Source organism: Bombus bifarius, unplaced genomic scaffold (genome assembly GCF_011952205.1).
Source record: "Bombus bifarius isolate JDL3187 unplaced genomic scaffold, Bbif_JDL3187 scf7180000010271, whole genome shotgun sequence".
Taxonomy (NCBI): domain Eukaryota; kingdom Metazoa; phylum Arthropoda; class Insecta; order Hymenoptera; family Apidae; genus Bombus; species Bombus bifarius.
The window spans coordinates 6996670-7285027 of NW_022885586.1; the positions used below are offsets into that span (position 1 = coordinate 6996670).

The 288358-nt window shown below is 33.7% G+C and overlaps 3 protein-coding genes across 7 annotated transcripts; 1 reads left to right on the plus strand and 2 right to left on the minus strand.

Moving 5' to 3' along the window:
* Positions 1–22798: 22798 nt before the first annotated feature.
* Positions 22799–29870, minus strand: LOC117216636 (arf-GAP with coiled-coil, ANK repeat and PH domain-containing protein 2). Its single transcript, XM_033463516.1, has 12 exons — positions 29622–29870; positions 29390–29447; positions 29010–29068; positions 28324–28497; positions 27565–28209; positions 27254–27433; positions 27064–27170; positions 26805–26988; positions 25825–26707; positions 25669–25768; positions 25466–25586; positions 22799–25398 (listed from the first exon to the last, which is right to left on the minus strand). The coding sequence occupies exons 1-12, from the start codon at positions 29672–29674 to the stop codon at positions 25230–25232; spliced, it is 2733 nt and encodes a 910-aa protein (XP_033319407.1). The 5' UTR covers positions 29675–29870; the 3' UTR covers positions 22799–25229.
* Positions 26753–34571, plus strand: LOC117216637 (COP9 signalosome complex subunit 7b). Of its 5 annotated transcripts, none has more exons than XM_033463522.1 (4): positions 26753–26771; positions 30480–31134; positions 31204–31378; positions 33315–34571. In XM_033463522.1, exons 2-4 carry the CDS (start codon positions 30487–30489, stop codon positions 33362–33364), a joined length of 873 nt encoding a protein of 290 aa, XP_033319413.1. In that variant the 5' UTR covers positions 26753–26771; positions 30480–30486; the 3' UTR covers positions 33365–34571. The 5 variants fall into 5 exon arrangements, with proteins under 5 accessions (XP_033319413.1, XP_033319408.1, XP_033319414.1 ...); XM_033463517.1 differs by lacking the exon at positions 26753–26771 and adding an exon at positions 29893–30193; XM_033463523.1 differs by lacking the exons at positions 26753–26771; positions 33315–34571 and adding exons at positions 30236–30267; positions 31441–32898.
* LOC117216635 lies at positions 34186–210904 on the minus strand. The gene is made up of 15 exons (XM_033463515.1): positions 207054–210904; positions 81786–81928; positions 61859–62029; positions 51602–51746; positions 44642–44893; positions 43582–43756; positions 43248–43354; positions 42979–43128; positions 42750–42883; positions 42010–42168; positions 40897–41063; positions 39566–39942; positions 38552–38703; positions 38261–38468; positions 34186–36559 (listed from the first exon to the last, which is right to left on the minus strand). Exons 1-15 carry the CDS (start codon positions 210874–210876, stop codon positions 36354–36356), a joined length of 6369 nt encoding a protein of 2122 aa, XP_033319406.1. The 5' UTR covers positions 210877–210904; the 3' UTR covers positions 34186–36353.
* Between the last annotated feature and the right edge of the window lie 77454 nt (positions 210905–288358).

Consider the following 288358-nt stretch of genomic DNA (forward strand, 5'->3'; position numbering starts at 1 on the left):
TTTAATTTTACGGTGACTCGATCGGAGGTCGATCTCTGCGTTCGATCTACGGAACATATTGATCGAACCACGACGATCGATGATAGCGTTCGTTGTTTATTCGGCGTCGAGTGTGTTGAGGCTTCGCCCACGGACATTTTAGTTCGACGACAGATAAACGCACGTGAGTCAGAAGTACAGAGGCTTGACGGGGGCTTGTCAGCATCTCGACCAATGGCACACGGCTTTCAACGTGACGTCTGGTCGCATCATACGCGGAGGACACGATCTATCGAGTCTCATTGACTTGCTCCGATCGCACCGTCGATTTCGCATCGGCCATCGAACGTCAACCGGAGCAAACGAATCTCGTGTTTCCTCCACGGGATTCCGGTATCAATGAGACGCGCGCAAGCAACAGTGACATTATTGAATGAACCGATTCTCTTGCTCATCCAACATTGCCATTCGTTTTACGTACGTTTTCAGGATTTTCTTATGATATGCTTTAGTAGCGAACCACGAGCTTACTGTCCTCCCTGTTTCGTATCTTCTCTATCTTGTACTTTGAGAAACTTTCTATTAGATATGGATTGGGATGGCTTTTATCGGATACATTCCTTAGTTATCACGATGTACTTCAAGACTTCAAGTATCATTCTGAGTCAATAAAATAAAGCAAAATGTAAGGAAAATGTCTTTTTCTTATTATATATATTACAATTTTTTGTACGTTCATAATCTATGATTGTTAAGTCTCAACATTTACAAGTGGTAAAAGATAAGAAATTCGTAAGAAACATGATACAACATACGTATTTACATAATTATTTGCAAGTGGTATCTAGATACGCTATAAATTTATCATTGTAAAAGAGTTCGGAAGAGTTGGTCAATTTTACTGCTACTAGAAGCGATCAAAATAAATTAATACGTAATTTCCCACAAGAATTTTCTCCGATTGTTTGTAAAATATAAAAATAAAAACATTGATATTATCGGTATAAGTTTTATATTTTTCTCACGATCTGAATTCTGTAGATCATGAAATCATTCGTTGAACTTGACTTTATTAAGATATGTTTTTTCATCGCTCATCTATGATTGCTCCTAAATTTTAAACGTTATGTACTTTATTTAAAGCGTTCATCGGAGAAACAGAAACACGCGTTTCCATAAGAAACGGAGTAGAAACGACATTCACAGATAGGAAATCCCAACGTTCACACGTGCTGGAGGAAAACCGCGAGGCCGGCGTTGATATACGATGCAACCGCGCCTGTCTCTACTTCTTTCGGTAGTCTCTCTATGTCAACTTGCAGGTTGCATCACCGGCGTAACGTAAGCGCTAAGAAATTCGGTGAGCGCATATTTTTACGCGCGTGAAACTGCGCTTCGTGTACCGAGATATCGAATTTCGTGAATTTCGCAATGATTACATGCTTCCATAAAATGTGGAATACGATTTGCGCGCGTGGATGTTGCCACTACACTGGTAGAAAACGCCTTGATTCAATTTCATGCTCTTATTCTTCGAATCTAAAGGGACAGCCAATCGTTTAAGTACCAGAGCGATACTGAATTGCTGTTGTCTGTGTGCCTTGTCAGACAAGTGAAAAGTATATTTTAGAGATCTATACTCTTCTATCCTGTTAAGAGGGCAAAAAAAGATTAAGATTCTTCAGATGTAAATTGTTTTAACTTGACGAGCATGAAAGATAGAGGCTATAGAGACTAGATATAGCGACTATTTTATCTTCTTAAGAATCGGTGCAGACGAGCAGTTTGCGGCAGCGTTACCGTCGCGGTAATTTACCGCTGTGCTTTAGAATAGCATAGATTTAACGAAGCAGTTCACACGTTACGAAGCGGCGGCAAATTGCAGCGGCAGTGACGCTGCCGCAAAGTGCTCGTCTGCACCGTGTTCGAGCGAGAAGGTTAAAAATCTTTAGATCTCGATTGTTTTAACTCGACGAGAAGAAAACATAAAGGTTAGCATAGCGACTGCATATAGAGACTGTTTTATCTTCCTAAATAGAGAAAGAAGATTAAGAATTTTTGGATCTCAATTGCTTTAACTTGATAACATGAGACATAACATATATTTCTTTCTTCTAATGGACGATATTACGATATAGATGCGTTTATCATATGTTCGTTTTATCGACACTTTATTAAATTATTGAATTATTATTTTATTAAACTATAAATTTGAAATATGTACGTGTACATTTCGTATCACGAAATCGACCTGAGATACGAACGATTCAATTTTAATATTTATTATCGTAGTTCGTAAAAGAGCGCTATATCTAACATTTTATATATCGTCGTATCGTAAAACGTTGCTCCTCGCTCAGCGAACACAGAGAAAATTGTATTATCCGTGCAATCTATGCGACGAAGTATAGTATTACTCGAACCCTTTCAATTTTCCATGAAAAATGTTTCTCATTAATTCATACGAGATCCACTAGACAGGATAATCGTTCGTAATCTCTTTCGTCATTTTCGAAAGCTCGTTATCGCTGACTTGAAAAATCTATCCGAGCAGTGGCATTGAATTATCGACAAGGCCGCCGGTTCGCGTGCTAATGATTTATACTTGATTCGTAATCGTTTTGGCCGGCCTTGGTAATACAATCGGCTGACAGCGTTTTCAGCTGGCTATTCGGCCGAAATAGTTACGTGCGCGTCTTCGGCATGTCACATGCTACGATCGTTTCAGCAAAACTTTTCACGGGACACCGTAACAAGACACACTAGAAAGGTCCCTGACGAATGCCGAAATGCTTTTGCGGCTCAAATAACGTCGCGTCATGTTACTGCGTTGCATGCGCGTGAGCTAATTAACGTCGTTTCGTCACGTTTTGAGCCCTTGTGTACCGCATCGAACTGTCAAAATCCTTGTCTCGAATCATGACGTTTCTTGCGACGAATTAGTTAGGATGATCTAATGGTTTAGTGGTTGCTTCTCATCCTGCTGATGTGAAACATTCTTCCACGCTTTTAAGCGTAAGTCGCGCTTTTTTCATACTCTCATGTTTCGCGTTCGTTATTATGAAAAAATTCACGATATTTTTTAAATCATGAAAATACGTCCAAGTAGAAGATAAATTTGTAACTCGGTTAATTATGAAACTGGTAAACAGACTGCGGATAATAGGAAATTGCCCATAAATCCGAAATCTCAAAATCTCGACTTTGTAATAGACTTGATCTTATAATAAACAAGGACCACGACTAATAATGTTCACTTATTTCTTGTACGTATGTCGAACTGTTCATACTTTTTATTATACGAAGCACCGCACGAATCGGTCGCCACGATATTTTAGCTGGTCCTTATAAATCAATGAACAGATGTTTTAAACGAAAGTTAGTTGAGTAAGAATTTATGGATGTAAAAAGAGGACTTTTGAGAGATAAAAGCATCCTTTTTCCATATAATTTTTTTTATTTATATTTCTACTGTCGATGATATTGGAGGTTGGTAACCCGTATTTTCCATTGAAAATAAGCGGTATAATACTCTTTTGGCTGGCTGCCTACCGCTTGCGTCGTCTAAACGTATAATGTAACGTAATAAATAACACGGTGTTCGCGAATATTGAGTTTCTCTAACGTTATTTTCCTCTATTTATACTGTACGAGAAACGGAGCATCAGCATACTGTTTTTCTTTCTTTTCTTTTTTTTTTTTTTGCAATCTCGTATGCTCGACGATTTTAATCTTCGATCGAGTTTCTTTATTAGATACCACTGAAACTCGTTGCATATATAGCCTATAATCAGTGTTTACAATTAATTCCCCATCTCTTTGAATTTTTTCACTGGCCGACTCAAGAGTTCATCTAGTTGATGATCGTTCGCTGATTTAACGCTATAATTTCGCCTAGAAGGTTGTGTGACGTTTCGGTTTTGCGGTTGGCTGATGCGAGAGGTTGCGTATTCCGAGAAGCAAATCAGGCGAGTTCATAGGAGCAGTCACGTAATCGGGCCGTGAGATTCCTTTCAGAATTTTCATGGCTTGAATTAAATGTAATTGTATCGAGGGAGTTACGTGTGATCGCCGTGCGTACATCCCATTAAACTCGAGTAGTCTCGGATGCTGCAGTATTTTCTTGTTTCTGGCGTACTCAGGACGCTCACTACCGCTGCAATTTCTAATCAAAATAAGTCGCGCATGGTCTCATCGACCAATTTCTACGTACCTCCATTAGAATCAATTTGCAGATGAATCACGTGTTAATTGCATCGGTGCGAAAGCACATGACTTCAATATTCCCTGAGAAGATGTCGCAAACCTTCGTGAACTTGCACTTTTCTGCTATTGCGATTTCTTACCGTTAGAACTGCCGCGAAGATCAAAATGGGGTTAGGTCATAACGGCCAATTTATGGAGTATATCTTAGATTCTTCATAGATTTCCAACAGCGTAGCTTTCAAGATCCAAATTATTGTTTTCTACAACACGCAGACGCAAGCTTATTTTTCTTCTTGCATTATTTTCTTTTACATTTGAAATTTTATATTTTAATGGATTTGAAAATGTATTTAAAAATTCCTAGTTCCAATGTCCACAATCGCAAGATCGTGGAAAGATTTGTCTAGCTTTTGCTTTCTCATCGATCATTCTTCAATTGCACAGGACTAAAAATTTTCTAAAGCTGCCTCGAAACATCACATAAATGTATTGGAAATATCTGTGAACGTGATTTCATAACAGGTGTAGATTGTTTAATTTTATCACGCTTGTAAGATAATCCAGGCGCGAATAATCTTTATCGGATAATAATCGAAATGATAAAGTACGTTATACCATGGACGTATCAGAAACTATACTTCAACTACATCCAACGTCTTGTCCTAGTAACGTTCTATTGCTTATTAAAAGTGTATGGTCGAAATATGAAACACATGTTGAACTATAAGGGACACGTTCACGAAAACTCGCTGCATGACAGTGATCACGTACTGGACCTCTTGCTACGGGGAACTTGCCTGCTGGTTTATCGTAGGTCCCTAATGACGTCAACATCATCCACGAATGGCAGAGAAATTCTCCGAAAAAGAACCGGCGACTGGTCCGTCGGTGATTAGGAAGAAGTTGCCAATGCTTACCTAGTTATATACACAGGGAGGAAATGCTTGAATGCCACTTCCAAATTACAGTCGATGATATAATCTCTTTGTAATCGCGTTTAAATTGCTCGAAAGTAATTAGTTGCTCTCATTTTTGAAAAATTCTCAACAGAAACTGGTTATTACCCGTTACGTTCGTGTAATTTATTGTGCATTTAGTTAAGTATAAAAGTATTTAATAAAGTATAAAGAATGAAGTTTTCAGTTTGAGAGGTATTATTTTTTGTGAATCACGAAATGTAGGTACTTTTCCTAAATAACTTTCGAACATTATACGAATCCTTTTTCTTCGAACGTGTCAAAGAGAAATTATAATCGTAATCTATTTCGGTACCTGTTATAAAAGTCGTTGGTACCTGTCGCCTGTGAGTCGTAAAACTCGTTCGTCACATGTACATCTGTTTCAAAGAAGGAACGATATATTATTGGATCTTCCAGAAGCAATTACCTCTTTAATTCTTAAAAAAGAACACGCAAAAGTTCTAAAATTAAAAAAAGTATTATTTCGTTGGAAGATTCTTCTCAAAAAGAAATGTTCGCGAGAGTTTGCACATTTTTTATGGCGTTAAAGTTCTGCAATCTGTAAAAAAGAAGGAAAAGCTAGTTAAATTAAGTAAAATGTTATTTTTCATCCAAAGAGACTCGGTAGAAAGAAATATTCCCAAGAGTTGACGAATTTTTATGAATGAAAATTACACAAGTGTTCCAATGAATGAAATACAGAAAAATCTCCGACTTAATGACTCTTTCTTTCTCACTTTTTTATCATTTCCGGCAAGCGAACGCTCCAAACGATTTATGAGCTCTTTCTTAGGGAAACATTTAGGTTATCGTCTCTCTTTTTTTTTCCTCCTTTTTAAATAAATATCTATGGTTAACGCTCCCCTTTTCTTCCCGTCGTGGACGCTAGAGGAAAGTGCTGGCTTCGAAAATTTCCTTCATCCACCGTTCAGTTTTTAACGCACGTAGAACTGTTCCAATGACGCACACGACTTCCACGAAGAAAGCACGCTCGAGGGTGGAAGGTGGAAGCCGATGAAGAACTACGCACTGGCCGGCACGTATCTGTTAGATAACAAGTGATTAATTTCAACACGCGGACATTAATTAAACGTCGAAACTGTGCGTGTGCCATGTTCTTGAAAAAAGCGCACCACTTAGCTTGATAAATTGTCGATAAAGAGGCACGCGGGTAACACGAGTTGAAACATCGATGCGACGTCGTTTCTTCCACGTTTAAACAAAAATCCGTGTCAATGAATTTGTTTTTGTAAGCAGAGACACCTCTCTCGTACGACCAGTATATAACAGTGGCTGATGCAAGTCGGTTCTTTCATCCGTCATCGAGTTGTAACATACATCCGGAAATTCTTACCAGGCAGATAATGGTTTTTGTACTCTTCTCTGGTGACTCACTGATTTTCTTCGTAGTGACGAAATTGAATTTTATCGCCGAAATAATTGTCGACAAGTACAGGAGGAATGATCGCAGCTACACTTTTTAATCCTTTGCGAAGTTTTAGAATGATAGAAACTGCAATTCTCATCAATTATAATTTTGCAATCGGTTGCATGTTTCCCGATTTCTTACTTTGGTTTCATAATTAGGAATTAATAGCGATACAACGCAAGAGTCGAAAGTCGTGAATGTATATACTTATAGAGATGTAAGTTATCGAAATATGAAGTTTTTTGATATTTTACATCGATGAAACAATAAATTCATTTAAAGTTTCTTATTACGATACGATCAGTCTCGATTTTATAACAGCAGTACGTTTCTGAAAAGTCTCAGTTACTTCTAGCATATCTTCATTAAATGCTCTCCATTCATCGTTCTCACGAGCGATCGTGTCAGACTTTTACCCTTCCACTAGTCTGTCGGTAGATACATACATGTAAAGAAATCGACGTATCCTCACGAGGAACAGTATCACTCATTAACATATATTTCTTCATTGCTATCAATGGGTGATTCTTACAAGTATGAAGCACAAGCTCCATAGTAATATATATGTCTGACTACTTTACAGTAGTAAAATTTTAATCATCAATATCTCGAAAAACGTTGAATATGACGAGGCATTTTCATAAACCAATTGACAAAATCTACTAGCGTACGACTGTAATATTTCTTTCTTGATAATATCGTCGAAGTGGAGTTACAAGCTTCGTAACTACTTGTATGACTACTTTACTAATATCTTGAAAAATATATTTTTAATAACACAACGATATTTTTATAAACACAATAATGTGAAGTCTATCAATGTTACTTTAAACCAGTTACTACCAGCGTACTATAATACTTTTCTTTTCACAAGTTCTTCCTCCTGACATAAAATATTCAGACTAATGGTTGATTGCCTATTTGATGCTCAGACTAGTAATTATGGAGTAGTGACTATCAAACGGGCATAAACTCCATGATTATTAATCTCATCACTTTCCCACATCACTGTGAGTCCAATAACGAATACTTTGGAAAATATCAAACATCCGATCCGACAACGCATCGTTTAAAAAAAAAAAGAAAACAATAACAAAATCTACCAGTATATAAAGTTTCAACTAAAAATCTAGATTGCAGACCTAAATATCTTGCACGTTGCTTGTGAAGCAAGCGTAACAGCTCGAACGAACGAACCGAAGGTTTAAGAATACGTGATCGTTAGTGCAAAAACAATTCCGCGGTGACCAGGCTTTGTTGCGCAATGGTGAATCAGACATTTAGCGAATTGGACTAATTATCGTAGCAGACGGAGTAGGAATTTCCGAGATCCGATAGCCGATCGGGGAGGTAAGGGACAGTCGCAGCGTTGGAAAAGGAGGATGATCGGGGTCGTCTTTGGCCATTCGGTCGAGTAAAGTGTCGGCTGAGCCGCAGACGGCGCGACGCCGTTTATTTGCGTCCGTGATGGGACGTCGGGTCGCCGCACAGGTGCGTCCCACGATTCTTGGCGTTTCATACCATCTTATTCGTTGCGACGTTCGCCACCGATCCGTTGAACGCACCACGGACTTTGCGAGCTCCACCATATACGTACGGATCTATTCGCGGTGGAACAGAGATGCTGCCAAACCTGAGGCTTCGTTGATTTTCCTCCGAAGCCAACGTAAACGTCTCTCATAACGACACGCGTTGTGTAACGACAAGAGGATCCGCAGACTCAGTGCCCGATTTTCCAAGCTGTCAGCTCGAAAAATGAGTTGATGGAATTGCAGATGGTGGCAAAGTTTCTGCTCTGTCTCGTACCGATCGTGCTGGGATCCGTTAATCCGTGTAATATTATACCATTCGTACCTACAGGCAGTTTCGTTAAGATTAAAATTTTAGAGCGATCAGGCTAACAAATTTGAAATTTCTCGTAGCTTGTAGATTCTTCATAGACTTTTCATTAATCGTAGGCTCTTTCTGGATTTTCTTTCCTTTTCTTTCAGAGATTGCAGATTCTTCGTAGATTTCTTATAAATTATAGATCCTTCATAGATCTTTCATGAGTTATCGATGTTTCCAAAATTTTCCATAGATCATTGACAATGATGCTTTTTCAGGGATTCGAATGATTTTTGTAAGTTATATGGAGTGTAAATTTATTTTTATCTTTGCATTATTTATGCAGGTGTTTATTCATATATCTTTCATTTTAATTTCTTTGGAACAATTTTTATGCTCAAGCCGCTGGCACTTCTAACGTTAATACCACATACACCAAGGAATTGAACATTTCAACCATAAAAGCAAGTAAAAATAGAGTTTGAATAATTGAAAAATCCTTCAAAGGAGCTTGAAGAATTCTTCGGGCTTACTAGTGACCAGTCTTGGTCTTCCACTGTCATAAGATTACGAGGAAAGGCTACCTACCACTTCCTAGAAATAGTTGAAACTTAAACTCAGAAATGGTATTTTAAAATTTAACGAATCGGACGTTCGTTTAACAAAAGTCTGTTTTCTAGAAATGTTATCGTCGTTGAAAGTTTTGTTAGTTTCTGTCCCGTCAGGTATTTCAACGGAGGAGCTGTTCTGCCGCAAATGGGAATGCGGTTTTACTGGTGTTTTATGGCGCATTAAGTCATTGATGTCGCATGATTATTAACGAGATTACGCGATTCTTAATCTACCAATTGTTCTTCCAAGCGATACACGTACGATGTCAGTATAAATCCTCTATCCAGGTAATATAAATTCCTTCCGTGTGATATAAATTTATGGAAACAGGTGGCGTACTATTAAACGTCTTACAATCGTAAATTCCATTCTCTTGAACGATGAAATATGTTCTATATGTTCGTGAAACATGTGCATTTATGTCTAGAAACAGTTGGAGACATTATTTCACTATTTAATTCTCAAGAATTAAATTCAAAGGAAGATGCGTATTTTCATGATTAATCTTCCTATCATTCCCTCCTTATTACTTGTCTTATTAAATACATAGGTACATGCGAGTGTCAAATAAGAACCAATGAAACACGTTGTATTGCTCCATGCTCTTTCGGTAGAATTAGTATTCTCGAATAGACGTGACAGTAATCACGTTTAGGATAACTAAGAACAAAAATCGCCAGAACTCTGGCAGCGTTATTGTATGAAACGAATCACGGGATGCTTGTCTCTGTTTACGCGTAACTCGACGAGGAAAAAGATAGAGAGAGAGAGAGAAAGGAAAAGAGAGAGAGAGAGAGGAAAAGAGAGAGAGGGAGAGAGAGATAGATAGAGAGAGAGAGAGAGAGAGAGAGTCTTGCTTTCCAGGTATGGGCCAACGCTATTTTCGCATCCTCCACTCGAAACCAGTCAGTACCGTGGATTCTCTGTCTCTGTTTGTCTTTCTCGTTTCTTGCGTCTCGTGCCAAAGCGATAATTATCGTTAAGTCTGCTACGATCGACGCTCGACGTGCTCGTAAGTACTGAAGAACGGCTATTATATAGACGGCGCCAGTCTTCGTTCGAAATAAAAAAGAAGAGAAAAGAAAGAAACTCGGTGAAAATGTAAGGTGACGCTCGAGAATGATGTTACGACGACGAGATGTTCATACGCGTAGCCTCGCGCACACCGTCCATCGTAAATCGTCGTATAAGTGGGAAGATTCTATCTCGTTCCATAATAAAAAAAGATAAAAAAAAGAGAAAGAAAAAAAATAAAGAAATCGAATCGAAGAATTCGTTTTCGAAAAAAATTGCATTCGAAAGTCAATGGGGTAAGTAGGCGCGAATCTGACTAATGACTGGTATTTCGCAGATTGAAATGCAAATTCATATCTTCATGAAGACATTGTACGTTCTATATACTTTTTGCGCGTCTAAATTTCCCATAAATGCGTAAATATCAGCAATATACAAGATCGTCATTGTGACTTTTCGTGCACGCTGTAATTTCACGGTGTAATGTCAGGGAGCAATTTCTTACAAATATTCTAGCCTTTCTAATCTCAGAATTATTTATTGATGCATACCTATAGAAATGTACAATATACATGTACTTATTTATAGCTAAGATAGTATGAGGAATACACCCATGGAAAGCTCTATAAAAATCAGTACCTGTTAAGTCTGACCAAAGTATATCTAGTAATCGTAGAAACAAGAAATTCGAAACGCGTTTAATTTTTACGAGTTTGATAGTTGCAACTTAAAGTCTAGAAACAAATACAACGAACATAAAAAGCAAAGCTAAGTTATCTAAAATTATAAGCAACTCCTAAACTTTAAGAACAAATTAATAGTTGATACTTCCCTATGCTGACGTTTTACAGCATACGAAACTAGTCGCAGTAACGAGCCGCAACGAATCCGTAACAACAGTTATCAATCAACTGCACGTCCTAAACAACTAATTTCCAAATAAATTTCTCTCAAAAACGTAGCTTTCAACTAGATCTTGTTATTCTTGATTTTCATCTCATTTCCAGCCATAGAATCTCTCTTACCCCATTCTCGTATCGTGAATTATATCCCACTCTGTATATTTCGCGAGTACGCACGCGGCAGCGACATATTAAAAGGTCAAAAGACGTTTTTGATGGTGGTCGGATCCGGTGCGTAATCGCGGGCGAATTTACGCATATTTACCTAGCCAGACGACGAAGACGCCGGCGCCTCAGTGAGTGAAAACGAAGTTTAAAGATGAGCCGGATGGACGTCGCCGACGACGTCCACGACCAAGACGACGACAAGTTTCTCTCTCCTCACGAATGATATCGGCAACAGAGAGACGATACCTTTTCGACCCACCAGCAGCGAATCTTAAAGCTGTCGACGTGAGTTGTCGCGGCGCCATAAGATTCTCGTTTTCTTTTCGAGCTTGTTGCTGCTCCTTTTTTTATAAACGATCTCCCGCCGCTGGAAATAATACGATCGTATCCGCGGACTTTTTCTCGAATCCTCGTCGCGAATGGCCGGGGCGAGCGTCCGTCGTGGCGCCAGTTTCATTCTCGCAACACCTTCTTTTTCCTCTTGCCGATTCTCATCTTATCTTATTTGCCTGTTCATTATAAGTTTCTTTCCTCGATCGGTTTTTACTTTTACTCTGTTATTTTTCCTACAGTCTGATACTTTGCGCATGCTAATTTACGATAGTCATACGGTAATAATATATCAGTGAATCGACAAGTTGCGGGTTATAGATTATAGACTTTTTTTTCCACAATCTTATTATTTTACGGTAAATAAGATAATAGGATAAGTCGTGGTTGGTAAAAGTTATTTGTAGGATTTATTATCGCTCGATTTATCGCTAATCTCGTTGCAGTTATAGATTTATTATTATTTATGTGGTAAGTTGGACGATTTAGTTAAATTAATAACATTAGTAAATCAACAAGTTACCGGTTGTAATTCTAAGGCAGGTAGGATAACAAGGCTATCATTTGTTCTATTACCAAAGTTATCGCTTCTATGAATTTACTAGCGCTAATACGTTGTCACTTGTAAAATTTCAGTAATAATATTGCGCAACAGGATCCTGACGTTAAAATTACGTTCTCGACGTGCATGTATCATATCGATTGTTACCATTCTGCGATTTAGAGTGAAATTGGAACTTAGTCCATTTGATGAGGTTGCATCTAGTTGCGCGTAATTTTAAACGCGGTGTTCCGGCAAATCATTAACACGTTGTATGCCACGTGGACCACTTACCAACCATCAATTTCTTGACAAATGCGATTATAATTCGACATTAAAGCGAAATGGAAACACAACCAGCAGAATTGTCCGTGACTCTTCCATTCGCATTCTTCTTATCGCTCTTCTTTCGAATTTCAATTTGCCATGATGATAAATGTCCTTAAATCTAATATTAAACCTAACTTCTTTTTATTCTTCTTTTTCTTCATAAGTAGAATCCTGTTTATCTAAAGTTTATTTCTTGAAACAAAACTAACGTTTGTATCTGACTAGATGCATCGCCATTTGTTATTAACATTTATCATCTACTTCATTTTTCATTTCAATCGTGTATCGTTTATTCTAAATTCATTTATCCGAACGTGAACTCTTATTGTTTGAACGAGAAGTCATAGACGTTGGAAAAAAATCTATGAATTCCTATTACATAATCTCTTCTGATAGATTCACATAAAAACTCATTGTACATGAAACAGACAAGATAGCGGACAGCCACATGGAGGAACTTAAAAAGTCATGTTTTTTATCAAGCATGTCCTAAGCATGTGTAAAAAGTGTCTTTACCACTTGTCTTAAGCATTTTGAATATGTCGATTGTCATATCTCTTGTGCCCTCGATATCGTTTGTTGATTTAGTATCTATATTTAAGAAGCATACTTAAACTTATTTAAGAATCACACCGATTAACTCCATAAATTAAGAAATATTGGAAAAAGATAATGTTACAAGTATTATTTTTTAATGTTGTTTTTAGAATTCATTATTATACACGTGGTACGTCTACAACGAATAGATTCATGGAAATGATCTATCATCATAAGAAGATAATAAAAAGTTATAAAATTTGCAGAAAGTCAAGATGATTGGTTTAGTTTTCGAAACACTCGTACAGTGGACAGAAAAATAGTTTCTTACCACGTTACGGATTTCATTTTCATATTACTAAATTTTCATATTCGTATAAAAGTACTGGATCTTAATTAATTAATATATAAATGTTATAATAAACGCAACGATATGCAGATACTCTTTGCACTTTATGCATATCTTTGGATCTAACAGGTTGTATCCCCTATCATAACTATGTACAATATATAAAACTATTTCCTCTTGGTAACCAAGTGACATCAAATTGTGGTCTTCGTACGTTACCTTTAAAATCGTCGAATCGCTACGATATGACTTGCACGATGGCATCAGCTCGTTCACCGATTCTCCGATCCATGTCCTTTGCCGTGTGTAGACGCGCGGCGTGAGTTCTCATCTCGTCGTCGGGGTTGTTTCGTCTGTCCGTGAAATTTATGCGTATCGGCGGGCGAGAAGACGGTATAAGTGTGTCCATCACGTAGGTTAGGCTAAATCGGTTACGCTGAATCAACACACAGCAGAAGAGACAGCCCCGAGAACACGGGGACTCGTCTAGACGCACAAATCGCCTGCCAGCCAGCCGCCACGAGCATTGTTATAAAGACCACCCGCTTTTTTGGAAGCTATAATTAAATAAAAAACGACCACCGTTCTTCACACGTGACGAATGTCTGTCAGTCGTTCGATCAGATTGCAACGGTTTGCCTTCTCATTTTACGTAGTATATCTGCCTAAAGTAACGACTTTGAAACTTCAAATCCTCGCACCATGGGGAACGCTCGAGCTACGATAGAAACTCGTACATACTTTCAGCACCACCTGTCGAAATTGTCAGATTTTGTAATTTGTTATTCGTCGCGATCCAAACGTCTTTCCAAACACATAAGCAAAATTTTCAATTCGCGAATAAATAGCTATAGGTATAGAGTTTTCCAGCGAAATAATAGAAAAAACGAAGACTCGAAAAGTACATTTTTGTTGATTGTTTCATTGCAACGTTACTTTATAATTAGACGAGCAGTTTAGAAACTATCCTGATCGACTTCGTGAAAAGAAATTAGATTCACTGTGGTATTTACCATTATTTGTGCCATTTTATTGCGACGAATGAACTTACGAAAGTAAGTCGTTTATTTCTTCAAAATTGGACATTAATCGTGCACTTAAATAACGAAATTAAGAAATAAATAGAAAGCGGAGATTGATCGATTTGGTATGTGACAAGATCGAGCGTGTCTAACATGAAATGGCTAAAAATGAAAGGAATTTGTTAGGTCAAAGCAGTCTGTCGTTCGAGCAAACAATGACTGGAAATAGTCTCCGACAACGTAACGATGAATGAAACGCAATTACTACGAATTATTTCGATGGTAGGAGAGCAGTTGTTCTGAATCGAGGAAGCTCGTACGTCTGGCCAGCAACGCGGCTAAATTATCGGCATGTGAAACGAAAAGCAATGAAGCAGTCGCTTGGAGGAGGTTCTGAAATACTAGTCTCCGGGTTTCGAAGTCAACATGATTCGCGATAGTCGGCGACAGTTCGGTATCCGGTCTTTTCGAATCGCACAATTGGACAGGCTTTTGATGGAACTAGGCAAGGCGCTAGGAACGGCCAGCTGTGTCGGACACCGGGAATGTCGCGTGGCTGATGCAACCTGTGTTCGCAATGTGCAGTTTAGTCCAACTTTACGATCTTTCTTACTGTGGAAAGAAATAATGGGTCGCACATTATCGTTCCGTGATAAAATAATTTCGTAATCGAAAACATTCTTTGAACAAAAATTCTCGCTGCACCTCGTTATCTGTATGCAGAAATACAGAAATAATTTATTTTTTTTCCGTTCATTGATAATGGATTCTGTCTATTTTGAATAAAATTCCATTGCCTTGGTTTACAAATAATACAGAATAGTTGCACAGAATAGTACAGAATTACACAGAATATCTAAATTATAAAATACTTCTTATGATATTTAGCGCAGAAAACAGATCCCTAAGTAGGTTTCATTTGTTTAATTACGTTCGTGAAAATATAAATTTCTATCGACATCCGCAGTCTAGTAATAATTATATTCTTCGTGGAGTAACTCAATTTCCAACTCGATTCAATGTCCCGATGGAAAATTTTAGAATAGAATTTCTGAAATTAAGACAACGAGGAATACGAAGAGTTTGTTTTCAAATACGTATCATCCTCTCTCAAGAAATTTTCTTTTCCCTACAGACGCACAACGTGATATTGATAACCGATCTATCTTGCCACATCCTAACTACGAAAATATTACGTCAGTGGCTGTTAACATGTAAATATTATTGATCTAGCGGAAACTTCGTATTTCACATGACGCTAATGGTACCGACCCACGATCGAGAATTACATCTTCATTCGTCTTTTCTGAGTAACTTAGAATCGTTTTATTTTTTATAGTTCATCCTGTTCGACCCTGGCAGCTACAATTTTTCCTTTCACCCTTTAATCGATCGATACATTGATGTAACGATTATGCTTAGCATTACGTGATTTCAATTAAACGTTAATCGACTGAACGAGCGAGGAACTCGTTTATCACACTGATGATACGTGTACTTCGGATACGTGGCTGCGCATAAGAAACCGAAAACATCGTGACGATCGAATCAATTGTCCGCCATTAATAGGCTACGAATAATATCGAATTATCATTTTATTTTTCTCGCTGGCTGGATACATGGATACAGGGGTATGTATCGTCACGGATATCGACTCTTTCCACGAATTCGTCGCATCTTCTACGACTTTTATACACGCCACTCGTACACACAAATGCACTATGCCGTGTGTAATTATGAACGGTCACAAGTGTGTCATGTACAGTTTGTTATTGACTTCGTTGGAAGCGTGTAATCTAATTTCGCGTCAACGATGCAGAATATTCTTAACACATTGTCTAGGTCAGAAATCGTGCAGTTCATCGCAATATTGACCTATTTGCTTGCCCGTAAGTCGCCTTTTATCACACTATGATCCCGTGCTAATGGAATTATAATTGATAATTTCGCGGATCCCGTTATCGCCCGATTGGACAAGTTCAGCGAACTCCAGTGATGCACCTTTGATCTTAAGTTTTGGTTATCGATCAGATCGTCGATGTCAGCGAATTCTTTAATGGACGTATTTAATTCCCTTGGATTAGTATTATAACCCAAGAGCATCTCTGAATCACAGCAGTAATAATTATGGAATAGAAAATAAATACAAATTTTGCTTTAAATGTAAATAATATAAAACATAAAAGAATAATTCTCGTATTGCCACTATTTCATATTTATGATTTATTTTCTCACTACTTTCATATCGAATGGCGAAATATTATTTCTAATCCTTTACTGGCGGTATAATAAAATTACAAATGATCGATTACGAAGAATACTTTTCAAATTAATTCCATGCTATTTATCTCCGGATGAAAATTGTGAAAAAACAAATTTTATAGCTGTCTTTCTAAAACTTATCCACAGTTTTTATTCCGTGAATACCTATCTATTACGAAAATAGATGTACAATGATGTACATATGGGTAACGAGTGAAAGAAATGGATCTGAGGAAAAGTAAAGGAATGCGAAGGGTTAACAAATTGATGAAGATTGCTGGAATCGGTAGCAGCGCAATAAATCGTTCTAGAAAGCATCACCGCGATTTCCCACGCTGGTTGCTTCGTATCAACCAAATTGCGGTTGTAAACGCGCAGTACACCAATGTACTACGTATCGATTGATCGTTGGAAATTGGAGCGAAACCGCAGTACAGGTGCACGCGATGATCCATCAGTCTGATGTTAATCAGATCGATTTTCATATATCCTGAAGAAAATGACGTAACAACACAGCTACAGGTGTACGCACGCACGCACGTACGCACGAGTCTTGATACATGAATTAAAGACGCATTTTACCGTTAAAAGAGGGCAATTTACTACGTCGAATTCCCGCTGCGTTCTACTACCAGCGTGTGTATGTACTTTAAAGGCTAACTATGCGTCAGGTGTGTGATTTCTCTTTAAATCGCCTTGGTTTAATCACCTCGCGTGAGTTTAATCACCATCGCGATAGCACGAGGAAGTTAGATAGATTTTTTATACCTTTGAGAAATTTCATCATTATCATCGTGGAGGCATCCATTCGATTGTAAAAGCTCCGATAAATCATGTATTAGATTGGTATATATATTAAGCATCATTTCCAGATAATTCGATGCATTCTTTTAACTAGTTTCGTTATTATAGGTTTATGAGAATTATCTGTTCTAAAATTTAAAAATCCTTGCAGTGGAACTATTACAGTACCTCAATTTTTTTTAAGTAGTTTATGCATTAAAAAATTTATTATTTACGATGATCAATTTATTATATACAATACTTTGTTAACATTGAACACGCGTGATTTATAACAAATTTCTCCTCCATTAGCATGCTTGATAACTGACGATAGATCAATTACAGTTGTAGCAACTTGATAAAATCTTCTTTTCATGCAAAACAATACAGCGTGTAATAAATCGAGCAATGTTAAAGAAAACGGCGAAAAGTTCAGATCATCGACGCGATCTTCGTGTTATTAAATCGCGTCTCTTGTTTCGTAAACTAATTTCTTTCTAATAAATTGGTGACGAACGAATTCACATTAAACGTGTGACGTCCGATCGAACAGATTGGCAACAGATGTTCACACGTGGAATGTTCGCTATGCGGAGATCACAGCGAATGACTTTAACAAGGATCAATCGATCGCTATTGGGTTAACGGCTCGGCAGCGCGAAATTGCTAGATCGAATCTGCCTCTAGCAACGATAATGCGAATCGCGAGCGTGAATCGCGAATTCCGACGATCTCTTCTCCACCTGATCGTACCTTTCCTTTCCTTTTTATATTATAAGTCTCCGTATTCAACAGGTCACCATAATTTAAGATAAGCAAAAATGAAAACCGCGTCGAAAATAATGTCGAAAATATCAAAATGATCGATGTGTATACACACAGTGTGCACCCTTGTTCAAAAGTAGGATGACATTTGCCATTTTCAATCGTGTTTGAAATATATAAATTGCCAGTATTAAATCACCCATCGCTTCCAAATTTTCTACAGAATAAATAATCAAATTATGTACATTCTGAATCTTTGAAATCTCTGAATTATAATATGTTATTAACCTTCATAAATTTATTACTCGCTTTCGATGGAATTTTTCATAATTTTTTACAAACATTTGTCGTAATCAAGCAAGTGTTCTCGTATTTTTAAACGCGAGTGTAACAAAACGGTATGCGTTCGCATGTAAGAAAATTCGAAGGAGATGATTTTTCATTAAATCACAGGTGGATCGAACGCGGTCATCGGCGTAGGTGTGTATCGTTATCATTGTCGCACGTTCGTTCCCCCGATTTCTGAGAAACCTGGCCTAAATTCGAGAGGCCCTAAAAACACCTAAAAATAGTTTCATAAGACGGTTGCGTCTGGGGATTCTGGATGTTATAAATCTGTTCGCTTCTTCCCTTTCTCCTCCCGGTTTTCTCTTTCGCGGCCTCTTCTAACGAGAATTGAATTTATAAGTGGCGAAACATCGAACGTGTTTCCCTCTGCCGTTGTTCCACCTTTCCTCTTTTCCATCGTAAGTCATCTTTCCTACTTCACATGTATCGCGCCTCGTTGACCGTCGATAGTTCAACATAAACCTTTTTCATGATCCAAATTAAGGGCTAAGGTGTGAAATGATATAGAAAAGTATGAAGTAGTTAGCACATTTTCCCTAAATAGAAAAATATATTAAAAATAGTAGATACTTTTCAGAAGATCGCCGTACAAATTGGGAACGTAAAGAAAATGTTCATGATTCAAAGAGAATTTCTTCGGTATCTTCAGATTTCATAAAATTGTAGGATTTGTACAGGAAAAAAATTGCGATAAGAAGAAATATAATCGAATCCTTGAAATTTTCCTTCGTAAGCGATAGTAAAAAATATAATTTAATAACGTAAATTGAGTGAAAAGAAAGTTTCAAACAAAATGTTGCGTTAATGCGATATTGGTCCTGAATGGATTAAGTAAAAAAGAAAAATTCTTTTTTCTAAACTACTTGTCTGAATTATTGCAAACATAAAGATTTATTACAACAAACCAATTGACCTTCAATTTGTAAAATTTACTTGCAAACTTTTATCTTTTTTTATTATCAACATTGTTACTATCGTACAAGAGAATCTTTGAAAGTTATAATTCACAATGTACAAACTTGTACACACAAATGTAGAAGAGATCTTTGTGTAAAAGGTATTTGTCAAAAAAAGACTATTGTTTCTCACTAATTAAATCTATTTTTTCACTTGGACGTAAGGATCGATCGAAAAACTTGCTTTTCTCTGGATACTGAAGGTATGGATCGAAGAGAGAGCCGACGAAAGGAGCATAGGGAAACAGAGTTGTTTTGTCGCGACCGGTGTCGAGTACGAGGAACCCAGAATTTCGTAAGCCAGCCAGACAGTGTGTGATTAGTAGGGTGAGTAAGCGATACTAATTTCGTCGATCGACCAGACGTCGGACTTTACGGTTCATTCTAATCTTCTACGCAGCCAGTTCCATTCGGCGGAGAATCTACGCACTTCGCGTTATATCGAGAACGCAAGAAATGTCCACATACATAAATATATTTCGACGCCCACATCGAGGTCTTTTTCCTTCGGTGAAAAATCGCTAGATGAAAAGAATGTTGCCGCTATAACTCGAGATTGATCGTTGATCCTTTTGATCAGACTGGGCAAAGTCTTCTACGCTGGAATAATTAGAGGATTTATCATTCCAAAGATCCGAAGAATTTTTCTCTACCATTAGATAGTCTCGTAAGTAAGATAAGATTTTTATAAGAGTTTGAAATTAACACGATGGAACTCGTTAGAATAGACGTTTTATAAAAGGAAATTACAGTTATGGTAAATTTGAAGGTAAAAGCGTTAAATAATTAGTAGAGACTCAAACTTAAAAAACTTTCGAGTGAAATAAGGGTTGAATAAAACATTAATTACTTTTTGCCAAATACAGATATTGAGAAATTTTTTAAGAAAACCTACTATTATTTATTCCCTTTTAATATTAACCCTTTGCATTGCATAAATATTAAGGATGTTGATAATATATAAATTGTTATTTAGTTCCACTAATTCTACTAATAAACAATTTTTTCTATTGTGTATAAATAAAAATCCATTTTTGAAACATAACTTTCGTTTCTAAAAAGTGTCAAAGTCGTTAATTCTGTTGTATATCAAAAATATTTCAAAAAGGATTAAGAAGTATTCGGAAGTAAACTAGCGGAAGAAACCACAGGCAAATTAAGTGAAATGATATGCAAAAGCAAAAGATTCGCGTAACAATCGTTTAACGTGTATTATGTATAACTAAATAGCTACGCCTTGCTAGCGATTCTCTTCTGTGCATGATTAAGTTCGTCGGTTCGGTTTTTATTGTTGATTTCGACGCGAAGCTAGTAAGCATAAAGCCGACAGGGAAATAAAAAGAAGAAAAAAGTTCGTTCGTGGCCCATGGCCAATCTCAATTGTAGTCGTGCTGAAACTTTTTGCAGGAGGCTTGATTTATGACACGGCTTCAAACCAAAAGAGGCCCGCGGCCTTATCAATGCTATAATTCATACTTTCTTTCATGGTGTCGTAAAAAATAAATTACACCGATGGATGCATCGTATCGGTTAGTTTTGCCGGTTCGCTGTTTAACAATTCGAAAGGAACCCCTTGGTTATCAATGCAAATTCCCTTTCCATTCTTCCCTTTTTCTCTCTCTCTCTCTTTTTCTCTGTAATTTTCCCCTAGACTGTGTGTGAAAAGAAACGTATAAATATATATTCTCTCGGCTAACCTTAGAACTATTGTTCCAAGAGCGAACGTGCAAGTTAGTAAGTGGGTTCATTTTTACCGTGCAATCAATTTCTTCTTTGGGTTGCCTTCTTGGAAGTCCACGATCGGAGTAAGTCATTTCGCGGCTCGTCTCGCGGAGCCTTGAAGGTTGCTGGGTCGTTCAGGGCTAATTTGTAATTCCGGTGACGTTGGTTTTCTTCAAAGAACGGATCGTGAAAGTGGCCGTGCTAAATTAATGATCGGGCCGGCCGCTTGTTCGTATCTGTCAGTAGAATTAGTGGTGCTGGCTAAGCGTGGAATGACATATGCAAACTCTCGAGGCCGCAATCGTTCGAAATAGGAGCTCTTCTAGGCATCGTAGACTGCCTGCCGCCATAGTTACAGATGGATAGAATCGTGCATCATTATCATGCTCTTCGAGCGAGAATCGGATCGCGGATTTCCTTACAAACACTCTATCCTCTATCTTTCTTTATTAGAAATCAACACTTTGATATTTTCATCTTTTAATTGGACTTATCTTTGTGCATCGTATGCGATTTTCACTTTATGCGTTTTCTTCCATTAGAACTGGAATTTTCTATCCGTCATTTCTTTCACATACGTAGCAATTTTTTTTTATCGTATATTTAAAAAGTTGAATTTTATGAAGCGTAAATTATCACGTTCTCGTCGTGAGGCTCGGTAGTGAGCAAAAGGGAGAGAATGAAAGAAATGCGTGAACACAGTGGATCAATGGCGTGAAGAGATTGCATACTTGTCCCAATGCGTGCGATTGATACATTGACAAACAACGTGCTTTATCAGTCAACGAGAAGGGCACGTTCTACCAATGAGACTACGTTTCTTCTTATCATTGCTATCATCCTCGAGCCAATCCACGGTTGGTGATCGACAACGGCCGAGATGTTTTCATATTTTCAAGCCAATGAATAGGCAGAAGATCACTGTGCAACTGCGATGGCTGACCATAGTTTCCACTTTCTATGCTGAATACATTTTTTCCAATTAATTTGCAACAAATTGCCTAACCAGTTTCGATTATTCGAAAAAACTGAAGATTACAGTAGAAATTTTCCTTCTTAGTAATTATCTACGTATAATTTCAGTGGCAATCTTGACAAATTAGAAATCAGCATTTTTAATAGCTACATAATTAATTTTTGACGGATAGAGATAATTAATGGATAATTACGTTTTCGATGAACGATCTGTTTATTGAGATTTTGGTATTTAAAGAAACGCTTCACGCGATGACGTATTTTGTACGTTTTATCTTTACGGAATACGTAAATACACAAATGCTAGCAACGAAAAGTGGAGCATTCACATGTAAGATAGAAAAATTGGTGATAAATTAGTTTGGGCATTCGTGGACGAATGTGTGTGAACACACAGTGATAACTATACAGCGATAGGGTATTGACCCGTTTGGATTAATTTACGCAACTTGGCAAGAGAGCAACGCGTAAATTATGCGTACACGATGCATAAGCGTTTCTTTCGTTTAATGGGGGATTTATCAATCTACGGTTCATAAATTGCGCCGTAATTTCGATCGTTTTCACAACAAATAAAGCGTTGCGTAAGTTCCTTCTATTCACACAAAATTTGATAAAATAACGGAAAGAATTGAAAGATTGTGCTTAATTGCAACGCGCGTTCGTGAAAGATATAGATTTTTTCTAAACATCTTTTCTCCTTTCTCCTGCTTTCTTTCTCGATTTGCGTAATATTTGTAACGTCAAGTTACGAGGATAAGGATTATTAAAAAGAATACGTATACTTGCATAATCACTGCTTTATGACGTAAAGTTTGTGTATAAGTATGATACATGAATTAGACTGTTTACAATTTTATTACAATGTCGCGCAGCAGAGAAACCATACTGTTTGTTTAACTTGCCTATAGACGTATGTACCGCGGAATTATTGTAACAACGTTTCGCAATTAGGCAGTAACTGGTGACGATTCTACAATAATCGACAACGTTTCAACAAATAGAAGATTCTACAATTAAGAAATTATACGATTAATGATATTAGATTTCTAGAAAAGAAATTGTCATCTTGGAAGACGTTTTTTATTCGTAATGGAAACAATTTGTAATATCGTTATTTTCCTTTAGTTTAAACGTCCTCCCTTTCTGTCAATTGTACGTATAAAACGGGTAAAAAAAAGAACTAAGTACAAAGTACAAGTACTAGAATTAATTTTTTCATACGAAAAGAATTTTTATAATATATGAAAATTCGAGTAATAAAAAATCATTCGTAACAAAGCGTAGAAAAACGCACAGTCACGAAATCGAAAGATTTCTTTTTTTTTTCTTAAAATTACTTTGCGTTGTAAAAACAACAAGTAATAAAATACTAGTATATCGTAGATTAAAAAATAGATTATAGAAGAGTTTTGTTGCTGCTATTCGCTTGTGCAACGATGAGTATCTCATTTCGTTAGAATTATGCTTACGCCACTGTAGTCTTGTTTCTTAATTAAAAAAGATTCTTATATCGAATAATCGAATACCAGATTCGAAACAGAAACTATGGTAATACTATATCAAATAAAAAAATATATCAAACCTGAAAATCATTCGCCCATCGTTTTCATAAAAGCTCTCGTCGAAAGAAGTTTTACAAAGCTATGTCAATGATCACAACATTGTACCATTGAATCGTAACTATCAATAAAGCCTCTCTACTTAAACAATGAAAAAATATTCAACAATGATTGGTATTGTTTCTTTTTTTTCAATTCTTATATAAATTTCTTTTTTCTATTACGTACAAGTAGACTGAAAATCATGCATTACTCTATAAATTTCTCATAAATACTGTTCAACATAGTTAGTTATATAGTATTAAAATATGCACAAAAGGAAGCATAACTTATTCGTTGTACAAGTCACAAACAAAGAACACTAATTCAACCGTCCTAAATGGATAAAACGCAGCAAGCAGAATGAAATTGAACCTGTTATAAACATGTTATAAATGCAAATACTTTTTATATGTTTCTTTAAATAATGTTTCTCGAGTGTTAACTTTAGAGGATTTGCACAAGTAAAGCATTTGTTCAAGAATTAACATCAGATAGCGATCAGATCTACAAGTTTGTATGTACAAATGATTAATTTTTGGCAACAAATTCGATATATATATATAATATGGAACTATATAGAATTATTGTTATTCTATTTTGGTAATCTAATAGGTGCAGTTTACAATTTTTTATAAATGTAACTATTAGATAAACTACATAATTCTATGTATTTATAATGTCACAATTAAATCGATGCTAATTATATAGCATCGAAATCACTACTTTTAATTAAAAAAAGAAAAAGAAAGAATAAGTTTCTTAGTACCAGTCGCACATACATCGCTGGTAGTGTTAAGTATATAAAAACAGATATATGTATAAAATTGTTCTTCCACCGCTAGACCATATCATATCGAAAACGCGTCGGCCATTAACTTTTTCATAATGTAGAATTTAAAACTACTTTGTCACGTATCTTTCGTATCACATAAACGATATATAAATATTTACTTAGTAATACAATTTACACTTTGCCATAGGTATTCGTAAAAGTTTTTCAAATTCCAGGTTGCATTTATGCTATATGGTATATCTGTTGTGAAATTTGTTTAAATCTGTAAGATCGTCTTTAAAATATATACAGAGCGCGCGCACAAATTATTATCGCGACATTTCTTTCTGTATATTTGGTAGGAAACCAGGAGGGAAGGTATACAAAAAGATTGGCATCTTAATATTTTATCACTGGACAGCGTAAATTTCCCGTGTAAGCAAAATATAATATTTTCTTCTTTCTTCTCTCTCTCTCTCTCTCTGTCTCTCTCGCGCGCGCGCAGTACATGTGATACTTCTCTAGCTATGTGTTGTTTTCTCTTTTTCTTTAATAGGAATACAAAATGCTAATAAATTTCAATAAACCTTTGTCGCACAGAGATCAAAGTTTAAAAGGTACGACTTCCACGGTGTTGTCTTTGTTTCTCGTTTTCGATTGTTTATATCGTAAAGCTTCGGATCACGTTCTTCGTACTTACTTCATTACTCATTAATCAACTTTATTACCCTGCAAGGAACTGAAAGACGACATTTTCGATGTACCGCACTCCTTCTTCTCCTTCCGTTGTAGCCTGCTTTTTAGATTTTGCAAATAAACTTTGCACGTTCTTAAACCTCATTCGGGCGGTTGCGACGGATTGTTACTTTCATTTCGTCGTTGCAGTCGTTCTGGATGAGAGCAAGCTAGCTGGCTGAAGTCGCGAACGACGTCGTTGAAAGTTTCATCGCCGCTGATTCCGATCTCCGAGTCTTTCATCTCTTCGTTTAGAAGACCAAGTCTCAATCTGAAACATACATAAAATGAAATTACAATGAAATTTCCTTAATAAAATAAATTTACTTCGCACTTACAACGTAACAATGTCCGCATTAGCTTCTTTTACAGCTATTGACAGTGGCTTTACACCACTTTCATCTTCGATGTGTTGATCGGCGCGATGTTTTAATAACAAACATACTTGGGCAGTATGGCCTAGATATTTTAAACAAATAACCAAATTTATAGTAAACTTCTTAAAATATAGAATTTATTACAAACAGGAAAAGATATATACCTAATTCTGTAGCCAAGTACAGTGGTGTTTTCCCATCAGCATCTTGACAATTAATACGTGCTCCATTCAGAATCAGATATTCACAAGACATCACAGAACCCTGTATTAGACAAAATTAAATTATCAAAGAATTTAGACAACAATTTGTATACTTACACTTATAATTGCCTGATGCAGAGCGTTTCTTCCTCTGTCGTTAACATTCGTCCATGACTTATCAGCACCAGCTGCCAAAGCTGCACACATCACAGGAAGATTGTGTGCCGCAGCAGCTTTGTAAAGAAGCATCTCGGGATGCAAATTCTCGATATCCTCCTCGTCTGTGAACTCTTCATCTTCGCCGGCAGTCGAATCTTGGTCAGAACTTAATTCTAAGCTATTATCGATCGTTGGCTTTGGTAAATCGCATCCGAACATTAACACGTCGGATTCTATTTTACACTGTTTTTCCGTTCCCGCGTCTTTATTCTCAAACGTATCTTTCACATCAGATACCTCTGTGCTTAAGGACACTTCGCTTTTTATCGACAGGCTATTCTCCGAATTGCTCGTGGCAATCGTATTGTCCTTGATTTCAGGAATAAGAAGTTCGTTCTCGATGTTCGATTCCGTATTGCTATCGACAGCCTTAGGATTACTTTCGTTTATGTCGCTACGTGGCCGTGCTAAAATTTTCCCATACAGTGTAGAATCATTCTTTAGATCCATATTCGTGCTGTCGTCCGAGCTTAATGAATTTCTCTCGGTTTTCTTCGCTTTATCGACCGAACTCAAACTTTCGATCGATGTATATTTGCTGTCGTCAGAGCTCGTCGAATGATGACCCTCTTTTACGGATGATAACGTTGTTGTTTTGTTGCGGTTAGCGCTATCGATTTTGTCGCAACTCCGCGGTCGACGACGCAATTTACGGACACTCCATTTGCGAAAATGCATTTTATCGCGACTCGTGTGTTGCCCAGACGAGATCATGTTGCTTAAAGGCTTCACGAATTTACGCTCTACATATTTCGCTCTTATCCAAGCTTCACGTATATTACTGTCAATTTACAACAAACATTCAGCTATATACTTTGATCAGATTTATTACTTTTGGCAGAAGAGTGAGTATTGCTTTTTATACTAGTGTTACGTACCCATTGCATTTTGGAGTAGCTCTAATAATATTAGAAGGTATTGGTAGAGCTTCATAAACATTATTCACTACAGTGTTTCCAAGCTCTGCCATTACTTTTAGTATCTCTGGTTCCCAGTCATCTAACGTCAGAGAACGAACTTTACTATAATGAACCCCTAAACTTCTATGCACTCCAGAGCATTCTGAAAAGAAAGAATTGTTGAAAGAAAGTTTTGAAGAAAATTTAATTATCATTATCGTGAAAAAGTGATTTATACCTATGCAAAGTGTAATTCCAAGATTGATACTGGCCCATCTTGGATTAGCACCACCACAATCACAGCAAGTATCATTTCCAGCAATTTTTAGGATTTGCTCCCAGACTCTATACAAAACAAAATTAATTATGATATTTTAAAAATATGGTTTAAATTGAATTAATTATTCAGTACAGTTTTTGATATATACCTTGATTTCGGTTTTGTCTGTTGCCTGTTCGATCCTCTAACATTTTGTGACTGTGATTCTCGTATGCTAACTATAGTACCAGCACCCATACCTCTTTGAATGGCAGCACCAATCGCTTGCTGCATGGCAGTTACCCATGCTAAATAAGCTTCTTCGCTATCAGCTTGTAATATGTGACTTCTATAAGTTAAATTTATTCTTTAAAGTTATTTAATTCAATAAAGCATCTAAATAGAAAATTCATGACTGTATAACCATAAAATAATCTATCACTATATCAAATTGTATTATGATTACTAATGACTGCTCACTTTGTAGGACTTAATACTTCGAAACAATTTCTTCTATCACAGTCAACTACTGGTTTCACAGTGCAAAGACGAAGATCTTCTTCCATAATAGTGAAATCATTATCACCAGTCCTTTTTCTATATACTAGTTGATGGTCTCTTAAACAAAACCACCTTCTGTTCCACGTTTTAAATGCATTACTAGTGCGTTTAAAGAGGTAGCCTTCCATCTTAGGATTACTAGGTACTGGAGAAGGTATTAAGTCTCTATTCGTAACGTAAATATGCCGATTTTCCATTTCTTTCTCGAGTTTTACGGAATCGGCCCTCATTTTAATTAAGTTCTCCCCGAGATCTTTCAGAAATGGATCCAAATCTTGCGCTAGATCGCTACCTTGATGGTAATAAGTAATACACGCATTCATATAATTAAGTAGGGTACCCAATATTTCATGTCGCTTACGCGCTTGTATCATCGTTAAAGAATGAATATAATCCAAAGCTGTATGCCGGAAACAGGATCTCGTAGCTGATAAAATATTTGAAGTTTCTTCATACTCTGCCGGTCTGGACTTTGGAACTTGGGAATTTCGGTTTAATGCTATATCTAAGTCTGCAGAGATTTTTTCAAAGTAATGGCGAGATTCTTTCACCCTCTTAATGTCACTAAAAAATAATAAGAATGTTATATAAGAACAATAAGAATATTAAGAATGTTACATGTGTATACAGATAAATATGTAGATTACATATGATTATGTAATTAATTAGTTAAATTACCTTTTGATGAATGAGTTAAGATCTTTAATTACTGTCCTAGATGCTTGATCTAATAAAATAGTATGAAACTTGTTCATTTCTTGTAAAGCATGAATTAGTTTATTGAGTAAGGCCATTATCTCTGAATCATCAGTAAAGTAAAGAGATAATTCCCACAGGCTATTGGCAAATTGGCTGGAAACAAAACAATGCATACAGTAATTTTTTAATATCTTTTTAAATAAATAGATTAGAAAAATTCTAAATAGAAATAGAGTCATCACATAAATTAAATATCAACATTAAGGGTAATTTGTTATATTAAAAAGTATTTAAAATAATACAAAAATGTTTGTTTTACAAAAAAATATTTTTATTTGAACATAATATAAAAGATCAATAGGAAGTGCATAATCCCTGAGCAGCAAGTGTTTCATCTGTATCACTGTATATGTTAAACTGGCTACCATATGTATGAGTCATTCTCAACAGAGCTGTAATTCATATGTTTCCTGACTCTTCTCTATTGCTTGGTATCACCCTCTTCCATTTTATCATTGAATATATTTCACTTGAAACGATCAGTAGTTCCTTAATGACATATTTTATACAACCAATCAAATATTTATGGCTCTGTTATAAGATTCTATTAACCATGATGTAACTCCAATTCATTAATTACATATAATTTACAAATCATAACATACCTTTGCTGTCCTACAAAAAGTTTTCCAGTGTCAATCATCTGGCTACAGTTTTTTAACACCTGTAAAGATTTTTATTTTTAGCTTTTCTCAGAAAATAGATGATTATCACAATAATTCTTTTGATAGCTATGAGATTGCTTATGTAACATAGTCTACTACAATGTAATTGACAATGCAGGAAACTACTGTCAAAATAGATTGACAGTTAAAATTATTACATTTAAATTCCCTTAGTAATTTATAGTATCAATAATTTATTTTGGAGTAATACGAAATAACATAACCTTTTTACATTACTATAAATAATATAATATGGCTAGAAAAAACTTTCATATCTTTTTCACCTCATTTCTCTTTTTTTATAAATTATTTATGAATACCTTGTCTAATTTTTGTTCGAGTAGATCAACGTTTGCCTCTACTTCCTCGATGCAGGATCTACGAAATAAGAAAGTAATATTCGCAAGATACTTATTTTTATTAATCAAACGCATTATCAATGTGGTGCATTAAGTGATATTATTCGAAGTTGCGCGTGCATGGAGTGCAACAGAGTAGAGCACACTAAGCAAACACAGAGATAGAAGCGTAGATTTTTCAAGTGATTCTCACCGAAACTTTGGCGTGTCTCGCAAACATTCCTCGAACTCGATTAAAGGCTTCATTTTGTACTATCCGTTGCCAGGAATTTTCAAGCGCAGTATCGTCCGACGAACTGCAATCTTGAAATTTTTCCGTTCACTATTTCCCATCAAACAGCACGATCATTTGGAAAGACTATTAACATAAACCGTTCGCATTCGCGGAGAACAACACATTCCCCTCTCTTCTGTCAAACAGAGTACAACACATTGAAGTTATCCCAAGCACGAGCCAGTGTTTGTCAGTACTGGCAACATCCACGTAAAACGAAATAACTTCGCAAAGAACGTATTGATTCTCTCTTGAAATATGTTGGGTCAAGTTTTTTCTTTCAATGATTCTTCTGTATAATATTTTGTCGTTATCCATTCTTCATTCGCCTTTTTCGTAAGACAATAGTTCGTAGAGATCGTCATCTGGTGAAAGTACCATTTCCTTTTCTGTGGTACGACTTGCACGATTGTATTTACATACATGCTTGCTCACTTCCGAAAGCATATACGATAGGGAAAGTCATTCGATATTTGTAAACATCGAACAAAGTAAGTTCACCTTATGTAATGAACGTGTGCTCTGTTTAAATTTTCTTGATTAACGAAATGGCTTTTGAATCTCGGTAATAATATTAGAGCGAAGAGTATATGAAAATTGAGCAGTTTCTAACCTATCATATATAATGTTACTTTTAAGTCTGAATGGATTACAAATCTATAAATAGACACTTTATAAGTCTGTGGTTATAGTAATGGATTTTTCTTGGTTATTTTTAGGAGATTTGTTAGGTACCAACACGTTGGTTTATTCCATTGATTAATGTTTATTCAACAGGTTCAATATGACTGCTGGAACTACCACAGAAAAGTCAACTAGCAATCCTTTGGAGCAATTTGTATTGTTAGCAAAAACTGCCAAAGGAGCAGCTGCCATAGAGCTTATTAAGCAAGCGGTAGAGACACCAGGAGTGCATGTATTTGGAGAGTTATTAGATATGCCTAATATCAAAGAATTAGAGAATGGACCTTATGTTCAATATTGGAATACTCTGAATTTATTTGCCTATGGGACTTATAAAGAATATTTAGAAAATAAAGATAAGGTTTTAGAATTGACTGCCACTCAAAAGAAAAAGCTCCAACATCTGACCATTGTAACATTAGCCACAAAGTCCAGATGCATACCATATTCTTTATTATTGGAAGAGTTAGATATAAAAAATGTTAGAGATTTAGAGGACTTAATAATAGAAGCGATCTATGCAGACATAATACATGGTAAATTAGACCAAAAAAATTCACAGTTAGAGGTGGATTATGCTGGTTTAGGACGCGATGTTAGGCCTGACGATACAGGTGTTGTGGCTGAGACATTAGCTGCTTGGGGTCAGGCTTGTGATACAGTGTTAGCATGTATCGAGGAACAAGTCACAAGAGCTAACGTAGAAAAACAAAAGGCTACTTATCACAAAGAAAGGATACAGAGAGATGTAAGTAACATGTACTCTGATAAAATACAAATGCTTGTGCTGATAAATTTCTATTTTTTCTGTTGTTAGATTGCTAACATAAAGAAGTCACTTGCTGCGCAAGCTGGAGGTGGTGGTGTGCAGGAAGCTGATATGGCCGGAGGCAGTTCTGGATCTGCAGGAAGCGAATCAAGCAGGGAAGCATTGTCAGCTCCACCGGATGCAAAGAAGAAGCAACAAAAGGTCAAAGGTATTAAAGGCAGTGGTAAGTTCTGGAAGACAATTCAGTAATCTTTTATTATACAAAATGTATCTCATCGATGATAGGATTGTAGTTGTTACATGTAATCTGCATTAAAACCCTTGCAAGCCTATGTAAAACTGCGATAAACAATGATGGTAATACAATTAAGAAGCACCATTGTGAACAAAGGGAAAAGTTCATTGTCATATTTTGGCATACCATACCAGATTCTAGATGGATTGAATTTTCATTAATTTTAAAAGAGAATCTTGTAAATATATGTAATGAGATATGGCATTATAAGTCACTGTTATGTTTGTTTAATGATATTTATATGAAGATTTTGTTACATTAAAGTTGCAAATTTTTTCTGAATTGTCGTTTATATTATGTGTTAGAGAAAATCGAAAGAAAGTGGGAGAGGGTAATATATAAACAAATTTATTCGTTCTTTTTAAAGTAATAACTTGAGTTAACAGATGCGAGGATAAGGTAACTTAAATATTTGAGACGGAACGAAGGAAAATTATAAATTTATTTGTACGTTGTACCTGGCTTTAGGTTTCGAATCGGTATTATTAATAAATTTTATATTTTATCATTGACATTCTTGGAAGACTAAGTATATTTTAATTTAGCGACTTTGTGTTAGAAAAGTAATTCAGTCATTATTATTAAATAGTATAAGAATTTTTCATTGTATAATCGCAAATTCTCTATTTTACTGCACACTAGATTAGCTGTGGTTAAGAAATTAAAATTATTGTCAAAGAAAATTACCGAGCATTATTGAGTAAATCGTTTTAAACACGTACTTGCAACTAAACTTAATATCGAATTAGTAATCTATTGTCAGCGATTCAAAGCAGACAAATGTAAATCGCGAACGAAACCATGTCACATGATACATGGAGAAACACAATTGTGATCGTCCTCACATCGATACCTTAAAAAATGAGAGAAAATGACGAACATTCTCTTATATGAAAGAAAAAGAAAGGTACTTTTATAACGAATGAGCTTTCAAATTTTTGTAAAACGTATAGCATGTACGAGAGTTTTTTTTAGTCAGGCCAAAGATTTTATATTTTGCGTTTTAAGGTGTGAATGATAACGAAACAGGGATTTGACAAATTTTATAGGTAAGTCTGATAGCTGTTGCAATGAATCTGCATATCTGTTATTGTACCGTGCCTACACAGAATATTGTCATCATTGGATGACGTTAGAATTCAGTGTGATGAATTGCTTAAATGTGTCTCATACAGTATTAATCGTTTTCATCGTCTCTGTTAACATTCGTATTGTCTTTTTTCTTCTTCCCTACAAAGACGATATATAACGTAGCCGTCACGAGAGGTGATGAAGTGTAACTAGTCGGATCGATCATTGTTATTAAAAAAAGTAAGAGAAAAGGGAAGGTTGTGTGTTTAGGAGGATGTAAACGGTATACGAACGACACGTTGCTTAGTGAACAAGAAATGTCAGTCGAATTACAAAACGTTGTAATTGCTAATGGAATAAAAAGATAATTTATTTTAGCGAGGTTTTTCTATTTCTCTGCACCCTTTAACGCCTTTCCTTCACGTCTGTGTGCTACAAGTGATCGTAAGGCTTAAAATAAATTTGGTTCGTAATATATTCCCTTTGTAGATGTATTTACTTAGCGTAGGAGTAAATAGGAGTTTAAAATAGATAATAGTATCAATATCAGTTTCCCGTTTCGATTTATGGGAATTTTCCTTATTTTTACACTTTTCATTATTCGTAGATAAGCTTTTTGTATCTAGCTTATTGGAAATAAATGCTACCGGAAATCATGGTAAAGTTTTATTCTGTCCTAGAGTGGGCGTTTGTTTAACAGTAGAAAATCTTAATTTATCCTGTTTTTCTCACAATGTAACAATGTGTATAATAGGTGCAAGTCACAAATGATACGCCTAATGGGGATTTTCAGGATCCACTAATCCGGTAAGGCACCATGAACTGAACGATGAGCCAAATTGAGAAGTTCATCTTAGGTGAAACCTCGTGGCATATCACCAACTCGATCTTGGATTCTATCTGTCTGTCTGTCTGTCTGTCTGTATCCACGTCATTATACGTACAGTGCATCTTTTTCTCTGTAACCTTTTTGTACTTTTTGAGAAATAAAACAGATCCTAAAAATTAACACGTCATTATTGTAAAGCCTCGTTCAAATTGGTCAAGTTAGTTGAAATCAAGTCGTTTGAATTCAAGTAACCTGACTTCAAATGGATATCTAAAGGAATATTGCGTTGAAGAGAGTGATTGTTATTGTTAATGTCAAACGTTAACGAGATATAATAAAAATATTATATGTGAAATATGGTTTAATACAAAGTTTGAACAAATTTGATTTTGGGAACCAATATAAGTAAGTACGAAATTGAAAATATAATTATTATCATTCCTTTCAAGTTAAGGAATAATTTAAAGAGTCTCAGCTTTTCTTGAAACTTTAACGCATATTTAAAATCGAAGAAAATGATATGTTTGCATTGTTAAAATATTTCAAATTATTCGAAACCAAGTGGCTTGATTGACAAAGTCCAGTGAAGAGATATAAAAGAATATTTCAAGTCAAGAAAATAACGGGTTGATACTAGTAACGAAGTTTCTAGTTACTTGAATTAAATTGCTCGAATTCAGATAACTTGGCTTATCCGACCAAGGCTGAAAATGGGCCCAGTGCTCATGGAAATCAAAAGTTGAATATAACCGTGCCTAACAAGCTTTCTTTACTAAATTCAGGGACAAAAGGAACAAGATAATATGAATGGATAAAATAATTTCCACGATCGTGATTTTATTTCGACGACTGTTTTTCTTTCTCGTTATCTTTCGATCATTTCAACGAATACATACATACAATTTAATGTAACATCATGTAAATTTGTGTCTTTCTACTGCAGTGTTCGTACGTATTTAAAATATCCTTAAATCGTAAATAGTTCGCGCGAACTAGTTTAGAGTCCTCTTTCTTTCTTTCTCGACATTGTCATTGCATTGCATCGTAAAATTCTTCAACGCGTGACATTTTAACCTTGTATTCGAAGTCTTAACTCTTATGGAATTAATTACGGCTAAATTGGTTCCGTACGAACTAATGTTTTCGTTTTCATAATTTAATACTTAACGGTATCGTCTTTATGTACCTACAATCACATATTTTCAATGTATTTACATACTCTCAAATCAAATACAATCGTTCGAACAACAGTCAAAATACATTTACGTTCCACGTATTTGTATCATATATATAGCGATTACGCTTTCATTTGTCCAGAATTTCTTTATTCAATGAAATTGTTAATTAACTCCAACACTCGGCTATCTGTTAAACTTTTTATCTTATCAAGCATCGTTGTTGAATATGATTTTGCTTTTTTAAAGAAACACAGGGTCAGTGCCAAACGATGGATACTGGGCTTATTTGTATCCAAAGTACGACACGTAAAACACCCTTTTCGATTCTATAAAAATTCAAAACGTTTACAAATCTTTTATACACACGCGCGGGAATAGGTCGACGCTATATAAAACGGTTCAGAACGAATTGTTTGAAGTAGTCGACAACTCTTATTTCTTGAATAATTAACGCTATCGAAAAACAACTACGTACACGAGTTAAATTGGATATGTTTATCGTATGACCGCGACTCTACGAAAAGGAGTTCTTAACGTATGTATGTACATTAGAGTGTCTACGAAACATATGTTTCATCGTTGGTTTGCTTAGATTTTCTCTTTCGTTATGTAGAGATCAAGCGTTAACGTTAGATTAAAATTAGGGCGACTAGATGTTACGAGAAAACGTTTCGCGATGTTTCCGATCGATACGCAATCTTTGCATCGTTTTTTTTTTCTAATTCTACGTGTAGCAATTCCTATAGTCTGCAGAGAAAATATCGAAAAAAAGAAGAAACGATTATCTAAGGGTCTACGTTCGTACAGTCACACTTGGAAATTCTTTTTTTAAGGATATTGTTAGCTGTTAGCTTCGAATCGTGTAATTATCCTTTCGAATGACCCATGTGTGTGTGTTATTTCATTGAATATTTACAGAGAGAAATTTATATACAGAACAATCGACGAATAATATTCTCGAACGATTAGCGTTTCTTTTGTCTTTACTTATTTTTTTTTAATATTTTTCTTACAAAAATTCTTAATAGAAGATCGTTTAGATGTAATCGTATTTGGCAACGATATTTTCTACATACGTAACCTGCTTCCTCTTCTTTTATACACAATAACGAATTCGACTAACGATATTTACAATATTTCAATTAATTCAATTAACAGATAAATGGTTCGTGTTAATGTGCACAAACGTTATGAAATGATAGTGTATGTACAAAATAGATTTATGTATCTCACGTGATTATTACGTGTATTACGCTATGATCACAGAAGAAACCAGAGCAGTTTTTAAAACGCCACTTAACAATTGATCATGATCGATAATTATGCGTCTGGCACGGTGCAATTTGTTGCATCTAGCGCTTTCGTGATCTCGTGTATTTATGGTAATTAACAAAATCGATGTTCCCAATTTCTTAAATACCCTTCGAATGTCGTTTCGTTCCATATGTTTTATCCTGTTTCTCGATAATTTAATTCCATTTGAGATACTTTCTTTTTTTTCGCTAACAGCATCGTCCATACACGAGACGAATTTTCAATATCGTTTATAATTCGTTTTGAACGTATGGTAGCAGAATTTATACGATATTTTTTGCACATTCATCTTCATCCAGCCGTAACATCGTTCAAAGCGTAGCCTTAAAGAGAATTTAAACGTACGATGCGTATCGATATCGATATGATGAAGCACGTTCAGTCGTATTTACAAAATATCGAGACGTCATATTTGTTAATATCATTTTGCGTCCCTTCAAACTACCACGGGTTTTTTTGAAATTGGTTTCAAAGTCGCCGGCAAAATTGCTGATTCTATGGAAACTTGATGCTATAATGAAACCTCACTCTGATTTACTGGCCCGTTTCCTATTCGCGCGTTGTTATTCAATTGTTTCGTTGTTGTGGTACTTTCCTTCGATTCTTTGCTTGATATCACTGCATTCGAATCTTTGTCGTTATTGGTAGTAGTCTGAGTGGATCGGGAAACGACAGGGGGTGATGGTTTGCCATTTTTCTGATCCTTCAGCTCGTAATCTATAAACAAGTATATCTTTTAATTGAGGGATTTATAACAAAAACGATCGTTATCAGATTTGTAAAATTTAAGCTCATAATTAGATTGCAGACATTTATACAAATCCATAATTGTATAAACCCATATGGAAAAATAGAACTTAAGCGGAAATTTGTTTTGACTATTAAATATATTATTTAACGAGTATCGCACTTTGGACATCTTATAACGTTTTGCATATTATGTGCGCATTTTTGCTTCTTTAAATTTTCCATAGAAAATCCCTATAAAACCAAGACAATAATACATTCAAATACGCAGTCAGAAACGAGACTCGTATGATGGAATTAATATTATACAAAATAATTTCTATTCTGATTGAAATTAGACCGATTGAAAATTGACCAGTTCTACGAAAATAGTCCTTGTCGTGATTCTACAATTTCATGATTTAATTAGATACATTTCTTCTGCGATATCATTGCAAACACATGATATGATGTAATACGATGAGTATTTTGAAACAAAAATTTGAAATTTATTATGCTAGAGCTTCTCTTTTCCGGACGAAAAGTAAACGTAGACAAAGATAGTTTTTGTTACTAGGATCTTAATTAATTTGCACAAAGAATAAAAATGTTTAAGTTTAATGTAGGGAACAGTTTGGTGTGTTTATGAGAATATATAAAGAACGTTACGCGTTATAAAAAATAATTTTTTAAGCTTAGTAGTTTTTAAAAAACTGTTCTAGGCAGCCGGTTGTCTAATTAAAAATCTTTGTTGATAATTAAATGCTTTCCTCGGGAAATGTAATGTATTAGAGTGTATACTCTAAAAAAAATTAAAGAAACGTATTTTTTTGAAAAATATTAAACCATTTAGAGGAATTATTTCGTAAAAGACTTTAACGTTGAAGCGAAAATTTGTTAAAATTATTAATTTTGTGATATATTGTTATGTGAACATAGGATTTGTTTGAATTTAAGTAATCTCTCTTAAACTAATAGATTTTTAAATGTGTTTGGTGCTTGCTGAAATGTCTGTAATTATGAGAAAGATTGTGCATGAATTATTGAAGCTTTTAAAAACAATATTAGAGAGAAACAGATCACCTAGATAAAAAGAAAATAGATTGAGTCTATCAAAAAGTTTATTAAGAGGTAGCCGTAGAAAGTAAGGAAGAATATAGAATTATATCAGAATATCGGATCAGAATGATACAAGAAATTATTTTTTTGAAAGAATTTTGTGGTTCGCTCGTGATAAAGTTAAAGAAAATCAACTTATTGTTAGTTTAAGGAGCCTAACAATCGTCAGTTAGTAACTGTTGTTTCTTTCACATCAAAAGAACTTTAGCTCCGCTTGAAGCTCGAAAGAAAAATAACAAATTTACAGAGTTTTGACAAACTGTAATTTATCAATTTATTTCAAATTACTTTTACACAACAGAGTTGATTACTGAATAATTTGTACGAGGCTTTAGCCTTAAGAAAGAAGAATCGATTAATCAAGTAATTAGTTTTCCTCAGCATCTCGACACGAGAAGACGTGTAATTCACACGATGGAAAGAATTCTAAGTTCTTGAAGAAACTGTTCTCTTCAAATATTGAATTTTTACAAGAAAGCGTTAATCTTCTCAGAAATGAAAGAATCTAACAATATGGTTTTCTCCAATTTCTCAAATCATCTCACAATAATATTTCAAGTCGAGGATACTCACATTCGCTTTGAGTCGAGCAGTCTATAGTAGTGGCGATGTGTTTCTTGACAGCTTTATTCTGGTCGCAGGTAGCCGCAGTCAATGTAACTGGCGCTATCATGCTAGAAGCGTTGGTAGCCGTGACTGCAGAACTTTTCGTCGTGCTGTATCTGGCTGGCATCATACTTTGACGCACGTTCCTGTCCGGTCGTATTAAAATGATGTATAACTGTCGGAAAGTAACGTAATGTTAAAGTTTGCAGCTCATTATACATCTTAAATTTTGTCGCAGTAAATCGTCAACTGAATTACCTTAGGACTGAAGAGACACGCTATAGTTACGGATGCGGATAAGCTTATAGTGACTGACATCGAGGTGATTCTCAACGCGACATTGTTTCCAGTTCCAAAATACAGCGGCACGAAAGCCAGCCATATCACACACGTAGTATACATCGTAAAACCTACAGAGGAAACATGTATAAATTTGTGCATACGTATGCAAATTTATTTATGCAACGGAATATTTATTTGTCAGCAGTCAGCAGTTTTTGAGCACAAAAGAGAATTCTAAACCAGCAACGTTACTCACATTGTTTCGTCTCACGATTCTCATAGATCCAAGTGAACTATTCTCATTAATGTCTCAAGATTCTGTGTGCGTTCAAGAGCATTCTACAAAAGGAGGCTGAAGTTTATGATTCAAGGGAAGTTCAATGTTTTAGACGCGGACTTATCGCTCGAACCCTCGCGCTTGAGTTATATTCCAACTTGCAGTCTTAAAGCCTTTCAGACCTAAATTTTGCGAGAGTACCCGGTTGCGCCGCTAATAAAATTTTCTGTCGGGAAATATTGCGCGTCTAGCTTTAACGAGTTCTGTAAAAGGTTGACATAGTTCTACGGTGGAATTTAAAGACGTCAGACTTCGATATCACTATGGAGATTCGATACAAAATGGAAAAGGCTTGATGCATTCGTTGCTACAAAAATGTGATCATGTCAAAAATTGTAAAATTTTTTGATTAAATTATACGTTTTAATTGAAGCGATTCAATGTGCTTCGGTAGCAGTGAAAGGATTAAACACAATGGATGGTAGACAAATTTGAAATTTTGAAGACTTTCAGAAATGTCTTTATTCTAAGAAATCTGTAATATTTGCGTCACTATACTGCCCATTGTTTTTTTTTTTTTTCGATTTTCTAAGTTTCTCATTGAAACGCACAGAAGTAAAAAGTTATGAAGGAGTTAGACGCAATGGTTGGTCTACAGGTTTGAACAGGTATACACAGTATACACGGCAATGCTCAAACATATATATACTCACCGATGTGTTTGCTCTCGTTAAAAGCTTCTGGGATTTTTCTGGTAAGAACAGCGTACACGGTGCAAACGACGATCAACATGATAGGATAGGCGAAGGCGATCATGTAACTGGCATCAATGTAACTGTTACAAACGAGCAAATTGTCTTCTCTGGTTGGATAATGATGCATCGCTTTAGCTGGATCGATTATCATCCAGACACCGTTAACTAAAATTTGTACGAAGACTAAACCGGAACAAATGATTAGTTGTGATCGTGGAGATATGAAAGATGGTCTCTTGGCGCTGTGTTTGCTCGCATTGAAGATCCTCGATATTCGATTTGTCTTCGTTAAGAGCGCAGCGTAGACGACAGTGAAACAGAAACCAGCGGCAAATCTGTGAAACGATAGTTTCGTCTCTAGTAGTTCCTGTGACGTAGGTTTACGTACAAGTTATCCTTTTTGGTACATACACGATCAATTCACCGTAATCATATTTCATTATTTACTGGGATACGTGAGTGATAGTAAATTTTGATAAAATTGGATAAAATTTTATTTTCTTCTCGAATAGACAAAAGAACATTGAAATTCTTTGTTTTTTTTTTCTTAGTGGACAAGAGAATTTTGAAGCTTTTTATCTTCTCTAAAATATCGAGAGTGCTTTGTTGAATCATTTGAGGTTTTTCTAAATGGAACTACATAGTATTTTATTACAATACAGTATGTATCGGTTTCATCTATATGCACTGTTAAATTTATTGTATTAAACAGGTCAGTATCTTTAAACTGAATTCTATGCTTAAAATGCTTGAATTCTCTGCTCAGGCTATTCTGATCAGTTGACTTTTATTCGAATGTAATATTTCCTGGAAATTATCCTCTCCTTTCTGGTGTATTAGAATATTTATCGAGGTCGAGATGCAAGTCGAACATTTGTTGAAATTATATGCTACTCAAATTTCGAATAAACGATACTTTCCAAACGATCATAATAGCCTGATCATCATTGTAACAAATGTCATTTAATACAAATAAAACAGAAGTTTTTCGAGTACGACCTCTTTGAACTTTGACCTCTAAATAGATTTGCCGACGTGCTTTATATCCTTCTTTTGATTCCCCGTAATTGAACCGAATTTAATTCACTTTCACCCATGAAATGTGGTCCCTCGATTTTATTAGCTTTGCAGGTATCGATCATGCATTCCCGTTTCCCGGTTAATGTCAATTTGCCGGCTCTGTGGCCGACTCGTTTCTACGGGGAATTGAATTTTTTCGTCGGCAGCAAGTCGCTTCTTGCTGAAGGAAATATGGGCTACGCTTTGTTCTAGGATCTTTAACCCCTTACCTTTGAATGCCACAAACGATGTCCGTCGGTCTGAGAACAAGCGTGAACGTAACGAGATAACAAAGCAGAATGCCGGATAGTAGGACGTATGATAGCTCGCGACCAGATGCACGAACTACTGGTGTGTCGTTGTGCTTCAGAAATACGCCGCAGACGCACAAAGTTATCTGTCGACAGAGAGACGTTCGTGTTTTTTTATATTGGCGTTTGCTTTTATTCAAATCTTTATTGGTTTGAGCTATGAGGAATTTGATGGATATGGATATTTGATGGTTAAAGCGTTCATTTTAAGAGAAAAAGACAAGAAAGGAAGAGAAAGGTGAGGAGAGAAAAAAGAATGGATGAAAAGGGAAAAGAAGTTAAAGGGGAAGGAAGTGGAAGGAAAAGAAGAGACGAGAAGAGAAGAAAGAACAGAAAATACAAAAGGTGATAAAAAGAGAAGGGAAAAAGGAAAAGGAACGTAAGAGAACAGAGAAGATATTAGGAGCCTGTCTGGACTTAGATTTATTTGACTTGAAGATATGAGAATATTTTTCACTATTAAATCTTCTTTATTTATAATGCAAAATATATAGATCCCAATTATTCTGATAAAAAATAAAAAGAGCGGAAAGATATCTTACAGTAAAATAGATTTGGATCAATATTTTTGGATCATCGTTACTTTGGATCTCGAGAATGAATATATAAAATATGAATACGTCAATGGTTGCTCCCATATCGTTCATATAATGTGTTTTCAAGATAACCTTAATTCTCAATGTGCAACTTCGTGCTACCATTTTGATATTTGCAAAATAATTCGAGCAATGAAATAACGGGATCGATAATGCAAATAGTTTTTGTGGCAGCAGTTTTATCGTAAACTGTCGACTAACCTAATCCACTGTTGTTGAAATTGCATATTACGCAGTTGAACAGTCGACTGATGATTATTTTATCGTGTGTATACTGTAGATTGCAGCATGTAATGTTTTTAGAACAAATGATCTTTATCAGGAAACTTTTTCTTTGCTACCCTAGTTCTTATCTTTCCTTTAATTTTCTCTGTAAGCTATTCGTTTATATTTTCCTTCGTAAATATATTATTTCTCATTTAATAAAATTACTTACTAGAATTCCTGTAGCAGAGAAAGACATTGCCCCTATCGCCCATCCGCTTTCTGGTCGTAGGAATTCCTCGGGGATATCACGGCAAGCAGAATGCATGTCGTCAGGTACTGTACCTTGACGACAAGGAATACATTGGTTCTCGTCTATTGGATGTCGTATCTGTTTAACAGACATTCAAATTTCACGAAAAACTCGCCCAAGGCAGCTCCGTGCTATATTTATTCTAGTGGCTGCTCGAGAGGTAGAACGCTTAAAGAGAAAGTTCCTTTTAGAGATTCAAAGAGGCGATCTTCTACGTTGCATCGAAGTCGTACGTTGTCTGTTAAGTTATCCACGAAGAACGAATGCGCGAATGACGTTTTAAGTAATATAGGGGCGGGCCAAAAATATGACTTAGATACTTATTTGATATTATAGAAAAATTCCTTCAAGAATCACTATGCAGCTATTGTAGAGGAAAAGTAATATTCTGAAAGAATTCTTTTATTAAACATGTTGTTTACTGTACGAAAAAACATTGTCTATTCCGTGTATGTCACAGAAATACGTCTATGAAAGGGAATGTCAACTCGAACTCGGTTGAAATATTTTTTCACCTTTGAAAATGAAATTCTATTCCACAGGTCGTTGGGTGACAAAATTGGAAAATTCGACGCAAACAAATTATCAGGCGTCGAATGGAAAATATTTCGCGTTAAGATAACCGAAACGATCCGTGGAGCGAATATCAGGTCACAAACCTGATATTGAGTGCAGTTGAAGCAGTGCCAACAGCATCTCTCACCCTCGACGTATTTCTTTGCTTGGCCGACTTCGCAGGGTAGAGAACACACGCTTTCCGGTGGCAGAGGATGTCCAAGTTTAAATTGGATTTCTGCAAGGAATATGCGAGTAGGTAGCGAGAGCACAGGTGCTGTTCAATTTCGCGAGAAAAAGACAGGATTGCGAAACGACCAATTTACTACTTACCGGGCATATCCAAATCTAATGTACCCTCGAGGTAATTGCCGACTCGAACCCACTTATACTTGCCAGGTTCTACCTGTTTGAAGTGTATGATGTTGTATCGAGCTGGCCCGTCTCCGTTCTTGTCGAATTTGAACATGTCACCGCTCAGACCTTCAACGAAATCGAAATCGATATTCGACATCTTTATAAATATTTTTAGTAATCCATAGAACACGAAGTTTTATCATTTCGAGGATTTCTTAAACTTCTAGTTTCATTTGCATTCTTACCTTCAAAGGATACTTTCTGAAGATACCTTAAGAGCTCCGTGCCGTTAGTAGGTTTCATCGCGTCGCAAAGTCCAGGTTTTCCGCCGCAAAGATCTTTGTGCATATCCCTGAACGTGCAATAAAAATCTACGTGTTCATCGAGAAATATGTAACTAGATTGCAGATGTTTCAGCAATAATAACGAAGCGAAGCTTGAACAGAAGTATCTTATATTTGATATAGTATAGTATTATATTAGTATTATATTTTGCTTTATTATTATTCATGCATACACATTCACAGTTTAGATGTAGCACTTGTTCCGCTTGAAGAGAAGCAATGAAAATTGAATTACCGAAAGGCATAGGCGAACGCCATGACAGCATCGGAAACGAATTGGAGTTGATCCTCGAACGCTGTATTCTGTTTCGTTAAACGTTCTTTGGTCGTGCAGGGTTTCGTGTACTTCGTATTGTACGGAGTTACGGATGAGTTCGGGTATTTACATTGAAAATGGTCTTCCCAGAATTCTAAAATCATTCGCAACACGTTCCACTATAACACGTTATAATCTTCATTGAAAGATTTCAATAAATTCTATTTTCTGTAAACTTTTTCTCTAATTCTCTCATAGAAACCCTATGTTTCTTAATATATTCTCATTCATTTTGTACTTATTTGCGGTGCTACTATATGTTTGTAGTTTCACGTGGTTTTAAGGAAATCGCTATGGAACACACTGAATTCACCTAAATCAATTATTGTTCGAACCATTAGTTTTCGTGTGTAATAGGCGTCTTAAGGGACTAATTGTCTATAATCTGATTGCTATTGCTTACAATCTTTCATTCGAATAAGAAGATTCAGAATTAACGATTTCTATAAGCAGATTATTTTGTGATAATGATATAACAATAAAAGAAAATAATAGACAACAAGAGTATAAAGCAATTAGTGAAACACATAAACAGACGAATGTGTAAGTGTCTATCTCCATGGTGTTATGGAGAGTTAAAAAAACAGTGACTTAAGTAATGGTAAAGACAGTTACATTTTCTTGAAACATAACCAAATATATATAAAAGCTTTTAGGTCTCTTGATCTTTATTTCTCTAATCATTTTATATCCCAAGAAAATCGCTTATGAATGACACCTCTAAATGAGGATCGAAAGAGAAAGTCAGCCTTCAATAAAAGTTTGAAAGAAGTTATACTTCAAATTAGATGCAAAATTGAAAGGAAGCATTTTCTGGAACTAGGTGCCTCCTGTTGTTGTTTCATTCAGATAGTTTCGTTAATCATTTGAGCGTTTAGTTTGGTACGATAGATAGATCACGCAGCCCTGGAGTCGTTATTCACGGAAGTTAGAATTAGCGAAGTTTAACGAAGCTCGCGTGTTTCAGTCGTCCGCTTACCAACAAACCACGGATTTCTTCGGTTGTTCTCGACAGTCAAATTCAGGAAGTATTCTTCGAAACCCTTGACAGGATTGGCTTGAGGTTGAACCGATAGAGTACCTTCGACTTCCGGCTCGTTACCATTGCTAACTAAACCTCTGGCGCTCCATCCATCGCTGCCGATCCACGAAAACGCACCGGTTACATTGAGGCGTCTAACGGCTCTCATAACTCCGGCAACTTCTTGATCCGAGCCGAATATTATGCATCCTAAATAAACAGACGTTAGTGAAAGAAAAGTTGATCGATACCGTTAGCATTTCCACTTTATTTATACTATATTATATTTTATTCATATTTTATAATATTCTCTGCTATTAGAATGACGAAATTTGGAGCGTTAAACTTTGTCTCTACTAAAAGGAATTAACTAGTTGACAAATGAACATATATGAATTTTTATCAGTTATCAACTTCGAGACATTTATTCTGAGAATTTTTTAATTCTGGAGCTAAGACAATTTTCTCCTAATTCCGTCAGCTTCTTGGTCCGAGTTGAATATTATGCATTTTAAACGAACAGACGACGACGAAAGAAAAGCTAATTGACACTGTCGGAATTTTCACGGGCTACAAGATTCGCTGAGATCTACTATCAGAATTATGAACTCTGACAAATATTCTACTTTAAAAGGAATTGTAAATGAGATATTTAGATTTTTATCAAATTCATTGAGTTTTAATAGTTCCGTTTTGAAATATTTTAAAAGTGAGAACTGATAATTCTCATAAATGTGGAATGATGAAACTAGTTCACGTGGAAATTATTTCCGATATTTCAGGAAGTTACGAATAATTACAGAAGTTTTATTAAAGAAGACGAAATTCCATATGCATCAATGTATTAGGTTAAGTAAAAAGTTCTGAGCGTTTTTCGCTAGATGTCTTTAGTGAGCCATATCTCACGATGTGCACATCGCATCGAGTCATAGTATACACCGATTTCAAGGTGATATTACGCATCAAAAAGGTTCTTTGTCAGTTTTGTGTTCGGTGAAGCCAGTTGTGTGTTACAGCGTTCGAAAATGGAGATAAAAAAAGAGAAAATTCGATACATTCTTCAGTACCACTACGACCAAGGTGAAAAGGCGGAGCAGGCGGCCAAAAAAATTTGTGCTGTTTATGGACCCAGTACAGTATCGAATGCAACAGCAAAGCGGTGGTTCCAACGATTCCGTTCTGGTAATATGGACGTCGAAGATGAGGCACGCTCTGGTAGGCCAATCGTCGAAAATGTGGATAAAATCATGGAAATCGTCGAGTCGGACCGGCATGTGAGCACTTATTCCATTGCCCAGGAACTGAAGATTAGCCAGAAAACCGTTTGGAACCATTTGCATAAGGCTGGTCTCAAGAAGAAGCTCGACGTATGGGTGCCACATGAATTGACGCAAAAGAACCTTTTGGACCGAATTGATGCCTGCGATTCTTTGTTGAGACGTAACGAAATCGACCCATTTTTGAAGCGGATGGTGACTGGCGATGAAAAATGGGTCACATACGAGAACAACAGCCGAAAAAGATCGTGGTCCAATCGCGGTGGGCCGGCCCAAACGATCGCCAAGCGTGGATTAACGGCCAAGAAGGTTTTATTGTGTGTTTGGTGGGATTGGAAGGGAATCATCCATTATGAGCTGCTCCCATCGGGGCAAACACTTAATTCGGACCTCTATTGTCAACAACTGACCAGACTGAAGCAGGCGATCGACCAGAAGCGGCCAGAATTGGCCAATAGGAAAGGTGTTGTGTTCCATCAAGACAACGCCAGGCCGCACACATCTTTAACGACGCGTCAGAAGCTCCGAGAGCTTGGCTGGGAGGTTCTATCGCATCCGCCGTACAGTCCAGACCTGGCACCAAGCGATTATCACCTTTTTAAGTTTTTGCAAAATTTTCTTGATGGTACAAAACTGGCCTCAAGAGAGGCTTGTGAAAATGAGCTGGTCAAGTTTTTTACCAATAGGGACGAGGACTTCTTCAACCGCGGAATTATGAAATTGCCTTCAAAATGGACAAAAGTAATCGAACAAAACGGCGCATATTTAATCTAAATCGAATAATCTTGACTATGTTAATTTCATCGTCGAAATAAAGCGAAAAAGCGCTCAGAACTTTTTACTTCACCTAATAATAACTGTCGTAATTCTACCTCTTCGTTTTCATTCATTCAAAATTAAATTTCCATTTAATTGTACCTAAGAATAAATCGATAATATATGATTGAATATCGATTGAAATTTATATTACGTAAGAAGTAAAGTCTTTTTCAAGTCGCCACAAGAAGAAGGATTTAATTACGTAATTTCGTCTGCTATATCTATCCCTTTAGATCGTCACTCTCTCGGTTATTTGAGTTCGCGAATGGGTTAATTATAAATTTTCATAGAATCAAATATTTGCAATAGATGAAACCAGGTCATTCGTAGTTCGAGCAAAAAGATTCTTATTTGCAATCAGTCAAAAATTATCTTCAGTACAAAGAGATTTTCCAGCTCACCTGCTTCATAAATAACGGGACGTAACTCGTTCCAAACATTCTACAAAAGTCCACAGACAACTAGAAAGATATTTTTTGTTGGTTGGAATCAAAGGAAATACGACGGTAGAGATACTTTACGACAGGACTGGAATTTAATTTAATGCAATTGCTGCGTATTTCTTTTTTGCTGCCGTCTCCGCTGCTTTTCCTCCCTTCGAGTCTCTGTTTCAGGGGTGACTTAATTAATTTTCTTGAGAATAGAACCTATCAAAACATCGTGAGCTGAAGACTGGTATAATTTCATTGCAACCTGTATCCATCTAAATACCAGAAACTTTCATTTCTTTTGTAGACTATTTTTGTATTCTACTTTTCCCATTATTTTTTCAATATAACAAGCAGAAATTAAACTTTTCACTGTCTTTCACCAAACTTTATTTTTCAGACCAAAAACAATCTTCGATCGTCTATTTTGATACGATACAAAACGCTGCAGATATGTATTGTATCGGTTCTCCATTATCGATTTTCAATTAAGTATTATCCCCTGTATGTCAGAAGCATATTGTCTTTTACCTTTCCTTTGTCTTCAGTGGTATTTGATCTTCGATAGGTCCAAGTTTCAAAAAGATTACAGTAGTGAGAAGAAGACAGTAGTGAAAAAAAGACAAACGAAAGTTTAAATCTAAAGCATTTGTACTTCATATCGTATATTTAAAAAAGAAAACAATAGCGATAACCTAAATAAAAAAAATATTAGTTTAGTTTATCCGCAAGCTGTGACTTTCGAGGTTCCCGTAGGGAAATTTTGACTAGACAGTTCTACCAAATTCTAAGCGTTACACAGATTTTGTAAGTTAAGAACAGAAAAATTAGTTTCTAGAAAAGGGAGAAAAAATAATTTCTACTCTCGTAATACTTTTTTGTAACTTCGCGTGAAATTTTCGTTAAAAGAGACAACGAAACTCGTATCTAACATTTAGTACCATTAAATGGAATCAACTAGTTGACAAATTATCATACTCGAATTTTTATCAGCTACAATTCTACGAAAGGTAAAAATTACTCAATAAAAAAGCAACATGTATTTTCCTCCATGCAAATTAATTCGCGAAGTAAACATCTTCTCAATTTTGTTTCGCATACGCCTCGCGTCCGTCCTATCATTTTTCTTCTCGTCTCACACTCTCGACCTTATGTTTCACTGGTGCATTTACGGTGCACTGCTTCTTGACGAAGTTCCGTGTAATCTAGTTCCTCACAAAAAATAACCTTGCAACGAACGAGCTGTTCTACGCGGGGACGAGAAGCTCGAGTCCTTAACTCGACCTTAACTCGAGTCTTAAACAAAGAATGGCGGATAAATGTGAGAATGGATCTGAGATTGCTCATCGATCAGCCCTGATAAAGTACACATCGATACCGTAGCTGCAACGGTAAGTGAAACGAAGCTGTATAAGCCGAAGTATCCTTCATAAAAGGGAGCTGGTCAAAGGTTATCCCACCTCTCAACGTTTTGTTCTGTTCGTAGAACAGAGTAATTTCAACTCTGATGAATTCTAGGTATCGCTAAGAGAACAAACAGCTAATGAGAAACGGAGAGCTTCAATAGCTAGAAACTTTGGCTCGCGAATGCCATTTAAACGTTACGAGACGCAAATTAACGCGTTTACTCGTCAGTTTGCACAATAACCGTAAAATGTCGTGATTCGTGGAACGAGGAAGGTTCACGTAATGAATGAGGCATTGATACTACGCGATTTCAAGCAAAAACGTCTGCAACTCAACCACTGAAAAGTCTTGTTAAAAAGGAATTCTAAATAACGAGCTTGGCCTTTCGCTCGGATTTTTAGATATTTTAGACTTTAGTTAACATCTGAAAACACTGGAAAAATTGTAACTATAAAGTTACAGGAGATTCGATCTGTCTGCATGCGTGAAAGTTTCTGGTGAAACAACATGAAAATCACTTTCTGTTTAATCTTTTTTGCTTTTTCATTCTAACGAACTACATGTGCGACGAGTCACGCGATCAACCAAAAGTTTTAGCTCCTATACTATTATTACGAGTATTTTACTGTAGACACATTATACATTTTTGCACCTTGATATTTTCAATAAATGCATCACAGATTTTAGTCTACGCATAATATACGCACAAAAACTTTTTATAGTAAGTGTCGAAACACTTTTGTGTGCCTCTGTTCATAGGGAACTGTTCATTATGGAAGGGTTAAGGAGAACCTAGTGAAAAGTTCAATGATGTCAAATGTTCCTTGGGCAAAACCCGTTCATACGAAATAGGTTACACATAGTTGGATTTTAACTAGCCTACTCTCGCGTCGCGGTAATTCCAGCTTTGTATTCATGAACATTGAAGAACTTTATAGATTTTTCGATACGTCGAACTATCCTCTTCTGGAGATGCGCAATGTGCACGGAAATATTCCATAACGTGCGATAAATGTTCCAAGTTGCGTTGCAATATTTTACGGCAGGTTTGATTACAAATAAGATTTCTCTGATATCGAGATACATGAGAATTCGTATCATATAAATTATGTTATTCCAAATTAATGGTTTCCTCTATTTGAGAGATAAATTGAATAATCAAATATAGGTATGTATTGATTAAATGTTTGCATTGCTGTTGGTTATTCTAACTACTAAAATAAATTCAAGAATAATATTAAATTATGATAACGATATCGGAGATCACGAAATCAAATTATCTTGCGATCATATTTTTGAAAAGATCATCTGTTAGAAAACTGAAAAATATTGAAAATTTTTACCGATCTTAATTTCGTATAAGATAAATACGTAAATAAAATCGAAAAATTGTTCGTTAAACTTTCTGGTTGATTATTGTATTAGTCTTCGGTCGTATCTGACTCAGGATGGCCGCATTACTTGATAAAGGAGGCGCTCTTTTAATAGAAACAAAAGCGAAGAGATTCGGTTTTCCAAGTCCTATTTCGAAGGAACTGAGAAGTTACGGGACAAGTCGATGAAATTCCAGGGATTCACGTTTTATCTGGAAAAGTATCGAGTCGTCTTAGCTTCCTCCCATTTTGATAACGAAATGGGAGCACGGTTAAGATAAGAATCTCTATCATTCAAAGCTAAAAGACTCTCTCCTTTTTCTTTTATTATGTTCCACCGGAAGCATCTTTGTTTCACCGTTCTTTCGTTTCAATTTCATGTCGATGGGCCAGTCTTCTCCCCTTCGTCTCGTTTCGATCGATCCCTCTCCCTTTAGTAGCGAGCTTTGTCGTACCAAATACACTTTGATAACTCGATAGAAGTTCGTTTGCGAAATACATGCGAATATTTCGCGAACCGAAAATGTCTCTGTAAATGTTAATTATCGTGTAGAGTGCTATCATTGTTGAGAATTCTCTAGACAGTTTTCCATCTACGTGTAATAAATGCATTTTAGCAGTTGTTTATCGAAGCTGCTTTTACGTATCGTTTACAAATTCCTGAGAAGTTATTTTCCTGTGAAATCCTTATAAGAAATTCTTCACTTTGTCGTGCATATGTTTCAATAGCTGACTTCAAATTTTTTCTACAAAATATTTTCCTATATAGCGATCATTCTAAATTGTAGAATAAAGATAGAATAAAATTTCTTCATATATTTTTCGTTGCAGTGATTATTAGATTAGAAGAAATATTTAATTTAAGAAATTTTAAGGAATACATAAGGATACTTTAAATCGTAGGATAAAAGTTCAATTTCTTTATACATTTTTACTTTAAATAGGCAAATATATAAACACGGGAAATATTTAATTGGAGAATCTTTTCAAAATGTCTATAAGTTTGCAGATACTGTGGACAATTTTAATTATAGAATAGAAATAAAATAGAATACTTTTGTACATTTTTAATTTTAGAAAATATATGTTCCTTAGCAGTATTCAGTTTTCTCCAATGATATCAGCTATTTACGTGCTAGGCAACGCGGTTATATGTAACGCGGTTATAGCCGAAAAATCGATAGCTATGTGTTTAGAGTTGTGAGCTTTCCAATTTACGATTGGTTGCTATCGAGTTGGCCAAACCGGGAATCGTTGCGAGTGGATCTTACGATTTCGGGATTGTTTGCCATTGGATCTTTAATTTATTTCTACAGTTTACTTCTGCTCTGTACTCAAAAATAAGCTAGCTGTGTAGCTTTTCTTCTATTTTATTTATATATCATTTTGATCACGCCTCCGGTTTCAATACTTTTTTTTCTCTCTAAATATTTCAACGTCACGTGAAAGTTATAAATAAAAAAAACCGATTTTTACAATCCACGTACTTTTTCAAATTTTGTTTCTTTTTTACGAGGAAAAATCGAATATTTCTCACCGAGGGATTTGAATTTCATGCGAAATTCTATTTTTTCTATATTCTGTTACTTAATATTTCGAACAAAAATGGCTTACCTCGTGCTCTCGGCTTGGTTAACAATTTCAAGACTATCTCGTCGTAAGCCTTCTCTTCGGCAACGCCAGAATCTTTCACTAATTTTTCCTTAATGGCGATGCATATGTTGTACTTTCCCAGCAGCTCTTCCAGTTCTTCGAACGCCTGTAACAAACCGAACAGTGTCTTCGTAATTACATTGAATTTCTATTTTCTTCGTTTCTGTTTATCAGTATGTATCGCGACTGCGACTCTAAGCAGACTTTGAAACAACGAGACGAAAGAAGAAAAGACAGCAAAATCCCGTTTCAAAGACGACGATGCTGAGCGAATTAGGGACTTTGCCTTTGATACAAAGATGCACTCTTGAATACGACATAAAAAGGTTAATACATCTCCGAGATGGATTATACTTGTAAATAGCGAGAAAAATAAAAAAACGAACTGGTAGTTAAGAACGTGGAACGAATCTCTATACTGGAATTCGTTTCTCCAACGGTCCTTTCGATTCGTCAGGAAAAGACAAGGGAGTGAAAAAAAAGATGGATAGCCTCGTCTAATAAAGATCTACGTTCTTTTGATCGATTCTGATTTCATTCCGGAGGAAAATAGTTTAATTCGCGTCGTCGCGTAATAAGGTCGCTCGTTATCGATTTCCGTTTTACGATAGGTAAACTTTGCCATCTCTGTGTCCTTCCGTGTTGATCGATCCGCCGTTACACGTGTCTGATGTTGATCTCTCGACAGATTGCCGCGATCCGATGATTCGACCCGTGGAAATAAATTACGCGTTAGCACCCGCCCGGTTAATATCGGCTCTTAGATGTCAAATACATCCGACGTGAGCCGAGATTAATTTCTCGTTTCGTTCAAACAACTAGCATAAATGGACGTAATGCTGTCGATGATAGCATGTATCTCTTAGGTAATTACACAGAAATGGCTGCTTGATCGATTCGATACGAGGTTTTTATTGATTTCAAGTGTACAGTTATTCGTTATTCATTGCGTTGTACTACTTAGCCTTCCTATAAATCGTGTTCTTGACGGAAGAAAGACATCGATTTCGTGAATCGGAATTGTTTGAAAACGTTTATAGTGTTGTCTAAGCTTCAACGATGTATTAGTTGTCTTCCAGAGTTTACATTATTATTTTGTTACAGCGTTTAACTACTTTCAACGGTAAAACTTATCAGATATGTATCATTAATAGTTACGTCGGATTAATTCTTACGGTACAATGATTCGATAAATAAAGATAGTAGTAGACGTGTATAAAAATATTTTCTGACTATTTTCATTTAACGAATGATCGTAACTAAAAATATGACTATATCTTCGTGAACAATTGTCCATTCGTAGAAATGGTACATAGCCATTTCGATAAGATACGAATACCAATGTAGAATGGCGGGATAATTCATCTGTCATCTGTTGATACGTTTATCATAAAAAATCGTGCGATCTTATCTGAAGATGGGAATTCGCATCACATACTTTTTTCTTTAAACAAATATTTGACGAACATTATTTGCCACCTATATTGCAAATAATGAACATTATACGTATATTTTATTTTATTTAAAATTCATATCCGGTATAGATTTTCAAATTAATCCGTTGGAAATATACTGGGCTATGGATTTGTTTAAGAGAAAATCTGCGATGTTAACGAATTTTGGTTATCCACGAATTATAAAACTTCCTATATCCCCGGAATCATCGAATACATTTTCGCGAGAACTTACGACAGGATTAGGGAGATAAAAAAGAGAACAAACACGCGGAACGGTAATTTACAACGTTCATTTTTCTTCGCTCGGTCGAATCAGTTTCTAACGATAATGAAAATGCACACGCGCGTACCGCAGCCACGCGAGGATAAGCATTATATTGAAATAAAGTATGCAGCGTGAATGTGTCGCAGAAAAAGGGAAAAATGTCGTATATCCATGCATCGTGCAGCGGGAATAATTCAAGCTTGGCAGCAGCGAGTAACGAGAATGCAGAAATCACCGGAGGGTATCGTTAAAGATTCAAGAGAATTATTAGACTAACGTAGCTCGTCGCTCTGCTGTCTGCATGATCCATCTTCCCATTTTCTTCTCCTCGAAACGTAACAGCATTTTACGCTTCTTCCCTATTTTTACGAGCAAGCAATTTTCTCAAATCACAGCGAAAGGGAAGGAAGAAAGAAGAAGTCCCGATAATTCGTCGACGATTTCACAGTCTGACCTGTTTCCTTCCGCATCGATTTAGGACCATATTATACCTATGAGAGAACCGTCACATCGGTTACAAGGAGATTAATGAAATATGTTATTGCAGGGCCGTGACTTGCCAAAGCTGTTCCCGTAATTACTCGTTCGAACATCTTAATGTAACATAGGAAGCTGTACAAGTTTTACGAATCGCGTTATTTTCATGTAGCTGTTACACAGATAGTAAATTATCAGAAATATTAGCAAGTGTTGGAGTTCCGAACGAATGGCCAATGTACCATTGGCAAGTAAATTTCCCATTTACGAATGGGAAGTCGTCAATTTCATTTTTGCGAGATATACACAATAGGAATTGCATAATATCACGCAGAACATTACGGCCGATAAAATGGAACATAAAAGCAATCGTGCAAGTGTTTCATAGGAAATATAGGTGCACGAAACTTCGAGAGAGCAGCCACATGTACGAAAAGACAATGATGATGAATGGCTGTTTTTAGATGATGATATCAAATGGAAATTTTGATAAATAGTTCTGTCGTTCTTCTTTTATGGAAAGAGGAGTTAATTTGAGTGGGATGAGGAGTGAGATAATTATCACTAATTGTGGAAGAGAATGTAGGTAGAACCTGGGAAAGATAAAGTAACAACTTTAACGTAGAATGAACCGAGAAAACAGACGCAGCTGTAGAATGGAGGTAGGGAGAAGAGAGAAGAAAGGAAAGAAGAACATAACAGCATTGTATTCTTCTTCCCAGTATCTTCCAGGGGATGATATTTGATTTCTTGAACTTTGGTCAAACGAGAATGTTTTGCAAGAAATAGTTTTAGTCCGAAAACGGAAGAACAAGAAAAAGAAGTGGTAGGAGAAGAAGACGATAAATGCCGTTGCGTTATTATATGGCATCATCTTTGTTATACTTTGCAAAGAAGATGGTATTTACATTTTTCGATTTCAATGGAGCTGAGGACATTGCTGGAAGGACGCTTAGAAAAGAAGAAGAGAGGAAGGAGGAGGAAGAGTAAAAGGAAAAAACGAGATGGCAAAGGAGAAAAAGAAGAAGAAGAAGATGAGAAGGAAGGAGAAAAGAAGATAAATAATATTGCTTTCTCGTATTCAATACTTTGCAGATAATAATATTTAATTTTTCTAATCTCGTTCGAACTATTGTAAGAGTGTCACGGAAAGAAATAGAATTTAGGTCAAGGAAGAAAAAAGAGAAAAGAATATTTAATATCTCTGGTTTCGTTCTTCTTGTATGTATATGTACATCAATTGAAAATACTGTCTTGTATATATAGAATGTAACGTATGGAAATGAAGGGTACATCTTAAACCCTCAAGAACAAAATGCATTCAGTAACAGTATACGTGCTTGTGTGGGAAGGAGAAAGGACGTACATATGTCATTGTTGAATCAATATCTAGGTCAATGGCGTTCCGCCGGCCATACACCTGTTCATTGTTCTGTAGTGGTGAAGTGGATACGTGATGAGTCGCGATAAATTACAAGCGAAGTTGACAGAATGTACCACAATTTGGCTGTCACGGGTACATACGACGTGACATCGTACAACGTATAACGCACAATATGAGACGATCCACCAAAAAAGAAGAAACGAAAAGAAGAAACTATGTAATATTTTCAAAATTAACTCTAAAATTCTGTATTTTATTCGTGAAAGCAAATTATGTATAAATTACCAGTTTGACTACTTTAATGTTCTATTTGCTGCGTGTACTATGTACATGTATGAAAGAGTTTGAAGTGGACAGAAGTACGTTTCGAGATATACCTGATTTTATTTTAAAAACAAATTAAATCTATGCTGTAAGTACATAGAGTAATCTATCGCAATCTATCGAGATCTAACTCGAAACATGCAAGCATTATCGTGCCACGATCACGCCCTGTATTCACGTCCCTTTCATCGTTTTCAATCAGTACATTTCATGGAATACCTAGCTTCCCCTCGCTTTGGATCGCGTGAAAATTCGATTTTACCGTGTACGTGAAAGTCAATTTTATACCATTACAGACGTCTGGTTATTATACCACGCTTTGAACGAAGAAGAGGGATAAACGTGAGATGGTTATCGAAACAAGAAAAGGTTATCCTTTCAACCGTATCTGAGTGAATATTTATCAATCTCGAAATTCCACCGTATCGCGATATTGTTTATTGACTGTGACATTTTTGTAAGATATCTGTATCCACTAGATCGTTTAATGAACGATTGTCGTCGCTTTCGTCGCTTTATTATACTTTTTCCCCGCGATACAACGAGTTTATATTCATCTTGACATAAGATCGTGCTTTCACGCGACACGTGAATGGTAATTAGAACACCTTCGAGATACCACGGTCATCAATCTTTTTTTGCGACATGGTAGCACTTACCGGCGGTATCAAGATTTCAGAGCTTAGATAGATCAGCGCATTGTTGACTTCGAGTCCTTTTAAGCTTGAGAGTTCGCGAGATAAGAGATGTTAAAGCTTTTTGATCTGAACGTGCCTAGATCAATATTTCTTAAAATTTAAAGCGACGTTTTCGAACCTCGAGCCTCCAAGATCTACGCTTTCCAATTTATCTATTTATCTAAGCTCTTCAGCTTTCGGGAACTATGCTTTCAAGATTGAAGCTTCCGGACTTTGAAAATGTCGAGATTCGAGTTTTTAACTTCGACTAGAGACTAAAAATTAAATTTTTAATTTTGATGTTAAATCTTCTCAAGCTTGAGTTCTTGTGTTAAAAATTGTCCCATTTTAAATTTTCAATGACAACGTTTCCTGACTTTGGAAATTCCAAGTTCGTGGCTACTAACTCTTAAAGATTCCAGACTAGATCTCATTAACCACGAGCATTTGACCGTTGGCCGTAAATTTTTTAAGTCAAGGTTGTTTGGCTATCTATTGAATTATTTCGAATAGAGTTTCATACGGTTTAGGATAAGATCAGTATCAGTATGGAGTTTAATTTAGTAATTGTCCTATTATCTTAAACGACGTATACCTGTACAGCAATTTCGTGATGTTAGAGCTGCTTTTATACCAGAAAAAAATTTGGGCCGAATATTGTGTTATAGAACGGATATGCCGGTCAGAAAAATGAAATTCCAAAAGATAAAATACGGAATTAAATAAATGTTCAAATATTTTCCAGGGCCACTATATGCCTATCGCTCATAAGAATCCATACGGTTCAATATTCAGTTGGAAAATTATTAATTGGATGCATTACTTTCTACGTTCTTATGGAATTAGTAAGTTGTAAATTTATGTAATCAAAATCAAAAGACTTAACCATAGTATCTTTGCGTATAGTAATAACGTTAATGTATAATTAAATACACGATTCGGTGATATATTCATCGATCTCAGGTATTTTTCTCGAAATAACATCGATAGTCTTTCTGTCAATTTAAAGAAATCTACTTTGTCCATATAAATTTAAGAAAATTTTTCTACATTTCAATTTATGAAGTCGATCGGTGTAACTTTTCACCGGCACGATTAATTTTTAATAACATTAACGGACGAATATTGATCGACATTCACACGAATCCGAGTTGACTTCGATACGAATAAGTAAGACAAGGCTTATCATCTATTCGAAGGAATTTTTTACGCGCAGAAAACTGCATCTGTCCCATCGGCTGGCGTGAGGGTAATGTGGGCCATGCAAGGTCGTTTGTTATGTAGCTACGTATTTCGAGAAGAACGTAATTAGGTGTGTGCCTGTTTTCTCTATCGTACGTCTGCTCCCTTCCTCGTTTTTCCGTCTATTCGCGCTGTGTAAAATGTCGCGGGATTGACTATATGCACGCGATTTAACGTGCCTAGAATGAAGTATTTAACGGACTGTAATGTAATCTCGGTCGGTTGGTGGGTACCATTCTAATTGCGTTCGTTCATTCACTCGCGCTTAACACGATGAATTTATTCGACCACGATTTCCAACTGTGCAGCTAGTTGAATGTCATGCCGATTTAAAGTACGTCGAGCTCATTAGTTCTATAATTAATTGCACTTGAATTATAATTTCGAAATATACATGTTGGATATGAAAGAAAGAGGAGATCGAATCTAGAGCTTTTAAATATTTTCTTTCATTTTTTTAGAGATTGTTTCAGGATTATATATGTTCTTTCCTTTTCCAAGGTAAATCAGTCCTGTTTTTTTAGCATTATCGTTTGATGTTGTTTCAGAGATAATTGTAGCAGATATTTAGTTTGATAGGGAACGTACACGAACAGAGAGATTTCAAAGTTTGATAATGGTTGGCGTACCTGTGTCAACAGAACGATAAATGAACAATTAAATTAGAGGTAGCCGAATGTTCCAAATCGTGAAAATCGATATTGTAGATATACATAATGCTAAATGGACAAATGGAAGTTTAATATTAATACTTGCGTATATGAATATTATTGTTATAACTTGTATTCGACACTTTTTACTACGTTACGGTAACTGGAATATACAGGATGTTCGGCAACAGATGGTAGAATCAAAATAAAAAGAAGATGAAGAATAAAAAAGATACGACACTTCGTCTGTTATTTAATATTATAATATCTAAGAAGCTAGTAAAATATCTCTGAAGCTTGGGAAACTTCTCTAAGCGCCAGAAGATGGATGTACAGTGATTCTCAAAGCCTGTATATAACATTGATTAATTGCCCTTGTCAAATATAGTTCCATAATTTTGTAAAATTAGCAGTTGAACTTTCTTTTATCCATCACTGCACATTAAACCGTTAAATTATCTTCCTATGATTCTCCATATCTATCCAAACGTAAGTTTCCTTCGAAATTTAACATTCCAGAAATAAATCTTCTTTATAAAAGTTTCAACATTTCAATCTGTTCTGCAAAACTTGTCACAAAATTTCTTAAAACTTTGGATGGAGGTCTGGTAGGTAGCGTACGTTGCATGTTATATATCATGTGTCTGATGTAATATCACATGGTTGACATATCCAACTACTCGCTTGCACTGTATCAAACGTAACTTTCAATTCTAGCTTTACCCTTAGGAAATTTCATTCTTCCATTTCTTTCAGTTACAGACGCTAAACGTATTTTATCCTCTTTAGAAATCTTTTCTCTCCATCGAGAATATTGTACAATTAATATATTAATCCAGCGAGGGCTTACTTTCAAAATCAATGTTTATTACTGTTATTATTCTCACTTTTTGCTGAATTATCCTGATTACTTAGTGGCTTATTATTTCTCGTTTTTCCTAATCTTTCGCTCGTATATTTCTCGTTAAAACCCTTCTGCCATTCTTTTATTTCTTTTTACAATCCCATTAAACTATTATTATCAGAGTGGTACCTCTCCCTTTTTTTTAGACTTTTTCCCCTTTTAAGCTAAAAGAACTGGAGATACCAATTATCGTGGAGTTCGATGTCGAACGAGTCCATTAACATCGATATTGCAACATGCATAGTCCGTTTCGGTTGCCGATGTATATCGATATGAAATACAGAATCGTTTATTTACATGCATGCATTTACACTACGCTCGTCTATTAATTTCGTTGTCGTGGTACTCTAATGAGATGTAAAGCCGATTTGTTTTATGCACGCACGCTACTCGTTTCGTGATCGTATTATTAACAGGCGAGTGTTCAAGATTTTGCACGCGATATGTTCATTTTTCATCTGTTTCCCCCTCTCTCTCTACCCTTTCTTCAATTGTTTTCTTTCGTTCAACGAATTAATTCCGAATATTATGCATGCATGTTACAAACGTATTCTTCTTCTACATTGTTTCGCGAAAACGTAGCGAATTTTATCTTCGTGTCTCTTTTCCATTCCTCGTTTTTCCGATATCTTCGTTGCACAATTGCAATTAAAATGTCGTTATCGTCTTTTTCTCCTTCATACGTTACCATCCTTTCCAGTGAAATTAAAATTGGAATAGACGATTTATAAATGGAAGTACAAAATTAAGATAAATGGAGGAATATAATTATCTGACATAAAATTTATTCGATGCGGAATATCAACGTGGAACGAGACTGTACCGAATCGGTGAAATTAGTTTGAAATTTCAAAAACAAATTGTTGAAATCAATAATGGTACATGTAAATTTATGCCAGTAATATAAAAGACAAAGGTAATAAAATTCACAATTAAGGAATCGTTAAAGAATCTTTTCTCTAAAAATTAAGCCTATTAGGCCGAATGATAAGTGCATTTTCTTAAGCAGTAATTACAAGAGATAAGGAATTGAAATAAATAAAGAACGAACGAAAAAGTATTGATATCGATAAGAAGATATTAAACATGAAATAAAATATCTATTGACTTAAAAATTATTATCTGTCGTATATACAAAGACGAACACATATAGTATCCGTTATATCGTCACGCGGTTTTAGTTCACGCACGACTAGCGTGAAGGAAAATTTCAGTAAATTTCTCTCCATGACATTCACTGCTAAGAATAATTCCCCAAAATAACTCAGTTCTCTGTGGTTTTAATTACGCTCGATTAGCATAGTGGCGGTTACGACAGCAATAGGAAGTCGTGGAGCAGGCGGGAATGAGTGACGCGCCGTGAGACCCGGAAAAAGAGGAGACCGTCCAAAAATGAATACATACGTTGGCAAGTTGCAGCCTAGAATTGTACCTTTGTGATCGTCACGTTAAACAAGGCAGCCCGCGGCCGAAACAGAGAAAATGAAAGAACCTTGACGACTAGCGCGCTCTTGCATGGAGTTATTTGATTACGTATATGTCAGGCAAATGAGATATACTACAGTTTCTGGTCTGCCGTGAAATATTCGGTGAATTGTGGTCGAGTAGCTTTCACGTTCTCTGGCTGAACGGATGCTAGAATGCAGTTTCGTGGATTTTAATGTAAATTAATGTAACTACAATTTAACGGTATCAAAAGCACTCTCTATTTTTTATATAATCTCATCCTTCTTTGCCTTTTTATTTAAAAAAGTGGGGAACGTGACAGATAGCGGAAAATATAAACTGAGAATGTATAAGAATTATTTGACAATTTAAAAAAATACATCTACTGATTTACCCTTCGTAATGGAGTTTATGGTTTGGAAAATGAAGAACGATGGCAATTCTGTTTAAACAAAATAAAATTCGTGGAGTAGAGAACAGATTTATACTTTTGTTATATTCAACTACTAATTGACAGTGACAAGTTTCTGAAAATTCGACGAAATAATGTCGTATTCATTCGACTCGTGTGAAGGGTGCGTTGCGGTAATTTGATCATAGAGATTCATTTATTTAAAAATTACAATGAATACGCCATGCGTGATGGTTAAATGGGTATTTTCTGGAGTTGATAGCTGCAGCTGTGATCGCATTGTCGGTTGAATGCATTGTTTCAGAACACTTATCCGGCCGAATCAATCAACTGTTCGTACCGAATTTCACAGGGGCGAGATCGTATTTTTCGCGCGTATCCGCTGATTTTCTCTGTGTACATCGGCGCGATATATCCCTGTTAATTCATCACTCATCCTCATTGCAGTTACGTATAAGTTCAATAATTATCTTCACGCCGTAATTCAGGTATCGGTCATTAAAACGATAGATATTCCGCTTCACGTGATTTACTTTTTGGTAAAATGGAAATGGAACGAATGATACACTAAAGGGCGGTTTCTACGAAAATTATCTTCCCATTCATAGAAATGATGTAAAAGAGAACAGTGAATTTTTACGAATCTTGTTTATGAATATATACCGGTCAGTATAAAATATACAATGCTTCATTTTGTAGAAAATGAACATAGCTATTTAACGAAAAATAAATACAGCTGTTTAACGAGTATACTTATGATATTTATTTATTATTACTATTATTTATTATTATTATTATTTATTAATATCTAATGGAAATCACTATTTGGAACTTAAAAAGACCAATGACCTTTTCTCAAATTTTTCTCAAATCACACATTATTTGTACACTACATTTTCAGCAATAACATAAAAATTTAATTAATATATACAATTTGTAAAATATCTGGCTTAATATCAATGGAGAAAAACATACGTTACCTTAATTCCGTAATTGCTTTCCTCGTATATAATAGATACGTAACGCCACCCTATATTCCTCACGATGTCCACCATTGCTTTTACTTGATAGTGATCGCTCGGTATTGTACGCGAGAAATATTCGAAGCGTTGTTTGTTGGACAGTTCCGGGCTGGTTGAGAAGAAAGAGACCTGAAAGAAGTCGAAAGTTTTTATCTTTAATGCCCCTTTGTATTTCGAAGAAAACTATCGAGTATGCCTTTCAATCATTAGTAACGTTCATATTCAATTCTAACTTGAATCTTCGACCTCTGAGTTTCTTCGAAACGTTATTCCATTAATTTTGTTAAACTAGAGTATTCAAAAACTTTTTATATTTGCCTGGAATATTTTAAATATTCTATAAATTTTTAAAATAATATCAAAAGAATATTTTTGTGATTTCATTTTTAGAATAATTTTCTCATTCCCCTGTGTTACTTGGCTTTTGCAAAACATACAACAAGCATTATGCGCGAGAACATGAGTTATGCATATACATTGCTCTACAAATTCGTCTAGCGTAACTCGGATAGAATTAGTTTCCGTCTCATATGCTTGGGGACAAATGTCTAGCCATAATTACGTGTCGCTAACTTATGCTGCGATTCATCGCATAACATAAAACAACTTCCCAACATTAATCTTTTCCATATATTTCTTGTATTTTTAATTCGAAACTATTATATAAATTTCATTTTCTAAAACAATATCAGATACAAATATAGTACGTATCTCTATTATCCTAAGAATAAAAGTAATAGAGGTTGATGTATTTTTCTTGTATTTCTAGATAATTTGCAAATATTTGTAGGATGCGCGCAAATTTTCTCTGTGCACGTGTATATTTACCCATAATGTCGGTCATTTCGACGTTATATCTCGCGTAGTGGAACGCTAATAGAGGCATCGTAATAACGCACGATGAATTTAATTAGGACGTGAAATTGGACTCGTTGAAATTATTAAAGTATCGTGTTTACTCGTTGTTCACTATCAGAATAATTTTAAGAGAAATCATAGCGATAGAAGTAAGTTAAACTTTCCTTCAGATGAGAGTAGTTTTCGAGATAACTATGAGGATTTCTTTCTAAAATTTCGTAAGTGCGTTCGAAGTTGCCTCCAAGTATTCCGACGAAAATTATCGCGAAGGAAAACTACGAGTAAGCTCTTAATATCTACCAGTCCTTATCTCAGATTTTCAATATCTAGACTGTTATTACTATTTGTTTTCTTGTCTGAACAGAAAAGCTACATTAAATAATTAATAATTCTTCCGTGGAATCGAGAATCGTAGTTTATCGATCTACAAATGTTTATCGTTTTAAAATTGTGTTCACTGTTGTAGGAATTTCACCAACACGATTTTTAAATTTCCAATTATACGAACGCCTATTTCTCTCTGCCTCTCTTTGGATTTGCATAAAATGCAAATACGAGATTAAATATGCTCGAATTACAAACTCAATTTTTTTGGCTGGTTAAATAGTTATTAAGAATTTTTATTCAGAGGTTACGAAACAATCTTGAGACATTTATTCTAAGTGCAATATTTTTTTAGTTTCACGTCGTAAACGATTACAGGTCCAGATTACTTCAGTTCATGATTATACAATTTTCTGAAATTTTCTATAAGCTTCGCAATTTTTATGCATAATAATTCTCAAACTCCTCATTTACTACCTTTTCCGTTTTTACACGAATTTCGGTGACTGAGAGGGTTGCATTTTATTCTCTTTATTTATATTTTTTCCGATTTGCTCCCATTCATTTTGTCATTCATATAAATTTAAATGACTAACAGGATTCCATTTGGTATTTCTAATTTTCTCTATTTATATCTATCTCCAATTTATTCCCTATATTAATTTCCTTATTTACATAAATTTAAATAGCCAACAGAATTCTCTTCTTCTCCTGTTTCCAGGTTTCTTTATAATTTTCATGTAATTATCAATTTTTCTTACCAGTGTGTTATTTTTCTTTTACGTTTTTTGACATGGATCCGAATGATCAACCGGGTTCCATTTTTTAACTGGTCTCCGCGATTTATTTCGGTTGAGCGGCTCTTGATGGGCGCACGACATTTTTCGCGAGCAGTAACGAAAGAACGCGCTCGAGTGAGATTCAAGCCCGATCTCCGGCAGGATTTTCGTTCGCTGTTGTATAGTCGTAGCCAGTCCACGGGTTGTGCCTGTGGAAGATGAGTTTATGTAGCGAGAAACGAGTCTGCGTTATCTCCTGTTACGCTGGGAGCAGCTCAGCTTCTCTCCACAACGTTGCACGCCATTTTATCCCAGGCACTTTCTGCGTTTTAGCATCTGGTAAATCCATATAGAATGGACCGAATATATTTATCAATTTCTTTCAGGCACAGATTTTCCTCCATACCTGTTAACTTTTCGCTTAAATATCACTATTATATGATTTTCATTTAAAAGATAGGAACCTTCTTATGCGATAATTTACTCGTCAATGATATCGTCATAGTTAGGTAGGTATCAAGTGGCAGATTATGAATTTCTCTTCTTTATTGAAGCGATTTAAATCTCCACGAACAGATTATTTTGCAATAGGTTGTATATTATAAATTACTTTTTTATGCCTTCAAGTTCCAATCCTTCAAAAACAAAAGATAGTTTGCACAAACAATTTTTACAATCTGATAACTTTCCAATCGAAGAGTCGCTTGCGATTAATTTCTAATTTAGAGAATTCACTCGTAGAATTTTATTTCTTTCGTTATCGAACATGCTACTCTTATGTGAAATATTTGCTAGTATTAGTAATTTGTAAAATCTCTCTAAAATTATGGAAACACGATAGAGCGACTTCTTTGATGATGTTAGATATTTGTTTAATCTGCAGTAGTTTCTATAAATAAGATTTGTATAGGTTTTAACAGTTTTTACTTTTTCAATGAACGATTTAATCATTAGCTCGCAATCTTTTCGAAGATATTTTCTTCTGTCTTTCGAGTTCTATCTTTGACCATCGTATTCCCATTTATCTGTATTTTCCTTCCGTTTTTGCTCGCCAAGATTAGTTTTTGTAGACTTTTCTTCGATCTTTCCAGATTCATTTTTCCTCTTCGGCCTTTAAGCTTCCCCTGTCCGTTCTTGAGGAACAGGAGAGGTTCAAGTAAGGGTGATAGGAGAAAGGTGAGATAAATGATGAATGAGAACGGTTGTAATGGGCTGATCTACTCGTTCATGGGACCGATAGACCCGTGTCTTAACCATAAAATCATTTAATAGCTAGAACAACGAATCTCTGCAAAAGGGGATTTCTAAAAACAGAAATCGATAGAAAGTTCTCCTTCTTCTTATTTTAAGAAAAAGAACAAGAAGAGAACAAAATTAAAATTTTAGATTGCAGCTTTTATATGTATAAATTCTCGTGAATGAAATTTATAGAAAGTGTTGGATGCTTCCGCTTCTTTATTTTATTTTCATTGTTTCAATGAATCAGTTTAGTTCTTATGTCGAAACGTTTTTGCGTTTTTACAGGTAGTCTCATTCCGAGGTTGTTTCGAAATTGCAAATCCCTTTGTGAAGCGACTAAATGACGTTATCGTTAATTGAAACGGACCGGCTGCGCCCAAACCGCGCGAAATTGCAGGCCCCGTTGCAGAGACCTCAATAAAAGCGAAATAAACGAACGCACTCGATCGCTTTCGAGTCTTTCTCATATCTCGAAACAAAAGCTTTCAGCAGTTTCCCGATAGTTCTACAAATCCGTTACCATTCTCAGGTATTGTACTCGGCAAGCATATAAATGACAACTAACAAAGGAACAAATTGCAATTGTTGTACACCTTAGAATACGATCGCTAGATTGCGGATTTTTATGCATTTATGGGAAGCTTTAAGATACAAAAATCCATGGAATGTACATAATTTACAAAATCATAAAAAATGTGCGAAGTATAGTTATCCCTTATGATATTTAATAGTCGAAACAATTTTCTACTTGAGCTCAATTTTTGTTTAATTACATAAAAACGCGAATTTGTACAAATATCAGTAGTTTAACAATCTTTGACAAAGATCTTCATACAATTCTTATAACTAGGCTATTTTTATTTACATAAAGCATATTGTGCTTATTATGTAAATCTAGATAAGTATACAGTAATATAAAAGTACAAAAGTATTTTCCAATGAAGTGTCTTTTTTCAGGTGCTATACATTTCATTCTTATAATACTAAAGTTTCGTAGTCGTAAAATATTCTAAAAATACTCGTAAAAATACTCTTAAATGATACGAAATTTAATATAGTCAATTAGATTTAATTAATTGATATTTAAAAGTAATATCAAAAATGCAACGATGCGCAAGTACTTGTAACCACTATGAGAGAAACAGCTTTTAATCATTTTGGAATAGTATTACACTGTAATTTTGTATCGTAATATCGTAGGGTTTTTTTGTTTTAATAAAAATGACCTTCTTATAGATTGTACGAATCTAAATAATTATGTAAATTCAAACGAAAATTATTGTTCTCTGTTCGTCATTCTTTTTCGTTTCATTATAGTAATTATCATGGAGAATAATAGAGTTTTGTTTCATTTCCTTTGAGACATTTCTTTGGTGAGATTACATCGAATACTAAATGAATTTTGGCCAATGATTATGCATTTGCAAACGATATGTGTTTGCAGCAGTTGTTTCACGCTACTGGACACTGTAAAATTACACGATTTTCGATGTGTCAAAACTCGTTGTTCCGAATGAAATCACGAGACCTCTAAAATGCTGTTCATATAATCCACAAGTATCCAATAAGGCCACTGATAGGCCAATAGCGGCGCGACTCTTTACCATTTGCTGATTGTTGCTGAATTACTTATATAATTGCAATTCGTATTGCTGGCTTGCAGCGTAGTTATTGGTTTGTTCTCTTGTCAACTGCTGCTTTTATTGCTGGCTATAATTGCCATACATTCTTTTCATTACGACTTTTTTACAATTGCGATCTTTTTTAAAACCCAGGAGATATTACACGAAATATTGCAAAATTATTGTCCCGAAGAGTATTTCGTTTTTCTTAACGCTAGAACTAAAAATGATGAGTTTTATATTTTTTGATTTTGCAAACTACTGAAAGCATGCAGATGCTTTTGGCAAAATTAATTCTCAATGTTTTTCACTTTTTTTCGCCAGAACTGTTTTCGATGTTCGTAAAGCGCAAAACTAGTCGTTAGCAAAGTTTTTTATTAATTATTATTAGGTTGTCCCAAAAGTTTCTTTCGTTTTATAAGGAAATAATCGATGCACAATATTTTTTGTTTTATATTGTTTTATATTATTTTATTGAATTATGTATGATTCATTTTGTTCTATTGGAACATATCATACATAACTCAATAAAATAATATAAAACAAAAAATGTTGATTATGGATTATTTCCTTATAAAACAATCTAATAATTTATTTCTTACTTACACTGCGGTCCACAACTGTCACAAAACTTAGGAAAACGTGATAACCCTAATTTGCAACTTCGATGTAAATAACTTTTACAAATTTCTTTTTACATATTCAAAATCGTTTCCTTGAGACCGGCAAGTATCTTAATACTTACGAAGGGAAGTGTATTTATCAGCGATCTGACACGCTAGACACGATTACGTGTATCTATTTATTTTCATTACATCACTTTAATTTCAAACCATTCGTATACTACAAATCGGTAGTTCTAATATGAAATTTTAATATATCATTCGCAAATATCATCACTTCATCACAGTCATTCTTATTCCCGTCAGAAGTGAATTCTAATCCAGTTATGTTGAAGATTTCCTAATAGTATCTAGATCTGATGAAAGTTCTATCAATGAAAGTCGAGGCGTGAATAGGATAAAAGAGAAATCGTAACGATCCTCCGTGAGAGGCAGGTGAATGAGAACTTTGATATAAATGTCGAGACAGGCTATTAGCTGAAATAAAGGGGCGTAAAAATATTCACCACCAACGCCGAAACAGTTTTTCTCCTTTGTTTCTTTCAAACTATGCGCAAGCTTTTCATTCCTGTTTCGTCTTCAATTTTATTATTTCGCTCTGAAACCCTGCCATTTTTCTCCCATTTTTCACTCGTTCGCGAATATAATACTTTCCTTGAGCTTATTCGAACAACAGCCTTCTTAACTAACTTACAGCAAGTATTCTCGTCCGTGCTTCGAGTTGTGCTAAGATGTTATCATAGAACGATGGTCGATAGAAAGTTCGTTATAACTACAGAATTTAAAAAGCGTTTAGAAGCGAAGGCAACCGTGTGAAATCGCTTTAACCTGGTCCCGTCGATCCCGGGAACAAAAGACTGAATAACCGTAGATTGTAGTCGCTTTTTTGAACGACAAAAGAAATATGAATAATTCTTTAATCTTTCATTCTTCTACGATTTTATTTCTGATGAAAGTGAGGGGATTACAGCTGGTGTCGTTTCCGATTGTTTCAACGTTGTAGCATCGAATATTTATAATTAACGGTTGAAGAAAAATTTTAATTAAAGCTACATTCGATGACAACTGGCGCGCGTGGTTCTGTTTACAATTTAATCCGTAATTTCCTTTAAATTTTAATAATTTATTCATTTAATATTCGCGTTATGCAATTCGACTCGTTGTTAATAATGTAGCAATTAAAATTTTGCGATCTTTCTCGTCTGAACTTCGTTGCCCTTTATATTCTTTAGCCAGTCACTCGAGATAATTGCCGGTTAACTTTTTCTACTAGGTTGGAAAGTTTCTTGCGAACCTGTAAACTATCGCGAAGACTAATCGACTACCGGGCTCGAGTAATCTAATCGTTTTCTTGACCCGTGTTTCTTCAGCGTTTCACGTTTTTCTTTATCACTTCGTAATGGCCGTTTTGGCTTCCTTGCCATTTCGACGCTTTTATCGTTATAAAGCGCCAGCTAGAAAATAACGTGGCGGCTATTACAATAGCTCGAAAACAACTTTCTTGTCATTTGTCTTTCTCGTTCTACAACTTGTTCTTCCCCTCTTTGTTTCTCGACATTGCTTCCTGCAATTCGATACCATTTTTCAACGCAACACTTTTTCTGATCGTTTTAACCGTGTTTCCAGCAATAAAGTTTAGTAATTTCGAGAGTGACGATGCATTTATCGATTGGCTTCGACAAGTTTTCCCGAGAATATCTGTTAAACGCTTATTAGCATACAAACAGCGATTGGATAAAACATTGTACATAATAATTATTAATTACGTAGTTGATTGTTGATATTCATGCATTTATTTATGAGATAGCTAATGATAGAAAAATATAGGGAATGCATATTATTCGTACAAATATATGAAATATCTAAAGTATAATACTTGTTACAGTATTTAGTAAGCGAAACGTATTGGCATTTAGATTCCATTTTTCTGGGTACGTTCATAAAAATATGAAATTTCCCGAAAATTCAAAATAGCCATTTATACATGTAAATATAGAAAGTAAATATAGAAAGTAATTATAACGTTTAATAAACGAGAAACAAATCATTCAGATCCAATTCCTTTAGTTATATCCACAAACATATGAATATTTCCATTATTTCCACTATTTTCCGGTTCATTTTACAATCCTTCTGACATTACTTCAAATAACAAAAATCAAATAATAATAAAAATTTCTAGAGTGGCAAAAGGTATTGGCAGATATCCTTGTTTTTTAATGAAAAGCTTCTTCATCAGGTTCTGCGTTTCATCTTTATTCACATTCAATTTTTGTAGTTATATGCAGGTACTATTAAATCTGTATTCTCGACCAATCGCGGGGAGACGTAATCGAGAGGAGAGACGTCAACGGCAGTCGTAAATTCCCGTTACGATTATAACAATCGACACCACGAATTGATCGATCCCCTGATTTCCGTTGAGATAATAGGGGTGATTGAGTTTGTATAACACTGTGATTCACAGAATTATAAATTATATATTTCCAACACTTAGATTACACTGTCGAGGAAAGATAAATAGATAACAACTTGTCGCACGAAGATGAGATAGATCTGTGCGCTGGAGCAGGGCTCTTGTAATGAAAGTTAATGTATTAGTGGACGTAGCACTATAATATATTTAGGAGAGGAGATGTATGTTCGACAACACCGAGAACCGACAAAGGTTTGCGTAAAGTATGCGACTCTCGCGCTATGTGTAGACTGCCGCGTTAGGCGTTAGTTTTTAGACTAACTGTCGCTCTTTTTCTAATACGGAAGAAAAGTTCGGTGTGGGTGTGCCCCTGTGCCTAAAGAACGCGGATTCGTTGTTCCCACTTTCGTTAGGAAAAGTGAGGGTAACGAACCGCGGTGTCGATTGGTCATGACCTGCACTACTGCTCGAAGGGATGAGTAGGAAGTCTCTTACCATCGTGGTGGATAGATGACCGTGTTCGTGAGGAAAACCTAGCTTGTTTTATTAGAGGGCTATTCGGATTTTCCTAATGGGTGCATACCCGCTTTCTCCGTGTTTTAAGTGCGCCTAATAAATCCAAGGACCTCTCTAAAAACCGACTGTGTTTCGAGAATATTTTTAAGCTTTAGAAATTCTTCAAGACAAACGGATTGAAGACACATGGCGAAACAATACAGGGAAGTGAAAGTTATGGTGGGTCCTTAGGTTTATTGAGGGTCGAAGTGACGTTACGCAGGCCGGTTGTTGTCCGGTCGCGCGGGCTGGCGTGCAGATGTTTTAGGCGGCGTAACAAAATCATACGAAATTTATTACACTACCAATTAATTGTAGCCATTGTATTTATTTATTGTGAACTTCTTCGTTAAACTCTTGTTTGGGATTTTTTACGAAGATCGATTATTAATTACTAATTTTATTTGTGTTGTCCAATTTCGTTTGTGTGCAGAACGATCGCGGACAGTTTACGGACTATTATTTATTCAGCTATACTGCAATGGGGAAATTCAATAGCACATTATTGATTGGTATCAATAGCGTCGAATTTAATTCGATGACGGAATGCTTGAATTACGGTATAAACTGATTGCAGAAACAAATTTTTCTTATTCTTCTCGCGTTTTCGATAAATTTCCAGCCTTGCAACTAATTGTGGAACATGGCCTGTATCTGACCGTGTGGACCTTTATTAAATTTTATCATCAAATATGACTGGCGTTTATTTACTCGTAAATTTCCCCACTAGCGCAATATCGTCTGGCTGTATCTTTTTGTTTCCATCGCCTCGATTTTTTTTTATATAGATGTATTAAAAGGGATGCAGAGGCGAAACGAGGAGGGGTTAATGTTTATGAGTAAAGTTGGGATTAAAGTCCGTCTTAGTTTAAGCGTGCTATAGCTCGTTGGAGAAGAATAAAATTTCTTTTCGTTAGAGCATAATTCTTTGAGCAACGAAGCACGGACATTTGTTGCAAAACAAGTAACTACTAATTATTTATTTATACTTCTTAAATCAATTCGGAATTATAATAACGTAACATATGAGGGGTGAAACATTTTTAAAAATTTTTAATATGAACAAGTTGTAAGTAAAGTTAAGTAGTAGGTAAAGTAGTATCGTGAAATAATCATGTGAAACTTGCAAGCATTACGAGCTACAGTGCAGATAGAAAGTGAAAATGCTGTCACGGCAAATGGGAAATGAGTTATCGGACCCAGCGACAGGTCTGTGGCTCTTTCAGAAAAGCGGTTGCCTAGAAAGCCGAACGTGATCATATTTGGTCATGGACGACTATAAAAACGTGTATGTGATAGGAGTATGGGAACTATTCAGAAGGGACGCTTTGGCGGTAAAGGTGGTTGTTGTTGTTGGTTAACATGAGTTGTGAGTTGTTAGTTGGGACGAGTTGTGCGTGTCGTTAGTCGTTACGAGTTGATTAGTTGTATTGATTCAGTTATTCTAGTTGAAATATGTTAATTTATTACGAAATATTTTTAGTTAAATAATTATAGTTTTCTGTTCTATCATGGTAAGTAGGTATATAAAATAAAGTCACTATAATACGTACTCATAAAAGTCTGCAAATTCATAACAAAATTTTCTAAATCAAACTGGATGTCATATAATTATCTCATTTTTCGGAAAGAATTCAGCTGTATCATCTTTTCAGTAAGTTTCACAATTCTCTCTCTCTCTCTAATCTCTCTTTCAATTATTATAATATTTATACTAAGATTTATTACATATTAATTTTGCCACTACAATTCTCTATTAGAATTAACATCATATTTTCTTCAATTTTTCTTTATATTCTTCAATTTAAATTCTTTCAGTATAAAAATGTAAGTATACAGTATATAATATAATATACAAAAGTATATTCTTATTTTTAGAAATATGTACTTGTTAAGTATCACGGCTCTTATACTATCCTTCGCGCGCAGAAATGAAAGAATCATGAAACATATTATACTTAACATTAGCTTCTATTAACAGATGAAGGATAATTTTAATTATCCTAAGCCTCAAAGACGGATCAAGGTGGAGGATTAGTCTGAATTCGATATAACTCACTAGATCGATACCATCATACAATGGCTGTGAAATGCTATTATTGCTGATGAATTACCTGCTTGATGAGACTGGCTAGAACTGCATGTTATCGCGTTTCGAGAGCTTCGTGCAAATACGGTCGATAGAGCGGACGTTCATACTCTCGATATAGAGTACGAGACTTTTGACTGACATATTATGTCTTTTGCAGGTGTGCTCTTTCTGTAATTTCCGTTGCCGAGCTAAGATAAACGTTTCAGCGATAAGCCAATCGCCCATTCATTCTCATCGTTACGCTGTCACACGATAAACGAGTTACGTAACATTGGTGAGTGATAAGAAATAATCTGCGATAAAAATCGTAAATTAAATTACAAAGTTTTTAGTGTCAAGGCATTCACGATATAAAATTGCTTAGTTACTTTCCTAGCCAAAATAGCTTAATCATATTATTTCAGTGATACGTTTAAAGTCTGTAGTAGAGTTTACAAGTAAAATGACGCTCTACTTGTCAGACAGTAGTAAGGGATACGAATTAATACGTGATATAAAATGAAAATTAAATTTCAAAGTTAACTATGTCTAGGACGACAATAAGTAAATAAATTAAATTTGAGAGGAAAAATTAAATTTCCAGATTTCATGTGTTCCTAGCTATTTTATACAAAATCAGAAATTATTGCAAATGAATATAGTGGTTTCATATAAAGTACATAATACAAAATTTTATATTTATATACAGATGGGTAGATTTTAATATTCATAAATAGAACGGGAGTGTCACAGCCAGACACGTCGATATATCGACATTAAGTTACGATTTCGCGTCGTGAAAAATTTATCGTTTAGTCATAAAACATCTATTGTATTTTAAAATACCTCAATGAGCAGAACGAATATTGGAATATATATAGTTAGTGGATTAATTGATGTGTCTGTATATTTATCTATTAGCTTTTGGATTATATATATTATAGAAACTATATCTGTATCTATATTTATGTGGTGTATAACGATGTAAAGCGAAATTAACTAAATAATTGCTTCGTTAATAATGATAGATCGACTAATAATCGAATAATTGACATTTATTTCGTGGAATCAGATTCGAGATTAGAGATTGTAAACGATATTAATTATAGTAAAAAACTGCTGATAAAGTTATTAATTTTATTATTTTAGTGCAACACGAGTTTATAGACAACGAAATAGCTATTCGAATTGCAGATGGTAATAATTAATCGCGTTCAATAGTATCAAGGTCTGGTCTGTGATGCGTGATATTCGATTGTATGATGGTATTAGCCAATTCTGAAATGCAATGACAGGAATAGTTGATAGTCCGAAGGACTTGTTATTCTCACGGGACTTCTGTAAGTTAACACCTCGTGTCTGTTCCGAAGCACAAAATGATTCGATTACGCCAATACATCTTATTATCTGAATCAAATGGTATTTCTGCTAATATCTGTCTCTCGCGAAAGCTGGATATCTGCATAGCACGAATCCGATAATAGAACCATTGGTACGTGCTTTCATGGGTTTATAAAAAAATTTAATTAACGAGAACTCGATCTAAATATTTTATACATTTTTGCATATCGCGGATATTTTAATAAATTACTTTAATAAGAAATAATCAGTAATAAAAGTTCATAAAAAATGGGAGAAACTCCTAAAGAGAGTATTAGTATTACAATCCTCTATTTTAAATAAAGATGAGTCTCAATTGTTTACGGGACTGTTCTACCATTCTGCGTTACTTATTAACAACACTTTAGGAGGAATTGTAACGGAGAAATTGGCCAACTTCTATACATAGTTAATTAACCGTAATTTCCCCCAGTATCTGACCGAAACAAGGATATTATCTACTAAACCGTGCTACCTACTTTCGAAGTTTCGTTTCGCGTTTCTCAGGATATCTCGTGTCAAATAAAAGAGCGTTGCTGTCGTGCTAATTAAAACGATTCAATTCGAACTTTTCAGGAAAATAAGTTATATGGAGAAATAGGTAACTTTTTAAACATTCTCTTCCGACGTAATGAACATGATAGGCCTCTTTTCCCTTACGTGTACCTAATAATAGGCCAAGTTTGTTAGTAAGCTGGCAGGCATGTGAGGTCAGACGTGCGAGTTTAATAACAAACTTAAATCCAAAGGAGGAAGTTCGCGTCATCCCTTTGCTGACCTCTCGTATAACTCCGAGGGGTGAGAAAGTAGCTACGCCGATAAATTCTTGGCAGTTACAAATTTTCCTAAGTTCATCGCGTCGCTCCCGAATACTATACTTATTAACCTTCTCCGCGTTCCTTATCCTATCTTCTCTTAACTTATCAAAAATGAAATTATTCCTTTATTACAGGCGTTCCATTTTCAATCTAGGCATTCGCTCTTCGAACAAAATTTCTAATTATTGGAAAGTTATCACTTTATTCGTTCCAACTCATAAATTTGCAAATTAAGATCCGTCTTGCGATATAATATAAAATATGTATTATATATTCCAAACATAAAAGAGAAATAATGGTTCTGTCGCAAATAAAGCTTCCTAATGTTGTGGTTTATTGTTTATAGATTTTTTCCACCACAAATTAAAGATGACATTCCTCGAGTTATTATTAAAATTATCTAAATAGTAATTTATAAAAAAGGTGAATATTTGCGGAGAAAAAGCATAAATAGGGAAACGAATGAAGTAAAAGTTTTCTAAAAATCATAAACTTTATTTAACGAACGAATGTCCCAGTTTAAAGTAGAATACAAATGCTACCTTCTGTTTCATACACTCCGAAAATTTTCCGAAAGAGAATACTTTATTTTTATTCGCAAAAAGATATTGTGGCGCGTTTTATGAGTTGGTAGCTCTCAGGTAGACTGTTCGAGGGTAGGTTGATTTATATTTACTTCGGAACGTTACCGGAGTTCATTCTTCATTCTCAAAGCTCTATTTAGAGAGTATCTTTATACAGTCTTTCTGTTTCACGAGTTTATACCTTCTTTCGAAAATAGATAGAGACGCCTGTCAGAAATTACGCGACAAAATTAAATTCACGCAGTCTTTTGCCTAGGATTTATAGTGTTCCTGATCCAGCTTCCTCTTTTGCAAATCCTCACAAAATCTCTTTAAAACTTTATGCTTTCGGGGGTTTCACAAGCCGAATCTGTCGAGCGTCGAGCAACAGGACAGAAGTTTCCCAGTTTCGTGTATATTCTCTTACCCGCACAGAGTTTTGATTTATCGTCCTGAGTACTTTCAACCTTATAGTCCTCTCACAGTAGCTTCGCGTGTACATCAGGATCTTTCATAACTTTGTCCCGTTTTTTTCTCCAGCCAGGAGAAATATTTTAAAATTTCTTTTTCCTCCCTATTCATATCATGGAAATGCTTAGAATTTGACGAAGAGAACTTTACCACAACTTTGCCGTTTGATCTTCGTCAAAATTTTGTCAATTATCAAATTACGTTTCCTATTAAATTTTCAGAATGTGAATACGAACCCTTGCGTAATTCAATTTATTCAAAAACTCTTACACGCATGTTGCGTAGATTGAACGCCAATTGAATATAAAATATGTAGGAATACAAATTGATACTAAAAAAAACATTTGGTATATGTACAATACTCAAGTCTCATTTTTATAACACATATACTCACTTTTCATTCTCGATGTACGAAGTTTATTCTTTGTTCTACTAAAACCGGTTCTTGGTAAATACTGATGAACATAATACAACAGTGGATTTGAAAGAACGATTATACGAAGGACCATTACGCTTAAACGAGCGTGAATAGGTGACAGCAACTTGGATGAGCAGTGTTTAAAGGAGCACTGATGACCACGATTGGCATCGCAGAGGCCAATCGCTTGCATCATGCGAAAAACAAACCGGTATCGGATGAAACGAGCAAAAAATGAAACGCAATTGTGCGTGTGTAAATGTTCCATTGTTCGTCGATGCATACGTCTTTTCCTAACTATCTACCGAGCCATTGGCATTGTCGTGAATATTTCAGCATTACGAACAACGAGCTGGAAAATCAAGCTGCTGGATATGCATCGAAAAGGAAAAAAGGGAAAAATCGTCTTGTTCAAGAATATGTACAGGATACGAATAAGGTTTGTCGATATATGCTAAGAGGGATGAGAAAAAAGGGTGATGTTTGGCGGAAAAGAACGAAGTGGATTGTAGGAATTGGGTGACAGCGGTGGGACTAACGAAGAATGAAAAGGGATTTGGAAATTTTGTCTTTGTCTGGTCCATTTTTTATTCCCAGCGAGGCGTAATGGACAGATTTATGATACTTGTTCTTTATGGGTTTACTCCGCGGTAACTAAGATTTATCAATTTGGGTAGATAAAGGTTGGGTCATAATTTATGTGTTTTCAGACTTTTCTTGCACACGTTAAAGACTGACGCTTCATTTGCAGCTTTTACTTTAGCAAATAAGAAAGAAATATTTTCTTAGTTCATAGAAGTACTATATAATTTTTACTATTTATTTTAATTAACTTTCCGTTTACATCTTTTTTTCACGAAATTAAAAATCAGTACAGGCGAATTATTTTTTTTCTATTTCCTATAAATGCGAGTATAATGATACGTATGTATATGAGCCTCTTAGAAACGAAACTGATCAATTCATTTTTTATTTATTCCTTAATTTCATTGCATCAATGCGTAATTAATGTTTAACAGAAATAGGAACAAATCACATAATTGCAAACCTCGTTGACATTAAGGCCGATCTAGATATTCGAAAATTGCCACTTTGTAGTCGATTCATTTAAGACAAGAAACTTAATTTCCTTTCTTTTCTCCACGCAGAATTGTATTTCTACGCCTGTGACACATGAAAGAAATACAACAAAGGGGTCACGTAAAATAGAAATTACGTTGGATTGATTAATACGATTTGTGTGCAAAACTCGAAGACGCATACAGATGAGGAAGGGCAATATTGCACATGGAAACTTGATGTGCCACGGTTTAAGGTCCACTGATACTACTACCTTCGTCACATGATTAATGATGTGAAGTTGTTTATTGCCTCCACTGAATTTTCATGCTGTTTTATGTATATCTACGGATATTGTAGATTTTTTCTGCAAAAGGAGATATAGGAAGCATAAAGTAATATCTTTGGATTTCTGTGTGACACTTATGTCATCGCAGAATTTTCAAATCCATTAGAAGAATATGACAAGCTGAAAATTATAGCGATATAAAAGTTTGAATCATGGGTATTCATAATTTCAAAAAATATAATAAATCTCTTGTAATGATAAATTTTAAACAGAATTTTATGAGTAATAACAATAAACAGATTTACAACACTGTCGATTCTTAGCCAACTATATATCTTCGTCTATAATAGATGCAAAATTTTGACAATCTCGAGGTGTAATAGGTATTTTTATCTGCTTTTTGTTAGTCTTATTAACGAGGAGAATTAAGAATTAAACGTTTCCTGAGTTTTCTCATTTTCGTTTGCTATCCCGTCGATATGATTTGTAATAAAAAATTAACATCGGATACGTTGCTCTATCATCTCTGAAAATTAGAAAAATAATAATCATATTGTATATGAGACACATAAATGAGTTCGCAACGCACGATAAACCCTTTTTTTGAATCTTATATACGAATTTATAATTTATAACGTTGGAAGAACTAAATCTACGTAAGAAACCAACGAATAAGTTCTTCTCATACCAAACTTAAAAATGTTCACCTCTTCGTCTGATATGGACCATTGTATTCTAAAATTATGTACGAGTGATCGATGTTAAAATAAATCAATTTCGTCGAGGTATTTAATATCCACTGGCATAAAGATTCTTTAATACACCATTAATTGTGAAATATACTCTACGAAGGTTTATCGGGATAGCAGGATATTGCGGTCTCAATGAATCGATACGTTTCCGCAAATCAACCGGCAGCTTTTGAATTTACGAGGCACAGCAGAGGCTTTTATAAACGCCAAGTGAAATGTACAGCCAGGAGAAACGATATAGCGTGGTTAACGTGCCTCATGCACTGAACTTGTTTTTTCATTTTACTTAATACAGAGATATCAATTATACACGTAGTTCAACGATGATTGATCATTATCTGATACTTTTATCGATAACATTCAAATTCCTTATTTTCCGTTTAAACATCGATTTTTATTTGCCATAGTTTATGTAAATGTAAGCTGCTTAACATAGACATTGTATAATCTAGACATTATGTAACCGAATTTACAATGTAAATATGCGCAGTATATTATAGAATGGAAATTTCGTCTATTAAAAGCTACACATATGTGTATTATTATTGTATGCATTATGTATGTATTGTATTTGCATGTATAACAAGGGAAATACATCTCTAGATGTATGGAGAATGCAGAAAATTTTTAATTTCACGGTCTGTAGAAGTCTATTATAAAAAATCGAAATGTCTCGTGGAAATTTTATAAACTTGGAATGGCTCGTTTCTGTTGATTTTGCGTGCTTTTTATAACCAAAATTTAGAACGTAAAATTAGAATAGTGCTTCAATAGTTTTCTATATATCTTCCAATTTTCATTTCTTTGGTTTCAAGCCTTATATTTTAGTCTTCGATAAATCTAGCGTTAGAGAAGAACTGTCAAACTGTAGTTTTAACAAACAGGCATCTGAATTTCAAATTTCCTTTTACGTTCTCTTCGGGCATGTTCGGTAAATTTATCGCGTCTTTCGTTTTTACGTAATCACATAACAACATAGCGCGTCGATAACAGACCACAATATCGATTTTAACTGACGGTGACGCGAAAGGTAGTTATGCATCCTGTCGGAGGCACTAACCAACAAGAAAATCCACCTGATAGAATGGTTCGCTGAATCTTCAAATTGATTCTGCGAGTAATTCCGTGGGGCAATTCCTGTGATACAATGACCCGACGAAGCGTTTGTCGCCTCCACGAAATGTTAGCTCCACCTCCCACGGAAAATTAGTTCCGTTCCAATACGTAACATTCTCCTTGAAGTGGCGTGTCACGATGTTTTGCTCTTCTCCGCTTAAGTTGCACAAACTAATTGAAAATTCCTCATTCTGCTGGCGATTTAAGGCTTGGAAAGATGGGTCGAACATCTTAAAAAGATCTAAAGGTGAAAGAGAATAAGAATATTCGAAATAAAATAAAATAAAATATATTTTGTTCTACTGTATTTTATTAATCGCGTTGCTTAGTATTTTTCTCATGCATGTAACTTCTCTGATTATTTGGTAAAATGCATCTATTTTATCGTTTGAAAAAATATATATTTGTTTATCACGATTTGTTACAATTACAAACAAAGTTAAAACAAGAATTCAGAGTCCTCTCAGAGACAAATAATTTATAAATTACAGATTAATTATCCGATTGTTTCTGAGATGGCAAAACAATAAAAAGACAATATTCTCTAGTTCATCCAAAAAAAATTTCTTCGCCTTCTCATTTCTCATCGGGATTCTTTAAATAAAAGTCAAAGTTTACTTTGAAGGAGATTCTAGAGAGATGCAAAGATATATCGATGGACCGATGAAGTTCCTGCCACTTAATTCAAGACACAGAACAGCACTCTCTCTGTGCCGTCGAAATGCAAAATTTGTAGCTTGCTTTCCACAGAAGCAGCCCGTAGAAACGTTCAGAAATTTCCCTCTTCCATTGGAATTTTCCACTCAACATCCAAACTTGAATCATTAAATTTTAATGCAACTTCCAGAAACGTTTTCCATTTTTCTCTTCTGTTCCTTCTTCCTTCTTCGGGTAATGTTTCACAATTTCTTTAAGAGTTAGATTCTAAGATACGTGGTAATCCAACTTCAAAAGGACATTCGTAGACGGCGTTGATGGTAACGACCGGACTACGAAACGGAAGAAGAACGGACTACGAAACAAAGAAGACGAACGCGCTAAGAAGACGTTCTGAGATAGCTTTTTATGTCGTTGAATTTTCATTTCATAGCGTACTATGAGCGTTACTTTCAATCCAGCTTATTTTACGAAATATTCGCTCCAGTTTGCTTCTTCCTTGTAAATTTTCAAGAAAAAAGGAAAATGACGGAGAATCTGCCCTCTGTTCTCCCTCCTGATGCTATCGACGAAGAACACGTTCGTTGCTTTCGCTCTGGTTAACTTCTATCTTGCACTTTCTAAAACCAGAAGTTGGTAACTGCGAAAGCTCGTATTACACGCATCCAGTTTGATGTGTGTAATCCTTTTTGCTTGCCCAGGAATAAGAGAAAAGTAGCTAAACAAGTATCGTTGCCACGCGAATGAATACTGTTAACTTATTCGTTGGTAGTGATTGCTATCTGGTGCAAATGGAAGAATATGAGAAAGTGGTGCGTTGGGAGAAAGAGTTGCCAGATGCGTGATAAGAACTTTTTCTGACCATAATTTTATTTCGTTCTTTGTATTCAGTTAACTTACACGTGTGCGTTTTATTTCAGTATTTCTTGAAGTAGAAACGAGATTGATTTAGTTTGTACGTTGGACGTGAGCTTTTTCGAGCTAAATTTTAGAATTTAAAACATAAAGATTTACACGAATATGAAGATATTTTGGAATATTGAAATTTAGAAGAATATGAAAATTTAGTGGAGATTACGTTACAGTGGCTACAAAGAGAAATTAAAATTTCTATTTATTCCAAGAATTGTATCGCGCAACTTCCGTAACAGCCGATTTCACGCCACACCAATTTTAGGCCGTGGTTTCCTTGAAGTTCCGTAAAGTTTCACTGTGAACAAAGCTTTGTAGTTCGCTGAAGTTAGCTAGTATCTTCATTTTTTAAAAATTGCAACCGCAAGTCTTTTAACTTTCATATCCTTCTTTCCTGAAGAATATCTATAAGATCGAAACTCTTTTATAGTGAATTTTTTATTCAATCATGTCCCGACTTGGAATAAATATGATCGTGTAAACGTTTTTTCCTAATTTTGCTATTCATCTTTCTACATTGCATAATATGTTATGTAAGTTTCAATCGGTTATACGATTCTTTTAAGGTTATTGCATTTATAAATTAGATCAAATAGAGAATGCCTTTGTCCTTCATTTTACAAAAGCGTTTCTTTCATTTGATCGAATGTGTGATCGTTTCATCAGTGGCGTAATTTTTATATAGAACTCGGTATTTCTAGATTAGATCGAGTAAAATGCTCCTGTCCTTGATTTTACAAAAATATTCGTTTTATTTGATCTTGTGTGTGATCTTTCACTTAGTCATATGATTCTTATGTAGGTTACAGTGTTTCGAAATTAAATTCTGTAAAATGTTTCTGTTCTTGATTCTACAAAAATATTTGCCTTGCTTGATCGTACATACGAATGGATGTGGAACTCAAGTTGATACAAAGGAATACTTTAAACGTAGTCTTGGAAGTTATAATTCAAGGCACGTACCTGCGGTATTCGGAAGAGTCGAAGAAGGTTTGCTACTTGGATGGATGTGACCGAGCTTGCTGCTCCAACGACTCCACTGATAACTTTTCGCACTGCAGTTTTATTGCAGTTGTACTCAGCGCCGTCTATATTGCTTATCGATCCTGGAACATAAATCACGACACGCTGAAATTAATTTTATAATTAAGCACGCTGGTTTATAACATTGTACATGTATCAAAACGTTATTGTACTTTTTTTATATCATTCGTTTCATGCATTTTTATTTACGGTTAATTTTTGTCACGATCGTTAGAAAAAGTCGCCGCGTCATTTATTACGACATAAATATAAAATAATAGAAATGAAGATTTTAACTCTTGGGATACATGTATGCATTCGCGTTTAAAGGATGAACAGTTCGAATGTTAGCTTTTAATATTCCCCGTAAAATTCAGTTTTCCATACTTTAGTCGTCCCGTGCATTTTTAAAATTCGAAACGAGTACGAGTATCAGGTTTCAGTTTCTTGCTGAATTTCAATCATTATATATTTAAAAGTAGCTTGATTAAATCTGTCGTATTACAGGAATGTTCGTCATTCATCGTTTGATCGTTTTGTTCGACTGTCAGATACACTACGAAAAATTATACAATATTTGAATAGTACGATTGAAAGATAAAAAAGGGAAGTTTTTGAAAATGCATTTTGTTTTACTTTAACCGCCGCAATTTACATATTTTTCGGTATAAAATCGCGAAGGAAATTTATGTCGTTCGTAAGTTTATCGTAATGAGATTTTTAATGCAATACAAAGAAGAAAAATATATATTCGTTTGTTGACTTACAACATACGAATTAAATTAACAAAAATTGATAGAATACGTCGTAGATGATTTCGATATCGGGGCTGGAGGGTTATTTAGTTTCCAGGCAGGATTTTCAATGTCAATGTTTACGTACGAAAATTATAAATAAATATCGGCACACCGTGACCCACATTTCTCCCCCGTAGTGCGTATAATGTGAGTAGTATGTAAATAGCCTAATAGTGCTGACTCAGTTTTTGCCGTAGACTAGGTCACACGGTGCAAACTTGGGGTAGGTTAGAAAGTGAGAGCGAGTGAGAGATAGGAGCGTGTGATAAAGACAGAGATGGCGCTCGTTACAAGTTACGCTTCTCTTTAAACGTCGATATTTCAAGAATCATTTTAAAGATCATTCTAAACAGTGATATTTCCCATTTCTACTATATAAACCTCATTAAAGAATTGGAAGCAATTTTTGAATTATGGTCGCATAAATTTCCACTAATTTTAATAGCTGCTGGTATTAGTTTCGAAAGTAATTGCGATAAATGAACACAATTTCCAACTAACGTCGTTTACATGGAATCTGTTTGATGCTATTATCTAACGCTGTACATAATAACGTTGTTATAGCTGGCTGCGTATTTTAAAAATTATCTAATTTTCAGAGAATACACGATGCTTTTAATTTTATCGGGTTTGTGAATCTCGTTCGCAATTTCTGTTGCATTGGAAATAGGGAGAGTGAATCAAATTTCACGTAATCCGAAACGTTTTAATTCTGTCTGAGAGCACGGTCGAAGCTTCAACGTGACGAGCTTATCCATTTTTTCGGAATTTCCCTTCTCTCTGGTCCACCGCGAACGAATCTAATTTTCAGTTGTGTGTATCTTTTCGAAAGTTGTTGGAAACAGGAACGTGGTTGCGGTTTAGGATCTCGTGACGGAATTTTAGATGACTTTCTTTTTACTTCTGATTTTGGAAGAGACCGAATTACAATTTTACGCTTCGTTTGTTCCTCACACGGCTTGTCGAACGTGTTCTTATATCCTACGTGCTTGTCTAACTTTTCTTGAAATACGAACGAATTTGATTTGACATTTCATTTTCTTTAACCGCTTGCTTTACGATACAAGTTCCAATAGTACATGCTATAAACTACAATAAGGTTGGTCACACGTCTAACTATTTCACAGTTTGGCTGAGCGTTCGAAATTGTGCATATCGCACATATTTTTTGATATGTAAATACAAATGTAAGATAGAACTAATCTTATTTTGTAAGATGTTCGACCGTAGAAATGCTTTGCATCGCTGTACGATTCGAATTAGGATCAGATCAAATTGGGGTCAAACATTGAACAACTTCAAATGAAATAAAATAATGATTCAAGACGAGTATACGGGTGATTTAATTAATTTTCGATAGCAATGAATTAAATAAATTAAATTGCAATATATATATGATCGTCTACGTATTTAGTATCTAGTAATTTGCCATTTATCTTACGTAGTATACTATGTGCATATAAAACATTGTACAATAGATAGAAAAATGAATTTTCTGCATTATAAAATTCCTAGTTGCTATCGGCACCGTATTTCTTATTATAGCGTAAAACGTATTATTATTTGTAATTTATAATCGTTGAGTCGTGAATATTTTATGTCAGCTACGTTTTCTTTTTGTTCAACGATTATGGATCATTTTGCGCTCGAAGCAATTGCGAATTATTTCCAGTTTTGTACATTTCGGCACATTAAAAAGGAAATTTTGTCGATTTGTTTTATGGTACGTTAAATGTTACTCATTCTTCCGTTTCTTGCTTTCACTGTCTCTATGCGAACGAATTATTCCAACGCTTTGCGAAAATCGCTAGGAAAGTACGTTTTTCGATATCACTGCACCGTTAATTTTTTTCCCTTGAGTATTATATTGTATAGAGTTGTTAAAGAAGTAAATTTATTAACCAGTCAATTTACGCATGTGGAACTTTATTACGATAGAGTTATTATTTTTGCAGGTAAACTTCGCAAAATTTCAAATATTTCTCTTCCAATATCCTTAAAATTAATGTTTTGGAAGGTTATAAATTTCAGAAGATTCTGTTAAATTGCCTTAATTAATTCCTATACTTGTGATTACTGTCTTCCAAGTAACAAAGCATGCTGCAAGAAACTTCACTGCAAGTTAACTTACAAGTACTCGTAGCAAGACCATGAATCTTGGAAACGTAATATACTGTCTTCAATAATTACTGTTGTCTGCAGGTTCATGGCGATAATTTCTATATCGTGTAAATTTGTCTTGCACCATCTGTTAATAGAATAACACTATCAATTACAATGACTGAATGTTCTTAAATGGTTTCTAAGAACTTATTTGTTCTTCGCCGACATTTACGTGACAATAAAATAACGCGAGTTTAAAAACGTATATTTCTTCATTTCTTTTTCCATCTCTGTTTAGTAACACGAGCCTTCAGTATGCTTCACTAAAAACTTCAAAGTCGATGAATATTTAATCTTCTCTTTCTATTAACTAAGAGATTCTCAACAAGAGTGCTACTTAGTGTCAATCGAATTAAATGCTACTTAAAGTACTTAAGTACTATTTCATTTCAAAAAGGATGGTCTTGAAATATGAACGAATGTTGTTATCGATAAATGATCAATCAATCTGATATCTGTTAAAAATTTGTTGATGAGTCACTTGTAATTCGTACGTCAAAGGCTAATGCAATTTTCTAACTAACTTTGAAGCGTTGTATAATTTTACACACTGGTTTCTTGGATGAATATTTTGGAAATTGAAGATGAAGAACGAAGAATTTTTAACAACAGTCATGGTGAAATAGAAATTCTGTATGAAGCTAAGTATGACATTATATAAACTTTTATCGGATTATTAATTTCACGAATTATTTGGAAAACAATAATTTTTAACGAATTATTCCCCCACTTTTATATTGCTCGTTGAAAATTTCTCGATCTTCTCTTGTTAGAAGTTTGTGATTTTCATCAGATACTACATTCTTTGGTTTTCTTTTTTCGGAGTCAATAGAACGCATCAAAGTGTTTTTGACTATTTTAATAAAGAATTGAATAAATCAAAATATTCTTCCTTATCATACATTAATATTTTTTTGTGTTCATAGTCCATAGTAATTAAGCTTCAACATTCTGCATCTCTTTTTATATTTATTTCTCGGTTACAGTGAAACTTTGTTTATTCAAACACGTCGAGGGACAAAGTCTTTCGGATAATCGATGAATTTCGTAAATAATAGAGGTTCACTAGTCATACCCACCAATTGCTTTTATTTGTTACGATAATAGAAGCTGACATTGGGATAACTGTGGTTGAAGAACACTTTCCATTTAAACATTCAGTTGCGTATCGAACGTCGACCACGTCAGAATACGCGTTCGTATAACTGTAAGTAAGAATAATAAGCGCTCAGCTATGAGTTCACATAACTGACGTTAAACGATAACCTGTTCGTATAAGCGAGCTGTGTATGAACTGTACATTGGCCCTCATTCCGCGTCATGATGCACATCTTAACATAATTAATTAAACATTTCGATCGTGTTATATAATATATATTAGATATTAAATATAATATATTAAATAGTTACTTCAGTTTCATCTTTTCTGCTGATGAAATATTCGAATAGCGAAACATGTGAGCCACGAATCCCTGAAGAGTTTCTCATGCGAAATTAATTAATTAAACCCATCCAAAATTCATAGTGTCAGCTGGCAAGATAATATGACCGCTTTTATGTGTTATTCTATATCAATTCATAGTGATATTCGTCGGTCGATTGTTGTCGATCGCGTTTCAAATTAATATGGTAACGAGGACGATTTATGAACTGCGTTGCGAATTGTTTCGTTATTGTGTCGGTTATCTCGGATCGATTAATCAGTTTATGGTAATAGCGGGGACGTTTCGCAAAACGTCGACGAAGAAACATATTTGTGGCTAAATGGACAAAGTCTCATTCGTTTATTATGCGTCGAATAAATTATTAAATTATCGCGCGTAGAATAAAGTGAACGAGGTTTCAATGTTATTTAGTTTCAAACAATATAAAATATAATAGTTTTCTTGAGCTATCAAACTTTTGAAGCTGTTTAAAGATATTTAATAGGGGACTTTTAAATAATTTATTAATTCGAGAAGAGGATTTTTAGTAAAACAACAAGTGTCTAACTTGATATCTTAAACGAGAATAGTGTGAAGTTTACCCTGAATACTAATATTTCTTTCAAAATTCATAATACTTTCATTTCTCCACCATGGGTCGTAAAATTCATAAAACTACTTTGGAATCTTCAGTGACGAGAAACTTTCCCATTGAAAAACTGTGTAATTTATTAAGACTGAATACTTGGATTTTTTTTAGTAATCTAATAGATATTACACGACATTCATATAAAATGTATATTTTTCTTTCAACTGATTACAATATCTATCGAGACTTTCAATGGAATAGAAATTTTCATAATAATAGAAAATGTGAAATGCTTCAGAAGACATTGTTTTTTAGAAAAAGTTAAAATTGAACGTCTGGCAAATACATGTTATTTTGATCATTACCTCTATTTCTGAGCAGATTAACAGTTCTTCCTTTTTAAAATCATTCATATGTCTATTAAATAAAAGCTCGATTTTCCATGACTGGTTCTTCTACCTAGCACACTGTTTCGCGTAGTTTCGCATGCTACAGTAGCACCTGTTGAATCGTATCGGTTTATATGTATATTCGACCTAACTATCCGTACACTGGGAACAAATTGCGAGGATGGAAGGACATTACAGCTACCCCAGTTCGTAATTTACGACATTATGCTAAAGTTTCAATGATGGTGCCCCTGCCACATTTGCTTACGGCGCTGAATCGAACCGTGAGATTATATATATGTCCCAGCTGGACGGTTTATCCTAATAGAAAATTCACCACATTGTATTATACCGACGTTAACGTTTCGCGAAGTGTGAAATTTGACAAATTTTATCGTCGAAATTCACGCGAACCGGTTATTTCGTTAATTAATGATTCGCATTAGCTAATGGTAACTACGTTGGTAGGTCGTTTGAAAGATTTCGATCTATGGTTTGGTGTAGATGCTTACAAAAATTACAAAGTAATTACGTTTTAGATGTAATTCCTTTTAGATTATTTTCGCTAATGTAAAGCCAGATTTATTTTGGGATTAGATTTAATTAAGCTTTAAATTAAAGTGCAATTAAGTAGGAGAATCAAGCATAAATGTGATATGATATAATGTAGAAGTTATAACACAGTAATGCATAATATAAAATGCAGTATAATTTTAACCTGTTTTGTACGAAATATTTTGATAATTATTAATAAGATGATCGTTACTATTAAAATAGGAAAATTTATAGGTGAAACAGAAAATATTTGACGAAATGTATCTTTTTTTATTACATGTACAATGTTACCAACTTTTTTATTTTAGTATTCAATTAAATATATCATCGTTTAATACAATTATAATTTAATAATATCACAAGTACGAATATACATTTAATGTATTTTATTTCGAATCTCTCTATAGTCGGTTAATTAATTAGGACCCATCGATCGTAAAAGAGCGACTTAAACGATAACAAGCCCGAAAAGGATTAAACTCGTGTTTAACATTTGTAACAACAAATTGTACTGTATTTCGTTCGGTATACAAATGCGATTTCGCAAGCTGTTCTCATTCTTTACGCTTTATACTTCGTAAACCTCGGTAGCCTTGAGAATTTCATGATTCATAGCTTTGTATAATTGAAATTGTTCTCATTACCCTGGTTTAAATTGTGCATAATAATTTCAACGTTTTTCAGGCTAACATACTACCAAGATATTTTCAGACTTCCGATGAAACTAATTACTCAACGCGGATCTTTACACTCCCAGGTGTCTAATTACTTGGTGTGCAGATCTTCAGATCTTAGAGGATGTCGGTTACAACGTTAATAAAAAAGTCAGGACCGTTTCCCTTTAATTGTCTCCCTGATTATTTCAAACATTTCTCGGGGGGTTGGTAGCAATTACGGTAATAGTAATTTCGTTTAACATTCAACAGTAGAAATTTCTTTCCTTCTTTCTTTAATGTTCGCTTCGAAAATTGAGGATTGTGAAAATGTACATTTCCTTTATTTCAGCAGATCGTAGATTTTATGGTCGTACTGTAGATTGATTCACATAAAAGCTAAACCGATTAAATAACTCTATTGAAATTGAGAAATTTGTAGAAAATGCAGTTGGTTAATTGGTCTTCTGAATGTCTCAATGTGAATGAACATTATCTGTAACAATTGTTATAGTATTGTACTTAGAATTCATTACAATTTCTGCAGAAATGGTCTTAAGTATGTCTGACTGTATATATTTCTATTTCACTTACTCGTATATTTTAATTTTCCTGAGAGTTTTATCTTCTATGTTTTAAAAACCCTTTGGCATGACAATCGTTCGTATTATTAAAGGTTCGAGAGGTAGTCTACGAGCTATTCAATATTAATTTATTCATATTCTGGTTAATAAATATATTAGGACCTACGATAGTTCTCTACATACATCCGGATAATTGGAAATTATCTGTATATACTTCTGTTGTATCTTGAGTTAAGATTTTTGTTTTAATTCTTAATTTCCATAGAACGCGCATTGTTTCCAAACTTTTGGCCAACATCGTAGTACACAGAATAACTTTTAAGAAATTCATGAAACGTAACACGTACATCACGTCCTCTCGTTTCTTGTTCTTTACATTTTAGTTGGAACACCATGTGGTTATATCGTACATTACAAGTATGTTCTTAATTTGACATACCTTGGAAAGGAGTTAAGCCTGAGCAGAAGGTCTGCAAGTATAATAGCTTTCAATCATCCAGTCAGAAGTCGAAATTAATTAATTAATATCTACGAATTTCGATAGTATATCATTGTAAATTTCCTTCCCGTGTTTTTCTTTCTTTCCCTTTCTTTCCCTTTTCCTTCCCTATCTTCTGTATATAAAGATAATCTTTTTTAAAGTATAAAAGTATAAAAAAGTGTTTCATTTCTAATCCACGCTTATAATTCAGATAAGATATAAATGTTTTAAAGAAATTGTGAAACGAAAAGCAAATCCAAGTGTATCCCTTTCTACTTTTTCAGAAGATAACTCTATAAATATTTAACTCGACACGATCGTCCTAAATGCATATATATTTTAGCAGCAGACAAAATTCCATGAATAAACGTCGTTCCTCTGATTTTACACGGAGAAAGAACGCGATCTTAAAGCCCGATAAAAGAATCCTGCTTTTACCTCCGGCTTGCTTTCATCAGGACTTGGGATCGATCTCCGACCAGTCCATTCAGTTAGCTGTTTCTTATCAAATTTCAGACCTATAATTTAGCCCTAGGGCGGTTCGTAGCCAAGAAATTAGCTGATTTCGCACGATCCTCCTAATTCTCTATCTTTGGGTTCTCTATCGTTTCGATTCCCCACTGATACACATATACACATACACATTTTATAAGGATCATGGCAATATTTGTGGAGGAAACTAGCTGTCGCTTCTCTACATAGACAGTGCAAATGTTTACGAAAGGCTTAACATGCGGGCGGTAAGAGGGTTTCCCGTTGGGCCATGAATCTTCGTTCGGTTTCACATTCATTTCCACGTCTGCTTGGCTTCTGCACCTCCTTCTTCTACCATTGGAATCTAACTGGTAAAGCTGAGCTGGCAGAAGAAGCAAGAATATTTCCCGGCAGACCGGTTCCTCTCGATGAAAGATCGTGTAATTCCTCTCGACTGCATCTTGTCTGATATATACAGGATGTTGGTAAAAAATTGAGTACTGAATACAGATTCGATTGTAGATATCAATATAACAAAAAAAAGTTCACGTATGATGATGTCATTCGAGCTTTAGTTTTGAAACTATGAACAAGTCTGTTTTATGCCAAAAATTTTGCAATTTACAAGTGTCCTTTAGAAGCTATATATTCATCAGCTCCATAAGTCGTAAAATGGAGAAAATCCGATGATTAGACCGGATATTTATGCAAATTCCCATTTTTATGAACATGATTAGAAAAATGGATTTTTAGTATAGAAAATTGTCTCTTCCATTGAATACCGCAGAAAGCACTACGTTTTAGATTTTATATTATGCGCATTCCGCGTATTTTTGCATCTTCAAATTTCCCATGAACGTACCAGAATCCACACACTAGTGATAAAGTTACAAACACTGTTTTTTAAATTTACTTTGAAATCGCCATTATTTGTGTCACATTCTTATGAACTGATAAAAGTAAGAAGCTATTTTGTTCCTTCAGCATCGAGCGATAATGTATCTATGTAATTTATTTATGTTATTTAACTAAGAAATAGATAAAAGGTAGAGTTGATCAGTTTGGCTTATGAGAGGCATAAATAGCCCCATATATTTTATGACACCCAGTATACATCTCTCCTTTCTTTCTTTTCCTATTCTGGTAGAGTTGTATATAATATACACCTGCAGGCAGTAGCTGCCTGGTAGCTGGCCCCATTCATTTTTTTCATTGTGTAACGTTAGCACGTCTGTTCTCGGACTAAAGAACATCGGTGAAAAAGACTGTCGAGGCGAGATGCAGCGCCGAGGAAAACGTACTTCGAAGAAAACCTTTGTGAACCGATGCTTTCTGCTTCCCGTTTTAATTTCACCGAGCTGCCATTTTTCGAACGTGCCTGTGAAGGCTGACGTTTAGGATTTCGATGCTCCGAGAATCTCAAAGAGAAATCTGCGCCGAGACTCGAAAGATTTTGAAGTTCGTGACTGCAAACTTGGAGATTTCAAAGTTGCGGATGCTTCAGGTTACGCACTAGTTCAAAATTTTATAGCTGCAGCGCTAAGCTTGCGAGAATTTAAGACGTAAACTTTGCAAGATTCCAGTTTCAAATATAGAAATATAAGAAGTTCCAAGTACCAGCTAAGGTTAAGGGTAGATGGTTAAAGATATGCTTCGAATTGACTTGGAAGTAGTCTTCAAAGAATCTTTTCTGATATTCGAGTATACGTTCAATGCAGTTGCTAAGATTGGATATACGAAATCTTTGAGTCGGGATAAAATACCGGCAGAATTATCGGAGCACAGTTGCCGGCGGCATTTCAGCAAGAAATTCTTAACTGCCTCATTAGTTTGTATGCTGGAACGAGCCACGCTGCATGATGATTTGTTTGAATGTTTTTCTTACGTAATTGCTACTGTTCACGACGGTTAAACATAGCATCTGCTTTGACGTGGAGATTATTTCAACGAGCCTTTCAACAAATTTAATAATGTAAAGTGCATAAAATGTATATAACGCTGATATAGGATATAATTGGCGATATAAGTGAGAAAGGATTACTTCTGTATGAAAAAATAAATTAGAAATATGCAACAACATTTTTGCGAAGAATTGAAATTCAAAAGTTCAATCAATTGAATCGTTTATGGAAAAATAAATCAAGAATATGAAACAATATTATTTTGCATATATGCATACTATAATTACATAATGTTGTAATAACAATGCCTTGTTTTCGAGGAAATTTATTTTAAATATTTTCTTGTTAAATCCAGATACATGGCTGACTGTATCAACCAGGTAAATATTTGAAGTACATTTTCTGAAGAAAAAGGCTGAACTTCTCTTTTCATGCCGAGCTATTGTATATCTTGCTATCGGTTACAGGACATTCCGCCAATAAATATTTGACTTACAAAATACAAAATAACATAAACATAGTAGAATACTATATTTGTTTTCAATTACTTACGTCTGACCAGTAGCGACTCTTTCTACTTGGAAGCTTTTATAATATATATGTCAGAGATGAAAGAACACCGGAGTCTTTGGAATTTTGATTAATCCCGCAACATTGTAACCTAGAGTCTACTATAGCTGTAATTAAACAATTGTAGTTATTCAATCCGATTGTAATTGTTCGAGAGTTGTGATAATGAGCTTGGGCTCGAGGCGACAGCCAGTCGCCGAACGTAGCCGCGGTCACGGGATGAACGCTTTGTCTAACAAAGGCATGGAATAATTCTATAGCTCTCCTTAAAAAGGAAATAGTTGTAACACTCGACAGTAAACATTCCAACGGTCTCTGTCCCGTAGCTCGCCACACGCAGACCCTATTCTTCGAGTAAGATGATTGCCAGATGTCGATGCGTCTCCGCAGTACATGTTCGGCTAGCTCGAGGGCCCGTTATAAATCTTAAGATTTAGTCAACTAAAGTCCTTCAAACAGACAAACAGTCTTTGTCCCAACTACGGGAAAATAGGGGAGACCTATTTTTCAACGAGCGGCGTCTCCCACTAGCAACTTTCCCTCGAGGGCGGCTAGCATCTTTTTCTAACCACCGATATGGAGATTGACCAATTAGCAGCAACGCCAATTTCCCTTACTTTCTGAACGAAGGCTTTTCTCGACGAATCCGATGATCTCGTGTCCTTAGACACACCCCATTATAGTTTTCCTCTGTGGCATCATCGGGACGGGAAAGGCATTCTCGCTCGCGATCTCATCGATGAAAGGAGTAACCCTTTACGACCAGTGAATATTACGCGTCCGACTTAGATTTTGTGAGTACGTTCATCTATCATCCCGTCGACCGCGGATTCGTTATTGAACCTAGGATCATTGTCATTAGTTTCTCGAGTACCTAACTACCACGGTTACTTGTCCGGTTCTATAATAATCGTATTTGCACTAGTCAATGTCTTCTCTATTGCATAACGACAACGTGTAACCCAAACGAAGATTTGTTTCACGCCCCTAACCCTAATTCTAATGTAAACCCGACATATACATACTTTACACGATATTATAGAATCAAGTCAACCAACACGGTAAGTAAAATATTATGTTCTACTTTCAATCAGTACGTTTGACCAGTGGCAGGTCTTTCTACTTGAAAGCTTATACGTGTAATTTAGATTCTAAAGTTTGAGAAAGATTTAGGTTAGATTTATAGGATTTCACATCATGAACAAGGTCGACGGAAATTCAAGTCAAAAAATTAAATCCACTCTTGAGACCCTTATCTACTTGACCCAATCAGACCTGTTGAAGAATATCTGTCAGCTTTGATTCAATAGGATTTACGTACTAGAGAATCTCATTTCATAGGAACAGGATATGTTCCATTGCGAAGACAAATTCTTGACAAAAAAAGAAAAGAAGGAAAACAATTGATATTGCTGGAAAAATGTGTGCGAAGTTGCAATGTGTGCAATAAAAATGCCTGGCAAGAGATACTTATTTTCAGTAAGGTGCAATTTGTTTAAAAAATTATAAAATTAATAGAGAAGCATAATAGAATATTTTACGATACCGTGGAAATGATTTTTAGAAGATAACATGTAATAACAAAATCGTTTTTCGTAGTTAATTCGAATAGTTTTCCTACATTGTACAATTTTACACATATCCATTACGTGAGTTATCATAAATAGACTATGGATGCTAATGCAAATTTATATTAGCTGTGTAGCTAAAAAAGTGAAAAAAACGAACATTCACAATCTAATCTTATGACAATTATTTTAAACAGTTCGAGTTTTAAATTCTAATATCTCATAAATGGCGAATCTTTCTACTTGAAATCTTATAATTTATACTATAAAATTGGGTCGTATGAAGTATCTCCATATCTGAGATGATATCGCTCGCATACCATAAACTTATGAATGTGTTAATTTTTACACTTTGGTAAAGTGCTTGTGTATTTAATAACCAATCGATCAAAGTCTCTAGATACGTACTAGCTTACGGTGCATATGTATACGCGCATGAGTCATGCAGGTGCATCAATGGAAATACTGTGGCTTTCTTATCCGAAGCACGCAAGATGGATCGACATGTATTCGATTAGGATGGCTATCCTCGAGCCAGCTCAATCTGGCGTGTCTTCCTTCAAGCGATAGAAGACGATACTTTATTTTCATGGATCTTCGAACACGATAATACGAGTTTCTCTGAGCTTTTGGAGGTGTCACGATACGATAGTCACGATCAAAGCTGCTGCTTTAGGGAAACGGAAGACCCAGAAACGTCCCAGAGGAATTAATAAACTTAAAAGTTAAAATGAAAGATCAGCTGTTGAATACCATGGTATATTCTTCGATTTGTGTCGAACTCACGGTAATCTCACGGTTACTCAATGCAATGTTGTTACGCGTTGATATTCGAGATTTTAATACGTTTGGTTGTTGCGAGATTTTTCACGGCAAAGATATAGGTATAGCAATTCCCTTTCAAGTATACGAATTCAGACTAACTGTAGTTATTTTTTTCTCACATGTACCATGAATTTGTGGTATTTGTTACGAATGGTGTAGCGAATTTGAAATATTTAGGGACTTCTGTAGCCTAAACTTCGAAAGACACTGAAATAAATAATACTGTTTAGGACTGGCATAGTGGTGTGTAGGGAGAAAGTCATGTCAGGAAAGATTTTCAAGGACCTGATGATGGAATAATCATGATAACAATGGCTGATCTCTTTTATATTGTTTTATAAAGCTAATAGCTGGTCTCGATAGCAAATCGGAGTTTAAATAAAGCTTGAAATAAGAGGGCAAGTGACTAGCTAACAAGTGAAAATAACACAGATATATGCAGGTAGCAGCGTTTCGCGTGGCCGGTAAAAAGTAAAAAAGAACTGTAATGCGAAAACACAATTAGATATGGAATTAGTTATTAATTACTTTAATTAAGCTTAGTCGGTTACTTGTCTTAGATCAAATATGTGTTAGAACGTAACGGCAACAGGTGAGTAAGAGAAAATTAAAAAAGTAGGAAGGGTGAGAACAAAGAAGAGAAATAAAGCCGGAAGTAAATTATCGATCGAAGGTTGTGAAAGCGCGAGAGATGAATTTTCAACGAGGCCTTTCTGCTGTGACTTCTCGATTCTATTTGTACCTGTGTGGCTTTAATTTCCGACTCTGGCAGCCGAGTGGCTGATCGAAATTCCCTCTTCTCGTATGGGGGAATAAACGAGAGCGATTCTTAGCTTTCGAGCGAATTCGTGTCCCGTTCGTTCCAGTTCTGAATTTCGCATTCTAAAAAGTGGGATTGAGGGAGAGCATGGATCTGTGAAACGTCAGCCACAGTCATTGCTCACGCGATTGTTCTCCCGTAATTATTTTATCACCGTGAGATAATTATTTCGTCGTCGTCCCATTCGATTTTCGTAGATTCGCTCGAGAACTCGAGAAAATTAGAAAATCAATTTATAGAATCGAATTGAGGCGTTCGGAGAAAAAAATGGTATGAAAAATAATTCATTTAAGGAAATTGGATAGATTTAATAGAAGAACAAAATTAATGAAAACATTGAAAGAGTTAGAACACTTTCGAATTTTGTAACAAAGATTGAAGGGTTTGCAGCAATAGGATTTGATGGATGGAATTATTTGTCAAATGTGATCAATCTTCATCAATAATCTATTTCATCGCTCTAAAAAAATCTTTTCTTGCAGTAGAAAGCTTATCGATTTCCTTGTCTGAGCGTATCAAACGGAAGACACAAAGGATATTGCATCCGACCAAGTTTTCTTAGAGAAACGGTCAAGACCTAATTATGGAGACTATGTAATTAACGTTTGAGACAGTTCTATCCTATTATACCTCGTAACGCGATATTTTAAAGAAGTTTCAGGTATATTAAGCCAGTAATATCGATGCAGAGAATTTATTTTTCATGAAATAGTTGGTTTATTTTCGGTGGAAAATAAAGCACGATGAAATAACGATATAAATGTTTCGATGAATCGTCGCAACAAAAGAATGAGGAATAAATTATATAACGATCAAGCTTCGAAGCTTTCAGCAGAAAGCTTTTTCATTTGTAGCTTGAGATATGAGATGGAATGTTGAGAATTTATTCTAATATTCCGAATAATTCTATATGCCACTCTATGTTCTCAATAATCGATAGTTTCGTATGAAAATTATTTCATATTTCTAAGAAGAAAGGCGAGTTTTAACATTTGCTTGCAACAATCTGCACTGAATTCTTCGTAATTGAATTAAATCCAATTACTGTTTAACGTGGTTAATTGGTAAAAAACGAATGAACGACAAACAAAAAAGTGGAACGATGGGCAGAGAATTCCGTAGAGAAACTAGTAAATAATTCAGTAGCATCGCTCTTGCGGTGTAGCAACAGTCGCTAGTTCACTTTTCTTTATGCTTTAAGCAACTGTGAGACGATGACATATGCTACAAATCTCGAGAAACTTTAAATGTTTTTGCAGTAGAATTCTTCTGGCTAAAAGCTTCGATAGACAAACAATGAAAAATGGAAATGTCGTGAGCGTGCATTATTTGCTAGAAACTTTGTGTTATAATGGATAACGGGTTGTTTTTTGGATAATCTTTACGAAAAATAGTGATAAAAATAATATCGTAAAATAATAACCAACTAGATTGTTATTCTTACATAAATTGTTATTAGTTACTTACATTGCAACTACATACTTCAACTGTTTGTTTAATATATATCCGAGGTTTCACGATCTATACTTTATTGCATCCTAAAAAGTATATCTCAAAGGTACGTCTTTCGTTACACGCGTAAATGTTAAAAAATTAAAGTCGTATATGAAGGAAAATTCTCAGCTTTAAAAGGATATACGTTTATGAAGGTAGAAATATTTATTGGAAGGTAAAAGTTGATACAACGAGATCAAACGTTTCATATCTTATAACCTAGTAACTATCTGGAATATTAAATACTATATAAATATCTATGAGTATTATGAATCTTCGTTTCGAGTTTTCGTTTTGGACTCAAAAGGTATATTCAGTTCTGATAATTAGCTCCTGAATGAACAAGCAACCGCAGATAATTTATATATCTTTGGTTGACAGTGTCGAGGTAGATTCAAATTTAGTAGCCAATTACTAAGTATGTAATTAATTACTCCATGGTCGTAAATATTGACGCAGCTTGTGTTAACACGTTATTAATTCTCGTATATCACTTGATCAAACTCGTTGAAAGCTGTTGTTGCCACTTCGACAAATAATTTTCCGAATAATTCAAAACCAATCGGTATACATGTTAATTACTTGTAAAAAAATAATATTGCTTCAGGTTTACAATTTGACCCCATAACATATGGTCAGATACAGTAATATATCACTCTTACCAGTAAAATGATCGTGTTATATATTTGTATTAGTAAAATTTCCTTCAGAACGTAGGTGTATCAAGATTTTTTTTTTAGTCCCTTTAAACTTCTTTATGTTCTATAAATATTTGCATCGTGCTTGGACCATTCATTGTATTAACAGACTGAAGTCGCTAACTCACTGACTCCTCAAATTTGCTTTTTTTGGAATTATGCTATTTAATTAGTTTATTTCTCGCTGACTTCATGCAATTTTCCATATATTGTAACTGTATACAGTTCAGATTAAAACGTGAATAAATATCATAATAATATTTTGTTACTTAATTACGATGTTAGGTATTTCGATCTATTCGTTAGTGGGTCGTTCTTAATTAATCAACTTATATTAGGTTGTCCCAAAAGTTCCTTTCGTTTTATAAGGAAGTAGTAGATGCACAACATTTTTTGTTTTATGTTATTTTATTGAATCATGTTTGATTCATTTTATTCTATTACTACAAAATGGATCATACATCCATAAAATAATATAGAATAAAAAATGTTATGCATCTATTATTTCACTTATGTAACGAAAGAAACTTCTAGGACAACCTAATACTTCCATATAAGGAGAACATTAATAGCTTTTAGATTCTCTTGGAAATTGTACCATTATCGATAGTTCAATCCAAATTCTTCCTGTAAAATCAAATTTTTTTCGAGAAAATTTCGCAGGCACAAATATGGATTCAAACAAAATGTTATAGAATAACAAGGAGCTTGAATTTTGTTTAATTTCGGCTCTCATAAATTTTCAGATTGCTTTTTCAGACAGTCTTGTTTTCTGTCTGTACGCATGTTCGTCGCATTTGACTGTCAGATTCCATAGAGGACCGCACTACATTTATGGAAATCGAAAGCGTTTCCATCTCGCCTCGTCTCATCGTGGTACGTGCACAATGTAATTTGAAGTTAGTAGGCTCTCGTAGCTATCCCTCTTATATTATGTAGCCGTGTTATATATTTCAATGTCTTCTTCACTTTCGCGGCTCTTCCCGAGGGATGAGATTTCCAAGTAGTTATCACATAAGGCGGGTGAAAAGTAGATTATGTTAATTTCGCGCTGCTGGCTAACTCGATTACTTCTAGCTACGCCTACTAACCGCTTTGAGCTTGGGATATTGCTATTATCCATGATACGATCGCTCGCTTTGATGGGGGTGAATCTTCAGTCAAGATATAAGTCCAAGCAAGAATAAAGTCTGCAAATGGGAAGTTTATGGAAATTTTTAATACAAATTTCCAATCGTAAAAATACTGCGAACTCTGTTAAATGCCTTGTTTCAGTCCAGTTGAGCTTCTATAGTGATTAACATATGAAAAACGTGTTTGTTTAGAAAAATGTAAGTAAATGAAATTCTAATCGTGGATTACTTTCTTTGAAACTTTTATTTCTATTTAATAATTCGAAGTTTGAACTTGAAATTTAAGAAAGTTAATGTAGTCTGCCGTCCAATAATTTTCCTCAAACACTGGAAATTCCACATTTTGAGAAATTACAGAAGAGATCATGCTATAACTTAACTTTTTGTTAATTTGTCAGTTTCATTACCTGTGTTACGCCATGCGGCTTACCATAGGTCATATTCTTAACTGTCGATCGCGGCACTATAATGTCGCAGACGGATCGTCGCGGCTGCCCGGCAAACAAACATTGTAGTGGCAAGCGCATGGTTCATTAAGCAGGGCGACCTCCAGAAACGTCGACTCGTGGCCGTTATTTTACCTCGCGTAAAAGAATGTGGCGTGATCCGAACGTAGTGGGGGTCGCCTTCCAGAAAAAACGGAAAAAATCGAAAGGCGTGCAGAACTTTTCGAGAAGTCGAACCGTCAACACATCTCATATATCGCGCATTACCTATCAACCAAAAACGCAGTTACATTTTTTTTGTTCCATTTATGTCTTCCTAGTTAATAAGTTGTTGAAATAAACATTAATTTATTTGTGTTAATTCTGTGGAATTCATTGAACTACCCTTATTATCATAATCGAAATAAGGGAATCGATCAGTTCGTGACGTCGATTATTTAATCGTAACGGGAACTTACAACTCTCGTTGACGTGCTATCTCGCGATCGCGTCTCTCCGCGAACGGTCGAAACAACCTGTATGTGCATGGTTTACATTCAGCTCTCAAGAAACAAATTACTTCATTCTACAAGTTCATTTATCCCAACAAGATGATACAAATAATAGTAAATTGCAACATAAATTTAGAAAATTGTGTTTGCAAAATCGCCGCTTTTTTCAGCTTCTCAATTTACAGAATTGATCAATGACTTATGAACTACTCGTATGCTGAAACATTTGTCTGATATTTTAAAATTTTAAATATATTATACGGAAATATGCCGTAGTTCAGCCTTATTCTTAAATTTCTGTTCAGTGAAAATTGAATTTTCAATGGCTAAATAAGCTTATTCTGTGTAATTAAACTTTCCTGTCACAGTATCTTTAGGCGATCGTAAAGAAAATCTGAATGTCCGTTAAAATCCGCAAAATAGATTCCACTTTCATCAAACTTTCCATAGAAATCAAGGATTGTTAGTTTTCAATAGTCCACCGAGAATTCGACAATGGAGTTCTCCACAATTTTCCTCATCGCGTCACATATTCCGTTCGCTTATTCACGCGACGATCTTTCCTCATTTTTTTTACCGCGCAATTTTTCTCACGGTTAGAAAAATTCACCAGTGAGGAGCGAGCTTTCACGTTCTAAAGAGGGACAAGTCGCGTTAGCGTAAACCCTCAAGTACTTCTTCGACTTTTCTGCCATTGAAAACACTCCATACACGGTGCTTTTTCTCCCCCCATTAAATGAGTTTCACGCGAAGAACCGGGAGAGTTCAGACTTTTCACACGTCGCATTACGATGAATACATTCCCGATTTTAAGTCGAACGCCAAGATAAATGCGGTCACATTCTTGCGGAACCAACTTTTCACTCTGGCTACAACGATTTACGCGAGGCCTCGTTAAAGGTTCCCTCGAATTGATGCAACGTGGCGCCAGTAATTAATTATACGCTCAGAGACTTGTTCTACATAGATACCCGTGTAGGAATGTCTCACTCGGTTTCCCGTTTCTCGTTGGTCATTAAGTGTTATTGCTTCCTTCAACGAGCAAGGGAATCAGACCTTAGGGGATGAGAAATGTGCGGTTAATAGTGGCAGCGGTGAACGTTCCGTTTTCTTAATGCATTGTTGGACTGATTGTGAGAGAACGCATGCTTTCGGCAAGAGGAAATGGTGAGAATTCACAAATGGTGGAATATTTACTTACGAAAGTATGTGTGTGGACACTTCTAGATGAGTTTTATGAATACGTTATCAGTGTTATACGAAACATATTGAAATTGCATTGGGACGATAACACGAACCAAGAGAATATCATGATTACGTTGATAAAGTTTAAAATAACTTTAAAAATGCCTATAGAAACTACGAAATAGTTGGTACAGGTACATATTTCGTAAAAATCATAAAATCATTTAAACAACGAACTGTTCATCGTATTAAGGATTTCGATATTCAGTGGAACCACCTTTAACACTTATTATATGTTTCGGATGACTATTCATATTGTAGAATTCAGTTTTTACCAAATATATCTTCAATAGATGTCTTGTAATTTCAATATCTATTGACAGGTTGGTTTCAAATTTTACCAATAGAATCAAAACGGTGTTATGACAGTGCTGACAGAGTTTCAAAATGTTGTATATAACACGTAGCGTATGAATATACAATTTTTCTATGATAAGTGTTGAAGTATTTTCGTGTAAGTAAAATTTCGTTTTAGAATAACAAACATTTTTGACCGAATTTTATATTTTCATGATTGGTACTAACATTTGTTGGGTATTCTGAGAAATGTTGGTACTGATATTTGTTGGGTCAAAAATTCTGAGAAACGTTCGTTTGCGGTTATTTCAACGTAGTTCGTTGCCTAACGCAAAGTTCGTTCGAAACGTTTGTCATTCGAAGCGCGATCGTAATTATGGCCGCCGTTGCTGGAAGCCACAGCTTAATTCAGGCTCGTATGCGATGTGCTGAAGTGTGGCAGTTTTTGCGAGTGATAATATCGCGGTCGAAATTGTGCTGTGGAACAGAGAAGTTGCGAAAATTGCTGGGAGTACGAGTATTTCTACATGTTGTGTCTCTCGTTTAATCGGTCTAGAACGTGTTCGAGTGACCCAATGAAACAAGAAGCGCCTTTAAAAAAAGCAGAGGAAATGTAAAATGCAGGAATGCAGAATGCGTTCGTTTAAGCGATTTAAATGGTTTCGAGGTTTACCGTTCGTGACTAAGAGAGAATAAAATGTCAAGAGCAGAATATTTCGCTGATGCAGTTAAAGGACAGCCCTTGGCAAAGACCTTTTGTTTTTCGAAGGGTAATCGATCGATATTGGTCGAATTTCTTTCGAAACAATCTACAGTTTCATCTTAGCAATTTTTTAGAATTGACGAAAAAAATAGTCACTTTGAATCTTCAATTAATATCGTGATATCGATAGAATTCCCCTTAAAACGATTCAATCTTTCACTTTAATAGTTTTATGAGATTTAAGCGAAGAATATTGTCAACTAACGAAGTGTGAAAACACAGAAAATTTGATAATATGAATTGATGGAAAAAAGATTGTAAATCAAATTGTACGTGTACGCAATACTTTAATCTATCAAAGGTTAAAGCGTATCGCTGTAAAGAAATTGTAATTAATAAAGATAAAAGACGGAGATTTGGCAATACGAAAGTCACATAAGTGCAAATTCCAAATTCCGTGTTCTAATAGCAGATATACAGGTAATTTTTAATCCGGATCTTCGCGAGATTCTCACGTCCCTGCTCGAAATTCAATTCACGTAGGAGTTCTTAATGCTCCCAGCGAAATTAAGAACGCTGTATTTGCCCAAACTATTTATCCCTGACAACTAGAACATCGTTCGGCGTATATTCACATGACCGAAAAATTTTAATCCTTTCAGTTAGGAAGTTACCACAATAAGCAAAAAATAGATACAACGTTCTTTGTGTATCCAGCGACGTGTTCTATTCTCATGATACGTTTCGTTAACTACTCAGTCCGTTTACAGTCGACGATCGAGAACAATAAATCTTATGCATCACTGTCATTCACCTTAATTCGCAACTCAGCAATCGCGAATTGCTCGGTGAACAAGTACGGTATAAGCTGACGATACGGCCTCATATACAGGACCAATGATATAACAGGCTCTTGTTCTGGTTGTTACATGCGCCATTGTTGTATGGCTCAATGCATGAACGCATACAGGAAATTCCTATGAAACAATCGTCGATATACCCCAGATGTAAATGAATTTAACACGTAACGCAATAGTTAATTATGATCGGCTCAATTTGCAATTTGGGTAGTCCCTTTGATAGATTTGAGTAGATTTGCTATTCGAAAATTTTGGGTGAATGCATCGCGGTTATTGAAATACAGAGATTACGGAAAGATATCAGTTTGGAGAACAATCAGAAATTGAATTCCTCGATTATGGCGGAAGATCATTTTTTAATACGTGTAAAGGTAAAATGTGTAAAGGACGGAATATTTTAAAATGAAAAGTGAAAGAAGTTTATGATTACGTTTTATGACGAAGTTAAGGCGCAAGTGTAAAAGGAACTATCGATTCAAGGAAATAGTTTTGTCAGAGATTGATCAATTAGGTGGAACGAACGATAGGGAACGGTAAATGTTGCTTTTTGTAACTTACTCAATTTCTTCTTACTAGTAGATTAGACTTTTTCGTATTCGAACTTTCAATCAGCTTCGATCATTTCTCCCTAAAGATAGTTTTTCATCTTTTGCAAAGTAAGTAATCGATTTAGTTCTATGTTCATTTTCATATTTATAGCATCGAAAATAACTTTTCCAATCTTCTTGACGTACATCCCTAACCCCGTATATGAGTACGACACAATCTGTAACGTAGAATCCTATGTTAGTGTTTGTTCGTTGTCGTAAGACAGATGAAGTCCGAAGCACCGCAAGTATAGATTTTACTCCGGTCCTTTCCCACTACACATCTACGATTCCATTACGACACTTTATTCGACACACGGTTAATAGAGGAACAGCTTCTATTCTACTATCATTCTGATCTGAATTTACTAATAACATTGGTAGCTATAGTGTAAATTGAGACACGTAAAAGTTGAATTGATTAAGTCTATTAAATTGAATCATTCAGTTTCTGAAAAGTTAAGTTCTAATCATATAGCCATAGCTATAGTATTAAAGTTGAGAAATTACGAAGAAAATGAAGGTGGTTAACTACTTAGCAGTTTAATTAATGTAAATGATTATCACTTGAAGTAGCAATGATAATAATATGTCTAGAAAAGATTATAAAGTAGTACAATTCTGACCAATGTCAAGTCAAGTCAAAGTTAATGTCTGACCATATACGTTTCTATGCTCCTTATATACACATATTTGACTTCTCCCGAAAGTTGTATCTTGTATAGTTTAAAAATTCTTTGACACGACGATTGTTCATCCTATTTCAGATTAAGTACATTTATTATTACCGATTAAACGTTAATTCGCTAACATCTTAGTTAATAATTGTATTAATACCCGGAATCCGTTCTATGTCTAAATCTTCTTTTAATTTTATTATTGAAATTAATGCTATACACTAGTTTCCTTTATTTGGATAGAATTTTCACGAAAAAATTGCTAAGTTAACGCTACTCTAAGCTGATCTTTTTACAAATTTCGTCTTATTAAGAATTTGCAATGATTCCAAATTTTTGCGTATAAATTAAAAATGCCTTTAAATACTGAAATTAAATCTTAAATCAATATTAAAATTCTTGATTTCGTTACTGAAATTTTCTATCATCGTTCATCAATCTGATGCCATAAGCCTTCATCCAAGTCTAACGTATACACGCTATAACCTTACATCCATCATCAAGAATATAAAAATCGAGTTCGAATGATTTACCAATATCCGCCTCGGATTTAAAGTGCTTTTACGGAGATTTAGTGGCTTTAATGTCGCCAATCATTAATCTCTGATAAGCCACGCAGACGAATTGGTAGACGTCGAGGATACGAATGTAATTAATCCATTACGTGTATATGCCTAACGCATCAGATTTAACAACTAATTGGAACACATGTGAATTACAGATGTACATTTCCCTGTACGTATGTTGGCACAGACGCTATGTGTGCTTTTCTGTGAGAACACAGTAATTCATAGATATTAGAGGTTTGCCCTTCATTAAGACATTGTGCAAATAAAACTTACGTACTTTAACTTTGGTTTGAGCGAAGTGTAACCAGGTATATGTATAAATTCACTTTTGTCCACAAATCACTTGGACACTTATTAATATAACGATAAAAGATATAATGACATAGAATGGAACATAATTTCAGATACAAATATATGAATATAAAGTATACAGGCAAATACAATTGTAATTTGAATAAAAAATGTAATTATGAAAATAAGCCTGCAGGGGGTAGTTACTTTAACTACACGGGCCTAGCGAGCCCGCAGACTCTAGCTACATACAACTATGTAGAAAAACTGTCCTATTGATGCGAAAGAATTCGTTTCAAAACGAATGAAACCTACTATGGATGGGAAAGTTCAGCTTAACTGAAATAACAACGAATTAGCTAGTGAAAATGGGTGGAAGCTGAAAGTGCTTCGTCAGAAAATTAGCCGATCACTAAAGCTGAAAAACGAATTCAATGCATATGGTGGGCTAATGAAATACACGAGCACGTTGTCATAACAATAATAATATTTGTCAAAACTGAAAAATGTTATTTGTGTTATTTAATTTGAGAAATATTTAGGTTAAGTTAAAGTCTGATAGAAAAAATGGTTGTATATTTCCAAAGATTAAAATACATTAATATCTGTAACGTTATAATCCTTGGGGAAATTCACGAAAGATTCATCTGGATAAATAAATAATATGCGTCAGTGTCCCAATTCTATTTTATAACACGAAGGCAATTCTGTTACGTGTTCTCTGACTTGTGCATGAGTACGTATACGTGCACTTCCTAAAGTACATCACCTAGCGGAAAATTGACAATATCAAATGTATGTATATCTATACACAGTAAATAACGTTTTATCCTCAATGAAATTACATGAACCATAGTTTGCGCAGTTCCTGATTGCGTTCCTCTTTGGTTTACATTCCTAGTGAATTTCGCGAGGCTTGATTTTGCTGTTTACTTTTTAGGATAAGGTTGGTTTTCGTTTCGTTAGATATTCCAGCAGCGTGCCCCAGTTGTAAATTGTTTTCTGAAAACCTTTCTGGGCCTTCTACCTTTCCTCGTGCTCAAACTTTTAATTGCCAGGAGGAAATTGAAATTTTACGCGAAATGCTGCTTTTTAATTGGACTAAATATTCGTTTACTATTCTTTCCGTTTGCTAGTTTCTGGTTTTTCGTTCCCGCCTCTTCGAGTATACGCCTACACGCGATAACCAGTCGCGTCAACTGCATGTTGGTCGATTTTTTCACACCAACTCTCGAAGAAAAATTAGTTGTGTATTTATTTCGCACCTTTTTCCGCTTAGCAGTAGGTCGACATTTATTGCAGATTGTTTTCACCGAAATAATTAAATCTCAAGTTTTCTACGAGTTTCAATCATAAACGCTATTCGGAACTTTCCTCTTCTATTTCTGTCCTTACTTTTATCAATTTATTGCAAAAACGAAGATCGAAAAAGTGGAGGGTTTTTGACTTCTCTAGATGTAACTTCGGATGTAATTTCGGAGGTGTAATTTACCAACACTGTCGCGACTCGAAACGTGTGCAAAGCAAAATATTCCAATGTAAATGCACGGTTCAACTTAGCAAATGTAGCTAATGATATGGCATTTGCAACTATTTTGGTAATTAAGTGCTCACCAGCGGGTCGAGCTAATCCTGTTGAGATCCCCAAATTTTTGACACTTAATTTTTAAACTTCAATTTTGAATTTTTATATTTCAATCTAGATCTCATTTTAGGATACAAAAGATATCTTTAATGTCTTAGAAAAATATTTAATATAGGATTAAGATGAGAAATTATGCATACTGATAATAATACAGGGTGGTTGGTAACTGGTGGTACAAGCGGAAAGGGGGTGATTCTACGCAAAAAAAGAAGTCGAAAATATAGAATAAAAAATTTTTTCCGTCGAGACAACGATCTACAGTGAGATCCGTTATAACGAGACGTGATAAAGTGCACGCGTACCGAGCGAAAATTCAAAGTTGATTTTCTCGAAAACAAAGCTTCAAACGAAAAATTTTTATTCTATATTTTTGACTTCTTTTTTCGCGTAGAATCGCCCCCTTTCCGCTTGTACCACCAGTTACCAACCACCCTGTATATTCATATTTTGTTCAAACTTCAGATAATTTTTAACGTTAGAAAACTATAATTGGTAAGTTTTCAGAATAACGTAGCAGAGTTAAAATAATTAAAAGGTTCATCGTTCAGACATTTTCTGTAATGTAACACCGTACAGAAAATTAATGTCATCGCGAAAAATAAGCAAAAGTCCACGTATTTATCAGTGATACTAATTATACACGTATCATAAACCTCTGAAATCTACGTTTAATATCCTGTGAATAGACGATATCAAACCTTTCTCGCCATTTTTTGCCTATACTTTTCACTATCACCTATGTTCAGATAATAAATAGAGAGAATTCGAAAGATAAATTCTACTTTACGCCGAGGACCGAGTACTGTTTGCTCGTTGATAGACCGTATAATAAGTATCGTATAAATCAACTCTTGGCGAAAGGAGATCGATCGTGAGATTGAGATGTAACAAAACGAGAGACGAAGCAACCGGTGCAGCTCTTTGCAACAAATATCAGATCGATTCCCGGGGTAGTCGTATCATAAATTAAGTTCGCGTCTTCTGTCGGATTCGTTCCGTTTTGTCGAACGAACTGTCGAGCTGCCAAATATTTTGCTTGGAATCCATTTCTATATAACTGGCATGATTGATAGCATCTTTGTTCCAACGCGATCAACCGGTGTCACAGATACGATCCTTCGTTGTCCGCGCGACGAAACATCGGCTTAAAAATATAACGATATATTATCCGGTTCTGACGTGTCTTTTTCACGTTGCCAATGGAATGATGTATGCGAGAAACCGTCGCGTCTTTTCCTTCTTTTTTTTTACATCTTCCAGTCAACAATAAGCTCTTTCGACGGAGTTGTTTTTCGAAGTTAAAATAAATCAGTGTCCCACCTGGCCTCGTTGAGTTATTTCCTCCTCTTCGCTGTCGGACGAGTTATTGCTTTCTTCTCGGGGAATCTTCTTCGTTAGTCTCATGTTCGATAAAACTTTTTTTTTATGGAAATCGTCGGTTTGTTCACGAAAAGTCAATGAGAGATCAAAGAATATCGGGGAAAGAACGAGATTATAGAAAATTCGTTAACCCAATAATAAAAAAATAGCAATAACAAATCTTATAGAAAAATCCACTGCAAGTAAATTTTTACTTTGAAAATTGAAATGTTCTATTTAGAGAAATACGAGTGCCCTTGAAATGTCTAAAAGGAAACACACATACACACACAAATTTTTTTTTTTTTTTATTTATTTGTTGAAATTACAATCAATTCTCGCGTTGAGAATTTTCAGTAATTTTTCTGGCGTGGCGCAGTGACATGGCTGTTTATTTACAATAAGTTAATACTTATTATAGATAGGTATAATTTATAAGTATTATAAGTAAGTGCATATGCTTAATTTGGATAATTAAATGAATCTAACGTTTAGGTCTAGCGGGTAGTGCCTCTTCAGCCTGCGAATCTGGTCCGTCGTATCGAGTAGTCCAGTGATTAGGGGGTTTCGGTGTTTGTTGATTCTTTTGCTATATCTGTCGCTATATTTTGCTATTTCCTCTTTGACGGTGGGTATCTTGAGGTCGCGGTGTATTGTTTCATTGGTTACATACCAAGGTGCGTCAATTAGGGATCTTAGCGTTTTCGATTGAAAGCGTTGGGGTATTTCAATGTTGGAGTTACTTGCTGTTCCCCATAGTTGGATTCCGTAGGTCCAGACAGGTTTTATTACGGTCTTGTAGAGGGTAATTTTATTCTGTATGTTTAGTTTGGAGCGTCGGCCCGTGAGCCAATAGAGTTTTTTTAGTTTGTCCTTTAGTTGCTTCGTTTTATCTGAGATGTGTGTCTTCCACGTTAGTCTCCTGTCCAGGGTCATGCCCAGGTATCGGACTGATACACACACAAATGTGTTTAATGTCATTGATCCTTAAAAGAAGGTGGATTTTAAGGACAGTTTTGGGCATCAAAAATATTTCGGACGGCTAAGAAGCACCTATGTTGTTTTTGATTTTTCTTGCTCGCGAGTTTAAACTTTTAAAATATTGTGGTACAGGAATTAATACAATTTTTCTGCAGTTCCTTTAGCATTTTTCCTTACAATATCAAGTTGCATTCATAACAAAGCTTCTAATTTCAAATTTACATTTCAATTTTTTGTACTGGGAATTATTAAGTACAAATTTGATTTATAATACTTTTGTTTCGTTACAAATAATGACTACGCCTGCAGAGATTAGGTTTATTCGGTTTATTTTCGAACGAACAGTCCATTAAGTTTATCTATACATTTTCTTTTACAAAACATTTTCATTTCTCTAGATATGACGAATGTCAAACAATATAATCTCTAATTAAAGAATTTACTTGGCGTTTAGCTTAGGGGTATGTCACTTTAGACACGTTGATAGGAAATTACACAAGTCGCTGTACATAATAAAATCAATCAATCAGCAACAAAATTCAAGACACTCAGATTCTGTGAAATGGTTAACACACACTCTGTTACGCCGGGCGACCCTCTGCCTGGCCCAGGTCACACACCGCGGGCCAGACGGACACCGTACCCGTACTCCGTACGGCGTACCCTCAATAGCCTTAAGTATCTTCCATAAATCTCAGGAATTTCCTAGTAGAGGTCCTTCAAACCAAACAAACGTCTGTTTCCGAAGAATTTCTAAAGACTCTTGTCTACCACGGCTTGACAAGGGAAAGTTAGTTTTTCTCACGTATGCTGCAACTTTCCTCCCACTAACCATTTTCTCTCGAGGACGGTTAAGACCCTTCGTTTAACCAATTAACAACGAAGCCTATTCCCTCACTCTCCTAACTAAAATCGTCACCAACAAATCCGATGGTCCCGTGCGCTAGACACACCCATCCTTAGCTTTCCTCCGACACAGCATCGCCACTCAACTTCACTTCTTCTACATCGTTGGAAAAGTCAACTACTAAATCTAACGCTAATGCCTATCGGGGCAGTCTAAGCATAACGAGAGAGTCGGTCTCGGTATTGTCGAGCATACATTTCCTCTCCTAAATATCTTATAGTGCTACGTCCACTAATACATTAAATCCAATTATAAGAGCCCTGCTCTAACGTACATATCTATCTTATCTTCATGCGATAAGTGATTATCTATCTATCTATGCTCATCAATGTAATCTAAGTGTTGGAAATATATAATTTATAATTCTGTGAATCACAGTGTTATACAAACTCAATCACCCCTATTATCTCAACGGAAATCAGGGGATCGATCAAGTCGTGGTGTCGATTGTTATAATCGTAACGGGAATTTACGACTCCCGTTGACGTCTCTCCTAGCGACTACGTCTCCCCGCGATTGGTCGAATAAACACACTCTATTGGATAATTATTACCTATATTCGATCAAAATAAATTTGTACAATGTGCATCATTAGTACATCTTTTATTTATCGTTAATGTATTTATACAATATTGTTCATTGCTCGGCTTATTAATGGACTCCTTAATTATCAATTTAACGTGCAGGTGTAACAAATACTAATTCTTACTTACAACATATTGCAAATTCTACCTGCTATACACCTACAAAAGTTCAATTTTTATTGAAACAATTTCGATGTTATGTTATCTGTTACGGTATTACAATATTAACTAGCTAACATTTAATCACTAAAGAAATTATGAGATAAATTGTAAAAAATTGTGTGAAAAGAGAACATTACTATTAAAAAGTGGTTATGTACTGAAACACTGAAAAGAGAGAGAGGAAGGAGGGATGAAGGGAAAGAAAAGGAGAGTACGTTTGTGTATATACCGTTAGTGCACTTATCAATAAGGCTACCAAGCAGTCTCGTACTTTAAACAATAGTAAAGATTACGTTAATGTATATTCTATATTAACACTTCCACAGACGAGAAACATTGGGGAATTCTGTGTTGGTGTAAAGATAGATACGCTGGCGACAGCAGAACAGCTACAAGAGGAATGACCGTTCTTGTTACAAGTTCCTAATGTGAAGAACTTACCACTTTAAGATAGAAGCTGTTCGTCATATTTTTGAACTTAGCGTTGACTTGAAAATTGTTCGTTTTAAAAGATTGTAATATTTATGAAAGATACTTCTTAAAGAATTCTTATGAATTTTTGGACAATAATTGTAGAACTGTCATCACGATTAATCTCTGGGATTTCAATTGTTGTTACTTATTTGTTTTGTCAACTGTTACAATTATGAATTGTCCAGGTAATTCGAATTTTAAAATTAAAGTAAGAAATATGATTAAATTTAATTTTCTTGCTATGCATGTTTATTCCAAGGGTAATTTATGGAAACTCGAGAACAAAAGCGAGGTAAATCGAACGCTTCTATCAACATCAGTCAAACGTCATGTCATCGAGTTAGGAATTCCATATTTCGAGTTCAAGTTTCGTCGATATCGAAACGCGTTTGTGATTCGATAACATTACCCGACTGTGAAACAAAAGGATAAAAAATCTTCCTGTGTGATTTCACGATTTTTACTTTTGCGTTTAGCTTCTGTTGACATTTTTTCAACTCGATCGCGTTAATTTATATGTTGAATTATCCTCGATATTTCTCGATTCGTGTTAGCTCTCGTCCTTCGCATATTGAGTGATCGAATTACTGTGTTTATATTTATATATGAAGATTGTACGTATAATGAAGAAGCCACAAAAATTAAGATATTTTTTAAATTAAAGTTTTAAGTAATTAAGATTATAATAATTCGTAGCATTATTAACGATACCTTCTGTATCTTTCCTTCCATAATTTCTATCGTACATACACTTCTTTCACAAGATAAAAATATCACTTCCGTTGAAATTTGATAAATCACGCAGATTTCCTCGCAAATCCGACAATTATCGAAGAATCCTGTGACAAACGGAGTCTCTGAGAAATTAAAGCCGTTAAGACGAATAGATTGCGATCGATTCAACGGTTCAGAAGATCGCAGTACGTCTTGTGTAGCAGCTGGGGCCTTCAACGTTCGTCGCAGGATGGAACCAGGTCAGAAACGAAGCTGAGCTTTCAGTCGCACACCGATATATATATAAAGAGAGAGAGAGAGAGAGAGAGAGAGAGTGGAAGTTGCTGTATCCGCTGTGAAATATCTTCTCAGCTATTTCTGACCTCGGAGAATGAGCGATTGTAGGAACACAGCGTCAACTGAAGCTCGAGCTCAATGAAAGTATTGTGAATTGGAGAGTACACCATAGAACACTTCGCGATTGTATTTTTGCTTGCCATAGCACATCTGGTACATCTTTGTCTGTATTGTCTGGACTTCACCAAATTTCTTCCTCGAGAACTTACTTTCATACTGTGGTAGATGGTACATAGTAACTATACCATATATAGCTACTATGTGATCGTGTGGATGAAAGTTGACCCAAACTGGCTCGTCGTATCTCGTATGCATACTGCATACAGTACGTTAAACTGCACGCTGTAACCTGGAATTCCTCCTTTTATCTAATGATCCTGCAGGCGGTGAATACGTTGCCAATTCTCGCAGTGAATGCCTCTCTTATCGTATCTTTAGTGTTTGAGAAGTTCACGAAATAGACGTGATTACTTCTCCACCGCAGGAGTAATTCTTCCATTGTTTATAGTTTGGAACATTACTTTAGCGACTGGAATATTTTTCATTATTTGGAGATTTCAAGAAGGATGCGCTTTATTTTATCATTGTTGGTAATAATAATTTTTTTGCAATACGTAATTAGAATCTTTCAGTTTGTATGGTGTTACGACCGTTCGCGGAGAGACGCGGTCGCTAGGAAAACGCGTCAGCGAGAGGCGTAAATTCTCGCTACGATTCTGTTAATCGACGCCGCGAAATAGTCGTTCCCCTGTTTCGATTAAGATAACAGAGGTGGTTCAATGAATGTAACACTGCATTAACAGGTTAACATAAAATAATATATTTGATAATAATATGATGAACACGCCACAAATTGTTTAACAATGAATAAAGTAATATACTACAGAAAGTTGACTCGACTTTACAATATCTCTCAATGAATTCGTTAGACTATGCGTCTTTGATTTTGCTCGTTAGATCTCTCGATGTATAACGTTTGGCTCGTCAGAAGGGACTGATTGCCCTTCGATCATTTCTTTGTCTTATTTGGAAGACGACCCCTACTATGCTCGGGTCACGCCACCGCTCGCGCCTATGATCACGTATGCCTCTTTTTGTGTGGAAAACGTAACGGACAAAAATCGACGTTTCTAGAGCTCGCTGCTTGGCGACAACTATGCTCTCGTCGATACATTGTATATGATCCGGCGGACAGATAAGACGATCTGCGTGCGACACTGTAGGACCGCGAGCGACGGTTAGAAAATACAGCCTGTGGTAAGCCTCGTGGCGTAACAATGGTTTGCTGCTCTTGCTCTTTCTTGCTGCTCGTTTCTTTCATAACTTGGAATTTTTCTTTTTTATTCAACATATGAAATCTCAACGTAGGTTTGAGAATTAATTGTATATTAATGCAACAATTGTATACTTTTACGATTGAGATTTTATCCCGCGATTGAAATATTTATTAATTTTGCTGCTCTTCCCTTTCTTTCAACTTAGAAATTATATTTAAGTATCAGAAGAACATGATGGAATTCGATTTGTGCAAATTTTGGAAAATAATTCTCCATGCAGAAAGAGATCATCTTCTTCGGAAAGTGTTCACAGTAACACGGTGTTTGAGAACACAAACAGCAGAATTTCTGGTCTGTACGTACTTCTAGCAAACTTAGATTCTGTGCAATAAGTTTGAAGATTACTGGTCATGAGCTAGGTTAGCTTCGACCTAGAGTTTCAGCCACGGGACAACGAGTTCCACTTATCTCTTTGGGGATTTTGACAGTTGTAACACAATCTTGTCTCGTAACACTTGCGTGTCGCTGTTGTGCAAAACAAGCATTTTATTGTACTTCTCTACCCTATCGAATAATTATTTGACAATAGCTATCACTCAAGTAAAATTCGTTCTAATTCAAAATATTCCATATGATGCAGTATGTTACGCCACGAGGCTTACCACAGGCTGTATTTTCTAACCGTCGCTCGCGGTCCTACAACGTTGCAGGCAGACCGTCTTATCTGCCCGCCAGATAATATATAATGTATCGACGAGAGCATAGTTGTCGCCAAGCAGCGAGCTCTAGAAACGTCGATTTTTTACCGTTACGTTTTTCACACAAGAAGAGGCATACGTGATCATAGGCACGAGCGGTGGCGTGACTCGAGCATAGTAGGGGTCGTCTTCCAAATAAGACAAAGAAATGATCGAAGGGCAATCAGTCCCTTCTGACTAGTCTAACGTGACATTTCGACAAATCTGACGAGCAAACAATTTATCTAGAGATATCGCAAAGTCGAGTCAAATTTCTGTAACATATTCATCATATTATTGTAAAGTATATTATTCTATGTTAATCTGTTAATACAGTGTTACATTCATTAAACCACCTCTGTTATCTTAACCGAAACAGGGGAACGACTATTTCGCGGCGTCGATTAACAGAATCGTAGCGAGAATTTACGCCTCTCGCTGACGCGTTTTCCTAGCGACCGCGTCTCTCCGCGAACGTCGTAACACAGTAGAAAACAACTTTTTATTAGAAATATTATTTCTAATATTTTATTATTGCATCTATTATTTTATTAGTGTAATAGGGCGAACATACAATGATTTATGAGGAAGAAAGTATTGAATAGAACTATTACATTTGAGATTACTTTGATGAATCACATTTATACGATATGCGAAAGGTCGATAATTAACGGTAAGCAGAAGTTTCTAATTATGCGCTCCAAGATAGATAGTGATTTCCAATTAGCAGATAATTAACGTATTGCAACAGGATGATCAGTATCCTGTAATCTTACCGTTAAATTCGATGTCTTTCGATACTGCAGCAGCTCATAAAACGAGTGAGCGATGGATTTCCCACGCGTATTTCAATTTGTTTGTTATGTTTTAAATATATCGGGCTGACCTCTTTGGCAGAACGTACAAAATGCTTCGAAAAGTAAAGAGCATACGAAGTTCACACATCAGCCAATTATTTTCATCAGACGGGAACCAATTTGCACGGTTCATGAAGTTAACTTGGGTAAGCGGCTCTATAACACATTTTCGGTATTTTTGAAAAAGGAAAAGAAATGAAAAAAAGGAGCAAAAGATATCGAGGCCTGTTAAAACAAACGTAACTCGTTGGCTTGGTCGTAACTGCTTTTACGTGCTTTACTGTGATTCGTTCAGCTTTTTATCGATTATTTCCTGGATTATCGTGATGATTTATTTAATGAACGTCGATCGTGGATACGCTACGCTACGATCTCCTGTTCGCAAAACAAAATAATTTCGTCATTCGGTTTCAAACGAAATTATTTAATCAGCCGTGCGCTGCACAAACGATCGATGTACTTAACGCGATCAATGATTTAATTTTATCTGAACCTTTTCATCGTATTCGGCAATTATTTGTCCTCTTGCTTTTGTCTCCTGCTTTTGGTTGGATCAATCGTCTCTGCACCTTGATTGTATCACATTTTGAAAGCCGGCGTACACGCTAAATTTATTCCCGCTATTCAATCGTGAGCTTAGTTATGGAAATTGAATTTTAACGACTTCAATGGTTCTTCTTTCTTTGAACGCGTGGAATTATCTATTAGCCTAGAAATTTGTTATTTGATTTTCGAGTTGAACATGTATCGTCTCGTCCTTTTTATAATTTAAAGAAGAAGAAAGATAGTTGTATCTTTGGTTTTCATAAAACTTCATCAACTTAAAAGCGATTTTTTAAAGAAGCATATATATTTTTCGATCTTACAGGTTGTTTTCATTTTCAGCTATGTCATATCAAAATACTGTTCTTTAATCATAAAATGATATTGACCGTGAAATCAGAAAGTTAACGAGAGTGTACTTATCATGTCCTTTCTCTGTGGCTTTCACATTTAATAATAGAATACGCTTTTATTATAACCAACAATTGTTCGAGACCGCATCCACATAACAACTATACGTAACTAAATAACTCGGATGAAATCCGTCACAAGGTTTCTCTCGCAGGAATGTTGCGTTTTCTCGACGCAAATGTCACGTTGTTCGCGAGTGATGAAAGTTATAATTCGCCAAACTATATATTCTGTGTGCCGTATCGTTGCACGAATGCGCAGAATTTAGTTTTTGAAAAATACAACTTCCAACGAGATACTGTACCGTTTTTTTATTCAGTCGGAGACACTCGGGGAAATTGCGATTTATCTCCGTTTTTGTTGGTGCGGCACGATTGAATTTCATAGCATGCGTCACGATTTATCAGCCCTTAAGCTCTAATGACTCGTGAAAGAAATCGGAATTAATCTAGCCGAGTTGAGTCAGGTTCCGTTTTATTCGTTGGGACGACACGAAGGTAAAGATAAATCTTTAACAGCGCATTTACCACCGACACTACGCTACATTTTCTTCGCGCAGGTGTACAGGATTTCCATAATTTACCAATCATTAAACTACGACCATGAGATAATGACAGCGGTCGTCATATGTTATTCATGGTGTGCATGTACAAAAGAAAACGCGATACAGCTGTTATCATTAATCTTCTTTAATGTTTTCCGAGTGCCCTATAAAGAAAACGTTTTATCCCAGAAATAAGAAATTTACGATTTGTATGTATTATTCGTTTGTATTTCTACTAATCTCTTAGAGAAATAATGGTTTAGCAGATATATAAAGTTTCTTCTATTTGCATTCTGACCAATCCTCGTTCCCGAGTTCATTAATTCTTTTCGTATCTTTAATGATACTATTGAGGGGCTATTCTACTTCAGATCTTTGAAGACGTCGATTTTTCTTATACTTTACACAAAGAATAACATTTGAAAAATACATGTACAAAAATACAAAATTACTTAGCCTTCGAGTTTCGTCAAATCATCGAGCACTCCTTGAACAAGAAGAAAAAGTCCGTCTTTATCGAGTGATGAAAGATTTATCTAAATTTCCAGAAATATGATGTAATAAATTCTTCTAAATTACCTCAGATAATTCCACTACGAAAATGTAGAAAACTAATTCATTTGATAACGTAGTAACCAGTAACCGTGTACTCAATTTTAGCTGCAGCAATGCGAACGAGCTATAAGACAGACGCAAACGACGGAGAGGTTAATCAGTCAAATTTAACAATCCGCTCTCCAAGAGCTGGCTCGATGATTTCTCTTTAATTATACATGCGTTTGAGAGTAGAATTTTATGAATATTCAGGCAGGTAATACGTGGAAAATTCGCCGAGTGGCTCTCAGTGCTACTTGAATTTTTGGCAATGTTTGCTGAAGCTGTTTTTACCGTATGCCCGTAATTGAATAATGTCGTAATAATTTGAACTTGTTTGGTAATTTTATACTGTGTTCCGATATAATTATGAAACATGTGATAAAGTCACATTTAATTTTTATTAATTCTGGATACACGTCAGTCGTGCCTTTTTAAAGAAGTATTGATATCATAAATAATTTTCAAACGTAATCAAGCAATAAATAAATATATAACAAGAGAATGAACCGATTTGAAAATTTGTATACAGCGATAAACTTTCTATTGTTTGCAAACTATTAGCCATCAATCATCAGAGGTTTTTCAAATTTTGCATTGTTTCATTGTTGCATTTCAAAATCAGAGTACAATATTTTCCAGCTATTTCGTTCCAGAATAAAATTACTTTTATCCTTAATAAAATTAATTAAAATATTCAGCAAAATTTTGTGAAAGAATTTCGTTCTACAGATTTTGGGTCTTTTATAAAATATTTATAATGGAAGTATTTTTATTTCTTCAATATCATTATGTAAGTAGTCATAGTCGTTAATAGAAGTTTAATCAGCCATTTTAAAGAAATTATCAAATAGGATTATTATATTAATAAAAACAAAAATAGCTATGTATTTCTAAAATGATGCATTGAACATCTCCTTGAAATATATTTCTTAAAAAAAAAGAGCATGAGGTATATTATATAGCAAAAACAGAATGAACAAATGAAATCATGAGACTACTGAAATTATTTGCAATCCTTGTTTTAATGTCACGAATTTAGGATAAAGAGAGAATCGCCTTTCATTAGATTGGCGTAAAGGAAAGTGCCTATTGTCACCACAGAAACCACTTTATTCCGTATTGTGGTTATTTCTTCATATGTGTTAGGTGACGTAGTTAATCGATTTTCTTTGTTCATGTTCCCGACAATGCTGTGAATAGAGGTGAATTTCCGTTTTCTTGGGCTTAGAAAATCAATCCGCATCTCGTGCACATGACATCCTCGCACTTCTTCATTCAATCGCATATCCAAGGTCCTTATGGTTTATGCAAATCTGCTCGCTAATGCGCTTGTTCTTTTAAATCTACATTTATTCGTAATTTAAGACCGATTGAAGGAAGGCAAATACTGCTGTAATTTGTAAACATTTTAAAGCAAAAAAATGTCAATGCAGAAATTAAGCAGCAATTAGTATAGAATTTAATTAATCTTATTTCACGTATTGTTCTCAGATTCCTAGGATATTTTTCTTCAAATTCTAAAATATTCTTTATTGCTGCAACTTCTATTTCTTCATAATCCTACTCCATTCTTGTTTTAGTTTTCGTGATTTCTTCATTTTTTAACGTTTATATATCGCTATTCTTATTATTGAAAATTATATTTCTGAAATTTGACTACCTTGTTATCTAATTATGTTAGGTTTAACACTATATTACTTTGATTATCGATCTACACATGCCATGCACATTGATCATGCATCGCCTAGTCCTTCGAATATTAAGATGTAAACTTTAATAACTTGATAACGTTAATTCGGTTTGTTCAATCTAGCATATCAAGATCGAAGCTAGCAAAGTACCAAACTTCCATTCCGCGTAATAACTCATTTCTACTATTTTCTTCCGTGCTTTGATCTGTCAAACATCTTATTCTTATCGCGAATATCAATAATCTATTAATGCCTCAGTGGTCATCGGTAACCTATTTTTTTTCTACTAAATAAAAGATAAATCTCATGGACTAAAAAATTGTCAAGAATATGAATGATTTAGATAACATCGTGAAAAAAATATGCGCAAATACAATATAATATTTTGCAAAAATAAAATGCTATGACGTAGCATACTTCAATATGCTACGGTTTTTAGGACAAAAGACACATACATAAAATTCAACGCGTTAACTTAAAATTCAGATTCGACTAGAGAATATTCCATTGTTTGAATATAATTCCACAGGAAGTTTGGTTAGTGATAATTCTGTGTAAAATTAGGTCTTCGTCGACTTATGACGACGAGAACTATTATTCAGTCGAAACTTCCTTCTTCGTTAAGAGCTCATAAAGCCATATTCATAGTTGGCTCTCATCTGATCGAGAAATTATTTAGATCCGCGAACGTGGAGGCTATTAACGTGGCCGTTTGGTGTATGCGCTTTCACAAAGTTTGCAGCTCGTGTACATCTTTTGCGATGCTTAGTCGCTGCTAGCATTGGTTTTCGATTAATTAGCAAGTCGTGACGTTTAACCGGATCACGGGGATCAAGCTGCGCATTTGCAACTTTCAATGGCGCCAATTTTGAAAGGAAGTTGAAAACTACGGTATAAACATATACGAAGAAACTGTTTATCTGCTACAGAATATCAAAGATCAGAGTATCTCAAAGAAGAATTTACCGTTTCCGTGCGCTAATGATTAGAGACCTTGTTAAGACTGCAAATGTTATATTGAGAATCCTGTACAAATTTTCTCTTCTTTCTAAAAAATATCATTCCTGTATGATAATCATTTTTCTTTCTTTAATTGAGATAATCGTAAATTAACTTATTACAGTTACAATTAATGTGAAGTTAGTAGGTTTACTTGTTATAACTATAATTAATAAAGTACGATTATTATCGTAATACAATTTCTATTTTGCATTACTATTCGATAAATGATCTCTTTTGTTTCTCCTTTATTCTTTACTTTCTAGTAATATCAAAGTGTCAGAAATTTCATGTAGAAATTTATTTCTTTTTCATTTCCCTTCGTCGTAGACTTTCTCTCTCACTTAATCAGCCTCCTTTGCCATAAATTTTTCGTGCACTGCCTTTCCACTCTTTGGGATACATTTCTCGTATTTGAAGTAGAGGATGAAGAAGTTGGCTATGACTTATCATTATTTATTCCTGGTGGAATTTCAACCGTGGATTTCCACACATGCAGACGCTTGTATTTGCGATCACTAAAATATGAAAGGTTCTGAGCGTAAGGTAGGCAAAATACTTTGACCGGTGTCTAGATGGCCTTGCCGTTTTTCAACGAAGACATTTTCATAGGATCATGGATATCAATTGACAAACTACGGGTCAATATTAATGATAAAGATAAAAGAAAGGGTCGAAGTATCCTAAAAATCACAATGTGAAGAAAATACTGCTTTCCTCTATTGATTATAAGGCAACGAAATTATTTTTGCCTTAACATTAATGGCCAAGTTTAAATCATTTTTTCATAAAAATATTTTGCAGTTTATTTTTTTAAATTACTGATATTGATTATTTCAATTTCCAAATATTATATGTACCATCTGAAATAGCGAAACCATTCCTGTTTCAAAATTAATTTCTGGGGTTGGAGAATTTATTTGGAAAATATTTTACAATTCAGTTTTCTTCGTGAAATAATTAATTCGTTATGTTAATTTCTAAATTTTGAACAGAATCATTATATCTATGTGAAATATCTTCTAAACAACAGCATTCTATCCAATTTCTCAGTTTCTTGTTTAAAAAACGTAACGTAACGAAAACAAGACAGAAACGATTAAATAACTGGCACACAGGGAAAATTTAAATACTACAAAAGGTTAGAAACAGTTCAAAAAACGTCACGTAGATTGAATTTTAACGTAGAGCAGGAATTTTAACTAATCTTTTTCCTTCAGTTGGTAAAATATCCATGAAACAAGTAACATTGCCAGAGGCAATTATATTCAAAACATGAACAGACAATTTCAATCTTTTGATTAATTTTAAACTATTTTCTGACAACGGGAAATCATTTTCTAAATAATTTCCTGACAGTTCGATGTTTCGAATGAAATACGCGTAAGTAAGGAAAGTTTCGGTAATTTTTGTCTTTGATGTAATTCTTCGATGAACTCATTGACAAATTGAGGATTTTTGTTTTTATAACAAATTCTTTATTAAATCAACTCTAAGGGAATATAAGAATTATTAGGAAGAGACAAACTGTGCCCTCTACTGAACATAGGATTTTTATCCTATGTATCGGATGTTGAAGCGTCTTTGCACGTATGCTATTTTCTTACAAGATGTAATCTTCAAAATTTCAGCTTTTTATCAACATTTAGAATCTCGTGTAACTTTAAAAATAATAAATTTACAACGAAGAAGAATTTTACGTGGAAAATAATGTAGAGCCACACAACTCTTGGGCTTAATAAATAAAAAAAGAGAAATGACAAAATATACGAAGTATCAAAAGTATAGTGCTTTTTATTATACGAACGTACTTGATAGTTAAAATTACTTTTGTACTGAGGTTTCATTTTCTTATCTATATTGTGAAAAATACCAATTTGCATAAAAATCTCCAGTTTACCCATCAGTATCGATTATTACGTGGTGAAGGTGCATTTAGAAGCGCCAGGTGTATAGCGATAAGAACAGGCGAGTTTTGTTGTGCGGCTGTACGCTAATGCGAATGGAAGCCCGAGGACTATCACGTGTCCTTTGAGAGTGCTCAAGGGAAAAGGTTGCATTATGTAGGGTGCTTCTGAAACCAAAGTTTACGAGTTTATGTTGGTCGGTTGCGGGGTAAAGAAAATGTTTGGATAGAGGCCTGAGGAATGCTTTCTCCCTAAATTATAAATATTTTTTGTTCGTAACGAACTTTCGAAGGGGCGCTTCGCCAATTTAGAACTATGGTCAACAATGACTTTTATAAGTTATATTTATGTCGTTATTATTAAGCTGCGAATTTTTATGAACGTAACTAAAGAAAAGTTTCATCCTTTAATATACGACGGACACGCGGGAAAGATATGCGAAGTGCATTTTTATTCATTTTTCGAATCTTATGTCACTCGGAGTTGCTGGAAATTGTTATGCTAATTTAACTTAAGCAATATTAGTTTGCCTATGAAACTTCCTCTCTCTCTAATGTTACTTATATTTTTTACATATTTGAGACAGTGACAAAACGAATATTTAATCTCAAATTTAAATAGAAATATAGTTTTTTTTACGCCTTATTGACGAATTATTTCAAGAAAAACTCTACATCCTTTCTTTCGTATTCTATCGAATAGAATTTAGTGAAACAAAAAAATTCGAAATAAGGAGAGATTCATATTATTTTGCCCTTGAATATAAATTTTGTTTTGGATTACAAGGTCTAGAAACAAAAGAGCTATAAGAAGATTTCTATTGATGTTTCTTGTAGCCTTCAGCTAGAGCTACACACCAAGGTTAACTTTGTGGTAATGTCCTTCACTATAGATATATGAACGTGCTCCCTATCAGAGTCCTTCTTCTATTGTATTGTAACATTGTAAGAGTGAGGATCTAGATCAGCATACACTATACTTATATTTATATTTATACTTATACTTATAACTATACTTATTTCAATATATTTTTCTATTACAAATTCATCCACTCGTTCTTCTATCAGTTAATCTCAACAAATTTGAAAATTACTATTCTGTGAAAGATAGAAAATGTGACCCTCTTATCATGTTTTTCATACTTTGAAAATAATCGCTGGAAAATAATCCATTATTATTTTAATTAAATACATATTTATCTCTTTAAAAGTCTGCAAGTAATTCTTGTCAGCTGTACTAATGCCAATGTAGCATAATAGCTTATATTAATTAGCCTTGTTAGCGAAAATAATATTTTTTGCTGATTCGTAAATAAATTTTAATGACCCAGCTAGTCTTTTTATTATAATACTAAATTTCTCGTAAATGGATAAGCATCCACAGTTTAATTATTGCTTGTACTTTTTTTGCTACTTCCGATGTCGATTTAAAAGCTTCAGAGATTTATACAGTTTTTAAAGGATTTTTAAACAGAGAAGAGTGAAAAAGAATTATCTTAACATAGCTATGTAAATATTTAGGAAGCAGTGATTTTTCTTTCTATCGCGTTTGCATAATTACAGTAATTATACGCGTTAAGTGTTTCTATATTGTTCTACAGCTTAATTATACCGCCCGAGAGTTTCTTAAAAGTAATTACCCTGATCAATGGGACTCTAAGAGATCGGCTGCATAATTTTCTCATTTGTTCCCGTGCTTCGAAGTGCACCAGAATGGAAACTAATCGATACAGTTTGTTCCATGTTGTACAAAAACTGTCTTTGATCATTATTTTATTATCATTTACATGTTTGTAGTGAAGGAATAATTATGGTATGATCGATCTTGATAAAACAACCGCAGCAAATATTTGCATATTTTATTTTTGATCTGTCATCAAACTTTTAATGGACCATTTTATCGAGGTATCTCAAACGTTCCTGTTTCCTCTGTGCACTCATTGGAACTAATTTCTCCTCCATCGAGTCGATTAGGGGACTTATAAATTCTTTTTTGAACGATTGAAATGCATGTTGGTGTAGCTGGTGCCTTTCAATCGTAATGTCATGTCAATATCATGATCGATAAAATCATAAATTTTCGCGATAATATTGTATCTTATTATTTATACATTTATATTATGTATAGCAAAAATTTAACAATATTAAGAATATTTTATTTAATAATTCGTAATATTTTTGTGTAAATGCTGAGAAATCAAATTGAATTATTTGAACGTTTTTACATCCAAAAATAGAAAAAAGCTGTTCGCAGGAGAGACAAAATTGAAATTATTTTTCTCCAATTCCTAGCGGAAGAGATTAGTTTCAAATGTTTATAACTAAACTAGGAATATTTATGCAAATTCATATTTTCATAAATACTGGTAAAGAACTGGTAATCGAATAAGATGATAAATCATAATAAATATATACTTGAATAGAATAATCTAATGATAAATAAAATAAAATAATATCCGTTTAATTTTTCATGTTTCTTATATTTTTCTACTTAAACTCACCTCTGCCTATCTTTCAATATTTACACTCGGATCTTCGTACATTCCTTTGCTAACGCAATCCTAACGTTCACAATGGCGGCATTCTTTCCGAAAGCATTTCAATAAAACGCAACCCCGTTTGTAATGATAAATCCGACGTAAGAATCGGCTTACCGGTTACGTAAAATAGCTGCTCACATTGCAAAATGCCTACGGGAAGAAACCATCTGTGATGGCGCAACAGATGTAAATCGAAGCAAGAGGGTACGGAATCGAATCGGGTTTTCTCACGTAAATGGAAGGCGTATTGGAAACGGCTGATTCGATATCCAGTTACGAGCACGTGAATCGACACGTAGCGGCTCGAAGACATTCGTTGCTTGGCCAGATTAACGTGACTCGTGTTGCGTTTCTTCACGAATACCTAAAGCCGATTATGCAGAGCTTCGCGTGAATCCTATTACCGAATACCGACATTCTGTGAAAGAAGCTGTCCATTTGGATTTCACTGCGTTGATTTCGATATTTAATTAAACGAATCATTGATTCTGCGATGGAAATTGCCATTTTTTGAAAATCTTCCTTTCACTACGACAATATTTATTATTAGACTGTGGACGTTTATGCATTTATAAGAAATTCAACCGTGCAGAAGTATATATTAGGTTGTCCGAAAAGTTCCTTTCGTTTTGTGAGAAAATAATAGACGCACGACGTTTTTTTGTTTCATATTATTTTGTCGAATAACGTACGATCCATTTTGTTCTGTTGAGACAAACACCGCGACATTTCACAGATTTGGTTTCACGTTTGTATGAAGGTGCACTGTTGTAGAAAACACGTTTGCGAAAGAAAGACACTTTTCGGACAACCTAGCAGAATTTACAATATGTAAAAATACGTAAAATAATCCAAATTATCAATTGTAATATATAGGGAGCGAAACAAATCTATATTTAAATATCAAATTAATTAAATTAACCTAACCCCAACCTAACCCCAATCTTTATTTAATTTCTATATTTTAAATTAACAAATCTATATTTAATTTAGGTTACTACTTCCTTAATTTTTTTTTAAACAAAATATAAATTTACATAAATACCCACTGTCTAATTGAAATAGAAATTAGCCAAGGAGCTGTTACAGTAGCCACACGTTAGTTAGCCAAAATATCATAGTACAATTTGCTCCTGCCGAGGTTTTTCATATTAATTTTGATTTATCCTATAGTGGTTTAGATTAATGCTTATACATACTACATCTATTGAAAGCCATTTTGTCAGTGTTGTACAACTTTCACACAACCTCAGAATTAATATTACACTGAAGACGATAAGGAAATCGAGTCTCGTATAAGGCAGATACCACATTATGCTGTTTAACATGTAAGATCGAACTACAACGAGGGTTGTCTGTTTGTCGAGCAAAACTATTATACGGAACTTGCGTAGTTGGCTTCGAGCGACATGCTTATATTAGACTGGCGTTTCATATCAGCGGATTTATTGAACGCAAATAAACACTTTCTATATGATTCAATAGAGATCTCTATTTTAGAAAAATGGATTATACCATAACACGGACAATTTAATTGATTGAAACAATGTTAAAGAAAATCACTAGAAAGATATTTAGACTTTTTTTCATCCAGCTTCTTATCTTAAAGTAGAACTTTTTCATCGATTTTTGGAATTCGTACAATTTTTTTAAGATCACGCATGCTTAATGTTTTTATTTCACGTGGAATTAAAACGGACACGAATGTAATAATTTTTGTTGTTATGATAGAAATCAAAATTCCAATGTATTTTTTTCAATAATTTGTGCCATTCATGGCTGAATTTCTTGTTTAAAACGAGAAACTGTTATAGGCCAACTGTTTTTCAAGTAATTTCTAATAATTAATTTGTAATAATTTTCTAATAACAAGAAAGCACGTAAAGAAAAATACGTGTCGTATATTCTTTCAAGAACTACATCATAAATCATTTTCATAATGAATGAACCATAGAGATAATCTATAATCTATACGATAAGTTAAAAGTTCATCAACTGGTTTTTGAAAAATACTCGATGAAAATTTTGTTACGTTATATCGTACAATTCCTGGGAATAGGCTTAAATAGTTTCTACAGTTTCGACAAGTACACTCTAGAACTTACTACTATGCTTAAGAGCTCGAAATTCATGTAATTCTTAAGTGTACAGTCGAGAAACAAACTTACATTTTGTTACTTAGTTCTCAAAACTTTCCTCGAACAATGTTACAACCAGCACAAAATAAATTTTCTAGACAAAATTTTCCATTGGAAATTAAAGGTATTGTAATTTTGAGAAGACACAAAGGAATATCTAGGATATTTCATTTTTATTTCATATTCCCCCGAGAAATATCCAGTTTAACGAGATAACAATGAAACGAAAGCTATAGTCGAAACGTGACCAAACTGAGTTTCTCTTCCAACCAAAATCGTAGTCTATGATAAATGAAATTTGATACAATTTATTTCGTGAATCAGTCTGTTCAATCGCGAAAACCAGGATTTATTTCCCCCGATGTGAATAAAATCTCTTTTATTTCCTTATTCTTGTATCCCTCCCCTTTTTTTCTACGATGATGCGGAGTATCGAAAATTGGTTTAATCTAGGATGGCGGTATCCTTTTATCTTCACATCTTTCCAATGTTGAAATAGCACTTTCTAGCCTCCAATTTGTTTGCGCTCAGTACACTCGCCATCGTTCCAGCTTTTGTGTTGAATGTTATTCGTGTATAATCCACGAAGCTCAGATAAAACATTCGAGTTTTCGATTTCCCGTTTAAGGGCAGATATCACGTTCGATGTATATCGACGGATATGTTGTAATTTGCGATTGTTACTGTTTCATCTATTTTCTCCATTTCAAAATATAGATTTTCTTCCATTTTTATTTTTCAATAAATTAAACGGAAAGATGGGAAGGCACAAAGAATAGAAAATTGTGATATCAATGTTTTTGAAATTATTCATATAGAATAATATCTTATTGATATTTTATTCAGATATTTTTATTCCTCAATTGTATTATGTTTATTATCTATACCTGTAATTCTCTAAATATATCATTCCAAACTACGACAATTCATCAAACTGAAAAGGCAGAAAATTATAATGTGAATCCTTTGAAAATCATTAATATACTGTAATTATTGATATATTATTAGTGTATATAATATTATTTTATTAATATTTTGAGCATTCTCTATTTTATCTTTACATTTATTGTACCGCTGCATCTCCAAATATTATCCAAAACTGAAGTAATTTCTCAAACCGCAAACGGACAACTATGAGTGATACCCAAGGTAGCTCTCAGCGCCTTCATACTCACCGCTAATTTCACGCTTAATTATTACACGATACGCGTAGCTCAATGTGTAACCTGTGGAGAGGTCGTGCGGTAAACGCTGCTACTGAATAACAGAGAACCTGCAGCAAGTTTATGCGTCGTTAATAATTACGGCATATAGATGCTAACTGGACTGTAAGTCGAATGCTATCTCGCAGAACATTCTCGTGGTAATTCAAAAGTCGACGTGACATGTTTCCTTTTGAGTTGTCTGAAACTACCAAATTTCTATCGAAGAGAAATTTTGATAAATATCTAATAGCCGAAAATTGAAATTATTATTAATTTGCAACATATACCAGAAAATATTTTGAACACTGTTTTCACTTGTTTGATGTGGATTTCGGCACGTGAAAACAAATTTTCAAATATCAATTAAATCGGCAACATTGGATCTTTGGCAGTATAATACAACGAGGAATGCGTGGAACGTATCAATTTCCTATTTTGAAAATCGGCTATCGTTTGAGTTTTATTGCAACCCTGTTAATCCCTTCTGTTCTCTTTCTATCGTTTGTATCTCTGGCAGTTGCATGAAACAGCTGTTCTTTGTTGCGTGATTTAGCATTTGCATTCCATTTATTGGGATTTACGGTGCGCGTGTTATGACGGTGATTAAAAATCGAACGTAAAATCGATACGTGCGCTTCTATCGTTTTAATGAAACGCTGTTTTGTGTTAAGCTGTCGAATCGTTTCGTTTGCCTTCAGATATAAAGGAGAAAATGGGAAATAATATGAAAGACTTCTATTATTTGAATACTTTTATTTTAGTAATTGCAACATTTTTAAAATATCTAAAACCAGTCATGTTTTGCAAGATTGATAATTTTAGTACTGAAAGTAAGTAGTTTTATCTGTTAAATTAATCTCTTCTCATCGTTGGAACGCTCTAATCACCGTGTCTCATTCGGTTAAATTATTGCTGGAAATTTATCATAGAATTCGACTGATTTTGCCAAATCGAATTGATTTACCTTGCAGAGCGTGTTCCTGCGTTAAAGGTTCGCGTGTTGAGTTAATATTTGACACAGCACGAAAGATCGTGGCATGCAACGAGCAATCTGGAAATTCAATACCAACACGCAGACATCATTAGCGATCATCGTTCCCAAGTGTTGGCAGAGAGAAGACTAGCTTCTGGAACTTCTGTTGTAATCACCATCTTATTAATTTCTTGCCTCATGGTTTCTTTAATAGCTATGTAAGTAAATAAACGTTGACTCTTCATTGTTGTAACACGCTGTTGAGTAATTCAATTTGTGTTTGGAGAATTGAATCTGAAATTGAAGGTCAGACTAAACTTTAGTGCGAATACGTTTTGTCTCTGTTGAATCACAACTGTAATTGCTATTACAAAAGCAAGGTTAATAAGTAACTTAAAGACACGGAAGAGAAGCGGAGAAAGTGGTAAAATCTTTAGCTCGATAAATTGTAGATAAAGTTAAACTTTCAAACTTTAAAAAGATTTCTACAATTTCAAATATCAAGTCGCAGTACTATACACATATACATGTATAGTAATATAGGATAGTAGTATATGTAGATAAAGTAAATACACTTATATCATTTTCCTCTAGATTTTCCTTTTATGCATGTTAGGTACCATTTCTTGAACTTTGAGAATCTACATCTACTTTGAGGATAAGCAGCGCAACAGTATCGCTTTCTCAGTCTCTTTGCAGACCAGAATCATGCTTTCAAAAAATTTTGCTTTATTGTGATTTAACGTACAATATTTCAATGGAACTCAATAACTTTATACATGAAATTACGTTCAGCTCGCATTAAAGTACAGCCTCTTTATATATCGTGAAGAAGTCTCTTTGTGAATGGCAAAATAGAAAGGACTCAATGAAAATAAATTTCCTGAGAGAGAGAGAGAGAGAGAGAGAGAGAAAGAGAACGGTTGCGAGGCAATTTGAGAGTGACATTTTTTCGACTTTGTTTATCTTATACTACAACACTTTTACTGAGTCTCTTTCTTTTCTTTTAACAATACGTTATGAAGAAAACGATATTCCACCGAATTAATGCACGAATACGTTAATTATAATTACATTTTCACGGCAATTTGATACTAAAGCGAGCATTGTTTAATAACGAGCTAATTAGGATAAGAAGAAAGGTTATTAGTAGAATAATTGTCATCCCAAAGAATGGTAATACCGGACTAATTAGTCTGTTCTTTGACACATTACTCAGTGTGTTTCTTCAATCCCTCAAAGGCAGTTCGGTAAAAAATGAATCTAGACTGGTTTTTGTTTTCATTTGAAGGCCGTCCTTTTCGATCCATCGTTTCGATTTATTCGATAGAATGGTATAGCAATGGTATGACAAAAGTATAGCAGGAATAAGATCTTCGATAAGAAACGCTATTCAACTTACTCAGGGTCCAAGAACAAAGGCGATTACTTGAAGGGGATGCTATTATCGAACTAAGAAGCGGAACTTCCATTTTATCATCTCGAGCACGATGATTTCCTTCCCTAATCGCCTTCCCTCTTGTTTCTATTTTCTTTTCATTTTTATTCTATCGTTCAATCGACGAAGCATCGATGTTTCCAGAATGGATGGCGCCATTGTGAAATCTACTATTAAAATTCGTTTCGCTTCTACCAATATAAGGAACAGAGCTTCTATTTTGTCATCACCAGCACTGTAATTTATCTCCTATTGCTCAGTTTTTTTGTTTGTTCTCACTTTTTTTTTCATTTTTACCGCGTTCTTTGCATCCAATAAAATACTATCTTTGATTTTTGCCCGGTAATTTATCACATTCTTTTCGAAGTAAGAAATGGAGGTTTATTTATTTTTCATTTCTCTGTCTTTCTTTATATCCTTAAATCGTGTTCGAGCAAGGATATTATTAGAGGGAGAGTCACTGTCGTGAAATGTGGTCAGGAAATTTGTCTCGTTTCCCTCAAAAGCGTTAGTGGACGTAATCACCGAATGTCGGAACGAGTTACATCAAATTTGGCCGAATATACGTCCTTTGATGTCGTTTCTCAGACTACGAATATTTCAGGTCTTTTATCTAGGCTTGGGCAAAAATTGCTCGAATGAAGAATTTATTTGTACTTTGCTATTCTTAATAAATTATACCCGTAAAATATTAAAAACAGTTTATATTATAATAATATAAATAATTAAAATATCATAGATAAAAATATTATAAATATGTAAAGAATTACGTTATTCTGAATATATTGACATATAACATTTTTAACTCATTGTCAGTTGTGCTATCTATTCGCAGAAGGATTCTTAATTTTGTTTATTTAATTGTTTATGTAAGGAAGATATAAAACAGTGTAGGAAAGTTTGTTATTTCTAAGAACCTTTATATATTGGCGAGAAATTGAAAATCCGAAATATATCGAGGATTTTCAAGAACAGCGAAAAGATTAAAATTGTACGGAAACCTCGAATAATATTCTATAGTAAATTTTTGTCAAAGTTGAATTAACAGTAAAGTACTACTAAGTACTTCTACAATCCTTGTTGACCATTCTAATATCCACAGGTTGCAGATATTTCGTGAGAAAGCGATTTAATGTTAAACACAAGAAGCACGATAGGTATCTTAAATTCCTGCAACAGTGTATCTTAAAAATCGCATTTTCCCAATATATGGCAAACGTGCTTTGAAGCCTTATTCAAGTTTTCCATTCAATTAATATACACGTTTCTTTGTTTTAATATTACGTAATCAAATCTGGGCTAACAGGAAATGACCCGTTTTGTGTCAGATATTGTCTTAAACGTCTACATATTTATTATTATTACACGGTAGTCTTAGTTTATCGAAGCAAGACACGACAAAATGGGCACGACGTACGGGGAATTCCTTTGGGAAGGATTAATTTAGATGCTTGCAGGGAAAGGGAAGAACACGGAAAGGCAGAAATTTCTTTAAGAAACGAAACGCTTCGTGCGTAGCTCGCATTAAAACGAAAGACTTGGGATGAAAGGAGAACGAGAATGAGGTTTACTTACGAAAATAAGTCTCGCTCATTTGGTTAACTCTACTTCCAAACCAACTGACTTAACTTCCTAACAGATCAAAATTGCACAACTTTCAGTCTTACCTGCCCCTCTGGTTTACGTGGGAAACTTTTATGAAAAAACTTTCTCTTCTTTATCTGACCACATTTTTATTTTCACGTTATTGCGTGTAACGCTTTGAACGTGTCCGACGCAATGTAACAGTAAATTTTAAAAAGATTGCCCTCAATTTTATTGCAGGCTATCGCAGTTTCAGCACCTGTGTGTTGATCCTCGTAAATCACTTGCATAAAATATATCTTTATCTAAACAGACATACTCGTGTTCGATGTGTGCCAATGTTGTACATTGAATGGGAAAGTCACTGGACAACGTTAATGGACCAGGTGATTGATACGATCACGTACAGGCTATCCTGTAATTTACATCGCAGGGTTTCAATATATTTGCTCTATTGTTGAATCTGTCCCTTTTGGGCAAAACAGTTACTAGCAGCTATTGTATTGTACGACGACCTTGTTAGAAATTAAATTTCGTTGTCGTGTGTATCTAACTCATCGTTATATCTCTTTAACAATATAATTGTTAATGCGTTATCATCTACGAAAACTCTTAGTTACACTTGTCCTTGAATGAAAGATTGAAAAATTAAGATTAAAAGATATGTTGAAAAATGTAATTCACTAAAGTCCAAGCAGTGAGATAATAAATAAAATTTAGATAAATATAACATTAGTGGAAGAAAATTTCTATGATTTATGAATTATAAATAAATAAACAGTGCATTTGACTTATTATCTTTCTATTTATATTCGATTTATTTTAACTATAATGTTAATGGGCAGAATTTAATAAAATAAATTGACCGTAAAAGAAATGGTAAATAAAATATTGCATTAGTTCTTAATATATTAAGTATTTAACGTTCTTATATAATAATCCTTTTTCGGTAGCCTAACGTAACATTCTTAGAGTAAGGGCGCTCGAAACACGAAAGCCTCTGAGGAGAAGATATCCATCATTCAGAAATCCTGGTATTTGTGTAATTTGTAGAATACTCGCAGAATCTATGGATACCATAATACCTCATAAAATGCAACGCCGTACTAGAAATTCAATAATTCATGCACAAAATCAAGATACGGTTGCACAATTGCTATGAAACTTACATTAAAATTATTATTTTTATATTAAAATACAGAACCAATATTAAAACACAGAACCAATTATTTTCTGCTTTAGGATCAATTACGAAACTATTTTTTTTTAGTTTACATATCAAAGAAACCGAAACATATTACGAATACTTTTTAGACCAGTTTGTTTCACGTTGTGATCATTAATCGAGGTTCTGTGGCATTGTTTACGGACCAACACCGGCATGTCAACATTCTACAGAGTTTGCAAACGGTCGAGAAACATTTCGGCGCTAACTGAGTCCAGAACAGTCGAAACTTGGAAGATGAAGCGTAAACAGGAGTTTTCTGTACGATTTAGTCATTGATAAATAGTTGCCCAAGCATTTCGACAAATTGTGGGAAACGTTGTTTACAAAGAGGATTGTGCAAAATCTAAGAAACAACGGAGGAAGTTGAAACTTTGATCGAAGTTGTGGCACAAGTAGCTAGAAACGCTATTACGCTTCTATTATTTGGATCCTTGATTAATCGTAATTGTAGAATTTGTTATGCTTCGAAAGATAAATTGCTCTTCGATAGGTTTTCGTAGAATTGTGAAAACTGGTGTTATTGTGAAGCTGAAATATAATGAACGTGTTATAATGGGATTTAAATAGGAAATGTTAATTGAAATCTGTTATTATACAGTCGGCGACCAAAATAAGTGGACAATGTTACTATACATATATACATGTCGGAGATGAAAGGAAAAAAAAACCGGAGCCATCCCTTTGCAATTTTGGGAGCGTTCTCTAATGCTTTAGCCTAGATTTTATTATAGCTGTAATTAAGCAATTGTTGTCATTCGATCTGATTGTAATTGTTCGAGATTTGTGATAGCGAAATTGGGCTCGAGGTGACAACTGGTCGCCGAACGTAGCCACGGTCACGGGATGAACGTTTTGCCTGACGGAGGTGTGGAGCGGTTGTATGGTTCTCCCTAGAAATGTGGTTGTGGCGGCATACGGCCTCAAGAACGAGCCTGGCCACATGGGATTGTACTTTGGAGGTGTCGATATAATGGGACACACGTTGTATTAATAATCAAACTCCAGACAGAAACTGCCTAGCAACGGCGTTTGGAATCTTCTCGATGCTTCCAACGAGCACATAACAAACAAATGCAATCGTACAGCGAAAAAGATTTCCATCAGATTATTATTCGTGTGATCGCCTTGGGAAGTGACACATCGAGCAGTTTACCGAGCGTCTCAGCAATCGTATTTTTGTGCTTAAAATTATTCTACGCATAGTAAAGAGTTATCCCGTTGATGGTGGATTTGTTTGAACCCAAGAACATCGTTAATAGCGTTCATTAAACTCATTATTCGTTAAACTTATTATTCGTAAAACATATTATTCGTTAATCTCATTATTCGATAAACTTATTATTCGTAAAACATATTATTCGTTAATCTTATCATTCGTTAAACTTATTATTTGTTAATCTTATTATTCGTTAAACTCAATATTCATTATACTTTGTAAAGTCTTGTATATATGCGTAAATAAAATCTCTGTTTTGTAAAACAATGGCTAATTTAAACGAAGAATCGTTACGCGCCCTAAATTCTAATGTTAACCCAACATACATATACATGTATACTTAAGATTTATTTATCATATGTCCACATAGAACATACATTATTTAGTAAATAAATGAAACAAATAAATATTTACATTTTGGTGTGAAAATAACCATATTTATCGAAACTTTATTCGTAGCAATTTCCACTACCAGTCCGCTTATTTTTGTACCCGATTGCATACATTTTATTATATAGAAAAGATGATTTTTTTTCTATAGTTTATTATTATACGTTATCATATTAAATATTATATTATATTATATTACGCTTTTATATCGTGTTTATATAGAGGGAAAATGTGATTGGTTGTGGTAATAAAGAATATCGAGTTTTCTTTTGGAATTTATACTAATTGAAAAAGACATCGAGTGCTATCAAATTAAGACTCTCAAGTTGTTCAGCGAAATTGAGAATACCGAATCTTCTGCAAAATTTTAGCTATCGAATGCATTCGAGAGATGTCGAGACTCCATTGGGATCGAGGTCACTAATTCCCAATTTTACTTTTGTTGTAGGAAAATTGCTCCAATGCACGCTAGAATTCTTCTTCTAAAAATAGACGTAGTCGATCTGCTAAATTGGTGTTAGCTCTAATCAATATAGGCAATCCGATGAACCATCTCGATAATCAAAATATCAATATTTTTTCGTTTATGTTATCATAGTTCCAAATCACATTTGTTTGAAGACAAATTGCATGAAATATAGATATCTTTCCGTTCAACGAATGTCCAAGCTATTTATAACTATCTTCAACGAATATAAAACCATAGTTCACAAGAAGACGAATTAATCTTCCAATTATTGCAACATTAAAAGCTAAATTTGTCTGAAGAAGAAGAAATCAAATGAAATGTATGAAATTAGGGGAACATTCTCTATTTTCGTCTATCAAATATTCAAGTTCTGAATAGTTATCTTCAGCGAGAATATCCTTCATAAAGACATCATAGTTCGTGAAAAGAAGAATTAATCTTCAAATATATCTTCAAAAACTACAAGGAAATTACATAAAATATGTCATTGTAAGAACGTTTTCTTTCCCTCAGATATCGAAGCTATTCACAGCTATCTCCGATAAATACAATCGACAAAAACAATCGCGCGGCAAGAGGTTGGTTAATGATCGTAAGCCACTGCCGAGGAAGCAACACAGTTTTATAAGTTTCTTTTTTTATTTTTTTTTATTTTTTATTTAATTGTTTACATTCACAATTTGTCCAGTTTGGACATTTGGTAGAATTTTTTAGCTGTTAGATTATCATATGGGTGGCTACCCCCAGTGGGATACCATCTTCGTGTTTGTTAGGTTGTGTCCTTTGTGAGGTCTGCTGGGTGTTCAGTCTTCTATCCATGTTTGAGGTGTTGATCGTTTCCACAGCCAGCCGGTTGGGGTGTGTTCCTATTCTTTCTTTATATTTTCCTGCGTGTCTGCTAATTTCCTCTTTGACCGTTGGTATTCCCAGGTCCTTCCGTATATCCTCGTTTCTAACGTACCATGGGGCGTTTACTATTGCTCTAAAATTTTAGCTTGTACTGTCTCTATTTTGTTTATATGGCTCATTGCTGCTGTCCTTCATACGTACAGATTGGTTTTATGATCGTTTTGTATATTTTTAATTTATTTTCTATGCTTAATTTGGATTTTCGACTTGTTAGCCAATGCATTTGTCTCCTTGTTGTCTGTATTTTGCCTATTATTGATCTAGTATGCTGTTTCTATGTGAGTTGTGTTTCTAGGTGGAGTCTTAGGTATTTGACTTGCCTTGTTTGCGGTATGTGCGTGCCGTTCAGTAGGATGTTTGGTGGTGTCTGTTTTCGCAGTGTGAATGTAATATGGTTGCATTTATCGGGGTTTGCTTTTATTTGTTTATCTTGCAGCCACTTTTCTATTTTTGTGATATGTTCTTGTAGTAATTTGACTGCTGTTTCTGGGTTAGTGTGCCTGACTAGTACAGCTGTGTCGTCCGCGAATGTCAGTGTTTTGCCATTGGTAGTTGTTGGTATGTTGGCCGTGTATAATGTGTATAGTATTGGTCCTAAGACGCTTCCTTGCGGAACCCCTGCCTTGATGTCTTTGACTTCAGAGTATGTGTCCTTGATTTTTATTACGAAGGTTCTGCTGCTTCAGTAAGATTTTATTAATTGGTATATTTGCTCCGGGAATTGTTTCCTGATTGTTTGTAGTAGGTTTTCGTGGTTTATTTTGCCAAATGCTTTTTCTATGTCCATAAAGAGGGCTGTATAGTAGTGTTTGTTTTCTAATGTTAGTATTATTTCGTTAATGAGCCTGTGCATTTGCTCTATAGTGGAGTGTTGTGTCTGAATCCAAATTGGTGATCTGATATTAATTTGTCCTTCTCTATTATTGGTTTTATGTGGTCGTATATTATTTTCTCTAGTATTTTGGAAAACACAGAAAGTAGTGATATTGGTCTGTAAGATGTAGTTTGGTGTGGGTCTTTGCCTGGTTTAGGTAACATTATGATCTGTGCCAGTTTCCATAGTTTAGGAAAGTATTCGATTCTTAGTATTGCATTGAATATTATTGTCATTAGTCTTATCGCTTTTGGCGGAAGGTTTTTCAAGATTTTACCATTGATTAGGTCGATTCCTGGTGCTTTATTATTTTTTGTTTTCTCGATTATGTTTCTAATTTCTTGTGCTGTTGTTTTACGTATGGTGTAGTCTTTGTCAGTTGAGGTACTAGTGGTTTGCGCATCCTCGTCCGTATGGCATTTGTGGTTGCTGTTGTTGATATTATGTGGTGTAAATTTGTTGCAAATGTGTTTGCGTTTTATAAGTTGCGAGCTCCATTAAAATAGTATAGTGAGGTAGCCTCCACGGAGTTAACGAAAGTTCCAATCGCTGATGGATATAATATTAATCCCATTGCCTAGAAACCATCGAGAAACCGTGGAGAAATACGGCTTGAAGATGCTTGAAGTATACAGTGTGTATACTTCATACATATACAGTGTATTGTAGTATCGCGGACAAAAGGCCTAAGAGATATCGAGTAAACCACGGACAGTGTCGCGAGAGCCGAGGCGCCGTCGGGCCTATCAATGTGTCGTCGGTACTTCAATTGAATAGTTTCGTAGAAAAGGCCTACGTGACCCTGGTCGCGAGTGGTTGCGGAACATGTGCGTGGTGGGCATAAGAAAAGACAAAGGGATGCTAGAACAGTCAGTGTCAGTGGAGAAGCCAGAGAGTGTGAATCGAGAAGTCAGAGAGTACGAGTTGCGTTGTCGAGATAATGTTGCTAGTGTAACGTCAATTTATATCAGAGACCAGGCCACACACCTCGGGTAGGATGGCGCCCAGATATCTGCATATCCTTGGCGCGTACCCTCAATAGTCTTAAGTACCCACCAGGGATCTTGGTATTTTCATAGTTAAGGTCCTTCAGACCAAGCGAGTATGTCTTGTCTTAGGTTTCCTTTTACGTTTATTGTTTACTACGTTTATTGTCTACGTTTACGTTTATTGTTAACATGGAAAGTTGGTTTTCCTCACGTCTGGTATGTTTCGTTAGCAACTTTCTCACGATGGCGGCTAAAACCCTTCCTGGTCCACCAACCATCTTATTATCCAATCGGAGACGGTGTCTACTGCCCTCACTTCCTTAACCAAAATTGTCATCAACAAATCCGATAGTCCCGTGTCCTTAGACACACCCACCCCTAGCTTTCCTCAGACACAGTATCGTCAGTAAAACTTCACTTATTCTGTATCCTTAGAATAGTCAACATATCTTTACCGGACTCTACCCTTATAACAGTCGCGTACTTAACGTATCAGTGTAACTAAGTTTTACATAACGTGGTTGGAGTGAATTGTGATTTATGTTAATTCAGTGTGTATTCCATTGTGATTGCTGAATTTATAATAAAGTTTAATTAAAACAAAATTAATAGTTGTGTTACGACTCAGCTATTTTAATTTATCACTCAACCCTCAAGTTTACGTGACACTAGCGTTGTCAAGAGAGTGAGGTCCGCGTGAGAGAGAGAGAGAGAGAGAGAGTGAGCGTTGGATCCGTGGTGACGAGAGTTGCAAATTAACTATTGAGTTGTCTAAATTATAGTACGTTATTACGATTAGTTCATGTTAAACAATCATCGTTTTCTGTTTATTCAACATCTGTACAATCCATTCATTCCATTGTAAATAAATCACAATATTATATTTACGATACTACAGTAGTATCGTGGACGAGAGGCTCAGGGGGGGTGTCGTGCGAATTGTAAATAAGCGGTTGCTGAGCGTGTGCATGATGGGGCTTAAACAAAAGATATCAGACAAAATACAAAAGGTTGCTAAGAGACATAAACGAATTAACGGCAGTATGAGTTGAGAAGCCAGAGAGTGCGGACTGCGTTGTCAAGATAGTGTTGTTAGCGTTGTTGAGAGAGAGTTGAATCTGTGTTGACGAGAGTTGTTAATTAATTATAATACGTTGTCACGATTAGTTCATGTTAAATAACTATTGTTTTCTGTTTAATCCATTTCTTATTAATAAAGTAAACTAATTATTATGATATGACGATACTACAATTGGAGGCTCGTGCCGGGGTTGGACAAGACAGAAAGCGAAACGTTTAGCAGAACTATTCGTGCTAGTTTCGAATTTGCCGGTGAGCGGTGTGATAAAAGACGATATCGTTGAACGTTGAAATTCGTGTAGTGTTGAGAAAAAATAATAAAGATGGCAAACGTTGAAGACGAACGATTGTCAAGTGAAGAGTGTTTGACGCTGGAGGAATTGAGGAGTAAGCTCGCATAGATGAATTTGCCTATATCTGGTGCGAAGTCAGTGTTAATTACCAGGTTGAACCGAGCGTGCAAGGCTGGCCGATCGACTCCTAAGGGATCGAAGTGCGGTGAAGGATTAACAAACCAGCGGGACCTAAGGAGCGGGCAGAGAGCTGACCGCAATCAAGAAGGGGACGAAGACCTCGAGAAGCTGAGGACGAAGGAGTTGAGAGAACGCCTCGCTAGTTTGGTGTTAAAAGTAACGGGAAGAAAAACTGAACTACGCGCACGGTTACAGGCGGCCATGGATGGAAACAATACATCGTCGGAAGAATAGAGCAACGACGAAAGTGAGGATGAAGACGATGGAAAGAACATAAGAGAATACAAGAGAGGTACACGAAGGGTGTACCAGGACTGTGATGAATATTATCGAAAGGCATGTGTTGGTTCGACGTTGAGCCTGAAAGACGTAGAGGACTCGTTAGAGAAATTTAACAGGGATGATCTGCTGAGTATAAATCGGTGGGTAGCAGACTTTGAAGAAATGGCAGAAGTGTGTGGTTGGTCAGACATCCACATGGTAGCTTACGCCAAGAAATTGCTCACAGTCGCCATACAGTGTATAGTCGTCGTTGCAAATTATTTAAAAGTTTCTGTGCAAGGTTGATCATGGTTTTATCCTAACGCAACAATTTCAGTTTTGTTATTGCGCATATCCTCTACTATATATATTATTTAATGAATTTAGCATTACTGCAAGTATTACGCGCGTGCGTTTCCTTATAATTTAAGTTTGCCGTGGAAATGTGACGGTTTCTAACGACGACGACGCAAATTCTCCCGATACGCAGGCCCAGCATTGGTGTTTGTGCGAAAGAGTACCGTGTTGCCTCTAGGGTTTATTTGCTCGTTATCGCGTTACCGCGTTTTCTTTTCTGCGGTTCTTTCGAGAGAGATTTAGCGTATTTGGGCGCGAGGAGATGGATGTTCTTCGATCAATATTGGGGTTTTAGGTTTCTGATAATTTTAGCGAACACTCAAAGGTTTAAGATGTCGGGCTTGGACGACTTTCCATGGTAATGTCGTGATTTTGCTGTTACTGAAGGCGGGTGACGCGTATACTGCGTAGTATACTGCGGATTTTTATGCAAATTCATATTTTTTAGAATGTAATTAAAAAAAGTAGAAAATTGTTTTGCCTACTTAAGTACTATAGAAAGCGCTATATTTTGGACATTTTATACAATTTTTTATATAATATGCATTTTATGCAATTTTATACTTTCAAATTTCCTGAAAACGCCAAATGCATAAAAATCCGCAGTCTAACGCTCAACGTATTAACGGCTCGACCACGCGGTTCCGTATTAAATACAATATCAGTTCTTCTGTATCTGCTGATTCATCATTCGTTATTCAGCGTGCACAGACTAAAGTAAGAGAATCGAAATATTCATTAAATAAGCTTCATAAATTTTCAACGGACAATGCTTTGGCGAAAAAGTATTATTTTTATCCTTCTATTATCCCTTGAAATTATATATGATACGGCATTTTTTCATTGCTATATCCTTTCTTGGCCATTAAATCAAAGCATAAAAATTTCTTTCTTTCATAAAACATGTAAAAATTTCATACATAAGAGAAGAAGGAAGTATGCGCCAATTGTACTATGTAATATACTGCACCCTATTATTGCTTTAATTAATAGCAATGAAGTTTTACTGTGCTCATAATTGTAAAGTAATGAGCTGTAGGACGTGTTGGGTGTTATTAAATTACTGTGGTGTTTAACTTTAACAATGTTTAATTCGATGTCGAGTGCGCGTCGATTTAGATCGTAACGTGACGCACGTCGAGCTCAAGGGATGACGATACAGAAGTGATACAAACTTGATTCAGAATTGATACAAACTCTGTACGAACTACTTTCACTATTTATCTGACTGAGTAACCGTGCATCTACCAGCGACTACCGTGAACTCTCTGAACGACTGTGAAACCACTATGATGGACTATCCCGAGCTTTTCCTCGTTTCCCTTTTTATAGGGTGCCGAGATCTTCGGAAGAGAGAGTTTTCTTCCGAGGTGGGGATGGAAAAACCCGTAGGCAACAAAACAATAAATTTTCTGTTCGAAGGTTCATGGGTTTTTTTAGTAAGTCCCAGGATTTATTCTTCTACAATGTCCTGTCCTCGGACGTCGTTTCGCGGGCCATGTGGCCAACACATATGTTTCAACCTTGGAACCTTCCCTACGGTCATGGGCCCCTACAGTAATGTATTCCAATTTCATACATTAATTTTAGTTAATTTTCCCTAATTTCCACGATTCTTTATTTATAAATTTCTAGCCATCTCTTTTTTAAAGAAAAAAAAAAAAAGGTAACTCAGTTCACGTTGAGTCAGTAATTTAAATCTCATAACCATTTTTCACATCTTAGTAAGGATTCATTAAACACGATGATTAGCACTCGTCACGTCACCTTCGATGGTCGCGAAGAACGTCTTTCGCAAAAATATGGGAGAAACCAACGCGAGAAATCCATTCTGTGATTAATTAAGTCTGAAGGTCTGAAGTTAACTGATGAACAGATCAGGTGTGTCTCTGTTGATTAATCGGTCGACTCGCCTGTTGAACTGATCGATCCTTAGTAGTAGCGTATGCTATCGCTTAGGAAACGAAGGTTCGGTTTTGGACATTTCTGGCGATGATATATTCCATGGCCTCTAATCGTTTGCGCTGATACAGTGATTGATGCATTAATGTTGCTAAAGTGAAACAGCGGTTTTTTTACTGATTTAAATCATTCCAGATAATATTCTTTGATCTAACTGGTCATAATTTTTCTGTTAGCGGAATTATTTCTTGCTTATATAACAATATATTTTTTTATAATTCCTGATGTCATATACGTTATTTAATACGATAAGATATGAAACACAAGGTAGAAAGTGAAAAAAGTAAAGGTCTTTATAAATATGGAAACGTCAGTGTGTTTATTAGTACAAAAAATGGTTTTATAATTGAGTTGATTGATAACTTTCAAGTGCTATAAAGTAATAGCGAGTTAGTTTTCTCACATACAAATCTTTTCCGACTTATTTTAAAATAATCAAATTATGCATTACGGGATATTGTGGCTTGAATTCGTAATGATGAATGAGTAAAACGACCTAACTATCAAACAGTGGGCGTACTGACTGCATTCGTATATGTCACATGGGCGTGTGGGTTGGACAGTTTAGTCGAGGCAGCAATCTGGGTTATCGTTGAACATCAGTCGTTCAAACGGACAAGAACATAGAATTACGATTCATTTGCGTATCACAAAGAAAACTAATCGTAGTTGTTGATATTAACTCTCTAATAGGATTTGTATACTCGATAAAATATACCAGAGCACTAGGTATTAAAATTTATCTGAAATTTATTCGAAATTATTACATGTGCACCGTAAATTAAAAATTTTTTAAGAATTTATTTTTCATAAAAAATTGTTGAATGTTTTGATTTTAATAATAATTTCCGTATAACTGATAGAAACTTTATAAAAAAGCAACCAGGTTTTGCATGTCCGAAAGAGTCTGCAAAAGTTACAACGAAATTAATTAAAATTCAACCGCGAAGTTATCAAGGGCTACTTACATATTTTTTCTTACAGCTTTCGAACTAGAGCAAGTAATAAACCACGCGCACACAGATAATAATTCGAAAATGGTCGGGATATTGTCGAAAGTTTTCACCCGCTGTTCTAAACGATCGCTTGTTTAGAACCATACTGTGGTATTTATGTTCTCAATCAAGTATTGAGTCCAAAACAAAACTTTAGCAAGGTTATATTCCTCTATTGATCTCATGTTCCAGACATAATTTTCGCGTGGAGCGAATTTATGAAGCTATGTTATTAAGACGTGTCTGTGGAATCGCCATGTTATCATACTTTTGGGAAAATATCAATTGAAGAACTTTCTGGAAAAATAACTCGTAAAACAAAATGATGAGTCGAGAAAATTGTTGGACATTTCAGTTCTAGTTTTTAAATATTAACCACGTTTGAATTGATAATTATAGTGATTTTTAAAGAACCTTGTTCTGTTCATAATTACAGAATAAATAAAAATCTCATAATAAAATTTTTCAGAGAGCTTCTCAGTCAATATCACGGATGTTAATAATCCTTAATTAATTATCCTTATTTCGATAAATTTTTTACTAAAAGATATAGCGATGAGTAAATAAATCGGAAAGGTTTTTGTACCAAACTCAGTTTAGTGTATGACTTTATTTTTATTATTTAATTTATAATTTTTTTTTTACTTTACAATTTACCCAGCTGGACATTTGGTAAATTTTTCTAGTTAGGCTCATAACTCGAAAGTAACTTGAAATAAAAATTTAAAAGTCGTTAGAGAATCGTTCTTCTAAACTTATACGTAATCGATCTAATAATGTCATGTTCAATCTAACAGGCATTACTATTATCAATTAACACATAGAAGTAGGTAGAAAATTCCTTAGTTACAATTTCATTATGATGAAAATTCTTTTCTCTCAGAGGGTCCTCCGTACAATCTTGGTATGATACAAAGTTGATTTTCTTCCTCGTTAACCATACTTTCATATCTGTAAACTTCATAATCATCAAGTGTAGCGAACACTTACTACTGTTAGCAGGTTGGATACCATCTATCGATGAGGATAGGTATCTTTTTATCGAGATGAAAGTTGGACAAGTCTCATAGATACGTTGGTTGTTACCAAGTTTTCACTGATCTGTTCCTTTCCGTTCTCTTTATTTTTGAAGTAAATACATTTCCTCTACTACTAAAACTTGGAGGTGTTAGCGATGACGTAGTAGTGGGTTTGCGATTGTTTTTTCGTCGTGTTATCGTTAATCTTTTAGACGGTTTTCTGGTTTAGACACAGCTTCGTACGAGGGGTTAAAAAATTACAAAACATGAAAACATAATGGAAATTTCCGACGGATACTTAGATACACATGAACGATACCTATCGTTATCCAGGTCACCAGTTTCAAACTTATGGTCGCCGAGGTAGGATGCATTTCACGTAGCGCACTTTGTATGAAGGACATTTACAAAGTTCTACGAATTTAGTTTGACTGATAAGATAAGCAGGTTGGCCCTAACGCGTCTATTTTCATCTTCTTGTGTCCCGTTAGTTCGCTTCTGACAATTTTCCATTGCAGATGCATCGCGCTTACAAACTTTCTGCGCTATTGTTTTGTTAAAAAGCGCACGTATCGTCAAATCTTTGTACTTTGAAGATTTTTCGGATATCATCGATCAGTACATTCAGCAAACATTAAGAACGAACGTTCCTGCAAGAAGATTTTTTGTTTCAAGAAAAAAGATTTTTACGTTCTGATTAGTCGAGTACAAAGCATTAATAACTATCGAATTTAATAATAGATTCCACATTTACTTCTATTTCCATACTTCCAATTGCAATAGATTATATACAATATCATACATATTATATTATAGATAATTATTATATTTATTACAATTATTATATACTATAATAATAGATTACAATAATTTTGTTATCCAAACGTTCTACTCGTCTATATTCCTCTTGCTATCCTGTGTCATCGCTACTTTAATATGAAAAAATCACTCTGAAGCAAAAGTAAGATGCTGAGAACCAGTATTAGTGCAAAGCAAGGAAAGCAAGTTGGATATTCTACTATCTAAAAATTTGTCTACTTAAACAGTCACGTCTTTCAATAAATTCGATAATTGAATTCTACTATATACATGTTCTTATATACATTATACATTATTCATTATTGTTCTTATATACATTATCTCCAATTCTTTGAATTTTCCTGACCTTCGGAACATCATAAAAGAATCAGTAAAAAGAAGAGTTATCGTTGAAAATATCAGCAGATTATTCCGAAAAATATTGTCGAAAATCGCGTTGGTAATCTGGTGTAGATTCACCTCGAATGTATTCAGAAGATTTCTGTCTCAAAGCGCGTACGTGCGTACGTGTTGTTGACCTTGATGGAAATTTCATGGTTACCAAAACGGAGCTTCATCGTGCGGGCTTTACGGGGTCCACATTTCCCTTCTGTCGTCCGAGGGGTGGAATTCGTTCCAGACCTCGATATTCTTCGTGCTCGTAAAAAGAAAGGCAACCTTAGAGAAGGAAAAGGGATACGGAGGCTTTCGCAGAGCGATATACGAGACACCTCGTTCCTAAGGCGACTCGGTAAAGGAACCACTTTCGATGGTCACTGACAATTGAGCAAAACTAATGGTCGGCGTATTTCTCCCTTTAAATCACCCAGTTTTCGCTTTTCCATTTTTTTCTTCAATTTTCGTTTTGTCGATGCGAATGGTAATCGTCTTGCTTTCGTAATGTAATCGATCGTTGTTGCTTTAGAACCTGATCTTGTCTTATTTATTTGACAGATTAGTGCTGTTTAAATTTTCGAGAAACACCGGAACGTATAGTGTGTAAGTATTTGGATTTTTCTTCTTATTCAAAGATTTACAGATTCTTTATATCATCTTTTAACCTATTAAATATCATACAAATGTTTTGCATTATCTCATAGCTATTTCATTCAACTTCATAGAATCGTAAAAACTGGGTGAAAGACCTAGGGATGAAGGAAATGTTAAACGAATCCTTGAACTTCTCTTGTAATAATAGTTGCGATATTATAAGAAACAGAACTTGGTAATATAATTTGATTGAAAAAAATTGCAAGTGCAACACGTTACTTAAATATTTTGGTTCGTTCAACGAATTAATGATTAATAAATTCTATTAGCGTACATTATTTTTCTTAAAAATATAAGAAATAATCATGTTTCTCTGGTCTTAATAAATTGATCTTTGAAAGGCTTAGTTACTTGTGATTTAGCAGATTAACAATGGATGAAGAAGTTAAGACGTAACGAATTAAAAACGAAGAAAAAGGAAAGGAAATCAAATTGCACGTATTAGAAAGACTGTTTGTTCTCAGATTATTCAGATCTATTGAACCTTTGAATTAGGTTAATTAAAAAAAACACTTAAAAAAGTTCAAACTGATAATAATATAAGGACTACATAATCTATCTTCATTTAATTTTCATATCCGTGTGTTCAGGTTTACATATGTAGAATGATATAAAGTGAAAGAAATAAAGTGATATAAAGTGTATTAAATGAAACGGATAATATATTAAAAAGCAGACCAAATTCTAAAAGGATCTCAGAACATATATGCGAAAAAGTACCAGAACGAACATTTAACGGCGAAGAAAGAAATGTTATAGCTTTCGTTTCGATGAAATTGCTCTTCGAAATTATTTTTCGAGAAATTATTCTTATGGGTGATGTGGTAGAGTGAACCAGATATCGATATGAATATCCGATAGCTTTTCGAGCAATATAGTAGGAATCTTTCAAACTTTTTAGACGAACGACTTTAAAGGATACAATATCCCTTTTTCCCCTAGAAATCCCTTTTTCTTTTTTATCGATGTGAACGGTAATTGTCTTGATTTTATAGCACGCTCGTTTATATTCCTGACGTCCTGGGATAGCAATAAATATGATGTCCGAAATAATCGAGGGATGAAACTTGTGGCAAATTCAGAAGTAGCCACAGAGGACAGGTACGTATATTAATTTTTGTAAATCTAGTTTATTATAAATTAAACCACCGAAATTCTCCGATCATCCTTCTAAACCATAAACAGAAATATGTGGTTAAAATATTCAATCAAGCTCGTGAAAAGCTTCCAGAATTTGAACCACGAGTTTTCACAAAATTTATTGATCTTCATAAATTCGTTTCGACTGAAAGGATACATGGCCCTTTCAAAGTGAAATACGATCTGTCGAATTGATTTTATTTTCAAGCTACTTCTAAAATTTTGCGCTGTTTCGTATCCATCGTATCCTCGAATTTAGTATATTTCGATCAAAGGATGTTCCATCTTTAGAAATCAAAGAATACTCTCCTCGTGTTCAAATATCATATAACATTAATAATCCGCAGACTTTTTCCAAATTTCGTGTTTTTTCATGGTCATAAGAATTTCGTTTGATTACATTTTTACTTTCGACGTAACTACTGCGTCCAGTGGTTCCATTTTATTTTCTCCGATCTTCGTTGAATACGAGTCGCGGTAAACGAGGAATATTAGTGGAAAAGGAAATTTCATGGGTCGCAGAGCTGGAACAACGTAGTTTCGTGATCCATGCTCGCGTGCGGTTTTTAATATCATCACTACTCTTTATTACCTCTCTGGATTTTGCCCTCTTCTGTATCCGTTATTTTATCAAGCTACTAGTGGTTCTCGTTATCAACGCGTAACAAGTCTTAGAGCGGACTCTCGAAGAAGATCGCGAGTCAAAGATACTTAGAAAAGATGTGAGACTGGTTGCCATTAGGGTCTTATACTCTCTTTAATTGGACTATATATTTTTTTACTTCTTTCGTTTCTTATTCAGTTATTTCTTCCTAAACGTATTAGAAAAAAAAGGAAAAATGCGTGCCTGTTACATTAGTATTATTAAAAATATTCACACATCTGGAATTTTAATATGCATACATATAATAATCAGAAACATATTTCCAATACGTTCATTTATTCGTTGGTGTTTATTAATTCAATTGTGAATCCTTTTCACGTTGAATTGTATAATGAGTCACTCTCTGCTGATCTCGTTTAACAATTATAGTTTAAAAATGATCTATTTTTTGATAATGATGTCACAAAAATTCTAGCTGAGGAAGATTTCAAATATGTGAATCGAGTTTCAATTTATTAAACAGTCTTCATATTGCATAAAAAAGGTTATATTTACGCGTCTTTCTGAATGACTAAAAATAAGAAGACAATTACACGGTACTTTAGTACTCGCATCTAAGAATAGAATGTAGGTACATTTCAAGATGGCAAGAATAATGAGAAGATTCTCTCGACTCGTCATTTACGTAGCATGGTTATATATTTCTTTAGTATAGGGCCTTGCTATAAAGTGTAGCCCTGTAGACGAGATTTGAGTGTGCTTAAATAAACAAGCTGGTCGCGAAACTTGCAACCGGTTCGCAGCGAGAAATAAAATTGCATTCATTTTATTGCGTTGCAGGCCGTGAATTTCATCGAAAAACCGATACTACAGATATGAAAAGAATAATCTTATAAAGAATTTGTATCTGTATCGTGCACGTTCGAATATTTTGTTATTCAAGAGCTGTGGACAATCCGCGTAGTTACTTGATGATACGAAAGAATACGAATACCGGGATCCAGTTACGAACATCTTTTAATCCTTTCTCATCTATGGACGAGATATTTTGTGAAATAATAATATATGCAATGTAAAATATACAGATTAAAGATAACAAAGAAATTTTTATGATTTAATATAAAAAATAATATCATAGAATTATAAGCGCCTAAAAGTTTTTAAATTTTAATAAAACATCCAAATGGAAAGAGAAAAATTAAATATTCCAATACTAAAGTATTCAAAAGAATATTGCATCATAAAGTGTCAGTAAAAGATATTAAATCCTTAGGATTGCCTTTCATGACTGCAATGTTAAAAACCAAAATGAATAATATAAATCGCCTGAGAAAATTGTATATGATATGTTACATTAGTGCTCTTAATAGGTTGAGATGCGAGGTACTCCCCCCTTCGATTGAAATAAAAATCAATTCATCAAACATCTCATAAATATAGATTTCAGCATCAAATCATTTTGACACTTTTTACATGAAAACATATTTCGTCAAAAATATTAAAAATTAAACATTATATGAGAGATTATACATATTTTTTTGAAACAAATAAAATTCTATTGTGAGATATTTCTACCTCGACCGTGAAAGGATTAACAAATTATTACATTGCAGTCTCTCCTTTGTTTTCTAAAAAGCTATCTAAAATAAATTTGTTCTCCGTTGTCGTCCGTATTTAAAGAACGTGTACAATATTTTTTGTTCGCTTCTCCCAGCAGCTGTACATCCTTTCGAACCAATTGCCATGCCCGATATGGTATAATCTTTATCAGCAAAAAACAATGAATTGAGGTTTTCTAGGGAAATGATCAATATGTATGGAGGGATTCGACAAACGACGCTTTATTGCAAGCTCATTCTAGCGTCATCCGGGAAGAGAAATGGTAGCACGGGAAAAATGGCATTCTCTTGGAAGCATTGTTTCCAAAACAATGAGCACCAGCATACCCTATTGAAGTTTGCAATAATATAGTGCAACATATTTTCCGCGAGCCCTCTGCATTTCGGACACGTTCAGTTCCCCTCGGGGAAATGCGCTTTGTGACGACAGGCGTGTTGGAAAACCTAGGAAACCGTCATTTTTACCTTGTCTCCGCAATGCGTGACCGAATATTTTAAAACAATTGGAAATGCCAAGAAATGTTTATTTCTCGAATTTTTTTGGTAGTTTCGTTTCAAGCAATATTTCATTTTAAACAATTGATTTGTTATATTTCATGCTGAAAAATGTTGAAAAAGTTTATACATGTTCGTTAAATTGACATAAGGAATCTTTTACAAAGTTTCGTCCTAAATAATTTCTAAACGATAATAATAAAACAAGACGAACGAATCAGAATTTTATACAGTTCAAAACTCTTCGAATATGTATATTACATAAATGAAATAAGAAACAAATGTCAAATAATTATTTGTCAGTGCACAATCTGTGTTAAATAAATTCAAATCATATTGGAAGTTAAGTATTTCGAAATATTTTACCGCACTCTAAATGCGATAAAAATAGATCTACAAAGGAAACCGTAGTCAAAGAGTATCCCATACTTTTCTGTGCAACAGAAATTGTCGAGTAAAACCCAGGGATCCTGTGATGCACGTTTTTCGTAAAGCATTTTTTCTTTTTGGGATGGTCGCGCCACTTTTTACTACGGTTGAGTTCGTGCCGGAATGTATCGAAGAATTTCGATTTACTGGCGAAATAAAAAGCATTTTACCACGCTCGAATTGTCAAGATAACGGGGAAAAACATTTGTAAAAAATTTGGACAATCCTCTAGTGACGAATTTATCAATGATTTCCTAAACGGTCTCTATTAAACGTTCCCTCGTTATCAAACGAAACAATATTATGTCGAAATTCAAATATTAAATATCAAAATTTGTTGATCTGTTCCTTATTTTTCTCGGGCGATGTTGCTTTGCAACTAGCCGTATTTAATAATAAGACTGGAAAGGATTATTAATACTTTTGTGACAGGGTTGTTTTGGGAAAATTTGGAGTTAAAAAATTAGAGAAATCTGTATTTAAATTTGTTAGTATCGTCTTCTCGGGTTATACAAGATAGTGTGTTTGTTCATAAAATAAAAATATATCGATGTATTGTATCAGTGATTTAAAAGCAAGAATTGCCTGATCAATTTAACAATATTTTATTTAAATACTACACTACGTTATCTGTATCGTTAATACTTTAGAGTAAAAATCTGTTCTTACTGTATGGTCGAAGAACAGTTTTCTTATTTATTTCGATATCATATGTAGTGAAATACTATTTCAATTTCTCATGTACGAAACAAGAATTCCAGTTTCTTAATGGGAATAAGACATTAGAAGTACGTATCTTCAGCGTCATATGACATATACAGGAATGTGTTATACTTAATCGCTTGATCAAACTTTTCCCTGTGATGAAGAAGCAAAATGGAACAAGTTTCCAACATTGAACTTCCACGTCACTTCTCTGTAACTTAAATACAACATCATCAGTCAGACATGATGAAAATATAGGTACCATTTAACATCGACAAGATGGGAAAGACAGCAAGTGATTCGTTTATCGTGACTGACGTATTGCCATCTGTCGTCATGACGAATGACCAGTTTTCTGATATTTCTTCCATCGTTCTTTTCCATCATTCCATCAGTAAGCAAGCCCAAGTTATCCCGTTTAATAAATATAACAACGGATCATGATTAATCACGGTCAAAGTTTAACCCGTCGAAATTAACAAGTAATACATTTCCAAGATAACTTTTAGAAAAACTGCCGGGTTGTTATAATTCTTCTGAAATTACTGAAATTTATTGGAACACAGGTTTTCAATCGTTATACTTTATGAATAATATATACCACAAATATTCAATCGATTTTCAATTAATAATTTAAATAAAATTGATTTTTGCTATCATATAATATGCATAATTTAGATATCAAGCAACACATAATGCCATTTTCAATCGTAGATCGAGCTTTCAAACTATAATTTTTTGAACCCGGATATTAATTTTTGATCGAGGGATTTGGGATCCATGAAATAATGTCTTATTTAGAGAAAAGGGGAATCTTTAATTAGAAAACTGATATAAGAAACCCTACATATTAATTTATCTCAAAATTGGGGAACTTTATAATGAACGAAGAGAACAATTTTGTCAGAAATGTCTCAAGGGTTGTAACGGGGTTAGAGGAACTTTTTCTTTACTCTTGAAACGCAAAGGTAAAAATATAAGACAGTAGCAATAACTTTATGAACCACCAAAAGAATTATTTATTATCTAAAAATTATCATTATAAAATTTACTGTCATAAGATTAAATTACTATTAATTTTATTAAGTGAGAAACTTAATTTCCTAAAAACTATTCCTTTTCTATGAATGATCGATTCTAAAAACTCTTTCTGCGGTTAAATAAACAGTCCACGGGAGCGTCTATTCAATTTAGATAGAAAACACGATCAGAAAATTATAGAGCGAATTCCGAGGGTTCAACCCAAACAACTTTCCTTTTGCTCGAAGCCAGGCATCAAGTTTCGCGTCATCCACGCAGGGGATTCGAGGTTTCCCTGTTTTAAAACATTTGGCCACGTGTACGCTATCGATTACGCGAGACAAAGCCGCCGACCGTGCAAATTCAACGAACAATATTGATACACTGCGGATAGCCATCGGCGCGTTATCGAACCGTTCTTTTTTCTCGAATCTGTCAGTTAGATATTCCACCCTTCGGAGAAAAATAAAACGGAACACCGTCAGCCGCGTTATTCTTTCAACTGTAAAATCGTCCCCGGTCTTGTTAATCGCATTTTTCTTCTACGAAGAAGAACAAGGGAGATGTTCTAGCTTTCTTTTAGGGGAGCTCGAGGGTTGGATTGATAAAATGACCCGAAAGCTCCTGTTCATGATAGCCTTAAAGCGTTCTTCGCCGTTTGAACCGTATTTCGGGTGTTTCGTTCCGTGATCACTGCTGATCATAAAGAACTTTCAGGATTACTCTCGTTTCTTTATAAAAGAAAACGTCTTGTTAAATAGAAAAAGCCAAGTCGTTGTTATTCTGTAGGTTTCTGGCATCTACGATGTTTTCTCTTCTGTTCAGATTTAATACTTTGCAGAATGGATGTACGACATTACGATTTATTAATAGTTCATTTCTTGATTGGACTTAAAAGAAATCGTATCTTGAGAATTTTTCTAGTTTTATTGATTTTATCAAAAGTACAGTCATTGTCATTATTGAATTTTTATAAATATCGTAATTGTACTATTTTTTTTCTCAGACTGTACCTTATGAAATTTCCAATCGTCTTCTTAAGTTACTCACAGTTTCATCATTACTTAGGGTTTCTAATAAATTAAAAAAATTAAAAAAACACTACACACGTGTATCGCCAGTTATTTTTTAATAAAAATTGCTCTTGATTGATAAATAGAAAGTATGAAATATTTCCTCATCTGCCCTTAAGATGTTAACAAAAGTATTTAGTGTAGGTCACGCCATATGAGAGTAATTTATGGTTTAATATTTTCGTTGCTTCGGTTCTCCTGCGTTGGGGAAAGAAAACAAGTTATTTGGTTTCTCAAAGAAATCTCTTTTTGAAGTTGTTTTATTAAATATCCTATTGAAGCAGTTTGGAAAGTAGCCCAATATCCGTTCGATTAAATCGCATAATGGAGGTTACAGACACGTGGGATCCATTCGAACCGGTCACGTGATAATGGATCGCGCGTGGAATACATTTACGCACGGCTACTCGATCCTTTTCACCGTGTTATACGCCGTGAACAAAATCTCAACGGAACGACTCGATTCTCGTTTTCTCCGGTCCGTTTTAAAAGGAAAGATAACGCCCATTTCGATCGGCTGCTGCTCTTTTTTCCGAGGGGTGGTTTACTGTGATCGGAATCCTAAGAACGCCGCGTTTAAACTTTACGCTTCCTTTTTTTTTTCTCCTCACGAAACAGTCCTTTCATTTGTTCAACGAAATTCTCTCTTCTACTTACAAGTATCCTACCCATTGTGTTTTTACCATTTGCTATCAATTGTTTCGTCGAATCTAAAGAAACTAAGGATTCCGTTATCTTCAGTAGTGGAAAATGTATAATAAGTTACTAATTAATAAAAGTTTTTACGCAATTTCATTTTATTTTTATATTAATAAAAATTCTTCTAATTCTCACTGCGATTCTAAAATAATAATAATTTTCATGAAAAGTCATCCCAAACTTCTTTCTTAACCATCAATTCTTAATAAATAATTACCTTTATCGAATTTTATTTCAATTTTTAATTAAGATAAACAAGAAGTATATTTTAATGCACATATAAGCAGACGTAAAATTTGTTGTTTGAATATTCAAAGAATTTAGATGTATTACGAGCGTTGTTGGGAAATTGGATTAATAAATTTGGAGTTTAGATACTAAATCGACTGATTTGCAACTCAATTTTGTTATAGCGACACTAGTAAACTTTATATGTATGATTCATCTCTACTCGATTACTTGTTGTGAACGATAATAATTAATAAATTGATGAATTGATGGACAAAAGCTGATTGTATATTTCCAAGATAACATTTCAACATAAATATCGATGGTTCGTTACATAAACAAATCGATTGCATTGATGAAACAAAGCTATTATAGTCATACGAAATTGTCTTATCATAAGAAGTCTCACCCCCTCCCCAAAGTCAAATATTATAAAATAGAATTTCTGAATAAAGCAAAAATTGCCAAATATGAGTAATATTGCAATATAAATATTAACCAAAAAATATAGTAATAAGTATAGTAATTATTATTAAAATACAGTAACGAACAAAAGAAAGTTTAAGATATAAGTAGACGAAACGGTAATTGTAGAAGTTGAAATTACAATTAGCAAGAGTCAATGAATAGACATAGCATACATGTCAGGAGAGATGACTATTACCAATGTGGTCAACAATTTCTAATACAAAAGTTACTAATGCTCACATACATAAGTATACAAGTATAAATGTTAAATTGTCTTTTGTCCTTCATATGAATAATTTAAATATACAGGGTGGTTGGCAACTGGTGATACAAGCGGAAAGGGGGTGATTCTACGCGAAAAAAGAAGTCGAAAATATAGAATAAAAATTTTTCGTTTGAAGTTTTGTTTTCGAGAAAATCGACTTTGAATTTTCGCTCGGTACGCGTGCACTTTATCACGTCTCGTTATAATGGATCTCACTGTAGATTTTTAAAAATATTTAAAAAAATTAAAAAAAAATTTTTATTCTATATTTTCGACTTTTTTTTTCGCGTAGAATCACCCCTTTTCCACTTGTACCACCAGTTACTAACCACCCTGTATAAATTGGAAATGTTCTCATATTTCTTTAAAAATACAATCTGTTTCAGTTTCATCAAATTTCTTTCTAATTTACAATACTTGTGTATTAAAAAGGGAGAAACGGTTGCGAAATTCAGGTTGGTCGAAAGTTTTTCAAGAATTTCGTAAGCTTGGCGCGATTCAACTGTTTCGTTTTATCTTTCCACGAAACGTTTAGGGTTATCGAACGATTCTCCTTCGTGCTCGTGTAATATCAATGTTGAATCTTGAACGCAATGCAGGCTACGCTTCGAACGACGAACGAAATTGCAGAACGCTTCGTTCGAGTGTTCTTATACGCTTTAAACGGACGATAGCGTCAGTTAAATACGATAGAGCTCCTCAGTGGTCGGACGAACTGCTAGTAAAAACGTTCGTCACGTTTCTTGACGCTTAACGGAACTAATATACACTTGTAAGCGGTAAAAACGCGGTAAAATTCAGTTTCAAAATAAGAAAAATCTTGAAAAGAATATCTTCCATTTTAAGTACGATTTAGAAGAGTCTGTGAATAGTTACGTTATTTCTTTTTTTATTAGTTTTTCTACTTTTTCTCAATCATGGAATTATTTTTATTTATTATTTTCTTTTATTTACACATTATTCCATTTATTATCTTATTCGGATTATTTTAAAAGAGGATGCTCTCGTACACCGCATATTTACAATAATTTAGTTTCTTTATCGTGTGTTACACTATGATTTCCGTGAAGAGATTTAATTTTGTAATTTACGTATCCTTGGAGAGATTTAACAAATTTCAATGTAGTTTTTTCGTCCTTGTAGGGATCTCATTTTAAATGATGAAAAATAATCGTAATCGTTTGTTTTGAGATTACCGTCATTTGTGGAAAATTCTAAATCCAATTGTGTTAAATTTCAGCTCATCGCGTTGTTTAATATCAATTTTCAAGTTCAAAGTTATTCATTGAAAAATTAGGTCCATGAAAAATGATTCTTTAAATAATAAATACTTGGAAGTATTCTTTATAGCCACTGTAACTAAAATATCTATGTAACTATGTAACTAAAATATCCGCAATCTATGTTCGAGAAATAATTTACAGGTTGGGACTGTAGAATATTTAGTAGAAATGTTTCCACATTAATCCCTTATAAATTTCGCGACATCAATTCGTCAGTGTCAGAAAAACCCGCTTTGTACTTGACTGCTTCCTAATATTTGTCTAAACTTCTCACCGGCTTTCAAATAGGAAAGCAACGACGTGTGGTGACGTTCAGTTGGTCATTTGTCACCATCAATTCGTCATCTTTTCCATTCCTCGATATTCATTTCTTCCACCGAGTTTAAATGTGGGTCACGGAATGTATGTACGCGATCAAATATCCGTTTTCGAAAGCTGCAGCGATCCTATCAATAAAAAGGAGAAAAAAATTGGAAAAGATCAAAGGCCTTGACTCAATTTAAGCAAAATCGCGAAATTTCTCGATCGTGAAATTTTTCAACTGTATGATAATTTCCTCTTTTAATTGATCGAATGAACAGTTCGTATTTTACAATTTTATTTTATAGATTACACATTTCCAGGCTAATTAACGGTTTCTGTTACGTAAGCAAGTTTCACGTGCGCGTAAAGCATTGATTATCGGATTTGATTTATCGTTCTATATATACATAATGATACGAGGTATGTAGCACTAACGAAAGAAATTCCAATTTAATAGGGATATCGAAAGACCCGAACGCACACAAATATAAATTTGTATAAATGCTTGCCTGCTGCTCCAATCATCGTCGTCAATAATTTTCACGACTACTGATATTGCGAATTTCCCCAATAAAAATGCAAACTTCTTTTTTAAATATACTCTGCCTTTTTTAGCGTTTTATTGTTTTACGTTTTGTACGAGATAAACGTGTCACAAGCTGAATGTTTCGAGGTGAACATTGAATAGGAAATATACAATCGCATGAAATATTCAGGACAAGAGCTTTGGAAAAAGCAAAAGAAGTTGCACGAATCTCGTCTTAGTCCCCGTATTTCCCATATCATACACGTAGAACATGTCAGAGTATCATATTCCTCGACATGTGGGCTGGAGTACAATGAGAAAGTGGGATTGAAACGATATTCATTAAAGAACTCGCGTATCCACTACGATATACAGATGGAATGCAAAATGTTCGATGATTCTCCAAAGAATTTCGAAGCATGAAGTTTTATCGTATTTATTATTCGTTGTTTTCTAAGACGATTTTTTTAAACAATTTCTTAATTTTTCATTTGAAAAATGGCTAAGATATAGATATAAAATATTTGTTTCTTATTTTGAAGTTCCAGATTATATCAAATATTTTACTATTTATGATACTTTGAAATGATTGAAACGAGTGAAAATCTTTTTATGCTGAAATAATAGATGATATTCATATTTACAGTTATGTTCTCTTTTAGCAGCAACGTATTGTCACTGTGAGGCACAATCTATTCTCAAATTCATTACTACTAATCATACCTGCATCAATGCTACTGTCTGTAATTATTCTGATTGCCAATCAAATTTCGATATGAGCAGTGAAAAATTTGTTTTGAATATATTTATACTTTTAATTTCCAAGACAAGATTACACTGCGCATATGGAAATCAATTTTGTTTTGGAAATGTAGCAGAATTACACGGGAATGTTTTATTCTGAAATATCAACAGAATCATTAATTCTATTTCCCTCTGTGATTTTAAATTATAACAACTTTTTAAAAAATAGGAGATATGAATTATCCTCTTTCTTTGCTACGTGGCCTTCAAATATAAAATATACAAAACCGTATCAAATTTTCTTTCAATTTTCAATCATTCTATGGGGAAATCACATAAACTAGTATCTATGACTGATTTTCAGATTTGAAACTTTCACGCTGATCAGAAGAAATATTTGTTGTTCTTCGAACTTGAATTCTGTTTTTATTAATATGTCATGCTTCGTTCTGACATCTCGTGACGATTCCAATCTATAAATCATTTTTTCAAGTCTGCTCTGAAATGACGCTACTCTTCTAGATTGTTCACAGAACGTTGTAAAGTAGTACAACGTATGAATAAAAACACGTTTGAAACGTAAAGAGCCACAAATGTAATATATGTCTGTATCAAGTCGAATTAAAATGGAGCGTAAACCGTCGCAAAAAGCTAGATTATATCGTAAGAACGTGTTTTGCCAGGTGGATCGAAAGCTCCGCATTGTCAGTTCGACTAGTTGGACTATAAAGCCGGAAAACTCGCGCGGTTTGGCGCAATTCATTGGAGCTGACAGTGCGAGGAACTCGTGCGCGAAACTGTCGTGGAAAGTTTCGCATCTGATTACGTATCCGCGTACACGCATTTAGAAAGGACTATTTGATGGCAAACGGAGTAACTTCAAACGAAGTTTCTTACGCTTGGCTGAAATATAACGAACGCGAGCACAAAATTGAGAAACGATTATAGTCTTTAGGATCTAACGAGGATATAACATTCTGAATTAGAACACGAAGTAACTGCATCTTGATTGATCCAGCGACATCCGAATCCTTTTCTAATATCTAATAGAGGCTAATTGCAAATTACACTTTGAACATGGAAGCTTCAGTGTTTGACTTATTTTACCATTTCGATATAATTCGTTAAATTTAATAATTTATGTGATCAATTCCTAATCATCGTGTTCATATCTTAGAAGAGAGGGAACGGTAAGTACAGTGACGAAGAAATATTCGCATATCAAGTGCCTGTTTATAAGGCCGGGGCGAATATTGCTAAATAATATGAAATTTAATATACGTGAAAATTTAATCGATTACTATGTAAATGCTATGATAAGTATAATGGCGTGCAAATACTTTTTGTAGCCAATATATATTAGAATCAAAGAGATTCCAAACTTGGATTATTTATACGTGCGATTAAATTTTTGAGCACGTGACGTTCGTATCTTTTGCGAATGAATTTTTTTAAATTTTGTTGACTATGCAAGCGGTTGATGGTAGAGAGTGATGCAGTATGGCTATTATGTATATTAGATCAAAATCTAAATCTAATAAAAATTGTATTTCGGTATATACACACTTAATTGAAAAATAGTGGATTCGAACGTGAAGTTATCACGAGAAATAGCTTGAAATTATACAGAAAGATGAATGGCCGTAGTTCCTATTTTCACAAGCAGTCGAATCAAGTTTCTGAATCTTATATTTTTTTTTTACAATTATCAAAATGTGTTCAATGCTACTGTACGTTACCAATCTGTGCCTTGCCTCAAGTACTTGAACAATGTGTATATAGACAATATGAATGTTCTCCTTATGGTCAACCAATAATTACTTCTAAAAAAATAAATAATTTCTAAGGAATACTTCCACTACTGTGGATACCCTTTATAGGTTCTCTTCCGGTTCCAACTGCTTCCTTATATACTAGACACCCTTGTAGCAGAGGAGAAAGGTATTCTGTGACTCTACGGTCTTCCGTTCGGCAATATCTGCCTGGGATACATTATACCGTGACGAAATTGAGAAAAATTTCCACATTCAAAGAAGCAACCTTACTAAGGGGTGGATTCTGCGAGAAATTCTAGAGAGAATTCCTTTCAAATAAGAAATAAATTCCAGCAATAAGAAGTTTTGGAAAGACATCGAAAAAGTAATTTCAGCAATAAAAGAAGGATATGCCAGAAAGAGAAGTTGCGACAATAGAGAAAGCAAAGGAAGAACACTAAAAAAGGATCACAATCAAAGATAGCAACATGATGATTTGCAGAAATGCTATCGCTTCAACAAAAACGGCGAACATGATACTTAGACTGCGGACTTTTATATGTTTGTGGAAAATTTTAAGATGTGAAAATTTACAGAATGTGTTATCCGTTGTGTTACGTAGCAGGTAAGACAAATTTCTATCTGGATTCTATTTGTGAAATTATATTTACGAGATTCGCGATATAGAATTCTGTTGGACAGACGTACGATTACAAACAAACATCGACAAATGTGTAAATGGGCTATAAATTTTACCACGGGCTAACAGTGTTCTTTAATATTTTATTGTCTTCGACTTTTCTTATCGGTTGTTCGATGTGTAAAACGTGCGCAAAGGTGGTTAGCCACGTCGCAATAAAAGTGAACGTAGGAGACGTTTTATTTTCCAACGTATGTCTTTACCTGCGACATGATAAATAAAATGGCCGATGGGGACTATTCATCGGTACTGCAATTTGCAGCAGGTTTGAATGATTTAAAGAAGCATAAGTTTAAAAATTTTAGGAATTTGCACGATCTTAATTGCTCCTTTCTGAAGAGACAATTAAGTTATAGTAAGAATATAATTAAAAAGAAAAAAAAATAGTTTACTGAGAAATCTGTAGAGGTAGTTTGTTTAAAAATTAATTATTGTTTCGGTGAATTCTAATGCACTATCATTTTCATAGAAGTACCATACTAAGCAATTTATTGGAGGAGATGTGACAAAAATTCCGTAGACGAAGAAATAAAGAATTTACACAAAGTAGTTCATTTCAATGCAACCTCGCATATCCCTGTAAATCGAACAAGTATTTTATTTTCTCACCTCAATTGTCACAAGATACCACACAGAATAACTTATTCTTCGCGGCCTAACAAACGGCATAATAATACCATAATTCCTTGGAAAAATATTTATCACGAAACAAGCTACAGAAAAAAGAATTTTCTTATTGTTACGAATAAAGCAGTTTCTGTAACATAAATGTCTTCGTTCCATTGTATGGAATTTCAATGTAATTTCATTCTCTTCCTGTGCAAATCGAACAAGCTATTTATGCGCGAGTACTTGTCACAAGGCGCTATGTGGAATGTGATAATCCGATTTTCACATTCCATTCGAAGGACCGACTCTGGGGCAGCTTTCGATCGAAATCTTGGTGGGAATAGCACGTGTATGAGAAGTTATCTTCTTACACGTTGCTGGATGCGTTCCTTCTTTTTCTTTGTATGGGATGATGGCCTGTTTGAATGTTCTCACAGGCTGAGAAAAAGGTCGTAATTTTGGTATGGTTGTCGTGATTATGGGGCACAGGAGCGTCGTCCACGATAAATGTTGGATTGACCTAGTATTCGTGGATCTCCTCGTGGATTCTGTTAAGAAGTTTATCTACGGTTAATCTCAACCTCCCTTGAGCGAAGGAAATACAATTCTGCTTTTTTTTCGACGGCAATCTGATTTGTGCTTCCCTTAACGACCCTACACCTTCGCCATTTTCTTCTGAATGTACCTAGTGTACTACAGTCGCCTCCTTATAACGGTGTTTGCTTTTTATTCAAACTCTCGTGGGAATTTACTATGAGGTTAGTCAGACAAAGGAATATTATAAAATTTTAAATAACATTGATGCTGTTTAGATTAATAGAATACAATTTAAGGTTCAACTTGATCGACGATAAATAGAACTACTATATGACAAATAGACCCCACTATTATACATAATACTATTGTATATGATTAATGCATCCCCATATAATTATACATATTTCTACATTATTATACGTATGCATCTAAAATTGGAAGATTCAGATAGAATATTTTAATTTCAAGTTCTAGAATTATTAAAATCAGGATGTTTAGTATTCTCTTGATAAAGTTTTTAGATCACATTAGTCGCATGCGTAAATTATTATATGCATAATGAGACAAGTAGTGATTCTATTTTATAAATCGTACAATTTTTTGACACACGTTCGCTCTCTTGTAGAATCTCGTGAAGTATTGTTTTCTTAAACCATTAAGAATGGTAACGCATCATATGCTTCGTGCAAAGGAGTTCGTGTTACTTTTACGAATCAATATGGGAAAAGCAAATAAAACCATAAGTTATAAGTTAACCATAAGTTACAACAAGAATCATCAAGATTTATTTTTTAATTATCAGTCACTGTAATTTAATATAAATCGATATTTCCAATTGACAAAGATCAACATTCTTCTAATCCTTTTTAAGCAAAGCTTACTTGTATACTCTCATACTTGCAACAATATCCTCAGTCAATATATCATAAAAGAAAAGAAAGAGAGACTTTAACGATACGCGATGAAAAAAAAGAAATTAGTGAGTATCTGAGTAGTAGTATAGTATTCGGTGACATAAAAGAAATATATGGTTTAGCGTAGCAGAGAAATTTGTCTGACGCTTGCACGGTCGACTTTTACTTCTCGTCTCTATTTTTCTCTTTATCTGTTATTTGTTTAGGCAGATCCACAGTGGTGCACCTCAGCGAATGATTTGCCTTACGTGTTCTTATAGACGTTTCGCAAGACGTACGTGAATGTTCGTTCAGTATCGTGAAAATTTTTATCAGATTGCCACAAAGTAGAAGATTTCTTCCCGCTACTCAGAATGACGAAAATAGCTAGAAATATTTTATTCGTTTCTCGGTGAATATTCTATACGGCTTCTTCGCTTTCCGTGTGCAAATACTTGCATGACGTAAATAGGCGATAAATTTAAACCCTCTTCGCGATTCTTCATGTAGACTGTGATACTTGTAGCATCAAAGAAACGTGTTGTTCGTTATGTTGTCAAGTAGTTTCGAGAAATATAACAATGAAAGGACTGTAAGCGATGTAAATTGAAAAACTTTCTTGAAAAAGGACATATAGAACGAAATGCAAACGAATAAATCGCATTGGAGGTTTTAGTATATTTTTTTTTAACTCAAATAGTTAGATGGCCTTTAAGAAAATTTCTTCCTCCCCATAAAATGTAAAATATCAATTTGTTCTTTACAATAATTTCATTTTCGTGATGAATTAATTTTTCTGTCACATCTTTATGGATCCTTTTTACATAAATTAGGAAAAATGGAGTTTTTACAGTTATCATAGTTCCATTCCTACAAAAAGTCCACAGTTATAAAGTGAAGTAAAAGTTTTTTTCTGAGAAAGACCTTCTAGCGTTATTATGATTGTCTTCATCTGTATAGGAATTCAGGCTTATGTTAATTGTTATTTTCCGAGGAAGTTTATAGCGAACTGTCATTCATCAAAAACAATGTCCTTATACGGAATGCAAAGAATTTCAGGAAATATTTCGTATACCTTACTTGAACAAAGCTACATGTCAGAAGCATTCGATTGGAATGCGTTTCACATGTATTTTATCTCTTCCGTCGTGGAATATTTGAGAAATATGTGTCTATCTGTGATGAATATTTCTGCAAATATTTCTTCAGTGATGATTATATTAAACTCACTGATATGATTCATTGTGAAAATATGACAAAATACCTTTTCTATGGAGTTTCTCTTTATGGAATATTGCTGTTTCACAGAAAATATAAAATATATTCTGTGAAAAGCGATGTTGTGTTATCGAAACAGTCCTGGAAATTCTGAAGGTGAAATTTTCTTAAGAAATTGAAAAAATCGTATCATATTGTTTGTCGCCATCGAATATTGAAAAGATAGTGCTTCGATAATTGAAATGTTTCCACAAAATCGTCCTGGAGAATAGCTTCGATTCTGTTTATACCGACATTAAAGTTGGGTGGAAAGCTTATAGCTTCCCTCTTATACCTTTCGCTTCGATAACCGATAGTTCCATTAAAAGCTCCACTAATGTCCTCGACGTCCAATGAAACAAGAGGAACGGAAGTCTGTTAAGATTGCGGTTACCGTGTACTTTAGCTCGAGAACAATTTTTATTCAGATTTTTCGTCTTTTATTCAGATTCGATATCACAGCTAATCATTCCATATCTTCGAAAGGAATATACGGAATATTAAACTTCCGATTCCAATACTTCTTTATATTCCTTCAAAAATATAGTGTCGAGTCGATAGAGAAGTAATATCAATTTACTGAGTGTAAAATGTCTACTTACTATGGTGGGAAAAGAATTTTAATCACTGCGTACTCTACAAAATTGTGAAAAAAAATTCTAAAATACAACATTCTACAGAATTGGGAAAAGGCCTCGAATTTTGTTATTTTAGAACATTTTGGTTAGTTTTGATACAAAATTTTGTCGAAGTAAAGATTATTCCATTATTATTCTGCATTAATATTATCTATATTATTATTCAATTAATATATATATATATATATTATATATATTATATATATTATATATATATATATTATATATATATATTTATATATAATGTATAACAAATATATTAATAACTACAACATGTTATAAGTAGAAAAATGATATTAATAAATCTTTAATAACAAACAATTATCATATGAAATAATTTTGAAAGTATAGAAGATGAAATTTTCGAAAGAAGTGAAATATACGCGAGTAAGGAAAATAGGACCGTATATGGTCAGACATGCTTAGAATCACCTCGACACAAAAATTATATTACGCTATGATTATTTTTCGACATATTACTATGAAATTTGCTGGTTTAAATCATAAAATTTTCGATAAATATAATATCTCAAAATTATTATGGATTAATTATAGAGCGCAACGTGTTACGAAAGAAAACAGAAATTTCATTAATATTGATACCGTATGAATAATAACTTTACTAATATGTGTTTACAATACATGTTTATTAATGTTAATTCACGTTAACAGAGATATAATTAGTATCTATACATCTGATAAAATTTTTACAGTGGACAAAATGATAATTCCGTGAAATCGTGACTGAAATTGCATCATCTTTCATAAATTGCCCATTATCGTGAATTTCAATGGGAACTCAACGAAATAACATTCTACAGGATAAAACTGATCTACAACAATGAAACAGAATACGAATGTGTGCAGAGAATTTTGTTTCGCGGTTTTTGAGGTAATGGGAGGATATTGGCGAGAAATGGGAGAATATGTCATGTCACCGCGTTTAGAATTTTAATAGCCCGCGCGGACGATAAAACGGTGATTAATCGTTACCTATCGGCGTTTTTCGCGAGATTTCATGGGCACTATGTAACATGACGTTTCACGCCTTTTCAAATAATTGTTTCCTGCTCTTCTATTGATACAGATACAGACTTCATTTAGTTTTTGATATATTTTCTTTTAAATCCCGAATTTTCACGAACTTGAAATATTTTATAAAAAGATTATTACGATGTTTAACCGAATAATCTATCATCACAGTCACAAGATGTATAAAAAATATTCTACAAGTTTCTGAATTTATAATATTTTTACGAACAACAGAGTTCGAATTAAATATTACATGTATTGTTCATAAATGATTTATGCGATTGAAATATCAATCAAATCAATTTGTTCCATTCAGAAAGTAAGAAAAATGTAATATTGTACTATGCTCGGGAATATTTTTAATAAAAATACGATGTTTCAAGGAAAGCCTACAAACGCCATTTATAATTGACTTTCATTAGTTGCTGACAAAAAAAGAATTAAAATCCTGAATGGAATCGCTAATCATTTAGGTATCCATTTCTCTGTGAAGCATACTAATCAAAACGGTATGATTGATATCCTGGCTTTCGTACGTGTTGTAGTCATATTTCAATAAAAAATTCTAATAAGAGAAATTAAGCAATATTTTCTGCTATTCCCTCCCTGCCATATCTCATATTCGCATTAATATGTAGAAGCTACGACTGACTAGCTGCTGTAAAAAACAATTTTGCATTACAAAAAGAGTGAATTTTTTCGTAACGCAAAAAATGTAATCATTACTATAAAAGATATAAGAAGCGTAGAGAAATAAAAATTGTGTAAAAAGTGATTTAATGTTAATAAAAATGGGGCAAAGAATAGAACAATAGTTATAAAAATAGAATGGAGTCAGTATAATACTATTCTTTAAAAATAAAGTACTGTTCATTACAAATTAAATAAAAAATATCAAAAGACAGTGTTCAAACGATTAAATATAATCAGCGAATCGAAAACAGGTTTCTTGTTAAGAACAAATATTTAGAGTTCTTATCAAAGAGAAAAGTTTCGTGGCCTTACTAACGAGAAAAGGTTAGAGCAATGACTTTCATAGTACATTCTGTCCAGAAATTCGCGTGTTTAAAGAATTTGAACTATTTAAGGAGCTGACGCTCAAATGTCTGCTTAAATATTCAACATTTGCGGTCCACTACTTTCACTGGTCGGTCAAGACGAACGTCATAGCTAAGCAGAATATTCGCAGAATGAGCCACATATGTTTTTATGATGTCCTAAACAAGGAACTCAGTGATGCTATATTCAAAACTCATCGGAGAATTCTATTTCAATGAGAAGATATAGTGGTTTCTGGTCGAACGTGATTCGACTTCGAACGAACTTTCATTTAATAGTAGTCGTGCATAGACCATTAAATGCAAATGAGCAGCACTGGTTTTCCCAGAATAGTTTCAATTAGTTTGATGGATATCAAATTTATAAGGAGGAGCATGTGTATTAAAATATAATTTTAACGGGAAACGTAGAAAATTAATTTATTTTGTTCTAAGATAAGATGCTCAATGCGAATGAAAAATAGAGTTTCCATAAATTTTTTCTTATTTTAAAAAGTAGATGTAGATCTCTAAGAAAGAAATTAAACATATAATGTTAGCAGGAGATTTACAAAATTTATTGCGCTTTATTTTGAAATTTATATTGATTTTTGATATTTTGATATTTACGAGCATATGATACTGAATGAAAATGAGAAATATTTAATTTCTGTGAATTCTTCCTTCAATGTTATTTCACAGATAGAGAATTCATAAAAATGTTTATTATACTGAAAATATAACTTTAATAGAAGATTTCGAAAATTTATGTATTTTATTGTAAAGTATAGATTTAAAGGCTCGTATAACGTTAAATGCAAATGAGAAGTACTGAGATTCTCTGAATTATTTTTATAAACTTATTTCGATAGATAGATACGAGATTCCTAAAGTGAGATTGTCTTCTAGGAATATAACTTTAATAGGAGATTGGGCGCACAAACATATATCAGGAATATGTAATGTGTTAGCACGATGTAATAATACGTTGGAATCGGAGGCGAGTTAGTTGCAAGTTGGAAACTCAGTTGATCGTTATCTGTCAAAGATGACAGGTGGATAGTTAATCGATCGTTAAGCGTCAGAGTTTCTGGTCGGGTGTTAATTAAACTGTTAGCGATTATTCCATCCGTGGATTATACTTTTGTTGCATGTAGAATAATCTGATTTATTTTTTCGCAAGTAATTCTTTTTCTTCATCTTTTTGTATGTAATTTCTGAGAGCTCGCTAACTCGATTCATTTACATTCCTTCGAAATATTTTATCTTTATAATGTGAAGATATTTGGTTGTCTTATAAGTAATATGCAATACGTGCGTTAAGTGAAAATTACTTTTACATATTGTTTATTAATTTACCAATTAACGATATTAACGAATTGATAAGATACAATTTTTCAAATTCACAATTTTTAAATAGAATAATCGCATCACTCATAATTTGTAAAGTTTATTTGTAACATTTCATTTATTTTATTACGAATTTCAGACAATTTTTATTGCTTTAAATTTAGCTTTCAGAGAAGGTTCATTACAAGTATAAATTAACAAGACTTGATATTTTCATGAATTTTCATATCAGATGCAAACCGAACAAAGATTGGAACGGGTAGTTCGAACTCGGTAGTTTACGAGATACATGCTAATGAAAATTGTATTCATGCATTGATGCATAAACTACCCATAAATTAGCTATCCTCTTAATGGAACCCTAACAAAAGTGAAGTGCTCATTCACAGAAATCCTATACTCAATAGTTTGAGCGTTGTTAGAAAATTTGAATTTCATTCATTGGGTCAATCGATTCGTTGCGGGTCAAGCAATGGGAGGAAGGAATAGAAATTATAGAATAAAATAGAATTCTATATCTGTGATTAGGTATTAGGTCGTCCGAAAAGTTTTTTTCGTTTTATAAGGAAATAATGGATGCACAACACTTTCCGTTTTATATTATTCTATCAAATTAGATATGATCCATTTTGTTCTATTAAAATAAAGATCACAACGTTCGATAGAATAGGTTCCATGTTTGTATAAAGATGCATCGTTGTAAAAGACGGTCTGTAAAAGAAAGACACTTTTCGGTCAACCTAATAGTATCATGTACAAATGTGTTATGTTTGACATATATGGTATCATACTTGATATCTATTTATATTTTACATATTTGATACCTACAAAGTGTGATATTCTATCGAAAACCACGTGTAGCATTATAGTATAATTTCTAAATTCTATTTCCTCTTCTCGATGGTTTATTACCATACAAGCTTATCACTGTACTGTGAATATTTATGCAAATTCATATCTTCATGAATATATTATCGTTATAGTTAAGAAACTAGAACTTAGATAGAAAATTACTTTGTTTATTAAATATCATAAGAGGTGCTATACTTTGATTATTTTATACATTTTATACATTATAACATTTTTATACATGATGCTCTTTTGCATCTTTAAATTTTTCATAAATGCAGAAAAATCATTCTAACACTCCATAATGTTTCGTTTCTTTAAACCATCACCTTTTATTCATAACGGATGCTATCTCATAGGAATCGAAGCATAAAATTTTGCGAAGTTCCCAAGTTCTTTCAAATTTTCAAGCTTCTTCTCCTAGATAATCCATCGCTATAGAAAAATACCTGTTACTAATGTCTCACATTGTACGATGAAAAGCGTTCAAATATTTTTAAATGCTCTCGTATGTGGCGTTAAAGCTTTATGTCAAGAAATGACGTTTTTTAATAGGTTAATAGAGTTTGTCCATAATGCACCGCTTAAGAATATTTCACGGAACTCTCGACGCAACATATAACGTACATGAATATCATCCAAAAACAAATCGATGGTCCATGTGACAGGTCTATAAATAATTACCCATTGTCCTACGGTGGTCAGTTTGACATCGTTATTGCAGCTCATCAGTTCGCGCGATAATAACGGCGAGTAACGATAATGGCCAGAGGCCTGAGAAAGTCGGCAAATAATTTATGTTACGCGGCGTCGACATGCAAGCTCGATTACGTTAGTATAAGCAATTTTCTCGTCACTGTCTGCGCCTTGTCTTTTGTACGCATTAATCGAATTTCCGTTGTTCCATTCCATCAACGCTTTTAATCACTTTTAGTTGTCTCATATAATTACCAACGAATGGCTGAATTTTCGCGACTTCGCAAACTTCGAATTTCTCACCGTCCTTTTTTCCCTTGTCATTTCATCCCCTTTAATGTCATTAACGAGGGAACTGCACCGTCAATCTTTTACTCTGCTTCTCTACTTTCAACTTTTAACGTTTGGTACATTTGTGCGGTAGATGATGTCTTCAGTTTTAGTTTTTGGAAATTAATGAAACGTTCACCATTTCTGCGTCGGAAACGAATTTGATAATATAGTTTTTTATGCAACATATTACAAAAGCTACGGAAATACAAAATTATCGCTACTTTATGGAAATAAAATAGAAATTGTATTAGAGAGATTCGTATAGCATTGAGCGTTTTGAAACTTTAACGATGTTTATTTCAACTGTACTGTGAAAGCAAAATAAGGATTTCTTGCTATTATTAATTTTCATTGTATTGTTGGTTAAAAATCGTGGTTATTATATCAAATTTAAATTATTCAAGAAATGCCTATCAACCATTGAGGTAGTCCAAATAATTATGTAGCGAAGTACATGGAAAGAAATATACATACATTTGTTCATTTTCATATAAAGAATGATGTAATGAAATATTCGTGATACAAGTTTCTTATTAAAGAAATCAAGTTATTAAAGTAAAGAAACATAATTTTATCAGATAAAGATATTTATCAAAAATATACGCAAATTTTCACGAGGACAGTTGTGGAACTCGTTTCACGAGCAGTTTCTGAAATTGTCATTCTTGGAACGTAACAGGAAATTGTCTTGACTACAACAGTGTCCTATTTGTACTTTGTCGTAAAAGCTCCAAAATTAACAACATGGTCGGCATATCTCGCGTTAAACCTTGTTGTTGACAAGGTTTACAACACTCTCGCAAAACGTGATTACCTTTGATTCATTTTTCATTTCTGGATTCATTTTTAAACTTTCTGGAATATCTAAAACACTTGTTGTTTCCACGATAATTGAATCATGTTAAATGAATTCAAATAAAAAGTAATTACGCTTTGTATTTGCGTTTTACTTTTCTTTGCGCTGATTGTTTCTTGCGCTTTGATCTTTTCTCTTCTCTAGAAGTTGAGTTCTAATAAGGAACAGAAATTCCTCGATGCTCGCGAACTTTCTCCAACATTTAATGCAACCCTCGACTAAAAGTTTTTATTTTTATATATAAATATATGGAATATTTTTCCTCTTTGTAAATATCGGCCCGATACTTTTCATTCTTCGTCAATATTTCTTCCTAGTTTCTGGATATTTTCCAAGCAATGACAAAGAAATAGGGAAAACCAATGATAGAAAGCGTGTGTGCAATGATGGCCAAAAGTTAATACAAATAGGCTTTTCTTTTCAAATTTGCTGTGAATATACAAAAGGAACTGAAGAAACGTAAAAGGTTTTTATTTAATTTTTTACGTAAAATATAAGTTTCGAATTTAATATTTCGAGTGTCTGAAGTTTGAAGTAAATGTGAAATTATACGTCCAAAAGTTATATTTAAAAAAAACAGTTGGATAAAGTATCATATTTCTTACAGATTTGCACAGAATTTTGTCAAAACATCTATTCTAATAGACTATTATTCATCACCATATAAAGGATGAAAGTTCCAAAATTCTCCATCTTTGGTCTTTTGTCTTTCAATCTATTATATAATAAATAATATTCTACAAATTTACACATTATTGTATAGGAATATTTTTTCTATACCATTGATTTTATTCACCACTGACATAAATCCCAGAATATTTTCATCAGTGGTTTTTCTATGTTTCGATTTGTCGATCAAATTTTCGAAGAGACGTTAACAGTCACGATAATTATCGGTGCACATTTAAACAGATAAAAGCGAGCGCCATGCTACGAGGATTATTTTTCCTTTTGTCCGTCGTTTATTGTCGTGAGTACAAGGGGCAACAGAGGTAACGTTTCAGGAAAATCGTTACGTCGTCTTAATGTCGTGGCTTCGCTATGCAACCTTGTCCTATTAAGATACAACAAACGACATGACGTTGATTATGCGGTCGCTTAATTGTTAGACCGACGACCGCAACCAGAGATTATTTCAATGACGCTTTATCTGTTCTCGAAGCTGTGTTTACTTGATTAAATATCGGCCACATTTCTATGAACAGGCATTCAAAATTTTCTTTCTTTCCACAGCAAATAAATCTCTATCTTGTTTTATTTATAGCTGTGAATTATCTTCCAGATTACTTCCTACACCTTAACATCCTTTGCAAAAAGAATATTTGAATCTCAAACTAATAAAAATATTTTATACATAACGTAAACTAACATAATCTACCAAAACCGATAATCGGGCTTTTCATCTCACCTTTTATGGGAAGGTTTCCAACTTACCTTTTATGAAATCCACGGCCATTTCGAGGCCGTACGTGTCCTTATCGCAGTCGTCTAGGATGTGTGCTCCAATTTTCACACCAGGCACAATACCCTCTTCGTTGAGCTTATCCAACGTGTAAAGCATCGCCTCGAGTGCCTGCACGCCTCCTTGCGGCATCACAGGGCCGCAGGTAACCGTTTCCCCCCTTTCATGCACCATCATTAAACCTCCCAACACCAAGTCACCCTCGACCACAGCTTCTTTTTTCACCAGCCAGTTGCCTGAGATTGGCGTGTTTTGATCCATCGATCGAAATTGCCGACGACCGTGTCGAATCAGATGATGTGTTTCCGGGTTCTCGAACCGAAAAGGATACGCCCACTCGCGAATCCAGTCATCGTGATTGTTATACCTTTCCTCGTCTATCGAACTATCACCGTCGAAACTTTCGATGAAATCCGCTGATTTCTCACGGTCGATGTAATCATTGTCGTCGAAACGAATTTCCTCGAAACTATAATAATCGTCGCTCGGCTCGCGATGGGCCGCGCACATGCAACCGAGCAGGGCAACCAGCAGAAGCTTCATGACTTCATAGTTCTGAATGGTTGGGCTCTTGAATGGCTGTGGTTAGCCGATGACACGTTTTCCTTCGCCAAGTTTGATGTAGTCGAGCTTTAGAACGGTAATGCTTGCTCTTTAGCGAAGTTGTTGAATCGACCGTTTTTGGGAAGCGTTGTCGTCGAGACACAATATTCAGTTTCTTCGTGTATGAAATCGCGCATCGTGATGGCGAATGACGATATCGTGGTCTGCCTGTTTCGGGGAAGAAATTTCCATTTGTTTCACTTTCCAAAGGAGTTGAGCTGAGCATTATTCGATGGTAATTGTCGAAGTTTGGTGAGATTAAGCGGAGGTACAAAGAATGGAAATTGATGCTGTATTGCGGCGAGTTACAGGCCAATGGTGATTGTACTAGAGAAATTTATCAGCATAATTCATGTAATCGTTCGTTCCACGGTGAATCAACATATCGTTTTCTAATTTTTAATTCCTGATTTGCGTACTTTCTTTTTTGTTATTTATAATTAATTTTATATTTATTTCATATTGTCAAAGCGTTAAAATATATTTCGATTGTACGCATATAAAGTTTCGAGTTTAGGAAAACCTTTAGGTTCGAAGCATTGATTTTTCGGAAAGAGTGTCAGAAAGCAAACAGTATGCGTAGGTACGTCGAAGTACATAAATAAAACGTTCTGTTTGGTGTTCATTAAATTGAATGTTCATTAAAATTTGAAAATCAATCAACTATTCGTGTCGCGTGTATTTTATTACTTATTCGTGAAATAAAAGCTTTTCAATTTGCGAATCGTCTTCTACGAGATTGAATGCTCGTAGTTTCATATTGTCGTCAAATCAGCATTGTGAATTTCTCACCAGTTTGCACGTAGCGGGCCCAATGGCGCTTTTCAACTTCTCACAATTAATATTTAATGTGAAATTCATAAACACTGTTTAAAACTGTTTTGTTTCACTTTTGAAGTTTTTCATATAGGGAAAAACAAATTTTGAAATTAACACGAAATTAACAAATGTAAGAATATTTAAATTGTCCACATGGATTTATATTACGGAACAGTCTGTTATTTATTGTTTCATTACTCCTTCGCAAACAACATTTTCTTTATATTAAATTTCACACAGAAATTTAATTGACACCCACTACTAACCTTTTCTTATAACTTCGTACTTGTTACCTTTTATTTCCTTCCTATTTAATGATGTATCTCGATTTAGAAGCGAGCTTTTGATGAAACGAAAGAGTTCTGTTTGTGAAATTCTAATACTTAACGTAAATTAATTTTGAAATGAATTTAACACGAAGGATTTAGTCTTTAAATGTTGAATTGTGTAAACAGATTTTGATTCTTGAAATAGGATAATGATAACTTTATTTAAAACAGAAATAATAATTTAAATCAATTTGAAAATGTTTCGTCTCAAAAACAATTTTAATTATGAAATCTTCAATTTCGTGGTTTAATTGAGCGCCATTCTTTCAAGATATAACTTATAACGCCTGCAGTAATTGTGTTTTAATGAATATTTTGCTAAAAAGTGAAATAAAACTTACAGATGTCAAAATATATTTCCTTCTGAGAAACAGGGAGAAACCAAGGAGGATAATTTTTTTATAAACCACTTCGATTTTCGTTAGGTTTAAGACAAAGATAAGATTTCGGATCAGAAGTCTGAGATCTAATCAATTGATTACACGTATAGTATGGGCCAAGATATAGCGATATATCGTAAATTAGGAGGCGACGCTATCTTACTGACCAATTCTGTTCTTCAAGATTTCGAACAATAAAAAGGGTGCTAAACGAATGGCTAACAATAGTTCCATTACAAGTAAAAAAAGAATTGGATGTTAATTATTATTTTATCAATGTAAAATGAGATGGACAAATTGTAATATAAATATAAATTTTTATTTCAACATACTGTATAGATATGATATATTGACTCTACTAATAATTTTTACGTATCTGATATAGATTTGCTTATTTACTTATATTTCTGACAACTTACTTGTTATGCCACATGCGTTAATTTCATATCTGACTGATTTCACGGCCTCGCTATATCGTGATCTATATTACCTATAGCCCAAATAATTATAACTTTTACATATCAACGGGATCAAAGGCCAGATTACAAGTAGCACGAAAGAAACAGCGAGATTTTTTGATTGGATAATTTTGTTGGAAAGTTGTGGAACGCGCGGACCAGGCGGTACCAAGACGACGAAAGTTTAAATTGCTTGTGATTTTCATCGGGTCGGTCGCGTCGATAACGACCTGACCCCTCTACGAAACTAATTACAAACTTCGACATGCGGTCTCCTTTCGTGTCTTCCACAGCTCATCGAACTTCCTTTTTCACCGCGTTTATTCCATCGATGTTTCGTCAGAGCTTCCCGCTGGTAATTTATTACGAAAGCTAACCTGTTGCACGCAGGATTCGCGAATGTTTCGTTCGTCTTCTCTACGAAATTCATTCTCTGACACGTTATTCCCTCCCATCCTTCCCCTCCCCTGGCCCATGCATTTTTCGACGATATCTCGCGTTTTTGAAACCGTGACCCAACCATCGTAACTTGAACTAGATCGCGTTACCTGTTGCATTTTTCTACTGAAGAAACAGCTTTCGGTTGCAGCGGCTGTGGCTAGTCGTGAAACGATCGTAGATTGTCTAGAAAGTTCCTTGACGACGATCGATATCGAGTACCCCCGACGCCTTGCATCGCTTCTAGTCGACGTGTTCCAAGTGGCGCTGTCGTATCTTTCGATGGCCACTTTGTCAGATGCGTACAGGAGGACGGTGTATTGTGGCCATTCGAGGGTTTTCTCTCGAGGATTCACTCGACGTGGAATAATCGAGGTGGCTATTGGATGGAAATAGAGGGGTTGAAATGTGGATTTTCGGAGGACGTTTATTGGAATGGTTGGAGGAATAATCGAGCTGGTTATTGAAAAGAAAACAGAGTTTCGTAGAAGAGGTTTGGCGAAAGGTTGCTGGATTCGTTTTATAAATTGTAATTAGATGGAAAACAGGATTTGGAAGGCGAATTCTGGGAAAAATTTTGGTAGAAGATTAATGGAATACTCGAGCTGGTTATTGAAAGGGAAACAGAGTCAGGAAAGGGAATTTTGAAAAGAATTTTGGCGATAAGTTGGTAGATTTGTTGTATAAATTATAGTTAGGTGGAAGAAAAAGTTTAAAAGATGGATTTTCGGAGAAACTTTGCTGGTATGGTCAGTAGAATAATTAGGCTGGTTATTGAAAGGAAAAAGTGTTTCAGAGGAAAATTTTTATGGTAAATTGATAGATTTATCGCATATAAATCATAATAGAATTGGGTTTGAAAGGTGGATTATGGGAAAAAACTTTGCTAAAAAATTAATACAAAAACCGGGTTGATTATTGGATAGGAAACAGAGTTTAGGAGGTGAATATTGAAAAGAACTTTGATAGGAAATTGATAAATGTTTTGTTCATATTAAAAAATGTACTTTCTTGTAGAGTGGAATAATCATTTTCAATCAGGATTATGAATTGTCCTCGGAAATATCTAAGTTTGCTGTTTAAAGAACGGAATTTGTTACCAAACTGTTTTACCAATTTGTTTCTAAGTAAATAATGCTCGTGTGTGGTCAGACAAGGAGTCGAAACTGCAATTAAAACTATTCTTTTACAGTTTTATTCTCCAACAGTATATTTCGTTATTTTTTCATTAAACGAATTGAAATTTTAATCAAATTATATTTAAAATTGATTTAACAAAAAATTATTGTACCTTTGTCAGTGCATATTTTTTATGGAAAATATAATATTTCGATACTCTTGTCATCTCTCTGTACTGTTTGATACTGTCATCTCATTAATTGTATAAAAAAATCATCCCTAATAAAAGAACTGATAATATCATATTACACGAAACGGTTCTTCCTAGTATTTAATGAGCAGTTCAATAATAGTCATGCACAAGCAGATAGTCAATGAAATCCGAAAATTCGGCTTGTACAATTCCTGTTGCTGTATTACCGTTAATGGACACCAATAATTATCTAAACATTCTCATGCTTATTTAATATATTTCGCAATTCTGAGGATTGTAACGATTTGCTTATGTGGAAATAAAATATAAATATTTATATCCTACCACTATTCACTGATCATAAAAAAATTATATCGATTAATCGAATTAATGTTATGTTACACGTAACTGTAATTTGTCCTGTATCACTGTTTGATTATTGTAGACGAGAAGATCGTGAAAACGATAGGAAATTAAATGAATGATTGTTACTAACATATCATATAACATTCATATCGAAATTCGGAGCATACATATGATTTTTTAAATTTTTTGTAAAAAATTAAATCATTATGAAATCTCTGATATGGAAATCTATATAACTTTTGGGACTCTCTCATAAAAAGAGTATCGAAAAGTAGCAATTCTCGAAGGAAATTATTTCCCTAAAATCAGTCGAACACAATTTCTCAATAAACCAAAAATATTTTCATTCAACTATATCATGAATTACGAATAAAATTCTTTTCATTTTTTATTTTTACATGAACGTAAATTATTTTTCCAAAATATATAAGTGAATTATTTAAAAATAAATTATACAGTAAAAACGAATTTTATATTGATAATATACAACATGACATATACGAACAAAGGACTTTTTGAGATAACTCGGCAAATATCTGTGAATAGAATTGATTCGATTGTTAACGAACTTGTTTAGGAAGAAGAGCACAAAAGAATGGAACTCCTTCGGTGGAAAATAACTGGTTCGCGAGGCGCATCTGTTCGTTCCTACGAGTATGAGATTAATCTTTAAAGCTTATTTACTCGGCTAGGGGTGCGCGGTTTGCGCGATTAATAGGCTCGGTTAGCGGTAGTTCGGCATTTAAACTTGTTTTTTTCCAAGGGAAACATTAATTACGGCGCGAAGGAAATATCAATGCAATACGACTTCGCGCTCTCTTTCCCCCCATTTCTTTGATAATAAAATTTTTAATTAACAAATTTTATACTCTTAAAAGTTGGACCACTTACAAATTCCCCGTGAAAAGAAACATTTCTTTCTTTTTCCCTTCAGTTTTACAATCCTTTTCTCTTGATTCGGTAATTGGAAATTACCAACGCGGGGACCTTTTAGAAATTTCCAGGATTCTTTCAATGGCTGCTTCGGAATTACTACACGAACGTGGAAAAGTATATTTCAAAATGGTGTTCTCGCCTTACCCTTCTCGAAATGTATTTACCAGTTCATGATGGAATTGGTTCCTGGATAACGTTCTCGCGTGCGAAACGAGCACCGGCAAATTACAATAAAACCAAGCGGTTGCCGCTTAACGAATGTGATATTTTTCACCGGTCTTCTCTCGTCAAGCTCTATCGTCGAGGAACCCCAGAAGCAATCTTGCAAAGTGGTTCTCGCGTTATTTCATCTGCTAACCGTAATTGCCAGGGAATTATTTTTTCCCTCATTTTCGTTTCCTGTGTTTTTTCAATGACTCTCGTTTGAGCGTGAGAGCGCGTCCTCTACTTTTTCTCGAGCAGATCGTTAAATCAGAGACTCTTCCTTAGATGTCTAAATCGTATTCTAAATATTTTTTCGAACATTAGTTTCCTAATATATTGAATTTTTCCTAGTGGATCGAACGATTACACCCTCGAATGTGTCATACGATTTAAAAGGATATTTAAATGATGCTTACGTTTCTTCGCGTTGATAGAATTTAGTAACAGAAATTTGACAGAATTCTTCGATAAGACGGAGAGGAAACGCGAAAGCGCGAGAAACGTGGGTTTGATCCTTCCGTCCACCTGTTTGATTCTTCTTACACATTTCTTTAGCCACAGTTACGACACCGCGATATACGATATCCTACGTTTTCCATCCGGTGGAGTCTTCAATTTCAAACAGTTTCTCGATTTATGCTTATAAAATTCTCACAATAAAACGAAATAAAAATTCCGTACTTCCCAAGAAGGGATAGTCAATATTCTGAAAGTTTCTTAAATTCTTACAACGGTTGAATCACAATGAAACGAAGCCGCAAACACGAGCTGGCATAGAAGAGAATCTCTAGTGACGGTGGTTTCAGTTCCGTTGAGATAGCTGATACTTCTCTGTCATGATTTCACGACTTTCCGACATCGTGCCACAGAAAGCCGCTCGAGTAGTAGGAGCACGCGCGCGCGGCTCCGTGCCGTAGCAGCTACTGACTGGCTGTGCGACTGCATCAACACTACCGTCCTGTGAAACGTATCAACCCTCCACCACCCTCTACAATCCCCGTTTGCTTCGTTCCCTACTACCCTACCTTTCTCTTGCTTCTCCCTCCAAACCGTCATCTCGTGTTTCACGCTTGCTATTATCCGAAGGCCTCTCTGTTTCTTTCATTGTCTTACCAGCAGCCGCTTAAATCGTAGATCACGATTCCTTTCCTAGGTTAGAGAGAAAAATAAACGTGCTGGTAATAAAAATACAGAAGAATGGAAAGGTTGAATTTCCTTCATTGTTTTTCCCAGAAAAAGTCTCGAAGACTGGTTCGTTCGTCGGCTGACTACCATCCTTAATCTTTTAAGAAGTACTTCGATAGATTATTGTCGTCGAACGTTAGAAGCTAATCCTGCGATGGCCAGAATTGGGAATAAGGAACTCCTGTGCTGAAGAGGTAAAAATGAAGGAGGATGTGGAAAAAAAGTAATGAGAACGAGAGTGTCTTTTATTCATTTCTCGAACAATCCCTCGGGGGACCGGATGTGTCGGTCATAAGGGTGAAATAGGCCATTGATAGGATCTAGTCTACTTTGCTTCTGCTCTGCCTGAGGATTTTTTTACATTGGCTTCTTCGCGAAGAAAGTTGGTATATAGAGATGAGAGTGACGGAAGATGAATTGGAAAATATTAGGAATGAGTGGATAGGGTGAGTTTTCTTTTTGTAAAACAACGCTAGGCAAAATCTGTTAGTGTGATCTTGGTTTCTAACCCTTTGTTCTCAAGTATTCCACATATATTCTACCGCGGTTTATTTACTGGGTCATTCCACCTTAGGTTTACTTTACTTCGCTTTACTCTGTTTTACTTTTTCTTCATTGAAATTTCTTTTTGGGTAGTTTGCGAAGAAAGTTAGTTTACAGAGGATGAGAGTGGTAAAAGATGAACTGGACTACGTTAGAATATTGGAGTATAACTTAATACAACAAGTTTCTTTTATACGACATGGTGTTAGACAAAATTTGATACTGTAATCTTGATTTCTAATCCTTTGCACGTTAGTAACCTACATCTCCATTCGAGATATTTATTTTATCATTTATTTTATTTTACTTTGTTTTCTCTGCATTTATAAACTTCTCTAGAATAATTCGCGGAGGATAATCTTTCATCTAATTGATAATTTATCTTTTTCAGCATTGTATTAGGTTGTCCGAAAAGTTTCTTTCGTTTTATGAGGAAATAATAGACGTTTTTTGTTTTATATTATTTTGCCGAATTACGTACGATCCGTTTTGTTCTGCTGAGATAAACACCGTGACATTTCACAGGTTTAGTTTCACGTTTGTATGAAGGTGCACTGTTGTGAAAAATACGTTTGCGAAAGAAAAACAGTTTTCAGACAACCTAATATAATGTTTTATTGTTGTTCTAGCATGCTCAATAATGTAAACTATAAATTTTGTCAAATATATAAATGAATATATCATGAATAAATAAAGCTATAAACGAATGAGTATACAATTCTCTATATTTGTATATATTTGGATAAAATCATAGGTGTACAAGTAATAGGTGTATAAGTTAAACTTAGCAACAGAACTTTCTAATAAGCCTAATGAATTTCTAGGATCTCATTGAAAATATAAGTCTTCGGATTTAACGCAGTTTAGTTATATATGTATATCGTACACCAGTATATAGTATGTTTTGTTCGAGGAAATGACGGAACTCTGCGCTTTACTGTTTCGAAGTTGGTAATGTATCGAGTTCTCATGAAATTCGGGCATCGAAGTTAACCGGTCTCGCGTACCGATACTCGGGATCCAGTTCTCGAAATAGGAACTATCCGTGAGCGCAAAACTGACGGCAGGCGTCCAATTATAGGGGTGGGTGAATCGTTTAGCTGTGTCAGGAAGACGCGCTATTGTTGAGATAGTTCGAAATCTAAGAGCACACGCACGCTACACCTTTCAGTCGCCGTCGATCTAGAATAATCGAAGTTCTCCGGTTGATCTAATGAAACTTCCCTCCCGGCGATATATATATACCTGCGTTTACCGAGATTAGATGCGAACTTCTCTTCTAGTTTTATTACCTGAAACTCTGTCTACTCTTTTTCTCTCTCGTTTTATCCTTTCTTATGCCATTTTTCTTTTTTAATAGCAAGATCAATCGAGTCGGATGAATAGGCTTCGATTTTCAATACTTTGATCGTTTTTCATACTTAGTTTGATAGAGAAAAGAATAAAAAAATATGTTTCTTACGTTTTGAAGATTTGGAAGCTATTTTGAAATTGGTACAAACTTTTATGTTCACTACCAGATACGATAAGTTGCAAGTGTTTGACTTTCGAAGGAAGATAGATGCTTTTTTGAATTTTATTTGAAAAAATAGTAGGTAACTTGTCAGTGATTATTTCCATTTGTTACTCGATCATTTTAAAGTTTTAAATCCGTTTCATTACAAGATCAAAAATTAATCACCACGAAGTAATTCTAAATATGATGGTATCGTTCCTGCAGATTTAATTTGGTATCTTATATTATAAATAAAAATATAGTGATGAATTAAAAGTAGGCAATCAATGACTAACTAAATTATTACGTTTGAAATATTGATTTTGAAATAACAATTCAATTCATCTTTTCCAGTTAATCAACATTTTTTATCGTATTGGACATAGTCATGTATTCTGATATTTTTTATTATCGCGTCACATATGCATCAGTATATCTTTCCATACAGCTTATGTATTAATCTTTCGTGTATTCGCCACTGTATAATAAAAGTATACTTGACAGAAATATTAATATAATTTTCTTTGCAATTCTCTCGATTAGTCATTCTTCACACTCATATTGAAAAAAGTGGAGAATTTCGATTCGATTTTCACTTGGGACGTATTTCACCGATAAAATTCATTCGATGAAGGAAAGTGACATTTTAAAAATATTGTGGTGAAAAGACGTCAGTCGAGTTTCCATATTTAAACGCCTCTTCGAATTTAGTTCTTTCCTTTCGTTCGCCAGTTATTTCTCTTTTTCGTGAAATTCTAACACATTCGAAGCTATGAAAATATGAATGCTCTTGACAGAATTTCAAAAACAAGTCTAACATTTACGTTACTGTACTTACAATAATTGTAAAAAGGAATAAAAGAATCTTTAATACTTTAACCGTTTTCTCCATGTATTTTTTAAATATACATTTCATACATATTTTCGGGTCAGAAGATATTTTTATTTCCCGCATACACATTTTTCAGGAAAAAGAGATAAAAAAATTAGAAAGAAGAAACGAGTAATTCAATGCAGCAAATTTCTTTCTCTTTTGGTTATTTAATGAAAGTTTAAGATCGATTTCCTTGTCCGAAAATGAATTCTCGTAAAGAAGTCGGAAGTTTTTTGTATCGTAAAGCCAGTTACACGGTTCTTGTAATCATTTCACGTCTAAAAGATTGCATAAAAGACGGATCTCTGTAAGAATGTGCAGGGTACTTGATAGATAAATCTCAATAAAATATATTACGCCTTTTCTTTGTTTCTCGTTTTGCTATATATTTAAACAAAATCCTTTTCATTTAAATTTAGTGTATTATCAATTCTGAATGTTATATTTTCATAGATAGAAATACGGTGGCTACAAGAAGAATTTGTATCCTTGTATCCTTATCTTTAAATGAACAATTTTTTTATTAGGTTTTACATTTCATTTTGATAGTATTAGAATTTAATATGGACTTAATTACTTAGCATGGAAATGTTGTAATAAATAATATAATGGATTAAAAATAATTTTTGTAACACTGTGTATAGTGCCTGAAAATTACTTTTGTCATGTATCAGAATAATTTTAAAATATAAAATAATTTTATGAACTATCCACAAACATTTTCGATTACTTTTCTACAGATTTGTCATATTAAAAAGATTTTGAAAGTAATACATTCAGAGACACCCTTTATATTTTGTTATTTAAATATTAAGCGATAGCCATATCACTTTCCCTTTTATTCTCTCTCTTTCTATCTCCCTTTATCTTCCTCTCTCGATTTAATTAAGTTGGGAATTGGTACAGTCTTTTACCTTCAACCGCGAAAATGTGTTTTCCCGTGACGAATGATTCGCTTTTAAAAATCCTTCTGACAGCTCGGTGACAGTCATGACGAACAATCAAGTTTTTTAGTCGAGTCGATAAATTGATTTGTCACTCCCTCTCCTATATATCTCTTTTTTCTCTCTGAACTTTTGTCTTTTTTTTCTATTCACTCTTTTTAATGTAATTTAATCGCGCTCGTCGCGTTGAAAAAAGTTTGAAGGAGAATGAGCGCAAGTGGTGTGCCTCGAAACTTGTAGATTAGCATCGTAGAAAATATCATAACTGTGTTATTCGGGTACTATACAGCATCGGTGGTATCGATTTTCGACGACAGAAAACTGCACTTTCCTATATTACATTTCCTTGTTATATGCGTACGGAAAGAAAATTGTTCCGTAGGCAGTTTGACTTTCTTCTTTCTAACCTTTTTGTGTTACCTTCCGTTTGTATGACTTGGAAATAGATAGAGTTTCCTGAAATTGAAGTTACCTCGAACTATAGATAGTTGGAGTTTTCACGATACGTTCGTTATCGAGACTCTAACTAAAAGACTCTAACACTAGAACTGCAGTGATCTTAATAAGCAGTTCGTAATCTTTTTACGAATTTAAGCAACGAACTTCATTTAGGAATATAAAAATTTAATTCCCTTATTAATTAAAATTAATACCCTTTGTGTAGCGGCACAGGAGTCAACGAAAGATTCGAATCGGAAGAAACTCATATTGTTGTGCCTTGGAGTGTCAACGTTGTTTTGGTTTGGTAGGTTTAAAGGTAAACAAACTCCAGACAAAATATTATCGCTGTTATTCGTGATCGTCAACCGGAGTTACATTTGAACTGTTTGTGATCCACCGGTCGATACAAATAGACGAATATGTTTTCTAGCACAATCATTATAGCAAGTCATACAGTTAAATAGCGTGCGTAGAGTTGAACAGTAGCATTGAATGAGCGACGACTACAACCGGTATACACTATCTCTGTACTTGTATTTAAAGTGATTTTAATATACACTGACTATTACAATTTTATCACTCGTTTCTTTAATAAACCAACACGTATAATAATCCACCTCATTCGTAAAATATATTTATATTTTCCTCTAATTTTGTGATATTCGTTTGTTAAATCTTTTTTCCCCCGAAATGTAAATATTTATGTTTCCGTGTTTTAATCGTCGATGGTTGTAGCGTTATATTTATAGCAATAGTAATTCATCTACAGTAAGGAATTATTGGTCAGCTTCTAAGTGACGTATACAGCAAGCTTGCTCGATGAATACCTGCAACTCCACTGCATCTGGTTTCTGTGAAATTTAGGATACTGACCGCACATTCCTCACTGGTATCCCTACATTTCCTATTCGTACATATTACTTTCCTACAATGCCTTACTTAAGAATATTTATTAATCTTTATAATTATTTATAATTGATATCATATTATTTTCAAACATTGCAATTGGTAGAATTTATCAATTAAATAGTGATCGATAAAAATGTTTATACTTCATGCCCATCTTTAATTTATTTTATCTCGACGATTGTCAATCTTTTAACTTCTACAAGATAGAGAAAATCGTTGAGTTGTAAGGTATAAATTATACCAACTTGCAAACATTGTGAAAATATTTTAAGATTAACTTTTATAATATTTACTTCTCAGCGTCGAAAATAAGAGAAACTTGAAAATGTTTAACAATTAAGTTATACGCATCGTGCTATACCAATTTCTCTTACATTAGGAAATCAATTAATAATGCAGTTAAAAGATTTTGAATTTATTGCTGGAGAGGATTTAGTTATTGGGATTTTTCGACGAAAAGGAAAGCAGAGTTTATATAGTCAGACACGGTGGGCAATATATGTATGTATATATAATATTGTATTGTATAATATGTAAATCGCTTCTGGTTTGAAATGTAAAATTTTCACAACGTTATGCATACTTAATAATAATTCGATCCAACTTATGTATAATTCGAAATGTTGTTTTTCTGTAAAGCAGCAGTTATAATTAATCACAGTTGCTTGCACTGATCTGATATCTACTTTGTTACTAATCACAGTTGTTATTATCACCATAACATCAAAATCATTCGCACTGTTGAACATTTTTTTCTACCATAAAATTGATCTTACTCTAATCATTCTGTCTCATCTAACCATCGTGTCTCAGTTAACGTGTTAATGTACCTAAAGTTAATTGAACCTAACTAATTACTATGTAAATGCTATTAAAAATACAATGGCGTTCAGATATTCTTTGTAGCCGCTGTATATTCGTCAAAATGAATCGTTTGACGAACAAATTCGTAATTCCTGAATCGAATTTAACTTGGTTAAGCCTAACACGTGTACATACATAGCTGTAACGTAATAAATAAGAAAGGCAATTATACCGTATCGTGGTCTGCTACGATTTACAACCTAATAGCGGTCGTAATAAATATCGCGTAACAATGTTGGCCATCGTGGTTGGCAGTTGGGAACGAGCGTAAAAGACGACCGACATTATTATCTGGATTGCTTCGCGAAGCATCCAAGGGCTGTCGCCCCTTTCTTCCCTCTGCCCTTCTCGCTCCAAGGAAACCATCCCTCCAGAGAATCATGGAAGTGATAACTAAGTATATTGGAAAAAGCTTCTTCGGGTAGTTGGCGTCAACTGTGTCCAAACGAACCTTTTATAGATACTTTGTCGGAAGTTTCAAGAAATTCAGTACTTACTTCGAGATCATTTGAGGTTAAGGTCAGTTCGTAATGGGAATTAATCGAAAACGTATCGATATTTGATGGCTGGTTAAGTTTTGCTCTAGAAGTGCTGCCGAGTGGTTAGTAATCGAACAGAGTGAAGGGAAATTAATAGTGCTTCTTGTTGATTTTATCAACAATCTGTCGAAGAGTGTTTAAGCAAATTGTCAGATGGGGTGTAAACGAATTAAAGGATTAATAGTTGACGAAGGCATCAAGCGAAGTTTCAAAGTGGAAATTGAAACTGGATCTCCAGTAACGCTTGTGTTAAAGAACTTTTTTACGGCCTGCGATATTTGCTTTGAAATATGCCTCCGTTTTTCTTTTTTATTTTACTGTTCCGTCGTACGGTTCTTTCAAGGAAAGTAATTTCCTTGAAACCGCTTTCTCAACGCGTAGTATAGCTTACTATAAACAAGGCCTCTAATTATTTCCGTGGTTAAATTGGTCAATTATCTCGTACTATCAAATTGTTAACATAATTGTATCGTATCTCATTGCGATATTTGCGTCGCAATAATATTCACGTATTCGAAGAGAGAAACTCAAATGGAATAGACTCGCATGGAATATTGTTAATTTCATCTCGATGAAAAATTTCTCGCAATAATCAATTGCACAATGAATTGCAACAATAAAATATCTCCATATTGTATAATTCATTTTGGTTGCTATAAAAATAAAATGTTACTTTTTCCACATGATTAGTTTCCATCGATTTTACGGAAAATATTTATAATTTATATTTTATATTTATCTACACAACTGTATGTTATTATAATTATGACTCATATTTTCCTTTTACATTTTATATTTTCACAAATTTATTAGCATGTGAAAGACGCCATATCTGCATGGCGACTGTAAATTCTATTAAACTCCAAACAATTTTACAAATATTTTTCGTAAAAGAGAAAAAGGAAAGGGAAGAATAATTTTTATGTTCATGTTCGATACGTAATGGCTACGAATAGAAAGACGAGTGACATACGAACAAAAGTACGACTAGTAACCCTATTCGTTAAGGTCGGCCAGAAAATCTGTTCCGGACACGTTAGAAATCGGCTCGCATTCACGCCGCCGGAGGAAAATAGATTAGACATGTTTTTACGTAGTTACTTAGGAGATCCGTAGAGAATGAGGAGAACTGCCTTCGGAAATTCGTGCCGGAAGACCTGCGCTTTGCCGATAAATTTTCGCAATAGAGGGCGGAGATAAGGGCGTTGTTAACCGGCCGGAGAGTACCGTGTAATCGTGCGTGATTCGTGAAGAAAACTCAGATCTTTTTGTGGAAATCCTTCCTTCCCTTAATCGTACAACTGATCTAGGGTTTCTCAAGTTGCTAACTTGACCTTTTTCACGTAAAAAGTTAAGCTTTTTCATTGCCGATACTCTTGTGTTCTTGGCCTTCATCGAGCATTAATAAAATTTGTAACCAATAAATTGATAATAAAACACATTCATACACTTTGTTCTTGATTTTTAGTTGCTGATACTTCACTCTGTCTCTGATTGATTGATAATTCCCTGATTTTAATTTGTCATTCATGTACGCATTTTTCACAAGCATTGAAGCTTGCACCTGTATATTCTTCCTTTTTTTTCTTAAAAATAAATTCCTGTGAATTTTTCATTCATACTATAATCTCAGATACTGATAACGTTTCACATCGAGTTTCATAAATATTTTTCTATCGCTTGAATTCTGTTCCATAGCTTCTTCAGCCATTCGATAAAAATCTATCGCTCCTTCGTATGAAACGTTGATAGAATAGTAATAATAGTGATTAAGGTAATCGGTATGTTGTACAGGTGCTTTATATGGCTGGGTATCTCGAGAATTACTGATTTAAGTAGTATAGGCGGGTCCCTGGTCAGACGAGTAGTCTACTGCGTCTTATCGACCATCCTTTCGAAGTCCACATTGTGTCTCTTATTTCAGGCCGATTTTCATCTTAACAGACGCACGTTTATACGCTCTTACAAACTTTCTTAAGAACAAAAGTTCTTAAATAAAAGAAACTTATTTCTCAAACTAGTTGCAAAATTGTTAGATTCCGTGTTAATCAAAATCCGTAGTTAATCTTTGTACATAGTTACATTGTTATCTTGTGATCGAATTAAAAATCTTTTATCGCGAACTTGTTAGAAAAAGAAATAAAGATAATAATAATTTGTAAATTTCTATATTCCCCGTTTAATAATAGAGGCGATCGTTGGACACGTCGGAGAAAATTAAGAATCTCCCGATGGAGTGGTTAGAAATTTCTGCCGGCCTTGAGATTCAACGAAGAGTCATTTGCCATGGAATTGCATGCTCGCTGGTACGATTTCTATAATACACTCGTGAGATAACTCCAGTCGTTAAGCTGTCAACCGTGAATATCTAGTAATCGACTTCCATTCAGTCCGCTTCCTGACGGTTTTCGACACCTTCTCTTAGACTTTAGCCACTCCTTCAATAATTATCAGTCCTCTTTAGACGAAATTCATCTTGAAATTAAATATTGATCGTTACATTCATAATATCTACTGTTTCGGCCATTCTTTGACGGATGCATTAATTACTGACATATTTGATATAATACCTCATCGACCTCGTTAATCCTTTATGGAAGAATATTTACATTATTCAAATGTCAAAGGATCTGGTGTAATAATTACATTTTATTCATTATATATTTGTTTTTCTCCATCGTTTACAGTATGCAATATTAAATGATATAAATTGTACGAAGATAGTTCAATTTCGAGTAAAGGTCAGGAGAAAAATAGCCATTGCCGAGGGAAGAAGTTGAACTTCTGTAGTTCACATCACTGTCACTATTCAGAATCAATTATTCATAATAATGAAAATTCACGACTCGGATGGTCCTTCGGACTTAAGCGCTATTCAATTGTGCAATGACCACGGTCACGAAGAATCATTTTGAGATTAGTCGAATTGATCAATCTCCTGATCTTAACGCGAATAACTATTCGACTGCAGATTTTTATATAAATTCATATTCTTACAAGTGAAACTAAAGAAATGCAATCTAATTAAAAATTTGTTTCACATTATAAATGTTATAACCAGACGTTTGCTTGAGATATTTTATATATTTTTGTAATAATAATAACTACAAGTTTCTAATAATTACCAAATATAAAAATACGTGAACATCTGCAATCTGAAAATAGTTAAACTCGATGTAGAGGATGAAAGTAAAATATGGTAGATTCGTAATAGATCGAAGGAGAAGATTGTAGATTTGACCTCGTACGAGAGCTACAACTTACTTATTGTCCCTATCAATATCCGGTGATAGTTGCCAATACTTTTTACAGTGGGATTCGCTGCTAGTTTCTGTAAAAGGATTTTTTCCCCGATATCACGTTTACGTAGGATCCGGTGGGAACAGAACCGGGCCACACAGAGAACTCAGCTTTAAAATTTGAAAATCTAATTTCATCTGAGCGAGGATTTTGACCGGGAATGCTCCTTTCCCTCTACGTTCCTTTTTGCTCGAAGTAACCATCCAATATTCCTTGATTTTTCTGGATATTTGCACGCGCGAATCTACGAGAATAAAAACTGGGCGTGTTTCCGCGGTCGAAAGGGGAAAAAGCTTGGCAAGAAGGCTGTTCCGATATTAAGTGGAACCAGCGAAGGGAAGAACTCACTCGATGAGATTCGTTTCTAGGTTTTTACTAAAACTTGTACCGCTTCTCTCGGGATTTCGTTCCGTTGATGTGTTAAATCTTACGAAAGTTGATGCCGATCTCCTGCATGCACTTTTCGTTCTTATTTCGGAAGAAAAAGATAAGTCTAAAGTATAAATACGTTGCCCATCAGCCTCATGGTACTAAACTTATCTTTTTATTTGACTTTATATTTAACTTTGAGTAGAACGAAATATTTGAAATATTCATGATATAATATTCGGAACACCGAAGATCGTCACAATATTAGAATATCTTTTGTTTCGACAATTACACCCAGCTACTGTTGAAGTGATTTACTATCTTTGAATTTAACAAGTTATCTTCATTTTCAATCCACTTGTATTAAAATTTCCCTATTTATTCGCAACGCAATATTAAAATCAAGAAATGAACAAGAGTATAGAAAAAGTTTGTGGTTCTTTAGGTTTCAATGGTAGCTTTATTAGTATCCTGCGCTTTGTTTCAGCATTTGGTGAACATTCCAGTTCACTTCTTCGAAGCAGGCCTGTAAAACGCGTTGCCTTGTTTCAGCTCTGAAGAAGTGAATAGAAATGTTCATAGAAGATTGGAACGTGCGTAATTGACTAATAAAAGTACGATTAAAACCCAAAAGTGAATACTCATAAATATGCCATTTAGCTATCGTGAAAGTTTAAAATCTAAAAATCGAATACTTCTAAATGTAAACAGTTATCGCATCCTTCTCCTATAACCTTCAAACAAAAAATGTAACTTATTGTGTTCTTCTCCTTTAGTCTTCGTCGTATATTATATTTCGTCGTATATTTAGTCTTCTTTAGTCGTATATTGCCACACATAATGGTATATAACACCCAGTATATTTCGTTTTTACAATAGAATTGTATTACAGTTTGTAGGACGGTTTATTGTTAGCTCGTTACAACCGCTTGACAAAGCTTTTCTTTCGGTACACTTGGCTGGGGGATAAAAATTCTGAAGAAAGTTAGCCGGTCTTTTAATGACTGGAGAGGGTTTCGCAAGGGACGGGTATAAAGAACAAGGCGCGTATCCTGAGGTCGTCCCAGAACACGTTGCCTGCGAGTTTATTAAGAAGAGCGTTCGCTTCTTATCCCCTGATACTGTAAGTGAATATTATCCTTTACAACAGCCAAAGACCGGTATATTTACACGATGAGAAAAGTCTACAGGGTTATTTTTTTCACAAACGGGCCACAAACTCGCGAGTAATTACACCCTTTCGCCCTTCTCTCCCTTAATCTGTCCCCACCCTCTTTTGCTTTTAGATATTCCGTGTCCGTTTGTAAAAGACTTGAAAATCAAATATCTCCACCTGTGAAGCTTCTCATAGAAAAGGAAAAAGTTCACGCAGATCGATATGAGTTATCGAAAGTTTCGCTTGGTAACGTGTTTGGCCGATGTTCAAGGTATAATCAACGATCCGGTTCAATAGAGCGTGTTCTTTCTTATCTATAATTACCATAGGTGAGGCGAATTTCCAGACTATCGACGGTTCGATCTTCCAGTGTTGAGAATTCGTTTTAACGTGTTATTTCGTTGAATACTTGTGGATTCCTAGGGTTCTTTTTACGAGAAAGTTATTTCGTTACAAATTAAGATGAACAATTTAAGATGAACTCTGAACCTACAGCCAGAACGTGTTGTGTACTCTTTCATAAAAGAATGACATTTTACATAATTTCCGTACTAAATTTTTCATTCCTTCCAATGATAAACATTTTTTTATGTTAATATAATAGTATAAAAATGATATTAAGTCCATGCCTTGTTACAACAATTATAATTTGTTCTCCTCTGAAGTTTGTAAAGTTTGGAATCCCGAATTAGAGTTAAATCAATTTTGATGCAATGTTTATATCTTTTCGTCTAGAGTTATCCTGGTCTCGTTGCATGATAGTTTAGTTTACTGGAAAATATATCTGTTGGTATGGCGAAATATTTTCGTTTTTCTTTTACAATATGATATTAATATATCACGTTGAAGTTGTAATATTGTAGTTGAAGAATCTTTGAGATTATTTATGTAACATTTAATCATTTTATGCGATGCAATATGGAGTATTTAAATATTTTATTTAATTGATATGATAATCACATACAGGAAGAGAAATAATTTTATGTTATGAAAAACACATACATGCGCTTATTTAATAAATAATAATCGATATTTAGAGGGATTTGCATGTAGCAATGTGGTTAAGAGAATTACTGATAACTGTAAAAGATGAAGTAGCAGCTGTAAAATATTATTCATTTTCTAGATGTTAAATGTATTGGAGACACGTACAGATACACTTGTATCTTGTAATGCAATTGTAAAAAGTTGCTTCTTTTTCTAGATGCTAAATATATCAAAGATATATTTTAAAAGCAGAATTAGTTGTAAAATGTTAAATTTTTCTAACTGCTTAAATATATCGAGTTATTTTCATATTTTAATCTTCCAAAGGAAATTTTCAAGCATTTAATTCGTAAAAATAAAATATTTAACTAAACTGTCCATTTTCATGTCGAATTATCCTCTATATTGTGCATAATTTATTATATTTTTAATCCCATGATCGTATTTGTGTAAAAACTAATATTAATTTATATAAAGTACGATGATAATATTTTGATAAATTTTCGATAGGAAATTGTGTTGGTCAGTGAATAAAGAGTTATATTCTAATAGCCTTCGTCGATTAACAAATCTATACCTTTTTAAATATCGAAAATCAATAAGCGAAGAGGAATGATTTCAGATTTAATTAAACTCGCGAGAAACGCGTCACGAGAGTGTAAAAATTTTAGCCGCAGTGATTATTCCTTTTTTTTTTCTTCCTTCTCCCTCCTCTTTCGTTTGGATCCAATAAAACGAGTTTAGCGAAACACGTCTGAGATTTTATTCAATAACCGACGCGTATATAGTCGATTTCATTGGCACAAAAGGAGTACGCTTGTGTTTGATGTTTCCTCTACATAAACCACGGTTGCGTTTAAATATTCCTATGTCGAGAGACCATTGATCGTGCAATTCTCCAATCGTTCGACCAATAATATGTTGAAATAAAATACATCGATATATAGAGTGTCGTAGGATTTAACAACCAAATATTTTCAGTATATTCTATGGGTTAAATTAAGAAAAAGTGTTACATACAATGGTTCATGAACATATTCGGACATTTCTAGATATTTTTTATGTACTCTATGTATTGTATAAAACGTTTTGAAATTTTATTAGCACTATAACGAGAAACAACTATATATGTTGGAAAAATTTGAAACGAATCCGAAAATGAGCAATAGCTATATATACGATATCACCATTAGACATTAATCCTTCGTTACAATATGTTTGCTATTTCTATCTAATGAGAAATTGAACTTACCACCTCGTGAAGCCATTTTGATTTTGCTTCGTCTCAACGAAGCAGTCAACTATTTGTATTAATTCATCAGATGTGTCAATACTTGTTTGATGTATTTTTATTTTTTGAAGTTATCCGCACATAAAAGTCAAGGACACTGACATTGGAGACGATATTGGGAGTCTTATATGATCTTTTTCATAAATTTTTAAATAATTTATCACTGTACAATTTTTTTACTTAATTATAACCATGCAATGTATCGATATAGTTTGACTATTGATTAGCCTAAATACACTCTGTATATGCTCAATATTCTGCGCGCATACTCACGTTTTTACGCAATATACGGAAACGAAAAATTCAATTAAACCTCTATCGAATTGAAACCGTGCACACTGGCAAAATATATAACCGGTTTAAAGCTGGAAAATTTCGATTTATAGGAAACATCGTTAAATGTTTCTCTCGCGAATATAGACGACGAAAAATATTACTTTTTTAACTTATTTGTTTTATTTATTTTCAATTAGAATTTCTGTTTTTTTTTTTATTTTATCCATTTAACGATTTTTTTATCATCCGATGGAGCTTGGTCCTCCCGTATGTTTTATAACCGAACAATCTACTATTTTGCAGCGATACGAATTTTGTTTTGTTCAACGAGTGTCAATCCCCGTGTTGACGGCAAATACCGTATTTGCTAATATTTGTTTAAGCTCCTCCATTTGTCTCCCAGGCTTTGCTTCGTGTTACTTTTATCCAAGTATTTCTGATATTTCACCCTCCTTCTTCTGGCTTACAGATATAAAAAGTTTCGTTGCTTATTTTTCGGTTTGCTGTAAAAATCAACTAAATTCATAATTTTGTCTCCGCCCCTATCGTGTTCGTAAATACAAAGTATACGACCGTTTTTATTTTTTTTTTTTTTTTGCATGACTGGCTCTCTGCTATGGGTCAAGTGTCGACGACTCAACGAAGGATCGTTTGACGAGAGACGGATTCTCTAGTAGCCCGTTTATGGAATATTTCAAGCACCATTCACGTGCTAATAGGCATGAACGAAAATGTTCTTATGCAATATACTCTTCTATTCCTCTTTCTTTAACATCTTTTTATTTGATCTTAATTAACGTTCGATTGACGTTAGAATGATAGCCTGCATCTTTGATGTGTTATATGAAAATTTTGTTTCCATTTCGATGGTTAAATCATCATACAGGTAAAGGAGAAAAATCTTTCTTATTCTGAACAATATCTCTTCCATATATAGGGTGCAAAAAAGTATAAATTGACATTTTCAGTATGTCTATGAGCCGATTATTCTACTTACCGTGACGTCGCGTCAAAAATAATTCTTAAATAAAGCTTGGTATATAAATTACTGCAGTCTAACCTACCATATTTATAAAAATAGTAGTATAAAATACAAGAACACGTATTTTCAAAGTTGTTAAAATTATATTCTAGAATGGTATATTTCATCTAAAGAAGAAAAGTTACGTTATTACATTATAGGGGGTAAAATTGGGATCCTTCAAAAACTCGATAACGCTGACGTATTTCCTTCTTTAACCCTTTAAAGTGCACTTGTTATCTTGTACTATAATGTCACCTCATATCGCGTGGGATTTTATAAATTTAATACTTCATTATAAATGCAAAAATTGAAGACTTCTCGAAAAAATATTTTTTATACAATTTTATAAGATAAAATGATAACGTGAAAGGTGGTACTTTATCTTAATAAATTTAGCGAGCTCCTGACTAGTTGAAGAACTTTAAATTTTATATCCTAATTGAAAGTAACATTTATTAACCATCTTTTCATTGATTCATTTTCAATAATAATTTTCGTAGATTTAGTTTCAATTTCCAGGTTTGACTTTAGGATATCAGATTCAAAATTTATTTTGTGCTTTCAATCGCGTAATTATTTTCATTACGAAAGCTCGTTTAATTCGAAGCTTGAATTTTTTCAAACGTTTGTTCCACAAACGAGATCGACCCCTGCTTTTACGCGACGCGATCCGTGCTGCAAAGTACATTCTTAAAATAGCTGCACAAGAGAAAACATTTGAAAGAACACCTACCAATAATTTATTAGTTGCGAAATGTTAGTGGCATGCTTTTAAGCAACGCGAATGGAAAAAGAGAAAAACACTCGTAACAGAAATGCAGAAATATTTTGCTTCTACACGGACAAACCAGAAATTTCACAATTTCTTATTGTTTCTTTTCAATTCTTGTCATTTCTATAATATAAAACAGAATTCACACCATTTGTTCTAAATATAGAAAATTTAAACAAAACGGTTATTATTCTTCTAACAGATTTTCTACGAGCTTCACTTCGATTTCACCATCATTTTCTATTTGGTTTGATCATTTCATGCACTTAAAATGGAATCAGAATCAGAATAAATATCATTTTTGCTTCCTCGGTCGATATATTGAACATTCAAACTTGATAATGCAAGCATTAACGATGCCATAAATAATATAACTGATGAACAGTTCGAAAAAACATCGATCGTAGAGAAATAACAATTTCACTAATGATTTATTCGATTATAAAGGACTACAAAGTTTTTAAACAGGTAAATTGGAAGAAAGAAAATTGTGAAATAAATTTAAAAGAGATACGATACATGCATCTTTAGCAATAACTGTATTAGGTGGCACAGATTGCTCATCTAGAAACACTCGTAACAAATAACTGCATTCATTCCTCGCACGAGCGTTATCTTTGCGTATTTGTGTGTAACCTCATCCTCGTTTACACGCGAATAATAACAACATTCGTATGTAAGCGTAGTAAAAAGAAAGCTCGTAATCAAGAGTTCGTGTTTTCCGATATCGATTGGATATTGGCGAGGAAATAAGGCGAATTGTAGTTAATTTATTCGCGTATATCTTCACGTGTTACTGAAACAAACCTTATATTTCCAATTTATACAAACAATTAGGAAATTAGTTATTGAACGATTAGTCGTTGCGAATACCTTTTATCACCCGAAATGATACCGAAACGCATATACATATATAATTGTTTGTTGAAACAATAGCAGTAACGTCGATGAAATTGTTCATTGGTTACTGCACTTTATTTCCAAGGTTTATTGTGTATGTAATATTTATTGAATAATGAAATAACAAAATATTTCGTGGATAAGAAAATATTTTTTTCTTGTAGAACCAGCGAAATAGCAGTAAATATACCGACGTATACCTAAGAATATATCTAAATAGTAATAAATTTATAAATTTATGAAATATTGATATTATCTATCGAGTTGCTAAGTGTTTAGTACATGTTATATTCAGAGTTTACTGCGTATTATATCTTTTGTATAGGGAATGAAATAATTCGTTGAGTAGGAAACATTCCTTTTACGCAAAATTATCTTAGGAAATAGTAATTAGTGGAATGTTCGAAACATCGATTATTATCTATTCTGTTAATGCTAATTAACTTCACCTCGAGAAGTACTCGCATAATTGCATTACCACAGTGAAACAGTTGCTACGTTGTAATTCTACACGTAATTAGAAAATGCAGCGTATTGTTTCGCTTTTGAACACGCTCATTAATATTCATCAGAACATAGGTAAGAGTAACATGAGGAAAATTAGGGATTTTCAAATATTTTTAACACATTGGTAGAACTTGGGAACTAGGTCAGAAAGTTGCATTGTAACATTCAGCAGCGAAGCTTCTATTACACAAATCTTCCGTGATTTTATCTCCATGTCGTTATTAGCTTTAATCCCTGCATCTGTATAATTCACACTGGATGGAAATTTCATTAGGTTCGTGGGAAATATGTGGTTAATTGTTATTCGGATTTTTCAATCATCATTATTCAATATAGGTATGTTTCAATCCTCATCAGCTTTTCAATAAGATGAATATTCAAACTTTAATGATATATCTTATTTGCTAGTTTTTATCAATTCGCTGTAACGTTATATGTAGATTGCAGATGTTATGCAAATCCATATTTTTGAAAATATGATTAAAAATGCAGAACCTTAATGGAAACGTGTTTAACCTACCAAGTATTTTATTACAAAAAATACTGTACTCTGGATATTTTATATATTTTTTCATATTATATTCATTCTGCGCAACTCTGCACTTAAAAATTCTTGAAACGCATAAAAATTCACAGTTTAGTTATATCAGTCGGAATATATATACTCATGTATATTTTTTAATCCCCAGTTTAATAATTTATCACTGCATTGCAGTTAAATTTATTTGATCACATGCATAATTTACTTGCATAGGTCTTCTAATGAATCTAAATTACGTATTCGAAAAAGTATATACATTATTTCTTAACTTTTAGAACTTCTTTTTTTATAAATAAAATAAAATTTCAAGAACAGAGTGTTAACAAGACAAGCGTTAATGATGGACATTTCAAAAATCGAAATAATACACACTTCCTTCATACAGCCTTTCTCAAAAATGGAAAAAAAGGATAACGTGCTTCATGACCTGTGCTTAATAGTACTTTCTTACTTTCTCCATTGCGTGTATGCTATTCTTCGACTAGTATTTATTACGTGCCGTGACATAAAAGTTCCTTTTTATTCACCGAAAAACACGTATTCTATAAAAAAGTCTTCCTCATTTTTCATGTTTCGTTCTATAGTTTATGTATATTCTTGGTAGCCAAATAAAAGTAACTTTTAAATATTTATAGTGCGAAGTAATGTATGTTTCCTGTGTACAATTTATATACACGTTTTGCGTTAACAAAGGAATGTTAGAAAAGAAAGAATAAAGAGCATAAACGAGAGTGGAATAACAACACTTTCGCGTCGGTATAGGCGAATATCCACATACACATGTTTTAAGTGCTGCTCGTAAAAGTATTAAAATAAAACCTGTTACTGTCTTGAATACCAACGAGATTGCGTCAGAAAATGTAACCAGGGATTCGAACATATAAAAATGTAAGGTACATTACATCGACCATCACTTCGTCGTGGTGTTAAATGTTTGGGATTGAATGGTCAATTGAGCACAAGTAGTAAGAAACGATATTTCTCAGACGTTGCACTTCCACGGAGTAAACGGTGTTGTTATTCTTACACTACTATTATTATTTACTGTAGATTATAGAATGTAGGAAGCATGTATTGAAAATAAAATACAATAAAAATCAAATTTAGAAAATAAGAACACTGATATATAATGATATATGGAACCATAAATATAGAGAAAGGAAATAGAAAACGAGAATGAACGAAATGACCAAAGAAGAGGAAGTATAGAGAAGAATTTGAGACACAAATGATTAAATGTTAAAATATTATTATTTAAGCTCAAATACAAGTTCAATTCTCACGAATTCTACCACACTTGTGCATAGTAGCGCACGCCTAACCAACTTAGTGCAATAACTAACAACTTTTAATATGACTCTTACATATTACTCAAATAATATAATTTAAGTTGTCAATTAGATTCGACTGATCTGGACTGGAGACATCAAAAGAAAAATTTCTTTAAAAATAAGTATTATTAGATTTCGATGAGACGTTCTTAGAAAGAGTATCCATTCGCAGCAACCTTTAAGCGATGAGACCACGTAGATTATAAATTGTGTAGCAAGTAATAGAGCTAATTGGCTGCATTCGTGATTGGATTTTTATTTAATTATAAAGTTTATTCGACTACCAGCAGAAGTGCCATTGATTCTTAAAATTGTAATGTATCAAATTTGCCGGAAAATTTTGGAATTTTCTTTGGTTCTGCGATTTCATTCTTTCTAATAATTTCCATTATATTCGACAACTTTTTTCAATGTAGTAGATTTTACTTGGAATTGTCAAGCATTTTCCAATCAATTTTAATGATTGATTCGATTCAATTATTTCATTTCCAATTATAATAAAAATGAACTAGTATTCTACGTATACATATAACGTTTGTGATTATTAGTATCCTCTTCTACACCTCATTCATAATATGTGGAAATTTAATTTTACAATAATTCCAACCACTGCTAATATTGTATTCTTACTTAAACTAAGTCGATAACATCGCATGTGACATGAAAAAGCTTGTTCATCTGTGATAAAAGACCACGCGAGTTGAAGCGAAAGCTTATCGACTCGAGCTTGCAGTATGCCACGACTTTACCGACAGACGATATTTGAGTTATCAGGATACTGTAGAAATCTCTTCGGAAGCTCTGTATCGACACGATCTTTATCGGAACATTTCTATTTTCCACATCAGATTTTAGAATTTGAAAACTGATTGTCATGGAGAATAAAATCGCAGAATGAGAAAGGAAATTTGCTTGCCGATGCCACATAAATATAGTTGTATGAAATATATATTCTTTTTAGGATTTTAATCTCACGAATTTCTTATTAACAAATAATTATCTTTTTAAATACTAACTTTAAAATTAAAATAATAACGAATAGAAATTTAAGAAATTTAATTGAATTTAGTTTTCGACATATGAACTTCCTAAAAGCCATAAACTCGGAGCGGTCATAGAGCAAAAAACACTCTAGTTTTCGTTTCTTTCTTCATTTCTTCAAATAAGTACACGTTTTTAATGTTTAATTTTCAAGAAATAAATTACTTACTGACATAAATCCATTTAGCACAAAAACATGACACAAATGGAGAATTTTAGGGAAAATATAAAAAACAGTGTTTATTGTATCACCAATTTTCTATAATATAATTTTCAATTTATGGACTTAATCAACATGACTCCTGAATGGCTTACCTGGCATATGGATGAAAAATGTTTTGATTCATAAGAAATTAAATTTTTGGTTTCTAAGGAAATTGTAAACATAAACGTTACATTTTACACAGTAGATTCTATAAATCATAAAAACAGGAGTAAACTATAACCTTTTTTATCAGATTTGGACCACAAATGAATAAGATGCTAACAGTAAACGGTATTCATCCTGATATCCGTGGATTAAATATACTTTTCAAACTTTACATCAATATTTGCGTTTTCATAAATCGTCGAAAAAGATATCGGTTTGCCTTTTTCTCTCTTTGCAAAATAGCTTCTGCTATCGAGAAATATCGAGACTGCTCTCGAGATACTATTTGCACGTCTTGTTCCCTATCTTCGTATTCATGTCGTATCGAAATCATCGACTGCTCGATTATATACAATGCTTGTCGATTCGCCCCTACGTCATGATCCCTTAGAAATACATGAATAATTGTAACGTCCAAAGTAAATTCGCTTTTGTCAAGGATTACGTTGTGTTTCTTGAGAACATTAAGCTTTAAAATTCGTAACTTGCATCAAAGTCGAATTGACAGAAAATTGTTTCGCTTATTTCAATTTATTCGTTTCGTTAGGATCGTGACAATCGCAAACTGCTGTCTTTGTACACGGCTGACAATTTGCTCTAAGAAATTGGATTGTTTCAGATGTTTAGTCTAATAAGGATTAAGTGGAAAGGATCCTTGTTAGTTTCATTAAAATGTGCAATTTAAGAAATTAGGAAAAATGTCTCTGTGGCTGGTAGAATATTACGGTGCTCATTTTTTTATATTTTGTCATCAAATTTTTAAATTGGATCCAATTACAGTCGCAGTGAACTTTCTTTAAAACTTTCTGTGTTTCAAGAAAAATTTTAGCATAAAATTGAAACAATGACTGTTTCATACTTTCTTGGAACTTCGAAAATTTTTTAAATGGTGGAAATAACAATTAGACCGAAAATGCCTATTTATATAGTATATTCTCTTTAATTTTTCTAATAAGTTCTAAAAACTAATTCTTTCTTATTTGTCATTTCTTATCACTGGGTTTCTGTCCTTTTATACGCGAAAACTTAAATAGAGAGAACTTCTTTTTGAGGATACCAAGAAAATATCCCTTGAATTCTGGACGATCTTCCTTATGAAATTCAGATTACATCGGCAATATATTTTAACTCTACATGTGTTCCATTTATTCGATTCCGTGTCCTTTTGAGAACACATAAATTTTTATAGACCGCAGAGGACAGTTCTTGCTTGATACTTACATACCTTTATTATAAATTGTGAACGAAAGGAAAGCAATTCCTTTGAATAATTCTCTTACTATTTCCTTTGCAAATAATCAGTAAAGAAGGATTCAATTTAGTAATTTCAATTTATTCCTCTTTCAGCGTGGAGATATGTGATATTGAACAATAGTCTACGTTTCGAATAGGGATCATGATTGCTTCGAGAAATAGAGGATCCTAATTACTCAATTCCGTACCAGCGAACGATGTCGTGATATAATGCATATCCATCACGAATGCAAACTGTCTCGTAGTAAACTGACACAGCGATACCTCCGCGATATCGCCCTCAAGAAAATTGAATTCTAAAGAGCTTATCGTTTAAAACCTCCGCAATATTAGGTGCTTGTAGCGCTGTATTTCCTTCGAAAATTAATCTAAAATGTAAAAAACGTTAGAAATTCGATTCGATAAACATTTTTATAGAACCAATTAATTTTTTGAGAATTTAATTTTGATTAAGTTATGATCAAAATTTTATTTATTAATTGTTAATTAATACGTTATTAATTGTTAATTAATTGTTAATTGTTAATTAAGACACGACATACTAAAATTGCAATCGGTTTTATCAGATACAAATAAATTTATCGTACATGCAATCAATAACTTGTTACTGTATTTGTATTAATAACTTACGACTTTACAATGTTTAATATATAGCATTGAGCACAGAAGAATTAAGCTTCGAGATTACAATAAGTTCCATGATCATGTTTAAAAATTGAAAGCTCCATTATGAATATTTCCAGGTAATCTATGTAGAATGCATTAAAACATGATAATAATTCTGAATGTATGTTAATAATCTTCAAAGTAAAATTCTGTAGTAGCGGCAAATTGAAGGAGACTTAATAGTCTATCGTGTCTTTCGTGTTTTTAATTTCATCATCATTAATTTCACATGCTATTCGTTCAATTTTCTATTTATTTCATGCACTTCGTCTATTAAAGAGCTATATAATGGTACACCACAAAAAAGTTCCTATATGTCTCTCATCCATCATTACGGTAGCTCGTAAAGGTACTTGTATTTTCCATAGAAAGCATTTAGGTATATGTTACGTGTGTTATATAAAACATTTGGAAGTTTTGAGTCTTATTAGAATGCTAATGAAATTTCATGCTTCGTATGACACATATTAATACATTTATGAACAGTGTGAAAAATTTATCTAAAATTCCATGAAAATGTTCAACTACTTTTGTGTATTTTCGTTAGTGCAGTAGATTATTCTTTCGCCTATGCCATCCGTCGCGATGTAATAATCTGCTGTTGTATTGTTCAAGGAAAAGAGTGTACAAGAACGTAAGAGATGAAGAAAATTTAACCCTTGAACCGTAGAGGTGGGTATTTCATGTCTAAGTTATTTTGACCGAGTCAAGATGCTCGCAAGGGAGCAGGTAGAAAACCTTCTCAGCCCCCTGCCTAAAAAAATTATTTGATAAAAGATTTATGATAACCTTAATTCAAAACATTTGAAGATATTATACGAATTTTTTGGGATTTTTCTAACAAGTGTTACCCACTGAAAAATGCATCGGACACGAAAGTCGGAGTTAGAGTTATAGTTAGAGTATCGTAAGAACGTTTACAGTCTAAGGGTGAACTTTTGACATTTTGAATTTTCCCGGGAACGGAAATCGTTTATTAGAATCTTTCGTATTCCGGACGTTCAATCACCGCAGAATAAATTTGGTGATCTGAAACTCGGGGCCGCAAGTTATTATCAAGTTGTCCAACGTATTACGCGTAGTTTGCTATGCCGATATGCTTACTGGGGCCGATATTTCTACAGTACGAGTGCGTGGAACCCCGATATAAGTCGCCGGGGTTCGATGTATGTGACTTCCTCTTTTACAAATAAAACATTAACATTACATCCTCGTCTCAAATAAAACATTAACATTAACTGTTTATCATATTAGATTCTTATTACGCTGAATGCATTTTACATGTTGAGAATTGTGGATCCTAATCGCCGAAATAAATATGTAGAAACTTTCATTACACGTAGAGATGATAAAATAAAAAAATTTTTGTATTTATTTAACACCTGATTTACAAGAAAGTACAAAAGATAACAATTACAAGAGCTTCACTGGCGCACCACCTATTCACCCGGGTGTACCTCACAACATTACAGTACGTGAATGCGAAGGTATGTGTTACTTCCGAAGGAAGTACGATAGTTACGCTTTGTTTGCTGTTTATATAGCAACGTACTGCTTTTGCGACAACTAGCGAGAAAACAAATATCTTATAGGCCACCTTGCGACACATCCATGTACTACAAACGCAAGAGTACTTATTATTTATTACGTCAAAGAGCTACATAACAGTGCATCACAAGCAGGTAAAAAGTTTTTTTACGTCTCCCATCCCTTAATTAGCATACTCTGCCTTTTGAGTAGTACTTAATAGCACCATCTAATTCATGTTTTCTACCTGTATAGGTTATATTCGCTTCATGTTATTCGCTACGTTTACTGTATTACCTTTTGTTCGGTAATAACGTGTAGACGAAGCAATATCGCATATATTGTGAAAACACAATAGTAAAAAACTGATTAAAACAACATTGTAGAATATTTTAATCTTTTTCGTAGAATTATGAATAATTGAAATCTTTTATTTCGCTACAATTTTCCAAAGCGAAACTTTCCAAATCAATCCTTTTCTAGCAATAGTATATTAAGAAATCACATATCAAAGAATGCGTTTAAAGAATATAGTAAAACATTTTATTTGCTCTTCGTTTTCTATTATGAAGCGACATTTTGAGGTTGAAGATTGTAAAAAATTATAGGGATGCAGATCGTCATGTTAAAAAGAGCATCTAATTATGGTATATTTATTTTAACGGAAAACAACAATTGATATTTGATACTGGCATATCAATAACAAAGACTATTTATTCTGTCTGTATATTTTTATCGCTGTTAGAAAACGTTGCGAGGACAAGAAAAGTGTGAAGCAAGACAAATGAAAAGATTATTTAATTCAAATGGTGAGCGAATGAGTAGTAGAATGAATCACTATAGTGGCGCGTCGTAATGACATTCGCGAAAGCCACTATAGTGGCACATTGTACGTAAGTGGTTAAATCCATAAAGGGAAAAATATCTTCGCTAATGTTTTCGCTTGTTATCGTATACAAAAGATTTTCGAATAATATTTTTAGAGGATGTTGAGTCGAAAGTTTAGCATACCGGATTGTAGGATTATTGTGCACGTTAATTAAAATTTTGCGCGTCCCTAATTGTTTTAATCGCCTGTGGAATTACGTACGAATGTCGTATCATCTTATTTGGAGTAACGTATCTTATTTGGAAAATGCGACTGAATATCCAACAACCTTTTAATTTATCTATATTATAAATATTTCCATAGAATTTTAATCCACGTTACACGGCTGCAAAAATTATCGAAGTGGAAGATTTTAAATAAGACATAATAAATTGAAATTTTATAATACAGTGAAATAGCTAAAGCAAAAGAAAATAGACGAAAATTTAAAAAATTAATGCAACATTTCTATATGTTTAATGTAAAAATTCTCCTAAATTCACAGAATGGTACATAACTACATAATAAAATAAAAATAAAAAATAAAAAAATAATATAGTATATAATAGCACATAATAGTACACAGTAATACATATGTATATTTCATAAGGATGCAGCAGGAACACAGGATTTAACTTCCAAAGACTCGCTATAAAACTTCTAGGAATTATAGACTAAAGACATTTGCCTCTCGAAGATCTCATTTTCTCCAAAACTGCTGCAACATGCCCGGTGATTTTTATTTAATATCGATACATCGGTGGTGCAATCGTTATCTCTGTTACACTGTTTCCAGCAATGCAGTTTTACAATTGCCGCATCGCCGTTGTGGTTTGCATTCACACGTAGGAAGCGTGAAACGCTCGTGGAATCTATCAAACCGCTTCGCAGCATCGATCGATGCGTACAAACGGTAAATTAAGACCTTGGCATTGACAAAATATCTGGGTCTGGAGTATATTCCAATGAACGGTGGAACGATGCTTTGAAATCGTCGTCATATTTACTTAAAAAAAAACCAACCTGGTAATTTCACTTGCTAAATCCACTACATCCGACCAAAGAATATAGTAATAAAAAAAAATTAAAAAAATATAACAAAGCATCTTTTGCAATGTCTGTTCGTTCGTTCGTTTATTTTTGACTCGACAAAGCTTTCTTTTGCTTGATTTATATAGTAAACACGATCCAGACATTCCGCGGGATATAATAAATTAGCATAGAACACGGGAGAGAAAAAGGGAGAAGTTAGGAGAAAGTTGCTGAAATTTCACTGTTGCCTCGGGAAATAGTTCGTTAAGAGACGAAATTTTCCATACAAAATGTCGCGTCCAGGGTAGCTCGTTATTTCTTTGAGTTACTATTCGCGTTAGGCGCCAACTTTTTCCGCTAGGGAGATATGTTCAAGTTTTGTAAAGTATCTTCCTCCAAAAACAAACCCGACTTCGCACGAAGGCTTTAAACTATGAGGTAACGATGGGCCGAGACTTGTCCATTCGAGAAGTTTTGTAGGAGAACATAAATGACAACTGTAATTTTCGTTTCGTTTTAAACAAAAGCAAGCTCTCATGTTTTATTCTTATAATACAACAGAGAGATCTTCCATTCCTCATGACGAATGAAATTAAGTTGAAACGGAGGTAAATTGAAATTTAGAGGAATGGATTATATATTTTTAATGCGTTAAACATTTCTAGATCTTTTTATCTTATCTATTTATTTTATTTTATTGTTATATTAGAAATTAATTAAATAAAACAGAAAATAGAATAGAATGTTTAGAATGAAAAGCTGTTTTCAATCTCAGAACCAAAGCATAGAAACTCCGTTCAGTTTTTTTAGATTTTCTATTATTATTTTAATGGTTATGAAGATCCGATAACATTTTCTACAATTTATGAAAATAATTCACATGAGTAATCGATCATTTTGTAAAAGACTTACGGAGTGTAATATTTTCATAGTAAATAGAAGATATGCCTGCATATATTATAATTCTATATTATTATAGAACTATGAATTTATCTTAGCAATACTTTGTTTATTTTATAAATGCTTAGGAATTAATTAAATTTGAAAATTTTACATCTTTTTTCCATTCTCATACCAAATGCTACCATACCATGGGTATAGTCACATTTGATGGAAAATATTGGGAAATACTGCTGACATTGAAAGATCAATTGAGATTGGTTATATTATTTGAAGAAAGAATAGGCAGCTTGTTTTAATTGCTTTTTATCCCTCTTTCAATACCACAAGATTGTTCATATTGACTTTGATATTTATTTAAAACTTCATCCTTCCGGTTCATGGCCATTGTTATTTATCATTTCCGAAACAATGGATTCCAAAGTAACAATGTTACGAATACAATGTATTACGTGTAACCTGCATTTGCATATTTGCATTTTTTTTCTTGTTTTCGATATCAGAAAGCAATTGAAGACCAAAGCTGAAAATCGTAATGTCACATTTTAAAATTCAGTATGTTAACAACCAGTTCCACCTTAAAGCTATTTTTGCATTTGATTTTGGGATTAAATTTGTGTCTTTGTCCGCTTCACAAACATTAAAAAAATATTGATAACACTAGTTGCGCAGAGTAATTAACCAAACTAATATTATTCGTTCTTTACAGCATACTGTGAATTTGTTAATAATTTTCGAAAGAATTATTTCTTATAGAAATAAAAGAATCTAGCAGATAATTCCTTTTTTATACTGTTTCATGGTTTTCTTTAGCTATTAAGTGACATGAAAGTTAGAACTTGTCATATTTTTCCCGTGTGGTTTCCAATGGCACTCAATAAAATTTAGATTAAACGGTGATTTTATTCAATTGTTGGTAGTCCTTCGTCAGGTTTTCTACTACCAATTTCGACGGAACTTTTCGTATTTGCGAAGTGAATGAAATTAAATGGAATGCAAGCTTCTTCTCTTGTTTCTCATGGAAAGTTGAACCCGAAAGACGAATTTGCCATACGATGTTTCTCCCTTTTAACGCTCTCTTGCGAAGTATTGCTAAAGATATGGAAAAAGTTTCTCGAGAAGTAATTTGTAAGCACTTCTATTTATTACTCGACGAGATAACATTTTCAGGGTCGTTCAGAAGCAGACAAGTTCTGAATAATGTTTCAGCTGCATATCTAAAAAATAATATTTTTTTTCCTATTCACATAGAACCAATATCCAAACTCGTAGTTTAATGTAATAATTCTCTTGGTGATTACGAAGATTATCAAAGTTACATATAATTCCGTATTCATAATTAAAATTATTAATACACTTTTTCCAAAAGATTTTCCCGAGCTTAAAGTTTCTTTCGATTCTTAGAAATTCCATGATACGAAATTAGTCGAATCTATCTTTCGAAATATTTCGACATTTTTATATATAATTGATCTGCTCTCTATCGATTGTTACACAAATTTTTATCTACCTACAAATGAAGGGTGTGTTTACTTAAAAATTTCTTTTTCTATTATCTAATTCACCTAATAACGTTTCATGAAGAATTTATTGATCGAACATGTTTTAGAAATTTCTATAAAGAATCTATTTCAATGCACTTTCAATGCACTTTACATACAGATAATTTAACCAATATCTCCTAATGGAATTGTATCTATAAACGACACTCGCCTAATGGGTCGATGACGTTGATGTAATCAATCGAACCGAATAAACACTTCGAATCTCTAATAAGCTCCATCCGTCAATCACGCTATTAATTACTAATGGTACCGAGTATAAATTAATCAGCAGTCCTCAATCAGTAAACAAATAAACACGTGCATGTACGTACCTTTGATGAAATCTACAGCCATTTCCAAACCATATGTATCCTTGTCGCAATCGTCGAGAATATGTGCACCAATCTTGACACCGGGCACGATTTCACGATCGTTGAGTGTGTCTAAGGTATACAACATAGCCTCGAGTGCTTGGACACCACCCTGTGGCATCACTGGACCGCAAGTGTAGTAGTCCTCTCTCTCGTGCACCATCATCAAACCACCCAACACTAAATCACCTTCTACCACAGCGCTGTGTTTAACTGGCCACGGAGGTTCCTCCGATTGCAGTTTGTGCGAGGAATTATCTATATTACGTAAAGGCACATCTTCCATCGTCACACGAGAGTCTTCGTCATTTGGTTCCAATGACGTGACGATCGTATCGAAACTCAATAACTGATCCTCGTCGTTACTTAACGAAATAGTCGACGTTTCGATGTCCATATGCATTTGATCGACTCCAGTCGATGAAAGCATTACGTTGTTTGTAGCAAGAAAATAATCCTTTGTAGTTTGATCCATTAAGGTCAGTACGATGGACGAATTCCTCGAGACAAATTTCAATGAATCGTTCAACGTAACATGCGAAGCGGCAGTTGTATCGTTACCAGCTTCTGACAGCATGGGATCAATGTTTAGAGTCGGAACGTTGTTTTGACCAACCCCATGTTTATTCAGTATCGACGTGGAAGTTTCGCTAACTACCGTGCCCTCGACCTCCATAGTGAAATCACGTCTAAGCTTCGTGGAGGTTCCAATTTTCGACGATCTGGACTTTCGTTCTTTTGAAAAACGATCGTTGATCAGAATTGTGCTCAAGGTGGTAGAATCTTCTGACACTCGATCTTTAGGATTGTCCACGGTCTTTTTGCCCCTTTCGACAGGATTAACGTCTTTCGTAGTTTCATCAGCCAACTCGTCGGCTCCTTTGTCATTTTTCAAGGAAGATCTTATGGTCGGTTCATTAGCCTTAATTTCGTCGGTGTTCGTCGGAGTATTTTGATCCAGCAGCTCTATAGGTCTCGAGCCAACAGATTTGTCTTTTCCGAGAACGATTAGGGAACCATTAAGCCGTCGTTGGTTACTTTTTCCTTCGTCGTGCCCGATTGATCTCGATTCCTGGCTGTCTGATACAGAGACCGCTTTATCATTGATTTTACTACTTTTTGAGACCACTTTATCATTGCTTCTACTACTGGCGTTTTCTTCTTCCTTAAAAGTAACGGTTTTAGACACATTTGGTAGTTGAAATGGTATCAAAGACAGCTTCGACTCAGTTTGTTTCTCATTATTTACAAGCAATTGATCAGGAAGTGTATTTACGTTGAAATTCTCGGCCATTTTTCTTCCGTGTTGCATCGTTGACGAGTTACTGAATGGATCGTTAGCGTTCCTTCCGGTAACCTGGAAGAGGCCATTGCTCTTGAAGACAAAGCTTCCTTCGGCTAGACTCTTCATATCGTGCCTTAGATGCGTGGAATTCCTTTGAGCCATAACCGAGCCGCGTGGTGAATTCACGAATACGTTCTCAGACTCCTTTGTCACGCTACTTAGCGTAGACCTTTCTTCCTCGCCTGTCTGAATAGCGCCTTCCTGGTTCTCGTCAATCTCCGCCCACGACGCGTCTAATTCCATTCCATCAATTAGATCGTTGTTCGTATTCGGACTCATTAACACAGATTCGTTGTTTGAATTTCGAGTGTCCGTGTTTAATCGCGAATTAATTGTGGTAGGTGCTGTTGATGCAAATTTTTGGTTATTTAGCGATTTCTTCAATTCTATTTTGTCAATCGAGTTTATACTTGTGTCTTGGATTGTGGAAGAATATTCATTGCTCGCTTTTAATGTATCCGTCTTTGAATAATTTCTATTTGGAATATACGATTTTACCAATGATTTGTTTATTGAATCTGGATTTGTATCGTGGTTTATTGAATCAGACTTATTGGTTAATGTGAAGATACTTGTCATTAAGCGTGAATAATTACCTTTTGATGTATTTACGTCTTCTAATGTTGCTTGGTTAATTAAATCTAGGTGTGAATAAATTTCAACATTTGATTCTTCTAATTTTGTTCTGTTAACTGAAACCGGATTTACATCATCGCCCCTTAAACTGGATTCGTTACTCGATGTTAAAATATTTGCTACTAAATTTGAATAATTCCCACTCGATGCACTGGATTCTTCCAATTTTGTTCTGTTAATTGAATCTATACTGAAATTATGTCTTTTCGAATGTGATTCACTCCTCAACTTTGAAGTAACTGCGTGTACTTTTGTATTATTTCCATCCAATTCTTCTAACTTGTGTTTCCTTTGATCGATCAAATTTTCTGTGAAATTATCTTGAACCAAATCATACTTCAATTCTTCCACGATATTTCCCTCGTGGTTGTTTATCTCATTCTCCAAAGAACTCTTCATTGTTCCATGGAAAGTAACATTCTCCAAAGTTTCGTCTTCAGGCAATGAATCGGTAGTATCACCGGCTAAAACGAAATTCCTCTTCTCTCGAATCGAAGAAGAATAGGTGCCTTTGTCTCCTAGGTCGTCGTGTCCTATCGTTGATCTCTGTTTCGGCGAGATTCCATTAAATTCGCGTGTATTCTCCGCGTGACGGCGCGCAGCCATTGATTTATGAGACGCTGAATGGTGCCGGAAACCCTCGGCTCTCGAAGAATGATGGTTACCGCGTCCTGTCTTGAATATGTCATTTCGTGGATCGCTATTCGAAAGCCTGGAATCACGTGGGGCATACCACGGCCCGAGATTTATGTTTCGACTCGGTTTCTTTTTCACATACCGGACCGATCGTCTAAATCTCTTCTTACCATTCTCGCGTCTACCTTTCGATTTTCTTGCAATAATCAATTTATTCACTTTCAAATTCCCATTTAACTTTCTATTGAGAGAAACAGAGAACACAGAGTAGCCAGTTAAAAATCGTTTCTTAATGACTTTCTGTCTCTCATCTTGGCTCTTTGAATCCTTGAAAGTCTCCCCTAGACTAATATTTGGTATAATTTGCAAGGCATTCGCTTTATCAGATGTTTTTCTTTGATGAGAATCTCTCATTGAACGTTCTCGTTTTTTAATGCCTTTGATCTGCCCTTCGGAAGTCGTCAACGAGTCGTCATCGTGCGAAATCGCCCTGACGTGATCGTAATACGGATATCCTTTGTCCAGTAGCACGCTTCCTCTTCGAATCACCTCCGTCGTCGTTTTATGTTCTCGCGTCTTAGACGATTCAGGCAGTCTCACGCGGTTGATCCGCCTGGATATGTTCTTTATCGCGCCGCGAGGTATCCAGGAGGATAAACGCGGTTGTTCGGGAATTTCCAAGCTGAGACTGTTCGATCCTTCGGCAACTTGTTCACTAGACTCGCTTGCTCGAACGTTACGAGATCGTTCGTTGGGATCGACGAGTTTGGATTGGCGAAGATCGTCATGGATCGACCAATAGTTATTGAAGTTTTCACCAGGCAGATTTATATCGCTGAGCTTCGTAGCTCGCCGTGTTATTGCTTTCGTCTCGCCTTTCGACAAGATAGTATTTTTCTTATTGATGTGCAAATGAGATTGTAGTGGTGTTGTTGTCGAGGTCGATGATTTTGATGAAATTGGAACTGATGAAGGATTTAAGTATTTCCGTGAGTCTAAAGATGGTTTGTTGGAGTTGTAAGTTCCGTAAGTGGTTTTGCTGTGGTTAACCGGCAGCTTGGCGTTACCATAATCGAGCGGATAACGTTCACCCGCTAAGCTGTTACGTAGAATCGACAGCAATAGTGAAACGGCCAGGACGGCCAACCAACCGTTGTTCCGCCGCATCACCTGCCTTCCGTGACGAACATATCCTGGTCCTGAAAGCAAACGTAGCATAGTAAGTTTGGATATATTATGGATTATTTGTTAACTTAACGTAGACGTAATTTGAACTATATAGGTTTAGTCCAGTAGAAAAATTAGTTTACTCAAAGAAATGGAAGTGGAGATTGAAAAGAATAAAACTTTCTTCAGTTCTGTCTTTAAATTGTATTATTAATGATAATTAAAGATTGACGAGAATAAACTTATTTTGATTTCAGTCTTCGAAGTTTACTATTAACGATTGCAAATTGAAAAGAATAAAGTTTGTTTGATTTCATTATTTCAGTTCTAGTATTAATGAATAAAGATTAGGAAGAATACGAGCTCCTTCGTTTCAATTTCTGAATTCCATTTTCAAGAATTAAACTGCGGATATTCGAGTATTTATGAGAAAGTCGCACAAATTTGAAGAATGTACATAACGTATACAATATTCATAGTACGACATTCATTTCGAAATTTAATGGATGGAACAAGTTCCTGTTAAATCTAGATACGATTATTGTTTTTCGAAAAGAATAATTAAGTTAATAATTTATACATTTTTGAACTACAATATATCCTTTAGAATGGATAGCTATTTTTTGAAACCATCACTAAAAGAATTTCATTCACGCATTCGATTTAGATGTCAAACGAAAAGGACATAATATTATTTTGAAACGCGTCATAAAATTAAATTTTAGTTCTTGAGTTACGTTGACGAAAATATAGATTTCCATGAATATCTGTATTGTAATAATGAATAATATATAATAAATAATAAAGGTCATAAGCCATTGCCGAAATCATTGACACTCAGTTCTACTAATAGATTATAATAGGTCAATGGAGGTTATATAATCAAGATCACGAGAGAACCATCGTTAAACCATCGAAATCATGTGATAGATGCAAATCTACTTTCGTGGAATTTTTAATTAACTATCTGCTATTACGATCGTTATCGGAGTTATTAATCACGACGTATCATCGAGCTGAATATTCGAGCAAATATTGATCATTTTCGAAATTTCGGAATGTAGCCGCATTACTAGGACTCTTGCCATTAAATCCGCATTGTTGGGACGGATACTAAAACCTAACCATTGGCCAGTTAGGTTTGGAATATTGCCATTAGATTTCTTGCATCTGCGAGTGTTACGTTATATCTAGCTATATACAGCTTTGATTGATTGGCACAACTCCAAAGACCATTTTGTATTTTTATGGTTTTATTTTCCTTTTTTTGGCGGATGGAGGGGATAAACGCATTTATACTGATTGATATTTAATTTGTTTAGCAAAGTTATAGCAAAGACTTCATAGACAGTTTGTGAACCAAATTCATTGTGTAATATTTTGGATAGGATTAGGACATAACAACATTGTCAACTCGATGATCGATTAATACTAGTTTCCAAAGCAACTTTCGAAACACATTCTCTCGAAACGACACATTATCGTTTCAATGCCGCGCAATAATCCCCAAACTACTGTTTCATAAAATTATCCTTTCTATATTTTACTATCATATTTTACTATCATAGTATAGGATTATAGATTATTGCAGGGTAGTATAGGATAGATTATTGCAATTCAAGCAACTCTTACATTAATTTAACAATAGTCATTCCTTTCGCAATTTCATCGTCCATTTCTCGGTTCTCATTTCTCTCATCGCCTGGTTCTCATAGCATAGTCCTCTCAATAACATCAAATAAATTCCACGAACCTGATCAAACTATTTTTCAGGATATGCTTCTACTTAATTCACGGGAATCCTATCTAACAAAGATAGTTTTTTTCCTTCTCGTCGCGACGACCGTCGTCTTGAACACAAATCGTGACTGGAACTTCCAAACACGCATCCTGGCTTAATGCGTTCGTAACTAAATGCCCATTGGAACGATTGGTGTTGGAAGGTTTCACCAGTATCTTTATCGACGAAAGGGATTGCACGATTGATAGGATTGAATCCTACGGAATGAAGCTCATTTCGGTTCGCTTTTGGGAATAGGCACGTCGGAAGTCTGTTACTGGATAAATTGATAGAATCAAAAGATTTCGTGAGAATGAAAAAGTATCAGAAGAACCGAATACCTCTCGTTGCTCGGTTATTGGAAGATAAACGTGACGTGATATAATTTACTCCTAAGAGCTGATTAACTCGATTCTTTCAAGAAGATACTTTCTACGTTAATTAAAGTTTCTTGTGGTTTGATGTGACTTGGTTGGAAAGTGGTTTAATCCATTAAGCGGCGAATAGTGTTTCTTAAGTCATTATGCATGAATGTGTGAGAGTTGGCTAAACGTTATATTGGTGAAAGATGTTAATTACGTAACTCAGTAATATCATAGTTATAGAATATTATTACATAAGTCAGAAATACCAAAAGAAATTTCTGTAGTTGGAAAAAGATTGTATATTCTTAAGAATTTTATAAACTATTTCAAACTCCATAAAGTTGTGGAATTTGGATGAGAAAAGAAACGGCGGAGGAAGAAATATTAAGCAAATTTTTGAAATTCTTTTATAATCATAATGTTAAAAATACACTATATAGCGCAACTTCTACGATTTAGAATAAGATTTATTTTCTTCCAAAGAACTGCATTTTCTTCAAACTCTGTAAAACTCCAGGATCTGAATGAGAAAAGAAATAGAGGAGAAAGGTATTCTTTTTCATAGCCACAATATTAGGAAATATAATTCAATAATATAAATTGACTAAAAGAAGTTGCATATAAAATGTTACGTTAAGACAACACTGAATCTTAATGAATTAAATTCTTCTTAACAATTTGATCAACAGATTACTATTAGCTAGATTACTATTAACTATAGATTTTTTATACTTTAGATTGGTTCATTGAAAGGAGCAAGAAAAGTATAATACAGCTACCAAATATTATCAAAAAAGAAAGATATTGCTTGAAAGCTTGACATACTGAACTGGGTGTCGAAAACAATGCGTTCATCAAGAAACATTAAAAAACCCATTTCTTACATTTTTTGTAAACCTAAACATTGCATTAAAATAATTGAATCTCTCGAATGGGAATACGAAAGAAATTTTCCATCACATATTCAGATAAAAAAAAGTGTACGCGTCTCTGGGGACAGAAGCAGACAATTCTTATTGTGAACGACAGTGTTACCATAAAAAAAAGCAATAAATATTCGAAACATAATATTTCTGAGTTCCTTTGTTAATCTACCTTCAACAGTAACCAGATAATGCAGCATGATTATTCTGTGATATTCATGTATATTTATCGTCCAAGGTTATCAGACATCTGCTTATTTTTTTTGGATTAAAATTAAAAATGTTAGGTTGAATAATAATTTCACTTACTTCTCGCTAATGTTCATATTTCAAAGAAGATTACAAAATTATTTAAAAAATGGAAAAATACCATATTCTAATTGTTTCATAAAAGATATAAATTCGCAGAGAAATGGGATAAAAGACTTCTTAATAGTAACATTTAATAATTTACTATTAATTTACTATATATAAAGAAATTTTATATGAAAATGACGATATTTGATACGCTGTTTCAAGAAAACGAGAATGAACCTATTACTCAATTTAATAGTTAAAATAATTAATTAAAAATAAATCGAATCGCAAGTTTATTTCTTAAAATTGCATAACTAGGCGTATAATAAAATATTACGACAGGATCAAATTGGTATTTGAAAGTATGCAATAATAGAAGTGTTGATAAATGCAAGTGTATGCAAAAGAGGTGTATGCAATAATAGAATTATTTTGATAAATGGCAAGATCCTTATCTGCAGATTCTTTCATTTCTAAATTATAATTTGGATTAAAAAGATTCTTTTAAATTTTTAAATTATAATTGCATGAAGAAGGTTCTTCTTCTTGGTGGAAAAACTTTTAACGTTAATGTGGGCGGTGATATATAACATATGCATGCACTAATATATACAGTTAATAATAAAATATACCACTGCTGTGTCTTTTAATGATGTCATTTAAATTCACAGTCTGCTCATCTCATAAAAGGTAGTAACTATTGCATGTAGTTATTAACTAATCGTTAATTTACTCGGTTTGATCAAATTCAAGGTACTGTCAGCTACTACAAATCAATTTCACAGTATTTCATAGTATCTGTCAGTTCCTCGATAAGGCAGAACAGATTGATAACGGAATGCACGTGTTTCGCTCTTGGTGATCTCTGTTTGCAAATGACTTTAGACAGTTGGCTAGCTCTATAAATGAAACGATACTTACGAGTATGTTTCTAATTAAAGTACTACAGTAAATGTTGATTAACACTCCGTCGAAGCAATTTGACGCTTTAATCCCGTCGGGAACGTGGATTGGACTGAGCTAAATATCCCGTGCAGACCAGTAGTCGTGTTACCTTGATTAATGAAGATGTCGATGAACAAGTGTCACGAGATTAATGAAGAATTGTATAAATGTAGAATCACAATGAATTTTTAATTCTCATGTTAATTCTGGTTATCTATCGGAGATGAATGCAACTTCCATCTAATTATTCTTAGAAGCAACCTTTTTATCTAAACTAAATTTTGGAAAAAACTGATAACATTCTAATTCTTGTAAGTTTCTAAGATTATGGAACGTTTGAACTATTGGTATAAAATGCTTGAGTTTATATATTTTTGACAGTCAACAAATTTGCTACTTTTTAAAAAATAGTCTCAATATTTGTTAATATTTTCCTCAGATCTTTCTTCTTCCTCTCTATTTTAATAAAAGATTTTTCTGAAATTTAAAAACATATATATACATACATATCTCTTATTGATATATTTTTAATGAACATGATCTATATCTTCATTGATGTTACATACTGAAACACGAAGCTTTTTACTCACTACAATTAATTTCTTTCTATAATTCTTCTTTTTACAATTAATAAAATAATTTGTTAGAATAGCGTAAGATTTGCTGCAAAAAAGAAACTCTGTCTCTTTTATCAAAATTAGTTCACAGTCACCATAAAACCAATTCAAGTGAATTATTTGAAAAAATTGTCTACAATTGTCGTTGCAGCTAAAATGGTTAATCTATTTAGGCAACAAAAACTCCCACGTGATGCTTTGTAGAAGCATACGATCGCTAGGATACATTTAGAACACAAATGGCGTTTTCTTTTGATGAAGCATATTGGTATGGAACGTATAGATACTATGTTTTATTCTCTGCTGATGGCACATTCGATGTTCAATCAGATCCCTATGTTCTTTTCAAAGAATTTCAGTTGTCGAACGCGTTCTGTCGTTGATAATTGGCCATCGATTGAACTCTATGCGAACTTCATCCGAGTTATTTTTAGAGCGCCATTGTCGAAAGTATCGTGAAAAAGAAGGACGTACTACATACAGAATTCCCTGCTATTAGATGCATATATCATTAAATATTGTATTATGTATTTACGGTAGTTCGTCGTCCTAATTGCTTGTAATTCAAATTGCTGACGTCTAGGCCGTCTTCGAGAACACGTGCTGTTGTAACTTGCTCAATCCCAAATCCAGATAATCACGCCCGCCTGATCATACATATGTACGTATGTATATGCGTGAAACAGATGGTCTCGACAGTCGCTTCGATTTTCTTGTGTTCCAATTAAGGGATTTTGCACCGTGTCTTTGTAAATTATTGTATTTTACTTTAGCATTAGATTGTTCATTATTTTAATGCTCATGAACATTAATTTCATATTAATGATTTAAAAATTTTTATGTTTATTCTTATAATATATATTGTTTTATATCGCCGTATCTTTATTAAGAATTAAATCGACACTTTATTAAGAATTTTTATTCGGCTTTATTACGATATAAAAATTCAGAATTTTTAAGCACCATAGCTTCTTGTTGAGTTGAGTACCTATAAAAGAATTGTCTAATGATAATAATCTATTAAAATTCATACAAAGTGTTTTATTTCTTGTATGTTTATATTGAAACATTTTGTAGGGTAATACTTTTCTTTACGATTACCTGAGAGCTTTAGTAGAATTTAAGTGAAGAACTCCTTCCAGACATTTAATTCGATACATGAAGTGAGATTCATGAAGCGCTTTGTTCTCCCTGTGTTTCTATCAAGAAATTCTATACGGTATTTTTGTCATAATTAATTAAGTTTAACGCTATTTAAGTGTTTTATTAATTACGTGGAACAACGTTTAGAATTTTACGTTTTACATTTTCATAAATAATTACTTTTCCACTTGAACATCCATAAAATGTTCATTAACAACAGTAATCCATGATTTGATTAATTTTTCTACATTTTCATTAAAACTTCTATTCTATCGTTCTACTAGCAATCAACGTAGGAAGATTTATCTTGTTTGAACATAGTGATTTTTTCTTTATTCCAGCATCTACAATATTCTACAAAAATTCTTTTCATCAAAACCAGTTATTCGACCATTTATTTTTCACATTGTTTCTAACGAAAATGCGGCAACACTTCCAATTTGTATGGAAATGCGAAAAACGAAAAAAACTATTTTTCAATAACAATTCCATGGCACAATTTCGAATGTGGTTGTATTTATTCCTCCGATAGGAGAAAAGAAAAACTCGTAGAATAGAATTCCATAGCGACGCAGCATCCTGTGCGTTTCAGAAGAGAATCAAGTAAGGAACAAAAGAAATCCTTAATGCCATGTGAACGCGGGAATAAATGAAGGGCGAGCAAATGAATCGCTGGAAAATAATTGGAGGCAAAAACCTCTGTTCCCGTATTGCGAAACGGAGGATTCTTAACAATTTTTTTCAAAAAAGACAATCATCGTTCATGCATTATGATGTAGAAAAAATACGATTAATTGCAAGAATTTAATCGTAATTCCTTTATTCGAATCTTTGATTAAATGGGAAGATCGTTCTGTTACATAAAACCATTTTACTTAATACTTTAATTTTTATTTGACCTATAAATGAATGAAATACCATTTCTCCGTGAAAAAGTTTATTTTTGCTCCAATGTGTTACTATTTTATTACTTTCGACGCAAATTGCTTTTATATTTTTATCTCAAAGTTATTCCGGTGAAAAATTGAAAAATCGTGTAAATAAATTCTTTCCACTTAAAAATAATCTCCTAAGAAATTTGGTATTTTTTAAACATTAACTTGATCTCTCCCTTTAAAGAACCTAAAGAAACTGATCTATATTGAAAAGTTCGTGTATTTAAATTTAAACGAACTGAATCCAATCCGATATTGCAATTACTTTAATCGAAAGTTACTTGTATAAATAACTAAAAGTATCTCGAGCCATTTAATTTCCTCGTATATGTTTTTCATTTTAGACCACTTTAAAGATCCCCGCTTAATCGTGTACAGTTTGTATTCTCAAGAGAAAAATTTATTGAGTTCCTATTTCGTAATTGCTGCTCAGTTGATGAACATTTGCCAATCGAACGATTTTTCCGTTCGATAGATTTATAACAGCTTGACGGGAATCTTTTTGTTTTACGAACGATTTCGCGTACTGAGCTTGAGGCTGACTTAAATCTCCCAGACAGACAGCGAGAATGGGCTTTTAATCTCTTCTCAACGAGCGATCTGTACTTACTCTTACAAAGCAAACGAGGTATCGTTAACGTTCCATCCTTTTCGATCGAATCTCTTAAATCGAGAACTCGTTTCAACTCGAAGAAAGGAGAAAAAGTAAAACGGAGGAAGAAGAACGTGGATCTTGAATCGTGCAGTGGTCGGTTGGAAGTTTTACTACCTCAATTCTCTGATCTGGTACAGGAGAATTCTATCACTGGCAAGGAATACTGACAAGGATATATTACAGCAGTTTTAATTGGAAGTTGACGGGCAAATTCTTCAGACAAAGTTCTTATAAACACAGTGTGGATAACTTACAAATAATGGTTTGTTAAATAATTTAATAACGAATGGTGGTAAATACAGCGATTATTAGATTATGAGTGTGTATGTAATTTAATGTCAAAATACAAACAATGTAAAAAAATACGTAAAAAAATAGATAAATAATAATAATAAAAAAAATCGTTGCTCTCGTCGCTTTTCAAGATAGTCAACTTGCAGCAACTCACAGATCTCTGTGTAGATCATGGTTCCACGAAGTTTTGTACGCTTCAGTGTTCAACATCTTCATAATTCACGCGACTGCGACTAGAAATGGGTGTCATAAAAAATAGGGCTTAATGACTTTCGCCATTCTCGCAGGTGCACGCACAGGTATGCCACGAGAGTATTATGTAGAAAAGTTGGAACGCGCAAATACTTCTCATGCCTCAGCAAATTTTTTGCTTGAAATTTTCTCAGACATTCTGGAGATTTTGCAATCAACTCGAAGCACAAGCAAATAATAAAACCGCTTATATTGCGTTTTCAGGCGATTATTAGAAAAAATTCCTGTAAACGTATCAACGAACTTATAATTTAAAAACTTTTTGACGATGTGTCACTCATGAGAGAAAATTGTGAAATTACATCTAAAGTTGTTAAAACTTGTGAGAAATGCCAAATAAAAATTCCTTAATCCATTTCTACAACCTGCAATTTCCTTCATAAGTTTTTATTAAAAACTTTGTCTACAACAAGCATTAAAATCCTATACGTAGAGTTAGCTTAAAAATAAAAAGGGCGCCTCTAAAAAGCGGAATCACTAATGCGATTTTATTATACTTTGACTACTTCTAGTTTGAGCCACTGAATCTTTCCTTCATCATTCTTTTTATACGGCAATTTACAACTCACGCAACATACATAGCGTCCCGCACTTTAGTGTATAAACTTTGCCAGTATGCTCTGCGAATAAAAATAAAACTAAAATGGCATGTAGCAAAAAGTTAAATGAATGCTTCATTAGAAAGTTATCATAAAAATGTGAAAACCAAATCTGTATATGTAAGTTTTATTTTATCTATACTTACGTGTGCATTTCGAAATGTCGTCTATCTTTATGAATGTGAAGTCATCGGCGTTATATTGAATTTACTGTAGACCGAATTTCACGATGACTTTGCCTAATTTCTTTGCGTGTAAGTACGATAGAATCATGCGCAAAAGCAACAAATAAATACGCCGTTTAATGCAAAAGTGGTGTAAGTGAAATTTTTTACTATTTGGCTTAACACCTCATCTTGAAAACGCAACCTTTATTCTGTTTACTGCAGAAGTGGTATATCTTCATTAGTTTTCGATGGATAGTAGAATAAGTGAGAATCGCTTGCTCAACTCCCTGCAAAATTTTTACTTTATTCCTCATTATCCAATAATCAATTCCTTTTTACTTGTAGCACTTTTTCATTAAGCGGCTCTTATGTACTTTATACCAACACGTACCATAAACATTATGTATCTTGCCCTATCCTGTATTAAAACTAAGAGGAAGAAGTTCGACGTACCTACATATTTGTCGCCTTTCATATTTTCGTTATAACATGAATAATGAAGCACTAATCGACCTTTCGCTACTTGACATTTTAGTCCCATTTTCACCCATAGAATACACGGGTAAAGTTTGTACAGTAAAATATAGGACACCCTGTTTATTTCTCACAAGATCGTCACTGTATATTTTATAGCCATCCAAACTTTGCATTCCAGTTCCACATTTCTTGATCCTTTTGAGAGGTCCCAGTCCCCAAAGAAGGAATTCAAATTATCAGATCGACTGAGGGAAAAAAAATTATTGGTCAGTGCACGTTTCAGTCGTCCATCAAAGTTCAACCCTCGGTGGATGGACCGAGTTTCCTTGTCCTTCTAATAATTCTTTTCTTATACGAAAGATCCTGGCGATCGTTTTCCTTCGGCTGAATCAGTCTGCGGACTTACTTTTTTCGCTTAATTCCACGTATTCGTACTTTCCCTAGAGAGAGTAAAGCATAAAAAGGAAAGCAACCACGATATGTACATATGTGACGTACATACATTAACACAGTCGTTCGTGAAACGAAAACGTCACGTCGTCGCGTTAAAGTATTCAGAATGTTTTCATCGCGTCAATTTTGCTGAAAAATGGAAGGGAAAAAAGGTTTTATTCCCTTCGTGGAATTATCCAAGAAAAAACTTGATCTTCTCCAGGAGTACAGGCTCATAATGGTGGTTAACATCAAATTTTATTCTGCCAATTTTGGTTTGTAAATAAAAATTCTTTTGAGTTACCTATACATATATTAAGTTACGAGTTATCTTTTTTACGTAGCCGTAGGAAATTTCAGTTTTTGTAGGTGAGAAGTGGGAATTTCTTGCACCGTTTGTGCGCTATTAGAATCCAAATCCCTTTATTTGAATTCTAAATTCAAATTCAAAAGACATTGTCGCGATCTAACCTGTTGTGATTAATTTGTTACGATCCAAGTAGTAATCTAATGCGTAAAAGCAATAGAATAGTGATATTATTTGATAATAACGAATCGAAAAATTCGAAAACTTAGAATTTTGTGCTTTGAACATTTGCCAGTTTAAATATTTGATACAAATATTAATTTTGAGGAGTTGAAGCAGTATAATTATAGTTATACAGGTCCTACATATGTTCCAAATGTAATCATAGTACATAAAAACGTATGTGATTATTCCAAATTCATTTGGGTATTCCTAGGATTAGCTCCTTAATATCTGCATTAATGCAAAGCTTTTGGCATATCTGGTTTTGATTAGTTAGATCGTATATTAATGGAATGATATAATGTAACTGCAATATATATGTATAAATACTAACTATAACCCCAAACCGAACCCTAACCGACTTAAACCGAAAGCAGAAAATAGCAGTTTTTGAAACCTTCTATAATTCCGTGATCATATTCAAGGGCTTTTCTTTATTTCATTATTTTCATTTATTTCATTATTTTACATGTTTCATTATTTCTCATTGTACTATGAGCGAAGCACAGAAAATGCTAGTTATAGACTAAATAAAAATTGTCAAATTTAACATTTGGTTTAGAAGCTTTAATGTATATTTTGAATTTATGTGAAAATCAGTTAAAAAAATGAAGTATTAATCATTATAGCGCATTATTCGAAATTACAATAAATCGATCGAAATCATTGTTATAAAGTACATTTTAACAAATAAAAATTTCAGAATTTGTCACAATATTCCGAACGTAACTAAAAAATAAATTATCGAAGATGTCAGTTTCGTTGCTTTTGGTCATCGTTACTCTGGTCGATTCGACACATTTTTGGGCAAATAAATTCATGAGACGTAATTAATTACGGTACATGTATACCATATCTCTGTATCCTGTAAATTAACCGGAAATGTCCGTGAATTTAGCGGCCTGATACAATGATACTTATTCAGTACAAACAACGTGGAATTTTTCCAAATCACGAAGTCGTCAATTTAATTATTTAGCGAACAAACAACAGTTTATGTGGACGTTCTATTGTAGCTACGTCACTTATAGCTTCCATTATGACGATTTGTGATTTCCGTTAAATGAATTAAAATGATGCTATAATTTACCAAAGCGTGCATGCGCATATATCATTCCGCGCGAAATATTTCCTGGAATTAATTACAAAATTTGACTCTTTATTCAATTTATTACATTTTCAGATTTCTCTAACTTTAAACTCACAGCAAAATCATTTAGTACAGATTTCTTTGTTTTACTGTATTCGATAAGATTAATAAACATTAAATATTGTTTATAATATAGCGCTAATTTTATATTTGAATTCTTCTAATTGAAAATCATCAAATGCAATTCTAATTATTCTTAATTGAACCTATGTTATATTTATATAAACATTTAAAAGCATTTACGGGAAATTAGAAGATGTAAAAATGTATAGAATGTGCATAGTCTACGGAAATATGTAAAATATGCAAAGTACAGTATTTGATGGGTCTTATTTCTTTAACTATGTCCACAGATATACAAATTAGCACAAACATATATGTATATTTCTAACTAGTAAATCAATAAACTTACAAAAAGTGTACCTGTTGTCATCTGTCACCTGAATCGTTCAAAATTTCTCAAAAAAAAAAAAAAAAAAAAAAAATGGTACCTCTTAATATACAACGTTTTCTGGCCGTTTTTTCTTCGTTTATTCATTGAGCATTTTTGATCTTTGAATTTAACAGTGATAAAGTATATTTGTATGTTAATTACAAGAACGTAGGTGTTTTATTTGATGATTCACTGGAGTATGATCTTTATTGAGAGTTCGTGAGCCTTTCATCCATTCGACAGTCGCATACGCTCTGTTTGCGTTTGCTAAAAGATATCTGATCGAGGCGTGGGTAAAATTTGAATCTGAGTGCTCGATAGGAGTCGATATGAAAGGGATTCTGGTTTCGATTAATACTCGTAACGGGATTGCGGCCTTTATCAATGACCAAATGACGATGGTCGATTTACGACTGTGTAGTGTTCTCGAAACACGTGTTTTCAACCGTACTGGTTTTGCTTACCAAGAGGAAATCGATCGAAATTGTACTCTCGAATTCTAATGAAATTACACGCATCTGTTGGTCAAGCTGACAGTAGAATTTGATAGACGTCGATGAATAGAAATTTATAGACATAGAATCTGATAGCTATATGCTAGTTGCGACAACGATTTGATGAATTTTAGTTAAAAACTGTAAATTTTCAAGGAGGAAAGAAATATAATATTTTCATATTCAAGGAGGAAATATAAGAACATGAATACTTGCTTTCTCTATTTCTTTGTAGTACAGTATTTTTAATAAATTAATTCTAGTCTTAATTAGCCACCATATGAAATAAGGAGAATGTAGAGCACTAAAAATATCTTTACTTCTTACATTTGTTTAAAAGAATTAGTGATGTTCGAAATTCATTAGAGATTCGATTGATATGAATTTGGAAAAACGTTTCAACAAATATGTGTAGGAAAATCTTTGCCTTTTAACATTTTGATAGTCGTGTGATTTTTAGAAATTTAGTAGACACAATCTTTCATCATACAAGATTTTTTAACTACATTAAGGAATAAAATTAAGAATTTAGAAACTTGAGAAAATTTATGACATAGTTTAAAAGATTAAAGATACAAAGAGCAGGTTACAGAAAAAACAAAGTGTACAGTTCGAGAGATTTAGGAGAGGTTTAGGAGATCGATGTAACCAGCGTCACGCAAACATGCAATAAAGAAAGCCGAGAACCGCTGTCTGTTCGAAATCTAGACAAAATAAATTTCTACTGAACGCTTTTTGGTAACTTTCCTTCGCTCCTTTTACAAAAATACGAAGTATCATTTTCCATTAAAAATATCTTTTTACGATCCTCCAACATAGAGGTTGCCAATAAAGTTTTCACCATAATTCTCAAACAAAAACTATCACAAGATTTTGTAAGTACGACGACATATTTCCCTTGAAATTTATTCGGTAGAACTTGGTAAAAAGCTATTCCGAGCTTGAAGCTCAGTAAAAGCCACGAATAGAAACTTGCATCGATAGTTCATCGTTTTTTGTGAATCAAATGCTTTGTATATGAAAAATTGAAATGTTTGTAATTGAGGAATAAAGTTTCACATTCAGCGAAGAAATCAAGCTTTTCCTTTCAGTGTTTTATAATTGATAATTATAATTAACTTATATATATAATAAATTATATAATTATATTGCTATATCGTAAATATATATTGTGATTATTTATTTACAATGAATGGATTGTACAGATGTTGATTAAACAGAAGAACGATGGTTGTTTAACGTGAACTAATCACAATAACGCACTATAATCTAGACAACTAAATAGTTAATTTGCAACTCTTGTCACAACGTATCCAACTCTCTCTCTCTCTCTTTCTCTCTCACGCGGACCACACTCTCACGACAACGCAACTCTCACTCTCTGACTTCTCAATTCACACTTTCTGGCTTCTCGACTGACACTGACTGTTCTAGCATCCCTTTGTCTTTTCTTAGATCCACCACGCACGTGTTCCGCAACCACTCGTGGCCAGGGTCACGTAGGCCTTTTCAACGAACCTATTCAATTGAAGGACCGACGACACATTGATGGGCCCGACGATGCCTCGGCTCTCGCGACATTGTTCATGGTTTACCGGATATCTCTTAGGCCTTTTTGTCCATGATACTACATTATTAACATAATATAATTATGTGTATAATTCGAAATTTAAATAAATTAACCATTCGTTCTTCTTCCAATATTAATTGAGTTATTAAAATTTTAACGATTGTACCTATGACAAAAAAATTTCATGATATTTTCAAAGATCTTTATTTCTTGTATTAAAAAATAAATTTCTAGCTTATTAGTTAAAATGGTTCCAAATATTGAAATATGAATATCTAGTATTTTCTAAATATTTTACATCAATAATTTAGTCAAGAGAACCCGAGCATTTTCGAATATTTTTAATCACAAAATATCTCACGAAACCTTAGTGGAGCTGAAGAATTTCTGAATAGTTTTATTTTGTCAGAGAAGTTCCCAAAGCGTAGGTTTCATCATGAAATATTTGGCAGAACTACCAGGATGATGAAAGAATAATTCACGATTTAATTTTCAGTTTACTCGTGAAGATTATTACAATATTTCTTGAGAATGTTGGTTCTTGAGAACTTTGATCAGTCTCTTAAAGAAAATCAATAAAAATAAAAGAATAGCGCGTTGGATTTTAACACCGGTGCGCTTTGTTCCATTTGAGGAAGGAAATTGCTTTAGAAATTTCCTTACTCCATTTCCCAGACGGAATCACGATGTCGTTCGAATCTTATTTCCCCGAACACTCAATCTGTATTCCGAGTATACGCTTCGTCGATGGGAGATCATATTCTTAACTTAAGTTATCATAAATTCGCACACCAAACGGAATGGCAAAGCCATAGATTTAAATGATGCATGCCATGTGTATCCAATAGTATCATGCGAAAGCATCTAATGCCAGATGCTTCGAATTTATTTTAGAGCTGTTCCTCCAGCTTCGAATTTATCTTCGAGTAGTTCCTTCTGCTTCGAATCACTGCATTTCCTTCTGGTAAATTACACTTTCACTTTTAAAGCTACGCTCTATTTATATTCAGAATTGGCTCTCTTACGAACTCTTATTGGAGAATTGCTTTACAAATAACTTTTACGTCGATTATCTTTAACAAGAATTCACTGCTGAAAATTATATTATATTAGAATTCGCATTTGAATCTAGATGTACAAGATTATATGACAAATTATGGTTTTATGAGCATGAGGAAGTGGCTGATTCTAAGAAAGAATACATCAAAAGTATACAACTCCTCTAAAAGACACTTCTTAATCTTATAATATAATAATAATTAATATATAATAATATAATAATCCTAAATATATATAATTCTTAATTCGATTCAATGAATTTCTAATACGTTTAAAACATTAACAAAGAAATAAAAACTCACTAATTCTCTTTGATAATCGTCCAGTCATCCAATCGGAAATCAAGTATTATTTTTTTCTACTTTTATTCACCAAACTTGCGTAATCACTATAAATGCATGTTAAGGAAAATGTTATAGGATCGTTTGCGAGAATACAGCTGCAATACAAAGCCGTAGATACCTTTTCTACCTCGTTGATTACTCCACACTAAGGTTTATTACGAAAAAGGAACGTTTTTGCATCTGGGTTCTCTTGCAAAATTCTACCCAATAATTAGTCATTAATTTCATTACCCCAAATTTATAAGGATTATTATTTCTACGATTAAAAAACGTTTAGAATCGGATTATTGTAGTTCCTTCTAAAATAATTTTAAAAAATTTTCTAGTTAGAATAAAAGATGTCTTTAACGTTTCCTAAATGCTGTTATGTTCCTAACAACTTTCATGGTACATTTTTATAGTGAAATATTTTCATTATTATATAATAGATATTTTTATTACTATATAAATCTGAATATTGAATATGTGTAATCTATAAGGTGTTCCTTCTTCTTTAATGTAATTGATAATTGACAAGGTAAGTAATAGTACCTGATCGAATTCCAATTTTAAAGGAACAACGTTTCATACGAGTCAATCTACAGTTAATTAGTAAAATTACCTAATAGTTGATAAATTGTTGTGCAAGGATGATCTAACTTTGCGGTTACCTCAAAAAGAAAATACAACAGACGCCGTTCTAACTAACTTGATGTTAAAAAGGACGCGTGATAAACGCGAACCATACTCTTGGAGACCAGTAGTGCAGTAATCCCGGAGTTTAACGCGATAAATCGTAATCGTTGGAAACGGCGCTTTTTGAGGCAATGTTTACTACGTGAGCCTCGCATTAAGTCGCGACGGTGCCAGAACGTGTTCGAAATCTTCAGAGGATTTTTTTTAATTCCACTCACAAGGGGAATGTTCTTCCGGCCAGAGGTTCGCAATTAATGGAATTGAATGCAAATGGATGCAAGGGGGTGTACAGCGGAAGTCGTAGGGAAGCGAAACGATTCAAGTTCCCGAGAAATCTTGAGCTTTAATGGGGAATCGTTCGCACTACCGGTTCAACGACAAATACTTTTCTCCCTGCCATTTATCGGATATTGCTCGGATTCTAATAATGTTCATGGAGTTTTAAGGGATTTTTAGATTTATTTCATTGATACACTTTCTCTCTCTCTCTCTCTCTCTCTCTCTTTCTGCGAAAAGTTTTAGGGCAGTTATTTATTGAATGTTGACCATAATTAGACGAAATATCTTGTAATAATTCATTTAACTTGATAAATTGTCTTAGAAAAGTGATAAGGTAGCTAAGATAAAATTTATTTAATTTACTTAGACGAAAGTATGCTGCCAATGTATTAAGTGTATTAAAAATCTAAGAAAATTAAAAATTTCCAATTTTATTAAAAAGTATATAGAATTTAAAATCCAGGATCCACACCACGTATCAAAATCTTATGAAAAATAAGAGATGTATGATTTTTGAGTGGGAGTGTATATCCGCTGATGGAAACCTAAAACAAACTTTAAATTTTTTATCTTACTTCGATATATCTTTTTTCACGGGGAACAAACATAATCTGAATAATACTTTCATACATAGATGACGAAGAACTTTTTAACAGATTATTAATTAACAAATTATTTGAATACTACTAAAATAATGCTATTAAATGATATGAATAATAGCATTTATGAGATTTTTAACAAACCATTATTCTTAACAAAAAAAGTGAAATCTCATTCAAAAAGTAGCGTAGTTAGTTACATATTCTGTATACATGTTACACAAATGTACAAAGACGAGTACAAGAAAAGATTGTACATGAGCTTAGCTGCAACGTTAATTGGATTTCCGAGCACATCCTGCTTTTGTTCTCTTGGATATTTTTTGTAATAAATTGTATTTTGCTTCCGTTAACCTATACATTGACACGGTCACATGATTTTAATTTCATCATATCACTTCTCGTTTGGCGAAATAATATCCTCTTTTCCTCATACTATTCACATTTTTGATCTTGCATTTAAAGATCTAACAAGTTTAAGATTTGTTGTTTCTTATACACTCATGCGGAAATTAGTCTCTTTAGAGTTTGAGTATACTGTATCTGTTAGATTATTTGATAAAATATAGTGGTACAAGGTTCTGAACAATAATTAAAGTGAAGATCGTAAACATAGTAATAAAATGACTGAGAGAAAATAATTTACATAGCAGAAATTAGGGAATCTTTAAAATTTATTTAACTAAATTTTCGATATAGAAAATTTCTAATGCCTTTTCTTTTCCAAAATTTTTTGGTAGTCTTTACCAGTTTCCTACGTAATTTTCGTTTTTCAAAATTACTATTCGGCTGTCTACCTATGAGTCGTGAAATTCATTATTAGCGTGGATGTAGTAACATAAAAAGTGTGAAGAGGAACGAAACTGAAACATGTCATGAAAGCAACAAGTGCAAACATGTGTTTCATTTTTAGGAACGGTGTATGAAATTTTAATAGTTTTCTCTTTATTTGCTATACATCAAGCTTTTCCACTCCCCCTCTTCAGCAATTTGAAAGAAATAATTAAGACAGTTTTTCAAGTTCATTAACAATGAATAGGAAGTTTATCAGAAATTTATAGTTTCCCATTCACTTCTAGTTTTGAATTAATAACATAATATCTCGACCTTCAATGTGTAATACATTTTTATCAAATTTTTTATATTTTATATCGCAGATAGTATCATAATTACTAAATAAACGAAAGCTTTTCCGTGAATCATTTCCTCCCATGTTGTATAATTAGATTCGTGTAAAAAAAAAACTCAGTTAAAAAGCGCACGAATGAAATTTTTTTGCATGGATTTATATTTTATTGCAACTGGTACGTGTCTTGTAAATATTAATTAAAGATAGCGGCGCGTGAAGCTTGTTCATAGAATATCGATTTCTAATGGGACATATTGAGAGTACAATAAAATTTTATATCTTCGAGTATCGTAAATTATACTTCGTCATATTGTATCATTGATCGTAAAGAAGCTTCACGTTATGAAGAAACGTAATGTACTCTAAGAATACATGTTAATAGAAATGCTTATGAAATATTTAGTTTAACTTGATCTGTTCGAAACTTCATTACACAGAGTAACATTGATAAAAATTTAATTGGTATTTTCTAGATTAATTATTTCATGTACACTCGATACACGTGTGTATGCCTTTCCTTTCATCTTTTACTTTTTTATTTATATATTTCCATTTTTTTACAGCATTACTTTTTAAATTAGTTCTGTTTAATAATCATACATAGTTTACAAACGAGTTTCATTAAAAATCGAAAACCTCATTGATCAATTGATCACGTCACATCTCGTTTAAATGCAATCATAACTTTTCAAACGGTATTTAAGCTTTTATCAAAGCATAAAATTTTCAGGTTCAGATTTAACAGGTTCTTTCTTGACGTAGTTGACCGAGAAATTCATAAAACGTTAATAAACCCGCGAATCATCGAGTAGGATTAAAACCACATAACCTCGTAACCTCCTTTCATATCGAATTAAAAGCGACCCAGTTTTCTGGAGTGATGGATGTCAATGTTTAAAATTAGTCTCCATGTTAGTGCGTAATCTCGGATCGTTAATATCAGTTATATCTAATTGGTCTTACATCTAAACATTATCAACTTAAAAAAAAAATGTGTTTTTTTGAAAATTTGTGCCTACCGGCACCATCAAATCAATATTTTATCAATTAATATTTTTCAAGAAAAAATTTCTGCCTCGTTAAGCTTTTATCTGGTGGCGTGCTTTCTTTCGTAATATTCATTTCCATATATACGATTTAATTTTTGAGAGGAATTTTTCACTAGAAGAAAGACGTCATATGCATATAATTGCTGATGTTTGAGAAGCTATGTTTTCATTGTGGAAGAAATTTTTAGTAAACTTTTCCAGCGCGATTTAATTGCGTATTTTTCTCGAATCTTCGGTTTACTTTCCAACTTCTGAAAGTTTTAGCTGTTAATCGTTTAAGAGATAAAAATGAAAATTTAATTTTATTCCTCTTCCCTTTTTCTTTTAATGTTTGATATACTGTTATCAAGTTTTTAAAGGAAAGAGAATATCTCGATTATATCCGGAAAAAATTAATTTGAACCGTGTACTCGTTAGAGAAATTGTGTACTCAACGAAGAAAAACTGGCTGTTGTCGCCGGATGAAACGCTTCGCCAGAATCGCTACAAGAAGTTTAGCGGGAAAGTTTAAGATTTTGTTATGAGTTGAACTTTTTACGAGACGAGTGCCACTCGTAGATCTTTGCAATTAACTTTAATGAGATAACTTTTTGAATCATCCTACCTCCCCCTTTTTTGTTTGAACGTCGGGAGGAAGTGAATCGTATTCTATCTACCATCGCATATATCGTATATTACATTTGTCATCAATATCAAAGGTATATTCCGAAACTCCAAATAAAATATACATTCGTTATTTTTTCTTTAAATCTGGAACGAAACAATCAAATTAAAGAATACTTCAATTCGCATACTAGCTTTTCACACGAAGTAGAGGTCACAAAATTACTTTTAGAATCTATATCTCATAATGAGAGCGTAATCAAAGATATACATTGATTATTGAGCATAAATAGATGACCATCAATGTTAAAACATTTATTGATATTTCATATAAATAGAATTTTCTTCTTTTATTTTCTGATTATTTCCCACTCGCATTCTACGTGTCAATTAATGTATAAGAAAATGAAATTTGTTAAACTTTTTTCGATGAATAATTATCCTAATACTTATAGTCTGCACTATATGTATACCTACGGGAAATTTTAATGAAAATATTGGCAAATATATAAATGTTTTCTATTTCTAATGAATATATTCATTTATTAGAAATAGACAATGAATGTATTTTTATCATGATTTTACTAGTGAAATTTTTAATTGCGTTACTTGTGAACACATTCTCTTATCAAATTAGTATATACCTAGTAAATGTACAAATTTCATTTACTTTTAAATGGACTCGTACTAATGTAGTAACATACACACGTTTACCAAAATAATTAAATTCTGCTAAATTTTCATCTGTAAATAATTAACAAATAGCACTCGCGAAACAGTAGCTTAATTATGTTCCCTAAACATTGCGATTAGAAATGAAAGAAGCCGCAGGAAATCCATCCTGTGGATACGAAATCCCGTGACGTAGGAACCACGTTTGCGAAATATATGTCTAGGATATAGCATAAATGCACTTGAGTTAACTTTAATCTTTCAACATATCGTGGTTACGTTTCCTCGAAGCAACACACTCTGTGAACTACGGAAACACAGCTAGGAAACGTTGATTGGCTAACTTTAACGATATATGGCTTTGCACCACAACGAATAGCATCACGCCGCACCCTAGAAGTAAATCTAACTCCTTTTACAAGCGATTAGCATAAGATTACTGGCAACCGCCTAGGACTTAATTCGTTGACCCCATATTACTCTCCTTTATTACGTAAAACTTGAGACTATATGCGATCTTGTAGACTATTGCTTCCTCTTGAAACTATGTTCCCTTAGTTCCATATTACTATGAAACCAGCGGTAATATTGCCAAAGCAATAAGTCGAGGATTGATTTATTTGAAGATGTGCGCATAAAATTGTCAGAATTTGGTTACAGCTTCTATTTGAGACTATATTATTATCATCATTCTTTTTAGGTACTATCATTTGTCGTTTGTTAGATTCTACATTTAAAAAATTAATTAATTCAATTTCATATTATTGCTTTTTTAATTCAGGCAAAGATAAATCCACAATTTAGAAAACGCGCGATTTTACACGAAACGAAGATTCTACACTAAAAGTTTTAGTCGAGTAGATTTGAATGAAATGAGGGATGTGGTAATTATGATTCTACTGTTCGGTGGTTCTACATTTTCCTGAAATTATACTGCATTTATCGTATTAAAACTGTAATAAAAAAGAGAATCGCAGTGGTTTGCTAAGTCTAGTTTAATATATAATCAGGATGGTCGTATTTAAACAAGCTTCTATCCACCAACGCGCTTTACATCTTTTCTGTTTTAAAAATTCATTTTGCACCTTAATGAACGTGAACGAAACTCAGCGCGGAATCGAATTTGCAAGTTTTACGAATGAGAGTCTCGTGGTTGTGTAAAATACACCGCTGTTTTTATTCATAACGGAGAATTTCAGGTAAAGCTTCCGCATTCTACGCCACTTTCGCAAAATACATTTTCTTCTTCCTTCTTTTTATTTCTCCGCGGTTCTGTAATGCCCATTATCATTTTATGCAGATTGCGTTTCCGTGTTCATATAACGTATTTTATCTCAATAAAGATGTTCCCTCTCTCCTGAGTTTGTTCGTATTTCTTTCCTATGCTTGGTAAGTCTACACGCGTATACCGGATAGAATATAGAACGTTTGAAACACTTTGTAGAATGCATTGAAATTAAGTGAATGTTATAAGAACGGAGGAACTAATTGCATATATGTGTGTTAACCATGAAAAATATTTATATTTATTCAACGCGAAAGTAAAGAAATAATGATTCCGAGTAACTCCAAATTTTAAGTCTACAATAGTATTTTCATATTTCTGAATCTTAAAATTTTCGGACATTTAAATTTTATATATTTTCAATTTTTTAATATTGAAATTGTTTAATCTCTGAATCTTTGAATCTTCGAATCTTGAATTTCTTAATTTTTGCACTCTGTACCAATTTAAAGACAGAAGTTAAATGAAAAAACATGAAATTCATATAATTGTATTTAAAGCTACAAGCTACATTAACTATAAAAAAAGAACATCATCAAACCAACTGGGAATAATACTCATATTCCTACACGATTAGATTTCAGCGAAAGTTAACAATCGTCCCATTTCATCTTTAAAATTATCACGCTGGGACATTAGATAGCACAAGCAGGTCCACTTTCGTCCAACTAACAAACCGTCGCGTCGTCGGTATTCGTTTTACCGAGCCACTTTGCCTTAATGAAACCGCCAAATTCGCCGTCGTTATTTCTCTTTCATGCACAATTGCAGAACTTTGTCGTTTATGGGACGTACAGTCATGTCGTTGATGTTAAATCGAGTGCGTGCAGTCGATTAAGTTCCGGGGGAACTCTATTATTAGGTACTGGAACTTTTTTCGATCCAGTTCGTTCACCAAACTAGTCGTGCTTCTATTACGTCACTTTAGTCGTCTTTCCAGTCGATTTAAAAATCTACTTCGATTCGGATTACGTTCAGATATTTCTTTATTTAAATATTTCCTTATTTTTCCTGGCATCCTACTCTCGTCTAATTGGATTCGCGAATATCTCTCCACGTGGGATGGAGTAATTTTTTTGAACAAACTACTTGTAACTGCACTCGTCAAAACGTTTGATGAATTTTGTATTAAATTGAAGTTTGCAAATCAAGTACTCGGTTTCCCTCCCTATTTCGTATGGTACAGTCAGTCACAAAAGTTTACATACAACCCTTAAATGTAAAATATTATCGTAGAAATTTTAGCTTTAAGAATTTTTCTGACACATTGTTAAAATGTAACAATTTATTCATTTTCACCTTTATCATACTCACATTTAGTATTATAATAATAGATTTAACGTTGTATCAATATAGATTTCCCACCTTGGACTTGATAACATTTGTAATCTCTGGTGTAATTTTATCCTAAAATTTTTGTGAATTAAATGTTTCAATTTTTGAAATTTCTGTTAGAAATCCATTACTATATTGAGTGAATTCAAGGCGACTTTCTATTGATATGTAGATATACATAATATTGTGACATAGTGCTTTTTAATGTTATAATGTCATAATCGATGAATGTATATAGACTTTCCTGACTGACTCTATAACGAAACTAAATGAAGAATATTTAAAGAGACATGGATATGAAGGTAACAAAATTCTAAATTAGTAATTTGCAGTAATTAATCACATTTCACGGTAATACGAAGCTTTTGCGATATTATACAGTTTTAAAGAGAAGTAAGAAAGTGGATCGAAAGAGAGTGAATCGAGGTTTTGCTTGATTCGAGACGATAAATTTCTTTGAGGATAATTTTACAACAAACATTGGGGGTTTTCGTCATTTGTTGCTACTTAATAGTGAAAATAAAGATATCGACATATATGAAAGGATTAATGAATGATTTAAGCTAAGAATTTCTGTGGATTTATAACGTGAAAATTTGGACCAATATTCGTGCCAAGAAAGTAAAATCTGCTCTTTCCTCAAGATTCGGGAATGTTTATTATCGTACAGAGACATTTTTTCAAAGATTCATAACGATGACAAGGGTGCAAGTGTAAGCACACGGATGTGTTCGTATTCAGGTCAGCAAGTCGTAGAGTCATATTCATTTAAAAAATCTTATATCTTTCATGGGAGTTTCATTTCCAGGGTGCAATCATATCTCTCGTGGCTGTAATAAATTGTTGGAACTGCAATGCACATAGATTGGGACGAGATTTCCTGAATGAGCTTAGGTTAATCAGAATTTAATTCGAATAATTTCGTTAGAAGATAGTCCATATCTCCAGAATAAAAAGAAAAGAACTGGGGACTTATTAGTTTAGATAAAACAAAATTTATTTAATCGAATATTTACACAAATCTCTTTAAAAAAATAATTCTTTTTCTTTATTTGATAGATTTACTTTTTAAAGTACCAATGTAATTGTTATTCCCAATGAACGTAATTTTGATATTATCGACAAAAGTTTTATAGAGAAATTGCATTGTGCGTTTGGGATTCTCTTCATTCTTTGAACGAATTGTATTGCTTTTTTATGTAAATGATCGAACATATTGTTGCATTTTTGAATAAGTATGAAAATATTGTAAAGTATCGAAATTTATAAAATTTTTCATCATTGGATAACATATCTAATAAGTTTTAATATTATAAAAAGTTATATATCATCTAAATAAATCCCAGTATTCCATATTTTACTAATTTTAATTAATCAAAATTATCTTCCTGGACAATCAATGATTAATCTTTGTATATCATCAATTGAACGTTGGTAATGGACGACTTACAAATTGTATGCATGATCTACGTAAATCAACGAATATTTGCAAGTTTCTCGCATTTCATCCTCAGGATTAGGATTTACTCGAACACATTGAACCGTGTCTATAATCCATACACATTGCCATGAGAAATGCTCATGCAAATGTACCGTTTTGATGTACGACGTGAATACCAAACGAATTTCATATTTAGTTATTCAACCTTTGAGAAATGTATATTCTGGCAAAAGATATATTTTCTTTATAAAATTCTAATCCAAAACCTTTTTATTTCATTCTTTTTATTTCTAGAATATTTTATTTCATAGAGGAATGTTTTACAATTTTTGGTCTAAGATATGTTATATTATTTGTGACCATATTTAGTTATTTTATATTATATCAGATGACTGAGTAATTTTATTTCCTTTATGAATAATTTTATAAGTCATAGTTTTCTTCTTTTTCTTTGAAGCTTCATGTCATTAAGAAGGAATTTTTATTTATATCTATATCAAAGTGTACTACGCTTTTGACCAATTTGGAAATAATTTTTCTTTTAGACTTTTCTAAATATTTTAAATATAATTGAAAGATCCATTGATTAATTGCTTCTCTCTTGAAACTTAATGTCATTAAGAAAGAATTTTTATTTATAACTATATCAAAGTATATTCTACTTTGACCAATTTGGAAACAATTTTTCTTTCAAACCCTCCTAAATATACTAAATATGTATATATAAATATATATATGTAAATATGTATGTATATATGAAAAATCATATCACTAATACGTCAATAGAAATGAATGATTCTCCATTTAGAATCAATTCATAAAATGTTTATTTCAAACTCCACGTACGTAATAATGCACAGAACGAAACCAGAACCAGCTGCTTACGTTTCTCTCCACTAATTAAATCTCTCACACTGTCTGATTCCAAGCGTATCTTAGGTGAATTAGGTCGGCCACTGTTCTTAACGAACCATGAGTTCCTGACGAACTAATTGTACAGGCTATCGAACATCTTCAGGATCCTGGCCTAAAATCAAGTCTGCAATTAAGTACTTCATGGTAAATGATCAACATTTATGTGCGGCAAATCATCGTGTTTCTTACACATATACACACACAGTATGTACAGTTATACAGTTGAGGGTGAATTTGGCAGAGTTGAAACTTTAATGAAAGCTATTAAAATGTTTGCGTAGCAGTTACGGAAAATAGCTGACTCCCGTAAACGCATTTGATTATGTTGTTAACTCTGTGTTGATTTTCCCGTATTTTCCACTCGGATCTACCCACGATTACGGTCTATGTTTGCGTAGTAGAACGGTCGAACGATGTTTCTATATCCTGTATTTTATTTTTCATGTAGAAAAATTTCATTATAATTGGACTATAACTTTGTGAACATACAAGGAAATTAATGAAAGTTAGATTGCGAATAAAAGTTGGTGATTATAGAATTAGGAGTTCCTCAATATATAGTAGAAAAATAGATATTATCTCTGTTATATTCTCTAACAAAAATTGTTTCAATTTGGAATAACTTACTATAATAAATTTATTATTATAAATTTATTATTTATTATAAACTGATGGAATGTCTATCAATATTCAGCCGGTTTTACTTGTGTGGTAATTTAAAAAACACTCCGATCATCATGTATTGTACCAGTTCAACATAATTTTTACATAAAATTTCACAAAATGACAATAATTTTACTTACAAACTAATATAGTTTTCGCAGTTCAACATAATTTTTACATAAAATTTCACAAAATGACAATAATTTTACTTACAAACTAATATAGTTTTCGCACGTTTTTTCTTTTGCAAATGAACAAAGACAGTACTTCTTGTAGTTTCGTATCTCTTATCATTAGCTACAATACTTAAAAGACTGGAAGATCATATATCCAACGCTCTTGTTTCGCGCGAAGGAATTAAGAAACACTCAGATAGAGTACACGCTGATCCAGTGTCATTAAGCTAACGACATTCGATTATCGTTCTTCACGAAGGAAATGTAGATACATCTCCGTACTTTAAGGAAACGTTACAGTAGTTCATAGTGATAGTGGTCCAATAAGATACTGTACATTGATCGTTGTACCTGATTAACAAATGCTCTTTCTTTAGATTAACTTGGAAGCACATTAGGACCAAGTATATTATTTTATTTCGTACATATTTACACACATTTAATATCATTTTTGTTTATCCATTAATACAAATACATTCAACAAATTTATCTTCTCTCTTCTCATTTACTTAAGATTTAGCTGTCGACATTAATTTTGATGTAAGTATAACAGTTTAAAAATATACAGTGTCAGATAAAGGAATTCTTAAACGTAGAGAGTGTGAAAAATACACACTTAGTAATTTTGTAAAAACTATATATTATGTGAAATGAAATTATATTCGACAAGAGTAACAAATAATTATAATATAGACGGTACGCATCAGAATAGATGACTATTACAAATATCGTGAAAAATACATAATTCAAAAGTTACTAATATTTATGTACACAAGTATCAATTTTAATCTTTCTTCTCCACTGTGTATTTTTTATAATAAATCCTTTTCTTATCACGTGGTTTAGGAAGCTACTGTATTAGATACTCTTCCCACTCAGTCATTCCAATTCGTAACAAATGAAAAATTGAATGGTCGTGCCGAGTAATTCATTCATTATTTCAAATGGAAAACATTATTCGTGGAAACGTAATTCCTATTAAACGGTGGTATACCGATCGACCATTTCGACGTGGCTCATCGTTCAATGTTCTCACGTATCAAGAGTATTTGTTCAAGAATACTAAAATAGGATTGCATCCGACGTGCTTACTTCTAACCGCGTAATCTTCCCCTGTAACAATTATATAACAAGAAATGAAAGCACAATCGAGGACAGATCGTGATCGAAACTTCGAACGTGGTTGGTGTATCTATTTTATGAACATACCGTAGTTAACAATTTTTTCGTAAAATTCTACAAATTGTCCTTAATTCACAAATTTTACTTGAATAATTTGCGCAAATTAATCGATATCTCGATTCAACTGCAGATGTATTAACTTTAATCCTTCGCACTCTGAAAATTTTTCACACGAATTCAGCACAATTTTATAGTAAAACCTTCCGGAACAAAAAATTTTGCTTCAGACAGAAAGAGGTTATAAATACATATATGTGAATTTATATATGTAGTATATATCATTTTTCCATTCTTATCGATAGAGATGAAATAAAATAATAACATTTTATTGTTCGTATCACACAATTTTGCAAATTACAATTTTAAATCGTACAAATTCAAATGAACAATTCATATATTGTATATTCATAGAAATCATGCATAGGGGGTGAGTTTACGTTGATCAAAATTTCGATACACGTACGAAAGCAAAACTGTGTAATAAGATTGCCAATTAAATTTTACAAGGCTGCCTTGTGTAGAGTAATATTTATTCACGCAAGAACATTGGTAGTGTTGCTGATTCTAAAGGTAGGGTATTTCTAGAGGACGATGCATAATGCATAACGTGTTAATTCGTACACGTAGTTCGCTACATTGATTAAAGTATACGTTTTACGTTTCTAGGACTTACAACTTGATTATATAACAAACAGTAACATCTATTGTATGTTCTTATGTGCAATGGGAAACACGTGTCGAAGATTACAGTTTGGGTGACACGTGTGTAACATTGAAGTCCACTAAGGCGCCATGATTAGTATTAACGCGTCGTAATTAATGTTTGTTATGTAACAATGTAATAGGACGTGTTACATTGAAGGAGGACGTCCTTTGCCTTGGTCCATACTAATGGGAACTTGATATCGTCGAAAATTCAAATTGCTTAATTGGATATATAGTAGGTTTGGATATATAGTAGTAGTAGGATATATAGTAGTATTGGATATGTAGTAGGATTTGTAATAAAAATACTGACAACTTTTGATTTTATGGAACTTGTTCATTTGGATTTACAAATTAATTTTCCAATGTCCTAAGAATTTTATATAGATATATTTTAGAAGTTTAAAAATATAAAAATAGATTTTCTATTCTTAAGTCTTTTGGAATTAGAAATTTAGGAATTATTTGATCATTTTGTTTTGGTTATCATTTATTGAGATTTAAAATAAAAATGTTCTAATGTATGTAATGCATGCAATTAAAAATATAAAAAATTTTTTTTAAAACATTTTTTAGAAACAATAAAGGTTAATTTAGAATTACCTAGGCACTTATCTAAATAATGTAGAACGATAATTAACGTTATTCTATAAAACATAATATGGCGGTACTAAAATCAGCAAATTTCTATCTAAATTTTTGCTAACAGAATTTCAAAGCGTCGATTATATTTTATGCACAGTAATGATGATGATATACTAATTATTTTAAGTTTGTACAGATGTGCGAGTAACCGCGTAACGCGGCGTTCATTAGCGTAATGTGATTAAAATTAACATGAGATAATTCGCATATTTGCAGTAGAATATACTTTCAGAGGACATGTGATAATGAGTGAGAACAGCTTTATTATCACTGTTGGAATTAGTAACTATGCGATTATTAAACATCAGAATTTAAGGCACTTTTTAAAAGCAATTTATTTCTATTTATGTGTTCCATTAGTTTAATGTATCCCATCTTGAAAGGTTCCATGCATTTCACAGCACCACAATTTGTTTTTAGGTGGTCATAGAGATTTCTTAGTAACATAGTATACTGCAGTTTCTAAGGATGTCCTTTCTAAACACGCGGTGTTGAAAGCACATTAATATTCTATTACGAGACTGAAGTTTCCACAAAGTTCCCGCTTATATCTATCAAACCCTAAACAGAACTTTGTGAAATTAATTGCTTCCTTCATACATAGTTCTTTAGAGAGAACCGTCTTTCATAGAGACGGTTAAGGTTAACACTTTATTAGCGTTATCTTTTCTAAATTTCTATTCAATATGTATAATGTAGTGCTTATTAATATTAGAACCTTTAGAACTTTGTTTTACCTAAAATTTCATGCATCTTTTAACAAACATTATAGTCAAACATCTTTCTGCTGGATTAGAATAATATATATAAAATATATAAAAAATTGAAATATAAGTAAGCAATTTTTTATGCACAACATGTCATCAAAAATATCAAAAATTGTTGAATATTACACTACTAATGTCAACAATACAAATAATATTATAAAGAAGAAGAAAAAGAGTAAAAAATGATCAAAATAATCACATATGAAATTCTAATATCGAGGACATTAATTTTCATTAGACTTTGGTAAACGTAGAAAAATGAAGATAGTAGCTATGTAAATTACAAAAATCTTAAAAAAGAAAGAAACATAAATCGAGGAGCAGGTATCGCAATAGCTTATAATTTTTGTGAGACTACGAGCTACTGTTCCATGGGGTTCCGGCAATTTCGCGTGTTTCGTTCGATAGGAGTCTCAGCGAAATTATCACGCAGCCCTATAGGGAATGAATAAAATTTGTTGCTAGGGACTAGACACGTTGGTCGCCTACACCTGCTCGACTCCCGATAAGATTATTTACAGCGCGAACAAAATCGTATTACACGCATATTTCTTTCTTTTTTTTTTTATTTATTTATTTGAATTTTACAATTTGTTCAGTAGGACATTTGGTAAAATATTACAGCGATATACTAATATAACATGTGGGTGGCTACCCCCAGCGGGGTACCATCATCGTGTTTGTTAGGTTATGTCCTTGTGAGATCTGTTGGGTGTTTCCTTTTTAATCTTCTTTTTATGCTTGATGTGTCGACCGTTTCCGCTGCCAGTCGGCTTGGGTGCGTTGCTATTCTTTCTCTGTACCTTCTTGCACTTCTGTTAATCTCTTCCTTGACCGTTGGTATTCCCAGGTCTTTCCGAATGTCCTCGTTTCTAACGTACCATGGCGCGTTCACTATTGTTTTGAGTATTTTAGATTGCGTTGCCTCTATTTTGGTTATATGGCTCATTGCTGCTGTTCCCCATAGTGCTATTCCGTACGACCAGATTGGTTTTATTCTCAAAGCGAGAATTGATTGTAATTTCAACAAATAAATAAAAAAAAAGAAAAAGATTGGTTTTATGACCATTTTATATATTTCTAGTTTGTTTTCTATACTTAGTTTGGATTTTCGACTTGTTAGCCAGTACATTTGTCTCCTTGCCATCTATTGTTGCTTTAATTGCCATTGTCTATTGTTGCTTTAATATGCTGTTTCCATGTGAGCCGTATATCTAAGTGGAGTCCTAGGTATTTGACTTGCCTTGTTTGTATTATGTGTGTGCCGTTTAGTACAATGTTTGGTGGTTTCTGTTTTCGCAGTGTGAATGTAATGTGTTTGCATTTATCGGGGTTTGCTTTAATTTGTTTTGCTTGAAGCCACTTTTCTATTTTTGTGATATGTTCTTGTAGTAATGTAACTGCTGTTGCAGGGTTAGTGTGCCTGACTAGGACAGCTGTGTCATCCGCGAACGTCAGTATTTTGCTATTGTTAGTTGTTGGTATGTTGGCCGTGTATAATGTGTATAAAATTGGTTCTAGGACGCTTCCTTGCGGAACTCCTGCCTTGATTTCTTTAACTTCAGAGTATGTGTCTTTGATTTTTACTATGAAGCTTCTGCTGCTTAAGTATGATTTGATTAGTTGGTATATCTGCCTCGGGAACTGTTTCCTGACTGATTGAAGTAGACTAGTGTGGTTTATTTTATCGAATGCTTTTTCGATGTCCATAAAGAGTGCCGTGCAGTATTGTTTTGTTTCCAGCGCCTGTAAGATTTCATTGACGAGTCTGTGCGTTTGTTCTACTGTGGAGTGTTTGTTTCTGAATCCGAATTGGTGATCCGGTATTAGTTGATTCTTCTCTATTATGGGTTTTATCCGGTCGTAAATTATTTTCTCTAGTATCTTAGAGAACACCGGAAGTAGTGAGATTGGTCGGTAGGATTTGGTTTCGTGTGGGTCCTTGCCTGGTTTGTGTATCATTATGATTTGTGCCAGTTTCCAAGTTTTTGGAAAGTATTGTATTCTTAGTATTGCGTTAACTATTATTGTGATTTGTCTTATCGCTTTTAGCGGAAGGTTTTTCAAGATTTTGCCGTTAATTAGGTCGATTCCTGGTGCTTTATTATTTCTTGTTTTTTCAATTATGTTTCTGATTTCTTGTGCTGTTGCTTTGGGTATGGTGTAGTGATTGTCAGTTGGTGTACTAGTAGTTAGCGCATCCTCGTCCGTATGACTATTGTGGTTGCTGTTGTTGATGTTATGTGGGGTGAATGTGTTGCATAGGTGGTTGGAGAATTCTTCAGCTTGCTTACACGCATCTGTGCGCGGAAATTGGCACTTGCGTTGCTAGACGAACGTCCTATCTTGAAGAGTGGAAATCGATTCAATTGGTTTAAGGCAGTACGGGAAAGAAGCCTTTACCCTCTATCGAATCTCGTGTATTGCAAACGTGAATTACTAAACTGCGAATATTTATACGTCTAAAGGAAATTTGTAGGTCCGAAAATAATGCACGTAATATGCAAAAATATATAAAGTATCTAAAGTATAGTACCCTTTATGTAACATGTAACCAGTAAAACAAATTTTTATAATTTAATTCACAATTTACATAAACATCCGCAGTTTATTGTATACGTTTTAAAGAAGAAGATAGTTATTTTCTATTTTTCTCAAAAAGAAAAAAATGATAGTCATACATGGACGTTGAAGTAAAAGTTAAATTATAATGAAGTGTACAATTTTTAACGGTTCAACCGTTATGAGCGATAGGATGTTTATAACCTAATTATCATTAAAGAGGAAGTTATAAGACACATAAAAAATTGTGTACTAATTATGATCTTCTATTTGGGCAAGTTTATAAAACTTTGGTACTATCTAATTTATCACGAATAAAGTATATGAGTATCCAGTATCGGATTGTGTAAGAAGATATAATTCAGTGGTTTTTCGAGGTTAAATGAACGAGGCAGGATTAAATCTATGACACGATGGTAATTTATCAAAAGTAACAATTTCGAGGCAGTTGGATCCACGAATATATCTAACTATAGCGGCCCATGACTTTAGAGAAGTACCAGAGGGTTGAAGCGCATGTGTTGGCCGCATGGCCTGCGAAACGACCTCCGAGATCAGGACATCGTAAAAGAATAAACACTGGGACTTACTAAAAAGCGTATGGGCCTTCGAGGAAAATTTATTTGTTTACACTGTTGAAGTTAAACACTGTTGAAGTTGAACACCGAGTACTTTAATAACACCCTACACGTCTTCTACCTCACAACTATCGATTTTTCCTTGTTCGATGGGATACGTGCGAATTATTGTACAAATATTCCTCATGTGTCTGAGTCTTCTTCCGTTGCATGACATTATTTGATAGAATCTTGTTCGTGATTATAGTTCGTGTTAACATAGAACAAATTATCAGTTATTCTGAATGTACGATACGAACGTAGAAAATCTTCGATAATATCGTCTATGTTCTCCTTGAATTTCGTTATACATTTATGGCATCAATTTCCTCTAGGTAAATACAGAGAAACTGAATTTATATCTTTCTATATTTTTTATAAATCTAGGACTATACTGAGGCATTTATTAACATTTCCATTATATACATATACTATAATAATTCATTATATACATATACTACAAGTCAAGCGTTTGAAACATTTTATAATAAAAATAAAAATTGTTCCGGAGGAAGTTCATCGATAAATCATTCGTCGGAACAAATATTTAAAATATCTTTTAACAAAAATAGAAATTTCTTCTGAAGAAATTCATAAATGAAATTTCCTTTGGCCATCGAGAATCCACTTTGTCTACAAAAAGTGAATTATTAATAAAATTGATATCTTTGATAATAACTCGTATTAACGTAGGACAAGTCATCGATCAATTAAAGTCCAATAATCTATTTATATTCGCTTTCAAACTTCCAAAATATCATCTATCATTCATACGAAAAATATTGGAAATATTTGATAAAGTCCCTATACGTTAGATGTTTCTCCGTTTTCGGTGGAAGTATTGTCGTTGTCTAGACGACGAACGACTCACGTCACAATGCTGTCAGGCCGAACAAGGATACATGAAATCATAAAACTGGATCACTCAGCGTTCTCGTGTGTATCTCTACCGGAAACGGGACCGTCGAACCAGACGTCCCGATGGAAATAAAAGTCTTCACTTCCGGACAAACAGACTCGTTGCAATCCGAAGATGTAGGAATTTTCCACGCGAAGTATCATTTCTCTTTTTATTGCGGTTGCACGTGAACAACGAAACAGTGGATTTTTACGTCCTGTATGAGATATTAAATTAACTCTGACTCTTCTTTTGTATGTTAAAATTATTTCGTGGTGTAAATCAAGATAATAATTTCTCGCGGATCGTGTGAAATACACATGCTCCGTGTGTGTGTTACATGATATCAATTACATAGTTTTTTGTTTGAAGAGGAAAGAAAGCTCTAGAGCTAGATAAAAATAAAAAGGAAATGTATGCTCTGATATGCTTGAAGCTTGTCTATGACTAGATAGAAGTAAAAAATTGCACCTAATAGATTTAATTATAAAGTAGGTATATAAGTTATGTTTTATAAAAGTATGGAAGTAGTTGGTGAGAAATGTTTCTAAAATTCCACAATGGAATTTATATATTATTGAATTTTGTTCATATAAATCCGAGGAATACACATATGAAATTTTTTAAACAGCAATAAATAATTATACTCTCAGCAAGACTATGAAAGTATGAAATGAGAAAAGTCATAAGAATTTTATAGAAGTAGGATATACGTACTATCAGATTCCGTATAGTTAAGGAGGAAATAAATTTCTCTTTGATTCAACAGAATTGCGAGCACGTGTAGACAAGGTAGATATTCGATAAAATGTGAAATACGACGTTATGTAATTCCTTTGAGTTGTATTGAATAATGAATAGGATATTATGAACAGCGTATTAAGCGGTAATCTGACGCAACCTAAACGAATTATTACGCAAACAGCGAACTGACTGAATGTTGTTGTGACAGCCAACGTAATATTCTATGAATAATAAGTTAACCGCATTCTACGGCATCTTCTATGCACTTCGAATTATGCTAAGCTAATATATACATCATGTCACCACGATTTGCGTGACAGCTAATTTTTGGGAATTCCACAGGCAACAAATATTTCCAAATAATAAACATTCAATTAAAAAATGAAATAAAAGGTTTCTCACAGGAATTGAAAAATTACAAAATTATAATTGTTTAGAATTTTCTTCAAAATAAATAAGAAATTAAAATTGTTTAAAATACTATTTAAAAGAAATAACAGATTAAGGTTCTTTAAAATTGTTTTTAAGAGAGATAAAAAGTTAGCACAATTTTTTAAATTTTCTTTAAATATTTTAATTAGCACAATCGTTTTCCTTGTGGTTACAATGGAATATAACAAAATGTAAGAAGTTTCATTTAAAGATGAATCAATCTGCAGAAGAACATTTATCACGGACAATCCTGTCGTTCGGCGATTTCTCTTTTTGAAACGATATATCGTTCAAGATAACTAGACAGCCTTGTTCAGTAGGTGTATTTTCTTCTTTTTCTTTCTTTCCTATCTTTTTTCGCCTTAAGACAATGCTACCTGTCTGTTCTGAAATGAGACGGGAATTTAATTTATGATGGTGGAAGCTAACGCTTTCATATTTTTCTCCTTGGCTAAAGTTGTTCTTATCATGTTGGTCGAACATGGCTACTATGCTCGTTTTCTTTGCCGAAGAAAAATGACGAAATTGTAACGGAAACGACTGGGATCGTAAGTAAGACGCGATAAAACAGAATAACAACAAAAAAAAGTATGCCCCATCTATAGCCAACGCATATCACAAATACGTAAAACATCGATTCTAATTTAAAATCTCATATACCTTATATTTCAATTCGTTCCTGTGTCATGAGTTACGTACTTTCTTTGTAGACGATGTCTTGATAATGATATTGGACAAGATGAAAGGAATTATTTCAATGGATTAATTTATATTTTGTGGAAGTTGAATAAGATGAAAAGAATTCTTTTAAATAATTTTAATAATTTTTGATAAATGTATATCTTCTGAATAGCTATATTTTTGAAAAGTTCAGTTCTTTAACTTTTTGTATTTTATTGCACTTTGATTTTTCAATTTTATTTTCGTAGGACATTTTTACTATTTTTTCTTTTTCAAATGTCGCTATTGGAATTTTTTAAAACGGGAGTTTCAGATTTGATGTTTTACTTTTCAAACATTCACTCCAGTACAATTGATCCTGTTTGTTATGTTGGTCATGTTCATGCGCTAAAAAGGACTTCTATTTTACAGATACATCAATTTTAGTAAAATTCTACAAAAAATTCCAATTAACGAACTTTGTTGTTGTAGAAGACCGAAATTGTGTAAGTCAGTACCTATACATTCTAAGATACTTCATATATTTTGAAATTCATAAATTCATATATTAACTATCGAAATCTGCTGGGAATTAATGACTGTCAATATCGTTCCAGTGAATTCCTTTGGGTAAAAGGAAGTAAGAATTGTCGTTAACCACGCGTCAGATCGATAGAAAGAATTCATCGGGCGAAATAACTCTGCATAAGATTTCCTTAATCTTCTCAGCCAAAAAATGTCTTATCTCGTATGTATTTTTCATTTTAGCTCTTAATTCTTCCGCCAAGATTTTTTTCGCTTTTAACGAATTTTATAATTATCACAAACTTGTTAGAAAGCAAAATTCTTTGTACATCTGACATATATTTTGCCACATATTACATTTTGGTAGCGTAAGCATTGAAGATTTAACCAGGGAGCATTCCAATAGAATATAATTCGAGAGAGCAATACCTTTAATCTTTACCATAACATTTGCTGCGTATACTTCCATCATTCGTCCTTCTCGTTCACGCTTCCCCGAGAAAATTTTCGTAACTTGAGACACTTACTTTATACCGCACTGTGAGATACATTTATCACCATATCTTTTTCGTAAAAAGGTCAAAAAAATGCCATCGGTCATTCCCTTATAAACTTTTCATTTTGTTGAACTTTCAAACGTGCATTCATTAACTTTCTATTATACAAATCCTTTGTCTTTCTGTCTCGCGCCTTTCTTTTGCTTCGAAGAATGAATATTCAGATTTTTTAAAGTAAGGATTACAAATTCTGTCAAATTTTGTCAAAAATGTCAGATATAAAATTGTGCAAAGCGCTAAAAATGGTAAAAATTCTATAAAATAGTAAAATATATGTACGTATTTGGCACTTAAAGTGTGATGAGACAAAATGGGAGTGACTCAACTGTAATGAGTGGCAGTTTACGGCGTCACGGTACATTTTATAAACGCTGTAATTACGTCGTCGAAACGAATACTGCTACCTGCCATTTACTTCGACTTCACTTTACAGATTAGCGTTAAAGTATCAAGTAGCGTGTTTGCGACGTTATGAGCATAGAGTTCAAGTAGCCTTGTTTGGCATTATGGCTCCTTAGATGACTGGTGCGTTTAGAGTTTAGAGGATCGATTCGCCGGTGTTGAGCGATTTCCGTAATGTCCTGTGAAGGGACTTTCATTTTTGATATGCACTTTGCTAATGACTGTTTGAAGCGCCGTGAACTGGAGGAAGTTTTTGTGTTTAATATTTCGCGGATTAATTACCTAATTAATTTATTATTAATATTAATAATAATAGAATTATATTATAAATATATTATTAATAATTAATAATTATTAATTAAATTAAAATTAATATTAATAGTAATATTAATATTACAGATAACTTGATAGAATTTTAAACTAGATAATATATTCGCGCTATTGGTTTTTTAAAAAGAAAAACATTTGTCTTATCAAATATTTATTTGATTAAGAATGTATATATTTGAGCCATTAGTTTATACAATTTATTTTCTAAGTTTCCTACATTTCAAAGTCAACGTTCACCAATTATATTTTCATCGCAGTCTATGTTTTTAATATTTTATACGTCGAATGAAAACAACGAAAAGCTGCGACACAATTTTTTAGTATCGTTCCTTGAAAAAAATATCCAGAATTATTCTATATATTTTATCTGTCATAACAAAAAAAAAAAAAAAAAAAAAACAAAACCTCTATATATTTCTTCTCTCAAACTGAGATTCATTTTATTTTGAAACATATTTTCATCGATAACGATTTTTACAAATCTTATACCGCAATAAAATAAAATCTTTATAGAAATCGAATAACAGGATCGCATAATACGATATGCTCGCGAAATACTGCGCGTTCTGTCCTAGATTTTCCTCGAAGACAGACTTTAACACCATCACGTTTCCACGAACATATCCGAAAGTATATCAGCACGGTGCATTAGTCTTTGGTATTTTCGTCACGTTGCTCGAGTGTCGATTCTTTTCTTATTTTCTCTCGCGGTGTAGAGGCGTAACGTATTAGTAAAAAATGTATGTTTCGAGTTTGCAGTTTGGCAGCGGTCTCAAGACTATCGTAACAAAGCATAGGATAAAGTTTAGGTTTGTATTTGAGACATCAATGGATATTTGCTTCTATTCGTTTTAATTTATACATCTATTTAGTTATACATACATTATCGCCAAAATATTTGGATATTCCCTTTCTTTCTCATTATTACAAATATGTAAAATATACTTCAAATCACACTCTTAAATTTAATTTTGACATTTGGTGTTTCCTCGAGCAATCATATATATCTTTGTTCGTAAGTATTAGGACATTTACAGAAAATGAGGCATGTTTGAAAGATTATTAGCAAGTTATTAAATTCTGAATTTAAGTTAGAGTTCTATTATATTTGTTATTTGGTCAAGTAGATTTCTTAGAGTCTTTTACTTAGTTCATAGCAGATTTTTTCTATGGCGTCTATGTAATTGGACCTTGTAAGAGAAAAAATCACATTTCCCATTTTTTTACAGAGGTGCAAGTTTAAAATCTCTTACGTTGCCAATCAGTTGCATATTTAAAAAATAGTATTCTTATATTATTTGGAAGTTAAACATGTGTTTTTCATTTTCTTCTAAATTGTAAAAAGATTGAGATACTTGAATAGTATATGCTGTAATAATCCTATCTTGAGCTTCTGTAAAATTTCGTGAAGTTGTTAGCTATTTTTAAAAGGTTTATGATTATGAACCTAATACGTTGTTTCCATTTGTAATTAAGTCATATTAAAATTATTCAGTTTAATCATAAAGTGAAATTAAAATCAGAAAATCAACAATAATATAATTTAAATGAATTCTCTTGTGGTCTCACATTAGCAAGATTTAAAACTGCTCTTTTGGTAGTCATTGAAAGATTTCTGCTCTTAATTATATTCCTTTAAACTTTGAACGTGTACTATCATGTTCACATGTTTGAGAGCTTTTAGCATCGCGATGCAACACGAGATTTTCTATTTATATTACACATCTATGTGACTAAGAGTCAGATAGCTGTCGGTTTATAGGCGTCGTAGAATTTTTGGGGTCACTGTTTTATAGCGTTGTAACTGAATAGTGGCTGCACCCTATCTTTTATCATCATTTCCCGCTTAGCGTACTACAACCAGAAGACTTGCGTGAAGTATTAAAACTGACAAGCAAAAGCATGCGCCCTTCTCTCTGGAAAAACACGAGAAGAATATGATGTGGATCCACTCGATGAATGCACTCGATACAAATTCTCAACAGAATATTTTGTAACCTGTAATAGGAAAACATTTTTCTCATGCAGAAAAATACAACGAAATCGGTGTACTTCGATTCTATTATAGTCTTTTTTCGCCACCTTATCCTTTTTAATTTATAAAGTTTATTGGAAATTGAATTTTTGCTTTTCGAAGATCTGGAGAAATTGAGTTGAAGTGGCCCAAGAAAATTAAATAACACTGCTTTTTTAGCGAAGTGCTGTCGATAGCAGTAACATCAAAGGAAAGAACATTCTATAAGTGAAGATAAAATAGAAACTATCGAATTCTATTTTTACAATTTTACAATACCTGGACGTTGAATTAGGAGTACCTAAAATTTTCAGTATTTTTCTAGCCAAATTGAATTGGAATACGAACGAATTTTACTATTAATTATTTATTAATTACTAAAATATTATATATTACAATGACTCACAAAAATATTGGAATATTTGTAGGATGCTTTTATGAATATATCACGTGCGTTATACCAAGCATTTTGAAATTTCTTTAGTACTTTAGTGTGATCAAACTATCATGACTATATTGAAAAATTTTGAACATATCTGAAAATGTATACAAAAACTATAAGATATTTAGTACAATTATATATTTCGTAGAAATTATAATAGTATTTAAGCAATCAGTTATTCGTTATACATATCAAGAAGCCTCGACATTCAGTTGGATTATTTTATATTTATTATTTGTTTTTAAATAACTATTTTATGATGTATATCTGCTGTATACTAATTTTTTACTAAATATATTTTTATAATAAATATCTTGTGATTTTTATACAGATCTTCAGATTGGTTTCAAATCTTATCGATATAATTATGACACTCGTGATTCATTATAGTATCAATGAAATCTCAAAATGTTTTATATAGGAGACAGAGTATATACACAAAACTTTTCTATCGTAAATGTTTAAATAATTTCGTGGTACATTGTATCGTAGCCAAAAAGTGAAATTTTTGTACATGGTCGCAATTCGACAACCAGAAACTATATTTTAATATAAAGTATTATTTGTTGAATCATTTTACAACACTCGTTAACACTTACGTTTAACAAAATACTCGTTTAACAATACTCGTTATTTTATGGATGATGATAAGAATTTAAAAACCACGTGCAGTTTATCGTTTGCTATGTCAGTTGATGCAGTCTGAATGTTTAAATAATGACGCCTTTCATTATGTAAATTCGAGGTCGGGCTTAATAAGATTTGCGAAGTCACCTCAGGGAATGCAATTTAAGCTGTGAGTCAACTTTCTCGAATTTATTTCCCACGCCTTCGTACGTCGAGGTCAGGAAAAAGGTGCACTATCTTAAATTATATAATACTAACGAACGATAACCCGGTTGAGAAATCAACGAGGAAATCGATTTCCTCTTTTTGCATCGGTTTCACCATCGTTACGGGACTGTACGTGTTGCCTTTTTGTTACTTTTCCTTGTCCCTTTCTTTTTTGATTTTGTTTTTGTTGATTGTTATTTCGAAGCGGCAGCTCGTTCCATCGCCTGTTAGCCATTTTACGATCCTCGTAAATCCGAATATCGATGTAATATCGAACGAATCGAGTTGTTTTGTTTCTTTTCCCTTCCACGATGAAATATGTTTTCGAATTTATTATAAATCCTGGAAGAAATTGGTAACGCTGCAAAAATTTGTGTTCAGTGGTTAATAAATAAATCAACCATTACGTATTTTTAATCTTGTGAGCTTGTTGCAGTATTAGAAAATATTGTTACATTTAATTTAGTAACATAAAATGTAGTATATTGAAGAGTATTATAGTTAGAAATAAATAGCAGATCTCAATTTAGCTTAATAATTTTCTAGAATATGTATGTACATAACGTGCATATTGATATTTAATAAAACATATTTCTCTTACAACTTTTCATGAAATTTTTTTGACATAGATGGTTTTTAATCGAACAATCGCAAATCAAAACGAATTGCTGGCAAAATATAAAAATGAAGAGGATCATGTGTAGGTAAATATTTCTTCCGAATAACACTCTAAATAATTCTTTGCAAAATAAAATAAATCAAATGTCGAGAATATTAGTTTAGTTACCTCCTGAAAAGTATTTAAAATGGCCGAAATATTTATTTATCGTATCATCCCCTAATTTGTCATTACATTCTATTACAAAATTTTCCACGTTCAAGCTCGTTTCGCTATTCAAGCTCGCTAATAGCGCTCCTTTCTCGAATTACAAGATTCATATCGATTTTCACGGGAACTTCGTTCATTTCGCGTTAATGAAAAACGTCACCAGACATTAACCTATCGAAGAGCGTAAAATGGATGCGTCGGTAAATCACATTCGATGAATCTTTCATCAGGAATATTAAAGACAGCCGAATATCATTATTTCGATATATCGTTTCGATATACGTATTTGTTTCCTAATTATATGATATCCTGATGATTTAATTAATTTTCCCCGTCGGCGTCGTAGATTCAAGAAAACGACATCACTAATTAATTGAACTCTGCTACACACATACGCTGATACGATGTGTTAAAACGGCATATATCTCGTGTATAATATTTTCCTTGACGAAAGTGTTACGTGGGATCTATTTAATCAGCGACATCGAAAGGAAAATCAATGCTTCCAATTAGTTAATGAACTTCTTCTGTCTCAGATGTTATTCGATACGATTCTCTAAATAGACGTGTTGATTTAGCGTATCCTACGATCCGCACTTTTCCACGATTCTTCGATTGTCAAGCGTTTTTCATCAGTGAAAAATAAACAATACCTAAGTTACTAATATTTCATTTCCTGATTCTTATTCTGTGGTTTTCCTTGAAATGTCTATGAAATTTATATTAAATGTAAAATGATATATATACAAGAGATGATATAGGACATTCAAAAACCAATCTGATTAACTACATTTTCTGAATGTTATTGTATAATAATAGTACGGTCTCGTATTGATTAATTAACGTACTGAATTTGCAATTCTAATGCTCCTTGTAAGAAAAATACGAAATGTGATCTATTATGTCCTTTATGTGTATTTTACATATTATACATAGTAAGTCACAAAAGTTTACACATGTGTTTCTGTAGGAATGTAGTGTCGTGGACGGATTGGGAGATATCGGGTGTGTGTTGTCAACGTTGTCATGGAGTGTTGTCAGCGTTGTAATGGATGTTGTCAGCGTATTTAAAAAAGAACTGTTGTAACGAAGATAGTTAATGACGAATAGTGACTGCGTAAACATAGATTGACGGAGTATCAAACGATATTGTAACAATCATACCGTTACCAAACCTACTAGGATTATACCATTTTCCTACATTCCTTATATATGAAAACGTTAGCTTTGGAAGTTTTTTGACGCATTAAGATACATATTGTTAAAATGTGACACAATTTATTCACTTTCATCTTTATTAAAAAAAAAGTAGTAAAAATATATAAAATACAATGTTTTTATGAAATCATTAATCCGTAATGGTAAGTTTAATATCATATTGTAATTTTGTAGATCTCCTATCTAAGCATCAATAACGTCCCGTTGTCTCTTTGGTATTCAACAAGTTAAAGATCTCGGAACTTTTGAAGTAATTTTTTCATGAGATTTTTGTGAATTAAATGTTTTAATTTTTTCGTTCCTTTTAAAAATACATTGAAGATAATTTTATTGATATGTAACTATAATTATTTTTGTGACAAAGTCGGTTGTCAGTTTCTTTAAAATAAAATTCGATAGATGTAGTAGACTTTCGTTACTGATTGTACATTCTTTGCATCTTGTCCCCATAAATTTCCCATAAATGCACAAACACTCAGTCCAACTATTAACTATATTCTTCATATCCAACAAAGATTAAACCATGTTAACAGGCGACTGAAAGAGGTGATTGTATTCGTCGAGTACAGTTTAAAATTTTTCGTTTTTCCCCTCGTCTATTTTCTTTTTCGTCCCTTCTTCTGTTAAATTGCATTTCAAATGCCTGTATACCTTTTATACAAAACACACGCGAACGATTCTCCGTGGAATAATATCTTCTAATGTCTAGAAATTCAACACGTGCTAGTGGCCGGGACATTATCGTTTTTCTTTCCCATTGAAGAAACCACTCGACGTTTTAACGACGTTATGCTGGTTGATCTATCATTCTTTATTTTAATATCGTTGCTCGAATTTGTGTGTTTTCTGTGTAATGTTTCGTCGTATATTGTTGCATAAATATTCCAGCCAATCGCGACTTTCGTCGTAAAATCGACTGGAATCCGGCGGAATAAGCGCGCCGCGAATACAGAACTTCTCCTTTTGGAATTTATACGATCTATGAAAATGTCGTTGATACTACGTTTTGTTGCGACCGGTTGGAAATATTTCCATAATAGGTTTTCGAACATTTCTTTATCGATGAATGGAAGGAAGCTTTTCGCTGGGTTTCATCTTGATCTATGAAAATATCGTCAATACTACGTTTTGTTGGGACCCGTTGGAAATATTTCCATAATAGGTTTTCGAACATTTTTTTACCGATGAATGGAAGGAAGCTTTTCACTGGGTTTCGTCTTGAATTTTTAATAGCCAGCATGTTCTCTATATCGGTCGAAACTTGCAGGTTAACGTTCGAGGAACCTCATAGGAAAGTCCGTGACGGCACTTAAAAATATTTTAATGTACTTAGAAAAATATTTATGTCAAGATATTCTGAGTGGCAGACTTCGTTCTAGTAAATTTCGTTTGAGTGGAGTATGTTACTAAAAACCTAAACCTATCTATTTTTATGTGAGTTAAGCGGAGAAAAGTAACATGCTGATAAAGTTAGCAACTATTGAGAAAATTATTATTGTTACATTTTCTAAAAAGCTGCATAAGGTGAAGTATCAGAATTCTTTGAATAATGCGGGCACAGGAAAGTGAAATAGAATTAATTAAAGTTCTTAAAAACATACATGTATAGTAATGTGTAGCAGCATTTGGATTAAATTAGAAAATTATGTGTAATCACAATATTTAAATGAAATCAAATTTTAGTAATATAACTGTGTCCATTTCATTGCATAAATGAATGTTATGAATAAAATTAATAAATAGAACGAGTAAACCGTTAAATTCTCTAAAAAAACAGCAAGAAAATATAGTTTGAAGAAACTGTTAAAAAATACAGAAGGAATCTATGTTAACGAAATAAAGTTAGTCATCCTGTAAAATGATGTTTCTTTCACTATGTAAAAGATCACTATTTCATACAAATAACATTCATTATTACATGAACCTTAAATCTGTCACGGATGATGCATGAGCCACTTCTACATTAAAATCAGCAAAGCTTTATCGTAAGTAAAGATAATTTACTACAATGCACCAATAACAGCCTTTTATCTCAATTTAATTCACGAAGTCAGATTACTTATGATTAAATACAGAGCTGCATCTTTACAAACGCGATGTAATAATTCACGAGACCCAGTGGAAGTTTTTGACAAAGGGTATTAAGAATTCGGCTGGAAAGTATTCGAAGAATGTGAATACGTGAAATGGGACTAATTTTCTTAACGACAACTTTATTCAAGAAAACGAATGGAAAAAATATTGGAAGGATGGACATAAATAGTCGTGTCATTCGAATTTGCATGGGTTTCAGAAGATAGCACGAGATATTGCAGTTTTATTGAAATCGAATGAATTGATAGAAACTTTTGACCATTTATTAACATAAAATGTATTTCGAAGTATATTAAAAACTTTATGTAGGAATTTGTTGGTTGCCAAAAGTGAAAGAACATGAGAGATTCGGCAACTCCATAAATTCAAAAATAAAGAAAGTGATAATATTTCAAATACGTCTTTGCTAACTTTATCTGGGAATTTACGAATATTTATGCCATTTTTAATTACTGGAATAATGAGATTATTAATGGAAATACAATTAACAAAGTGGCTTATATAGTCCGCTACACTTGTTGATCCGAATTTTTCGAGATTATTTTAATCTCGACTAGCTGTATCTATCATTGCAATTAAATACACTACAAATTGATAAGCCATATACAAATTCTCCCACAAATATTCTCACTTGATAAAGCAATTAATATCTAAAATCTTGCAGAAACATTTCACGATATTATTATTCAAAGGAATACAAAGTATTTAATTTTACAGCTTAATTTTACAACTCTGTTGTAATCATAATATAATATATCCTTCTATTCGATACCTTAATTCGATGTGAAATATAATGAATATATTATGATACTTTCAATACAATATAGTACCTTGTAATTTATTAAAATTTTTACATAACATGGTTAAAGGATGATACAAAATTTATAGTCCAAACGGAGTCATTAATCTCTAGAAGACATTTTCCAGCCAGAAAGATACCGCGAAAGTTTGAATTTATCGCGATGAAGTATTGACGAAGATTCCCTTATTAAATAGCGATCTGACATGTCTCGCCTGGTTTATAAATCTTGATAATTTTTCCTATAGCACTATACGCCATATTTCACTCTTTAAAATCGTATCCCTTCGCGGTGAATGGCATCTAACGAAAGAATAGACCGTTCAGTTTCACGAAGTGGCTTCTACCGAGATGCATACTTAATAAGAAGTAGATTCTCCGACTCTGTTCTTGGAATTTCAGCATCCACGTATAATAGAGTTATTGGGACGTGCTTCAGTATTAGAAAGGCATTGCCAAGCGGTATGCATGGCACGACGATAATTTTCCGCATTAACTTTTTATTTTACGATCAACCCGGAAGATAGTTCCTCCTAATACTTGCAATTTTTCATTCGTTTTCGATTACATTCACAAATACTTACTACAATCAAATTTTTTTCCGATCTTTATTACAATTTTACTTTCTAAGTTTTAAAGAAAAGCTCCGGATATTTCTTAGATGAAATTTCAATCTTTTCATCGCTTTGCAATTGAACATCTGAGCAGTAAATAACATGCAATAATCGCTTTCTTTTTCAATGATTCCCTTGATTTTACCTTTCAATTTTTTGGAGAAGTAGTTCGTATAATTTCCTTTATTTTCCCATACAATTACATGTATGTTATTTCCGATATATCGAATGTGGTTCCAAGAACGAATCTTATACAAAATCCCAAAGTCTTCACTCCCTTCCAATTAGATTTTCGAATAATAGGGTGGCACACAACGATCAATTTCTGTTTCAATTTATTGTCCAATTTTTAGAAAAGTGTTTCTCATAGTATTGAATATTTTTTCCCATAGAATTTCATCTATTTTATTTCAAAAGTATCGAATGATATTTCAAGAAAAAATCTTATTCAAAACTTTTCACTTTCTTCCGATAAAATACGCAAATATTGGACAACTTATGACAATCAATTTCTTTTTTAATTGATCTACGAATCTTTAAAGAAAAGCTTTGTACAGGTTCGACAGTCTTTTCCATAAAATATCATAGGTTTTATTTCGAAAGTATCGAATGGGATTTCAAGAAGAAAATTTCTTTTCAATTAGGTTGAAGTATTGGATAATTAATAAGGATAACTAAGTATTGGATATGGCAATCAATTTCTTTTCTCATTTATGTATCTACGAATCTCGAAGAAAAAGCTTTGTATACATATACAGCCTTTGACACAGAATTCCAACCGTTTCATTTCGAAGGTAGCGATCGAATGAGACTTCAAGAAGATATTTTTCACTCGTTTCCTATGAAATGTTCAAGTACTGGTAACGTACGACGATTAATTTCCTTTTCGATTCTTCTTCCAATCTTTCAAGAAAAGCTTCGTATTTATTTGGAAACCATCAAACGAGATTTCAAGAAGAAATTTTGCACGAAATCCCAAATGAGAAATAGTGTTTCTGATGGGCGGAAATTCCAAAAGTGATTGGACTTGAGTGTCTATCTTGAGAAAGAAAGGCAGCATAGGGTGGAAACAAAGGGATGGGCGCAATAGAAGCGTTGATTTCCTATTACTGTCGAACAGTTTGTTTCCGACTGTAACGCCGTAACAGAAGCATGAAAACAGAAGTCAAGGATCGAGATAAAATCCATCGACAATAGTTGTCGACCATTACCACTTGATGATCACGCGCGAAAAATAAGTCTACCCTTTTTTACTTTTCTAAGTTTATTTTATAATATCATCTAATGATATTATCAATAACTATCATTTTAACAGGGATATTCTAAATGATTACATATTTTATAAAGAATAAATATTAATAATATATAAATAATATAAAATAATTATAGATAATAAATATTTTAATAGGAAATAGTTGAGTATTTTTATTGAGTATTTATTGATTTAATAGAGTATAGTTGAAGAAGTTAATAAATTCGGAGATGTAAGTCTTTTGAAAATAGTGATAAATCCATGCTATTCTGTAGGAAACAGAATGAATAATATTAGTTTAATTATTGCGTTAATTTAACTTAATTAACATGTTAACTGCCACGGTGACGTATGCTTTTTACTAATTTTTTTAAATGATTAAAACAAAATAGAATTCCTAAACTAAACAATTTTTAATAATGTGAATAATTTGGATAACAGTGTTAGAGAAACAGCGCGGAAATATAATATTGTCTAAGAATTAAATGTTATGTTGTAATACACTCTATTTCACTTTATTACGATTTCCAGAACAGAATACCTAAAAATCGCGTAGCAGTCAACGTGTTCATATAAGTCTACTTATAGCTGACGTTATTAATATTTTTTCGATTTTCACGAAAGTGACAAAAGCACAGAAAATGTGACCTGTCGTGTTTTTCACCTTCTTCATTTTTAGTACACAAATACGGCCAGTAGTCCGCGTTGAATTTACTCTTATGTACTTCTTCAGTTCCTCTGGCCCTGTTCACTCGAAATTTTTTTCACGGACTGCCCGACAAAGGGTTCTCAGCGATACAGAAGAAGATGGCAGCAAAACAACGAAGGAAACTACTCGTTAAACATAAAAGAAGAGAACGCTTCACGTTCCAATTATCTCGCATGAAAGAAAATAGTTTGTTCTTCTTATCTTTTTTATCTTTTCTTCCTATTCCTTTTTTTTTTTTTTTGCCTGACGATTTCAATGCACGACTAGTAATACCCTGTAACTATGAATTAGTAGAACAGTTTGTGTTTCGAGTGCACCACCAAGATACGAAAATCCATCTTGATAGAATTGTTTAATAGCTTTATAAACTTGCCGCACTAAAAGATCCCATTCGAGTCAACATTGTAGGAAAGTGTAGACATAGTCATTTTCAGGGAGAAACTTTTAAGTAGGTCAAATCACCGAGGAAAGTTAACCCTTTGTGATTCTGTAGACTCTAGATACTGTTTCGCTCGATTCTTTTTACTTTACTTTTGATTCGAAAAGAAAGAAGTTAAACATAATGTTTAATGTGAGATATGTAGTCATATACTTCTAGTGGATCACAATATCCTAATAGATTTCAATGATTTATTTCGTTTCTTCTCAGATTCTTCTAGTAGAAATAATTTAAATAAAAATAATTTAAATAAAAATGAAAAATACGTACTATTAAATATTAAATATTACAAGTATCCACTACCAAATAGTAAAATTAATATTATCTAAATAATATAAAGATAATATCACAGCAATGTTAAATAATATCTCAAGATAATATTAAATATTAAGATTATCTATTAATAACTATACCATTTTAAAAAACAGTTTAAGATAATATATTAATATAAAATTAATATACAATTAATTACTTATATATAAATAAATTAATAATAATAAATATAATATAATATAATTGATGTAAAAATAAAACCACAGTAATATTAAATGACAAAAGAATACTAAAACAAACGGAAAGTAGATAGAAATCTATTATCCAAAAAGTTGTACGTATTATCTTCAAACCCACAGCCCAATAAAACTGCCATAACTATTTGCAAAGGAGAGATGTAAATTGATATTTCCAAGTACAGGTAGCGAAGAATATTTTTAATAAAAAAATATCGTAGAGTATTCCGTGGGAATAGAATCACGAAGGTGTGAACTTCTATAGAGACTGTAGACAGATGTAAAATATCATAGTAAATAATGTCGACCGGTCGTGTTCGAAACATACATATTGAAAGACGAGCTCGCGAAGAACTAAAAATCGCGGCTGTTCTCTAGGGTATAGCATCGCGTAGCAAGCGTTACCATGACTCACAATGCTTGCTAGGAGATATATCATTGTAACAAGTACATATATACAAAATGTAGGAGATCTGGAAGAAGAAATATTATGGAACTTTGAAGGGAAAATTTTTTTCATCTTCGTAAGAGCGATCGTAACGAAACTATTGGAGTGAAAAATGAAATGAGTAGAGTCACTAGTACAAAAAACGAACCGCATTTATTATTTAAATGGTTGCTCGTGTTTCGATGGTTTAATAATTTTCTAGAAAAATCGTGGAATTTTTCTTGCGGGGTTTTTCGTTGTTTAGCTTACGAAGTTACTTTCCTGTGAAATATGTGTTGGCGAGATGATGTATATTCTTCAAGTATTTGGGTTAAAAGTATCCATTTTGTATGTTTTACAAGTAATGTTCGTGCGCTAGTTTTCCAGTTGAAAATATTAATATAATAGATTAATATATAGATAATAAATATAATAGATTACTAAAATCTTTCTCAGGAAGTTGGTCTTAAATCATTCGTGTAGAGAAATTAGAATTATTTTGAGAGAATTTTGTACGCTGTTTGTATTTACATTTTTAGAACTTCGTGTACTGTTTGGGTGCTATTTCTTAGATTCAGGCTAACTTATTGCAAATATTTCATAGTAGGCTCACCTTGTATGATGTAAAATGAGAAACTATAATTTCTCAGTAGATAACTTCTTATTTAAAAATAGATGTCTCTTATTAATTAAAGGCACATTATATATGTTATATAATACATCTATTATAATACTATATTAATTAAAAATGTTCGACACTGACAAATTCTTTTTAATAAAACTTTCATAAAATAGGAAGTTCTATATTAACGTCATTTATCAATGATAAGAAAATATCTTCTAGCAATACAGAAATGGAATAATACACGAAGATTCTTTATCAGAAGATTAGATATACGAAGATTCTTCATTCTGAGGAAGGAAAACAATTTTCATGAAGAATAATATACCTAAATGAGAAGCGACGACGAAAAATTACATTTTGTGACACTATTTTGAAATTGTAGACTAAAAAATCAATAAACTTCATTACTCTGCGAAAACAGAGGCTTTTTCTTATTACGGTATGTTCTCGAGTCCCAATGGTAAAGAGTAATTTTAAAGGTAACATTATAGTCGGTCTGATATGGAAATCACAATTATTCCCAAACACTAGCATGATAAGAAAGATGACGACTATTCTACTTAGCAGATAAAAATGTCTTGGAAGAAAGGAGAAAGGAAATGAAAAAAGAAAAAAAAATAGATGCGAGAGAAGAAAAACTCCCCTAACTCGTTTCTTTCCTTCCTATTCTTTATATATCTTATTCTTCTTTCTCCTAATTTCTTGCTTTTTCTTTGAAAAAGTAGAAGAAAGAATCATCCTTGATATGGTAATCATCCTAAGAAGTAGAAATATTCATTGTTAATGTTGAAGCCGGCAGTAATAATTTTCGTTGTCTTTTAGAGATGTCTCGCTTAAAAGACGCTGCTTTCCGCGAGAAAGAAAAGTCATGTATTTTCTTTGGTCTGTTTTTATCCTTCCATCTGTGTGTTTCTTTCCCTTCTACTTTACATTTCTTAAGAATCATGTGATTTTCGTCAAATAAAGTCATTTCGTGATCTAAATACGAAATAATAACCTTAAACAATTAAATATTATTAAAAATCAATCCGATACTGATAGGTCATATTTGTTTATGGTTTCCTTTAATTCATAAATTTTCATTAACTCAATTAAAATGAGTTAAGGGAACAGAAGAATCCAGAAGATAGCACAATTGTCAAATTTATAGAAAAAACAAATTGTTAATGATTATTTCTTACCACTTTCAGTAGAAATATTATTAACTATTTTATTAAAATAGCTCCAAGTATTATTCTCTTTATTCTTATAAGTGAAGTATTTTTGTTTTATAAATAGACTTTTCCATATTATTGCATCATGCAGTAGAGATATTATATTTTCTAGCTTCTCTTGGAGAATACATCTGGTTAATGGCGTACGAAGCATGCAAGTATGCTTGAAATAATGCAAAATTGGTAGAAACAATTATACGATTTATTTTTACCTTTTATGAGAGAAAAATCCTCTTTAATGCTATATAATATACACTATAAGTATACTTGAAATAAAACATGATTAACGAAAATATTTATTATATTTGGTTCAATCGTATTATAAACCTTTCTTACATTCTTTAACAATAAAATAGGAAGAACGTATATTTTTGCAAACTCCATTATAATAATCTTATCAAACGAAAATTTCCTTTACATGAAAATTTCCAATAATAAAGTTTTAGCCAGAAAAGAACTCTACTTTAAACAGATCATTGTTCCGTTTTAATCCCCTTGATATGTTTGCAAATGTCGCATCGTATTCTAGTAAAGTACGCTGCATAAAATTATGCAAATCGTACAACGTTTACGAATTTTGAAATACTCATACATGATTTTAACAAGCTTATTAGCGTAGGGAATTATTTTACGTTAAAACGGAACGAATTAATTGAATTTCTTTTATTTAATAATTACGTTACTGTGCGTCACACAAGAATATAAGGTTGTTTCAATATTTTAATCTGTCCGTTTAATTAGAAAATTATATTTTAGTTAATTTCAGTTAATTTAATTTTAGTTAATTTTGCTCGGTTAAATTGGCACAATTTTATCAAGTTAAATACTTTGGCCAATGAAGTGTTTATGAAGGATGAATAACGACTGTTTATGAAGTCGATTGAATAGTTTATGTGCAATGTAAATAGCATTTTCGTTGCTGCTGTGAATAATTGAAAATTTCTATTGATTTCGATATAAAATGTATCGCTATTGCTTATATTGCCAAAATATCAATCGCGAAACTTAAATTATTGCCATGTTTCCTATTTTTATGGTTGCTATAAAATCTATATAATCGATAGAACAAATCACATAATTTTTCATAAAAAATCAATTTGAAGAGTTTTGCTCCAAACTAAAGTTGTATGAAGTTTATTTATATTCGACTTATGGAATCAATTTAAAATCTTTTAAAAGTAGATGTTCTCAATTTTATGCAGGTTAATACGATATGATATGGCCGATAGTCTCATGAATTTTGAGTAAGTATATTAAATCGATAGCATGTAGAATCAGAATATTAAACGAGAACACGATCTCGAATATAGGATTTCTATTGTATATGTTCTTATTTTATATCATTCTAAAAACAAAACAGCTTCGTAATGTACACGATGTCAAAATATTAGTCATATTTTTCTGTTATAATTTATTAATTATTCGTTGGACATTATAAAAAAATATAGAAAAACGTACGAATAAGTAGTGACAGCTTGACATAATCAAACCGTGAATACACATACATCGTACATTTTATGTAGGAGTACAATAATTAAAAGAAACTTATTGAAGGAGAGTGACATGGTTTCTCGTCGTTTGAACAAAGCTATTTATAAAAAACTATATACTGTATTTAAATATTAAGCGACTAAACACAAAATTCTTTTTATTGATCGAACTCATAACGACAAAACTTGTCAATGAATTGGAAATAATAATGCTGCAGATAATTTAGTTTTTGCATATAATAATATAAACAGAAAAGTGATATTTTTCTGGAAAATAAATTAGAAGTTACAAGCCTATTTAATTAATGGTAGCGATAGTGTTTAATTTGTATATTTGATAACTACATTGTGACTATATTGTTACGTCGCGTAACACTCTACCTAGATCAGGCCACACACCGCGGGCAAGATGGCAACCAGATGTCTTCGGATACTTACTGCGTACCCTTAATAGTCTCAAGTATCCTCCATAAATCTCAGGAATTTCCTAATCGAGATCCTTCAAACCGAACAAACATCTGTTTTCCGAACCATTTCTAAAGACCATTGTCTACTACGGCTTGACAAGGGAAAGTTAGTTTTTCCAACGTACGATGCAACTTTCCTCCTACTAACCACTTTCTAACGAGGGCGGCTAAGACCCTTCCTAGTCCACCAACCTTCCTTTAACCAACTAACAACGAAGCCTATTTCCCTCACTCTCTTAGCCAAAATCGTCACCAACAAATCCGATGGTCCCGTGCGCTAAACACACCCATCCTTAGCTTTCCTCCGCCACAGCATCGTCCCCAAACATCACTGATTTTCTATCCTTCGAACAGTCAACATCCTCCGACCGGGTTTACACCCGAAGATCAGTCACTCACTCATCTTATACATACGCACCAGCGTAACTATCTTCTTTACAAGTTGTTAGAATAAACGGTGATTTATAACTTACTATACAGTGTTACATTCATTTTGTGTTACACCGAAGTTGTTGGATTGTGAAAATATATAATAACCTGTTAGTAGCAGCGTTATCTTCAATTTAACTACCCTTATTATCCCAAAAGAAATAAGGGATCGAACGATTCGCGGCGTCGATTAGCAAATCGTAACGGGAATTTACGACTCCCGTTGGCGCGCTTCTTCGAGACCATGTCTCCCCGCGAACGTGCGAAAACATTTGGTCCTTCGAGCCGGATAATCAGTGACAAGTGGATAGTTTTGACACGCATACGGTCAAAAACGTTTGGTCCTTCGAGCCGGATTATTACTGAAGCAAATGAGTTCCTTATGACGTAAATTTAAAGAAGAACCCAACTTTATAAATTTCCTCGCAGCCCAATGTTGAAGTCATAAAATAAATCTTTATCTTTAGTCGAAATTCTTTATTATGGAAAATACTATCATCTTAACATTCTTTAACATGCAGCGGAATCATTTCCACACGTACACATGGTCTGACGTTTAATCTTGTCTGTAACATATAACTCACAGTCACATAGTCCAGAAATAATTTTTTACAAAGGAGTTTATTGAGTCCAGAAATACAGATTTTAAGTGCATTATTCACAATAAGCATGGATTTTTGTAATGGTATGTTAGGCGAAGGTACCGATACGCGGCGGTACGGCGTAGCCATGCTGTATTATGTGTCGGCGCTTTACATTTTTTGTTGTATGATGCGGTTTTTGGGTTTAAGCCTCTGGGGAGCGGAGCTTTTTTTTTTATTTTTTTTTCTGTCCTGAAAAACTTGGTCGCAAAACAGGATGCTTCGGTAGCTTGCTTTTTGGGTGCTGTGTAACTTTGGGGAGGGGTGGGATGAGAGGGATGGGGCAGGAGAGGTGTCAAATAGGATTATTTACAAATATTTACAATATTTACATTTTACACCTGTGTTATGCGGTGTCAGAATTGAGTTCTGCCGGTTTAATGTTTTCCCTTATTTTGTTATGGGTTCTGTATCCACCAGTATTTTTTTGTGTTTTTTCTATGTTTGTCTTTAGTGTCTTTCCGGGGGGGGGGCATGTTGTATCTCCATCTGAAGTCTGCGGTCTGTCCATTTATGTTTTCTTCGTAAAGTATGGTTTTCATCCCTGTTTTTCTTTTTATGTGATATATTGGGATGTTGTTTTGGTCCTGGAGGTAGTTTTTTTCGTCTAGGTATAGGAAGGCTTCTGGGGGATGTGGCCTGTTGTCAGAGTGTTTTTGTAATATGCGTTGTTAGGAAATAGGCAGCTGAAAATTAAGCTGTTTTCTTTTATATTTGCCGCTTGCGCGAAGTGGTTTCTTATTAGCTTTAGGTTGTGACAGTCGATGCGGTGAATGTTGGCTAGGTCGTATATTGTTTTGTTTTTTACATATTTTTTGAATCCGCTGTGTTCGGATCTGTATGTGCTCAGGCAAGCCCTGATGCATTTTCTTTCGAATATGAGGATTTTTTCTATCTGGGAGACTGATATGATGTTGTACCAGATTGGGCAGCCGTAGGTAATGATCGGTCTGACTAGTGCTTGGTAGCATAGTATTTTTACTTTGCTGTCGAGATGTTTGGAGTAGAATAGTCTTTTTATTCTCCAGAATGCTTTATTGGCCTTAGCAAGTTGGATTTCGGTGTGCTGCTTGTAGTTTAATTTGTCGTCTATGTTTATTCCTAGGTATTTTACGCAGTTTTTGTGTGGTATGAGTGCTCCTTTGTTTGCTTTTTCTCTTACTTGGAATTTTCTGCAGTGTTCTCTTTCTGTTGGGCCGATTTCACTTAACTTGGGTCTGAACAGTATGGTTTCGCATTTGCTTGTGTTGATTTTTAGTTTCCATGCGTGGTAATAGTCGTTTATTTTTTCGAAAAGTTCTTGCAGTTCAGTTTTTATTGTCTTAGTTTTGCGGCCTGTTACGTAGATGATTAGGTCATCTGCGAAGGCTATGGAGCGTTTGTGGGTGGATGTATTGAGATTAAAGAGGTTTATTAAGTCACTGTTGTAAATACTGAAAAGTAGCGGGGAATTTACTGTACCTTGTTGCAGACCGTTTGTTATGGAGAATTCTTTGCTTGATGTGTTTGAATCTTCGGTCATTACGAATGTTCTGCTTGTGATCATGTCCCGGACTATTTTAATTAGGTGTGTAGGAAGGTTTATCTTGATCAATTTGTATATGAGACCTGGGATTCAGACTGTGTCAAAAGCTTTTTCGAGGTCTATTAAGCAGGCGGCTACTCGTTGTTTTGCGTTTAGGGCCCAGCAGATGTCCGACGTAAGTTTGTTTATTGCGTGGATTGTGGAGTGTTTGTGCCTGAAGCCAAATTAATTTTCTGGGATTAATCCAGAAATAATGATTATATCAAACTGATTCAGTCTCTCAAGTTTATGACATTCTGAAAGTCGATTTTGGGGTTAGAGGCAGGAAATTCGGTTCGAGAAGGTTTTAATATCGCATCGATTTGACGGATAAATCGTTTTAAAGTAAGAAGTCGAGGAAGTTGGAAGGGTGCACTCGGAGAAGCAATTTCAGTGTCTTGTCTGACAGTGTTAGGCTTCTACTACTTGTTCAACTTCATAACTGAGTCTGTGTGAGGGTGATGGTGGAGAAGCTGATGAAAGTAATGTTGTATTACGGATGTTGGAAATTTTGTTAGAGTTCCTTTGAAATTTATAGATAAATTCAGAATCCCGAAGTTCAAGGTTATTAAGCTCTTAAAAAAATTTAAGAATTTTTATGTTGAAATTCAAAGATCTAGAGAGATCTCTGAACTACATGAATATTAAAATTATTAAATTTTAATTGAGTAATTTTTTTTCTTCTTCGTTTATTTTCTCAATGTAACATACAGTTTTCCTTCTAAAAAAATTATACTGTTTGTTTGAACATATAGATAGTACCGAGGCAAAGCAGGTAGAATTTCTTGGGTACGCTCTTAAATTTTCATGCTCGCAGGAATTCTTCGCAAACAAGAGAGTCACATAGTTTCCCAGTTTCAGTTCAGTTTACTTGAAACCTTGTCGAGTTTCAGATACATAGAAATTCTACTGTATACACAAACATTCTGAATATTATTAATAACAAATTTTTACATTTTATTCCATAAATACCTTTGCAAATGTTTATAAGAAAACATTTTCTTTTCTCCAGAGTTATTCTTAAACTAAAAAATTTTAACAAGTAATGATTATTGTATATAGATTATTTAAAATTCTCAAAAAATGATGTATGTTTTGTGGTAGCTTTAGCTTAAAATTTCTAATTAATTTGACTTCCAATTAAGCTCCATGTCAGAGTGATATTTCCAGTGGAATAATATTTTTTGATCTGGTTTGTAGTGAACAAGCGCTTGACAGAGTTGATTCCATCGATTGCAAACCATCAAAGAAACAGAACTGAAAATATCTCCGTGTAATTTGAACCTTTGCAAAGGGATCCAGTAACACGAAGAAGCCACGGTAGTCTCAATTACGCTTGGTATGTAGTACTGAAAAGGACATCGAGGAGCGATAAGTCACAACGAATCTCACTTTGAATTGAAACCGCAAATATATTCAGTGGAAACGTAAATTAACTCTTGTTCTGAAATGTCTTGCTATTTTCTATCTGTTATTTTTAAATCATACATTCGTTTTCTTACATTTAAAAGCGTTTAAAATCCATTTTCTTTTTAATTCCAGAACGATCAAAATTTCTTTTCTTTGAATTTTAGATCCTTTGAAATTCCTTTCCAATTTAGGAGCGTTCAAAATTCATTCCTTTAATATTAAAACATTTGAAATTGTTTCTATTGTTTGCATTTGAAAGTGCTTTTTTATTTAAACACGTTCGTATTTCTTTTTTATATTTGAAAACTAACATAAAAATAGTTAAGATTCGCAGATATTGTAAAAATATTTTGTCATTATCTTTCTAATTATAGTTTATTGATTTACTTCTATTGCTTCGTTCAAGTTCTATGGCATTACATAAATCACCCGTGACGAGCAGTAAATATTCTTAATTTATTTTAATTACACCTAATCAATATCGTATATGTAGCGAGAAAGAAATGCCAGAACATTCGAGGTAATCAGTACCTTGTGCTGCCACGATCTGCAGATATCTGACACCTGATTGACCGTTGGTTAATTATAATTTCAGAAACACATTTTGCATGAATCTATATTAACGAAAATGTGCGAATGTTACGCAACAATACTAAATGTATGTGTGTATCACGTTTCAACAATCACATACGCCATAAAATCATTAATTAAATAATAATCATGTATTGTCACGTTAAAGTCTCAGACTTTTATATTATCTCAATTTTAATTAAAAAGTTTTCGTATAGCATGCACACAGACTAAAGATAGTTAGATAGCACTAAGATTATTTGAATTTTAAGAAAAGCGCAATAAGAGATAGCGTAGAAAATTTAAAAAACGAGGGAAATAGAGAATTAGCGAGAATTAGAAGATTAGACAATTAGATAATTGGAAAATTAGATAATTAGAGAGTTAGAGAATTGTAGATTTGTAGAATTAGAGAATTAGATAATTAGAGCATCAGAGAACTAGTCAATTATGAAAGTAAAAAATCACACAATTAGAAAATTAGTAAGAAGGTAAACTGGAAAGTGAGATAATTAATCAATTATAAAATTAGAAAATTTGGAAATTTGGTTGTTCAAAACTCTGAAAATTAAAAAATTTCTAAGAACAGATTGTTATTTCACAAATATTCCTAAATCTTCAAACGATTTCAAATGTCAGTACCTAACTGTACCCAACTGCAGTGTCTCAACTACGTAAGACTTTGCTCGTTAAATCAATGCAGGGAATTATTAACTAGAATTTTCGCACGACAATTCCAGGCGTAAGATGTTTCTTGTTCACGCTGGACAATAGTTAAACGTAGTTACGTGTTCTTGAAGGTCTAGAGTTAAATAAACGATGTTTAATTTACTCCTGTCGTGTCTTTGTATACTCGTGCAAGATTGAGTGGTTCATTCGCCTTATTTTATTGTGCTAAAGGCGTGAAATTCAGCGGAAACGTGGTCTGCTGGGGACTTGAGCAAGGTTAACTAACATAAAGCGCTGTTCAGAAAACTTTAAATCCGGTAAAATTATCGTTTGAAACCGTCGTTACTGTCGTCACTCTGCTGCAAACTAAATTTGTACTGCTATCGTTCCATTTAGACGTTTTTATTCAATTAAAAATAAAGTAAATTAGACAAAATACGATAAATCATTTCAACTAATTTATTATTCTTAGCTTGAATATAACATATGAAAAATATCAACATCAAATAAGTTATTTTCAAATAATAATCTCATATATATCTTAACTTGGAAAATCAAAAATAAAATACATGTAGATGTTCCGTAAATTACTGATTGGTGTAGTCCAATCGAAAGTCAAAGTTCGCGAGTCTCTATTTCAGTTAGTCGTTTCAGCTCTGAATATAGAAGAAAGTTAAGAGAATTATTTATCACTGTGCTCTGGGGATTCTCTGTGATTTATGGTCGGTTAAATTGTATTTTAGGGATTTTAGGCTACGAAGTGAGCTGTGAAGTGACCTTCAGATATGTCAGTATTCACATTGATGTTGAATAATCTAAATTATTAAATTAATCATACAAGATTATATTTTGAATTAAAATTAAAATGGTTACTGTGGTTTCGAAATATTCTTAATAAAGATTTACATTTATTATTATGTATTTATTATCACATTGAATAACTGTCACGATAAATTAATGTGATAGGATTATATAAGGTGATATCTGGAATATAACTTTGACCGAGGGAAAATTGTATTAAGCGGTTCATAAATCAGCGCTTTTAGAAACACGGGGACTTTTGTCAACTCCATTATGCGGGAAAACATCACGTGGTTCCACTTTGGCCCATGGTGTTCACAGATTTCTTTTTTAGCTTCTGTCGAAAGCTTCCGATTGATTAGCGTTATTTTTCACGATGTCAGAACTCCGTGTACAAATACGTCGAATTCCTAAACTGCTTACATTACCATCCCTCCTGTCGGAGGTGGCTGATATAGTGGCAATGAAATATCCCCACCGGAAGCTCGATAAAGTTCCTTCGAGTTTTTGGTCAAGTGTGTTCTGTCACAGAAACAGGATTGTTTCCTTTTACGGATAATATTTCATTTCTGATGTGGGTAAAAAGCTAATTTTTTTTAAGGAGGAAACTAAGAAAAGAGAACGAAAAACGGATGAAAAGAACACGTGAAAAGACGGAAAGGAAGAACGGAATGCAATGTAGAAATAAAGAGAAGGAATTTAAGAAAGGGATAGAAAACAGGAAGAAATAAAAGGGAGGAGTAGAAAAATGAGTAAAAGAACAATAAAAGGAAAGAATAGAAGGAAGAAATAGATGAAATGAATAGAAGAAAGGGATCGAACAAGGAAACAAGGAAAGGAAAGAAGAAGAGAACAGAATAAAGGAATAGGAGGAAGGAATGGAAAAGATAATTGGAATGAAAAAAAAAAGAAGTATGGGAAGGATGAAAGAATAGTAGGAAAGGTGCCTATTATCTGATTAATATCTGCTTGAAATCTTTTTATACATTTTTTTACATTTTATACATTTTTATACATATATAATTTAAAGATTACAGATTAAGTTTTCTCGTGTATAAAATTTTCAAATATTTTTTCAAGCCTTTGTCCATCTCAAATCTTTAAACCCACGAGAATTCAAAGTATTACAGGATAAAAAAAAAAGAGAAATAAGTAAAATAGCAAGCAAATGAGACGGAAGCATAGCCGGAGAGAGTGCAGCAGTTTTGAACCTTGAAACCACTTTTGACTATCTCCATTTCACAAAATGCAAGCCAGTTAGCCTGTTTAACTTGCCGACTCGCAAAAATATTTACCGAGGAATAAAAGCAACCGCTTCTCTATTCAAAGTTAGTAGAAATCAGTGGAAGTTTTTCGAAAACTTTCACGGTAAATAAACGATGCGACTTAGCGATCGACTGTCGAACGAAGAAACGAGATACTTCGACGAAGAGTTGCTACTTTCAAGCTTTATAAGGCACTTTCGAACATCACGGCGCACGCCCTTTCCAGCGAAGAAAGAAACTTTTCACCGAGGCAATTCGAAGGACGAAGAAATTTCGCAATCCAGCTCTGGTTCTCTTTGCTGAAGCCTGTAAACCTGGTTGCAGAATGATTCCTCAATGCAAGAAGTCGAAGACCGGCTACTGAACTTCCTTTCGACCCTTTTGTTTTTACTCCGATAGAAACAGTCGACCCGTCTTACTTCGTTTGTCGTAACAGTGAAGCGAATTTGTATCGGGAAATTGAAGCAGAAAAATGCAGACCAAGGAAAAAGTAATGGCGGAAAAGAAAGGTAGAACGTAAATGAGTTAAACACGATTTCTAATTCAGGAGGTTTGAGTCACTTGGGTTTGAGGTTTCGGGATTTGAATCGTTCGAGCTCCTTTTCAAGGACGTAGAATTGGATGTGTTTCTTTTGAAATTTCTTGCTTAGCATGTTTTTTATTTATATTCAATGTTATATTTGAAAAGCAAGATAATATAAAAGTATATAATATAAATTCCCATAGGATAGGAGTCATTAAAATTTTTATTCAAAGATTGAGATTTCAACGTAATTTCTCTTGAAATTTCTTGTTAGATATTTAAATTTAAAAGAAAGTGGGTTACTTTTATTTACATATATCCAATCCTACGTTTAAAAAGTCGAGATGAGCCACATAATGTAAATTCTCTCAGGATAGCTGTTATTGAGATTTTTATTCAAGATTTAAAATGCAGGATACTTCTCCGGAGATTTAAACTTTTTAATTTAAAAGAAATAAGAACATTTATATAATATCACGATATTCATGATACATAATATAACGATCTGAATTTTTATTCAAGATTTTTTTAGTATTTTTTGGTATTTTAGATTGATATACTTCTCTCGAAATTTTTAGTTGAGTATTTAAGTTTAAAAAATAGTTATGTCTTTTACCTATATTCAATCTAACATTTAAGAAAAAGGAATAAAATGTTATATAATAGTGTATAATATATTATAATTTCGAATTGTCTGAAGGAAGAATCTACTTCTTTATGAAACTATTCATTGCTAGGTCCACATGCTTTAACCTATGCGGCACAGCAGCAGTTTTTCAGACAACCACTTATTGTTAGCATCATCTGTAGGAGGCGTATTATCGAACTCTGTGCGTGACACTTTAAGTTCTTCTCTGTTATATGGTCTGTAATACTAGCACGCTACCATCGCAAACTATAGTACTCTAAGCAGTCTGGGGCCGAGCTTCCGGGTAGTAATTTGATAGCTGCAAGTACCTATTGTTCTTAGTTTAAAAGCAAGCTAGTGCTCTTGGATATTTTCTTTCTTTACGCTTCTTACGTTCTTATTATCTTGTAGCAATACAAAAAAGCACATTTCTTGAATACTTTGATCTGTATTAAGATCGGTAATAAAAGAAATGATCAACAGATATTTTTATATATTTCAAATAAAATATTGTTATTTTCGTATTAAATTTGTACTTAATTTGTACTTAAACGTTTCCACAGATGAAAATTTGCAATTTTTTCAAAATTGATTTTTTCACAAACTGTGGGTCCTAGGGAAGAAACGGTTTGCAGATTCCTGTCCAGCTCACAAAAGTCTTGAAGAATCACTTATTGAAGGTTGTAGATTAGATACGTATTGAACAGTGTTATTTATCTCTTTACTATTACGTCAATTTAACGTCTATTTATGAAAAAGATTACATTCAGACGATCGCGTTAAATATTTTTATATTTTCTGTTTATCCACTGTTGGAATTCTTCAAATTTTAATTTAGCTAGAACATAACAGTTGTACTTACAATTAGAATGATTTGCTTCTAAGTTGAAGAACTTGTGTAATCGTAGAGACAATATGCAATTCCTACTCGTCAAACACAGCGCTGCTCGTAGGAAAGTTTTAGGAACTCGAGTCCCATAGCTCTCTGATCTCTGGAGCTGTGCTTGGTATGCATCTGAGGTGGATAGGTCGTGATAGTGCTACTGCTGGTGTATAAGATTTTTGTCTTCATCCGGGTTGCCTTCTTGTCAGTTACGAATTGTGCAAAACAGGACTATGAGTGCCGGGATTCGAACCTGGGTCTTAAAAGCGTTTGTAACCAATTATGTTAACCACTGCGCTGCCATCGTCCTGCTTAGGATAGGGTCTTTGTGTAACAAGCCACGGGTCAGAACCCGTTGGAAAGTTTTTGCTGTCAAGTGCCGCTACACATCTAATTCTTTGACTTGTACGAACCAATTATTCTGAGAGCCTAAACTATAAGTTAGGTCGGTTTAATAGGAAATCGCGACTTTTCGGATAGAATCCTGATAGCGCCACGCGTTGTTTCGCATTTTCCAAACATTCCGCTTCATTATTATGTACTTGCAAATCCTTAAACTCTCTAATTCTATAATATGAGCGTGAACAAATATCATATCCGCCATTTAGAAAGTTTCTTTTTGTTTTCTCTGATCTTTATTTTACAGGAATATACATAACTTGTTGTTTTGTGCTTTGTTTCTACGTGATTAAGGGAAAGTAGGACAAACGACGAAGAAACTTTGGGTTTAATTGAAAGAAACGTAAAAGCTGCCGAGCGCGTTTTATCCCAGGTACAGTTAACAGCTTTCGTTGAATTAAGTCTGCTAGCTGCATTATGCCAAAGACTGTGGACGTATCAGGGAATTAAGTGCACAAGTCTCTGTTTACTAGACGTATATTGCAACGAAATTATGTAGAGTGTGCACGGAGTCACAGGACAGTATTAACACGAGACACAAAATCATTTACGAAAGAATATTAACCTTGTTGCGGAAGTTGTTCATTAATATTAGGAAAAATAACAATGAGCAAAATTGGATATGAAGATTACGAAGAAAAGATACGACAAGTTTATATTTCTATTTGACGAAACAGATTTTCTCTTAATAGAAAATTCACCAAATTTTTCTTAAGAACATTTAATTGATCTAGTTCTATACTTTTGTTATTTAAAATATCGGTTTTCAAAAACAGAATTCTTTCAGACGATAGTGTAAAGTGTCAAAACGTAAAGTCTAAACGCACTTTGTATCCAGTTAATATCTCGCTCCGTCTGGAATATATAGAACTTGGAAGTTTATATGCAACAGAACGCATACCATGAGTAGATTGTCAGACCCCACGACCTACATTTTTTCCTGGAAACTCGCGCGTCCTAAGTAGCAATAGTAATCTGCTGACTCAAGGCTTGTCGCTGACCATGTCACGTGTACGAGCTTGCAGCAGATCAGTGAATGCGTACGCGTGAGAGATTCGAGTGTCCGATAAGAAAAGAAATAAGAAGCAGTCGAAAATTACGTTTCTCTTTACACGAACCAATTGAGAAGCTTATCTGAGGAACTGAAAGTCGTACTGGAACGAATGAAGAAGTATTGTAAAATTTTTGTAAGAAATTACAAATAATTTCGATATTAAAATCATATGAATCTTTGGTAATTTTAATACATTTGATATTTATATCTTTATACAATATTTATATAATATATAATATAATATAATTACGCAATATAGTATATATTTTCATAAACATAACTAAATAGATATTTGTTCTACCTGTCCAGTATTACAACGGGTACTTTTATTAGAATATTTTATACTCTTTTATACAGAATATATATACATATTCGATACATTTGTGCTCTTAAATTTAATTTCATAGTATTGTATTTCATGTTCGTTCATACCTGTTTCATACCTGCTAGTAATATCGGTTGGCATCCGCGACTTATGCTAACTTTCTGTGTACATTCAAGAATTCCGTCGGCTAACATTCGTTCGAAGTTTATTCGTGTCTCGTGAATAACGCACCCATCCTTCTTGAATGTATTTGAAGAGCGAACTACGATAAAACGTAAGAGTCTTATGGTAAGACGCTCTGTACGGGGTTGCATTATGCGCGACATATCGAACCATCAGATTTCCCCATACTGTATACTTTATTTCGTGATTTTGTCGTCAATTATTTTGGAATACCGATGTTTAAGTTTTATTCTTTGAAATTTTGTCATTGCTATCCGATAATATTTTCTTGTCGTTGATTGTGAAAATGAAAATCTTTTCGTGGTATTATCTGGTAAGGAGTTTCGTCAAGAGATAGATTTCATCGTCGCTAACAGGCGTTGATCAGTACATCCGGTTTGCTTTATGAGCATATTATGAAAGAAGGTAGTTGGTTCGAAAAGGCTTTAAAGTGCAGCAACAGCCACGGGAAGTTGATTTAAACCAAACATCCATAAATTTAGCGCAGCTATAAATTCGAGGATAGAGCAGAGCTGCTGGAACCAGACTGATCAAAACAGCATACCGTTGTTTACTTTTTTATTCGGATGTCGTACTTCTTTTCAGGTCATTGATTTATATCTTAGAGAATTTTTAAAATTTTGGGTCATCTGGTTTTTTAGGGTTCTAAATATTTATCAGTGATGATAGGAATATATATATAATAAAATATATAAAAAATTGATATAAAATAGAATAGAGTAAATAGAAATAGATATGTATAAATAAGAATTGTAACGTTTTTTCTTGCAAATTTTCAAGCTATATACTTTCGCTATAAGGCGACACAATAGGTCACTGTGATATTAGGAAGTTTATTAATTCATAATTACAATTATAAAAAGTTATAATTATAAAAATTTTAGTCGAGATTTACTATGTTCAGGTATTTACCTTTCCTAATACAAACGCGAACAACTGTTCTTTAATATAATATGTTATTCTGTAAAAAATTTTAGACATATTTTTGTCATACACCTTACTAAACACAATTGAAGGTTTTGCTGCAATAAGAGAGCAGTTTCGATATTTAAATTATATGCATTACAAGAGAAAAGGAGGTACAAATTTCATATGCAAAAATGCAAATGTTTATTGCTACGATTATTAGTTGACTATGAATTTATAGCACGTTTAGGTAACGTATTTGATTTTTATTGGTTTATATATTTAAATTACTGATAATTGTAATTGTCTATTTCGATTATGAATTCATTGAATGAATTAGATCAAACAATATAAGAAATTTCAATCTTTCCAGAAGTGAAATTAAAAATTCGAGTAGAAAAGGACTTGAAACAATCTTTTGAAAATCTAAAATTTTCATTTCTGTTACCTATATTTGAAAATATTGTGTTCGGATATTAAAGTACGAAACTGTGGAAAATTCAAGCTATTCTACTATCAATATAACAATGGATTTATTCTACAAAGTGATACAAATGTCAACAAAAGAAGAGTCGTGAATAATAGATTGATACTGAATCTGATGCAGCAGTTCTCTTTCACGGCAGGAGAAATCGAACTGCATGTTGTATCAACATTTAATCTTGATTTCTTTGTTTCTCCATGAACGTTGGTCGGTTCAACAAATTGATTCGGAAGATTTAATAAAAAAAAAATGCTCTCGTCAGAAATACAAAGGGAGATGTCCCATAAAAACAGATTACGATTTACACGCCAATATTTTTAGGGCTAATTAATACCAATTAATATAAACTTTTGGCAGTTTTGAATGTATTATTATGGAATAGTTTTGAAATTATTCAGTTATTACTGCAGTGAAAACAAATTTAATCGATGGCGAAAAATGAAATGACTGATGGTGGGAAATCTGATAAATTCCATTTTTATTTTTAATTTAAATTCACAATGAATTTAATACAATTTTTTAAAAACTAAATATGTAATAATGCGTACTATTTTTTAATCTAATAATAATTTTGTAAATTTCATTCTGAATATTATTAAATTGAAACGCCTGACAATTTTCGAAATATATTGAGGAATAAAGACACAGCTTATGTTAACTTTCCTACTCCATTCATTAATAGATATACTATTAGACATTTATTTTCTTAGGAAAATTTGGCATGTGTGTGAGTTATGTCTCTGTTCTCTATTTTATACTTCCAAGGGAGTTGCTTAGCCAGAATGTAGGGGTTAGAGAATTTTTGGTACAGATTGAATTTTCTTGGGATTCTATTGACATGATGAATCAAAAGCTGAATATAAGTTTGGTATACATGTATGATACATATCTAGTATTAAGGAAAGTTAGGATGACTATAGTTTGGACAATTTATTACTCTTTTGTGTGTTGGAGCATACCGCAATTTAGAAAAGACTGTCTCAAGTCCCCTAGTCATGTATCATTTAACATAAACTCATAGCTGAACTTCTTCTAATTAAATCTTTTAATATTTATAAATACATATGTAACACAGATATTATGTTTAATCTTCTGAAATATCTATTCGCCAGAATATATCGTTGGTTTCTTAGAAAAGTGACTTAAGCAAAAGGATAGAAAATTATTCATTAATCGACTATTTAACAATATAAAAATTTATTTTTTTTTTCAATGTAGTCCATGATCTCTATTAATGAAGAAAAACTTTCTTTGGGAAGTCTTTATTATCGAAGTTTTGAATTGTGATATATGTGTTGCTCTAATTAAATCATATAATTTTGTTGTGTGATTATTCCATTGCCATTTTAATCAATAACTCTCGTTTACAATTAGACCTCTGCAAATAATTCAAAAGTAATGATTTTAGAGATTCGTTACTTCTCCTTAGAACCGACTATATACTTCAAATTCATCGTAGATTTTATGAAATATTTTTTTATATCTGTTACGTGCTCTATGTTCTTTAACCTCGTCTTACTTTCATACAAAAAGTTTCATACCTAAATTAAAAGAATAATCTTGCAATGTTAACCTAGATTGTGACTTTGTTCGTTAGAGAAACACACTTTCCTCATAGTTTCGCTTTTTATTGTTAGCTCGTCGAATTTCACAAAAAAGCATAAAGATTTCAGGAAACGCATCGATCACCGTTAGGTCGCGATTTAAATCGATGAAGCAGAACGACTGACGAGATCGCTCAAGTGTAAAGCTGAAGTTGATTCGATTCGCCGGTTTACAAAGCTTTTAAAACGCAGCGCGTATTTCCTCAGGAAGCTGATGGCTTTCCACCAGGTGTGTCGTGTTAACACTAACCTCTCTTTCTGTGGAGAAACATTAGGGGTAAGATAGAACGATGAATGTAAAAGAAAGGAAAGGAGAGTAGATGTAGAAATTATTCATAAAATGAATATTCTGATACTAGAAGATATATAAATTATATTTTTTAATAATATTCTAATCATTTAAGATATAAATAAATTTTCAAAATATTTAAGAACATGGGGGAGATAAGTAGACCACGTAGTTTTATGCAAATATTTTTATGAATATGATTTGGAAGAGAGCTAAGTAGAGATTTGTTTTTAAATACCATATCGTGTATTTTACGTTGGATACTTTACATAGTTTTTCATATTATGTACGTAGTTTCTCCAAACGTGGTAATTTCCTTTATATAATTTCTCTCTCAAATTTTTCCCTCTATTTTTTATAAATGCATAAATATTCATAACCAAATGTTAAATCTATTTATTAGCAATTAAACATTTTATCACATTGTGAATCAATTTTTTAACTGATTCAATTTTCCATAAGTACATAAATATCTACAATCCAGCGATAAGTTAGTTACATTATTTACTTTATTTATTAGTTACTTTCTTTCTTACACAAGAATAATTAGAAAATTTAATATTATGTTAACCAATCCTTGTATTGCTAAAATTATCTTCTTGCTTGGCTTTGGAATTAAATATTTCTCTGAAATATAAAAAGAATTTGATAGTTGTTAAAAATTGAAAGATTTTTATGATTCGCCTCGAGAAAAAAAGGAGAGGTAGTATAGAGTCTTTTTCTTTATAAAAATTTCCTCTCAGTTACATCTGTTCCCATCAATCTGGACGTACGAAAAGTTTCAGGGTAGTTCTTTTCCTGCTATTGCTTCCTTTGTAGCGTGCTTGCAGAAAGTAATATAGATCTTTTGTACGCTTCTAAACATTGGAAGAAGAGAAAGAAGCCGTGACTCGACCTTTATTTGATGTCGATTCGTAAGTTTGAAACGTACGAATCTCAGAGAATGAAAGACGCAAAATTATTAGCAGGCCTTGTTAAGATAAATTCATCTTTTCTTTTTCCCGTTTTTAATTCATTCTCTTTCTCACATTGTGATGGATGTTCAGGTCAAACGAAACATCTTACCTATAACTTTGAAGCTGAAACTCGAAACTTTAGCAATTCATTCATTCGTTGTATTTCGTCCGTCCGTGTATTCCTTTCTATGCTACTATTTAAGATGTGCGTTGCTGCGTTTGTAATTGTACGTGGCAATTAAAGTTTCGTAGTTTCGTACGGTGGTAAGATAATTTCCTGTAGCTTCGGTTTATCTTCGGCACGAAGTTTAAACATATTTCCGGATAGCGTCGAAAAGTAAAGAGATTAAATAACCGTCAGGTCGAAGTTATTAAGCCTGTTAACACGATAAAATTTATCCTTACCTTTGCCAACCGAGCGTCATTAGTTAGGTAAAGTTTCTCAATGTGCTACGAAGTCTATGAAGTTTCATTCACTGTAAATAAAATGGCAGTCATTTTCCTCTGGAAGCCGCTTATTTATTTAAGTCATTTAAGTCTGAGTTTATATTGACTCACACTACTTGCGCGATAACAAACGTTCATTTTCTGATTTTCATGGTCTTTAAGCTTTTAAGTATTTTGAAGATTTTATATCCCTTTTTATAAGGACGATGAATAATATAAAAATTATATTTGTAATTATAAATTTAATCTTTATACTGTACGCGATATGAATACAATACACGTATTTATGCTAAAAATTCTCTAAATGGAATTTTGGCTGAATTCTTAAATTATATTGAATTTATTTAGCTCTATTAATTAGAAATTCAGTTTAGTTTAACCAAACTTTAATTCATGTTTAACTGAAAATAAAACTATAGGATTTTAAACACTAAATTTAAAAATTAAAACATATTATAGCTTTTGTAATCTATGGAGATATGGAATAGAGAATTTGGAAATGGAATTATCATTATAATAAAATAAAGTCATTTTCTCCTGGGATAGGAAAATGTACAATTACGTTGGAAATTATCAGCATGTACTTGACTATTCAATTAAAGATGAAAGAATCTAAAAAGAGATTTGATGTTTTTGGTTGATACGGGGAAAATACGTGCAGTCCTCCTATATTTATGACACACTTTCCTGTGTTCCATCATCCAAGAAATTACGTACATGATGAATGCTTGATAAACGTATGTGGCCCACTTCGCTCGTAAACCATAGAAGCAGAGTACAAGAATGCATAATTGCTCGTGCAATCTCGTGCAGTACACACTTTCCTGATGCACTAAAATGGTTTCTCCACGCAAAAGGGCATTGCTTCGTTGAGTATACGCGATTAACTTCCCATCAAGGATGGTTTTAATCTCATAATCATTCCTTTAACATATTCGCTTTTATGATGTGTATGTGATGTCGACTCTCAAGCATTATATAAATATTGAAAATCTCGGAACTGAAGAAAAGTCTTATAATAATTGATAAATTCATATTCTATGTATAATACAATTAACTTAATCAAAATTGAAAAATTTCGAAGGTAAATAATAATACATGTAACTGGAAAATATCTCTTGAGTGTTAAATACATATTATGTCAAAAATTGTTCACTTCTAAATATTTGATACAAAAATATTAATTACTGAGCTAGTTAACAATAAAATATCTAAGCCGCGATACGTGAATATCACATATCATAGGAGCATGTTCGAAAAGATCATTCTTCCATATTTTCTTAATATTCTCAAAAAATTGATTACAAATCAAGAAATTCGTTAAAATCGAAGAAGATAACACGATAAAAGTAGGGGCAGTGATTGGAGCGAGACTTTAAACTCTCAGGATCTATCTTGGCTAAGAAGCAAGGTCTTTCTCTAATTCAGAACTCGGACGATAGAAGAAGATGGGGGGTCGTGGAACGATAATAGGAATTCCAGTCTCGTAGCGGAAAATTTCACCAAGACGGGGACAAACAACGTCTCTTTACCGAGGGCCAACGTATTTTTTAAGCCCCATCACGCGCCAAGCCATGGGTCATAAAGTTTTGCTACCCTTCTTGGTACTTTAACGAAATGGATTCTACATTATAGTGATCACATCGCAGCGTGTCGATAACACGGCTTCCGTTCTGCCGTTGAGATATTAAGGGCAGTTTTCTTGCTTCGTACTATTTTTATTTCTACTTTCCTTTCTTTATTTTAAAACACATTTCATATGTATACTTCATCGACGAGATGCATTCCGACGCATTTCCCTCAGAGTGCAACGAATACATGCGTATTCCCAGCGAAACCAACGATGCATTAACATTACTCACTTTCCCTCTTATTTTTCTTATTTCTCTATCCTTTCATATTCTTTCGCTCAGACGTTTGTTTTATTTCCACGGTGTTCAGTGGTATCAAGAAAATGTAGCCACGTTTTTACACGATGGGGAATTTATAGAAAACGCGAAGTGAAATGATGGCGGATTTATCGAACATCGGAAGTAATATTCCCTGAGAATCCGATAAATCATATATCGAATGCCGACGTCGAACAAACACGGGGTGTAACGGAACGATATTTTTATAAACAGGACATTGCTTTGCTCGATGTTCTTGCAGAATCGAGGGATTAGGAGATGATATTCGATTGTTTGGTCGCGTCGTTGTGGAAAGAATATCTCGTCGTGTATCATGAAAGTAATTCATTGGATTTCTTGGAAATTGTAGATATTCCTTTCGAATTTGATAAGTTATATCAGTAGTCTCAATATTAGAAAGTTCGTCGACCAGAACAACATATTTTCCAGCGGACTTTAATACCCTGATACTTTTAGAATTGTTATTTGATCTTCTTTATCGATAGAGAAGAATTTAAAATCTGTATCCTTTCGAAACAAAACTTTTAATTTATGTAATGATCCCATCGTTTACTTTACACGAAGAAATTTCTTCCATAATTTGGTACTTGAAACATGCTAAAACGTGATTAAATACCATATTATTTCCATATGACGATATACATCTGTTGAAGTATACAATTACTTGCACATAACCTATATTACATAGAAAAAAGACATAATTATTTCCTTAAAAAGAAAAAAACAATCAATCCTAATGGAACGGAGTTGATCACCACATCCATTCTAGTTTACAATCAAATTGTTTCCCATACCAATGTTTTCTATCGTAATCCAATTTTCTTCTAAAGTAATTTGATTCTCTTGAAATTCCTCACAAAACAAGATTTTATCCTCCCATTTTTATCAATCAACGCGTATATTTCATCTTTTTTACTTTTGTCATCGTGTTACATCCAATCGTCTATCGGGAAAGATCGATGTTTACCTTGGATTATTCGAAAAGTTCGTTTGCTCATTTAAACATAATATGACGTTTCGTCGGTATGTTCACGAACATAATTCGCAAAACATAGCTCGGAATTATATTGAAAGCAAGCGTGAAAAGAGCAAGGTGAAATTTAGAATTCGATATTCTTTGCGTCAAGAGACACCGTTTAATTAGTGCTTCGTAGCATTCAGCTATACTAATGTGACGAAGTTGAACATATTGACATAACAAAAATTGAACATGACGATATTAATTTTCTTACGATGGCTACTGAAATTATAGAAGAAATATTTCTACATAATTTTATGTAAAGAGCGTTACTAAAAACGTTTAGAGAAATTCATGTTTTCGCGAAATTAAAGAAATTTGTGTCACCTACTAAATATTGTAAGTAAAAATTTACTTTGAATATTTTATATGTTTTTCGGTTTCATCATATTCCAGTTTTAGGTTGCATAAAATGTAAAAGGCATTCGTAGTCTGGTTACAGACATTTACAAAAATCTTCAAAGATTTTATAACACGAAGACCTTCTTTACTTCATAATTCTCTTCAGAAATGCTTTAATTGACAGAACATTAAATAATTTAGAATATCCTACGAGAGGAGAAGCCAAAAACCTAAATATATTATTTGAGATATTATAAATAAAGCAGTAATACAAACTGAATTTATTGAAAAATTATTCCACAACATCAAAAGAACTCTCGTTATCGACACAGAGAAAAATTGTCTCAGTAATTATATTAAATTAATTAATAACTTCTTAAGAAAGTATCAATTTTTCTTCGGAGGTAGATAAAAATAACATCACAAAAATCTTTATATTAATCCACAAAGTAAAAGATTTTCATTCATTGTTTGATCTAAAACTTTTACACAGTACTGTACATGTGTCGCATCTTTTCCTCCGCTTTGTCCACCTTGTTACAATTTATTTTGATCGAACTCTGACTGGTGGAACTACTCTTGAAGTGCAATTTTCTTTATTTCTTTTTCTCTTGGTACATCGTAGTTTCGTGACCTATATACACATCGTGACTCGTGAAACATTACTCACTTGTCGTCAAACTGAGCTGCCCTAATTTATCGTTGGCTTGCATGTTTGCTTGCAACAAATTTGTCGCGAGATCACACGGTTCAGATGTTTTACGTAAAATATGCAGATTTTAATGTATTAAATAATTTTAAAACACCGACACTTCATTCTCATATAACGAAGAAAAATAAGTGATTGCTTTTTCTTTAAAAATCTTTGGAATTTCAATGAAATGTTAAAGAAGCTGTTATTTTCAATTGGAAGATAATGTAAGGAATATATGTTCGATTTGTTTAAAAAGTTTATATAAGGATAAGAAAATTGTCCTCCTGGACACACGCAATTGTGCCAAATGGGAACGAAGTTGCACGAAAGGTTGCATCACTACTATGCTATTATTGTAGTCTTATAGATGTACACAGAGATGTAAAGGAGCAGCTCCAAAAGGTAATAAGAAGAAAGTGGAGAGTAAAATGAAAGGAAGAAAATTGTAACAATCTCGAATTTGGACTCGACAAAAATGAACTAGGTTTCACAAGAAATGTATTATACAAAAAATATGTTGATATAGTTAAAGGTGGAACGAGAAACATTTTTAAGCAGTAAAATAAGGATTCTAAGATAAAAGTTGACAATTTTCAAAGAGATTTATCAAAGAAAATATTTTTATAGATAATTAATAAAGTTCTTTGTTAGTTTCTCTCACAAACGTAAACACTCAAGACTAAAGTTACAATTTTTAAAGAAACTTCTCAGAAAACTCTGTTAATATAATTAAAAAGGACACATATGATAGAATTCTTCAACCAAGAAGCTTTCTCGCAAAAATAAAATAAGATCCTTCATCGAAGTTAAAATTTCTTTCCGAACTTGAAGAATTAAAAGTATAGAGAAATGCAAGAAGCGGTATACTTTGAAACAAACTATGAAGAGGTAACGCGAAGTATTTAATGGAAAACTTCGCCTTTTAACAGAGCTAATAAACTCGATCCCAGCCCTATAGAAACCCTTTCTTGTCCAGAAACTTTCAACCTTCGTTTCCTTGTTTTATTCATCTCGAATCACGCTTCTCTTGACACATTTGCAGCAAGTAATTTTACAAGAAATCCTAAGATAGAGAATTGCAAGTTTCTGCAATTTAAACAAGAATTTGAAAAGCTTGCTTTTAAATATCATGCATTGTGTCACTTACCACTTTTAATTGGGATAAATGCAAGTTCTTCTTTCAATAAACCTGGAAAATGTCCAATTACAAATTATGTTTATTTCCATCATTAAGTACCACTTTTGATTCAGAAGAAAAGTATCTCCTTCTTCATACTAAAAGACAGACTGTACGAAAAGATACAACGTCACCTTTACGGAAACAGATATCAATGAATAACCATACAGCATTGTTAATATAGTGTAGAACACATTAGAACTAAAATCAAGAAGAATTATATAATAGTTTGGTCAAAGTTAGGAATCGATTAGACTCGTAGAACTAAATCATCACATGAACAGAAGTCGCTTCAAACTCAAACTAAACTTAACTAGAACTCAGTCAGAACTTAGTCAGTTAGTATGTATAGGCTTCTACATATATTATATACACTACTGGTGCGGGTAAGGAGAACAGAAAGGTACGTGGTCAGACAACCGTGAAATTATTGTTACAAAGATTATACTAATTGGACAACTGACGTATCCAAGAATTTTTAAAGTGAAGAAGATGAGAATCTCATAAATATAAAACATATTTGACTATTGTAAGGAGAATAGGAACATATATGTAATATTGTGATGTAATACTGTTTACAAAGAGTGGACAATAGAGATGTTAATCAGACAGAAAAAGACGATTGTTGATTAACCTGAACTATTCATACCAAACGTACAGAAAACAGCGCAATCCACACTCTCTCGGCAACGCCACTCGCAAACTCTGTCTCCGCTCGACTCACACTCTGTTTCTCGACTCGCACTCTGCTCCTCGACTGACCCTCTCTGACCGTTGTCCCATTCTATTGCCTTTTTCCTAGGCCCACCGCACACGTGTTCTGCAGACGCTCGTAGCCAGGGTCACGTAGGTCTTTTCCACGAAACTATGCACTTGAAAAGACCGATGACACATTGATGGGCCCGACGGCGCCTCGGCTCTCGCGACATTGTTCATAGTTCGCCCGATATTTCTTAGGCCTTTCGTCCACGATACTACATATATTATCACATATTATGCATTATACATATGTAATATACATATATTAATTGAATAACTTGAACGAGTAGAAAATGTGTTATATCTAATTTAACAAATTTTCAAATATAAAAGATGAAACACTTGGAAGAAGTGAATTATACACCAGTAAGTGGAATAGAAATATATGTGGTCAAACATACTTCAAATCATTTCGCTCGACTGTTCCATCTATTGTAACAAATCGATATCCAAATCACTGCAGTCCACTAGTGTATATCATTTTAAAATGATCAGTTTTCGCTTTGCCGATATTTTTAATCGTTCAAGAAGCCTTAGGAAGAGATGTATAGATGTATGAACATATCCGTATATTCGAATAACGACTATGAGTCTCGATACGGATATAGCTACAGAGCAACAGCTTTTGACAGTCTAAATCGTGTTTTTGATGCATAAAGTGCGATGCACGTGAAAAGGTGCTTTTAAATATTCTACTAGCAGCTTTTCAAGCTCGTATAATCCTTTGAGGAATCCGATGACCAGACTATACGGTGTAATTCACCGATTCATTAGGATGTTGCGAATGGATGGGTACCAAAACGGCTACGGATCCAGACGAATACATGAACACGTGTATCGTGCGTTTGTATGGTAGACTCGAATACGCTCCGAGTGTGGTTCGGTTGCTTTCTGTCACGATTTACATACACCATTCTGCTGAGTAATATTATGCCAATGTATATATAGCAGAAAGGCACTTCTATTTCTGATTATTCGTACCGTTAGAATTGATGAGAAACATATCTTGCTTCTGAAGATATTAAATCGCGAATTAATTAGCTATATTGTAAATTTGTGTTTTATTGATTTTATTGCTTTCGTATGACCATTTATGTGTGTTGGAAAGTTAAGTAGAATTATGATAAATACATAAAACAATATCGGGTAAAGTGTTGGATACATGTTTCGTTCAAAGGAAGGAGGATGAGAGATGCTTGAATGGGAGGATTTGAGATAGGATTCTGTAGTGTTTGATCTGTTATTGTTGTTGTTTGTTGACTTGTGTGTAGTATCTCTTGTATTATAATATAATAGCGTTTGATATAACGGAATCTTCTAATGATCAATGAATACTTGAGCTACTCAGAAACCATGCTAATTAACTCCAAATATTGAGGAATACACAATCTTTTCATCCTGTTCACAGTAAATTGATCACCCATGCACTATGCACTATGCACTATGCTCGTCCCATTAAAAAATCTTTCATCAATTTTTCAAGCACAGAATCGACTTCCCGTCAATTTCTTCATAATTATATTTAGATCGCTTGCATTAAAAAGGAAAGTCTTTAAAAAATGTGCTTTCGAAAGATTCTTCTTTCTTCTTTCGCTTGGAAATTTCCAATAGAAAAATAAAAATTATTCCGCTATCTAGTCTCACTAGTAATACATCATTAAACAATACTGAATTATTAGTATGCGGATATTTATACAAAATTCATATTTTTACGAATAAAAGTGGGATATAGGCAGAAATATTATAACAAGTACTGCACTCTGAATACACTATATTTTTGTTATTATGTCTGTTCTGTGCATTTTCGTACTTTCAAATAATTTTTGAAGCATAACCAATAATGTCTCCAGCCCTCATTCACGAATCACTACCATCTTTATTGGCTCTGTCAAACTATATATTGCATTGGGATTACGAATCGCGGCATTGGCATGGTTTTCTTGAGAACCTCGAGGTTTGAATCGATCCTTAACCTTGTGCCCTTCCAGTCACACAACCGTTCGCTTATCGCATAATGATCGTTCCGTAGTGTAACGATTACCTTGTCACGAGAATCTGCGAGATCTTAGAGTGAAAAATAGCTCATGGTTACTCTGAACGAACCTATCAACAAGTAGCCTTGTTTTAACGTTTTGTAAAATTGGCAATTCCAACGCGATATTTGCAAATCACTTATCATAATAGAAAATTGCATAAGGAGAACTTATTAGTTGTTTATTAATTATCTTATTCTGATCAATGAACAAATATTAAACAGGACCTCCAGTTT

Coding starts and splice junctions, on each gene's coding strand:
- LOC117216636 (XM_033463516.1), bottom strand. CDS start 29,674: ATGAAGCCTTTAATCGAGTTCGAGGAATGTTTGCGAGACACGCCAAAG. Junction 28,498..29,009: donor CTTTTTGTAGGACAGCAAAG/GTATGTTATGAT, acceptor TTTTGTTTCCAG/CCAATTTGCCAATAGCCTGT. Junction 26,708..26,804: donor GCTACTCCAAAATGCAATGG/GTACGTAACACT, acceptor GTAAATTGACAG/TAATATACGTGAAGCTTGGA.
- LOC117216637 (XM_033463522.1), top strand. CDS start 30,487: ATGACTGCTGGAACTACCACAGAAAAGTCAACTAGCAATCCTTTGGAG. Junction 31,135..31,203: donor AAGAAAGGATACAGAGAGAT/GTAAGTAACATG, acceptor TTCTGTTGTTAG/ATTGCTAACATAAAGAAGTC. Junction 31,379..33,314: donor CAAAGGTATTAAAGGCAGTG/GTAAGTTCTGGA, acceptor GGGGATTTTCAG/GATCCACTAATCCGGTAAGG.
- LOC117216635 (XM_033463515.1), bottom strand. CDS start 210,876: ATGCGGCGGAACAACGGTTGGTTGGCCGTCCTGGCCGTTTCACTATTG. Junction 81,929..207,053: donor GGCTGTAGATTTCATCAAAG/GTACGTACATGC, acceptor TTTATGTTCCAG/GATCGATAAGCAATATAGAC. Junction 41,064..42,009: donor TCTCTGCTACAGGAATTCTA/GTAAGTAATTTT, acceptor CTCTGTCGACAG/ATAACTTTGTGCGTCTGCGG.